Source organism: Megalops cyprinoides, chromosome 4, assembly GCF_013368585.1.
Source record: "Megalops cyprinoides isolate fMegCyp1 chromosome 4, fMegCyp1.pri, whole genome shotgun sequence".
NCBI lineage: Eukaryota > Metazoa > Chordata > Actinopteri > Elopiformes > Megalopidae > Megalops > Megalops cyprinoides.
Window position 1 is genome coordinate 2,436,191 of NC_050586.1, and position 238,810 is coordinate 2,675,000.

At 47.9% G+C, this 238,810-nt stretch overlaps 9 protein-coding genes and 1 pseudogene across 13 annotated transcripts in view; 5 read left to right on the forward strand and 5 right to left on the reverse strand.

The window, feature by feature from the left end:
• Window positions 1–2,204: 2,204 nt before the first annotated feature.
• On the reverse strand, window positions 2,205–13,974 carry LOC118776050 (annotated as a pseudogene).
• A 21,480-nt stretch (window positions 13,975–35,454) lies between these two features.
• On the reverse strand, window positions 35,455–43,236 carry fam78aa (family with sequence similarity 78 member Aa). Its single transcript, XM_036528001.1, has 2 exons — window positions 42,870–43,236; window positions 35,455–35,985 (listed from the first exon to the last, which is right to left on the reverse strand). The coding sequence occupies exons 1-2, from the start codon at window positions 43,190–43,192 to the stop codon at window positions 35,460–35,462; spliced, it is 849 nt and encodes a 282-aa protein (XP_036383894.1). The 5' UTR covers window positions 43,193–43,236; the 3' UTR covers window positions 35,455–35,459.
• A 2,812-nt stretch (window positions 43,237–46,048) lies between these two features.
• On the forward strand, window positions 46,049–52,465 carry plpp7a (phospholipid phosphatase 7a (inactive)). The gene is made up of 2 exons (XM_036527865.1): window positions 46,049–46,718; window positions 51,818–52,465. The coding sequence occupies exons 1-2, from the start codon at window positions 46,253–46,255 to the stop codon at window positions 52,204–52,206; spliced, it is 855 nt and encodes a 284-aa protein (XP_036383758.1). The 5' UTR covers window positions 46,049–46,252; the 3' UTR covers window positions 52,207–52,465.
• An 8,197-nt stretch (window positions 52,466–60,662) lies between these two features.
• On the forward strand, window positions 60,663–81,193 carry LOC118776179 (protein PRRC2B-like). Of its 2 annotated transcripts, none has more exons than XM_036526289.1 (31): window positions 60,663–60,829; window positions 63,750–63,929; window positions 64,590–64,767; window positions 65,430–65,532; window positions 66,003–66,066; window positions 66,544–66,687; window positions 67,110–67,429; window positions 67,576–67,828; window positions 68,123–68,210; window positions 68,549–68,684; window positions 68,996–69,329; window positions 69,894–70,063; window positions 70,650–70,827; window positions 71,187–71,397; window positions 71,524–73,335; window positions 73,748–73,935; window positions 74,644–74,762; window positions 74,889–75,030; window positions 75,163–75,239; window positions 75,558–75,710; window positions 76,027–76,287; window positions 76,786–76,872; window positions 77,072–77,264; window positions 77,425–77,519; window positions 78,006–78,112; window positions 78,218–78,458; window positions 79,246–79,413; window positions 79,647–79,732; window positions 79,932–79,989; window positions 80,187–80,375; window positions 80,880–81,193. In XM_036526289.1, the coding sequence occupies exons 2-31, from the start codon at window positions 63,815–63,817 to the stop codon at window positions 81,033–81,035; spliced, it is 6,426 nt and encodes a 2,141-aa protein (XP_036382182.1). In that variant the 5' UTR covers window positions 60,663–60,829; window positions 63,750–63,814; the 3' UTR covers window positions 81,036–81,193. The 2 variants fall into 2 exon arrangements, with proteins under 2 accessions (XP_036382182.1, XP_036382183.1); XM_036526290.1 differs by having other exon boundaries at window positions 79,886–79,989; window positions 80,880–80,953.
• Window positions 81,194–84,291: 3,098 nt separating this feature from the next.
• Window positions 84,292–90,353, forward strand: LOC118776180 (endothelial differentiation-related factor 1 homolog). Of its 2 annotated transcripts, none has more exons than XM_036526293.1 (5): window positions 84,292–84,480; window positions 87,558–87,609; window positions 88,337–88,497; window positions 89,053–89,146; window positions 89,898–90,353. In XM_036526293.1, exons 1-5 carry the CDS (start codon window positions 84,403–84,405, stop codon window positions 89,951–89,953), a joined length of 441 nt encoding a protein of 146 aa, XP_036382186.1. In that variant the 5' UTR covers window positions 84,292–84,402; the 3' UTR covers window positions 89,954–90,353. The 2 variants fall into 2 exon arrangements, with proteins under 2 accessions (XP_036382186.1, XP_036382185.1); XM_036526292.1 differs by lacking the exon at window positions 84,292–84,480 and adding an exon at window positions 86,987–87,175.
• A 2,339-nt stretch (window positions 90,354–92,692) lies between these two features.
• Window positions 92,693–181,333, reverse strand: LOC118776051 (guanine nucleotide exchange factor VAV2-like). The gene is made up of 29 exons (XM_036526125.1): window positions 180,869–181,333; window positions 155,424–155,540; window positions 117,302–117,360; window positions 112,674–112,742; window positions 107,243–107,342; window positions 106,918–106,932; window positions 105,305–105,403; window positions 104,904–104,972; window positions 104,410–104,510; window positions 102,292–102,391; window positions 102,081–102,176; window positions 100,467–100,535; window positions 100,167–100,253; window positions 99,486–99,571; window positions 99,055–99,187; window positions 98,840–98,854; window positions 98,393–98,502; window positions 98,042–98,143; window positions 97,460–97,548; window positions 97,292–97,305; window positions 96,987–97,008; window positions 96,508–96,635; window positions 95,902–95,973; window positions 95,565–95,626; window positions 95,077–95,193; window positions 94,308–94,395; window positions 93,541–93,664; window positions 93,174–93,236; window positions 92,693–92,880 (listed from the first exon to the last, which is right to left on the reverse strand). Exons 1-29 carry the CDS (start codon window positions 181,070–181,072, stop codon window positions 92,693–92,695), a joined length of 2,598 nt encoding a protein of 865 aa, XP_036382018.1. The 5' UTR covers window positions 181,073–181,333.
• Window positions 181,334–184,048: 2,715 nt separating this feature from the next.
• LOC118776181 (putative uncharacterized protein BRD3OS) lies at window positions 184,049–185,810 on the forward strand. Its single transcript, XM_036526294.1, has one exon. It carries the CDS (start codon window positions 185,140–185,142, stop codon window positions 185,392–185,394), a length of 255 nt encoding a protein of 84 aa, XP_036382187.1. The 5' UTR covers window positions 184,049–185,139; the 3' UTR covers window positions 185,395–185,810.
• A 2,487-nt stretch (window positions 185,811–188,297) lies between these two features.
• On the reverse strand, window positions 188,298–209,148 carry LOC118776182 (bromodomain-containing protein 3-like). The gene is made up of 12 exons (XM_036526295.1): window positions 209,063–209,148; window positions 201,462–201,820; window positions 200,911–201,048; window positions 199,956–200,100; window positions 199,409–199,605; window positions 198,451–198,822; window positions 197,774–197,902; window positions 196,715–196,903; window positions 194,636–194,880; window positions 194,003–194,292; window positions 193,360–193,485; window positions 188,298–191,506 (listed from the first exon to the last, which is right to left on the reverse strand). Exons 2-12 carry the CDS (start codon window positions 201,660–201,662, stop codon window positions 191,388–191,390), a joined length of 2,151 nt encoding a protein of 716 aa, XP_036382188.1. The 5' UTR covers window positions 201,663–201,820; window positions 209,063–209,148; the 3' UTR covers window positions 188,298–191,387.
• A 2,564-nt stretch (window positions 209,149–211,712) lies between these two features.
• LOC118776845 (WD repeat-containing protein 5-like) lies at window positions 211,713–220,166 on the forward strand. 2 transcript variants are annotated; one of them, XM_036527439.1, is made up of 14 exons: window positions 211,713–211,912; window positions 214,065–214,252; window positions 214,596–214,704; window positions 215,114–215,187; window positions 215,470–215,559; window positions 215,942–216,031; window positions 216,578–216,661; window positions 216,992–217,047; window positions 217,318–217,364; window positions 217,949–218,024; window positions 218,591–218,624; window positions 218,837–218,911; window positions 219,377–219,464; window positions 219,871–220,166. In XM_036527439.1, exons 2-14 carry the CDS (start codon window positions 214,172–214,174, stop codon window positions 219,969–219,971), a joined length of 1,005 nt encoding a protein of 334 aa, XP_036383332.1. In that variant the 5' UTR covers window positions 211,713–211,912; window positions 214,065–214,171; the 3' UTR covers window positions 219,972–220,166. The 2 variants fall into 2 exon arrangements, with proteins under 2 accessions (XP_036383332.1, XP_036383333.1); XM_036527440.1 differs by having other exon boundaries at window positions 214,116–214,252.
• A 3,414-nt stretch (window positions 220,167–223,580) lies between these two features.
• LOC118776017 (retinoic acid receptor RXR-alpha-A-like) overlaps window positions 223,581–238,810 on the reverse strand; it is an 82,195-nt gene continuing 66,965 nt past the window's right edge. For both annotated transcript variants that reach the window (XM_036526057.1, XM_036526055.1), the window contains exons 7-11: window positions 231,397–231,526; window positions 229,370–229,502; window positions 228,681–228,772; window positions 227,517–227,622; window positions 223,581–226,879 (exon numbers count right to left, since the gene is read on the reverse strand). In XM_036526057.1, the coding sequence (XP_036381950.1) occupies window positions 226,732–226,879; window positions 227,517–227,622; window positions 228,681–228,772; window positions 229,370–229,502; window positions 231,397–231,526 (609 nt within the window). In that variant the 3' untranslated portion in view covers window positions 223,581–226,731. The remainder of the gene's footprint in view (window positions 226,880–227,516; window positions 227,623–228,680; window positions 228,773–229,369; window positions 229,503–231,396; window positions 231,527–238,810) is intronic.

Sequence of the window (238,810 nt, forward strand, 5' to 3'; positions counted from 1 at the left end):
CCTGTAAGTATGAAAACTCAACTCAGTAAGATTGCTGTCTTACACACTACCTGCTACTCTGTGTTGTATCTCCTGTACTCTGTCCTCTCCTTCTCGCCTCAGTATAGAGACCTGCTCTGTTCATTGGGACTTCAGAGTTTCATTCCAGTATATTTTACATGGCAGATATGTATGCATTGGACTGTACTGTTGGAAGTATTCCTCCTAAAGGTGCTTTGCTAACTGATGTCAGATCAGTGAACCTATGTGAAGAATATGGGGTCCAGCTGACGCAGCAGGTCCTGTGTTACAGTAATACACTGCCTGTGAACTGAGCTGTGGAATGTGCCTATTCACCACAGAGTCCCTGTTTTCTCATTTGTTACTGAGTCCCTGCAGATTTAGCAGCTCCGCCCACTCTGATTAAGCTACCAGTTGGGAGCCCTGAAGCAGGAAATCAGAGACCCCGTGTGCAGTTTCCTTGTTTTGCCTGGGATCAAAGAAAATATGATGACTGACTCTGTATGGGTGGAGCTTAATCTGTGAGAATGATGTCATTTTTCCCCAGCATTCCAAAGTATCAGAATCAGCTCCTTTCCCCAACATAAGGCACAGGGCCAAAAGGGAACAGCAAGTGCTTCACTGAGTATTACAGCATCGTGTGCTAAAGGCAGGGGACAGAGCAGGCAGGAATTTTCAGACTGCTGTAACGAGGATGTATGCATTTAAAGTATGTATGTGTACATATGTAGTATGCAGGCCTGTATGTATGAATGTACAGTATGTGTGTATGTATGTACCCCTCACAGAAAGTGCAGAATGCTGTCTTGTCTTTATGTTTGGTAATAATGTTTGCACTACAGAATTTTTAGTCAGATTATAAGGAGAGGAGTACTGGAGAAGGTGCTCAGAGCGTTGACAATCAGCAGGAAAGAGGAGAAAAGCCCGTTGCATGATGGGATGGGCGCAGTGTGGGACAGTCAGCCCGGTGGCTCCCGGGCTTTGTGTGACCCGTTGCAGTGCCAACGCCAGCCGCCACGGTTTTGGGCGTGGCTTTCAGCCGACGCCTGCTCGAGGAGTTGAGGCAGAGGTGACACGGCTTCCGATCCTCACAGAGGCCTTCTTAAACGACAGAGACAGTGAAGGAGAGAGTGTTAAATCCCTGTGACCGCCCCGAAATGGGACCCCAGACCTGTGGCAGCATGTCCCGGCAAGCCCAAGGGCTTCTGTTCCCAGAAGCCAGTGGGTGGACGCTTCGACCGCTTTGCGCAAAATAAAACAAAAAAAAGAAAAATGTTACGGCGCTTGTGAACACAAACACGCAAAAAACAGCAGCAACTACAACGGCAAAGAGCAAAACTCAACTTTCGATGTTCCATAAATACTGTATGGTTTGCGGAATCCTCCTGTCTTACATGTTTATTACAACAAAAGCGCAGTTCACCACCTGCGATTCAGTCTCCAGTTACATTGTGTGGGTTGAACAGTTACAGCATCTTATTTCAAATGCAAAACCGATCTGCTTTCTAATAAAACTCCTGACTTCACCATTAATCTGTGTGCTGTTTCCCCCAATTTTTTCATTTGTCCATGATTGTCCATGATTTGTTGACTCAGATTGACTTTGTTCTGCGTGGCTGTAGTCCTGGTTTCACAGTTATCACAGTTATTTTCTCAGGGGTTAGCTGTTAGCCTTTTGTGTCTCTCTTTTCTCCATAATGTAAATCTTTTCTTATTATAATTAAACCCTCTTCACTACTTTGCCTGTAAAAAAGCATGTTAATGTGGAGTCTCCATGGTCAAATCCATGTGGTGAGATGGATTATAGTTTCTCAAAAATTGACAGATTTGTCTCAGAAGTATATTATGTTTGTCTTGATTGGGAAAGGCCAGTTTCATTGAAGACAGTTCTGGAGCAGGCCGAGGAGACACCCGGGATGATGGGAGAATTCCACTCAGGTACAGGGGGATCTTCAGTGCCTTCCACCAAGCGTTAACTCTCTTTGCTTCTTGATCTGAAAGGATTTTTTAAAATGGTCCAATTCAAGAATAATTGAAGCTGGCAAAACAAAATGAAAAATGACAACCGTTTCTGTCTCAAAAAGAAACGTTTCACTTATCCGTCTCTCTCTAGTTCCTGTAGAGATCAATAATTCAAGAAGGGAAACGATCAAAGCTCTTGTGCAGCACAACACACAGTCAGCACACCTCTGAATGGAGAGGCATCACCTCAGACACCACAGCGTCAGATCAGGCTTCCTCTGTCCTGCACCACGTTTCCCATGATCCTTTGCAAGGTCCTCCTGGTCCATGATCCTCTCCAGGAGGGAGTGTCCGTTCAGGGTCACGGGGGGCAGTGGGATGTCTCGGACGGCTCGCAGCTGGCTGCAGTTGTTGAGGTGCTCGTTCTCCAGTCGAAAAAAGTTCCAGATAAAGCGCCTGTAACCCCAAAGCAGACCCACAGGTCAGTACTGTATTGCCCACTTCCATCCCCGTCCATAATGTCTACGTTTGGCAGGTTTAATCCATTTTATAACACGTTTGCATTCCTTTTGTAGTCTCTGGATGTTTGGATTTCTATAACACTGATGGCTGAGAGCCTAACCATGGGGTCTCACTTTCTCTGTAAGTCAGTAAATGAGTCCTGATCACTATTCTAACAGTGAAAGCTGTGGGCAACAAACTGGCCAGGCAGAGAGCTTAACTTTATTTTATAATTACTGTATCTCACATCTGTTCTGAGCAGATAATAAATGTGGCAGTTCAAATAACTGTCAGCCATTAGCAGCTGATTCAGATTGACTGGATTCCACCTCATATGGAAGCAGCATTTTAGTGATCTACTTGTGAAATTTAGAGGCAATAACTTTTAGAGGTTTATTTAGAGGTTTATTCATCAGTCTTACCTAATATAACATTTCTATTATAAAATTGCACCTCTCACAATATGCAGCATATGTATCTTGCCATGACACCCCTGTAATTTGCTCTGGCCTAAAGAGTAAATAGCTAAAAATGAAATAATTTGATGTGATGCCCACAAAGGCCCTGTGACTGCTGAAGGTTGAGTCGTGTTGAGTTGGCAGTGCTTGGTTAAAAACAATCAAACAGAGGACTGAGGATACCTATCACTTTAAATCTCCCTGCTTCCTCTGTGTCCTGCCTGTTGCCCATCGTACCGCCCCTTAATCTACACCTGATTCAAAGGACCAGACTCCTTAATCTACTCCTGATTCAAAGGACCAGACCCCTTAATCTACTCCCGATTCAAAGGACCAGACCCCTTAATCTACTCCCGATTCAAAGGACCAGACCCCTTAATCTTCCCGATTCAAAGGACCAGACCCCTTAATCTACTCCCGATTCAAAGGACCAGACCCCTTAATCTACTCCCGATTCAAAGGACCAGACCCCTTAATCTACTCCCGATTCAAAGGACCAGACCCCTTAATCTACACCTGATTCAAAGGACCAGACCCCTTAATCTACTCCCGATTCAAAGGACCAGACCCCTTAATCTACTCCTGATTCAAAGGACCAGACCCCTTAATCTACTCCAAATTCAAAGGACCAGACCCCTTAATCTACACCTGATTCAAAGGACCTTACTAAATTGGCTTTGTAGCGATATGCAGGTGTGAGAGGCTAGGTGCGAGTGTCTGAGGGCCACGCCGGCGCCGGTGTGTGGCTCACCTGAGGACCTCCAGCGGAGCGAGCACCATGGTGACGGAGCCGGCGGTTTCCGAGTCGCTCATCTGGGCCAGGAAGATATTGAGCGCCCAGGAAACGCGCAGAACCACATCCAGCAGCATGGCAGTGTAGTAACAGGCCTGAGAGAGGACACACAGAGCGGAACCTCACTCCCGAGCCTGCGGAATCAGCCGGGCTTCTGCCGACACCTCGAGCATCAGCCTCCCACTCTCACACATGATGCGACGCTTTTAAAGCGGGGTGTTTTTTTTATCCTATTTTATCCTGTTTCCGTGTGAAACTATGGCTGGTCTGAGAGCAGCTGGTGCCGGATTGTTACCCAACCTCCCAGCCCGTGATGTTGAATCATCGAACACACAGCAGCTTTTGTGTGAAATAACAATTTCAATAATTACAATAATTTGTCGAGCAAATAATAACTGTTGATAGTAATGAAACTGTACACTTCCTCAGATGTGAATAAGTGGATTTGTGTGTGTGTGTGTTTGTGCAGGTAGGCACAGGCATGTGTGTGTATTTTTGTTTTTTGTGAGTGTGCTAATAGAGAGAGGTGTGTGTGCATGTGTGTGTGTGTGCGTGCGTTCATGTGTGTGTGTGTGCGTGCGTGCATGTGTGTGTGTGTGAGTGTGTGTGTGCGTGCTTGCATGTGTGTGTGTGTGCGTGTGTGTGTGTGTGTGTGTGTGTGCGTGTGTGTGTGTGTTTGTGTGTATGTGTGTGTGTGTGTGTGTGTGTGTGGTACCTGTCGTGAGTACACCATCTCCTCCCGTAGGAGGCCCCGCCCCCGCAGAAGCCCCCAGTCCATCCGCAGGTCCCAGGTGACCGTCACCACCACACTCAGGCAGGTAGCCGCTGCCCACAGGTACAGGTACAGCCTCACTCCCATGACCAGTTGGGGGCGCGCTAACGTGCAGGGAGACAGGTGTAACGGAGACAGGAGAGGGACCAGTGGCACACAGCGTTATTCAGAGTCTCTTTATAAGCTGTTTCATTTGACTCCACATGCAGGGGATATTTAATCCTGCTGCTGTGTCAGGCTTCTCGCAGCACAATGAGGAAACTCAGTCAGAACACTCATTCATTCAGCTGTGTAATTAGGGACTGGGACAAAAACCCAAACCCCAGCAGTCTACAGCTGGTGCTGGGGCAGCCCTCCTGCCAGTGACCCCCTGTTCCCCTGCCCCCTCCCCCCTCCTCTCCTCTCCTCTCCCCCCTTCCCACGCCCTCCCGCCTGCCCGGCACACAGACCCCCCCGGGGAGAGCAGGCCACCTCTCGCCATGCTGTAGAGCCCGCCGAAGGCGACCATAAGGAAGACGGTGGAGTACTTCCCGGCGTTGAGCAGGTGAGGCGTGGTGTTCCCGCTGTCCCAGAAGTGGCGCAAGCACTGGGCGAACCGCAGCCAGGGTGGGAGGCATTGGATCAGGCAGGTGAGGCTGTCAGAGAGCCGCTGGCAGTCCAGCCGCCCTGGAGCAGGAGAGGGGGAGAGGTTGTGACCAAACACGGGCCGAAGGGGGGGGCAGCGGTGGCGCGGCGGGTCAGGCAGGGACCCTCTCTCCCTCAGCCTCTCACCTAAGGGGGGGGAGCTCAGGCCGGAGGGGTCACTCCAGTCCACCTCACAGGTGTAGAAGCAGACGAGGCCCCACAGGTCCAGGAACAGCGGGCTCAGGCTGTTGAGCTGATCGGCCAACCAGGAGTCAGCGAAGGACACAGAGTGGAAGGGGGCGGAGCCAACCCTGCACTGCGGGGACAGAGAGGGAGAAGAGAGGAGAGAGGAGGAGAAACGAGGGAGAGAAGAGAGAGGGAGGGCAGAAAGAGGGAGAAAAGAGAGAGGGAGACACAATGGGAAAGGATGAAAGAGAGGAGGGAGAAAGGGAAAGAAAAATGAGGGAGAGAAAAGAAAGAGAGGGATAATTTCAATTTAAATTTGAATTTGAGAGAGAGTAAGGAGGGGTGAGAGAGAGGAGGAAGAGAGGGAGGAAATGAGGAATGAAGGAGGAGAGAGAGGTAGAGGACAGTTGGACAGGGTAAAAAAGAGGAAAGGGGAGGCAGAGAGGGGGAGAGAGAGAGAGAGAGTGGGGGAGAAAGGGGGAGAAAGGGGGAGACAAAATAGCTGGGGTTAGCATCAGGTTTATATCATCTGATCCTGGATCAGTGGTCTCAGGGCAGATTGCAAATATAGTGGCGTCTTTACAAATTCAGTTGCACAATAGCCACCGTCCTCCACATTCAAAGTGTCTCAAAAGCAAAAGCAGCAAATTCAGGATATAATTTTAACAAAAAATTACAGTATTTATTTTCCATTTAAGGTATTTTTTGAACTTATGAATAAAAATGCTCAGTTGTAAGGTAAGTGAGTGTGTGAGCGAGTGAGGTCAAAAGACTTTACCATTTCCCTATCGAGGTAGGATTCCCCTGCAGGCCTAATTCCTTCCATTTCATCTACATCCTGTCTGCCATTAGAGAAGTACTTTGAAAGGGCAGCAGGGGAAATTATTACCTGAACATATTCATAATATACAGTACGTATATATATAAATACATTTTATTAAATGTATTAACAACGAACCATAAACTTTCACAAACAAGTGTAGTGCAGTATGTTAGGCCAGCCTATGCTGTATCCATAATTACCTGTATGTTTTTCTGTGTTAATCGTAAATACAGTAGAAGGCAGCCCCGGGGTGACTCACCAGCAAGGCGAGCAGCCAGCGGCGGGCGGAGCCGTGCAGGGAGGGGGCGGGGCTCAGCAGCAGCAGCAGGGGGAGGCAGTAGAACAGCAGAGGGTGCAGCTGCACCGGGACAGGCAGGAGGGAGGCGTGCAGGCAGGCCAGGACACTGACGCCCCAGCAAACCGCCAGGCCCGCCGCCACCTGCGCCCGGGAACAGGAACATCACTGCAAACGCGCTTACAGACACGGCTTCACCAGCAGTGGCCCTTTCTGCTGCAGTATGCAGGGGCAGGGCGTGCTGCCCGGAGAAACAGGCAGCTGGATGTGCAGCAGGGTGGCACAGCAGTTAAGGAGCAGGGCTTGTAAACCCGAAGGTTTCTGGTTCTATTCCCGGGTTGGTCACTGCTCTTGCTCCCTTGGGGAACTGGCGTCTTCCCTTGGGTAAGATACTTAGCCTGAACTGCCTCGGTAAATGTCCAGCTGCATGAATGGGTAACAGGTAAAAACTGCAGGCAATGCAATGCTCGTTGCTCTGGATAGGAGTAGCGGCTGTAATGAATGGCAGATCTGTTAATGGTAACAGCCACATGTGCTCCATGTTTATGACTGTGGAGAATAATGCCCCACCTCAGGGTTAGATCCCACAACTATCCAGCCCATGATGCCTGCTCTCGACTCCAAACTACTGCTGCAAAACACACCATTGCCTGCTGCAATATCCTCATTGAGAAGAATTCATTTCCTGTCACCTGATTTTAAAACACAGCTGTTTCTCCTCACCTCAAAGATGTGGTGATGTGACAGGTGGTCTCTGGGGTCCAGCTCGAATATGAGCACGTAGTTAACACCTGCCCTCCTCCAGCCGTACATGTTGACCCCCAAAAGAAAGAGGAACTGGATCAGCAGGAAGCCGCCTCTGTAGAGCCGCAGTAAGGGCCTAAGGGCTGCCCACTCCGGTGCCTGAGTGACTGGTGTGATCAGGGAAAATGGAGAGGCCTAACGTGAAATGCTTTGGGTTTCTGCTTTTGCGCTCAAAGTCAGTCAGTTTGGTGACAGTCAAAATATCTCCAGAACCTGAGTGGATGCAGCGGAGTTAAGAACATTTATAAAATTTGCAAATCTTATTAATTTGAGTGCATCCACTACATTTTGAAGCCTGACATTTTCTCTCTCTATGTTTGCATCACTTCAAGGTGAAAATAATGTGAGGTGCGTCCCACAGTCAGGCATTGCTTTCACACTAAGTGATACATTTTCATACCAAGTGATAAATATTCAGTGAGGTGGCTGTGATGTCTGCAACTTCTTCTCTATTGGAACCCTTCCACTGGCGCAGAAAAAGCCAACAGCAAACATGTCTGTGAGGTGATTCTAAGAGACCTCTTTGTCATCTGGCTCCCTGGCCTGCATTAATATTTGATGAACAGAGCAGATGAGAGTAAATAACTGCAGTGTGTAGGATAGGCATGGCTGGGGGCGAGGGAGAGGAGTGTCAGGTGGGGTTCAGAGGGACACGCTCTGACCTTGCACGGTGATGAGAGCCAGCAGGGCTAGCACAATTCCGCAGGAGAGACCCATCCGAAATGCAGCCCATGCAGGGACAGGCTGGGGAGAGAGCACAGAGACCCAGAGAGGCCTGCAGGTCACATGATCCGGGTCACATGACCTGGACAATGCTGGAACTTTCCCAAACCTGAACTGCATCACCAAGTCAGTCCTCAGGGCCTACAGCTGGGCTGAGGGTTTGACTTGCGCATTTTTTGGAGACACATGAAAAGACTCTTTTAGATGAATATCATTTGCCATGACTCCAGGCTTAGGACTATGTATCCAAATATGTTTGGAATATATCCAGGTTGCAGAATATAACAGTAGAATTTAGTAGAATTTAGTCCACATGATATCCATGATTTACACCTTGAACATCTCAAAGCCCTGCTAATGAAATATCATTCATTAGGGAGGTGATGGGTTTGCTTCAGCATTGGCTGACTGTGGTGTAGGAGGACCAAGGTCTGGTCCTGCTATTTGTTTGCTGTTAAATAGACCCGCTGTTTCCCCACAGTCTGGCAAACTTTCAGCACCTTGGACAGCAGCAGCCTCACCTACAGGGACTCACCTGGCGTTTGTTGATAACTAAGCCAGGTGTTGGCTTTATCAGTCCAGATACAAGTGTGTGGGGGGGGGGGGTGATAAATGAATAGAGTGGTAGGATGGGTTGACCTTTCAAAAAAAATTTCACTGTGTATTTACACCAAGATGGGCGTATCTTTCTATCAGTTTGATTTGTCCCACTCTGTTGGCCATAGACCAATTTGCCTTCATTTTGGGTGTGCACTTGTCCAATCACCACTCAGCATAGGGGCCACACCCTACACCGTGCCACACTGACACAGAGTGGATAACAGTAAAAACTGCTTTTCATCAAAGCAGACAGGGGGAGGGATCTCACCTGCACCCCCCTTGCAGGTGGGACCTGAAGCATCCGCAAGGCTCCCTGTCGGTCACCTCCATCCAGGTGGCACATGAGTGACTGTCCAATAAGATAAGATGAGATAAGATAACATAAGATAACACTTTATTGATCCCAGGCAGGGAAATTTGGGAATGAGAAATGAGTTTCTATCTATCTATCTATCTATCTATGTCTGTCTGCCTGCCTGCCTGTCTGCCTGTCTGCCTGCCTGCCTGTCTGTCTGTCTGCCTATCTGCCTGTCTGTCTGTCTGCCTGCCTGCCTGTCTGTCTGCCTGCCTGTCTGTCTGTCTGTCTGTCTGTCTGTCTGTCTGTCTGCCTGCCTGTCTGTCTCCCTGCCTGCCTGCCTGTCTGTCTGTCTGTCTGCCTGCCTGTCTGTCTGTCTCCCTGCCTGCCTGCCTGTCTGTCTGTCTGTCTGTCTGTCTGTCTGTCTGTCTGCCTGCCTGCCTGTCTGTCTGTCTGTCTGTCTGTCTGTCATGCTCTCACCTCCAGCTCAGAGATCAGCTGGCACGCTTTCCTGCTGCTCTGTAGAGCAGAGGTGTTGAGCCTCTCACTCCTCCATTTCTGCCCTCGATTGGAAGAGAATCCCACATCATGCTTCTTCAGGATCTTGCAGAAACCCATGTAGTTCAGCTCCTGACACCACAAGCACATCATATGACGCACAGAAGAGTACGGCTGATTCAATTTGTGGCTGAACATTTTGTGAACTGAGAAAAAGCTTTGTGTGTGGTGGGGTACAGTGTGGTTTCACACATTGATTGATTGTTAGAAGAAGAAGATAAACTGTATTGTGTATTAAGTTTTGGGCGTGAGGGGGGGGGTAAGCTGCACCCACCCGGTAGTCTTGCAGCAGCATCAGGCTCAGGTGCAGTTCCCTCAGCGCCAGCCTGAGGTCCTGTTCCACCTGTCGCCTCCGGGACCTTCTGTAGGCCTGAAGCAGCCCTCCCGGCCTCCATAGGGAAACATGGCCGCCCACTCTCCTAGCAACCAGCACCGCCTCCACCATGTCCCTGACCAGTGACAGTTGCCCACGAGCCTCGGACAGCTTCTCTGAGGCAGACAGAGCAAAAACTGGTGGAAGACCTTACTTTACACTTTACACTGGAGTGATATTTCACTTTAAACTGGAGTGATATTTCACTTGACACTGGAGTGATATTTCACTTTACACTGGAGTGATATTTCACTTTAGTCTTGAGTTTACACCTTGCTTTAGACTTGAATGAGGTTGTACTTTAGAAGTCTTGTTTTAGGCTCAGATAGGATCTTTGTACTTCAGGAGCACCCCACTTTATGCTGGAATAGGAGCTCACTTTAAATTGGAATGAGACGTTGCTTTAGAGTGGAGAAAACTGCAGGGACTTAGAGGGACTCTGACGTCACCAGCAAACATGCAATCCCCCCCGTCCTTCCTCTGACTGTAACCACCCGTAGAACCCCACCCTCGGCAGATTTCACCTCTCTCAGTGTCAGTCTTGCTGCATACCTGAGTAGAAGCGGTTCACCTTGACCAGCTCTCTGTCACACGCCTGGAAGAAGATGTCCTGAGCAGCCCTGCAGTGTCTCTGTGAGGCCTCTGGATCTACAGGTAACACAGGGGCACCATGCATGAGAACAGGGGATAAGAATAGCATGGTGCGCCCCAGCCTGCAGTGTGCTAGGGAGAAACCTGGAGATGGTCTAAGACTTCCAAGGCTGACCTTCATCTTCCTTTTTAAATTAAAATTTCCTGTAGTCAACTAAAAATGCCCGTCTGCTGGTGGGTGAGTAGTAAACAAAATAGTTTGTCAGGACTAACAAAAGAAGGCTAAACGCCAGTGTCAACACAGCATGCCCATCCTCTCTCCGAGCAAGCCCAGCCTAGCCTCTCACTCCCAATCACTCAATGGCAGCATGATTGTTCCAGAGTAGTGAGAGAGAAAGCCGTCATCAAGCCAATTTGCAGTAAGAGATCTCTCCATCGAGTGACATGTTCCTTTTTTTTCAGCAAACCCAGAACGATTATCCCAACAACAAAGCGAGCCTCGTTCCATGGCACCGATCGATCATTAAATATTGAGGATCAGAGAGGCCCATCTTTCAGCGTGGCAGGCACGCCTCTGTGCTCTGTGATCACCCCCAGGCTGCGTGGACAGACACACCGATGTCTGCCGTCTGCTCGAACCTGGTGCGCCTCACATCTCCCACAGGACAGAGCTGCTTCTGACAGATGGGAGACTGGAGCTACTGTAACAGGAACACGACCCACAGACGGCAGCTCTGACCTTCTGACCCACCCCTGCGACCAGGACTCTTCCCTCGTAATTATGGATAATTCATAACAGTGTGCTGGGCATGGCTGTAAGGAAAAACAACTCTAACTTCAGGTACTATCCAGCGATAAACGGCCATTTGCAGCAGTACAGATGGTCATTTGTGACTGTTGACTTCAGAGGTCAAAGGTCCAGCTTCTGGCAAGGACAGGAAGTGGGGGGGGGGTGTCTAGCCCTTCCTCTCAACCCTCCTGCAACATTGAAAGTCAGGAGCATCATCTCTAAAGCTCACAGATCAATTTCCTTTGCCCTGCAGAGAGAATCTATTACTGCACACGGGATTTACTGCCAAAAAGTTTCCTGGCAGCGCTTCTGTTTGGGGACATGAATGATTTGAGCAGCATTCATAATGAGGCAGACAGGTCGTCTGAATCCATTAGTCTTTCTGTCAGAGCACACAATGACACGCTGCTCTCTGCCTGCGTCATCAGCCTGTCCCGCATCTGAAATGAGGCTCCAAGTCTGAAACGCTACCGTGTGTCTTAAGTGAGGCTTCAAATCTTAAAGGGCACCACGTGTTTTAAATTATGCGCTGTGTTTTGAATGGTGCCAATTGCTTTAAATGCTTTAAACTCTCAGTGTCTTAAATGATGCTTAGAGAGTAATATGATGTAAAATGATGTCTTAAATGATGTCCCGTCTCTTAAATGATGTCCCATGTCTTAAATGATGTCCCGTCTCTTAAATGATGTCCCATGTCTTAAATGATGCCCTGTGTCTGAAATGCCAGCAAGGTCCAGGGCATTCAGAGAGTGTGCTCTCACTGATTTCCGCCTCATGTCCTTTGGACATATAAGCAATTGTTTCGCAAGCACATGAATGAGTGCAGATGAATATCTGGGTCCTGGTGACGGGTCGGCTGATGGCCTCACTGCGCCTCAATGTTTGGTAGCGCTGTGGAGACTGGGCTCAGAGGGGGACTGTTTTTACAGGCAGCCCCCAGACTCCACTTCCTGTCCTCTTCCTCCTCCATCAGCTCCTCCATTATTCATGTGCCCTGCTCTGCCCTTAGTTACAGCCGGGCTCCCTGCCACGGGCAGGTAATATTTCATATCAGCGGCGGCTTTATTCTGTCACAATGGGGATAATGGTGTGGATCACAGAGCCTCAGAACGGCCCGCCCGCCCACTCCCTCTCCCTCTCTCTCTCCCTCTCTCTCTCCCTCTCTCTCTCTCTCTCTCTCTCTCTCTTTCCCTCTCTCTCTCTGTCCATTGTGCTCTCACATGAAAGGGGAGTGATACCCCAATTTACCCCCGGAGTCTGAGCGCATCACAGCGGTGGCAGGGATCAGTCTCTACGCACATCAGAGTTCAGGAGAGGTGCTACGCGGCAAAAAACACAGCGGTGTGTCTGCCACTCCCGAAATGTGACTGCTGTGTGTCTCATTTCCTGACTCTGAAATGAAGCAGCTGCCTCTGAGCGCACACAATCACCTCAGGGTAACCTGACAGAACGGAGCACGTACCAGCCACAAAGATCATCTATGATTTCAAGATATAACAACTCCATAAAAACAGTCTGTACTCCTAAGCAGTACCAGCAGAAAGCAGAGCTCCTTAACATCAGACCTTGTAAACTCTGTAGCATGTTGAATAGTGGCTGACGTTCAATATGTGACCCAGGAAGGTGTGTAGAGTGTTATGTCTCCCTGATCAATAGCCTCAGAGAAGTCTCAGAGCAGGAGTGGCCGCCGTTTTCCTGATCTCCTCTAGATTCTTCCACTGATCCTTACCTTCGTTCCAGGGTGTCCCCCTCTCTCCAGCACACAGCATAGTCTTCAGTACCTGGAGGGACAGGCACTGTTCTCAAATCAGTTCGAGCAGAGTCTGGGACTGTCCAGTCAGTGAAGTGATATTTTGCATTCTGTCTGTCCTCTTACATTTTGAATAACTTGAGAAATGCTTACTGTTTGTTTATTAAGACTGACAGTTTTGTTTTTAACTTTGAATCATTACAGTTTCTGCTGCATAGACCTGCCAGCTGAGACTGTATCTTAAAACCTTTATTTTGATTTTAAGTTAAACATGTTAATTTATTTTCCAAGTATAATATATTTAAGGCTTTAATTCATTTTGCTTTTCATTGTTTTTATATCTGTGCAATGCTGTTCAGTTTTTGAAAGCTCAAACTAACAATGTGCGTTATGGTGGCTTGTAAAATATGAATGCAGAATATTTCTCGTATACGTTGATAGGATTGATGCACTACAGTTATCAAAGAACCAATTTTCACTGGCAATTTTGGGAATAATTATGATGCTTGCAGTATCATAACTATGATGTCACTGCAGACCAATCACTGCCCATGCATGTCATATGCAATATAAAACATCTGTAATAATTATAATAAAGAAGGACGTATAATTCATCATGCACAAAACAAAGATATTGTTGGGGTTTTAAAGTTTATGTTGCAGAAAAACAGAAGGATATGATTACTGTAATAAACACAATATGAATAAGGAAACAATAAGAATAAAAAGAATAGGACTCAGAGCGGAGACAGAGCAGGAGTGAAAGTGTTAGGAGACACATGACGTACAGTATGTCACCTCCACTCACTGTTTCACTGTTAAAGACTTCATCATTTCCTGGTACAAACAGTTTAGATATATAAAATTTGATGTAGTAAACCACTGGATTTTAAAAATGCATTTCTTTTTGTAGACTAGCTCTTATAATAATAAAACAAAATAAAAGACCCCCTCCACCCCCCACACCACAGCAAAAAAAACCCAGACAGAGAGATGGAGGGGCTCACCCCGTAGCAGACATACTGCGTCTTCCACTCAGGGGTCATGTGAGCGGCCAGGTGGTGCGAGAACTTCATGTGCGCGGCAGGTGAGCCTCAGGTGCCTGAAGCAGAATTACAGCTCCGCTTCTCTCAGCCGGGCTCCGAGTGAACATGCGTGGGCACACCTGGGCGTCAGGGACCAGGGGAGGAGGTGGGGGAGGGGAATAACAGGCTCGTCACACCGCGGGAGCACGAATAATTACAACCCTCATCAATAATTTAAGCTAAATTCAGTTCTGTCTTTTCATGGGCCCCGTGAAAATGCCCTGTGAGATCAGGAAAAAATTGGATGTGGAGGAAAGTGGTCAGGCTGCTGATGGGATAGCAGATATATAACACCGAGACATCAGATATGAAGTAAATAGTAACAGATTGTGTTGGGTTAGGGAATGGCAAGGTTGTGTAGTGGCAAGGCAGTGTAGCATATTGGTAAGGAGCAGGGCTCCCAGCCGAAAGGCTGCTGGCTTGATTCCCCGCTGGGGCACCGCTGCTGAACCCTTGGGCAAGGTAATTAACCCATAATTGCCTCAGTAAATATCCAGCTGTGTAAATGGATAAAAGTGTAACCTATGTAAGTTGCTCTGGATAAGAGCATCTGCTAAATGAGAATAACATGATGGGTGTGATAGGAGCTTCCATGCGCTGGATGCTTGGCCTGATTTTTCACTGCCTTCATCCTGGGGATGGTAGACAAGAGGAATGATGCTGTTCAGGATGGTTATGCCAGCCTCAATCAATCAATCAATCAATCAATCATACAATTAATCAGACCTGATTCAGAATGATCTGTTTGCAGTTCACTTCCAGAAGATCAAAAACAGAGCATTTTCATTTTATTATGAGTGCTGTTTGTAAATAATCAATGAGGACCAAAGCAGTTTTTATGATTTACTTTGCTAGTGTGTATGTTTTCTAATCATTAAAATATTTTAAGTACCAGAAAGCTCCTGAAAGAAACATTAACATATATTTACTCCAGACCATATGAGCTGAATCATCTCTTTGATGCTCTTTCATGCCTCATCACTGAATTTTAATGAGGCTGCATTCTAAATATTTAATACATAAAGGAAATGTAATCATACAAGTCTGTGTGAGAATGAATTCTCAGAGCAGTTCAGGTAGTGTACCATTTGACCAGCAGGGGGCGACAGTGACCACAGTAACAATAGCGAAGCCGTGCAGCACTTGTGTCCTTGCAGCAGCGGAAGTCTCCGTTTCGTTGCATTAAGTGTTTGTTCAGCAGGGTCTCTAATCCACAGCAACTTTAACTGCTTGTCTTTGGTTAAAATCAATTTATGCAGCTGGAAATACACTCAAGCAACCAAAGTTCTGATGATGGCGCAAGTGGCTGTTAGCCTGCAGCTTCAAACTTTCATATGTCTGGCTGTCTGAAAGATTCAACCTCAAACAGAGCATGAAACATCATAGTCCTTGACATATTATTGTTATTTGTAGTAGTAGCAGTGCACAAATACTAAGGACTAATTACACAGTTGATTAACTAAGTAGGAACCAGTTTAGGTTTAGGGTTAGGGCTAGGGTTAGGGCTAGTTAGCCGTGTATCTGCCTTCAGCAGAGCACATGCCTGGGTTGGCAGTGAATCCTGTGGCGGTTGGTCCTCGGGTCTGAGAGGAGGAAATCTTTACCTGTCACCTGTCTAACTTCACCTGTCTCATCATTCTGCCCCGCCCCCTACTGTCCTCCTGATGCTGGAGAGAAGCCAGTGTGCTGCAGCGCCCCCTACGGAGTGACGCAGCGCAGTGCGGGATGTGTCCGGTTGGTGTCCCTGTCCCCTGCTTGCCGAACGCAGTCAGAGCCATTGCTGCGCGCGGTCCTTGCGGCTGAAGCGTCGGCAGTGCCAGAATGCATCGCATCTCCTCGCTTTTCCGTTCTGCTCCGCTGTGCGAGCCGCCCTTCCTCTGGTTACAGCTCAGAGTCGCTAATTTGCTGAAGCACTCTCCTGCAAAACCTTAAAATAGCCCTGCTGTTTCGACAGTTCGAGCTGTCTGCGAGTTCACAGACTGCAGCAAAGCTCAGGTGCCACTGGCTTGGTTGCCATGTCAGCGCCGATGCCACGGAAGGGGGGAAAGAACACTGGCATCTAGCTGTGATCAGTCAGCGATACAAATACTGAGAGCAAAATAAAACCACACCACTGCTCTCTGCTTAAGCAGAGATACGCAGATCCGATCGGGAGCAAAGCTTCAGGGTTGGATTGGTCCAGACAGCGGTAAGCCCGTCGCAGTTCTCCCCAGCAGATTATTCACACTGATCTGACCATGCATGAAGAGTCGGCAACAAACGACACAAAAAAAAAAAAAAAACAAGGAAACACACCACTATTCCTCACACCACTGACACTGACAAAACCAGTGCTGCCCAGAGAGCCGGGACCGTCTCCTGGCCTGGTCCCCCGGTTCGGCTCCCGACTGGCCCCCCGGTTCAGCTCCCGGCCTGGCCCCCCGGTTCGTCTCCCGACTGGCCCCCCGGTTCGGCTCCCGGCCTGGCCCCCCGGTTCGGCTCCTGGCCTGGCCCCACGGTTCGGCTCCCGGCCTGGCCCCCCGGTTCGGCTCCTGGCCTGGCCCCACGGTTCGGCTCCCGACTGGCCCCCCGGTTCGGCTCCTGATTCGGCTCCCAGCTGACCCCCCGGTTCGGCTCCCGGCTGGCCCCCTGGTTCGGCTCCCGGCTGGCCCTCTGGTTCGGCTCCCAGCTGGGCTCCTGGCACAGCCTGCCCCTGGGCGTGGCTCTTGGAGGTGCTGGAGGGGGTATGGGTGGACGGTATGGGTGGGGGGTGGGTAATTGGGGGTTCAGGCTTGGATTCTCACTCAGCAGTGCTGTTCAAAGCCCAGCTGTGAGCAAACAGGGCGTGTGGTAATAGCAGCGAGCAGGCCATGAAATAAGCCATCGCTGGGAGCCAACATGCTCCTTCCTGTTTCTCTGCAACCCTCTGATGTGGCATTTCCACCGTTTTCCCCCATTCTACAGAGCAAACACACACACGCACACACACGCACACACACAAACTCACACACATATGCAAACACACACACACACACATACGCACACACACACACGCACACACACACAGTCACACACACACATGCACACTCACACTTACACACACTGACACACACACACTCACACACACACACACACACAAACACACACACACATACTCACACACACACTCTCACACACACACACACACTCACACACACACACACACACACACACACACACACACACACACACACACTCACACACACACACACACACACATACACACACGCACACACACACACACACACACACACACACACACACACACACACACACACACACACGCATACACACACAAACTCTCTCCATATATTTCTTAATTTATCATAATGTCCTAAATGTTCTCATACAGGTTTGGGTTCACAGACTGGCACAGATTTTCTATGTATGGACTAGCGAGTCAACTCAGTGCATGTCACATTGATAGTTCTGTGTCAGCCATTGTTGAATCTGACAATATTCTGGTTTTATGAACAGTAAAACAGAGCATCCATAGGAATGCACAGAAACACAGGTGATACTGAAACACCCTGGTACCAACTGGAACCTCTCCGACGGGGGCCTGAGGAGCTGAATATCTGAGTATGATAGAATGTCTGTGCCACTGTCCCGCACTGCAGGCACAGCTCACATGTGAGGCCCGTGACTGTGATGTCATAATGGGCCGTCAGAACTGAGTGACCTGTGATGTGTGCGCATGGCTGGAAGCCCATTGGCCTGTTACCATAGCTACCATGCGTTGCACTGAGGAAATGCATTTTCCATCATTTTACATTTTGTCGCTTATGATTTATCTCCATGCAAGGCAAGCATCAATGCCATCCCATGTGACTGTGTGACTATTAGTGAACTGGAGTAGTACTCATGGACTGCCAGTAGGTGGCAGTCCTAGAAGAAGAGAAGGAGGGGTTAGAGTTAGACTAGCAGATTTGCTGAAATTCATGGGGAAGATGGTGAATTTGAGACAAACTGCAAATGATTCTGGCCACAGGAAAATATGGTTAATATTTGCCAGGGAATTTACTGAATACTACTGCCTGCAGAACGCAATTTGAGAGGAAATAGGAAAAGCACACGTGCAATAAAGCAAATGACATTATCCCGATGTTCCAATACAGGCTTTATTTTATTAAAACCATGACATAAGCGCCGGATGATCCATAATCTGAGCATGTAAAGTGTAATTATGCTTCTGACCTCTGCTTTCCCCCCATTCTGCAGGACAGAGGGAGGATTTAGCCTGTTATTATTTAGCGCAGGTGATGGGGAGAGGACAGACTGTGGAACAGATGCTAGCGTGAGGCTGTGACCCGCCTGCCGTACAGACTGCTGCACAGGGCAGAGCAGAGTCACACCCTGGCGGCTCTGACTCTATACACTCTTTATTTCACTCTTACAGTGCTGGATGAAAACACAACAGCACAGATAAAGGCGATCAGAAACACAACTCTTCAAATGAAAACATTTGTGTTATTCATTTTTTTGTTTTGTTTGATTTTTCTGTCCCATCAGTTACTGTAAATCCTGTTTTCACTTTTCACTTCTGCTAACACACACACACACACACACATAGACACCACACAGTAATATTTATGGCCATGGCCCAATTCACAAAAAAGGTGTCCGTGTGTGTGTATGTGTGTGTGTGTGTGTGTGAGTGTGTGTGGTGTGTGTGTGTTTGAGTGTGTGTGTGTGTGTGTGTGTGTGTGTGTGTGTGTGTGTGTGTGTGTGTGTGTGTGAGTGTGTGCGCGCGCGTGTGAGTGTGTGTGTGTGTGTGTGCGCGCGCGTGTGAGTGTGTGTGTGTGTATGTGTGTGTGTGTGTATGTGTGTGTGTGAGTGTGTGTGTGTGTGTGTGTGTGTGTGTGTGTGTGTGCAGGAGCTGAGCTCTGTCACACCTCTAATGCCAATGCATCTCCAGCAGGGATGATGAGGTAGAGGAGAGGGAAAGGGAGAGAGAGAGAGAGAGAGGGTGAGGAGGGGGAGAGAGGGAGAGAGAGAGAGAGGGTGAGGAGGGGGAGAGAGGGAGAGAGAGAGAGAGGGTGAGGAGGGGGAGAGAGGGAGAGAGAGAGAGAGGGTGAGGAGGGGGAGAGAGAGAGAGAGAGAGGGAGAGGAAGATGGACAGAGGGGGGAAAGAGGAGAAGGAGGGAGAGAAGATAAGAGAGAGAGGGGGAGGGAGAGAGAGAGGGGGAGGGGAGGGAAAGACGGGGAAAGAAGGGGAGAGACAGTGAAAGAGAGAGCAAATAGAACTGAGACCATTTTTGTCAGGTCACTGGCTCAGTTAGCACTGAATCAGTCTCAGCAGAGCCGCTGCACTCGCTTCTCTCTGCTTTATACAGTTACAGTTATACAGACCAAAGGCTAAACAAAGGCTACTCATTACACTGACAGCGCATAGATACATACATATATAGTAGTAACATATGCTTTATATATACATATGCATTATACACACGTGTACATTATTTACATTTGATGTTCCAGGGAAAAGTCACATTGTGTTTCACTGGCACGGCCATACAGGTGCAGCACAGCCAAAGCAACACACAGATGTCTGCAGATGGCATGTGAAAGTGTCAGTTATGTAAGGTACAGTGAGAGTATCTGCTACGCAAATGTAATGTAATGGATTCAGAACTAACACAGACAGTGGCTCTGTTATGAATTATTATTCACGGATAATATACATTTTCATAAATAAGAACAAATAAAAAGGGCAAGAAGCAGACAGAAAGGCAGAAAGTATGTTTGCTGTTCCTCAGACTGTCCCCCTCTCTCAGTATGATCAGGGTTAAATCCCCCTCTCTCAGTATGATCAGGGTTAAATCCCCCCTCTCTCAGTATGATCAGGGTTAAATCCCCCCTCTCTCAGTATGATCAGGGTTAAATCCCCCCTCTCTCAGTATGATCAGGGTTAAATCCCCCCCCTCTCAGTATGATCAGGGTTAAATCCCCCCTCTCTCAGTATGATCAGGGTTAAATGTCATCTATTATGTTCACTGTTCTTTTATGTTAGCCTCTAATTTTTTTTCAGGGAGAAAAGGCAGGAAGTGTCTCAGTCACCTTGCTGAAAAACTTGCTTCGGTCCATTTGTTCCTGGGTCACAGGGGGAGGAATTTTTCAGGTGGGTTTGGGTCTAAATTTGGAGCAAAATGACAATAGTCAGATAGCAGGGTTTGTAGTCTGGATTTAAATGCAATAATTTTGGGGGGATCTGTGTCTGTTATTAAGTTACTACCTTTTACTCTTTCTGTCTTGAGATAAAACTTCTTACTACCGCAAAAGTGTTTCCAGTGGCATTCCGGCCTCTTCCCAGCCAGGAAGAGAAAAGGATTTCTGACCCTGTTATTGTTGTGTTTTGTTACTGTTTGTTTGGTTTGTTTTTTTTTTTCAGAAAAGGAAGGAAGTTCATTAATGGGATCACAGCTGACCATCACAAAGATGGCCAATCAAATACCGCTAATGGTCATGGAGAATGCTAAACGCCATTTGCTTAGTGTTTGCCCAGAACCCTCACAGGGTTTCCACAAATCAAAACAAAACATCAGACACTCATGTTAAAACAAACCATCCGAAAAAAAAACCTCCCAGGAGACTGTGGCTGTTTCGTGTTGTGCTTGGCAGTCTGTCAGTGGCCGTGTAGTTTTCCGGTACACTCTTAGAAATTTGATCAGGGTTATAATTACAACAGTTTATCCTTCCCTGGTTCAAAATAGCTCTCTATTTTAACTGTTAAAATGCAGACTGAACGAGTGCAGGAATTGCAGGAGATATGGTTACAACTAGTGAGGCAGTGGAATGGTGCTTCTTGAGTAATCTTGTCTTTCTCAACAATCAAATGCTGTCAGGATATGCAAGGTCTGGCTTCTGTGGCAGGACCTACTGATCCCAGATCAGGTAGTTGGGATTGTTTGGATCACGCACGTGGCCAAGGCTGACAATGAGCCATAAATCATGTGCGATCAGGTTGACAGGTAATGTTTATTGAAAGGAAAATACTCCGTTTGGGATTGTGCCTGTGAGCATGACCACTGATCCAGGATCACCCCAACACATTTCTGCATCTCAGGCCTGACTGCTGCTCCTGCAATTATAATAGGCCTGCATAATATACGGATCGTTATGTACACTGAAACACAAAAACGCATGTCTCTCCGTTACCGATGTGTTGCCGTGGATCGCGGCGAGGCCATGGAGCCTCAACGGAGCAGCAGCGACTTCGGTGCCAGATGGGCGCGCGCGTTTACCCTCCGGCGCGAGACGCTCGTTCGATATGCGCGTCACGCGCGCGGAGAAACTGCTGAAGCGCTTTTAAAAAGACAACAAATTACATGATCAACAACAACAAAAAACGTTTCTTGTTGATTCTGTGCACATGACTTTATTATCACAGCGCTGCTGAGCCCCCCTCCGTAATTGAGACGCCTCCCTCGGTTTACTGATTTCCCCGTCATTTGAAGCGCAGCCTAATTGGGAATACTCGCTTAATGAACGAGCGCTTTCGAAGCACGCGGCTTTTGTATTCAATGAGGAGCGTTTGCGAGAGTGCGGTTGAGCTGAATTAGCTTAATCACAGGGCTAGCTCTTCACTCGAATATTTTCTCCTCCCACGATTAAACTTGCCCTTTGATAAATCAAATCATCTGGTGCTCTTAGTGTGTTGAGAAGCAGTCATCTCTTGCAAGCGGAAGCACATCCCAGCGGGACGCCACATATTTGCGCATATTTAAAAGATTTCTGGAATCTTCAGCGATGGGTGAAGCGTGGCGTTCATTAGCTGCACAACAGGTCTGTCGCACATTCTGAAAGCGCTCTGCATGGAGGAGCCGCCTGATCATTGTGAGGGAAAATTACTTTGAGCGTCAGAGCTTTTCTGAGTGGTATTTTGGAGTTCATAAAAGCATGCAGCTTGAATAGATTGCAGGTTAGCATGAACAGAGGCAAATGAAAAGACACAAAGTTTCTGACAGCATCAACAGGAAGAAAGCCTATTACTGAACAAAGGACTGAATTGTTGAATTCCTGCAGGCTTTCTCTGCGGGCTGTGGGCGTCTTCCTAATTCAATCTAAACCTCTGAGAACAGTCAGGCTCTGTCTGTCTGTAAGAATGGCAAGGTCAAATGCTGCGGTTGGGTTCACGTTCAGGTCCTGTTTTGTTGTCGTGTATGTTGATGTCACCTGTACAGGTTTTCGAGAGCAGCTGGGTGTGTGGATATTGAATCTGCCTCCCTTTTCGATACCGGGAAAAGTCATGCTCAAGCTCGGGGTTAATGCGTTGCTGACATCAGTTGCTGCAGCTAGAAGGAAGTCATCCATAGCATGATACTGGTTCATTTACCCAGAATATTTGCTTTCTCAGACAGTATTATGACATCACAATTACTCAAGGTTCTCTTTTTGAAATGTGGGCCTGGTTTTGGTCCCCTGCAATAGATTTTCTCTTTAGTCTTGGATAAGCTTATTAATGAGGTTTTATGTGCCATACATGACCGTCTGAATGGCATGTAGCAGTCACTGAAATGAATGAACAGTGTTGCATCAAATTTTAAAAAAGAAAAAAAACCTGCTCCCTGGAGATTGTGCAGCTCACCTGGCTACCTGTCCTGCTCAAAAACACGCCAACACCTGGATTTAATTCAATCCACCTACTCGTCTTCAGTGGAAAAAAAAGTTACCTTGTGTTTTGATTGAACAGCACTCAAGTCCATATGACTTGATGGTTTGATTGGTTGTGTCTCCTTGTAAATGTCTTACTCTTCTTCACTGCCAATGTCTATCTGCCTCACTCACCCTCAATCCACTTCTCACCAAACCCACAAAAGTGCCAGTCAGTAGCTTACTGCTGGATATCATTATACAGTGTACTGTTTAGCATTTAACGCCGCTGCTTTACTCTGGCTTAATATTGGTTTCGTCTTTGGAGGGACTTAGTTTAAGGATCTTGCTAAAAAGCACAGCAGCTGCTTTGATTTAAAAGCCCCCTGGTCTGTCACACCTACTTTACACTGCTATTACACACTGCTACTCCACAAGTATACTCCCCACTACTGCTTCATACTTACTCCACATTGCTACCTCTTTTCTCATTGGCGATAAACAGATCTAGCCTCATTGACTCTGGCTATACCTATGTACAGAGTAGCTGATCTGAGTCACTGCCAGGGCCAGAAAAAGTGGTGAGATTTTAGCCTACCTTTTCATCTGTTTTTTTTTTTATCTTTTCATCTCTATACCATCTCTCCCTCTATATCATCTCTCCCTCTATATCTGTTTAAAACTGAGTATGGTAACATGTCACCATATCACACTGCATTTTGCCTATTGACCTATTGTCATAATTCATCACAATTTTAAAATTCCTAATCACTTTAAATAAAATATATATTCTGTAACTGTTCTGTACTGTTCTGACCAGCATACATCAGTCGGGATTGCGAAGCTGCTCTCCTGTTGTCTTTGGTGGCCAGGCCTCTGGTAATCCAATCACATTAACCTGATTAAGCTGCGCAGTGCAGAGCTCTCAGGGCCGGGCTGAAATTTCAGACCAGCTTCCGACACGACATCCGCACCTCCTGCACGAGACTCCGGGGGGGGGGGAGGGGGGGCGTCGCGACAGCTTCACAAGGAGAGTCGAGAGAAAAGATTGTTCCTTGACTTCCATTTGTTCACTGGTATGAGTTCTTGTCATGCTGTTATGACTGCATTTAGTCTGTGTCTCCACAGATCCCGTTCACCTTCACCCAGGAATAGAGCAGCATGGGCATTCAGGAGTACAAGTTTGTGTGTGTGTGTGTGTGTGTGTGTGTGTGTGTGTGAGTGTGTGTGTGTGTGTGTGAGTGTGTGTGTGTGTGTGTGTGTGTGTGTGTGAGTGTGTGTGAGTGTGTGTGTGTGTGTGCGTGCGTGCGTGCGTGCGTGCGTGCGTGCGTGCGTGCGTGCGTGAGTGTGTGTGTGTGTGTGTGTGTGTGTGTGTGTGTGTGTGTGTGTGTGTGCGTGCGTGTGAGTGTGTGTGTGTGTGTGTGTGTGTGTGTGTGTGTGTGTGTGTGTGTGTGTGTGTCAGAGAGAGTGTGCCGCTATTCCCTAAATGGTGAATTACACAGAGGATAACCTTGCAGGAGGTGGTTACAGCAGCTACCAAAAATGACGACCTGAAGTTGAGGTCAGAGTTCAGCATTGCTTCTGTCACCTCTCAGATTAGACACTGGTGTGGGATTTCAGAGGTTTTATAAAAGGTCTTCTCTCCATGTTTGAATGCTTGCTGAATCATCTGATCTAATCCTGGAACTCTAGGTGATACGTCTGTGGTCAGGGATCCATCCATCATTGCTCCTGTCTCAGACTGTCTCTGCTCATCAGAACACTGGCGAAAAGAAGGAATTCCTCTGGCCAGTCAGCATAGCCAATCAGAGCACTCTTTTGTTTCAGAACCTGGCCAAGAAGAGCAGAAGAGTTGAGTTGCCATTATCAGAAATGCTCTGCTTAAATGTGTTGCTTAAAAGTATTGATATTAGCATGTCAGTTTCTCATAAGAAATGAAAAATCTTGATTTTTTTTTTTGTTATTTGACTGAGGAAACTTTTTCATACAAGTGCAAACATTTTCACTCTGTTGGGTAATTAAGTTTGGGTAAACACATATTTTCCATGCAACTTAAAGAGCACAATATCCATTTTTAAAAGCTGATCTGTCGTCTTTGTTACTGGTCATTAAAGTTGTTTAGAGATTAAACGCCTGCTCTAGGTTATGTAGCATTGATTTGAGTCTTGATGGTGAGATTCTCTGGAGATAGTGAGGAGAAGGAAGAAGTGGAAAATGTGAGTAAGTTAATTACACACAGTCTGTTTCTAGTCAGGAACACTGACATTTGCTGGTCTGCTCACAAGCTGACCTGAGTTACAAACAGTGGAGTCTGATACCCTGGCAACTGAAATCCCCTGTGGTCTTATGATAGAGCTCCATGCATGAACATACAGTCCCCACCGTCAGGGCGACACTCTGCACTTAATTACGTTCCCTCAGATTGGCTCTGCCTTGTAGCACTCTCTGCAACCTTTTCTAATCAATAAATCATACTTCATTTTAGGCTGCCTTGACTGGTAGCTATTTCCAAAATTAAGCTGTAAATCTTGCACTGCTGCATCCTATTGCTGCTGTCACACAACTGTGGCATGGAGCAGCTGATCTGAGATCAGTGTGTAGAGGTCTGTTGGAGAAGATCGGGCCTCATTGACCTGGGACACGACTGACGCTGTCAGCCATTCAGTGAGTGGGCGGGGCCAGCCCAGCGCATCATTTCAACCAATCGCCACTCACCTCACCGCCTCTTGTCTCCTTCTCCTAGAGGCTGATTGGTGCTGTCTCTGCCCTGATATACTCCATGCCCTCTGTTATCAGAAGCTGAGGGTTCGAGCACATGGAGTGATGCCATGTGTCCAGAGCAGCATGGGTTCACATCCCTCAGGTTCCCCTCTCCTTTTCCCTCTCTCTTCATTCATGCTGTTCCATTGTTCCAGCAGCCCATCAGGATGGCCACCCCTCTCTGCAGACAAAACAAATTTCTTTCCTTTTATCTGTTTTCTCTGTGGATCTAACACATTCTGTGGGTGTAGAAAGTAGTGACCAAATTTACTGCCATGAGCCCCTCAACCACATCTCAGCAACCTCACCTTAGAGAACACACTCGTTATGTGAAGTAAAAAGTGGAGGCCCAGGAATACCAAGCTACCAGTTTGTCTTTTGGAATGTCATATATGTTACTTGCATCTTATGTCTAACTGTTGGTGTCATAAAACAAGGCCCTGCCCACCAGACGCATCATCGATCTTAACTCCGCCCACCATGCACATCACCCAGGAAACCTCCACTGGCTTCATGACGTCACCCAGGAAACCTCCACTGGCTTCATGACATCACCCAGGAAACCTCCACTGGCTTCATGACATCACCCAGGAAACCTCCACTGGCTTCATGACATCACCCAGGTAAACACCACCCACGTGTGTAGGTCAGGTTCAGGGCTTCTGCTCGGTTCACTTCCTGGTGCAGCCCTGCAGCAGTGACACTTCTCAGTAACGGGGATTGCTATTGGACAGGAGCACAAATCCCTAAACTGCATGCAGTTGAGTAATCCTCTCTTACCCTACAGCTCTGCAGCAGTGAGCTCCATAGTATTAAACATGTGAGAGAGCTTAACATTTCTCCACAAAGGCTTTGTTTGCCTGGATGAAGCTAACATTCAACAGCACTGCAGTCACACAAGACGTTTTCAATGTATTCTTTCTTTTTAATCTGAAGAGAAAAGCAAGCTCTCACACTGATCACTGATCAGAGAAACTGAAGACATTTTAGCTTATGGTTTATCCACTGACTTTGCATCAGAGGCTGAACAGATCATTTGGAAGAACACCACATCTGAATAGCAGGGTAAAAATATGCTATAGTGACTGAAGGCAAATCCTCAGATCACTAAACAAAAGTACATTTCTCTCAATATTATGGATTGCTGAAAAATCTGCTTTGGTCATCACAGTATTCTGCACTCCTCTGATAAGACAGTTAAATATTTCCCTGCAATTTCGTTATACCCCACCGTGCAATGACAATAAAGTCTATTCCGATTCTGATTCTGATTAAGATTTGAGTGCGGGAGTGTTCTTTTCATAGTCATATAAAGGAAAGGGCAACGTGTGACAATGTGTCTGCGCAGGCTGTCTCTCAGAGGCCCTGCAATGTAATGCGTCAGTCATCTTATTGTGTCTTTCGCTACCTTAAAGGGGAAAACAGGGAGGCATAAGATCAAACAATACGCTTGCTGGATTCAAATGAATCAGCTAACCGCCCCTGACATGAATGCAAACTAGATGTTGAAACGTTTTTCGCGAAGAGCTCTCTTGAACGTGCATGATCAAAGGCAGCGGACTGAGATCTCCCGAGGCCAAACTTACGTTCTGCTGCTGTAGGAACCCCTGTCCCTCTGAGCTGTATATTAAACTCATGCAAAATGGGAAATAACCGTAGCCGCTGCTGAATCCAGCTTTTCAGGGCGGTCCCGTTGGTGGATGAAAAGTGTTTACTGTGTGTGAACTGGTCCTCTTTCCCCCAATGCTGGAAAGAAAGTAACTCTGGGAGCTGCTTCTGCTGCTCAAACAGAAGCCCCTTTTCTCTGCTTCTGAAAATGCTGCCTCTTTATAATAATAAGAATAATAAAAACAGCTTGGCGTGCACGCTGTGCGTCAAATAAAGAAGAGACGTGCAACAACTGCTGGCCAGCGAGTCTGCAAATAGAAAGGAATGCTGCTGATTAACATTACCCAGAAATTCCTGGGTGGCTTTCAGACAGCAGCAGCGGGCAGGCAGAGAGCTTGTATCAGCGTTCAGGCATCAGCGAGAGGCGCTTGCCTGTGCAGGAGAAATGTTTTAATGAGAGCCGTGAAAGACATTCTGCAGGGCTGCCTCATTTTTTAAGGTGCGCACTCGAAACTCATTACGTGCTTGTAATCAGATGGTTTAAGGCTGGAGGGGAGGGGGCTCTCGAATGCCGGTATCTCAGGTCTGTGGCACGTTGTCAGAGGAACGGCAGCACCTCGAGATGGAAAATGTCACCCCTACCTGCTCTTATCTTGCCGCTTGCTGCTGTGGAATTCTGGGGCCTGGGCCGGAACTTAGACAAGATGTCCCAGAATGCCAGGCATTCTAGAACACTGAGGAGCCACACGGTCCCCTTCTAAAGATACAGCCGCAGTGTGGAAGACCACCCAGGGCAGGGTAGAGTAGGATTTTGTTTTTTTTTTTTTTCTTTTGAAGGGGGCTATATCTGTTTTAAATGATATTTTACATATTGCATACAGCTCTGTGCTCCATCAAACAGAAGGCAACACAGAGGGGTAAAAAAACGGCTTCTATACAGTATGCAAAATAACCGCATACAGTGATCAGACTCACAGTGAGCTCTAAATTTTCCCTGCAGACCAGTTGAATATTGTGTCGTGATATGGTAATGTCTAAATTAGCATTTCCCCAGCACCTGAGAGCTGTTTCATAATTTCTCACAGGATCACAGAGCAGACATCTCACTGCACATTGCAAATGGTAACACCTGGGTCCATCATGGAGAGAGATTCTTCTCTGTTCTCTGCCTTTGACTCGGAGAGCAGAGATCCATTAGAGACAAATGGATCCATCAGAGAGAAATGGATCCATCCATGATCCATTTACATTACATTACCTTTTATTATTGTCATTTAGCAGTCACTTAACCAGAGTGACTTACAGTTTTATCCATTTATACAGCTAGATATTTACTGTGGCAATTGTGGGTTAAGTACCTTGTCTAAGGGTATAACAGCAGTGTCCCTGCAAGGAATGGAACCAGCAACCTTATGGTTAAGAACCATGCTCCTTACAACCATGCCACCCCCCATTTATGATCGGCTTTTCAATCAACAGCTCATGGAGTATTTCTATACGCGGACAGAAGACAGAGCTTTTGTGCTCCTTCTTCATCTTGAGAGGTGATATCAGGATGCCAAACAAATCTGGGCGTGTGAACTTCCTAAAGTGATGCATCTTTCATCACACCTGAGCCCTGAGATCTTTACAAATTTGCATCACCGGAGTTGCATCACCGGCTGTGAGACATCTCCACACACCAGGCATGAGTAAATTAAGCTGCTCTCTTTGGAAACCTGTTTGGAAACAGTCTTACATGCACTATTACATTATTATATTATTTCATTTGTTTAGCCAAATCTGTGGTGACACATATCTGTTGTAATTTGCACGGTACGACTGTATAACTAAATATATAACTAAATATTTTACTGAGGGATTTGGGTGAACTGCAAGGGGATATGAGTGGTGCCTCATGTGGGCATTGATGCTGTAAAACTCTGGCTCCTCCACCAGTCCGTACTGCCCCGTTCCACTCTGAAAAGACCATATCTTCTATATTTTAACAGCCATGTCCTTCACATTAATCTATATCAGGGTAACGCAAGAATAACCTAAGAAGAGCCTCATTAGGCCACTGCTGCCTCTTTGCTTGTCTGCGTTACGGGGAAGCAAGTGTGCCCAGTTAGGATTAAACACTGAAGACACAGAGAACAATAAAAAAGGATTTGCATGGAGCTTTGCCTGTCTGTTTTCACGGTAGGGCAGTATAATTTGCCATCATTCTGCAGCAGATGTGAAAATGAACACAGCTTGGTATAGCTGAGCGAGATATCCTCTGAGCTCTGACCTCTGACCTTTGTCTGCAGAGTTGCAGTAACTGAACACAACCTTGGAAACCATTGTGCCAGTCAGTGACAGCTTCCTCCCCCTCCTGGCTCTTTCTCACTCACACACACACTCACACTCACGCCACACACACCCCACACACACACACACAAACACACACACACACACACACACACACACACACACACACACACACACACACACACACTCACACACACACTCACACACAGACACACACACACACATACACACACACACACACACACACACACACACACACACACACTCACACCACACACACCACACACACACACACACACACACACTCATTTACATTTTACTTGCTAACTGATGCTCTAATCCAGACTTGCATAGGTTGCAATTCCAACATGTTATCCATTTGTACATTTGGATATTTACTAAAGTATTTCTGGGTTCTGTGCCTTGCCCACGGGTACAGCAGTAGTGCCCCAATGGGGAACTGAACCTCTGTGACCTCTGGGTTATGAGCCCTGCTCCTTACCAGTACACCACACTCACACACACAAAGACACAAACACTCATGTACATATACATACACACACACACACATACACACACACACACACACACACTTGTACACTCACATACATACAGATACATGCACACATACACACACACACAGAGTAAAGTCTGTCACCAGCTTGTCACTTTCGGACTGGATTTATTATTGTACAGAAACTCCCAGCTTGGTTTTCTTGTACCCTCTCTGTAATGAGAGAGAGTGCTCAGCAAGTGCCTGTGAAAAGCCAGGGAGGGCCTCCTGCTGAAATATTTACTTCTGTGAGCCTTTTCCACTGGAGAATATTCCCTTCGGTCTCTCAGCCAATGAATATTAAATTGTGTGCTTACTCGAGGAGGAGAAGGAGCATGCTGTCCAAACCTTTTCACCCCTGTTCACCTCTCCCTCACTTCTCAAGCGTGTTTGAGTTTCTCCCTCAGAGCATTTGCTGCAGCGGACTGAGGAGGTCTGAGGACGTCTCGGGAGGTCACAGAGTGTTTTTAAGGGGGGCAAAGGGGAACAGTGTTGTACAAATGAAAATTTACCCCTCGGTGTGACCACTGTAACCCCTTAACAGGAACAAAGACAATATTAATAACACTGTCACACTCCCCCAGGTGCTAGAGTTTTACTCGGTGAAGTTGGTGGAATTGCCCCTGGCCCCCTGGGTCAGCTCCCATGCATCCCCCGCTCCCCAGAAAGAGCCACAGAAAATAGAAGGTGACAGACGCAGGTCAGACTCAGAGAGCGCCAGGGTTCAGGCAGGCAGAGACGCCGCGTCTGGGTCAGCACAAGATCAAATTTATCGCTGTGAAAGTTTTTTCTTTGTCTCTGACCGTCCACTGCCATAGACAGAGTGATTTCTGTACATCATGGAGACACACAGTTAGGCATACTCACACATGAACACAATCACACAGCCACTCACACACTAACATGCTAATGCACACGCTCACACACACTCACACACACAAACACACATGTACACTCACGCACTGCCCACACTGTTAACAGTTTCACGTTTGAAATAATATGACCTTTCAAAGGAGTCTGAAACAACTGGACCTTTGTACCCAGGGCTGGAAAAATAAATTTGTGTGAATCTGCAGCCTTATGACATCACTTAATGTGAAAATGTGATTCTCGGTCCGTGAGGTTTCAAACAGACCTCACTCAGCACATGCAGTACTGCCTGCTAATTCCAGAGCTAAGTGGTGCTGTTGCTGTTCCCTAATGACGCTGATCATATGCCATCTCCCCTCATCTTCTTGTACATATACTGACAGACACTGGAGGGAAACAGGATCAGTTACCCTGGAGAGGCACCATGGCAACAGTGCAGGACGGATCTGCCTCAGGCCCACAGCTACCTGCAGCAGGTCACCTGTACCTGCAGTGCCTGCCTGTGGGCCTCTGGACCTCCAATGCAGAGCGAAATATGAAACGCAATAAAGGTGTCAGACGTCGGAGGAGGCATACAACAAAACAAAAGAAGACTGATTCCACCCTGCTCTCCGTTGCAGTGAGTATGGAAGCAATAAAGTTCTGCCATATATGGTCAAATTCATTTCATTTGTGTTTGTATCAGGTAGGATGAGAGAAACATCACACACTCAGAGGACATCACTTTTTAACGTTTTTATTGATAAAAAACTTCATTTTTTATTTTCAGGTATTTTACCATTTGTGCATTTTCACAGTTTAAAATATTTTCCAGTGAAATCCCATTTTCAAGTATCAATGTCAAGGAAAAATATTAATATTCGTGGATGGCAAAATAATACAGCAAAACAACTTCCCTGAAATCAAAACAACAACAACAATGACAAACAACAATAAATATCTGATGATTTGCAAACGTCCCTTTATATGCTAAGTCTGCAAGCAGAGGTTTCTGTGTGTGCTAAGCTGTGCTGAGCTGTGCTAAGCTGTGCTGAGCTGTGCTCAGCTGTGTTGACCTGTGCTTAGCTGTGTTGACCTATGTTGAGCTGTTTTGACCTGTGTTGAGCTGTGTTGACCTGTGTTGAGCTGTGTTGACCTGTGTTGAGCTGTGTTGACCTGTGTGGAGCTGTGCTGACCTGTGTTGAGCTGTGTTGACCTGTGTTGAGCTGTGTTGACCTGTGTTGAGCTGTGTTGACCTGTGTTGACCTGTGTTGAGCTGTGTTGACCTGTGTTGAGCTGTGTTGACCTGTACGTGCTGCTGTGGTCAGAGTCGAGGGCTTTCCCTCTGGCGTCAGGCAGATCATCAGACAGCCGTTCCACCAGTTCACTGCAAGCCCTCACCACCAGTTGCCATTGTGCTGATTCCCACCCTGTGTCATTAACTCCAGTGTGAACAGAGACCAGGACACTTCGCCGAGAACTGCAGGGAGAGCAGCACGCCAGGGGACAGGCCTCGTGGCAGGGAGAGCAGAGAGACCGCTGTCAGGTATTACAGGACAGAGAGAAACCACACCACCTGACAGGCTGGATCAATACGCAATCTGAGTGTCTTTCACGTAAATAACTTAGCAGCCGTAAGTAAACAATGTGAAGAAAAGTAATTATTCGCGGTGCCATGGTTTCACAGCGCTGACACAGATGGATTGATCTGTCTGTTTTCGGCCATGAACGTACATTATGTTAACGTGAGCTCAGTCCTGAGTTTGGATTTCAGAGAGGGGGAGGAAGAGGGAGAGAAAGAGGGGAGAGGAATATGTATAGAAAGAGAAAAATACAGACAGCAAGAACTGCTTCTGCATGGCTACAGGGTGGAGTGGAGGTGTGTGAGTGGGTTCAGGGGTCAAAGGTCAAAGGGCACTGCCATGGGATCTGCCACAGAAATGCGGGATCAGAGGACATAGTCTTTGCGCAACTCAGCACTGCGCAGATGTCAGGGGGGACAGAGGTGAGGTCAATGCAGAGGGGACCGGTGGAGATTTTTCAGTCTGTGAGTGTGTGAGTGCGTGTGTGTGAGTGCGTGCGTGTGTGTGTGTGTGTGTGTGTGTGTGTTTGGGTGTGAGTGTGTGTGTGCGTGCGTGTGTGTGTGCATGTACAAATCACTCCAAGGCTGGAGGGTTTGGACACTCCATCATTGCACACAGCTCCTTCTTAACACTGAGTCTGAAATACTGAAATACTGAATACTGATTTGAACATCAAATCTTCTAAAAATAAAACTTGAGTAGCCCCATAAGGAATTGAACACCGACATCCCAAACGAGGGTTGTTCCTCTGTCTCTCTGACATCAAAATCTACCAATCCATGCCATATTGACAAACATCTTCTCCACCAGCTATGGTGACAAGCTGTGTGGGGTTAAAAGTCCCCGAAATCAGGGGTACAACCTGACCCTCATCCAAGGCGTCTGCACTGGGGACCATTGATCAAGGCAGTCCCCTTATAGGACCTATACCCAGAGCAGAAATGCACAGCTGCATCTGGTGCGAAAATGGGAGCCAAAGTGCTGCAGGGTGCTGGAGAGAATCAGTGTGGAGTCTAGATGCATTACCCCTGAATCATGGGAAGAGAGGGGTGCAAACTCACGCCTCCCCACAGAGAGACACTGCAGGGCAGAGGACTGCAGAGAGATGTAAGCTCTCACTACATCCTCTGATCATATACAGCATTTACGGCAAATACTACATGTGCCTGTTTCGGCATCGTCTCTTTCACGCCATTTTGTTGCTCGTGAGGAAGATGCAAAGGCAGGCAGCAGCTCCAGCTACCACACAGAAGCAGAAGCAACAACTTCAGCTCCGTCTAATGGCCACATAGAAGGATAAAACAGCGAGAACAGCGAGAAATGAGCATCCACACTGACCTCGAGCCGTATTTCCTACTGGAGTTCAAACGGTCACACCTCAGCCCACTTCCCCTGACCCCAGAGCAGCACAAACACTCTAAGACTTCCTTTTACAGTATTTTGTTCTAAAGAGAGGAGCTTAGGTATTCCCTACAGGTAGCCCCATACATGCCTGAACACACGCACGCACACACAAGCACATCTCCTGGGTGATTTCTGTTTGAGGTTATGGCTTGAGTGCTGCCTCAGAGTACTTATTTTTACATTCAAGTCAGTGAGAGTTATTCATTATCTATATTCATTATCTATTTACTAAGTCATGCGGTTTGGGGCTTCAGCTTCTTAGCAACTCTCTATATGACACCAGTCAGGTGTCCATCCATCTTTCTGTCAGTCGGTCTGTCTGTGTTGGCACTGCATCGCAGCATCGCAGTCAGCGGAAAACGCCCCCCCCCCAGCAGGAACGCAAACGCAGGGATGACTTACAGAGTGCACCCATGGGAGAGAGGCTGTATGACAGGGTTATTAAAAGCACCTTCATCTCTCTGGACCACTGGCTTTTATGATCGGTTATTAATAAATGTATTGATTATTCACTGCTGTTGCTCTTTAAAGCTGCTGATGCTGAGGTGGTACAGAATGTGCGGGTGGAAGAGGGGCGGGGCGGGGTGGGGGTTGGGGGTGGTGGAGGTGTTTTGGGGGGATGAAGGCAGTTCCACACCCTTCAGATGTCAGATAGATCCCCACTCCCCCCAGAAAAACAAACAAGACTGTGTCCCGCTGAGACAGAAAGATGTAAGTGTTCAGAGCAGACTGAGGGGTAAAGGCTGAGGGCTGGCACTGCGCTGATGGGCCTGCGCATTTGCAGACAGCGGGAGGCAGATGTCCCCTGGGATTGGCGGGGTACACGGGGCGCAGTGCACAGCGAGCAGGGCATAGTGTGTAGGCTGCACAGCGCGGCTGCCGCGTCTCTCTGCTCCTCACTCTCCGCTGCACGAGGCTCCTCTGTGCGGCAGGCTGCGGGCCTTGCTCCCAGCAAGGCAGTTTGAGACGCCGCCTCGAGCACGGCCCTTAATTGACACCTCTTCCCTGAACATCCAGCCGCGTCAACCGACGGTGTACAAGTGTATGTGTTACCAGCTCCCCCAAATACGTGTGCCAACTAACAAATGAACAGTAGGGTTTGAAAATACTTCGGGTTTTTTTCCTATGCATTTCACAGCTTGTGGACTGAGGGCAACATTTTCTCATGTCCCTTCCTGTCTCCCACGGCCCACACTCACTGACCTCTGACCCCTCGCATCTGTCCAATCAGCTCCCTCCTCTCAGTTAGACAGAGAGGGATATGGTTTTACACATAATTTAAGGCAAAAATGTCAATAAAGAGCGATGTAAATCTAAGGCCGCGTGGACTGACGTCTTACATGTAAAAACAATCCTTGCATATTCCCTTATGTGAGAAAAATTCCTTCCATACCATAACAGCTCTCCAAAGAAAAATATACCCCTCTATACCCCTGCCCCCCTAATAAACACTGTTTTGTGTATATGTCTATGTATATCCAATATGTACATAATAATGTATACCAACAGATGTAATGTTAAAAAAACAATGCAAAAAAAATGCTGTTTGGTTTTTGCAATGATTCGATTTAGCACAGTGATAACCGACTCAGTTTAAAGGTAGAAATGGTTGCAATGACTGACTGATGTCTGTCTTTGATTTCCAGTGCGAAGTGTCTTCTTAGTTCAGATCACGCCTTCTCTGTAGTCTCTAAGGTCACCTCCGCCCTGATAGAGACATGATGCAGGACGGGGGGGTGGGGGGGGGGGGGGCAGGGGTGAGATCACAGGCATAGGGCAGAGGGGCAGAGGACAGAGTTCAGAGGGGGGCGGGGGGGTCAATATTTGGGTGGGATGACCAGTATGGGGTCTCCAGTCCTGGGCCGCCACATGAGGACCTGAGCGTCATTGGCGTTGGGCTTGACCATGGCGTTTGGCGGGATGGGCTCGTTCTTGGCTAGGATCTGGGGCTGCTCTTGGGCCGTGGGCTCCACCAGCCTGGCCCTCTCTCCCAGTGGCTTGTCCGGGTCGATCTGGATGGCCAGCCGCATCCTCCAGCGGATGGTCTGCAGCACCAGCGTCTCGCCCGTTGCCTGGTTGATGGCCACCAGCCAGGTGGTGAAGCTCTGGTCCCGGCGGATGCCTGTCAGCAGCGGCAGGTTGCTGTCACTCACAGGAACGCCCCACGTCACGCTGGGGTAGAAGTTGTCGTTCATGCTGACGGTGAACTTGGTGTCCTTCCTGGAAGGGCCCGTCACGGTGCAGGTCTCTGTGGTGTTGCCATACCAGGGGTAGTTGACGCCGTCCGAGTCGCTTATGGCTTGGATTTTGTCGTCCCTCAGGTCCGGCAGCTCCCAACTCGACCTGAAAAGGGAGATGTTGACAGGTTAGGCACCCGGCTGTGGTGAAAATCTCCTGGAAAATGGCATTTAGCAGATGCTCTTATCCAGAATGACTTACATTGGTTACAGTTTTTTTACAATGTCATCCATTTGTACAGCTGAATATTTACTGGGGCAACTGGGGGTGGAATACCCTGCCCAAGGGTGCAGCAGCAGTGCTCCAGTGAGAAGTCGAACCAGCCACCTTTAGGTTATGAGTCCTGCTCCTTAGCACTACGCTTAACTGCCAGACGCACCCCCTGCAACACATAGCTACAGTGTCTGCACGTGGTGTGGTGATGCACAGCACCTGCAGCTGGTATGCTTTTGCATCGTATCTGCAGGTGGTGTGTCTGTGCGCAGTATCTGCAGGTGGTATGCTTCTCCGTAGTATCTGCAGGTACTGACTCAGTGTGCAGCAGCTGCAGGTACTGACTCAGTGCGCAGTGTCTGCAGGTACTGACTCAGTGTGCAGCAGCTGCAGGTACTGACTCAGTGCGCAGCGTCTGCAGGTACTGACTCAGTGCGCAGCGACTGCAGGTACTGACTCAGTGCGCAGCGTCTGCAGGTACTGACTCAGTGTGCAGCAGCTGCAGGTACTGACTCAGTGTGCAGCAGCTGCAGGTACTGACTCAGTGCGCAGTGTCTGCAGGTACTGACTCAGTGCGCAGTGTCTGCAGGTACTGATTCAGTGCGCAGTGTCTGCAGGTACTGATTCAGTGCGCAGTGTCTGCAGGTACTGACTCAGTGCGTAGCGTCTGCAGGTACTGACTCAGTGCGCAGCGTCTGCAGGTACTGACTCAGTGCGCAGCGTCTGCAGGTACTGACTCAGTGCGCAGTGACTGCAGGTACTGACTCAGTGCGCAGCGTCTGCAGGTACTGACTCAGTGCGCAGCGTCTGCAGGTACTGACTCAGTGCGCAGCGTCTGCAGGTACTGACTCAGTGCGCAGCGTCTGCAGGCTGGTTAGCACTAAATCACTGCCATCTCTGGCGTTCTGGCAGGAGCTGCAGGGCAATTGAGGAGCACTGCGCAGCCTCCTTCCTGCCCGCATTGATTCCGCCACTGCGGGACGGGAAAGGTGACCCCCGTCCCAGATCCGGAGCATCAGCAGAACGCTGCAGACACCAGGCTGCGCAGAGCGCCGGGCCAGGACAGCGGGACACGGGCCGGAACCGCCCAGACTCACACAGCACACCGCGCCTGCAGCTCTAAGCGTGTGTGTGTGAGGACTGTGTGTCCATCTGAGTGTGAGGTTCAGCACTGCAGCTAATGAGGCGTGTTTTCCCAGACACACGCAGCAATGTGCAAAACAGTCACAGCATGCCAGCAACTCTGTGCACATGTGGGATGGCTGTCTTATACGTGTTGAGTGAGTCTGAGTGTGACAATTACCATTGTAGTTAATGGGGCATATTTATATAAAAAAAGACAGAGACAAGGAAGGTGAATCTTGTTTTTCCAGTGTGGAGGGTGAGTGGCTGACAGGAGTCTGTATAGAGGACAGACTCTCTCGCTGTCACAGGCTGTAGTTCAGGAAAGTGCACATCCACATATTTGATGAATGACTGCGTAGTGTGTGCAGTCAGGGCTTGACCATGGACAGCGATGTGTGCCCTATGATCAACTAACTGCAAATGTAAGTATGATTGTCCATGTGGTAAGAAGACTGACATCATGCAATAGCATGCGATTAACCGTTTCCAGAAGTGATTGACCGTGTAGTGCCTGATTGAATGTGCTCATTAGTGTTACACTGAGTGATTGCCCACACAGAATAACGCATGATGGTCTGTGTGGTCTCTGATTGAGCTCATACAGTAGTGTGTGAGTGACCATATTATGCGTATTAACACACACACATACACCCAGCTCCTCATGGATTCACGAAGTGCAATGTCTCTCGGCCCCTTTAATGACCATGTAGCGGGTAATAGACCATCTGAAGCTCTCGATGACAGGTCAGACATGTTGACTTCACTGGGCTACATAAGCACAGCCAAAGCTCATCTCCACATCTGCCTCCTTGGGCAGGAACAATGATGACAGGCAGAGAGTGCGACACCTTAAACATGTGGCAAACTCTGACCTGAGGTGCACCGCTGCTGGGTGACACATGACTCCTGCACCGTACTGTCACAATCATGAACCGGCTGTAGAAACAATGCCCTCATTCCAGAACAGCGAGAATTACACTTTTCTGAGCAAGGCATTATAAAGAATTCATTACCAACCGACAAACAGATGTTACCGCTTTATAAAGCATTCATAAGCAACTCATTGCTGTTCTTAATAATGGATAACACAGTGTGACATAGTGCTTGGTATTTACAAGAAGTGAATGTATGCCCATGCAAACATGTGCTACATCACTTTGTCACCATAATACAACATTAATTTTGATTATATGACTTTATATCGTGTTTGATTGATAAAGTTATGCCCCCGAAGACGTTATCTTCGCCTTAAGGACTTACTAATGTAATTTAATTTAATTCAGCCCCACACAAAAAACTGTATACACCAGTGTAAACCAATTTATCAACAAAGTAATTCAAACAAAGTCTTCTTCGAATACTCACACACACACACACACACACATATATCACTATGTCAGTGTGTCGCTAAGTCACTATGACACAATCATGTCAAGTAACACTTAAAACACGAGACTAGATAGTTCTCACGTTTGAGGTACTATATAATCTGCATGAATTGCCCACTTAGAAAAGCCAAACATTCTAACATAAATTTCCTAACTCCATCTCCACTTGCCGAGAGCTACAGACCCTTCATTTGACACTTTACTCCACCTCAATGGATCAGTGATACAGAACCAGAGGACCGGAGTGGGCCACACCCTGTTTAAAGTGCCATTCGTACGAGGTCCAGTTCTACAGAGGTCACCTTTGTGGTACAGGCCCTGCTGAACTGCCAAATGGCATCACCCAGAGTTTCAAGCCATGACAGCATGTCGGCCTGAGAGGTTGTCTCCATGGCAGTTTGGCCCCCTCTGTGGGCGGGCTGGCTCCAGCTAATTAAGGGTGTTGAGCCTGGGTCTGATTCAGACGCTCCCCATCCCATCAAGAGACAGATGAAGCATTACACAGCATCCAGAGAGACCCGAGAATCAATCACAGCCTCCCTAACCAGGAGCTGCACTGTGTGTGTGTGTGTGTGTGTGTGTGTGTGTGTGTGTGTGTGTGTGTGTGTGTGTGTGTGTGTGTGTGTGTGTGTGTGCGTGTGTGTGTGTGTGCGTGTGTGTGTGTGTGTGTGTGTATGTGCGTGTGTGTGTAGGAAGTTGGGATGCCACCAGTAAAATCTCCTTTGGTCCTAAACTTTCCAACTTTTGCAGGCGATTCAAAGCCTTGCCAATAGGAAATCCATAAATGCTCCAGGATTGCATTTCACTGCACATCACAGAGGAGACAGGGGCTCTGCTGCTCTGCTCCATCTGCAGATTAAAGCACAGCACAGCACAGCTGCAACCTTAGCTTTAGCTGTTTGGGAAACCAAAGCACAGACTCTGGCCTACACAGACCCTGGTCACAGGCAGCTCTCCCCCAGCCTCATATAATAAAGTTTACTGGAATATTCTCAATGCAGAAGACAAGCTGAAGGTATGTACAGCACTTACTCATGACAGTGTTGTGTAAACTAAACCCTTCTGCCAGCAGAATGGGGTGACGGGAGCCAGTGATTCAGTCAGGGACGTGTTCTCCGCCTTTCTACTGTAGCAAAAACAATCCCTGGAAATGGGACCATAAACAGCAGCCATATCCCACCACAGTCACATTCCCCTGCGACTCTGACCCCCCCCCCCCCAGCCCTACAGTGAAGCCCATTGTCTGTGACCCATGCTGACCCCCCCCCCCCCCCCCCCCCCAAAAAAACACCCCCACCCACCCCAACCAAACACACTAGTGTCTCTATAAAAAGGATGTTTGCTTTATGATCAAGTACCCATTAGACAGACAACCTGATCACAGAGCTAATTTTTGAACCACAACTGAACCCACAACCCCTTCGCTTCCAACACAGTGTGGGAAGGAAACATTATTTGGGTATCACCTGCTCTGTATCTTCACAGGTATTTGTCAGTGTTGTCTTATAGTGAACATGAGGGGGTGACATTTATATTTTGATGGACATTAATTCAGTACAAGACAAAGTGTGGTGTGACCAGAACAGTGCACCAGAGCTTTTTGTCTGACAGGAACTTTACAAAAACTATTCTTATGGTCTTTGAAAGCTGTTTGCAAATACTAACAAAACAATTTAGAATATTACAAATTTAATGTATGGCTTTGAGAAGACATGGGGGTAGGTTTACAATGTATCAATGTGTACAATGTGTAAATTTATCTAATGGGAAAACATGTCACTGACCACCCAAGAGGTACTTTGCTTTAGCAGAGTCCATTATGGTTGTGGTTTCCTCTTGAATTCCCAAATGAATTCACACAGAACTAATGTTGTTTCTGCCCAGTTCCTCTTCAGGGAAAGGCTAAATATCAGCCTAAACACACAGACACACACACACACACACACACAGATGCACATATAAACATGCATGCACCTCTCTCCCTCTCTGACACAAATACACACATACACATACAAAACACAGACAGGCTCCAATAGGTTATCTCTGGTCTGATTAGAGACTCCAGCATATCTTGTTTAGTGTGGTTTTTGTAATCTCTCAAAGCCTCCAAACATCTCTGGCCACAGAAGGTTAACGTAAATCAAGAACTTCAACAATTCTGTGTTTTAACAACTCAGCTTTTTTTTCTCATGAAAGGAAAACGGTCGAAACCAATCGCTGAAAGCTTTGTGAACATGCTAAAAACAGGCAGACTTATCTCCGTGTCACTGATGTGTCCTTAAAAACACAACTGTCCAATTATTTATGTGTGAATGAATTAATAATGAAGGAGTGCTTTTTGAAGTGCACAGTCCTCCAAGAATGTGGATCACAAGACCTGGTTTAAAGGAAACTTATGTTTCATTTTGTGCTTCTTTGAGTGGTCAAATCTTCCTGCAGGCTGATGCAAGCCAGTCAGTTTCATTAGTAAAATGAGAGAAAAGACCAACATTTGTGTGTGTGTGTGTGTGTGTGTGTGCATGTGTGTGTATATGTCTTTGTCCATGGGCATGTGCACGCATGTGTGTGCGTGTGTATATATTTGTGTTTGTGTATGCAGATGTGTGTGTGTGAGTGTCCCCCACAGCAGCAAATTACAGACTTATACCTACAGATTTAAGCTTTTTATGGATAAATGCACATTCTATTATGTCATTTGAAACACTGTCCAGCTGTTGTACGATTAACAGTGTTGATATTGCTGACTCATTGCTTTTACTGTTTGTTATCTAATTTCCTTAGCATTGTTTATAATATTTCCCATTGCTGGTTGGTGTCTTAAGTTTGGCGAGTTTTTTTCATGCCCAGTATATTGTCTTGCCAGCCATGTGTATAGGTCAACTTTATTACCTTACTCATGCATTTATTATTTTGTTGTATTTATTAAAGTATCTTTATTCACAGACAAAGGTAAAATTGAACATATAGTGTCTTATTAGCGTTTGTAGGTTACGGTAGGCTAGACATTAACACGAGCCGCGCACAAACCCAACAAACCGAACAACCCTAAAAAGGCAAACATTTAAATTTAGCGTTGACATGCCAACCACCGAAAACACAAGGCCGATCTTGGCGCATTGGCACGGCTATTAAAACCCATCAATCCTTCGGAGTTCTAACTTCCTACCGCGTCAGCAAAACCTAGTGGCCCTTCCCCCAACGTTTCTACGAAGTATTGAAGATCAACGCTCCTCTTTTAGGTTGAAGATCGTTTGATCTTAAAGTGTATCTCCTTACTGTTCTCAAGGCTGGAACGTAAATGTTGAAAAATTGCATCCTTGCATGCACCAAAGGAAACTCCCACTATTTAATTACTGTTGTTATTTTAGTTGTTTTTTTTATTGCGAACAATAGGGGTATACTGCTGATACATCATACGACCTATTCCCAACCGCACTGACTGTGCTTTTAACGTTATAGTCATACATACGGCTGTCAGTGGCACTTTTTACGTTATCTACAGCCATGATTATCCATACCCTTTTTGGAACCCGGTGGCAATGAAGCGTACAAAGGTTGACGACACGCCGTGGTTATCGCCCCAGTGTGCCGAAAATGAACCACTGTCTCTTCAGGTATCTTTGGCAGCCAATAACGATGACGAACTGCAACTCTGGCACCTGTTGTCACATGAATTATAAATATGGTACTCAGATAAAAAGTAATGATTATAAAGCGTGCTGTCTGTGTCTAATAACTTAGTTAGGCAAGAGTTTTGGCTACAGGAAGTATTTACTAAACGACCTAAATAATATGCAATGCACAAAGAAAGGACGAAAGTGGGCCTTAAACAAAATAATCTGATGAACATGGCTCCATCAATTACCTGCGAGGTGTTCCTTCTCCAGTAGGCACTCGTTTTCTAATCCTGGGGATCGGGATGGGTGCCGTTTTTCCTTCCATCTGATGTCTCACTTAATTCGGTTTGATTGAGCTGTTAACTGATTATGCATATGCATGTATTGATGCAAGTATTTGGGAATAAACTGGCTCGGCTCAAGGCCGTGTACGTCCACAACAAGGACCCCCCCCCACGCGCCTTGATGCCGGTACCGAACGTCTCGTTACCGCGGCGTGTGACAGTAAACGAGAGGCTAACGCTGGCTGAACATTAAAGCTGTTAACTGTAAAATGCAGAACCCGCAGACCAGGTGCGCTCTCTGTAAAGTGTCATTTATTACAGGTTCCTGAGGCATATTATACAGAATAACGGTTTATACTTACACTCCTTCGTTCCCGTACTTGTTGTGGAACTCCATGTGGTTGCAGGCTTGAATCCAGCCCACTGTCCACGTTTCTTTCCCCGCCATGGGCGGCACGAGTACTCGTGCTGACGCCCTAAAGTGCGGAGTCCGGTACCGTAGAACCACGTTGGACGTCTCGTCGATGCTGGTGCGGTTCGTGTCGATGGAGGAGCTCACGTCGAGAACGATGACACTGTCACGGAAGCTTCTGGGCTTGCACCGAACGCTCTGGATGCAGCCCATTGCATAAAACAGAAAAATATCCCACAAGTACACCCAGGTGTCCCGAGGAGAGAGACACATGGAAAACACAGTAAAGTCTATGTGATTGTACGCCGCCTTTCAGTAGTATCCACACGCTCGGAGGTCTCGCAGGAAATTGAACATCGGAGCTGTGGCTCAGATGATTGGCAGCACGTTAAAATTTGTACCGATCTACATAACTGGAAACGGTCATTCGCACAACACAACGAAAAGTGTTGCATCTCAATGACAGTTAACTGGTACCGTTTCCTTACAACGTGTTCACATCGACGCGTTCTCCCTTTTCTTCAAGACCAGAGAATGCGATCCAAGTTTCCTCAGTCGAAGCAACGGAACATTTTCGCTTGACATGATTTGCACGTCTTTTGTCGTTTGATCTGCTCGGGTTTTTAGATAGTGAATGCAGTCATTCTGAAACACACCTTGCGCCGTGCATGTCTTAGCAGTTGTTAATTGTCCAGGCTTCAGCTCTTGCTGTCAGTGCATATGTTGACCGATGTAAAGTATTTGCAAAAAAATCTTTCGATTTAATTTCAGCAGATGTTGAGCTGGGGTAGAAAAGGCGTTTAAAGGAACTTTCGCCTTGCCCGGCTGCTACAGAAAGCGACAACAGTACTGAACTGGATCTTACTTATGTAATAACCGCACTGTTGACATTTCATGGTATTGTAACCATCAGCGAACCGTCTCAAGGTTTGGAAACACTGCGCGTAAAAGCTATGGATGAAATACAACATCGGGAAGGGAGGTGCGTATTTACAAAATACAGTGTTAATATTTACATTAACGATTACACTTTCGTAATTTATCAAGAAAAATACATATCACTATGTCCTGCAATTTTAAATTAATAATGACATTAGGCTTTTGTTCATGGCCAAAAAACAATAAATTAGTCAAGTGAGAATATAATTGTTTTGTAAATACTCTGAATTTCTTATTGAATAACACAATCTTCGACTATATCTGTAATCATGACTCCCATAGACTGAAATAGAACACAAACTGAGACCGTTTATGTCAGCTATGTTAAGGGTAAAATCTTTACTCGCATCCGTTTGTAAATAAATAAAAGATACATACCACCTGTCGGCTACACGAGACAGTGTTTAAATAGAACTGACGGGATTAAAGACAGTTTATAAAGGACTGAGCTATCCAAATGCATGCCCCGCTGGAGCACTACTCCCGTTATCATCCACTGGTTTTCATAGGCAACGCTATTAAATAAAGTCTTCGTATCTTTCTACAATCAACTTTAATGCCCCGTGGAGATGTCATCAAGATAAATTTATTTTCCCTGGATAGTGTACGCTGCAAAACCCAAAGGCAACCAGGTCAACACTGTCCTCGGTGTCCGCTTCTTTCTTCATTTAGAAAGCACACAGATATTGTGCCTTTTGTTATTGTGGTGAAATGTAAGTTGTGCCGGTGGGCAGGCTCGTCGCTTCTTGTCCCGCGTTGCGATGTGTCAGAAATAAATCCAAGAGAGTCCTTCATTCCGCTGCACGCGTCCCGTCGCAGCCACTGCAGGTTCCCCCTCATGTAATTCTATATCCTAGCTGATGGGGCTGCTGCTCTTTTATCCAAGTAGCTTTGGAACGACACTTCCCTTCGAAACTGTGGGCATTCTGGGAAATGTAGTGCCACTCTCCAGCATACAGTTGCGGCGTTTTTCGAGTCATGTTATGTGCCTTCCATTAAGTTCATTAGCTAATGGTGATATATTTCTGACATTTTCGATGCGGACTGAATGACATATTTTAACCATTGCTGTTTAACTTAATAAACATTAAAGTACCATCGTATGTGCCTTTAAATAAAATGTTTTTAGCCCTTTTAAATCCAGTGCCATTTTAACACGCTGCACAAGAATGTACTTGCCAAAATGTGTAGCTTGTTGTTAATATATTACCGTCCAAATAATCGTTTATTCGGAAAAATATATAATGTGTGTCACTTTGGACTCATTAATCAAAGAGATACAACACCTTCTAATTATTTTAATTAAAAAGTGACTTCCTTCATAAAGTCATAAAAGTATTTGATTGACAGCCTTCTTTCATAGAGTCATCACAGTTTCACTTTCTTTATTAACATATGTAACATGAGAGAAGGGGCGGGGTTAAAGGCTACTAAAATGTTCAGGGAATTAAAAAAAAAAAACAGTGGTCCGTCTGTGGATTAATGCACTGTTCATACGGTGGCCTTCTTCTGTAAAAGCGTGAGTGTTGCATTGGATCGCACGACACGCTGCACCTCTGGCGCAGTCGCTGTGCTGCCTTTAAGTACCATGGAGAACTCCCGAAAGGAACGAAGCGAGTGAAAAAAAAAAATCAGGAAAACGGAAAGCGAGCGTTTTCGGATCCAAAAAATGATTAGATTAATCAGATACGGCAACACAGGTGAATTTAAGGCATCAACACTTTGGACTTTGGTCAAAGAGCATTTCAGAATGATTCTGCTCAGGTACGATTAATACAGAATTTTGTGCCGCATTTCTATTCAGACTCAGCACGGTTTTTGGTATCGTTTTGGTACGTTTTTTATTTTTTACCGTTATTTGTTTTGAGATGCTAAACCTTAGTTCATGTAAAGATTGTGGAAAATACAGTACAACAAAACGTTTCAATCGTCAATATTGTGTCACGGTGAAAGGAAATACATTTCCCACCATGCTGTTCGGCGTCGAACAGTTCATCTCGTTCGAAAATGGGTCTTTAAACATCCCCAGACTCGTGCCTGAGAAGCCCTTCGCCAATCACTTTCCTGTCAACGTCGAAAATCCTCACTCAATTTTCTTTGTTCCCATGACTGACTGTCATATGATTGGCTGCATCAGATGTCAGTCACCCGTCCGCACGCTTGCTTGGAGCGCAGAGTAAACAGCATGGACATGCATTCCGTCCTGCATGCTCGATGGGCCAGCTAAATTTAGCTGGAGAAGTTGAAGGCGGCAAGGGAGCGGGTGCAGGGCGAACAGCGTATCCGCTAGTTAACCCTGTACAATTTACCGTTAAGACGGCAAAGTTTTAACATATTACGATTTTATGAATCGATAGGTTGATTTAAAGAGACCTTGCGGTAGAAAAATCCAAAATGCCCGCACATCAAAGTAGGTCCAGGACGAGGGATCGCAACAACGTCCTGAATAGACCCGAGTTCATGTCCCTGAACCAGCCCCTCAGGACCAACACCGGCGCCGAGGTTCGGGGCGGTGCGCGGCGGCCGGGCTACCTGAAGCACCAGCACAGCCAGCACCAGCAGCCCGACTCGGAGCAGGATGACCGCCGGGAGTCGGTGAAACTGCCGGAGGAGGACTGCATGCAGCTGAACCCCTCCTTCAAAGGGATAGCGATGAACTCTCTTTTGGCCATTGACATCTCCATGTCGAAGCGGCTGGGGGTGTGCGCCTACAGCTACTCCTCGTGGGGCAGCGTGCGCGCTATGGTCAACCTGCTGGCGTTCACGGGTCACGGCATTCCGTGGATCTGCGGCACGCTGCTGTGCCTTGCGAGGAGCAACACGTTGGCAGGACAGGAGGTTTTGGTCAATCTCATGCTTGGTAAGTAAGTACCCACTGCGAAAGGACAGCGACTATGTAGTACTGATTTTTTTAATTCATCTGTTATTATCAGTGATTGGATAGACATCTGCGCCATACGAAGCGTTGTGCGTTTGTATACATTAACCTCACTGACCGAGTCTATTCCTTGGCTTGTATTACTTCGCTGGCAATTTGGGTGTCTTATTTTACCCTCCTGTACCAATCTTGTTAGTCGTGTCTGTGTATATAAATAGGTTGTTCTGAATGTATTTTCCATCCCCTGTGTCTCAGATTACCACCTAGCCAAACGGACTTGCTGCAAGTTGTCTCTGAGAGACCTGTTTCCCAACTAGCTATTTGAGTGACAGGTCAGGGACTTGGATTAAGTGAAATGGCAGCAGACAGTGTGCTCCACCAGTCTGTAGTAATGAACATCCTAACAAATGGAACATGTGAAAATGACATTGCTCTAGACAGGGGATGGTACACCCCCTCAGCCAATGCACTTTTCAGTAGCACAGTGTGTTCTGATGGAAACTTGAACAGCATTTTTAGAGAGTGTACTTTTTTGTTTTTGCCATTGGCTTTCGCTGTACCATGTGACCATGGCTCTGAGTTGCTGAGTGTCCATTTCAGTTGAAGCCATGTGGTCAGCAGGTCGATTCCCCCCTGTTTCTAGAGTCTCATTCTGTCTCACTCCCACATGCATTCAGCAGTGCCTGGGTCATCTGCCACTGTGCTTCTCCTGAACCTTTACTTTCAGTAAACACACACCAGCCCTCTAGTCCACAGATGTTCTTCTCTGAGCATGGGGGAAGGAGAAGCTCAGTAAAATAGGATGTGACATCATAATGAGTTGCCCTAGGTTGTGTTTCCTGAATGTGGTGTACTTGTCAGGTACTCCCTAGCTGCTGTTCTCCTGTGACCTACTTCCTGTCACCTGACATGGCTCCACCATGCACTCCATACAGTTGCACACTTTCTCTCTGTAATGAGGAGAGAGAGGTGTGTGGGTGAGCAAATTCAGTGAACCTTATGCTATGAGGATTATCTGATTTGTAGGGGGCTCGGTGGGGCAAGGTATCAGGGTGATTTAAGATCAGTGAATCTATACTGTCTGTCTGCCTTGGGGCCTGACAGCACCTCTGAAAGTGGATCAGATGAATTTCAGTCCTCCTTCACTGTGAGAGCAGGAGAAGGTTCATTGGTATTCCCTCTTCGACCTATCCATCCTGTGACTTAAGCACTGACGTCACACCTGCTGTGTCACTGTCTCACTCTGTTAACTCATCTGGTAATTCAGGAAGAGCTCAAATTATTACTATCCTCATATTCATTTCTATATATATACGTCTTTCAGACGCCTGTATCCAGGGCAGCCTTTTGCTGAAGTTGTGCTACAGCGTGCCAGCAGAGACCTGGGTTATGGGAGGGGCACCTGAGGTCACAGACCCATGTGCCTGCAGTGACAGGATGCAGAGTGAGCTATGCATGAATAACAGCAGGTTCATGTGTGACTGTAGAGTCGTAGAATCCCAGTTTCACAGCCTGCCTGCCTCTCAGTGTGGCCTCTTTAACCCGGAGCCGAGCGGCATGCGGCCGAGGAACCTCTCAGGCAGAACCATGCTGCACCGCCCGAGCTGATTACTGAATGCACCTTAGTCAGGTCCGCTCCAATGCAGTTCTGCAGTGCTGAGCGGAATCACAGCCACGGACCCGGCGCTGGTCCAGAAGAGGAGCTGGCACCTTGTAAAAATGGGTGGGGCCAGCCTGACAGGTCAGCAGTCTGGGGTCCAATCCCTGCTCCTCCCCCCATGAGGTTCTGTTTCAGTGCCAGATCTTTACTGCCCTGTTAAATAATCTGCACAGTTTGTGTCTGAGCATATCCTTTTCAAAAACCTTCAGATGCATGTAACCAATCCAGGAAGGAGCATCCTTTAAAAACATCCTAAATTGATCTTTTCCTGATAGATTTCCACCATACCTGCAGTGCTGAAAGGTGATATAACCTGCACCCAGGGCTTCTCACTGCCTCCTGCAGATCAGCCCCTGTCTGTTTCCAGTCTGATACATGCTTCACTAAAACTCCAGCTCTGTAATACCTTGTTCCAGAATATAAATTCCATGCAAAATGGTATTCATTCATTCATTTAACAACAGGTGTTCTAAAAACAAAATATTAAATAATCATTTCTTTTTACCTTTTTGTCAGTTCTAACAAGATCCATATGACCATTAATTAACTGGAAGTCCACAGTGCTGGCTGCACATTTGAAACCGGTTCTCTATGCCCTGTAATCTAAACTCAGACCTGCCTTATCATCTCAAAGCACAAACCCGATACAGGGGTCTGGCCCTGTGCTCAGCTTGCCTGGGGCTTCTTATGCACAGCTGAGAGGTTGACAGTTACCGGTGAGGGGGTTTGTAGTTTATGGTTTATGATTGTGTCAGATATTTAATTGAATAAGTGCACCTCAGCTCAGTGTGTTTGATGTCATAGCCACTTGGAGGGCAGTAACTACGAAACTCTTTTATTTATTATTCTTCTTATTCTCATTCTTATGCGTGTGACAGCTATAACTCTTGGAGTATTAAGAGATAAAGAGGCTTCTCGTGATCACTTATCATTCTGTAAGCAATGCAAATAATTAAACGCTCTCTTAATCTTGTGAGGGTGAGAGTTTTTTAAATGCAATAAATTACAGTCAGCTTTAATTTCGTTCTGAGCTGGTGTTTGCTGCCTGGCTGTTTTTGGCATCTCCACCTCTCTGTCAGAGAGTGATGAAGTCTCTCTTCGCTTTGTGCTGGAGTGGAACCTTTGTGCCAGGTGGTGCTCCTGTCACTTTCTGCACAGGTGAGCTGCAGATGGAGGTGTGCGCGCGGTGCAGTGAAAGCATTCCCTGAGTGAACACCGCCATCCTCCTCCCACCCGTGAGCACCATGGTGGCAGGGATTTTTTTGAGGGGGATGGGGGCGATTTTGGGATGCTGTGAGGTTTGTGGGTCAGTGGATGAGGGAATTCAGCAGCGGAGAGAAGCTAATCTGTCTCTGACTACTAGACACGTGGGACTCATTCTCTCTCTCTCTCTCTCTCTCTCACTCTCTCTCTCTCTCTTGCTTTCTCTCTCTGAGCAGGGAGCCTGGCTGGAGGCACTCAGAGAGAATGAGAGAAAGGAAAGGAGAGAGAGCAAGAGACAGAAATTACTGCAGTACTTTTTTAAGACCAGTGACTAAGGCCCAGATTCAGCCTCACCACCATGGTGCTTCATCAGATGTATAAGTTATGAAGAGAGACTGAAGGCATTTAATCTCCCGAGTCTCAACAAAAGGAGACTCAGTGGGTATTCGATTGAGGTTTTTAAATATTTAAAAGGAATTCATAAAGGGGACTGGAGAATTTATTTCAAAATGAGTTCTGTCAGCAGAACAAGAGGGTGCAAGAGAAAATTAACTGAAGGTAAATTTCACATTGACACCTGGAATTACTCACTCTGAGAGTAATTAATGCATGAAATGGATTGTTCAAGGCCAGGCCTGGCACAGGACTAAGCACACTGTAGACCACAGGCAGAATGATGGGCTGGGTTGGGTTAAATGGCCTGTCCTCATTATTGATCTTCCTGTGTTCTTTGTGTGCCAGTTGAGTGTTAGACTTAGCAAGTATCACAGGTTTCTGTGCACTTGCTTAACCTCCTCACTGAAAGCTCAGCACACGGCAGTGCTTGGATCAGTTGCCCCCCTCTTTGTGTTTGTAGTGAGGCAGTAGGGTTCATGAGCCTCGCTGGAGTGTGACAGCTGGGCTGCTGGCTTTGGGCGTTTCCTCCCCTTCATGTTAGGAAGCGTAAACGGTGTGTGTCTGCTCGTTTCATTTGATTGACACAGGGAAGGCCCATCAGACCGCTCATGCAATCCAATGATCATCATCTATTGGTCAGCCAAATCCATCACATCCTCTGTGTGTTCTACGTGCTTAGTGAGTAGGGGCAGGGTGTTTGGAGAATTTAGTGCAGGAAAAAGAGTTCTGGGCCGTGTGATGGAATGGTTAATAGCCGGAGGCTGCATGTTAGATTTCCTTGAGGGACACTACCGTTATACTCTACAGCGAGCCACTTATCCTGATTTGCTTGGTTGCTTATCCAGCAGTAAAGTACCATAAAACATAAGATACAGCATGAGGGTCACCCAGATAAAGACCTCTGCCAAGAAAGTGAATTATAAGAAAAAGATTTACCACCTATTTAAAGGAACCCCAGAATCGGACATGAGAGTCTGACATGGTCTGATTCATGCTGGGGATGGAGGATTACATTACATTCCATTACATTATTGGCATTTAGCACTCTTATCCAGAGCGACTTACATCAGTTACAGGTTTTTACAATGTTATCCATCTATACAGCTGGTTATTTATGGAGGCAATTGTGGGTTAAGTACCTTGCCCAAGGGTACAGCAGCAGCGCCCCAGTGGGAAATTGAACCGTCAGCCTTTAGGTTGCAAGTCCTGCTCCTTAACCACTATACTACACTACCACCCTGGATAAACAGATACAATCTGAGCATGTAGAGAGAGAGACAGAGAGAGTGTGTGTGTGAGTGTGTGTGTGTGTGTGTGTGTGTGTGTGTGTGTGTGTGTGTGTGTGTGTGTGTGTGTGTGGGGGGGGGGGGGGGGGGGTTGTGGTGACAGACTGTGCATGAGGATGGTTAAGATGATTAAACCAATGGTACCAAGATGGACATCTGCTTCAGTGGAAGGTATTTGGGGCAAACAAAATCAGCACAAAACGCTGATCAGGGATATTTTACATTCAAGAATATAAAACAGGACAGCCCAAATTTCAGCCCCTCATGAGGAAACCAGCACTCCTCGAGTTTCCTTCCTTCTGGGCACTCTGCTCCTTCTCAGTAATTTATAGCAGTTCCAGCATCTTATCAGTAAGTGCTTTTTGAAAGTGTTCTTGTAGGTCTGTAATCATGATAGTGTCTGTGTCTTTGTGAATGATTATACAGAAAACTATCTCGGAGTAGAAAGCCTGATTCCCCAGATGACGGCATCAGTGTGAGAATCAGCCTGTGTTGCTCTTCCTCCCTCGTGACGTCTCCCTCACTCTCCCTCATAGCTCTGCTCCTGGATGTGATGACCGTGGCAGGTGTGCAGAAGCTGGTGAAGCGCAAAGGACCATGGGAAATGAGTCCCAGCTTCCTGGACTACCTGGCCATGGACATGTACTCCTTCCCGGCGGCTCACGCCAGCCGTGCCGTCATGGTAGCCAAGTTCCTGCTGTCGCACCTGGTGCTGGCCGTACCCCTGCGCATCCTGCTGGTGCTCTGGGCCTTCCTGGTGGGCATGTCCCGCATCGTGCTGGGCCGGCACCACTTGACCGACGTGGGCTGCGGCTTCGCCCTCGGCTTCCTCCACTACAGCCTGGTGGAGATGGTGTGGCTGTCCTCCTCCACCTGCCAGGCCCTCATCTCCTTCGGATCACTCAGCTGGAGTCCTCTCTTTTAGAGCTGTTCATCCTGCCCCCACTGCCCTCACCGTCTGCCACACGCTGCCTCTTCCCCCTCTCCTCATTTAGCTACCTGTTCCTGATCCACTTCCTGTCCATGCTCCCTCTCCTGCTCCTGCTCTACTTCCTGTCCATATTCTGTTTCCCTTTCCCTGTTTCACTTCCTGTCTCTGTTCCGCTTCCTGTCCCCGCACCACTTCCTGTTCCTGATCCACTTCCTGTCTCTCCTATACTTCATGTCCCTGTTTGGTTTCCTGTTCCTGCTCATCTTTTTTTTTTTTCTCTATGTTATGTATCTTGCGTCTCCTTCCTGCTTTTTTACCCTATTGTTATTTAGTTTCATTCTAAACTGAAGAGTATGCATATGCACTTTTTAAAAAAAACTCTTTAGGTCTTTATTTTTTTGTGCTGGACAAAACACTTTTTTCCTCGACGTCAGTACGACTTTCGGTCAGGAAGGGCAAAGCTCCGAGGCTTTCAGATGCCCGTCTTACCCTGGCTGTTTTTGTTGAAATTTAAGATGCACGTTTTTTTCCATTAATTCTGCATGCCAGTAATGATAATTTTTTTTTGCTATTGAGCAGCCTCAAGTGTCTCCAGAGTAAGAGCTAAAAGGTTGCTTGTTTTTATAATTAAAATACTGGAGCAGTTTGTATGAATATAAAAAGTAATTATAATTGTTATTCTGCAGATCAGGGATTTTGCTATAGTAGCGTATCTGTTCCTACAGAGATCATTTAAAAATTTGTAAACATGGCACTTTAATGGCCAAACCCAATCAATTGCAGTTTTCTTTTTCTTCAAATTTCTGTCAAAATGTTTATACATTTATGCCTCTTTTCCTGTTCCTGTGTAAATTGTTGGGTAGTACTTGCAGACGGTATTGCAGTGATACTGAATTGATGTATTTTTATTGGTGCACACTTGATGCTGTATGCTCAAAGGAATTTCCTGTATAGACTGAAATTTTATTATTTTATTATGTGAGAATGTGAATGTTTATTGTACAGTGTATTTGTATCTCTGAAAGACTGTATAACAACCTGTTTTGAATAGGGCTGCTTTTTTCTAGTTCTTTTCTTTATTTGTGAAAAAAGCATCTCTAACCACTTGCTAACTTTCTCTCTTCTATGCAGACATGTCAGGTGTTTGTGGTACTAGACAATTTAAACAGTTTCCATTTTCAGAGACTCGAGAGCTGTTTAACTTGGAGAAAAAAATCAACTGATCTTTTTGAGTGACTGGAGTCTCAGGTAACACAAGGTTAAAACATCATGTAGATTATGTCGCTTTAATTAAAAAAAAAAAACAGTTGATGGATACACAGATGGATATTCTCAGCGGCTGCACTTTTGCGTTTGGATTTGATGGGATGGACTTTGGGTTCGTTCCCATGACAACAGAAAGGGGTGTGTCCTGTTGGACTGAGGAGCCCAGGAAGGACAGTGCTAGTCCTATCTGGTCTTTGTTTTTCTTTGAGTACTGTGCCTTTGTGATCAGGTCCACTCTGACAAAAGCATCAGTAGCGCCCCCCCTGGTCATTCACAGTATTGCACCACTGTTTCCAACTCCGGGATGCTCACCAAACTGAAGACATTAACATCCTCCCATTCAGGTTAACGAGGCTTCTCTGGATCCACACTGATCAAGAACAATACACGACTGTTTTATTTATTTTCATTTTGTTGAGTTTGAAGTCTGTCAACCAAGCAAGTGATCCCTTTTGGGGCTGTTTTTCTAAGTCAACCTTCTTAAGCAGCACAGAACAGTGTGTCAGACTCGGTGTGTGTGTGTTCATATTTGTATGGTAGCAACAAGGGAAGCAGAGAGCTTACCTTTATTTAATAACAGTCCTGAACCACCTTTTTCAGTTGTTTGTCAGATGCATATGTACAGAGGAAATATTGGTTGCATACCTTACCCAAGGGTACAACAACAGCTGATCTGGAAACAAACCAACAGCATTTGGCATAAAAATCCTCGTAAATAACTACCACACCACACTGCTGACCAAAGTTATGGCAGCTAAAATTAGGATCACTTAGAATCAAGTGGCTTCCTTTCTACTCCGTTTCGTCTGTGGCAGCAGTATTTCAGCACCACACATTAAATAATTTTATCTAAAACCGGTAATGTGACGTGCACAAAAACTACTGTATAATTACAGCATAATAGATAGGTGCTAGTGCATAAATAATAAACAGGAAGTAAATGCTCACATTGTTAATGTGAGCACATTGCTCATGAAAAACTAATAATCAAAAACAGGTTAAGGACAGTTACAAGTTCTCTGACTCCCATATGTTGCTCATAAGCCACCTCTTGATTGTGTGTTTAACTATGTGTGTACTGTGTGTGTGTGTGTGTGTGTGTGTGTGAGAGAGAGAGAGAGAGAGAGAGCACAGTCTGTACTTTCTACATGCTTCTCCGAAGATTTGAATGGAAAGGAAAATGTGAACTAGCATTGTGACCAACAATTTTACAGTCCCAAATTGACATAAAGATTGTTGGTCACTGTCTAGGACCTATCCAGCTGTAGGAAAGGCCTTCATGACTAAACAGGAAACAAAAATGTGTTACTGAAGAAAAATGGAGATTTTTTTTTCTGCTTATATATATTTTTAAAAATGTTCTATATTAATGTTAATGGCATTACACTGAGCAAAGTCATATTTTTCACAGATTAAAAGGCACTGTCTGTACCTTTTAAAGGAACAATATTTTCTAGGTGTTTTGTACACCAGCTTGTTTGCAGTAGTGTCATAGTGTTTCATTAGTACCTGAAAGTGTCATCTCTGTCATCAGTTTTTTGTTGTAACTGGCCCAGTGAATGGATGATGTCTTTTCAGATGTCCATGACTAACAAAGACAGAACATTTAATCAAACAGAAATTATTTAGTGATACTGTGCATCTTAAGGTTGTTGGAAAAATGAGGAACAGATGGATCTGTCATGTGATCTGTGGGGGTCATGTGATATGTGTGGGTCATGTGAAGGGTGAGGACTCGAGTGTTCAGCTTAAAGGAAATTGAGGCACTCAGGTGAGATGCTACCACCTTTTAAAAAAGCAAGTAGGAACATTCTGAAGTTACCTCTGATGTGGCTGAAAGTCAAACCATAAGGTGGTGTTGTCACAGTGAGTGTCATATGCTGGTCCCTGAGTGTCTCTGTTTCCATTGGAGTATAAACGTCAGGTTGGTGGGGTGGGGTGAGAGGGGTGTGTGTGTGTGGGGGGGGGGTTAAATTATGTTGGAGTGGAGTGTATGAGGAGACTGTGCCAGGTTATGAAACACATTGTCTCCTCCAGCGTGACACAAGCAGGCTGTAATGCCCTGCACTGGTCAGCTGGGGATCTTGTGTGTTCTCTGTCCTCAGTTTCTCTTATTCATTTACCCTTTTTTAATTTTTATGTGGCTTTTGGTCTTGTTTTTTGTACCTTCTTCACTGTATGGAAATGTGTCCTTGCCAAGGTTTAGAAGAAGATACTGATTTAAACTGTATAGTCCTGGAACTGACTCGCTCCGAGCTGTTTGGTAAAATAAGACTGTTATATAAGCTTTAGCTTTTGAGTCCAGTTCTGTTTCCAATTTGCATGATTTTGTGTTTAATGCAGAAGGCTAAGTGCTTGAACCTATAATCTTTGAACAATGTAAAAAATTTCAATAAAATGCTCTTTTTTCAAATCTGATTGTTTTTTTTTGTTTGTTTTTTTTGGTGTTTGTGAGAAAGGATCAGAGGATTTTAAACTGAGGATTTTTACTTTGTCCATTCAGAGGTACAGAGAGATGACTGCAGGGCTAAAGCACTGTACTTTAAGTGCATTTGTTTTATCTCAGAAAGATTGAAAGATGTGTGGCAGCAGGAGAGGTTCTGACTGTTTATGGTCTTATGGCGTAGAGCTGCATATATTAGTACCAATTAACAGACTGCAATGACACTCGGCACTGCAGTGATGGACTGTGGGTAGTGGCTTTTTGATGGATAGATTCTGACTGATATAAGCAACTATGCATAATCTTGTGTGTGTATATTTATTACAAATATATAATATATTCTATGCTGTGGTCATTTAAATAAGACCTGCCTTCGGACATGTTTATTACGTCCACACAAGACGGGCCCTGGGAGAAACGTGTGCATGTTATTTTTTCCCTCCCTCAGGCTCCAGCTTCCAGTCATCCTGCAGCTGCAGTTGGAATAGAAGAAGTTCAGAGGTTGTGGTTAAGTTAAGTATAGATATTTTCAGGAACAGTCCTGCCCTCCTCTGCCTAGAATCCCGCTGCAGGGGGTGATGGAGACGGTGGCGGGGGGTGGGGGTGGGGGTGTGGGGTGGGAGAGAGAGGAGAGAACCCCGCAGCGGTACGATCGGATTACAGTATCCCTGCAGGCAGCATGTCTCCCAGCCTCATATTATCCTCTCATCAGTCTTTAGCAGAGTGTCAGTCCTGGCTCAGCCTGGATGCCAGCAATCCTCATGCACATTCATTTTGTCTCAAATGTCCCTTTCAAAATGACATAGTCTTGTTTTTTTTCTCTCTGGTGCAAGGAAAGGCAATCCTCTGAGAGATTATGCATGAGTACAGAACTCAGCAGCAAAAATGTTAATCTACTCTTCATATTCACTTTATGCAAAAATAAATGTGATGTTTTGATCAGAATGATCTTTTTCAAGATCTGGTCCCTAACATGCTAACATTTATACTTCTTACTCCTGTGTTTCTGAGATGTTGACTGTGAAATAACTCTGGAGCATGACACAAGATGGACAGTATGGTCGTGAAGATGGTCTTCAATGCAGAAGCACTGCATCAAAGGTGGCACAGTGGAGAAGGAGCTGGGCTGCTAACTACAAGGTTGCAGGTTTGATTCCCTTGTGAGGTGCTGTTCTTGTACCCTCAAGCTAAGGCTACACTACTTATGCTGAAAGCCTGAATCACTTCATTAAATACCAAGCTGGGCGGCATGTGGTGTAGTGGTAAGGAGCAAGGCTCATAGTGAAAAGGTGGCAGGTTTGATTCCCTGCTGGGGCATGACTACTGTACGCTTGGGCAAGGTACTTAACCCAGAATTTCCTCAGTAAATATCCAGCTGTATAAATGGATAGCATGTAAAATCTTAGCCTGTGTAAGTCACTCTGGATAAAACCATCTGCTAAATGACAATATTGTAAATGTAATGTATATAAAGACTCAACAGAAGGAAATAGTTGATAATGTACAGCAGTGTGTAATGCTCTCCCATTGCCTCACTTGTAAGTTGCTTTGGATAAAATGTAAAGTGTAAATGTTTTAGTAAATGTAAGTGTAAATGTTTTAGACGCAGAGGGGAGAGAGCTTTTGTGTGGCAGCCCGGCACTCAGGCCCTGCCAGTCCTCCGGCTGTGGCAGCAGGCTGCAACGCTGCTGCTCCCGGTAGGAGGCTGCCGGCTGGCATCGTGCCCAGGCTGCGAGGGCTGCGGACAGGCAGCTGCCTCTGTCAGTCTCCCCCCCTCCTCCACCACGATCAGGTAACCCCCTCTGCAGCCCAGCCCTGACTCAGCACCCTATAAATACACCCGCACGGGTCACTCACACTCAACTCAGGAGCAGGGCATCGGCCAAAACCGTGGGGAGAGGGGTGAGGGAGAGAAAGCCCGTGGGGAGAGGGGTGAGGGAGAGAAAGCGTCGGAGAGAGAGGGAGAGAGGGAGAAGGAAGGAAAGGGAAAGAAGGAGATATAACCCCCACTCCACCACCACGTTCACTGTCCCTACCACTGCACTGTTAGAATGGCTGCTTCTGCCGACTGTTTGATGGAGTTTGGCTTCTTTTGTGCGTGTTTGGTGGTATGTTCCTCACCTCGCTCTGAGAGACCAGCTCATTTAAGCTCCATCTTACCTCTGCTTCAGAACTGGACACTGGGACCAGTTGGCTCCAGTGAGCCTGTGTGTAAACTTAGACCCTTCTTTTCTCCCTTGGCAGGAAAACTGATTCCCCTTATGCTGCACACAGTTGTCAACATTCTGTTGAATAGGTTTTAGTTAAGAGAAGCAATTTTTGGCACTAGCTTAACCACCAGAGTGCTGTGAGTTCAAATCCTGCACACCGCTGAGTGAGATATCAAACCTGAACTCCCAAATATATATTCAAGTACTAGGCCTTTTAACCAGTAGGTTGGAGGTTCAGATATTGGGTAGGACAATGCTGTTGTACCCTTGGGTAGCAGTAATGTGTTAAATAAGCTTAAAATGTGTAATCAGGATCAGCAAAGGTCCAGCAGTGTAAATGGATAAGTGTTAAGTGTTAAATGAGGGTGATCATAAGCTTGTCAGGTGTGTGAGGATCCTGAATGTGTTTCTCATCAGAGAAACTTTTCTGCCCCCTGGCGGTACTTGGTGGAACAGCACCACTTTTTGCCAGCCAGGTGTGTGTAACTGCCCAGCTCAGCACAGCTGGAACACGGCCATTGTGGGAAAATATGAGACACGGTGACATGTGAGACCATTCTCACTGCACAGCTAGGACTAACTTGAGCCACTAGGACATATGATTATTTGATTTTTTTCCACAATTGTCATATAAACTTCTCTACTTAAGCCTCTACTTAAAATAGTTTGATTCTTTATTGCACATTGCATATTTGCTACCCTGCCCTGAAGGCATTCCTGCAGCCATCTCTGGAAGAAGGTAAGAACACAGTAACCATTATTAAAGGTTGCCTGGCTAAGGAAGCTTCTCTGATTAACTTCAAAGTGCAAGATCAGTGGCTGTTTTTATTGTTTTTACTGTGGAGATTGTTTGCTCTCTAGTTTGTACTGATTCTCTTAGGAAGTTCCTTACATCTAAGTTTACCTGACAAGAGTGGCAACGGCAAGAACATTATTATCAAGGTAAAATAAGAGCATTAGCACAGTACACAGTACATGTACACAGAATCTGGGCAAACACAGAGGAAGGTCCTACAGCACCATCCTCAGGACAGTTTTGTACCTACAGAGTGATCCATACAGATAAGAGTACACACGTTTCCCAAGAACTTTCTGGTGTTTCTGTTGTGGACACATTTCACATGATTCAGAAAAATCCTTAATCTCCCTAAATTCAGCTTTGTGCGGAAAATGAGCAGCCAGACACCCCATAATTTCCATTAGATGAGAGGGTGGAAGAGCACAGACTAAAGGCTAAATAGAGGGCCTCATGTTCTTTTTGCCCTCTCCAACCAAAGCAGGATCAGTCTACTCAACCTGATTGCAATTTTACTAATATGTGAAAAAACCCAAACTGATTCAGGCTCAGTGCATCCATGCCTCACCTGAGGCAAGTGGCCAGCCGGGGGGTGACCAACATTAACACTGATTGGTGCATGGTAACAGGTGATTCATCAAATGGAAGCCTCAATGAGTCAGCGGAGCTGATTACAGTGACTGAACAGGAACTGAGTTTGTGGAATCGGTGCAAAGTCTAATACAGTACCAGCTGTACTGTGGTGGGGGAACTTGAACTAAAACCAGAGGCTTCCAGGATCATATTAAGAGGGTCCAAGCTAGGTGATGACCCTCAATTCTTTCAGAGAATATGCCACAATATAAAAGGACAATATAAGAACATTGTATACATACGCTGGATAGAGGTGTATGGGAAGCATTCAGACAATGATAACAATGGTGGTAATGTAGCACTGTAGAGTGATTGATTAATGCTGTCTGATACATTGAGATCTGTGATGTATTAAGCGTGACTGAAGAAATGTGTTTGTCAGTGAAATAAATTTTCCTGCATTACACGCTTCACTCCATCTGTCCTGCGGGTTTCTGTTTTATTACTTAGCTGAAGTCCATTCCAGTGAACCACTTTACACTGGCTGCTACAGTAACATTCATTTATTTAACATTTATTTGGCAGACACACTCATTCAGAGTGCCTTACAAAGACAAAGTAATAAGGCTATAAGAACGACAGAACAGTGCCAGCTCAATACACGGAGCTGTATTAGCCAGAGCATTAAAAAAGCTTGTAAACTATAAAAACTTAACATGAGTAGTCATCACTGCTTAGTACTAAGATTAATTGTTGATCTTGTTTGAGCTGGCTGGTCTATTATACACACTTAATGAATGGAAATGAGGTTAAGAATATAATGAATTAATATATTGAATAATAATATTCTGTGCTGGTCCACTGCTGCTGCACTCTTGAGCAAGGTTTTTGACCCAGAATTGCCTCTGTAAATATCCAGCTTTATGAATGAATAATATTGTAACGTATGTATGTTGCTCTTTATAAGAGCGTCTGCTAAATGCCAGTAATGCAGTGTAATGTCATGAAATGTAATGGAATGGAATGGAATGTTATGGAATTAAATGTATATCGATTACAAATCACATGAATTGTCCGGATTTTCTGCATACCAGATGCAGTAGCCTGGCGGGAACACTATGGGGCGCTGTTACATTTACCTGTCACTTCTCAGCGGGATCTTCAGGCCAGACAGGTCCTCTAATAGCGACGGATACCAGAACTGGAATATCATAAAAAGAGATACGGTATAAAGAGGAGTTCAATCTCCATCGATCCCTGTAAGCGCTGTTATTCATCGGAAATATTACCTTCTATCTGATCTCAGCCAGGCTTACTTACGCGAAACAGGTGGGTTTTTTATGCTGAAATGGAGGTTAGTCAGGGTTTAATGGAGCCTGCTTTTTTGCTTGTTTCGCTGTTGCTTTTGTTCCGATCAGCAGCCATTTTTAACCGTCCTTCCCTGTCTGTTATTCTCTTATTCTTCCTCTGATTTTAGGAAAAGGTGCGAGCTGTCAGTCCCTTTCACAGATCTCCTCTGAGGTGTTAATTTTTTGACAGTGATTCAGTGTTGCCTGGTTTGTTGTGTTTCGGGAAGGGGATATAAGGATAACCCGTTAGCTAGCTAGCCTGTTAGCATAATAAACCGTTATGAAGACGGGCAGGTAGTGCAGTGTAAGGCAGCCCTGGTGGATTTCGTGTTTATCTATATTATCATGGCGTAATAATAATATTGGCATAATATTTCCGTGAAATGGCCGTTACGTTGTGGTTGGTGGTTTAACAGTCTGTCCGCCTTTACAAAGTAACTGAGCTAGCTTCCGATGGAGACAAGCCTGCGGTACAGCTAGCATTACAGCCAACATTGTTGTGATTTAGTTAGTTAACGTTTGTTAGCTGGCTGGCCAGTTTCTTTACCAGCAGCTAACCAACCAGCCAGCTGACAAGCCAACTAACTCAAAGGATGTAGTGGGCTGGCTGTGTAACTAGCTGATCTTACCCATGTACGGGGTGATTACTGTTCTCATACGCTTGTTGATGTCTTCCTATATTATTCCATAATTATTATTCCATGATCTTGTTTTCGTCGTTAGCTAACTTGGCTAACTTGGGACTTTATATGAGTGATCGCATAGGAAGAAATCTACATAGCAGGACCTGAGCATTTCGAATAAAGTTTCTGACGGGCTGAGTTAACGTACAAAAGTAATGTGGTTGTGCAGTTTCGTAGCGATATAAGACATGTTGTAGCAAGTCAGACTAGCACAATGCTATGGCCAGCTGGGATCACAGCTTTACTTTGGGTGTTGCGCTTCTTGAAATATTTGAGGACCAACGTATTTGAGAAAAGGTCATGGTCAGTACTGCCATAGTTAGCTAGGGAGTCAACTGATGTTATCGTTAGCACATTATCGCGACATACCTGACATTAACTAGCTAGCTAACGGTAAGCGTTAATAGGAGACATTCAGGTCTAAACCTGAGTAAACCTGCGATGTCCGGAATGACCTACATTTAATAGCGCAAAGATCGAGCGCTACGTTATGAATAATTTTGCTTTTGCAACGGAAGAGATTTGGGAAGATGATGGACATTCGTGAAACGTTTCGACTAGCAGGCTAAATGTGTAACGTTAGATGGCGCAAGGAAGGAAGGGAGGAAGAAAATCTGTGTTTTCAGCGAACACACAGTTGGGTTTGTCCATAGTCCATATTGCTTTGCTGTGGATGTTATAATGATGTATGTAATGGTGAATTAGCATGCATGCTTGAAAGGTTTCCGGGCTTTGAAATTGGATAGCTCCGGTTGGGGTGCTCTCAGAGGTACAGTGGGGTACTGCCATTGGTCCCACAGAAATGCCATTCCACAGCACGGAAAAGAGATCAAGCAAGGGCTTCAACGCGGTTGATTACCTTTGAAAGTGTTAACTTTGGAAGTAATAACGGTGTTTCAATTTCATATGAAGGGCAGAAAGTTCAGTGGGGTAAGGCACAGTTCAGGCTGAGCAGCTGGCAGAAAGATCAGAGCAGGGAAGCTGCATTTTTGTGGATACACACACTTGTTGTTGTGGTGGTTCAAATGAGATCTGATGTGTGCAAAAGTTTACTGGGTGAGAGGGGACCCTGCCGTGGCTCTGGTCGTGTTGACCTGTTGGTGTTTTTATACATTTCTATCCCTTCAGACCTCAAGTGTCATGTGTAAAGCAATCTATTGCCTCTGCTCTTTCACATTGATTCAGTGTCACCCAGAGACAAGAGGCTGTAATAAAAAAGTGGATATTAAGGACATCTGGTCAAGCTGTAAGCCCAGAGCTTCACAAGACTCTTTGCACTAAATCTCAAACCTGCCTGCTCCCATCACTGTGTTTAAGAGTGATCAGTGGAAGCAGCAGCAGAAGTATCTGTGTGCTTATTTACTGAGGAAGGAAGGCAGTGTTCCGAACATCCTGTTTGTCTGGCCTGGAGAGTGGAGCCCTGTCTCCCGGCCTGACCCACAGCCCCCCCGCAGCCCCCCCAGGCCCCGCTGCTGCTCCTTCTCTCTGAGTTTCACCTCTTTCTGCCAGCTGCAGGGACACTACATCACCTCACCGGGCAGAGAGGTGATTGGGTGCAGGTGATGAGGTGATTTAACCTGCTGAATGTCAAGTCCAGCGAAAATTCAGCTGTAAAATCATGGAGTGTAAACACGCCCCATTTATGCAGAACACAACACGTTCGTTCCGTTGGCGTGGAGTGGGCTGGGTAACCGTTTGCGCCCCCCCCCCCCCCCCATGCTGTCACCGCACCCACCCGGCAATCCACCTGTAAACAAGCAACCACTTCAACCAGGGACCTTAAAACGGGGGGTTCTAAAGAGCCCGCAGGTCTCTCCCCCCACGATGGGTGTGGCTGCACACCTGTGCAGGTGTTTTGTGGACCATGCGGGTGGGATGTTTATGGTCTGATGTTCACTTTGTTCTCCTCCAGAGTCATTTAAAAAAACCTCAGATTCATCTTTTAGATGGCGCTTAGAGCTGGAGTGCCCGCATGTCTGGACTGCCTAGTAGATGAATTAAAGCTGTTTTAATCTGGGTTTATCTTTGCATACTTGTGGGATCTGAGAGGAGGAAATTGCTGTGAAGTTCTGTTTTTATGCATGATATGCCGGCTTTGTGACTCATTGGTTATTCAGGGGAGTTTCAAAGATGGGAAGGAAGTGCATGTCTGCTGGTTAAAGTCCTCCTCCTCCTCCTCCTCTTCCTCCTCCTCCTCCTCCTCCTCTTCCTCCTCAGGATCTAACAGGCACGAGGGGAGTGGCGCAGAGAAACCCTTCCATACTCGATGACATTACATCGCGATGTCAGATCGTTTGGGGCAAATAAACAAGACAAAGGATGGGAAAGGCAGGTACTCCTCCCTCAGCCTGTTTGACAAGTACAGAGGAAAGACAGTAGAAACCCAGAAAAGTGCAGGTAAGACCTCCCTCCTCACCCCTCGCTGTCTCAGGCTGCTGCATTTACCTGTGTCTGCATTTACAGTTAATTTTGTGAAAGGAACGCTCTCTCTCTTTCCCTCTGTCTCTCCCTCCCCTTATTGTATCCGTATCTCTCCCTCTCTTTTCTACTTGGCCTTTCTGTCTCTCTCTCCCTCTCTCTACCTCCTACGTTCTCTCTGTCTCTCTCACTGCCTTTCATCTGGGCCCCCCCGTCTCCCTCTCTCTCTCTCCCTCCCTCTCTCTCTCTCCCTCTCCCTCTCCCTCTCCCTCTCTCCCTCCCTCTCTCTCCCTCCCTCCCTCCCTCCCTCTCTCTCCCCTTCTCTCTCCCTCCCTCTCTCCCTCCCTCTCTCCCTCTCTCCCTCCCACTCTCCCTCCCACTCCCTTCTCCCTCTCTCCTCTCCCTCTCTCCTCTCCCTCTCCCTCCCTCCCTCTCTCTCTCCCTCTCCCTCTCCATCCCTCCCTCCCTCTCTCTCCCCTTCTCCCTCCCTCTCTCCTCTCTCTCCCTCTCCCTCCCTCTCTCTCCCTCTCCCTCCCTCTCTCTCCCCTTCTCCCTCCCTCTCTCGTCTCTCTCCCTCTCTCTCCCCTTCTCCCTCCCTCTCTCCTCTCTCTCCCTCCCCCTCTCCCTCCCTCTGTGCAGTTGTTACCCGTCATGGCCTGCAGAGTCTCGGTAAAGTGGCCACAGCCCGGCGTATCCCCCCCCCAGCTCACCTGCCAAGCCTGAAGTCCGAGAACAAAGGAAACGATCCCAACGTCATTATCGTGCCCAAAGACGGAACAGGATGGGCAAACAAGCAGGAGCAGCCGGACCAAAAGAGGTGAGGGAGAGAGTGGAGAGGAGTCTCTGTCTGTCTCTCTCTCTGTCTGTCTGTCTGTCTCTCTGTCTGTCTGAGAGCTGAGAGCTGAGCAGGGAGGGGAGCTCTGGAAGGCCGGCTGCCCTGTGAGCACCTGTAGGGTGTGTGTGTGTGTGTGTGTGTGTGTGTGTGTGTGTGTGTGTGTGTGAATGGAGGGATGGTTTGTGTGAGTGTGACAGAGAGGAAAGAAGAAGGACTCTGAATGCAGGTTGGGGGAAAATTTGTCCTTTTAGCACTTACCTGAGTTTGTCTGTGCCTGGGTGCAGTGTGGTTGAGAGGTGCATTGTGGGAGACAGCGTGGGCTAGGAGCACAGATGCAGTGATGAGAGGGAGGTTGGCTTCTCCTGGGTAAAACAGAAAAAGGCAGAACTGAGGCCCACAGCACAGTGTATGCTTCCCCACACAACATTAGCATCAGTAATCAGTCCATACACACCTCTGATGTGGTGCTGCCAGCTCTGACTGGCCCCAAACAGGAAGCAACATCACAGCTGCGACAGGTGTTTAATGTATGCTTGAACTGTGTTTGGGGTGATGCCTCATCATTGGTCATCCTCTGTCTCTCCCTCTCTCTCCTTCCCTCCGCCCCCGTCTCTCTCTCCCCCCCCTTCTCCTCTTCTCCGCAGTTCCATTGTGTCGAGCGCACCGCTGCTGGAGTTGCAGCTGCAGCCGGCTTTGCAGAAGTCTGTCTCCAATCTGCAGAAACCAACCCCACTCATCAGCCAGGAGGTGAGCGCTAGCCCTGACGTGCAGGAGCACCTCCTGCTGGTGTCAGGGATGCAGGGCTTCGGGGACTGCAGTTTGTGTAAAGAAACACTCTTATTCTGGCTCTGTATTTTACCAAGGAAATCTTTTTTTTTTTTTTTTTTGCCGTTGGTTCAGTTGATCATTGCTGACCATGATACACTGAACTGACTTTGACAGTTTCATAAGAATGACGTAACCCCATTAGTGAGAGAGATGGTTGAGCACAGGTGGTGAGGTGGTGTAACCTGTTGAATATCAAGCCCAGTGAAAATCAAGCTGTAAAAACACAAGAAGCAGAAATGGCCGATCGCCACAGGCGGAGCTGTGGCCGGTACTGATGGAGGAGCTGGGCGTGAGAAGTGGCCTGTGTTTGGGGTTCTCTCGGAGCAGCCGAGGTGGTGCTCTGAAAGGTGTCTCCTCTGTGCCTCTGACCCTGGGTTCTGTCTTTGCAGAGTGCCGCAGTAAGCGGGCCAAAACAATGGGCTCGGCTGAATGGGCAGCCAGGAGAACTGGACGGTGAGTGTGTGTGGCAGAGTCCGGGCTACGGGTTCAAATCCTAGGTTTCGATGGCCATCATCTTTGGTCACCGTCACTAATGGCGGTAAAACTGAAAAAAACTGAACAAAACACTTTAAAACACTTTAAAACTGAAACAATTTCCTTAGCTGCCACCCCCATCCAGGACTGTTGCAACCACTAATGTTTGAGGTTTGAAGTTAATGAATGCCACTTTCAGGTTTGTGTTTTTTCATCCCGCAAAAAAGGGGGATTACAGTGGCTGTGTGCTGTTCTGTCCTGTTAAATCCTTCCTCTGAACACAGCTGACTGACGCTGATATTAAGGCAGTTTTAGGTTACGTTTGCCTGATTGACGTGGGTGGTGTTCGCGTTCTTGATATTGAACCGGTTTTGCGTTGCATGTGAGTGATGTGATTGGTGATATTTACGCCGTTTTGCGTCCCGTGTGAGTGAGGGTTTTTGGTCTGTGCTGCAGGTCTCAAGGCCTCAAACAGGCTGCAGCCTTTCTCACACGAGGAGTTTCCAACGCTGAAGGCTGCAGGGGAGCAGGACAAGGCTGGCAGGGACAGAAGCGGCTTCGATCCGTCGTATGGGCCCGGACCAAGCCTCCGCCCCCAGAGTACGCGGCACTCTGCTCACGGCTGACCTTTCACCCTTTGCTGAGGATCTGTACATAATGCTGAAATAGCTGAAGTTAGATTGCGTTCTTTTAAATGGATTACCTTTTACTGACTACTACTTCTGTGTCTGTGTTTGTCTGTCTGTGTGTGTGTGTTCTGTGTGTGTTCGTGTGTGTGTTCTGTGCGTGTTTGTGTGTGTGTTCTGTGCGTGTTTGTGTGTGTGTTCTGTGCGTGTTTGTGTGTGTGTTCTGTGCGTGTTTGTGTGTGTGTTCTGTGCGTGTTTGTGTGTGTGTTCTGTGTGTGTTTGTGCATGCGCATGCGCGTGTGTGTGGCTCTGTGTTTGTCTGTGTGTGGCTCTGTGTTTGTCTGTGTGTGGCTCTGTGTTTGTCTGTGTGTGTGTGTGGGTGGATGTTCTCTGCAGATGTGTCGAGCTGGAGGGAGGGGGGTGGGCGGAACCTGCAGCCCATGGGGGAGGCTGAGGGCACGAGCTCGGGGCAGGGTGAGAACGGGACCCCTGCTGCAGCCTCCACCCCCTCTGTCCCCACCCCCTCTGTCCCCGCCCCCTCCTCCTCTTCCTCCTCCCCCCCTGCGGTCACTGCAGCCGCTCCTCCAGCTCCAGACACCAAGGACTCCGCCCTCCGCCCCGCCCTGCCCCTCCGCAGGGGCGTGGCCATCGTGCCGCAGTTCCTCGGCCAGCCACACCACGCCACGCCCGTCTACCACGACATGCTGCCCGCCTTCGTAAGTCCCGCCCCCAACGCCGCGCTGCTTGGTCTATCTCTCCTGTCTGGACTGGATCCTGACACGCTGGGTGTCGTCTCTCTCTGTCTCTCTCTCTCTGTCTCTCTCTCTCTGTCTCTTTCTCTCTCTCTCTCTGCTGTTTGCAGATGTGCCCGAAAGAGCCGCAGGGCGCCCCCTCGTCGGAGCGTGGCCCCGCTGTGGTGGCTCCGGTCCGTTTCGAGGCCCGGCCCGTCAGGCAGGAGCCGCCGAGAGACACTCGCTTCGCCCCCGCAGCACCCCGCCCCTCACCCCGCCCCATCCGTCGCCCTGGCGACCGCGCCCCCCGACCCGCCATCATCAACCCCGAGGATCTGAAGGACCTGGACGACCTGGACCACGACTGTGAGGACGGCTGGGCAGGTGAGTCTTACCTGGGGAAGCTGGGAGGGATCTCTCAGAGCCTGAATCAGCCGAACTCACCAGTGCCTGACTGCAAGTCTGCTGCTAGCTGCCCTCAAAACTGAGATAATGTATACACAGGGGCTAGGCAGTCAAATGCAGCAGGAGATTCATCCACTTAATAAAAACAGTAAAAGTATTCCTGTAGGCACTGCGACCCTCCAGAACCAGGGTAGAGTAGCCCTGCAGACACTGTTGTGGGTGAAAAGGGAATGCCCTTTAGCTGGGTTCAGTGGTGCGTCTGCCCCCTTGCAGGCCTGCATGAGGAGGTGGATTACAGTGAGAAACTCAAGTTCAGTGATGATGAGGACGACCACCCCTCCTCCGCAGGCAAAAATAAGTGGTAAGTTTGGCCCTGTTTCCTTTCATCTGACCTTTGACCTTTTTTGCAATCAGCGGAGTTGTTTGCTTTTTGCATAGGGTCCCTTCCTGGGTTAGTGTTTTTAGGATTGGTCCTTAGTCTTAATTGCAAGGTCAGATTATATTACATTACATTCATTAGCGGATGAATGGTTTCTGGCACATCAGAACATAAGTGTGTCCATGGAAATTGACAGTAAACATCCTTAACGTGGAGAGTGTAAAGACAGCTGCCTGTGAACACTCTGATGGTAACGCGCTGTGTCTGTCTGTCTGTATCCATGTGTCTGTCTGTCTATCTGTGTCTGCGTCTGTCCGCAGGGTTGATTGGGCGCCGCAGCGGGAGCGGCAGCCGTCTGTCAGCTCGGGGGAGGGGCCGTATGGCCGGGAGTCTCCGGAGGTGGAGCCCCCTTCCTCCCGGAGGACCAACGGCTGGTGCCCCCCTGCCGAGACGCAGGTAAATGGGCAGGCGAACGCAGGTGCTGCGCTGCATTTCCCCCGGGCAGCGACTGCACCGGCTCTGCTGCGCACACAGGAGGAACAGCAGTGCCTGGCTTTTGTCGTCTTATTGTACCGCAGCAGCAGTTACAAGGATAAGATTCCCAAAATACAGACAAAGCTTTTCAGAATGGATCACAAACGCATCAGCTGAGACTGCTGCGAGGCGTGGCAGAGCAGACTCATTTAGGTTTTGTTAGCTGGTGTCACAGTGCTGAGTGCTGCTCCGCCCCTCTGCCCCCCTCATGTCTGTCCTCCCCGTGTCTGCAGGTGCAGCCGAAAGCGGGGGTGGCGGGCGGCGTGGGCGTGGCCCGGCGCCGGGAGTCGGTGGAGGAGCGGGAGGACCAGCGGCAGGCCCCGCGGGGGCGGCTGGGCTCGTGGGAGGTGTCGGAGGCGGTGGAGCGCGCTCGGAGGCGCCGTGAGGAGGAGGAGAGGCGTGCCCGTGAGGAACGGCTGGCCGCCTGCGCCGAGAAGCTCAAGAAGCTGGACGAGAAATTCGGCAAGGGCGAGAGACCCGCCCGCCCCGACAGCAAGGAGCCGCCCCTCTCGCCGGGACAGAACCCCTCCCGGCCCGGCTCCGAGGGGTGGCAGCAGGGAGCCAAAGGTGGGCAGCGCTGCTCGGAATTCTGGGAGTGTTTAAGTGTCCTCTCAGAGAGCAGACTTGGGAGTGAAAGACAGGAATTATGGGTTGAATAGTGTGCACCTACACAGAAATCCCAGAATACACTGCTTGCTCTCAAACACGTAACTTTCAACATGCCCAAGCCTGTCATTTAAAAATTTTTAAGGTTGAGTAACAAAACCGTTTGACAGCATTGGGGAGCAGATATGGTATTGGACCTTTATTTGAGAGCACATTTTTAAAGCTGTGTAGGAGGTGGGTGTGTTCCTGTAAATCATCAGATTCAGAAATCATCAGATTCAGATATATTTGTGCTGGTTGAGGTCAAGACTAAGACTGATTTGTTAGACTGGCGCTGCATGGTGGCGTTTGAGGTGGACCACCTCGTACTGTCGGGCACTTGGCTGACGCTGGTCCCTCCTGTCTCAGGGACACCAGCTGGCGTGAGCAGAGGTTTGGGTTAGAGCTGCAGTGAGGAGATCCTGTCAGCTGTGAGTGTGGGTGAATCTGGCTGACTGACCCTTGTTTCCGGTCCCTCGTGTGCAGAGGTTTGTGGCGGGGCGCCGGATCAGTACCCCGGCCCGGAATACAGCGAGGGTGAGGCGGCTGGCGCGGGTTACCGCGGGAGCGGCGGGGCCGAGGGCACGCCCCCGTCCCCAGAGTACGGAAAGTTCCAGAAGCCTCTGCCTCCCCGCTTCCAGAAGCAGCAGCAGCAGGTGAGTGCTTGCAAGGACGAGCTGTAATCTCTTAATCCCATAATCCCCTGGGAGCAAAGGGCACAGAGCAAGCAGGAGCAGGTGTTCTCCCGGCCACCTGCCTCGCTGGTCGGGGTCATAGTGTCACAAATGGAGTGGTGGATACTGAGCTTAAAGTGGAAATTTTAATGGAAACTATTTGACGATGCAAACTGTATCAAGAATGTAATCCACTCAGTTTTCAGGTTAAGCCTTTGATGCTTAAATTGCATGAAAGGACTGTAATTTTACCACATAAAACAACTGTTCAGAACAAAACTTCCGGAATCATTGAATTGGGTGCGTGTGTTATCCATTCAGTGTTAGCATTCAGTTATGCCAAATAAATGCTGGAATGTGTCTGCTGATAAGCCTTGTTATGCAAGGTTTGGTAAGACTTTTTTCACTGTTAACCACTTGTAAACTTGTAAACCACTTCTCTGTCACTACCAGTCACGCATCTTTTTTTATCACTCATTAACGTGTGTATGAATTCAGTGAAGGTCCCTATAGCGGTTCCTGGGAACAGTGAATCTGATTGGTCAGTTGTCGTGTGATGTCACTGCAGGATCAGCTGTATAAGATGCCTCAGTGGCAGCACCCCGCCCACCCCCAGCGGGGGTACTACCCTCCCCAGATGCTGGGCTTCGACCCCCGCTGGATGATGATGCCGCCCTACATGGACCCCCGCCTGACCCAGGGGCGCCCCCCTGTGGACTACTACCCCTCGGCAATGCACTCTGCAGGTGGGGTGGGCCCAGGGCAGTGAGCCTGGGGCATTTAGGGCAGGAGGGGCAGAAGTGCAGAGGGACCTGGGCTGACGTGGGAGGGTCTGCCGGCAGCCCTGTCCGGCTGTGTAAATGAGTAGCATGTTGAAATTAAACCCCGAGCCCCGTGGTTAAGGGAGTGTGATTAAACAGATAACTTGGTGCTTCATTACGTGCTGAGCTTCAGGCTCCTTTGATTGAAACATTTATTAAATATCCTGTAGGAGTCATGACATTATAACAGTAGCACAATCATACAGCGAGGGCAGAGGGATTTTAACTGGGTTTATTTCTGCGTTCTTCTTCTTATTTTGTCCTTTTTATTTCTGCTTTCTCAGGACTGATGAAGCTGGATAACCCGAACAGCCCCGACTCCGCCTCGGATGAGGGCTGCCATCCCAGCATGCACCAGGAGAGGAGGGCTCCTTCCACAGAGCCCTACCCCCTGTGGGAGCAGGAGGGGGGCTACCCCCAGGGACAGGGGCGCAGCTTCACCCCGCCCTACCAGAGGCAGGAGGAGGGCAGAGACAGCGGCCGCTCCGACAGCAGGTGGGGGGGGATTCTGGGAAATTCACGGTGTGCTGAAAATAGCGCGACCAAATCCCTGATCAGGCAGAAATTCATGACTGGATGATTTTTTTGTTATGTTTTAACCTGGGCTGTGTGTGTGTGCAGGGGTGAGAGGCCACGCTCCCAGGACTCATATGAGGAGAGAGAGGAGGAGGAGTACAGAGACGCCAAATCCCCCCCTCCCCAGGGCTATCATGTGAGGAATCTCAATGGGTCTCCTCCCCAAAACAGGGAGTCCCCCGACAGCGCTCACTCACCCGCGAGACAAATCTGGGGCCTGCCCAGCAACCCGGACACCACAAAGCCAGACCCCAGAGAGCTGGGTTACCATGGAAACTGCACTGACAGCGGGTCTCGGGCAGAGCTGTTTGAAAGCTCTGGGAAAGACCGGGATGGGCCGGACCTCTGGAGGAACGAGGGGTCCCAGAAGAAGGATTCGGGGATCCAGCCGCAGTGGTCCGACACGGGGGCCACCCGCGCGGCCGGCCGGCCAGCTGAATCCGGCACCAGACCCCCAACGAGGAGGAGCGGGCCCATCAAGAAGCCGGTGCTGAAGGCACTGAAGGTGGAGGACAAGGAGAACGAGAAGCCGAAAGCGGAGGCGGAGGAGCGGCCTGTGCCCTACCGCCTGGTGGAGAAGGAGCCTCCGCTCGATGCGTACGACCTGAAGAAGGACAGCGTCCTGCCCAGCAAGCCCCCCGCCGTCCCGGCCGAAGACAGAGCCCTCGCCCCTCCGCGGGGGGAGAGGTGCGACAGTCCCGCCGACGACGCCCTCAGGGAGGCCCCGCCCAGAGAGAGCCGGGGCAGCTGGGACCCCCCTGCCCCGCGCCGAAACAACTGGATCTTCATTGACGAAGAGCAGGCGTTTGGCGGGAGCCGGGTGGCGGCCCGCGGCCGGGGGAGGGGCTTCAGGGAGTTCGGCGTGCGGGGTGGCGGGAGAGGGGGGCGGGGCGGGTACGGCACGGGGGGGCGGGGGCGGGGCATGAGGGAGGTGGCCCGGCCCGAGGACGCTCTCAGGGGTAAACCACGGCGGCGCAACGTCAGTGAGACGCTGAGCGAGGCGTCTGAGTATGAGGAGCTGCCTAAACGCCGGCGGCAGAGAGCCAGCGAGCTCCCTGAAACTGTCCCGCCCGCCGCACCCCGCAAGCCCGACAGCAGGGACTCGTGGAGGTCCAACAAGGTGTACACTGACCACCAGGGAGGCGCTGCCGAGACCCGAGACAAGGCTCGCGCTGGCCGGGTCTTCGGGCGCTCTCTGCCCCCACGCCTCACCAACGCCAGCACGGGGTACGGCCGGGGGTTCGGCAGCCGGGACACGCCCGCATGGAGGGGCAGAGGGGTGCAGTTTGGGGGTGGGCCCGTGCAGGAGAATGGGCTCAGCGCGGGGGCGGAGGGGTTCTACAGACGGTCGACAGAGAGGTACAGCCCTGCCTTCCTGGAGAACGGGCTGGAGGAGCGGGGGGGTGAGGGAGAGCTGTATCCTGACAGCGACACCCCCGACAGCCGGCCCCTGCGCCGCCGCCGCCCTCCCCGGCAGGACAAGCCCCCCCGATTCCGCCGGCAGCGGCCGGACCGGGAGGAGCGTTCCGCAGGGGACACATCTATGCCCTGGCCCGTTCGCCCCCACTCCGGGGGGAGGCCCTACGACTCGCCTGATGGCTGGGACAGCGTTTCGGAGAGCTCGGCGAGGGGCGCGGGGGGTGGGGCGTACGGGGAGACGCCCCCAGACCTCGCGCATGGCGAGCCGGGCTCCGGGGAAAGGAAGGAACTGGCAAAGCGCAGCTTCTCCAGCCAGCGCCCCCTGGTGGACCGGCAGAGCCGCAGAGGGGATCCTGTCCCCGCTGACAGCCCGGTGACGGGGATGCCGGCCGGCAGGAGCGAGGGCTGGCAGAGGACAGCGCCCCCTAGAGGCGCCAGGTGAGGGTCACAGCAGCGCGTCTCTGTTCTGCGCTCACCCGCGGGGAGAGATGAGCCCCTCAGAGCCTCATGCATGTCCCCCTATGGTGCATGTGAAGGGCTGAAAACCTGTGTGTCACATTAATGCTTTTAATAAACTAGCTAGGGTTGTTTGGTCCTGTGAAATATACAAAATGCTATTACAGCTCAGAGATATGAGTACTGAGCCAGGGAGTCGTGTGTGTCATCCTGTCAGGAGCATAAGGTGAATGTTCTGCTGTGTAAATCTGTGGCTGCTCTTGAGTAGCTGTGAAAGGCTGTAAGGGGACCTGAGAGTGAGGCGTTGCTTTCCGGGAGAATGGGGCTGAATTTAGCGACGAAGTGAGTGTGTGAGTCAGTGTGAGTTCTGATAGGAGGACCGTTTTAAACACAGGACTCCCGAGGAGGCTGATGCAGGGCTGAGTTCGGGTTCGACCTACGGCCTGTCGGAGACTGAAGACTGCGCCCCCGGTGTCCTGGGGGAGCCTTTAGGGAAGAGGACGGAGAAGGAGCCCAAACCCGGGCTTCTGAAAGGGGAGCAGCTCGAACCCCTGTCCCAGTACGAGCGGAACGGGTACCTGTGTAAGTATGAGAGACGGGATGACACCAGCGCTGTTCAGCTGACTGATCTGCTGTCTCTGTACCGGTCTCTTTCTTTCTCCCCCTCTCTCTCTTACTCTCTCACTCCCTGTCTCTTTCTTTCTCCCCCTCTCTCTCTTACTCTCTCACTCCCTGTCTCTTTCTTTCTCCCCCTCTCTCTCTTACTCTCTCACTCCCTGTCTCTTTCTTTCTCCCCCTCTCTCTCTTACTCTCTCACTCCCTGTCTTTCTTTCTCCCCCTCTCTCTCTTACTCTCTCACTCCCTGTCTTTCTTTCTCCCCCTCTCTCTTACTCTCTCACTCCCTGTCTCTTTCTTTCTCCCCCTCTCTCTCTTACTCTCTCACTCCCTGTCTTTCTTTCTCCCCCTCTCTCTTACTCTCTCACTCCCTGTCTCTTTCTTTCTCCCCCTCTCTCTCTTACTCTCTCACTCCCTGTCTCTTTCTTTCTCCCCCTCTCTCTCTTACTCTCTCACTCCCTGTCTTTCTTTCTCCCCCTCTCTCTCTTACTCTCTCACTCCCTGTCTCTTTCTTCCCCCCCCCCCCCCCCTCTCTCTCCCTGTCTCTTTCTGTCGGCTCAGTTCTGTGATTTATTAGCACAGCTGCGTCTGCAAAGCAAAGCTAACTTCTTACACAGTAAGCATACATGTTAATCAAATATGGTAACTCTCTTTCTTTCTCCCTCTCTCTGCCAGTGGAGGGGGGGCCAGGAGCCCCTGTGCTGGGGTCGGAGGGGCTCTCAGACGCCCTGTCCAAAAAGCAGCGGAGGCAGCAGGAAGAGGAGCGCCGAAAAAATGAGCAGCAGGGGGCGCCGGTGAGCAACTGAGATACAGGCCTACAGGGACACGTAAATCTAAATACAGATTGATATGACATCCAACCAATGAAACTACACTGTGTAGGAATGGTGGGCTAATTGTTGCCGTCTCACATGTTTCAGTTACCTGCCAAAAACCGGGTGATCTCCTCAAAGATGCCTCCACGTTTCGCCAAGAGGCAGGGCAGCGTTTCCCTGGAGCAGCCAGAGGAGGCGCTGTCCTCCAGCACCCTGGGCACTGAGATCTGGGAGACCAGCACAGCAGGTGAGGCCTGCTGTGTTCAGCTCTCACCAGCAGAGGGCAGCAGTGCTGTGCAGCAGCTTGAGCTGTAGGGGTGTCTCAGTGGCTGTGGTGTGACGGTGGGCTCAGATGTGTCTCTGTATGACCTCATTGCAGCTCTGGCAGTGCAGTCCCCGGGCGTAGACTCCTGGACAAAGTCAGTGACGTACCCTGCAGCTGACCCTAACGCAGAGGTGCGTTCCTCCCTCTCCTTGTTACCTCTCGGGTGCTGAAGCTTTTTATACGCATATGTATACTTTTGTATGTATGAAGTGTGTGTGTGTCTGTTTCTCTGTCCATGTCCCAAAGTACAAGATGAAATATGTCATTGCTTAGGATCAGGGTGTGGCGGGGATCCTTAGGTTAGCGAATGTCTGTATGTCACACACCATACCACACCATCTGGAAGCCGTGTCAGTCTCTTCCTGGGACACTCCATCCGCAGACACCGGAGCAGTCACTGTTGGTCTCAGTCGTTGGTGTGTGATGCGCTCTCTGTCGTGTGTTCGCAGGTGTTTAAGGGGAGTCAGACGGACAGTGGTATTGACCTGAGTGCTGAGTCTCAGGGCTCCTCCGCCAGCTCCTCCCAGAGGAGCTCCCCCTACGGCACCCTGAAACCCGACGACGCACCCAAAGACCTGCCGCCCAAGAGCGTGGACAAGAAGGTGCGCTAATCCCCAACTTCTCTGGAGGGTTAAATATCGCTCCCTCCCTCTCCTCCTGCCCCCCCCCCCCCCCCCCCCCCCCCCACATCTTCAGCTGGTCTGTAGAGCTCGCCGAGCTCTGACCCACCAGAACCAGAATCAGAGGCCTACAGGTGGACATATGCTGCTGTCTGTCTGAAGTTGGTCCTGGATTAGGGTTCTGTTGGCTGTCTGTCCTGCAGGCTGTTTTTCGGCTTTCGTGTCCTGAGCTGTGATGAGTTACGGTTTGTGTGAAAATGTGAACCTTATTTCTGAGTGTTTCCCCTCTTTGTCCCAGGATTCGGATGCCGGTCTGGACCAGAACAAAGAGCACAAGCCGGGTCCGATCGGGAACGAGCGCTCTCTGAAACAGCGCAAGGGGTCAGAGGGCGTGGAGAGCCCCATTGCCCCGGGCAGCGGCGTGGACAGCGTCATCCCTGTCCCGCCCATCGAGTTTGGCGTCAGCTCCAAGGATGCCGACTTCAGCCTGCCCCCTGGCTCCGCCCCCATGCCAGTCTCGAACCCGGTCAGCAAGCTGCAGGATGCTCTGGCAGGCAACGTGAGCGCCCCGCCTCCTTCTCCAGCCTTCTCTGCCTCACTGTGGCTTTCACTGCCTTTCGGTTAAGCATGAAGACTTGTGAACCCTTAAAGGATAACAGATAACCTTCCCAGAATAGGATTTCCAGAATATTATTTATTAAAATCAACACGAAATCAATTCTTTGAATCATTAGTCAATCAATTTGTTAAAAAATCTGAGCAGTTTTTTTACATAGTAGAAGGTTTAAACACTATGTTCTAACATTGTGATCTGTGATGTAATCTATCAAAGAGTGTCTTTCTGAAACACTGTACTGTAGGTTTGCACATTATTGTCGGTACTATTGATTGATCGACATTTAAAAAAAAAACAACTTAATGACTCTGCCACCAAACTGCCCCAGGATGAATGGGGGGGTCTGTTTGTAGCTATAGAAGGCTGTGATGGGCTGATAGGTGATATGTGTTGCTGCTGTGGATATGGAGCTCTAACGTGATCCTGCTGCTGTACCTGCAGGCCATTCCCATCCTGAGGCGAGATCATCTGCATCCTGCCATCAGCCTCACCCCCATCTCCTTCCCCAGCACCGACCTCACGCTCAAGGTACCGCACCTGCTCTTCTCTGCTCTTCTCTGCTCTTACCTGTACCCGTACCTGTACCCGTACCCGTACCTGTACCCGTACCTGTACCCGTACCTGTACCTGTACCTGTACCCGTACCTGGAGAGACCCCTCTCCAGGTGTGAGACAGACAGGTCCTGGATCAGCTGCAGTGGTGTTCACACACTCTCTCCTGTCACAGATGGAGTCGGCGCGGAAGGCCTGGGAGAACTCGCAGTCCCTCCCAGAGCAGGGCTCCCCAGGGGCCGCAGTTTCGGGGACCCAGCCCCCCTGCAGCGCCGGGTCCTCCAGCGGCGTCAGCTACAGCTCCTTCGGGGGCGTGTCCATGGCCCCCATGCCCGTGGCGTCGGTCGCCCCGTCCGTCTCCATGCCAGGTGAGGCCCCTGCCGAACGCGTCCCGCGAGGGAGGGGTACGCCGCGGTGTTTCAGCCTCTCATTGCTGACTTGTGCAGATGGCTCTGCAGTGGTACCTCTGTAGTGACACCTTTGTGCGAGTGTGGAATTGAGTGTGTGACCCGGGACACCTCTCCGCAGGTAACCACATCCCTCCTCTGTACCTGGACGGGCATGTGTTTCCCAGCCAGCCACGCCTGGTGCAGCCCACCATGACTCAGCAGAGCTACCAGCAGGTACCGTCCCCCCCGCTCTGCGCCCCCCCCCCCACGCCCTGCATCCCCCCCCCCCGCTCTGCGTCCCCCCTGCCTGTATGAAGGAGTTTTCCTGCTCTGTTGGGTTGAAATGACTATTTATTATCTCTCCTGTGTCTGTCTGTGCGTCTGACTCGTGTGTGTGTGTGTGTGTGTGTGTGTGTGTACACCTGTGTGTGTGGGCATGGGTGTGCGTGTGTGTGTGGGCATGGGCGTGCGTGTGTGTGTGTGTGTGTGCCTGCGTGTGTGTGTGTGTGTGCGACTGCGTGTGTGGGCATGTGCCTGTGTGTGTGTGTGTGTGTGTGTGTGTGTGTGTACGCCTGTGTGTGTGGGCATGGGCGTGCGTGTGTGTGTGTGTGTGTGTGTGTGTGTGTGACTGCGTGTGTGGGCATGTGCCTGTGTGTGTGTGTGTGTGTGTGGGCATGGGCGTGCGTGTGTGTGTGTGTGTGTGTGTGTTCGTTCGTTCAGGTCCCCATCTCCCTGCACACCTCTCTGCAGGCTCAGGCTCAGCTGGGCCTGCGGGGGGGGCCCGTCTCCCAGTCCCAGGACATGTTCAACTCTATGCCCCCTTTCAGGTGAGAGAGGTCATCAAAGATTTCAGCTGCCAAGCAGGTAGTACCTCTGAGTGCTCATGTCATGTATTCTGTTGTTTTAATTTGCCCTTTGCCCCCCTCCCACAGGTCCCAGGTGTACATGCACCCGAACCTGTCTCAGCCGAGCCCCATGGTGCTGTCAGGGGCCGGGCCCCTGAAGGGCCCGTACTCGGCCTTCCCCGGGATGCAGCACTCGGACCTGGTGAAGCCCCAGTCCGGCTCACACTACCAGGCCATGGGCAGCAGCCAGCCCCTGGTGTACGACGGCCAGATGAGCCAGGCTGCGGGCATGGGCACCTCCCAGCTCATGGACTCCCAGCTCATCCAGGTGCTGCAGTTTGCCCTCTGCCTCAGGGGCCTAATGCCCTACGCTCTCCCTCCTGCAGGACTGTTCCCAGTTCAGTCTGCGTGAGCTTTCTCTGCAGTGCTGAATGACTGCCAGCTGTTCTCGGGTCGTTTTCTTAACAAGCCTGAGGAGTAATACACTGTAAAATCCATACCTTAGCTGCCTCCTGGTACCCCTCTCTTATTCTACACTGGTCTAAACTGCACTGTTCTGAGGGAGCAGACTGGCAGCTAGAAGAGTGCAGTTTCAGTGCTGAGGTTTTCACCCCTGTTGCCCCTTTATAAAGGTGTTTAACTGGACTCCCTCCGCTCATTATTCTTATGTATAGATGGCTTACTTTTTTTAGTATCTCTGCAAGTTGCCTTGCATAATACTGCATGTAGCAGAATGTAGTCCATTTTCTGCACATCAAAAACAATATGTGTGATAGGCAGGAGAGTAGCATAGTGGAAGGGAGCTGGGCTACTAACTGAAAGGTTGCTGGTTCAATTCCCCTCTGGGGCACTGCTGCTGCTACCCTTGGGACTTAACCCACAAATGCCTCAGTAAATATCCAGCTGTATAAATGGATAAAATTGTAACGTAGATGTATGTAAGTGGCTCTGGGTAAGAGTGTCTGCTAAATGTCAATAATGTGATGTTATAAAACGAAATGGACGAAGCACACAGATGAGTGAGGGTAGTAAGCAGGTTACACCCTGACGCTCCTGTTCTGGGTGAAGAGGAGAGTGTTCCTGTGCTAACTGGGCATGCTCTGTGTCCCCGCCAGGTGACCATGCCCCTTCCGGGTTCACAGCTGCGGTACGGCTCGGCCCAGCAGCACCTCATCCTCCCTCAGTCCATCCAGCTGCAGCAGGGCCAGAACCTGCCCGTCGGCGCCCCCCGCAGGGTGCTCCCACCCGCCTCCCAGCCCCCGGTCATGGCGGGACACAGGGAGGTGCGTCACAGGCCGACAGGAAGTGGCTCCCGTGTCTGCATTAGCTGCCAGCAGCTGTGTTCTGCTGCAGTTAATACTGTCTTATCTGTCCCTTTGGTTTAGAAATGCATATATAAGTGTTTTGTCTTATATTGTGTCATGATGCCATGCTGTAGATTAAGTTGTCGTGTGATGGTGATGGGGATCTGTGAAAAGGAAGTATCGATGACCGCTTCCTGTTGTCTCCCGCTCAGACTTCCCAGATGGAAATGAAGGGCTTCCAGTTTGCAGATAAACCTGCTCACTCACCAGGCTCCGCCCCCAACCCAAACTCTTACAGGTCAGTCATCTGTCTAAGGGAGTGTGCGGTTTTTTTTCTGTTATCAGCCTCAGTGCCTGAAACGAGTTTGTGTTGATATATTGAGAGTGCCATAGAGGATTATGTTTGTGAAGATACATTTTTTTTTTCTTTCCGATAATCCAAATGATTTAGTACAAGTGCACTAAAGGTCGTCTCCCCTCCCCCGGTCCCTCCCCAGGCCTGGATCCACCAGTCCCAGTGGGAAGCCCTCTGCACCAAGACACTACCCCCAGCAGGTACCACCACCCCCACCACTGGCCTTCTGTGGGTTCTAGGTTCTGTTACAGGGTGAGAGTGGGTTCTAGGTTCTGCTTCAGGGTGAGAGTGTGAGAGGGCGTGGGTTCCTGTGCCACTCTGATGAAGAGAGAATATGTGTGTGTGAAAATGACAGTGTTTTACAGATGTGTGTATGATTCTCCCCCCCTGCACACAGGTGGCCCCCCCACAGGGCAGCATGATGATGCACATGCGTCCCCCCACCTCCAGCCCATTCCCCAACCCCATTCAGCGCCCCGTCCTTCAGGTCAGCAAGCCAGTCACCATCTGCAGCTCCGAACCGCCCCCTTCCACCCCCCCCTGCGCCCCTGACCCCCTCCCCGCCGGCCCAGAGGAGGCCATGAAGGTGAGCCAGCTACTCTCACCACATACACACAGAAAACTGGAAAATCCTGCATCGAGAGGCTCCTGGAAAGCAGTGTGAATGTTAACACAGGAATAACACAAAGTGTGTGAGTATGGGGTATAGTTACAGGTTTAGATCAGTCACTCCTTCTAATGAAGTTAATGTACATCTTAACCCCTCTTGTCAGCAAATGTTTTCTGCTTCATTGTTTTGAAGGTCTGAACATTACTGTAGCTTTAGTTTCAGGAAGGACTAAGCATGGTTGTGCCTGATTGTATGTTTTGGAAGGGGGGAGGAATAATCAAGACAGTATGTTTTGGAGAGCAGCATGCCCTGAAACTGATTCATCCACTTCAGATTTGGTCCCTTAGCAGGAGCTCTTACCCAGAATGCCCAGCAGAGGGCATGCTCTGAGGTAGCTGAACAGCAGAATAAATGTTGTATGTAACGTGGCTGAAACATGTGGTTTGATTATTCTTCCCTCTGTCCTTCGTCGACGTGAAGACCAAGGCCCCGCGGGACGTCCTGCCGGCCGAGGGGAAGGGCCCTTCGGGGGGGCTCTCTGCGAAGCTCCAGGAGCCGCCCCCCGGACAGATCAAGCCGTCCCGCTCTGGAACCATCAAGCCTCAGTCCGTCAAAGTGGAGCAGGGCAAGGCCTAACCCGGGTGCCCTCTGATATCACGAAGTATACCCCCACCCCCCGAAGCCCCACCCCATCTGAAACCCTGCCCCCCATCCTCACGCCGTGCCCTTCTCAGGCATCACCGTGGGGAGAGGAAGCCCCCTGATACACAAATACTTAAAATCAGATACTGTATCATTTAGAAAAAACAGCATATAAATATATATTATATATATATATATATATATATATAGACAAGCCTTGTTTATATATATATATATATATAGACAGAGTAGTCGTTCCAAGCAGACTATTCAGTTTCATTTTATTTATTAACAATACAGTCTATTTGAAGAAAACAGTAGTGGCAGAAAAGCACTCTCCTTTTTAGCGTCTCCTCTTAGAGGAGGAGGTGCTGGGAGCATTAGAGGGCAGAGGGACAGTGCCACCCTGTGTGTGGGTGACGTCATGGCAGACATCTCCTTTGTCAGCTTTATAAAGAGTTCTTTGCAGTGTGTATTTTTTCTTGTATTTCTTCTTTGCCATTTCTGGAGTTTTAATCTTGTTTTTTTTTTTTTGCTTTTCCTATTTAAGTATTCTGAAATCTGATTGGCCTTTGGGCGCATTTTATTCAGTAAGAAAAGACATTGCGACTCCTGAGGATTTTTCTTCTGTGCAAACATGAAGAAAGGCCTGCGAGATTTTTTTATTGTCATGTTTCTGGAATTCTCCATTGCCGTCTGTCACACGTGTAGTCCTGCTTGTGGAGTGTGGACTGTGAGGAACTCTAGACAGCCGCCAGCTCTTCTGCTGCTCTTAAAAAGTCTGTTCATTTACCAGATTTTTCTGACTGAAAAAAAATGCTGACTTCAGAATCATGTTGATTTTTTTTTTAAAGCTTCACTGAGGTTGGTGCGGTGTTTGCATGTGGTGTACGACGAACGCCTATTTGATGGTCTGTCATCATACCTTTCACAGATATATATCTTATGTCATTTAGTGTATTCCACTGAGGCGGGTGTGTGTGGGGGTCAGAATAAAGCATTTCTGCGGAGGAGGGGGTCGTGGGCTCATTTGGCTATCCAGGTATGTTTTGGATAGCTAACAATGAACAGTTTATTTTTTCCAGTTGTAATTAACTTAATCTGAATTGCTATATATTGCAAGTATGTGTGGAGTATATGTGCTGAAAATGCTATATATATATATATTTTCCCCTGGAATATTTTGCTTTTTCCTCTGACAGATGGAATGCCTTTTGGTATGTGTGTAGTCATATCGCTCTCCCTCTCATGGCAGTTTTCTGTACTGGCCCTTTAAGAGCTTGGGGGGGTGTGGTCAGAATGGAATGCTCTGGCTCAGTACTGCACAAGCTCAAGGACCCCAGGACAGGGCTAGCAAGTGTCCCCCCATCTTAAAATCATAAATCTCACCGTAGTGGTTATGTTATGTTAAATATGACCTTTTTCCCCTCTTCCGGTGCTTTTTCTTTGACTCTATGAGCGTAAACTTTATCAGGGTCCAAGTGTTTGTATTTAAGACTTAAAAGGCTGTGGGAAGTATCTGAGGACCGTTGTGTGATGGCAGGGCATTAGACCGCCTTATGCTCCCGTTTGGGGAAAGGCTGAGGATACTGAGCAATAACAGTTTTTGGAGGCCGTAAAGAAGAGGCGGTGTCTTTCTGCTGGAATTGCAACGAAGGATTCAACCTGGGAGTTAATCAGCACCACACTGTCACAGGCCGGTGGTGAACGCAGGCTTGTCTGCCTGTGCTGGATCTCTTTCCCTTCCGAAAACATTGCTTAAAAGATCACATCGCAAAACACTATTTGTACTCTCGGTCAGTGTTTCACTGATATTTATACATGCATATATGTACAGTATCATTCTGTGTGGGGGGGGAGGCCAAAAAATGTATACTTGATTTCTATGACTGTATTTAAGTATCACTTGATACACAAATAAAATAATTTAAAAATCTAAAAATGTGTGAAGAGATTGGATGTCTGTGATGCTGGTGTTTTTAAATTTTCTGTTCACTCTTTGAGTCTGTGGGACCTCGAAAAGGCAGCCTTCACCCCAGTTTAACAGGAATGGGGGTGTCGGCTGTCAGGGCAGAGGGAGGGCTACAGGAAAGGGAAAGGACAGCACTGCCAGCACTGCTCAGCATTACCAGTCTTTTTAGTGTCGCACTTTGGTCTCATCTCACTTAAGGCCAATTTGATGCAGTACATCAGAAACATTTGCTGAAGTCATGGCTTTTCCCTGACTGACTGAACCCTTTGCAGACTTTCCTGCTGCCGAATCGGGAAGCTGCAAAAACTGACCACCCAATTCTGTCTTTTTAAATGTATTAATTATATATAACCAATTTCTGATCAGAGGGGTGCTGTATAAACCGGAGAGCCCCTCACACTGACCTACAGGAGACATGTTTTTATGCTCCAATAGAAAGACAGGAAACGTCCAGCTGAGGTTCTGTAACAGACTGGGCTTCCAGGCTCCAACACACTCTGCTGAACACAAGTGTCTTTGCTGTTCCCCAGAACCAACTCAGAAACATGGATTTTGGTGAAACTTTCATACATATGGTTTCCCTGTAGTCCTTGGGCATCTATATCCAGGTCATGGTGTCGGTGAGTTGGCCATGTATGTGCATGCTTTAATGATGTTCTTCACACTGTTTTCCCGGAACTCTCAGAGCCACCTTATAACTTTTAACAAGTTCCTTACTGTGTATTCACAACTTGTCAGTATATCCAAGTCTTTTGTTTCAGGTTATTTATGATGTCAGATTATTGCTGCGTTGAAAATTATGCAAGCTGAAACTGTTGGGAGATGCCTTTTAAATGATAAACAGGAGACCTCAATATGGACCGTTTCCCTGTTTGCTACAAGGACGTGCAGGTGTATTACTGCCCTCGTTCATTTACATTTTAGAATTAAGATTTGTAATAAAATAAAACTGTATTTACGTAATTACAGCTATAACATATAACCCAGTTTACTCAATAAATATATAGCGACACTAAACCTCCTTGTTATAAACATTGCCTGCTAGTGACAGAAATTGAGCATTTACGACGGAGTCGGCCAAAAATAAAAGGCAATTCTTACATTAAAAATATGCTGGTGTTATGCTGTTAGGTATACAGGTTTCTAAAGCACTTCCCCAGCGATGGTAACGTTCGTAACAGATTCTTATTGTTTTTTATGTTATTGATTTTCTTCGGTTCGATAACACGTGGGGCAAACTCCAGCGCGTGAACGCACCTACACTTCCGCTTCCGGGGCCACTTCCGCTTTGCGTCTGCAGGCACGAGCAGTTTGAGAAAAGCTCTCGCGACTGAAAGGAAGATCCGAGCCGAGACTCCTGTATATATTTTTAACCATTTCCGAGAAGCGATGGCTGAAAGCGACTGGGACACCGTGACCGTGCTGCGAAAGAAGGGCCCGACGGCAGCGCAGGCCAAGTCCAAGCAGGTAATCCGCCAGCGTCGCGGGGAGGGGGACGGAGGGGGACGGAGCGGTCAGCGCCGGGGCTCGCATCGATCGCAGGGCACCGCTGGGCCGACCTGGCGTACGTGTCCAAGCAGGAGGCGTTAATCCGCCCGATGGGCTGGCTGACGCTGCTTTAATGGCGAGTTCGTTCTCAAGTTTGTGAGAGATACATATTGTTATCTGGCCGTCACTTTTCCGTAATTTCGAGATGGCTAGCTGGCTTGCCACATTTGCGTGATAGCTGGCTAATATACACGCCAATCTGGCTGGTTTCGCTAACCTGTGTGCCAGGAGCATTCTACCGTGTGCCTGAAGACATGGAGGATCTGATTAATTTACGGGCCGATTTCGCTTTCCTTTTCCAGGCCGTAGTATATGTGCTGAAAATGCTATATATATATATATTTTCCCCTGGAATATTTTGCTTTTTCCTCTGACAGATGGAATGCCTTTTGGTATGTGTGTAGTCATATCGCTCTCCCTCTCATGGCAGTTTTCTGTACTGGCCCTTTAAGAGCTTGGGGGGGTGTGGTCAGAATGGAATGCTCTGGCTCAGTACTGCACAAGCTCAAGGACCCCAGGACAGGGCTAGCAAGTGTCCCCCCATCTTAAAATCATAAATCTCACCGTAGTGGTTATGTTATGTTAAATATGACCTTTTTCCCCTCTTCCGGTGCTTTTTCTTTGACTCTATGAGCGTAAACTTTATCAGGGTCCAAGTGTTTGTATTTAAGACTTAAAAGGCTGTGGGAAGTATCTGAGGACCGTTGTGTGATGGCAGGGCATTAGACCGCCTTATGCTCCCGTTTGGGGAAAGGCTGAGGATACTGAGCAATAACAGTTTTTGGAGGCCGTAAAGAAGAGGCGGTGTCTTTCTGCTGGAATTGCAACGAAGGATTCAACCTGGGAGTTAATCAGCACCACACTGTCACAGGCCGGTGGTGAACGCAGGCTTGTCTGCCTGTGCTGGATCTCTTTCCCTTCCGAAAACATTGCTTAAAAGATCACATCGCAAAACACTATTTGTACTCTCGGTCAGTGTTTCACTGATATTTATACATGCATATATGTACAGTATCATTCTGTGTGGGGGGGGAGGCCAAAAAATGTATACTTGATTTCTATGACTGTATTTAAGTATCACTTGATACACAAATAAAATAATTTAAAAATCTAAAAATGTGTGAAGAGATTGGATGTCTGTGATGCTGGTGTTTTTAAATTTTCTGTTCACTCTTTGAGTCTGTGGGACCTCGAAAAGGCAGCCTTCACCCCAGTTTAACAGGAATGGGGGTGTCGGCTGTCAGGGCAGAGGGAGGGCTACAGGAAAGGGAAAGGACAGCACTGCCAGCACTGCTCAGCATTACCAGTCTTTTTAGTGTCGCACTTTGGTCTCATCTCACTTAAGGCCAATTTGATGCAGTACATCAGAAACATTTGCTGAAGTCATGGCTTTTCCCTGACTGACTGAACCCTTTGCAGACTTTCCTGCTGCCGAATCGGGAAGCTGCAAAAACTGACCACCCAATTCTGTCTTTTTAAATGTATTAATTATATATAACCAATTTCTGATCAGAGGGGTGCTGTATAAACCGGAGAGCCCCTCACACTGACCTACAGGAGACATGTTTTTATGCTCCAATAGAAAGACAGGAAACGTCCAGCTGAGGTTCTGTAACAGACTGGGCTTCCAGGCTCCAACACACTCTGCTGAACACAAGTGTCTTTGCTGTTCCCCAGAACCAACTCAGAAACATGGATTTTGGTGAAACTTTCATACATATGGTTTCCCTGTAGTCCTTGGGCATCTATATCCAGGTCATGGTGTCGGTGAGTTGGCCATGTATGTGCATGCTTTAATGATGTTCTTCACACTGTTTTCCCGGAACTCTCAGAGCCACCTTATAACTTTTAACAAGTTCCTTACTGTGTATTCACAACTTGTCAGTATATCCAAGTCTTTTGTTTCAGGTTATTTATGATGTCAGATTATTGCTGCGTTGAAAATTATGCAAGCTGAAACTGTTGGGAGATGCCTTTTAAATGATAAACAGGAGACCTCAATATGGACCGTTTCCCTGTTTGCTACAAGGACGTGCAGGTGTATTACTGCCCTCGTTCATTTACATTTTAGAATTAAGATTTGTAATAAAATAAAACTGTATTTACGTAATTACAGCTATAACATATAACCCAGTTTACTCAATAAATATATAGCGACACTAAACCTCCTTGTTATAAACATTGCCTGCTAGTGACAGAAATTGAGCATTTACGACGGAGTCGGCCAAAAATAAAAGGCAATTCTTACATTAAAAATATGCTGGTGTTATGCTGTTAGGTATACAGGTTTCTAAAGCACTTCCCCAGCGATGGTAACGTTCGTAACAGATTCTTATTGTTTTTTATGTTATTGATTTTCTTCGGTTCGATAACACGTGGGGCAAACTCCAGCGCGTGAACGCACCTACACTTCCGCTTCCGGGGCCACTTCCGCTTTGCGTCTGCAGGCACGAGCAGTTTGAGAAAAGCTCTCGCGACTGAAAGGAAGATCCGAGCCGAGACTCCTGTATATATTTTTAACCATTTCCGAGAAGCGATGGCTGAAAGCGACTGGGACACCGTGACCGTGCTGCGAAAGAAGGGCCCGACGGCAGCGCAGGCCAAGTCCAAGCAGGTAATCCGCCAGCGTCGCGGGGAGGGGGACGGAGGGGGACGGAGCGGTCAGCGCCGGGGCTCGCATCGATCGCAGGGCACCGCTGGGCCGACCTGGCGTACGTGTCCAAGCAGGAGGCGTTAATCCGCCCGATGGGCTGGCTGACGCTGCTTTAATGGCGAGTTCGTTCTCAAGTTTGTGAGAGATACATATTGTTATCTGGCCGTCACTTTTCCGTAATTTCGAGATGGCTAGCTGGCTTGCCACATTTGCGTGATAGCTGGCTAATATTCACGCCAATCTGGCTGGTTTCGCTAACCTGTGTGCCAGGAGCATTCTACCGTGTGCCTGAAGACATGGAGGATCTGATTAATTTACGGGCCGATTTCGCTTTCCTTTCCAGGCCGTAGCGGCGGCGCAGAGACGGGGCGAAGCACTCGAAACTTCAAAGAAATGTAAGAGCCACGCACTTCTTTGCCACGAAGTTGATATTTGTGCATATATGTGTGTATGTGATATATGTGTCTTCTGGCTACACGTACATCTTGCTGACAAAGCAAACAATAGGCGATGAATGTGTTATCCGAACTTTAGGATAGTGTTGTTGTTGTGCGTAGTTTCGCTTGATAATGCAGCGCATTACGTCATGCAGCGGCGGCGCGTGCTGAGTGTCACGCAGGGTGACCCGCAGGGTGAACGCGCGTTTGTTGTATGAACGCAGACAGGTGAGTGACCCTGCGAGCAGGTGTCCCCTGTCGCACGGCGTTTACACCACAACAACAGGGATGGCATTACACTGTAGGAGCTGCTCCGCTATCAGTTTTAAGGTTTCGAACTTTTTAAAAATAAATACTGTTTCAAAACACGCCAGGCAACGAGGAAAAACCCCACACTGATTTAATATTCAGTGTGCCAAGATACAATGTTAGCTTACCAGACAACAGCTCTTTGGTTTGTGTGAAGCCAGCAGAACTTTGCAGTTTCGACTGAACTCTGCTTCTGATACATTTTTACCACAGCTATGCAAAACTTGCGTAGAAAGAGACAGAAATCTAGAGCAGGAAATGACTCATCTGACCGGATGCCCCTTGACCTGGAAGTGATTGGTGTGTGAGCCGAAGGTCTGATTGGTCTGTGAAAATCAGTTTTGTGATGTGATTGGTCTGCCCATTTCTGTCTCAGGGGCTGCCGGCCAGAACAAGCAGCACCTGGTGACGAAGAACACGGCCAAGCTGGACCGCGAGACGGAGGAGCTGCACCATGAACGCGTGCCACTGGAGGTGGGGAAGGTCATCCAGCAGGGACGGCAGAACAAGGGGCTGACGCAGAAAGACCTGGCCACTGTGAGTGAGACCGTGGCAGCTGCAGCCTCAAACACTACCTTGCATTCATTTAGCAGACTCTTACTCAGCGCACAAGAACAGAGGTGTATCCGTTGAGTGAGCAACAGTGTCAGACCAAGCTAACAGCATTCCCGAAATAGTGAATGTGAGCACAGCACTTTTCAGGCACTACCACAAGTTAGCTTTTACAACTTGACTAGACAGCAAGGGAAGGCAAATACACACAAACTACCAATCAGAAACCAGTCAGAGTGTGCAGCACAAGGCTGTGGTGGTGACAACCCTTCCCCTGGTCATCGGTTTGTGTTTTTGCCGTTTTAGCGTGCGGATGATTTGTTTTTGTTCTGCATATTTAGTTGCACTCAGAGTGTGAGAAGCCTTTAGTTTGAAGGGGAAGCTGCACACAGAGAAATTTCACAGATGATGATGCCATTGTGAGATACTGTGTTTGTTTTCCTGCAGTATTTTACCTGGAGGGGCCAGTGGTGCGGTTACAGAAGTTTCGTTCTTTTTTTCCTGTTCCCATAGATGTGATCTTTTTTTTGTCCCCTACAGAAAATCAACGAGAAGCCCCAGATTATTGCTGACTATGAAAGCGGGAAAGCCATTCCCAACAACCAGGTGATGGGCAAGATTGAGAGAGCTATCGGTGAGCACGGCCTGTTCTCCTCGAAAGGGTCATAATCAGGACGCTTCATAGCCAGCATGTAGAGCTTCATAATCAGGGCATCAGGCTCCATAATTAGGATTACTTTTGTCAAAAATACTGATATTTCAGTACGACTGAGGTACTGAATTTCCAAAACAGTTCCCAGCCTCATTAATTATGTATTCAGTAGTACCTAAACAAGGAAAATATTGGAGCTGTCTGTTCCTGTATGATGAAAATTGAATTTTTGCCTTACATTTACATTTATTTATTTAGCAGACGCTTTTATCCAAAGCGACTTACAAAAGTGCATACAGTAAGTATAGCGACAGTACGGGGACAGGATGTGTACAGTTCCACAATGAGACATGCCTTCAAACATGGGAGTCAGTTGGTGACAAAAAATGGTTTCCTTTTATGTCCACACATACACAAACCTTTATTAAAATTCTCTTTGGCAGGGATTCAGCTTTTTCATTTTGCATGTAATGGAAGAGGTATCAAATATTTTGAAACTGAACTGACGTCACATCGAAGCTCAGAATTTTGTTATTGTGGCAACCCTGATCAGGATATAGAGCTGACCTCAGGTTTCTGAAATCTCCTGATCTGAGATCAGTCAGACAGTTGCCAGATGCTGGATGTCACTGTGGTTCTGCCACCGTTGTGCAGAGTTTAAAACATTGGGGCAGCGTTCTCCTGCGCCAGGTTTACCTGCCTCTGCTTAAATGGTGTTGTAATGTGTCCCCAGGGCTGAAACTGCGTGGGAAGGACATTGGGCAACCCCTCGAATTCAAGAAGAAATGAGAACAAAGCCTCGAAGTCAGCCCCCCCCCCCAGGCCCCCCATCCACCCCCCCTACCTGGGCTGATATCACCTGGATCCTACTGGGGAACCAGGTGTCCAACTCATTGCCAAGCTGAAGAATGAGCAGCTTATATCGTGTAACAGTTTTCAAGGTGCTGTGATTTTTTTTTTTGCATGAGGGCATCTTATTTTGTGACGGAGACGCAACATCTGAATTTTAGCTGAGTGGCTGGGCTCGAGTGGGATTTTTCTTTAATCTTAAGAATGCTCCATCCGTTTTAGTTCTGCTTTGACCTGCTTCATCACAGGTTTTATGTGATGAGGTCAGAGCTGAACAGACAACATGCATCTCTGAGCTGTACCTTTGTACTGGACTGTAATAAAAACGAATAATTCTGCAGTTTAGTGCACAGTGCGTTTGCTGGCTTTCTATCATGTGACACAAGGGGTGTGGGTTTGGATGAAGCTGATGTGAAAAGCATACAGAAGTACAGTGCTCTGCAGTCTACCACAGAGACGTTATATTTCCTTCAGTCATCTCTGATAAGAGCTTTAATGTTTTCAGAGAAACTGAGATTTGCAGCAGAAAATGTGTTTTCCAACATCACCACTGTAGACCTCAGACCTTTGTGTGGTTCACACCTTAAAGAACTGTTGAGCAAAAGAACAATTCAAACAACAAAAACATCATCATTTTGGAAAATTTTATCCAATAAAAGCATATTTTTGCCTCCATGAACAGACTTCATCAATGGAAACGGCTTGTTATATAAGCAAAACGAAATATTTATTTCCCAATGTCCTCATTTGATAATCTTCAACCATTCAAAAATGACAAAACGTCGATTTTTCTTTAAAGTGTGTACAAGCTGACAGGAGTTAAAAACATCTTTTGAAACATGCAGTGGATTTGTCCTCTGTACAGCCTCTGAACCAGCGTCTCACCTTCTTTCTGCCCCCTTCACACTGCGGTCGACAGCTGTCTGAAAATGGGATTTCCCCATATTGCCACTCACTGTATAGTAATGTAGGGATCTCAGTTTGTGTGTGCGGATCCCTGTCTCGTACCACCTGCTGCTGGGTACAGCACTGTGAGAATGATGCTGGCAGAACGGTGACAGTATGTCTATGTACAGTTGGCAGACCTCAGCAGCACTGAGCAGGCTGTAGGTATTCTGTCTCAGAAGGACCAGCACAGCTGAGATGACGACTTTGTGTCAGACAGTACTGATGGGAGCGGAGTTAATGACAGGTCTTAAACTCTGATACCTCTGCAGTTGAACCGTTTGTCAGCCAGCTCCTCCTCTGCTCTCCGCCTGGCAGACAGACACAGGGACAGACGGACCACATGCGTTTCCCTCACTTTGCCAGTGCTTTTGCGATTCTTCTCGAAAACGAAGATGGTTACAGTCAAATGTGCAAATCTGGAGTTTTAGGATTTTCAGGACACCGAACACACTTCCAAGGCACCGTGTGACTCTGTGTGTGTGTTTGTGTCAGTGTTTGTGTGTTTGTGTGCTTGTCTGTTTGTGTCTGTGTGTCAGTGTTTGTGTGAGTGTGTGTGTGTGCGTGTCTGTGTGTGTCAGTGTTTGTGTGAGTGTGCATGCGTGTGCGTGTCTGTGTGTGTCAGTGTTTGTGTGAGTGTGCATGCGTGTGCGTGTCTGTGTGTCAGTGTTTGTGTGAGTGTGCATGCATGTGCGTGTCTGTGTGTGTCAGTGTTTGTGTGTGTGTGTGTGTGTGTGCACGTGTCTGTGTGTGTCAGTGTTTGTGTGAGTGTGTGCGTGTGTGAGTGTGTGTGTCTGTGCATGTTTGTGTGTGCATGAGTAGAGTGATTGCGTGAGTGTCTGTGAAGGTGACTGCATGAGTGTGAGAGAGAGTGAGTTTGTGTGTGCGTGACTGTGTGTGAGTGTGCGTGTGTGGAACTCTGCATGAGTGTCTGTTAGTGTGAGTGTGTGAGTGAGAGAGATGGTCTGTGTGTGTGAGTGGAACTCTGTGTGTGTGTGTGTGTGTGTGTGTGTGTGTGTGTGTGTGCGTGTGTTCATATGTGTGTCCATAAACCCCCCCCCTCCTCAGCCCACAAGGCATCACCATGACAACTAAGGCAAAGCTCTTAACAAATATACACACTGAATTCCTCATTAATTTCAACATTATTCTTAACTCTTCAGTCCACTAATAAAATAAATTATCTGCACAGCTCACTACCTTCTCCCATGGTCCTGCATGTGGTACAGTCTGGCATGCTGGATTTCCCAGTGAGAAGAACTCATTCATAAACCCCTCCCTTTCCATTTTGGCAGATGCTTTTTTAAAAAGAAGAAGCAAATTCATACAGCACCAAAAACAAACAGAAAATGTTCTCTGACATCAGCTGAGGCAAAGTTTCAGCAAAATATCCCACAGGGTTTCCATAGAAACCAACGAGTCCTCTCGAAGGGTGGAAAAAGGATCCTCTTCTGTTTGGACAGGAACAGATGACATCACACTTCCGCCCAATCACTGCACTCCTTCTTCATCCACATATGTTGAGGGGAACCAGCCAACCTGAGTGAGACAACAACATCCACCATCTTTCAATTCCACTTGCAAACTCCACAGGTCAAACTAGACAATGTTAGCTAAATGCTAGGTTTAAAAAGTCTTAAAGGGGTAAAAAATACAAGTAATTTTGCCTCACAGTTTGAGCACTTTGCCTACATTGGTGGCTGACAGTTTAACAGCTTGCTGTTGGAAAGAGGCTCAGTGGGTGAGGGGGGTCGTCCGTTTGCTCACCCGGCCGTTGGTCTCGCCCTTCCACCAGCCCTGGTCGCCCCCGATCTTACTGTAGATCTTGACGACGTCGCCCTCTCTCAGGGAGAGCTCTCTCAGATCGCGCGCTGCAAAGTTGTACCTGGCGACTGCCGTGCCGACGACCCTTGGGGTGAACACTATGGGTACAGTACAGTGGGTACAGAGGGAGAGGATTACTGCACCCCCAAACACACAAAGACAGCATTACCGTACCCCCTCATCACAGACATAGGGTGTTACCAGACCCCAAACACCAAGGGACTGTGTTTCTGCCCCCCCCCCCCCCAAACACACCAAATCTGGGCCCTGCACGACAAATCAGCTGGGAACAGATTTCATCATTTCGTGGAAGGATGAGAAAATTTGAGAAACACCAGCTGAAAGAGAGGAGGGAGGGATGAGAGGAGAGAGAAACAGGACAGAAGAGTACCTGACCAGAAGGGAGCCGAGTTCTGCGGACTCAGGAAAGAGAAGTTGTAAGAAGCACAGGAGGCTGCAAAGAAAAGAAAAGAGAAAGAAGGGAAGGAGGAAAGAGGAAAAGAAAGAAGAGAATCTATTAGGAAACATGCTCAGTACAGCCACACTTTCATCTATGACACTGTGTGTATGTGTGTGTGTGTGAGAGAGAGAGAGAAATACATGTTACATCTACCTTGGGCTTCAGGAAGCCTCTTTCGGCCATTACTGGCATTGCCCTGTGGGTGCACTGTCTCATCTCACAGAGAGGCACTGATGAGAGTCTTTCCGCACAGCACACCCCCGGACTGATCTGAGAACAGCGAGCTGGGATGGGTTACCTGGGGAGCGCGTGCTGGACCGGGAGTTGGAGCGCTCTCGGGATTTGTAGGGGTACCGTAGCGTTGTGTCCAACAGCTTGAAGCTCTCCTTCAGAGAGTGTGTTTGGTAATACTCCACCAGCTCCTGAGTGCGCAGATACAGCCATGAGGAGAGCACAGGCACACGCTGCTCTGTGATACTGCTGATGATACTGTATGTTTCTGCATATTCATTTACATACATACACTACATGGACAAAAGTATTTGGCCACACCTGTTTCTCAGGGTTTGGGCTAGGCCCCTTATCTCCAGTGAAGGGAAATCTTAATGCTTCAGCATACCAAGACATTTTGGACAATGCTATGCTTCCAACTTTGTGGCAACAGTTTGGGGAAGGCCCTTTTCTGTTCCAACATGACTGTGCCCCAGTGCACTAAGCAAGGACTATAAAGACATGGTTCGATGAGTTCAGTGTGGAAGAACTTGACTGGCCCGCATCGAGAACCTTTGGGATGAACTGCAACGGAGATTGCGAGCCAGGCCTTCTCGTCCAACATCAGTGCCTGACCTCTTAAATGCTCTACAGAATGAATGGGCACAAATTCCCACAGAAACACTCCAAAATCTTGTGGAAAGCCTTCCAAGAAGAGTGGAAGCTGCAAAAGGGGGACCAACTCCATATTAAAGTATATGTATTTGAATACAATGTCATTACAATGTAATGGTCAGGCGTCCAAATACTTTTGTCCATATATTGTATGTACATATAGAACACATGAGCTCTTACCACCAGGGTTTCAAATTTCTTTGCTTCAGTTATGTGGATCCAGTTGTCCTTCTCCACCACTTTAATGTGCTTGACCTCATCGTTGAACCTGCAGGAGAGAGACCCTCTGAATGACTGCATGTCGGACAGCAGGGACACTGTGAGGATTCATATCCGTAACTCTGTACGTGCAGCACAGAGTGGAGCAAAGTGCACTGCACCGCACTGTACTCTGCTCTCTCACGCACAGAGCCCACAGCTGACCCGTTTCACTCACATTAGGGGAAGATGCCATGGCGGGTGCAGTAACAGTGTGATTGGATTAGCAGCGTTTCAAATGAAACAATCCTGCCACTCTCTCTGATATGACCTTATTCACATGAGCGTGAGTGAATCACTATTTGTCTTTGCCCTTTTCTTTAGTGGAAAATAAGATTCTCATAGATCATTTTGTGCAAACCCCAGAAGCAAACATTGCTGCAATCCTAACACTAACCGAGTTCCGAACAAAACACTAACCCCAACACCAATCTTAGACCCAACCCTAACACTAACACTAACCCCAACACCAATCTTAGACCCAACCCTAACACTAACCCTAACCCCAGCGCTAATCCTAGACCCAACCCTAACTGTAGCCCAAACACAATTCTACACACAGCCCTAACTGTAGACCCAACACCAATCCCAGACCCAACTCTAACACCACTATGACGCCACATAATGTCCTCTGGTGACGCTTTTTGTGATAGTGCCAGTGATCAGTGAGTCCTGTAGGGGGCGCACTCACTTGATGCTGACGGCGAATCTCTCTGCTTCTGCGGTTCTTTCACGGATCAGGTAGGTTCCGCTGCTGTGGGACTTTAGCAGGTTGTCAGCCTGCTGCCGCTCCATGTTCCCCGCAAACCTGAGCGGAGCACAGAACATGGATCACAGAACAATCACACCAGGAGGGTGAGAGACAATCGCACCAGGTCACAGGAGAGAATCATCTGACACAATCACCTCAATATTTATGGGGGAATTTGAGCATTTTTTTTAATCTTGGGAAATAATTTCAAAATACAAAAAATCTCAATTAATGAAAATTTTAAATACAAAATTATTCCTCAAGGATGAAAATGAAAAGAGAGTATATAAACTTGGAAAAAAAAAAGCATTTACATTTGTAAAAGTAAATTATAAAAAGGACATATAGGTGGACTGTGCCTGGATTCGAAAATAAACACCTAGTTTACTTGCTCTACACACACACAAACAAACATATTTGTGGCCTACCATGGGTAGACATTATAATCCACCTCTTTGGAGGACTGGCGACTGGGCGGAGCCTGTAGAGGCTGGGGACAGAGTCAGTGTGGCAGTAGGTCAGTGTTCAGTGTTAAAATCAGGGCTGAAATCGGAGAGACTGAGACTGACAAAGCATCTCCTATGAACGCAACCCGTAGAGTATTTGGTCAAACCATGAAGGCCTTTCAGCCTTAACTTTCAGAAAGCAATAGTTACAGTTTTTTTCTGTTACATATCATATCTGTTTCACACAGGTCTGATATTGATACTTCTGTGTATTTCTGTGTCATCACCTCCCCAGTCCAATCAGATTAGACGGGGTTACCTTTGGGTCGAGACAGGGCTTCACACAGGAGCTGGGGAAGAAACCAGTCTTCTGGGATTGGAAGAGCTTCCCCTGGTAAATAGCAACACAAAACCCACACTGTTCCTGCTTCCAGTACAATGACTGCGCATGAAGGCTCACAAATGTGCATAAAGTCAGCACTAACTGCGCATGTTGGCAAACAATACTTATATTTAGCCCTAACTGTGTGTGCTGCATTCCTGAGAGACCAGGAAATCAGCGCTCACAGAGTTAAATGTAAACTTCAGCTGTTTCTGCTAAGCTTCTCATACTGTTTACTCCACACTGTCTAAACAGTCTGCACGAGTGGCTCGGATGGGAACATACTCACACAGTAATTAGAAATTAAAATTAATCACTAGTGTAATTAGTACTAGTGCAGTTAAGAGAAACATATTGGTACTGAATTTAGGTGAATTTTCTTTGTGTGTGTGTGTGTGCATGTGTGTGTGTGTGTGTGTGTGTGTGTGTGTGTGTGTGTGTGTGTGTGCATGTGTGTGTATGTGTGAAAGTGTGAAACCGTCTCATGGTGGGGGTGGTTTTGTGGAATTTGAGGCTGACCCTGATCACCGCTGCCCAGCTCACCTCCCACCAGGAGCTGTCGGGATCACCCTTCAGCAGCTCGATGACGTCGCCCGTCTGGAAGGACAGCGCAGGCTTCCCGGGGGGGGCCGGGGTCCCGTGATAATTCCGAGCTGCCACCATCTTTGGACCTTTAAAAGACATTCAGACTGAATCATTTCTCTCGCTCACATCTTAGCTTAAATCGCATCCCTCCTCATGCAAGTTAATGTTTCCCACACCCTCATTATGCCTATTTTGGATTTTATGTTTTGGGAATGCTTACATTTAATCCCTCAGAGGCGGTCATTATGAACCTTTCATCCTTAGTAAGTGGAGCCCAAGTGGCCTGAAGTTCAGCCTATTGCCCACTGTGTGGCAGCAGAGAGCTGACTGCAAACCAGCCCTTTGCTCTCTGTGTTCCAATAACAACACAGAGTCATTAAGAAATGTAATTAAAAAGAGAACCCAGCTGTTTCAGGGTAACACAGGGAAATTCTTACCTGCGGCAGGTGGTCCAGATTCCTGTTTGAAACAGATTTATCAAACAAGTCGGCATTACAAACTTAATCACGGAGCAGCAATTTAAAGCACATTGTCTATAATTGGTGAGAGGAGGACAATGAATAGCTTATTTCACAGTCTTAGAGTGTATTATACTACACACCATTTCAGGGAAAGATAACCTGCAGCAATTTTATTCAGTGTATAGTTTCATAAAAGAAGTAGACTCAAGAGAATTTAGGCACTGATAATGAAACATGACAATGTCACAACATTCACAAGGATGGAAAAATGTAAAACTTACTGCATCATTTGGACCTGGAAGCAGAGAGAAAGCGAGAGAGAGAGAAAGAGAAAGAAAGAAGGAAGGACAGAGGGGGTTGTCAGCCAGTTCAATCCAGCTACCACACCACTTGATGAAGGACAGTGCGATCCTGTGATGCTTGCAGAGGGGAAGGTGAGGGGGACTCACTGATTTTGCAGATGGACACCACCTCCAGGCACTCCTTATGGGCCCCTGTTCCGCACCTGGAGCAGTAGTAGCCCTGATAGAAGATACCCCTGCAGGAACAGCCAGGCGTGAGTAACAAAGCCGCTCGGGCACCTGTCTGTGGATTAAACTTCCCAAGAAATGCTTTCATTTCAGGAAACCTACATCTCTACAGCAGTCGGTGTGACAGCACGCTAGCACACTCCAGCAGAGCTTGCAGGAGTGATCTGTAGAAGCAATTATAGACTTAACGATCGGCTCTTAATGAAGAGGTTGATTCTGTGGGCTTGTCGGTTTATGCTTAGAGGACTGCTAGAAAGTGAGAGATTCCATTGAGCTGGGTCAATGTGTTTGGCTCAGCTCAATGTGTTTGGTCAATGGATTTGGGTCAGTGGCGGGTTTGGATAAGTAGTGTGTTTGGGTCCATAGTGGGCTTGGCTTAGTATTGGGTATAGCTCAGTTGTGGGTGTGGCTCAGTGATGGGTGTGACCACATGGTGGTGTAACTCAGTGGTAGGTGTGGCCACATGGTGGGCGTGTCTGAGGAGGCCAGCTGGTTCTTCACCTCAGCAGCATCTTGCAGGCCCTGCAGCTGGTGTTCTTGTCAAACGTGTGCATCTGGAAGTCGTGCTGGTTGGCAGTGGCTCTCTCTGGCTTTATGTTGGACCTGAGGGGCAAACAAACACACAGACAGACACACAGAGAAATGGGAGACCCTTTTATTTTAAGGCCTGTTGTGATTGTGTGGCGGTACAGACATCCTGCTTTATAAAGGGAAACAGCTAAACTGTGTATAACTGTGCTGAACAGATGCTAAACTGTGTATAACTGTGCTGAACAGATGCTAAACTGTGTATAACTGTGCTGAACAGATGCTGTGGTGCGGCGGTCTCAGGTTTCAGCTCCTCTCACTCACATGGCCATTTCAAACTGCTCCATCCACTTCCTCTTAGTGTCCTCCGTCTTACAGAAGAACTGGAAACCCTGCTTCCCCTGCAGGTGGATCAGGTAGAACCCATAGGACCACTGTGGAAACAGAGAGAAAGAGGGATGGGGAGAGATGGAGAGGGCGGAAGAGATGAAGAAAAAGAGAGAAAAAAGGACAGAGAAGAAGAGACAGAAAGAGGGAGAAGGAGAGAGAGAGAGAGAGAGAGAGAGAGGGAGAGGGAGAGAGGGAGAGAGAGAGAGGGAGAGGAGAGAGGGAGAGGGAGTGAGAAAAAGAAAAAAGACAGGGAGAAAAAGGGAGAGAAAAGAGAGAAAGTAAAAGTAGTGGAATGAGAGATGCATAAAAAGGAAATCTCAGAAGACAACTGTGTAATATTTAAAACACAAAACTTGCAAATAAAGTTTTGCATCAACTTACCATTTTCCCGATTGACTGGTAAAGGAAAAAACAGAAAAGAGACTCTGTTACACATGCAGAAACGGTCAGATTAGGGCTGATATTTACAGTACGTATTTAATGAACATACTGCCTGTGAACATGAAATACATAGCATTTAGTTGCACTGTGTACTAAAGAGGAAATCTGAGGTGCTGTTTCAGACGCTGAAGCTGAGGAGAAGCAGCATCTCTCACCTTCTTCACGTCTCGGTTGTTCGTGGGGTCGTCTGTCATTTTGTACAAATGGAGCTCGATGATTTCCTTCAGCTCATAGCTGTAGCCTCTCCTCTTACAGACGATCACCACCTTATCAAACAGGAATATGTACCTGCAAGCAGACACACCCACGGTGAGCTTCACGGTTTTCTGGAGTAAAACTGTGCTTCAGTTCCAGCACCTCCGCCTCAGCTTAGCTCAGAGGAGACAGATCCCGTTTCTGTGAGGCCTGGTCATTTCACATGGTGTGAAGAGTTGCATCTTCTCCCCTTACATTCAATGCAAACTCAACTCTGATTCTTCTTGGAACTCCATATGACACATCCAGGCCAATCACAGAAGAGTTTACTGAAGAACAGGTCGCCCACGGCTGCACTTGATAGCGCCTGGTTGTGGGATCCTGGCCTCACCTGTCCTGTTTGGTGCGGTTGACGATGGAGCACACCTTCAGCTCGCCGTCCATCTTTGGCCTCCCAAACTGCTCCAGTTTCACCTGCTGAGTGAGGACAAGGCTGTCAGCCCCTATCGGGCTCTGAAACAGGCACACTCTGCAGACATACTCCAGCTGAGAGACGCAGAGGGAGCCGATTTGAAAGACAACCCCTCGAGCGCAAATACCCCCGACCGTGGACCGGCAAGGGGGGGGCCTCTGTGTCTGAGACGCGATATGAATAGTCTGTAAGCAATATCATGCAGGGCCCGGAGAACGCCTGCTCATCAAGCAGCTAGACTGGAGATAAACATTAAGCAAACCTGCGCCACAGAGGCTAATTGTCCTGATGGAGGGAAACTCGCCAACACTGCTCTCATTTTCAATTCACACCAATCTAAAGCTCAACTCCGCGCGGGCCGGGACACTACTCCGGGGGTGTCAATTATTCATTAGTCTGAGGAAACTGCAAATGAGGGAGACAGTGGGGTGGGGGTTCTACGGGAGAGAGGGGAAATTTTGACATCTCTCAGGGGAGAGGACGGGGCACGCGTGCAGAGATAAAGCAGCGTGAGTGGCAGGAGAGAGTGCCCGCTGTAAACAGCACTAATGAAGCGGGGCAAGAGGCAGCCCCCAGGGGACCCCTCCTCTCCACGCTTACCAGGTTTTCAATGGAGCTCTGAAATTCGCTGATCTTCTTCAAGGTTTCGTTGTCTCTTTTCACCTCATTTATGTACATCGCCAGGTCCTTCAGAGAAAACAGGAGAAACTAAAGGTTGGAATCCAAAGATCCTTCACTAATTTAATCTCATTTTCTACAGCTGTGGGCTTTACTCATTTGAAACGCCTTAACCTGAAACAGCAATCAGCCTCATTCTGGGTTTCAGAAATAATACTCCAGTGTTCTATACAGCTTGGCTCCACCCCTCAGCCTGATGGACAGCTGGAGCCGTCCACTCACCTGCATGGCCTCCAGCGCCTCCTTCAGCTGCTGCCTTTCTGGCTGCTCAGCAGTGTGACTCAACAGCTCCTGATCCACAAGAGATAAAACAACACTCACACAGTGTAAAAACCCATTCGGTGTTACACTCACACAGTGTAAAAACCCATTCGGTGTTACACTCGCACAGTGTAAAAACCCATTCGGTGTTACACTCACACAGTGTAAAAACCCATTCGGTGCTACACTCACACAGTGCTAAAAGTAATTCACTGCTTTACTCCCAGAGTGTTAAACATTGCTACACTCACACAGTGTAAAAACCCATTCAGTGCTACATTCACACAGTGTTAAGTCATTCACTGCTTCACTCCCAGAGTGTTAAAGATTGCTACACTCACACAGTGTAAAAACCCATTCAGTGCTACATTCACACAGTGTTAAAAGTCATTCACTGCTTCACTCCCAGAGTGTTAAAGATTACTACACTCACACAGTGTAAAAACCCATTCAGTGCTACATTCACACAGTGTTAAAAGTCATTCACTGCTTCACTCCCAGAGTGTTAAAGATTGCTACACTCACACAGTGTAAAAACCCATTCAGTGCTACATTCACACAGTGTTAAAAGTCATTCACTGCTTCACTCCCAGAGTGTTAAAGATTGCTACACTCACACAGTGTAAAAACCCATTCAGTGCTACATTCACACAGTGTTAAAAGTCATTCACTGCTTCACTCCCAGAGTGTTAAAGATTACTACACTCACAGTATTACACTCGCACAGTGTTATACTTCAGTTCCACCCCCTCTGTTGCCCCAGTAGCCCCAGCATGCATATGCAATCATGCTGTCTGTTCACATCACATACAGTGTCATATCCATGGGTGTCTCTTTAAAGCCTCTGTGATGTTCGCTCCACGGCGTCTCTGGGAATTGAGTTTGCCGGACCAGAAACAGACAGGCTCCCAGCAGGGTTCAAACTCAGAACATCACAAGCAGAGCGGGCCCGCAGGCTGAGTACCACACATGCACGCGTGTCCCAGCATGCCTTGGGCTGGGGCTCCAGTGAGCACCTCCCTGACTGCACAGCAGGGGAGTGTGGGGTGGCTGCATGTACTGTGATTATAACAGATGCGCTCTGCTGTCCGATCCAACTCCTCATCCTTTAATTAGGAAGGTGCAGCTGCCTGAACCTACAAAGCATTAATCTGAGGCACATGTCTTTTACACGGGACTGGAGTCAGCAGAGGCGTGCCTTTCAGCTGGTCCATGAGGACAGAGGCGTGTCTTTCAGCTGGTCCATGAGGACAGAGGCGTGTCTTTCAGCTGGTCCATGAGAGTGGGGGCATGTCTTTTGGCTTATCAGCCAAAAGACACACCTCTTATCTATGAGGAAGAGTTGTGTCTTTTTGGCTGATCTATGTGGAAGGGGGCGTGTTTTTCGGCTGGTCTATGAGGTAAGGCATGGCTTTTGGCTGATCTATGAGGAAGGGGTGTGTCTTTCTGGCTGATCTATGAGGCGGGGCGTGTCTTTTGGCTGATCTATGAGGCGGGGCGTGTTTTTTGGCTGATCTATGAGGAAGGGGGCGTCTGTGACCACCTCACTGGTCTGTGAGGTGGGGCGTGTCTCACCTTCAGCAGGAGGTGGTACTTCAGAACCCTTTGCATCGGCACCACCAGCAGGTCCTGCAGTTTGAACTTCCCTTCCTGCACCTTCCTGGTGCACTCCTGCAACACACACATCCACGCCGGGTGAGTTAGTCACTGTGACGGGCGAGCCGGGCTTGTTTGCTGTGATGGGTAAAGTGGGAAGTTACTGGGTGAATATGAGACTGTACTGCACCTCCACTTTCATCCTGACATCCTCCCGGGAGGCGATGAGCTCGTCCAGGGTCTTCTGAGCACTCTCCATATGGCTGCAGTACTGACCATAGATCAGCAGCCTGGAGACAAGAGAGAGACAAATCTGTAAGTCACTCCGGATAAGAGCATAGGAGAGACTGGCTTCAGATCAGTTAGAGGTAAACAGGGAAGACTAGTCTCAGATCAGCTAGAGACACAGTGGGAAAACCAGTCTCAATTAAGTAATAGACACACACGGGATAATGGGCCACTGTCAGAGTTTCTCCTCAGTGCCCCAGGCGGTTACAGCAGGCCGTGAGTGAAATTTGTGAAAAAAGCGAAAGAGTGTTTAAACCGGAGGAGATCCAGCAAATGAGGTGGCAGGTGGGGGCTGTAAAATGTGGCGTACCTGATTTACGCCCCTAATTTTAGCAAACGCGCTCCAAATGGGACACGGCCCAGCACGCCATCAGAAGCATGTTTATAATCAGCAAAGGCAGCTGCTGGGTGTAGTAAATGGGCCCACAGCAGCCTGTATGCAGAGCAGAAGCCAGGCAGATATCTGTGGGCTAACATGCAGGGAGCCACGCTGGAGGAAGCTTCCTGTCCCGCTGTTTAATGCGCACTGAATCTCTGCTGCTCCAGCAGCTCTTCCTCCCACAGGAAAACAGCATTGTCTCTAGCTTCTGCCCGACAACAAGCAGGGAACAAAATGGCTGATTACGCAAGTTGCACACCAACTCAGCGCTAATTACACCCCACAGCCACACTCTGACTGTGTGTGTGTGTGTGTGTGTGTGTGTTAGGTGGGAGTTAATTCGCCTGGCAGGGAAGATTCAAATCTTCAACTTTTAAATGGAGTAGGGCAGCTCCTCCCAGTATCTCCACAGTGATATCAGCCTTGGTAACTCCAGAAGGACAAAGTTAGAGACTTCTCTCCTGACTTGGGGGATATCTAATGCAATTTCTGTGACATCGATCGATCGTAATTGCTGTAATATCAATCAAAAACTCATGTCTAAGGCAGGTTCACTCCAGCATCAATCTAAAACCTATTACTAATGCAGTTAGAGATTTTTGTTCAGAAAACATTGACTGTTAAAATGCTTTTTCCCGCCCCTCAGGGGAGATGTAAGGAGGTGTTGGGGTGACACGGAATGTTGCACTTGGAATGAGTGGAGCTATCCCAGCGCCCCCGGAGGGGGAAACAGGAAGACAGGACCCCCACACGTCCAGCAGAGGGCTGCCCTGGGACTCGTCCTTTTTTACCTCCACCCTGCCCCCCCGCTCCTCTGACCCTCCACGCTGAAAAGTCAGCCCTCCGGTGAGGCTGCCTCACATTCGGAAGCCCTGCACTGTGTGTTATTTAAAGAGAACACTGTCTCAAACGAGTGCATCCCCCTCCTGCCCTTGGGGCCAGAGACGTTTTAGAGCGTAGTGGAAGAAGGCACTGTGCGCAGTGTTAACACTCTCTGACACACAGCAGAGACCGTCAGCCTCAGAACACCTTCCTCTCTCTGTAACACACACAGCCTGCATGGAGGAAGAGGAGGACCAGTCAAGGTATGAAGGCTAATAATATCTCTCTCTGTCCTATGCTGTGACATTCATGTCTAGACACATCTAGGTTGAGGAAAACAATGCACCACGGATTGAGCCAAAAAGATAAACATCCAGGGAACAATGCTTACTCCTCTTATGAAAATGTTCTCTTAGACCTGAGCCAAAAAGAACTTACCCTAAGTTTATTAAATTGCAATGGGAGTATTTGAATTATATTAAATGGAGTATGTTCTAAACTTATGCAGTAGTAAAGAAAATGAAAGAAAAATCTTGCATGTGTTTGAGTACAAGCATGTGTGTGTGTGTGTGTGTACGAGCATGTGCATGTGTGTGTATGTGTGTGTGTATGCATGTGTGTGTGTGTGTACGAGCATGTGCATGTGTGTGTATGTGTGTGTGTGTACAAGCATGTGCATGTGTGTGTGTGTGTATCTGTGTGTATGTGTGTGACAGATCGGAATATTATTGTGTGCCGGAGCCCTCAGAGACATTTGGTGATGAGGCTGTGCATCTCTGTGTTAGACTGCAGATGGTCAGTGATATTCTCAGCACTGACCGCTCCTTGAAGTCCAGGAAGATCTTCCCCAGTCCGCTGGCCCCACTCATCATGTTCATATCGATGGCTCTCAGCAAGGAAAAGTGCACCTTAATCACCTCCTGCAGAACGAGACAGGACACGACCATAAAACAGAGGCCATGACTGCAAACTCAAAACATGACCATCAACACAGGCCATGACCACAAACTCAAAGCACAACCATCAGCACAGGCCATGACCACAAACTCAAAACACAACCATCAGCACAGGCCATGACCACAAACTCAAATCAAGACCATAATCAGAGGCCAGGACTGCAACTCTAACCATAAAGGTAAGTTACGACCATAAGCACAATCAAAACATGCAATATACAGCAAAGCAAAGCATGCAGGGTGAATAAAGAAGCCACGACCCAACAGAGCAATACACAAGGATCAAAACAAAGATCAACACAGGACAACACAAAGACCAACAAAACACAACCAACAAAAAAAAAACATTTGGACTACCTCAAGATTAACAAAAATGGCTTCCATTTCCTGTGGATTTAATACTTGCTTCAGTGGAATCATGTAACTCTGGAAAAAAGTCACAATGATTAATACACAGTACTTATGTCCAACTCACAAGAAATAACAACTGCCTTTAAGTTGTATTACTTTCAAAGTTAAAGTGAACTTTGTGTACCCACATTCACACACACACACATACACAGACACACAGACGCACATACACACATAGATCTACATCATACCATTTCCTAATTCCTACATTTTAGCCATTGTAAGTTTCTCTGGATAAAAGAGAGTAAAGGTTTGAACTCTGACCCTGTGAGAGAAAGTGAACATTAAGCTGCATGATCCAGATGTGACCCAGAGGCCAGATCAGAGCTTCCTCTTGCTGGACCCACCTTCTCGATCTCCTCCAGGGTCTTGTAGTACTTGGCCTCTGTCTCCTGAATCTCCAACAGGCAGCAGTTCCGCTTGTCATCCTCCGTCATGCCCATTTTCTGCCCCCACATCAGAACACAAACGTTTAACCAACGTTTAACCAACATTTTGCACATTAACAGGGCGGTGCAGACTGGGAGGCATGCCGAATAAAAACAAAATCAGCCTGCATGCAAAACACAGGGACCACACCTTTCACTAAGACTGTGTTTGCATAGACAGGCCACAGACACCCTCTGATTACATTCACAATGCAATCTGTTAAACGTAATGAGCTCATGAACTCATAACAGAGATGATCTAAAGATAATTTAATGTGGATGATTTAAACTGCTGTCCGCTGCAGTCCATCACATGGTGAAAACTGTCCATCTGTGTTAGAAAAGTAGCTAACACAGTACCAATGAACCTGTGGGCTTTAGGGGGGGCCAGGTCAGGCCAGGGCAAAACTATCTGCATTCGTATGAATTTATGAGCAGCAAGCATAATGCCATTACAGCAGGGCAGAGTGAACACACACCACATATATTCAATTAAAGGCAGAACCAGCAGCTAAAGCTGTTCTGGGAGTTCATCATTACAATCAGCATTAAGCCTTACACCAGAGGCGACTACATTAGGCGACTTACAGCTCATGAAACATAGAGTAAAATATACTGAAAAAACAACTTCCAGGGAAGTGGAATTAATGTGCAAGTAATTTAGAAGAGCTCAAGTTAAAGTAGGAACTGTGAAATAATCACTGCTGTTGAACAAAATGGTTTATTGAGAGGAAAAATCAATATTAGAACAAGAGCCAAGTGAACCAAAGACATGAGACGATAGAGCAGTTTCAAAAGTTAAGATGCAGAGACAGCTGTTTCACAGGCTAAAGAGTAAAATACGAGCTATGAATGGCATGGACTCAATTAGCCTCTGGTGTTTCAGTAGGATTAAGGTATTTAGCCACCTGCGGTGGGTTGAGAAAACTGAAAACAGCATTGTTCTTTCCTGACGGAAACAGACAAATAGTGTCACAGCAGTAAAACACATATTCATCCACTGGCTGATAATTTCAAAAGGGACACATGAAATAAACTTCATTTGGGAAAGAAATCATCTGGAGCCACTAAGTCCTGGGTCTGTAGGCATACAATGTCTGCAGGGCTACTCTACCCTGGTTCTGGAGGGCCGCAGTGTCTGCAGGGCTACTCTACCCTGGTTCTGGAGGGCCGCAGTGTCTGCAGGGCTACTCTACCCTGGTCCTGGAGGGCCGCAGTGTCTGCAGGGCTACTCTACCCTGGTCCTGGAGGGCCGCAGTGTCTGCAGGGCTACTCTACCCTGGTTCTGGAGGGCCGCAGTGTCTGCAGACACTTTAGTTCTTGCCAAGCCCTTAAACACCTAATTTCATTAATGATTTCCTTGATTTAATAAGTTCTCAAATTGATTGAGTGTTAGTGTCTAAAAGAGCAGGAGTAAGCCTGCTGAAATGCAGATCTCCAGACTAAACTGAGCAGCCCAGACTGAGACGGTGGAGGATTCCAGCACACCTGCAGGTCACACCTGCAGCAGAGGCTGGACATGCGGTGCTTACCTGCATGTACCTGATCTGCAGCGTTAAGAGAACAAAGCCACACACATCATTACAGAATCCGCTCAGCTCACATGCATGCATCACTCATAGTTACAGCAGATAGTCACACTCTTTTCAAATTTCATTTGGGTGACTAAAAACATAGGTTCTCTGTATTTCAACGAAAAGCAAAAAGGTAAATCGAAATGTCACCACAACTTCCATATTAATTGAAAACGACTAACATGAGTTTTGGTTAAAAACAAACACGCACTGCACAGCTTCCCACTCTTGCAGCAGGCTGTGAGTAGAAACCGGTCGGAAAGGGAGGCACTCTCTCTCTCACCATGGGCTGTCGCACCGCCACCTTGATGATGTCCTCATAGATGTCGTCTTCCTCACACGGCACGCAGTCATAGATATCATCCTCGCCGACATCGTGCTCGCTGGGGGGAAAATGCAGAAACACAGCCTTAGAACAAGGGAGTTAGAAACCCGCACGTTAGAACCAACACCTTCAAACAAGGGTGTTACAGCCTACACACTGGTACCAGAATCACAGAACAAGGTGTTAGAACCCACGTCAGAACCAGAACATCAGAGCAAGAGCATTAGAAACAGCACATCAGAACTAGTGTCTCAGACCCAGCGTATCAGAACAAGGGCATTAGAAGCAGAATGACAGAACCAGACAAAAACAGACAATAACACACTGGGAGCTTATTTCCACACGCTAATTTGCCTCTGCTTATCAGCTTCATTAGGAAGCTCCAGTGTCGGTCAATTCTCATTTCTGCAGTTAACCGCTACGCACCCTGAGGGCTCAACTTTAATCTCGTTCTTCTACGTCACCTGGCCCAGCACATCACACTGAAGGACAGAGACCTGTGCTCTCTGTTAGCTTTAGCGTTAGTGTTAGTGTTAGTGTTAGCTTAGGGTATTGGTGCATCAATCAAAAAATGGCTACAGATAAAATAAAAAATGGCTACAAATACATTCAATATGCAAACAATGATCTCACCAAGGGATGTCTGTGGGAGACTAGAAGATTGCAGTATATCAGTTTTGCTAGTCATTTTTTAGTACCAGTTTGATTTCAAATATTATTGGAGGTAGTGCCTCAAAGTGCATAAAGCTGTTTGCTTCAGCTGTATAGCACTGAGAGCCAAAAGGTACATTAGCTGAAAAATGGCTCACATTCTGGATTAAATCGATAAAATAAAACATTTCCAAAATCGCTGATGTATTGCAAAAAAGGTTGTGGGTACCAGCAGCCACTGTCAGTGCAGTAAAGTTAACACCAGACACACGCTACACGTTAAAAGATGAGAAGACATAAGACTAATGTCCCAGAAAATGATTTTTGATAACAAGCCTTAAAGGCTGGATAATATTTATAACTTTGCTTTGAGGGAGACTCTGTAACGAGTCAGTAAGTGCTGCTTTCAGAATTTAGAATCTCCTGCTGTAAAGATTCCACATTCCGCTGGGAGGCACATGGGGATGAGGGAGGTGAAAGGACCAGATGCCCGCTCTGACGACCGCGCAACTGCGGTCATCAACAACGTAACCGCCGCAAACCACACGACCGCACCGTGAACCACACCACCACTCACAGAACAGCGCGGCCGCTCGCTCGTCTGACTCACGTCACTGTCGGCCCAGTGCCTCTCCTCCCAGGCGCATGTCCCAGGATTCCCCCTGGCAGACACGCCCCCCTCTCCCACCCCAGTGTCAGCTGCGCCCTCATCCTCCAGGGAGGGCCTCCCCCGAAACCAGCAGGCTTCTGGTAAGGCAAGCCTACCTAACATCGATTCTGTTTTTCCCAGATTTGTGCCAGGAGGGATTGTTTCTAATACCTGTTTTGGTTCCTAGAGCTCCATAAGCCCCTCCTCTGATTCAGGAGTGCATTTCCAGCCAAAGTGTAACCAGATAACAGGAGAGAGTGAGCATATTTGAATTTATGGCTCTAAAGCTTTCAGCCACTAAAGCAGCGGTAGAGCGTGACCGCGGCAGAGGCCCGGAGAGCAGGCCCTGACTCACTCTGGGCTCCCTGGATCCCCCCCGAGGAGATCAGCACACTCTGCTCAGCTGTCTCCCAGACCCCATCAGCCCCGTTAGCCGGGAGGAAGCAGCTTTTCAGGAGCACCAAGGCTCTCCGTGTGTTTTGTTCCTGCTTTGAGTGCAGTGCAGGCTGGGTTCCCCTCACGGTCAGGGGCTCGGGTTGCATTAGGCTCTGTCTTTCCTCCGCGGCGCTGGCCTGGCCTTGACCCGCAGATCTGGGGAGAGTTCACAGCGAGGCCTCCCTGTCACAGCCACATGGCAGGGATGGGGCGGGGTGGGGCGTGGTGAAGTGGGGCATTCCACTCCTCCCCCTAAACCCCCCCCCCCCCAGACAGCAGACAGGCTCTGATGGGAAGTGATACAACTCACCAGCATTATCTGACACTGCTGAAATGGGTTGTACAAACGCTCTCTGACAGCTGTAAACACACACACACACACACACACACACACAAATACACACACACACACACACACACACACAAATACAAATGCACACACACAAATACAAATGCACACACACACCTGATATGGAATGAGTATTGTTTGTGGAGCCCTTCTGGGCTGCCCTCATTTATGTATTTAAATATATCACATTAGCAAGTGGCCTTAATGTAACACTAACAGGAATGAATCCTGCACTGACTCCACCTGCCTTATGTCCATGCTCCTTCAAAGGGCCAGCGATGCTGCTGACATCATAACTCACAGGCATTGCGGCAGCAGTGTGCCACACTGAGGGGTCAAAGGTTCACTTCCTGGCTGGTGCACTGCTGTCTTACCCTGAAGCAAAGTCTCCCACCTTGGCTTCTGCTGTGCTACATACACTGGCAACGTGTACGCAGTCACAGCTACACAGCGTCACGGTCAAAGGCACCCACCAACCAATGGCTGACTCCCCCATGCTGCTCCACTGCGCCCGTCAGGCCACCCTTCCTCTGTGCTGATTGGCTGGACGATCGGCCCCGCCCCCCCCTCCCTGGGGCTTTGCGTTTATCATGTTTTCCGCTGTCCTGAGCTTGCGATGACCCTGGAGAGGCGTGGCCGGTGGCCTGACAGCACAGCGTCTCATTGCTGCGACAGCGAACAGCACAGAAAACACTTCCTCACCCTCCTCCCCCCCGTTTTACACACTCCAGATCCGGCCCCACTCTGGAGCAAACCGAGTCCTGGAGGCCGAGCGGCCAACACTGCAGCATCTTCTGTGTCTAAATGTGTTTCTTTAACATCATCTAGCTCTGCAACACCAGTGTCCTATGGACACTTACAACGCATTGAGTCTGTCATCAGAATTAAGTCCTCAGAGAGAAACGTTAAAAAAGAGCCGAACATGAGAGTCAATCATGTAGAGTATAACAGATGAAAGTGGACCATGATAAAGTAAATTATGAGAGCAGAAGGTGATGACAGACACACTGTAGGGACGGTCCCACTGAGTCACCCCCAAACCGCGGCCCCCCCCTACCCCCAGAGAGCCAAAGGCACTCGGCAGGGATTCTGCCAAATTGGAATTTTTAAAATGTATATTTGCCTCTCCCTCTCCCTCTCTCTCCTCCAGTGTATTTTCACAGATGACTGTCTGGAGGAATCAGACTGGGCTCAGGAATGCTCTGTATTATGTACAGTGAGGGGTCCTCCAGCTCAGACTGCCTGTCAGTCAGATCAAACGTTAACATGTCACCACCTCCCTCCCCGTGGAGACGGACACGTGTCTGACAGGACGCCTCACATCCCCGAAGCTCACAGGACTAAACCAACCGACCTCTGCTCCTCCTGGCGTAAAAAGGCATTCCACTGACAATAAAGTTCTATGTTTAAAAGGTTGTCAGGTATCCTTTTTCAGGTAGCTTTCTCTCCTTAGTGTGATCCCTACAGTAAAAGAGAGATTCCCCTCAAACACTGCTGCCAGTCAGAGAAGCGCTTAAACACACATTGAAGCACAAGAGGGAGATTTGCAGAGAACAAATCATTTAAGCTCATGCGTCTCCCATTAGCTGAGATGAAGGGATGAAGTGGTTATTATATTGTTTAACTCCTGGAGGGTTGAGCAGATTGACATTTGGCCAGTGGGTTTAATACAGCTAGAAGAAGCTTACAGATCCGAGTGGTATTTATTCATCATTAGCTGCAAGCATTTATATATTTCAAAATCTTCCCCGTGCCTGTCTGCCAGCTATGACTTTATGCAGCTTGACTGGCTGGCATTCTGGCTGACATGGATGTTCATGGCATGTCTGCATGTGTGTGTGTGCGTGTGTGTGTGGGGGGGGTGGTTTGGGGGGCAGGTGTGTTGCCTGGTGCTGCGACTCCGAGCAGTAAAATCGAAATCGTTTCTGCCGCCGATTCGCGCCTGGACGAGCGCTTTGAAGCCCGTGCCCTTCTGAGCGTGTCTGACGGCTTCATTTCACGGCCCGCCGGCTCCCGGGCGACTGGCGTTGGCCCAGAATGCCGCGAACGCGGAACATCAAAGGGAAGAACACGCGGCAGCAGGGACAGGAGAGCGGCTATCACAGAGACGCGGGGCGCTATCCTGCAGGACCGCTTCGCACCCGAGGACGACCATCACTGCTAATTGCAGATATAAACGCGGCGAGTGCAAGCTGGCGCAGCAGCTGACAGAACGCCGGGGAGGCCTGAAGGACAGACGCACAGAGACGTTTCCAAGCAAGGACATCCTCATCAGCCAAACACACTGCTCTCAGATCAGTGCTTACTGCTCTCGTTTTCCCTGCCTGGCTGACTTTATCCAGCCATCCCATAATAACAGAAGTGCACTAGCACAGCTCCCTTTAGTGGAATAACTACAGTGGCCCTCTCTTAAAGAAACATCAGCAGCATCAGAAACTACCAGGAACCACTGAACAGAGTAATGAGAGAAGCTGCTCGCTGCTCCACACTCACCCCTGTTCCACACTAACCACTGCTCCACACTCACCCCTGTTCCACACTAACCACTGCTCCACACTCACCCCTGTTCCACACTAACCACTGCTCCACACTAACCACTGCTCCACACTCACCCCTGTTCCACACTCACCCCTGCTCTACACTAACCACTGCTCCACACTCACCCCTGTTCCACACTAACCACTGCTCCACACTAACCACTAGCTCCACACTCACCCCTGTTCCACACTAACCACTGCTCCACACTAACCACTAGCTCCACACTCACCCCTGTTCCACACTAACCACTGCTCCACACTCACCCCTGTTCCACACTAACCACTGCTCCACACTAACCACTAGCTCCACACTCACCCCTGTTCCACACTAACCACTGCTCCACACTCACCCCTGTTCCACACTAACCACTGCTCCACACTCACCCCTGTTCCACACTCACCCCTGTTCCACACTAACCACTGCTCTACACTAACCACTGCTCCACACTAACCACTGCTCCACACTCACCCCTGCTCCACACTAACCACTAGCTCCACACTCACCCCTGTTCCACACTAACCACTGCTCCACACTCACCCCTGCTCCACACTAACCACTGCTCCACACTCACCCCTGCTGCCCGCTGCTCCACACTCACCCCTGCTGCCCGCTGCTCCACACTGCTGCTCTGACTGCTGCTCTATACTGACTAGTATTGCACACTCTTCCCCAGAGACATACACTCTCACATATGAAGCACAAAAAACATCAGCAGTATCAGCAAGTGATTGGTCAAGGCCTCGGTTACTGGTGGGTCGCACACTCACTCTGCCAGCTCCTCCAGGCTCCGGTACACGTCGTCTTCATTCACCACCGTGTCCTCCGAGGGGAAGGGCCTGGAACACACAACCCACCGGGAGAGACGGGGTTAGAACCAACAGCATACAACTGCCAATCCACCATTCTCCCATCGAGAGGACAACAGACACCATAGAACAGAGAATATTCATGTACTTAATGTTTAAGTCTTTAACTGGCTGCACCTGTACAGGCACATCAAACCAGGAACAAACGCTCAGGCACAAAAACGCAAATCAGATGAAGTATCTGAAAACAGATGACTCACAGTGTACAGCTGTATTTAAACAAATAGATCTAAGATGTGATCATAACAGCATAATCACCTTATATCACTGCATAGAATTAGTGCCTAACAGAGATTCATGGCAGCAACACTACTTCACACCATATTAATGTGCACATAGTGAATATGAACTATGACCTTCAAAGGCAGAAAGACACTGTGTTAAATATTCAAGGCACTGCTTCAAGCTCTAGGAATTACTCCAAGCTACATTAAAAGACTTCAGTTCATATAATTTAACAGCTTTTCTCTAGGTAATTGAACTTCTCAGCCAAAAAAGGGGAAATTGACCTTAAAACAAATCTGTTCCTCAAAGCCTTTAAATTGTGAAATGGTCCATTTGAGCCAATAAAAAGCCACCCGTTGGGGGGGGGGGGGGGTGTAGATAACACCAATCAGCATAAACATGGTGGTGTGGATTTTAAGAAGCATTTCACTACTGTTAATTAAGACCTGCAAACCAAGCAACAGTAAAACGCTCTGACATTTTTAGCTCCTGCTGTGTCTCATCATACAAACGAGAGGAAGATCAAAGATGAAAAAACCTCCAAATCAGGCTTAATTCAGCTGGAGATTCACCAAAAACCAACCCAATCCATCCTCACTGCCCCCTAACACTGTCCGCTCTTTGCCAGTAGGGGACACCTACAGTCGTGTGATGAATATGGTTTATAGGGATGATCCCCTAATAACACTAGCACCCCCTGGCAATAACCCCCAAGCGCCTGTGACTTGTATTAATTGCTGTTTATTTGCTTGTGGTACCATGATGTGTTGTGGACACTGTGATCTAGTGACTGTGTGATGTATGGTAGTGTTTGTACTCGACTTCCCTCTTCCACGCTGTCTAGCTTCAGGTTAGCACAAGTTAAGTTGTGGTAGTGCTTGAATGGTGTTGTGCTCACACTCACTGGTCTGGGAGTGCTGTTAGCCTGGTCTGATATTGTTGCTCATTTAATTTGAATGGATACACTTCTATTCTCTTGTGCTAGATGTCGCAGTGGGAAAGAATGTCTGCTAAGTGAATGTAATGTAACACGGACACTGCTCTGAGATGCACCCAGCCCACCGCTGTGTTTACGCAGCAGAAGCCCTCACACCCTACAGCGTGACCCGCGTGACTCTGCTTCTCATCAGGTTCCCTGTCACGTCTCTCACTGCTGAACGCGGGAGATTCTTCACACCGACTCTCCCGGGCCGACATGATTTACGCATCTGTCTCTGTTTCTTGTCGGATCTCATCTAAAGCAATAAGTCGGGCAGAACATTTCCTGGAGACTGAGGAGAGGACGTGCTGAACATTTCTACCGGCTGCACATCGTACAGAAACATTGGGGACCACAGTGAGTGGAACAGGACATTCAGCCCGACATCTGTCTGTAATCTAGAGTTAATCCATGGCTACCATCTACAGTGAATCTGTGTTTACGATCTACAGTGAGTCACTGTGCCCAGTTTGCTCTGCAGTACAATCAGCTGTGTGACTCCCCATAAATCCTGATAAGTTATTTCCTGCATTGGCAGCCGACTGAAAAAGAGGTTGTTTCCAATGACAGTGTCAGATTTATGTTTAGCTCTGCTTCCTTGCCTCACCTTCGGTAAAGCACACTGTGTCCACAAGACCACGGTGTCACAGTGTCAAAACTCCACACACAAAGGAACCAGCTGCTGAAATATTCAGTGAGACGCCGGGAGGTGTTTCTGCTGTGGGTTTCGGATGCAAACCTGTCGTTATGTCACCGAGTCTCACTGAACATACCCTGTGTTTCAGGACTTCAGCTTCCCTCTGCACGGCTCCTGAAGTCAATGCCTTCCAAAGAGTAATTACTATGTGTGAGTCAGTAACACAGCGATTTGTGTTGCGCAATCCGCTCAGGCCGAAAAAGGTTTGAGAAAAGAGCTGTGGGAGCTAACAACTCCTCAGTGCTGTCATCGGCTGCGTCGCAAACAAGCCATTGTAGAGAGCATGTTTACTGCCGTAAGTTACTTAGCGATATCTATCAAACTTCTGTCACAAAAACATGTTTATTAATCAGTCAAATCACAGCAGACCCAAATGCTTCTTGGTGGATGTGATCTGTTGCTCTGGTAGGAGCTGCAGTGTTTGGACCTCGAATGTAACTCTCTTACTCAGCCCTTACGCAGCACTTACTCCTTCTGCTGCCCCCTCCCCTGCTTTCTGCTCACCCCTCCCACCCCTTCATTACACCCCCTCCCCCTAATTACACGCCCTCCCTCCCTCCCCCTCATTACACCCCCTCCCTCCCCCTCATTACACCCCCTCCCACCCCCTCATTACACCCCCTCCCACCCCCTCAGTGTTTGCGGTATCATTTTCACATTGCGGCATGAGCTGAATTTTCCCATAAAGAAAACGTGGAATGATTATCCAACAGTGATCAATGGCTGCTCAGTGATGCTTGTCAGGGCTGTCCGGGGAAAATGATACTGAACTGCACTCATAAAGCTTTCACGGAAATGCAGGAAAGTGTGAACGCTCAGTTTAACTTTAAACAGCATGAGCGGGAAACTGCCAGAAAGCTGAGACAGCCACATATGTATATTTTGTATGTTTTATATATTGAACACTATAGCTCTTACACATAATAAGGATATAAAAAGCTTTGATTCACAAAGAAAAACCAAATTTTCCTCCATGTGTCAGTCAGCCAGGTTCCATCACCATAGCTGTATATTCTCATCTCCCCTCTGACTGGCTGCAGCAGCCTGGGGTTTACTCACAGCACCTCTCTGATTGGCTGTCTCTGAGGAGGGATCAGCACTCAGCCTGACACCGGGGGAACATGACAGGGCGTTGCCATAGTGGCAGTAACAGGAGGAAGCGATGTGACAGGCAGGGACGCCGGGCTGTCCCCCGAGGCCAGCGTCCACAGCGCTTTCCCTGTAGACGAAACCCCCCCCCCTGTGTCAGGTGTGTCATCTGTCACCAACGCTGGGCCGGAGAGAGTGACATTCACCACAGAGTGGGAGGGGGGCAGGGGGGGTCATCTGTCCATGCAGACGCCAGCTCTGACACAGACACCACTCAGGACACACACCGGAGCGCCGGGAGGCTGATTCCCCTGACCCGCCCCGCCCGAAAACTTCACCTTCGTGTCTCGTCAGTGTCAGGCCTGCCACAGAGACAGGAGGGGGGGCTGGGGGCGGGGCTGGTTGCGGGACGGGAGATGGGAGCGGGGCCGGGATGCGGTTGGGGGCGGGGTTATCAGTGGATGGGAGTGGCTGTGGGTGGGGCTGGGAGCGGGGCTAGGGGGTGGGCAGCAGGACGGGGCAGGGCTGAGACCCCCACCGCTGCAGTAACCCGGGCTGCACCGGGCTCCCGCTCCTTCAGGGAGTGCGTGCTGCTGCTTTAATTAAAGACAGACGGCCGTGATGAGTGCAGCTCCAATCAAACCCTGCCGCATTACTCTGCGGCGGTAATTAAATTACAGGGGATCTGCGTGGAGAATATCAAGCTGCTTGCTGCCAGGGAAGGTGCACTTCGCCGTCCCGCTGTGCTGATCTGCACAATTAAACTCAATCAATGCGCCTGGGACGGCCGGAGGGCCAGCAACACACCAGCAGCTTTCAGAGCATGAAAACACCCTTTTACAACGAGACACGCATCTGATCAATATCACAGCAACACACCAGCAGCTTTTCAGAGCAGGAAAACACCCTTTTACAACGAGACACGCATCTGATCAATATCACAGCAACACAGAGAGGAGAGGGAAGAACAGGGTTTTTAAGGGTCGTTTTTAGGGCTTCAAAGTTTTAAGGTTTCAGTATTTAGTTCTGGATTGGAGGATAAGGAGTGTTGACACTTCAGTATTTCAAGCAGACACACATCCACCCACCCACACACACACACACACATACATACACACATATAAAAGAAAGACACAAGAGCTGATGGCCTGTGTTCTACTTCCATAATGGGGATGGAGAGAGCTGGCCCTGTTTGCCAGTGAGTGGCTCCAGTGTTTAGTTTTTCCATCTATCACAAACACATACACATATACACACACACACACACACACAAATACATGTAGGTTAGGCCTTCTTCCAATACACTCATTAGCTGGCTATCTTAACCAGTATGGGGTTGGCTAGAAAAGCTTTGAGAGGAATCATGGGTTGATTTGGACAGTGTTACCAATGGACCCAACACTGCCTTCCATTGTGTATTCACAGACAGCTGGACTGGACAAAACCAGGACCATGCAAAACCATCCGCTGGCCCAGCATGGCTCCCCGCAGAACCAGCACACAGGCGTTCCCCTGGGGTAAGGTTCTGCACAGACGTACCTGATGCCTTTAATCTGAGCGATGTTGTGATGAGAGATTCTGGACAGGGCTGAGATCACCTGGGGGGAAGAGAGAGAGAGAGAGAGAGAGAGAGAGAGAGAGAGAGAGAGAGAGAGAGAGAGAGAGAGAGAGGGAGAGAGAGAGAGAGAGAGAGGGAGAGAGAGAGAGAGAGAGAGAGAGAGAGAGAGAGAGAGAGAGAGAGAGAGAGAGACATCCGTTAAACACAAGCGACATAAAAAAAGACGAGCCTCTCAGACACATTAGGCCAGTACAAAGTGCACCGCTGGGGAAAGCACCGCAGCTGAGAGTGTCTGGAAAGGGGGCCTCTCACTGAGTGTTTGTGAGTGCAGTGTGATGGAGATATGACCAGGACATTCAGGAAAGACCTGCTTATCACCATCACAGCCACCAGCCTTCCTTCCCACTGCAGTCTCCACACAAAGGTCAGTGAGTGTTATTCTCGCTGATTTATTGAGCTATCAGTCACACGAGTCAGTGTATGGTGGTGATAGGGGGTTTCTCTCCCTAGAGGTTCTGACTGATCTGGGATCAGCCTGCAGCTGTCTCTCTGCCACAGAACATCAGTACAACAGCTTTGTCAGTCTGTTCCCGAAGACAGGCACAGAAAACTCCTACTGACATTCAGAAAACTACAGCGGAAACCCATGTGACCCTGTGTCCTGACAGACAGAGGCAGGGTTTGAACTCTGGATGCCTGGAGTCGTGGTGGCCCTGTGTTAAACATATTCAGATACAGTTCTTGACAAATTTTACACAATTTATAAAGTTCACAGCGCAAAGGTGCTTTTATTAGTGTCCCAACTGGGAATGGACCCATACCCCTCCTGGTGGTACGCCAGTGCTTGCCAGGGTATGAATGCCTCTCTCTGTTCTGGACAACTGGGTACCCCCCATAACCAATTGTAATTAATGAACAACAGAAATGATGGTGCACATTAAGACTGGTAATAATATTTACTCATGGTGCCAGAGTCCTGAACATCCAGAATAACATTCTGATCATTATAACGTCAATAATTGTTAACATTATAAATAAATATAACATAGGGTGGCAGTGTGGCGTAGCGGTAAGAAGCAAGGGCTTGTATTTGAAAGGTTGCGGGTTCGATTCCCCACCAGGACACTATTGCTATACCCTCGGGAAAGAAACATAACCCAGAATTTGTCCAGCTGTAGAGACAGATAACATGTAATAACTGTAACTCACCCTGGATATGAGTGTCTGTTAAATGAGAATAATGAAATGTAACGTAATAACGGCACTGCAACTTCCACAGAGCACCCAGCTGAAAGTACTGCAGAAACAGACCACCAAGAGCCAGGACTTCAATACGCAGAACAGAATAGCGACATGCTAATCAATAACTCTGCATCACGGTACCGGCCACCAGCGCTGTCCCGCACAGGCATTGACAGATCGCTGTCCTGCACACAGGCATTGACAGATCGCTGTCCTCCGCTTTCCTCGCTTCCTGCACTGAAGGATAACGGTAATAAATATTAATGGAACAGGAGCGTACAGGACCGCTGTGTCAGAATGTCAATGTAGGGCTGAGTTATGAGTCCATTCAGGTCCGGCTTTAATGGCGTGACAGGGGTTTATCTGCTGCTCACAAAACATCTCAGGACAGGAGCGCCCGAGACCAACCCTCCCTGGCTCAGGATACAACAAGATCTTAAACATAAAACTTCTCTCTATCGGCTCCTTACATTCTCTGTCTCTCCTTTTCTCTCTCCCTCCCTTTCTCCCTCTTGCTCTCTCCTCCTTTGTCTCTCCCACTTCTTCCCCCTCCCCCCCCCCCCCCCCCCCCCCAGCCTCAGCTCTCCTCTCTGTCAGGTGCATTTCGTGGGTGACCCGCTCCATGAATCAAACAGGAGGTGACCGGTCTGACATCCCTCTCCTGGGGTTTCAGGCTGTTCGAATGTTTAGGATCAGATTCAGGAGGAAACTAAACCAGGGACTGAACGATACTGCATACACACACACACACACACTTACACACACACACACTCACACACACACACGCACACACTCTCACACATACACACGCGCGCACATATATGCAAGACATACACATGCAGACGCAAGCCGTGCTGAATAAACACCAGAGTCAGCTTGCTCTGCTTTAATTCACATTACGGTCAGACACGAGGAGCTCATGCATTATTAAGGTCATGTTTGTTTTCAGCACAATTGCTTGTGTCTGGATGTTCAGTAGTGTGTTAGGAGCAGCATTTGTTTGCTCCAATTTAACACAATTTGACTCTGGATTTCTCAGAGTTTTTCAATGCATTCTGTTCACTGCTTTGTAACAATTAATTTGTAAAACACAAATCACGTGTACTAATCCATTCTGACTGACTGATTGAGTGGAAGCTCTTGCACGTGTCCACATTAGTCCAAGTAAGACTGTGGCTGCTAGTTTAATAACCCCAGTTCTCTTCAGTCTAATATTACACTACACCACAATGCATTTATCATCTGCAAGATGAATGTCAAATAACCCTTTTGGTCAAAGTAGCTGTGAATTACAAATGAAGGAAAAGGAAAGGAATGGTGTTCATGGAGAGGGTGGAACCAGCTCAAAGCGTGACAGGCATTAGTACCACTGGCAGCTGATGCTGATGTCTGAAGCACTTCAGGATGGAGATCCTCCTCCATCATTGCTCTGGTGCTACGCCTCGCCCTGCAGGACAAATCCCACTCCCCTCAGCCCCTCTGGAGAAATGCCTGTAAACGTGTCACTCCTGCCGTACCGCTTTTCTTTCGGCAGCATTAAAGAAAGCAGCTCCCTCCAACATCCCATCATTAATCACAGGAACGTCTGGGGAGGAGCGCTTACACAAACCGCTCAGCGGATACCGCAGGAAATACGACAGGAAATCTGCGGATCAGAACTGAATAAAAGCCTCTCTGTGAGGAATGAGGTTTTAAATGCGATGTGATACCTCCTGGTCCTTTCACCTGTCATTGTACAGTGGGTGATGTATGAAAACTGTGTACTGTTTGCTGAATACACCGAACAGCTATACAATAATAACTTTTGCCCTTTTGGGGGCTGCCACTAGAGGGCAGTGTTCATCAGAACCCAGGCAAAGCAGCCATGCCGTCAGGAAATGGGCCAAGCTGCTGCACAGTCCAGGTGCCCAAAGGGAATAGCCAGGAGACCCCAAATTTGCCCCTGCCCCTGAGCTTCCCCAAAACCAATCATCCCAGAACCACCCTGGCAGTGTGGTAATCCTGCTGTATCAATGGGGAACCCAACACTGAAGAGTACAGACCAGCAGACACTGAAAGTCACCCTGAAACACAGACCCAGTCAAGCAACTGAATAATGTAATGAGCAGCAGTGGCTAAATGGATCCCAGAACATGTGCGGGATGCAGAGGGAGTCGACGTGAATGAAGGTGTTTACTGACGAGACAGAGCATCTCCTCTGGCTACACGCTAAAGCTTCCCTTTCAGTGAATCAGACAGTTTTATTTCACAGAGAGGCTGTCCTTATAAATCCAGATCAAACTTAAACACAGGCCCTTCTGTTGGTCTCTGCACAACAGCACTCCCATATTCCCTGTCAGCGCCTGTTACCAACAAGGAGAAGCCATTACCTGTGAGCTATAGATTTAAAAATGTGGATTTTTAGAATATGTATCTCTCTGTCACAGACTAAGCTCTGAGATCTTCTATCTGAGCTCTTCTTCTAAATAAACGTTTAGAAGGATGACGCGCACACACACACACACACACACACACACACACAGGTGTGTGACCTGTGTATGCCCACACAGTGATTCAGGGAGAATAGGGGGGGGGGGGGGTAAAATCCAAGCCTCGGCTATCGCTACAGAAACGGTGACTCATCACTCCCGGCTCGTCCTCCTTGTATTTGTCATGTGTTCATTATTTCTGCTGAGGAGGCTGCGGCCCCGCCCGCAACTGAATGCATCCCCCCTCGTGTTCCTCACAGCACCTCCTCTCTCCTGCTGTACTCACACTGTCCTCACAGAACCTCCTCCTGTACTCACACTGTCCTCACAGCACCTCCTCCTGTACTCACACTGTCCTCACAGCACCTCCTCCTGTACTCATACTGTCCTCACAGCTCCTCCTCTCTCCTCCTGTACTCACACTGTCCTCACAGCACCTCCTCCTGTACTCATACTGTCCTCACAGCTCCTCCTCTCTCCTCCTGTACTCACACACTCCTCACAGCACCTCCTCCTGTACTCATACTGTCCTCACAGCTCCTCCTCTCTCCTCCTGTACTCACACTCTCCTCACAGCCCCTCCTCCTGTACTCACACACTCCTCACAGCACCTCCTCCTGTACTCATACTGTCCTCACAGCTCCTCCTCTCTCCTCCTGTGCTCACATGCTCCTCACAGCTGTTCCTCTCTCCTCCTCTACTGAACACTGTCCTCACAGCAGCTTAAAATGGAGCAACAGCAGTGCCCCACCAGGGGCTCAAACCTTCAACCTTCCGGTTTCAGGTCTGTGTTACTCAACCAGATCAGGCTCGTCTTCAATGCCTCTCTCAAGAGTTCAGCCAGACGTCAGGAGATTTGTCACGCTAAGGAAGAAGACAGCGATTCCCGTCTGAATTCCCCTCCCAGCCGGAGGGAGAGATACAGGGAGCGTGAGAGCAGAATGACACGGCAAAGAACCCCCGAGATGGGGGGGGGGTCTCCAAAAACAGGCAGATCTGGAGCAGCTCACTCAGGCAGAAGCTCTTCCCCTCCAGACACAGAAATATGAGAATAAGTGAGGAAGCGGCCAGCTGGATGCTGTGTTTGTGTTTAACAGGGACAGTGGCCTGGCCTCAGTCATCACCCACCCTCAGCTTTGACTCTCCATCAAAAGCAAGTATAACAGTTTCCAGGACAATAACAATTTCTCATCCAATTTGGGGAATCAATGAACTTGCCAAACTGTGTTTGTAAAGACAAAAAACTAATGCTTCCATTTACTTGGAAGTCAAATTTAAGGACAAACATTGATTGAATCCACACTAGTACTGACAGCACTTATAAAACAAAATTATGGACCAACCAATACCAATAACCATGTTCTTTTTTGTGAGACCAAGCCAACCAGTAATCCAGCTGGGATGTTTTTTTCCAAGGAAAGTGAAAAAAAATGTAAAGCACATCAAGAACAATTCAATGAACAAATCCGTTTGATTTAAAATAAGAATGCGACAGATGGCTTATCTCATCCTATTACTACCAGGCTTCAAGCACCACGGCAAAATGTATGTATGCGTTACTGTCAAAGGAAAAAAACATTCCCAGATTCATAGAGTCAGTATCAGGATAAGCTGCAGGCAGGAGGCGGGGTGACGACTCTAATCCAATCACGTTACTGCGCTGTCTGTAAGGGTCTCATCCCGTCCACAGGTCCCGCCATGCCCAGCCCGTGCCGAGAGCAGAGGTGAGATTTGCCGGATTATCGTAATGAAACACAGGTGTACAGCGGCAGCTGGGGAAGGATGTTAAAGCGATACTCCGCCTCAGAGATGTTTTAGGGAACGGGAGTCACGTGTGCCGGGGGAACTGTCCTGGTTAAATGACACTTTCAATAACACACCTGCACTGTAGCTGTGACACACTCTCTAATGCGGGACACACATCCATTTTACATCCCAGCATGCACTGCTTCTGAGCGCCACCTGTCCTGTTGAGGCTATCATTAAGCCAGAGTTTGGTTATTTTAGTTTGGGGACGGGGGGGGGACGGGGGGTCAGCTGGGGGCACATTGAGCAGCTCCTGCCACTTGTAACGGTGACCTTTCTGTCAATTCACACACCTATCCACCCTGAACACAGTCTCACACACACACACACACACACACACAGACTCTCATACTCACACGTGCACACACACACACAAAAACACGCACAAACATGCATACATGCACACAAAGGCAAACACACACACACACACACACACAGACTCCAGAGTATCTCTAATGCAAAAACTTGGCATCTACGCCTTTCCCCTCACTGTGATCTTAGAGATGCAACAAAATTGAAGTGACACGACCTCCAACACATCATCTCTCTCTCTCTCTCCCTTTCTCTCTGTTTCTCAGCTCTGCTGCCTAAAGCTCTGACTATGACTCCACACTGGTCTGAGCCCAGTGGCCAGCTCAGAAACAGAACAGTGAGTTAATGGGATAGCCTGAGAAAGCATGACCTGTTCTCTGACTGAAGCAGCCAGAAACGCCATGCGGCCAAAAACATGACGATTCGGGCATCTCTGGGACCTTCTGGAGATCAGAGGAACATCAGGGGCAGCAGAATGCAGGTGAATCCCAGTGAGGTCACATCTCACGACACGCTGCGGTGGACAGGGAGAGTGAGTGCAGATGTGGGGGTCTGCAGACGGGGGGCAGCGTGGAGCGCAGACGTGGCCGGAATGGGATTACCTCCGTGTGTAATCCCGGTTTGCAGCACGGTATCAGAGAGATGAGAGAGAGAAAATCCGACCGGCTGAGGCCTTGAGGGCAACCTAGGACAAGACCTCCCACCTGACGGTGGCGCTGTTGCTGTTCTCCACATCCCACAGTCCCACAGGGGGAAAATATCTTAACACAGACTGAGGACAGACTGTCCTGCCCCAGCTCTACTGGTCCTGTCTGGAGACGCTCTGTACCACATAGCCATTTACATCCATTCATTTGGACGAGGCTTTCCCCCAGAGTGACTTACAAAGCAAGGCAAGCCCTATAACAAGGCTGTATGAGTAACAGTACACTCAGAAACCAGCACATCACAGTGGAAAAAGTGTCTTTGGGACACAAAGCTCCACAGTGCCATAACTGCGATTCACTGCATTAAAGCATCAATAACAAGCCAAAGTGCTGACAGCAAACAGAAATCATTATCATCCTGACCCCAGCTCACCAACGGTTACATATACACCAGACAGAAAAATCAGTAGAGTTGGGCTAATTTCTTTTGACTAGAAAAGTAATGCAACAACAGACGTAACCTGGCAGAACTTTCTTACGTTTCCACAGGTTAATCCTCCTGATTCAGCAGAGTCACTCACAAGCAGAATGAACCCTCTCACTCACGTAGTAAATAGGTCACAACCAGAAGTGCAGCAGAGGTGTGAATGAACACTGTGTGCTGCACTCAGACGAGCCTGCAGACCGCGCTGCGTTCAGAGAGCCTGCAGACCACGCTGCACCCAGAGGGCCTGCAGGCCGCGCTGCGTTCAGAGAGCCTGCAGGCCGCGCTGCGTCCAGAGAGCCTGCAGGCCGCGCTGCGTCCAGAGAGCCTGCAGACCACGCTGCACCCAGAGAGCCTGCAGGCCGCGCTGCACCCAGAGAGCCTGCAGACCACGCTGCACCCAGAGAGCCTGCAGACCACGCTGCACCCAGAGAGCCTGCAGACCACGCTGCACCCAGAGAGCCTGCAGACCGCGCTGCGTTCAGAGAGCCTGCAGACCGCACTGCACCCAGAGAGCCTGCAGACCGCGCTGCACCCAGAGAGCCTGCAGACCGCGCTGCATCCAGAGAGCCTGCAGGCCGCGCTGCATACAGAGAGCCTGCTGCATCCAGAGAGCCTGCAGACCGCGCTGCACCCAGAGAGCCTGCAGACCGCGCTGCGTCCAGAGAGCCTGCAGACCACCCTGCACCCAGAGAGCCTGCATACCACGCTGCACCCAGAGAGCCTGCAGACCGCGCTGCACCCAGAGAGCCTGCAGACTGCACTGGGATCCAGCAGCAGCTGTGCCAGTCCTGGACTCCCTGCATCCCTGCATTTCACAGGGATTTATGGGGATTTACAGGGATTCACATTTCATATGGTGATCAACACAGCTGCAGTCATGTAACAATGCAGTCTGCTGATGCACAAAAAGTTTAAAAAGTTTTGCTTAATTTTTTTTTTCAAATTTACATTGTCAGTCTCCCTCTCATTTCTGTGTGTCTCAGTCCAATGCAAACACATGGCTCACAGCATCTGAAGCAGTACGAACCTGAAAAAGAACTGATCCCAGTCCAGTGCCAACACATGGGTCACAGTGTTTAACTCAGCTAAGAGAGTGGAGCTCCGGATCCCTGTGAGGGGTCACTGAGATCAGGAGAAGGGCATTGGTTGTGTGGTCAGCTCAGACAGAGGTCAGATTAACCCTGGCCAGTGAAGGACACCTTTATTTACCAATCGTGTCCACTTGAGTTTGACATCGCTGACCCAACCACCAGGGGAATCACAGCTAATTAATGTTCCTGTTTCAATCTACCACAGAGGCCCCCAGGGCAAACAGCGAGCGGGATTACTGCATGTCTCAGCTAAACTGTCCGGACAGCCTATGCATGCTATATTTGCTTAGCAGGCACTCTTATCCAGAGCGACCTCAATAGTTTATAAATATACATGTTATACACTTACATTTCTGGATGTTTACTGAGCCAATTGAGGCCCAGTACCTTGTAACCAAGGGTACAACAGCAGCTCGCCAGCAGGGAAGAAACTGGACGGTTTTAGTTACGAGCTCTCCCTCCCAGTACACCCCAACATTCAGAGGGAAATGCAAGGTGCAGTGGAGTACTGTTACACCTCTCACACAGGGTCACAGGTTTTTATTTCTTTTGTCGTTGAAGCATCGCTGCTCTCCCTTTGAGGTAACATCTGCTGTATCTTACGCCGGTGCTGTGAAATGACCTCTGTGAGGGGCTCTCTCACACGTACTTCATTAAGAGAAAAACATCAAATAAAATCTGACTGACTGATGGATTGAAGATGACAGGCTTGAACTGATCTGACTGCTACACGGCTGAGTTCCAGCTCACAGGAGACAGTCACACACTGAGTGAGAGCAGCTACAACCCATTCAAACAGCAAGAGTTATACTCAAGAGCAAGAGTTAAACTTATATTCCCAGTATAACAGTCAGAGCAGCTACAGCTAGATTATTGGTTTATTATTGATTATTGGTTAAAGCCACTGCTGAATGGCTTGGTTCCTGTCATTAACCTTCTTCAAGTCTTATAAACCATTTATTTACAACACTGAGGCTAAAACAGTGTGGGGGTGGTTACACCTGCCTCTTAAGGAAGGACCACACTCACACAATAAGAGAACAGCTACACAAACATTAAAACAGAGACCTATTGTACTCACATTAATAGTGAAAGAGTGGTATTAAAACACAACACGTGTCTATCCTTATATTAAAGCTGTCAAAGAGAGTCTCATCAGAACCAGCCCTTGTCTCACTGTGGCCTACTTTTATTTCAGACTGTTGGCATCACGTTTCGTTGCTGTTTTACATGCTGGGTGAGCCTCCGTTTTAAAGAACAACATGCCTTGAGGTGGCCAGCCATTAGTGGCATTAACTCGCCCGTCAGAGATAAACTCACTGCGTGCAATCAATGCGGCCAGTGGCCTGCATCAGGCCTGTACACTGCCTGTCCTGTCTCCCAGAGTGACAGGATGAGACTGTCGGGTTACAGAGGGGACAGCTGCTCAGGTCCAAAGGCCTTTGGTCTCAGCTCTGCCTCGAAAGCAGAGTGGGGGGGCGGGGTCCCGGCCTGACTGTTAGCTCCCAGCAAAACAAACGCAAGGTCAGAATTGTGGGCATAAACACATACATACATGCCACGTATGACATTGCCCTCTGTGATTTGCGGAGTCAAATCTGACACCCGGGTTTAATGGGGGCAGCTCCTCGTGTGAGTGCGGTCTTCTCCCCTCAGGGCTCACATTGACCTCTCCCTCACTCCGGAGGAGGGAAAACAGCGCCGCATTTCAGAACAGGACGTTCTGGCCCTCGGCGTTCAGGAACGCAGACATTTTAAAAAGAGCACGGTGTTTCAGTGCACAGCATTTAAGTGCACAGAGATTCAGCACACAGCGTTTCACAACACACTGATCTGCAGCATGGCCTTGTTCCAGAGCATGGTATCCCAGCCCTTTCTGTTCCAGAGCATGGTATCCCAGCCCTTTCTGTTCCAGAGCATGGTATCCCAGCCCTTTCTGTTCCAGAGTATGGTATCCCAACCCTTTCTGTTCCACAGCATGGTATCCCAACCCTTTCTGTTCCAGAGCATGCTATCCCAGCCCTTTCTGTTCCAGAGCATGCTATCCCAGCCCTTTCTGTTCCAGAGTATGGTATCCCAACCCTTTCTGTTCCACAGCATGGTATCCCAACCCTTTCTGCTCCAGAGCATGCTACCCTCATGAGCAGAGAGGTGACAGAGGGTCTCTCTGCCTGTGGGTCACTGACTTTCGGGGGTTGGCATACTCTTACCTCAAAGACTCATCTGCGATAAGGTGACCTTCCAGCTCCCCAGCGCTGGATCAGCTCAATTTGGGGCTTTCTCATCAAGATCTCAGCAGAACCACATCAAGGAACTAAAACCACAGTAAACTCATTAAGGCCTCGAATTAAAGCCCCTGAGGTAGAGCTAATTGCTTTATGAGTTGCACACCAAAGCGGAAAATGTATGAAAATCTTGTGTGTAGAGCAAAGAAACTCTTCATATTTCTTTCAGTCTTTCATTTGCTTACAGGTAATGCTCTTACATAGCACATAAATTATTTCTTTCACACCTCTCTCACTGCCGGTGTTTTCAGTCCAGCAGCTCTGGTGCTCCTGATCCTTTTTACGGTTGATTTCATAACCTTCTGGTTTGGAGTCCAGCATGTTCCATCACGCATCACGAACATGGCAGACCCCACCTGACCCCGCAGAAGCGCTGCACACCAGCACATGTGTGTCTCGGTCACACAGGGTCAGTCTGTGATGTCATGGATCATGCCTCACAGGGCACAGTACTGAACAGTACAGATTACCAGAGGTCGCCATCTTAGAGGTCGCCAGCTGTTGCCATGGTCACGCGTTATATCTGGGCAAATGCACTGGGTTGCACCAGAACTGGGTCAGTCGTCTTCCTACTGAACTAGACCTGCTTTGTACAGAGACATAGCTACTATTTTCTCTGTGAGTGTGCTGTGCACCAATTCTTGCACACAGGAAGATAGGCATGATCATGATGACATCAGAGCATGGTCATAACCTTACTCTAACATTCACTCTTACTCAGACAGGTCCTTCAGCGCCCCCAGCTGTAGAGGATGACTCAGAGCAGCCCACAGCATGCACTCTTCTCAGCGCTGATACAGACTCTGCTCCGCTTCACCTCACTGATCTGGGATATTTATTACAGCCAGTTAGCATTCAGCACCTCCAGGTTCACATGCCTCCTTGGTTTGCAGACATTCCCAGCCCTGTCTTGCAATCAAAAGGAAGTGATGACCAGGACCCCACCGGTGTATGTACTGCCACTTCAGGTAGAGGGACTTTGAAAAGAGAGTCCAAAAATCCACAGAGATTCCACATGCAGTCTGGAGTCTGTCTGGGGAAGCCAGATAACCTGTCATGGTGAAGATGACCTGTCTGAGTGACAGCTAGGCAGGTCATTCTGTCACTAGAGCTCCTTGTTTTACTCTTCCTGGACAGAGCATGACTCTCTCTGTCTGACTCTCTCTGTCTGACTCCCTCTGTTTGACTCTCTCTGTCTGACTCTCTCTGTCTGACTCCCTCTGTTTGACTCTCTCTGTCTGACTCCCTCTGTTTGACTCTCTCTGACTGACTCTCTCTGACTGACTCTCTCTGTTTGACTCTCTCTGACTGATCCATTCCTGGTATCAGTTAGTGCTCCTCACTCAGCCCCTCTACTGTATGAATTCTTTTCATTTAATTTGGAACAAGTTTCAGAGAACTGCAGTGGAGGACAAAGGCCTGTTTGATGGAGTGAAGACTGGGATAGAGGAGACTGGGGATTGGTTGATGTGGTGGAAAAAGGGGAGTGGTCAAAACTGCAGCAGGAACTGGGATTGGCTGATACTCAAGTGAAATCTCAGCCCTTGAACAAATCCCAGCTGATCTGTGAAGCCTTACAGCACATATCCAGGGTCTTGCTCTAAAGCTGCTGCCCCAGTCAGCTCCGCCTCTCTCTGTCACGTTGGCTGTCTTGTCTTTGAGCCCGACGCTCTGCCTGCTCCTTTCGGCTGACCTTTACCCCCTCCGCCTTTAAAGCAGGGAGACTCACTCGACCTTGGACGGGGGTCAAGTACCCAGCAGGCACCTCTGCTACCCAAGGACACCGCTGGCGACAGGCCTCTCGCTGGCGAGTGACAGGAATTCTGATGCGAGGACACAGCTGTTTGCACTCCCTTTGTTTCCTGGGAGATGAGAGATAAGGTCAGCCGGCCTTTGAATAGGCCTTTCCTGCTCTCACCTCCCCAGGCTGCGCACAGAGGGGTCACGTGACACCATATCAGTCAATCACATCTCCATGTTGGAAAAAGCAGACAAGGAGACACTCTGAGATATTAGCAACCTTGAGAGAGTGTATCCCCCCACCCCCCCCCGCGCACACTTCTTCTTATGTGTCCCTTAAAGGCATATTACTCTAAATGTATACTCTAATACAGAGATGCTGGACAGATCACAACACAGACATAATACTGAACAATTTCCACATCATTGACCAGTGAATTGGTGCATTTTTTCCTTTCAGTAAATCAGGCAATATTTGTTTTTGAAAAATTGTTTTAGAAATTGACTCCTTGATTCCCATTGTTTAATACTAAAAACACACTTGGGGAGTGAGCTGAAGCAACTCTGTGTCCAACTTTTCCAAAAGACACCAGTCTATGCATCATTCTGTTCACCTATCATATATTCAGTCTAAGTTTATGTGTTCTGTAATAATTTTCTTAAACTTCTTAAATTAAACAGCATGTCACACATGCAAAACTTATCTCCCTTTTCTTTCTCCGGGTTAAAAAGAATATCTCTGGTAACCGACAGGGTGATTGTGAGAAATCGTTTTACTTTACTGATTCCACACAGAGCAGCCAGGTCACAGCTGCGAGGGTGTGTCATTTCAGATCTGGCTGTGTGGCGTGGTGGTTAAGGAGCAGAGCCTGTAACCGTGTTGCAGGTTCACCCACACAAAGCTCCATATTAGCTCCACATAGCTGCCCCTGTGTGTTTGCCTTTCAGAGCAAAGGTGCATCTCTCAGGTACACAGACCTGCACACTGCTCACCTGGGAAAAAACACACTACATTTCCATGGAAACCTGTCCACTACTTACTCTCGCAGGCATTCACAAAAGCTTCACGAGATTTCACAGAAAGGCACAGGCAAGGAGGTCAGGCACACTGTGTCTCTGTGTGGAAGAGGATTATGGGAAGTCCGGGCATATAATCTCACACAAAATGTGGGCTAAATCTCAGAACGTGATTTAAGGTCCTGAGAGGACAGCTCAGATCACAGTGAGAGTGTTTCATTGCCACATTAATCTGTTTCAGAGGGCTAATTTTTCCATAGCAGATGGCCTGTTTCCACTACAAAATGATTTTATGTTGACAGTGAAGCATTCCTGCTTCAGCAAGCAGAGACGATTAATCCAAGCATTTAATTAAACCTCACAAGAATATCAGCGCTGGAAAATAAATGTCCCAATTATCTGCGCATCCGAGATGTCAATAGCAGGTTTCATCATGCAAAGCAAACACCTTTAATCGCTCACCAGATAATAAGCTCTGTGGTGGACCCTGCGACAGAGGTTTGGACAGACAGCGTGCTCATTGGATGGATTCTCGAGGGAGAGGAAGGGTGGGGGGGGGGAGGAGGAAGTCTGGGCTCCACAGCTCCAAGTGTACCCAAAATAAGAACATGACATCACATCCTACCCAACCCCTTTTTGCCAGGGGTCAGGGGTGAATGATCAGAGGTCAGGGAAGGTTCTCATCTCCTCAAAGCAATGACAGACAGGCCCGCCTAAACACACACACACACATACTTGAACACTTCATTCCTATCACTGGTATTGTTTCTTGAGACAGGAATGACTGTCAGTCTCCTGTTTTCTAACGGAAGCCTGACAGCCATTACTGGCCTGAGGATCCAGACTCACAAAGCAGAGGCGATCAGTGGCTTCAGCCGCGATGAGACTCATTTAACAGCCTCGGGTCCCAGGGGGAAACCACTACGCCTGGAAGATCGCATAACTGATGCAAGTTAAATGTCGTCATTGTAGGAGGACAGCACAAATTAAGCGCATTAATCTTTATAGTGTGGAGGGCAACAGAGTAACAGCTCATTAGCATGTAAGACGCGGGAATTTTGTGACCACTCTATTAACACTGGGCCAAAATCTACAAAAAAAATCAATCCTGCACAGACTCTCCAGTGACTCCACGCACCGCTTCTCTCTCAGTGTCTGTTATGCATCTTACTGCTGTCTTTGTGCCTGGAGCCAAGTCCCCAGTGCCTCTGAGATCCATCACGGTCTGACCGCTGGAATCGCTGGCCATCTGCGGCCGCTGAACCACTTCTCTGTGCTTCTGCAGCTCACTGCGTTCTGACCGTTTGAACGGGTGGCACCTCTGGGTGGTCAGCACAGTTATTTAAGTGTCTCAGTACTGGGAAATGTAACACTTTCAGAGGAAGGAAGTGGAAATGCATTAAGCAGGCCAGTCTGATGAGACACGGTCTGGGTCGACAGCCTCCCTGCATTTCGCAAGCATCGGCCGCACTTAGTCTGAAACACAGCCACGCACGATCATCCTACAGTATTATTCATTTATGTATTTATGTATTCATTAACATTCATACATGTAATCATTTGTATCCAGGGAGTCTTACAAGGCTAACATTGCACGACAACGAGAAGAGCACTAACATACCAAACAGCCATAGTTACAGGATGTAGGGATCAAGCTTGTACATAGTAAAGTGCTTAAAAAAAGCATATGACAATACAAACATAGGACCAAAGGATTATCCTTAAGAGCAACACAGTCAAATCACAGTAAAGTGTTGATCTATAAAAGCAACATTGGCTTAAACTGGTGTCGAACAATGATCCATAAGACAAATCTCAAAGACCAACTTGCATAATACTGCATTAATGTATTAATACCAACTAGCAGGAAGAGACCACAGGAAACAGGAAGTCATTGTTTATCAATCAACAGAACTACATCAAAGCCCTTCATCCCACAAATGCTAAGAACATGTCAGTGCAAAGAAGGCAAGCCTTTTATCTAAGCTACACAAAGCTAGAAACAGACCCTGTGTTTCAGGACACACTGCTACACAAGATCCCACACAAGAGTGATAAAACCATTACAGTTTACAGAATCAACAATGTGTGTTTAGGGCCATGCAAAGCAATCAGAGGATGGCTAGGAAGCATAGAGGAAGCGTAACTGTAAATGTAAATCACATATGCTACTCTGAAATAATATACATATATCGCTCCAGGTCAAATGGTAATTATGCATCTGTAATCCCCAGCCAGCACTGGTCTGCTGCTGCCTGTGTGGGTATTTAATTCAGCGTTAGATTAATCCTGCAGGGTCAGAGCCCCTGGCAGGAACCAGCGGCTGGAGTCACGGGCGCACCCATCCACTGTGATTATCCTGCTGCAGATTCCCGCGATCGCTCTGTCGGTCGCTGAGTGATCAGAGGGGACACTGTGCATAATTACACAGCAGCCAGGTCACGGAGCATTATTTGCCAGCTGGAATGAATGTCTCTGTTAGGGCATTAAGGCTATTTGTTTTGCTAAGTCGCTCAAACACAAGGAGACGAGCTGTTTGGATAGCACTGACGAGCCATCAGGAACATTAATGGCACCCAAACCCAGCTGGAAGGAGGGGGTGGAGTCTCAGCTGGGGCTCCATTCTGCGCCCTCAGAACCAAACAGGGGGCTGGAGGGTGGAAACTTCCCGAGCTATTAAACAGAGTTGGACAGGTTCTGTAGGTGTGCTTTGTGCCTGGACCTGCCAGCCCTGGGGAATAGCGGGTACTCGCCAACCAAAGGTCTCTGAGTTTCTCAGGGAAGGGCCACCCCTATCAGCTCTTTGATTGGCTGTTGCAGGACCTCCTCTGATTGGCTGCTGTTGAGGCCAGACTGCCCTGGTACCTGTCAGCAAGCGCAGCTCTGTATGTCCTGGCCCTTAGCCTTTGTGCTCCTGACTCAGCCTCTCCTCCGCCGCCTCACGCTGCACAGTGACAAAAAAGGGGTCATTTCCACACCCCAGGGTTCCTCTCTCCCCCCTGAATCCCAGTTTAACCTGTACCTCACAATATGGAGCAGAGATCCAAGGAGCTATGCACAGGTGAGAGTATTATATTACCTTAACTGGACACCCCTAAACTAGGCACCCCTGCTTTAGACAAGTCACAATGGGACGCTACAAAACAGGACACCCCGAAACTGAAAGGGGGAAAGAGAGAGGTGGAAGCAGGTGTGCTGAGTTATCAAACACATCAATTGTACTGAAGGACAGATATTTGCATAAAATGTGTATCTGACTAATTATATTGGTCACAGAGCTGGTAAGAGACAAAACCACTGCAGATGTGTGGGTACAGTCTACAGTCTCCCCTGGGCCGTGAGTCATAGCTTACCACATACCCTAACGGCTCGATCGACTCCACTGAATTACTGCTGAGCACATACACATCAGCCGAAAATAAACACAAACCACCAGACTAGCCCTTGGTCTCCTTACTCTGCTGTGATTTTACAGGGTTGGACTAAGGACTTAAGGGCCACGAGAAACATTTTCTGTCAGGATGTATTCAAAGGTTAACAGATAAAAAGAAAGAGAAGACAGTGCTGAAAGTCATGGGGTGATTTCAGGCATGAATCCACACACACCTTGCTTACTGGGAGGATTAGAGAGCAAACAGCAGAGTTGATGCTGATGGTGGTCCCTGCACTAATGTTCCACACACACCTGCACCTCCTGCCTGCTGTCTCTCCCCAACAACACACACTCAGAGCCAACTCAACACCCAAACACACACTCAGAGCCAACTCAACACCCAAACACACACTCAGAGTCAACTCAACACCCAAACACACACTCAGAGCCAGGTCAACATCCAAACACACACTCAGAGTCAACTCAACACTCAAACACACACTCAGAGTCAACTCAACACCCAAACACACACTCAGAGTCAACTCAACACCCAAACACACGCTCAGAGTTATTTTAGGATACAGAGCAGACACGGTCTGTGTTCATATCAGCAGGAAGGTAAAATACAGCATGTTTTCAGTTCTGTCGTTCTCACTCATAATGCAAGCTAGGGTTATCAACATGACAGGAGTCATCTCGCCTTACCAAAGCAATTTAAAACATGAGCTCATGAGATCAACCTTCTCTCCCCTCCCCTCTCTAAAAACAAAGTAACATGAATAACGGTGTCTGCCTCTCTCTGTCTCTCCCAATCTGTCTTATTCTCCACCTCCCTCCATCCCTTCTCTCCCATCTCCCCCTCTCTCTCTCTGTCCTTTTTACTCTCTGTCTCTGTCCTTCTCTCAGCATGTTAACACTAACACTAATGCTGCTGACAGCATGTGTGTGCTTCCTCTGTGCTTCATAGCTCAGATTAGCATTTTCAACACGGACAAGGCTTTCTCATGGACAATTACTGAAACACATGGACATCAACATGGTCCAATACACAGGTGATCAGAGCAGTACAGGTAACATGTGGAAAAGGACAGAGGCTTCCTCAGTAGTTACTGTAAACCCTGTAAAGACATCACTTATTCACTGTGTACCCTTTAAAATCTTCCCTTGCTTACCAGATATTATGAAAAATGGCTGTTTTTCTGAGTGAAATAACATCAGGCTGAGTTTGGACGTGCTCAGAGATAACTGCTCTCTCCAGGGGGACCACAGAGATGTTTTGCAGGTGGGACCCCCCTGAACACCCCTCAGCGTTGCACAAAGATCATCTCTCGAACATCAAAATCTTCTTTCTTATTGTTGGAAGAGGATTAAACTGTCAAAACACGTGTTTGAAGAAAACAGCCACTGGCATCTCACTATTCTGTAACCCAGTCTGTGAGGCGGAGTGGTCCTCTGATACTCTTCCCCTTCCACATCACTACAGCTGGTGGCTCCACCTGCATCACCTGTACTGCCTGTGCTGCTAACGGTGACCCTAAAACACCCTGCAGGACCCCCACAGACAGAGGCTGCTGGGGTAGGGTTAGGGTTAGGCCACAGGGCTGGGTTTGGACGGGCTCAGGCACTGTATACTATGTTCCAGCTGCAACAGCACAGTCTTATTTACGCTGTAACAGGCACAGAGCAAGTTAGAATGATTCATTTCTTCCTCATTAGATTCTGCATTTCATACAGTTTGTCAGAGCAGATAATTACTGTAATCACATTTTTAATCAATTTGAATTACAGAGTAAGTATATTTACTCAAATTTACACTGCATTTGCAGCCATCGATTTTGGGGGGGGGGGGGGGGGGGGTGACATCATCTTTATATATTAATACAAACCCACACACACACACACACACACTTCTGCTTCCTGCACACACACTAGTGCTGAAATGGCACAACATTGTAACACTGTACAACTGATTAGGTAACACAAAATTAGGTTAGCATACCTGTATGTGGAGTATATACGACAACATTAGGTTAGAGCACCTGTATTCTGCACTGGTGTGTGGTTTGCAGCAGGTGTGGGCACAGGTATTTGAGCACATGAGATTACCTGTAGAATCATCTGCTAATATGTGTGTCTACAGCAGGTGATGTACTGTATGTTACACCCTGCAACGTGTGTGCAGTGTGCTTCTTTACACCATGGAACATGTGTGTGTGTGTGTGTGTGTGCGTGTGGGCTGGTGCTCAGCCAGTTTTCATTCTCTAATTACTGTTTTATTAAAGTTTTTTCTCTGTTGGGAAATCAGGCTATGCTAACTTTAGTGGCCCGGGTCTTTAAAGGCCGTGTGTGCGTCTGTAACTCCGCAGACTGGTGGAGTGGTGTAATCTCCCTCTGCTGTATCTGAGAAGCGGGCGTATTTGTTTTCATCAGGAGAAGCCGATTCGAAACGGCTGCGGGGAGCGGAAATCAATGCGGGAGGTAATGGGATGCGAGGATTAAGGAGGCGGAGCCATTGATCTCGCCGAGTGCTTGCATCATCGTCGGTAGGCCCGGTCGAACGGCAGGGCGAGGTGTGCACCTGTCTGTGTCCTTTTTTTGTATCATTAGTATTTGTCTCTGTGTCTTGATCATTTCAGCTTCGTTTGACACAGGTAGACACGGCTGTACCTGTACGCTGCTCCTCTGCTCCTGGCTGGATAGGTGCGTAGATCGTCCATAGCTGCAGTGATTGGCAGCATGTGACTGTGTGTCTCCTTCAGTTTTGGTGAATTTTTTTGTGAAAATCAGCCCTGTTGATATTACAGTGGTAGTCATTAGAGGTTTTGGACTTTAATCATACCTAAGCTCTTTGATTTTATTTAGTTTTTTTGTTGGCCACAGAGGTGCAGGTCAGTTTTTGGTCTGGTTTGGCCCAAGTTTGGTGTGGGTCCACAGTGGTTCAGGAAAAGGTTGAATGGGAGTTCAATTTTAAGGAAATATCAGCTTTGAGTCATGAGTTTAGTTAATTAGTCAGCCCAGTGCTTATCAGAAGTGCTGTAAAAGTCCTTTTTGTGACCGCAGCGCCTCTGTCGTCTGCTTATCAGAGCGTTTCTAATATCATCATCAAGCCGTGGGTTAACAACAGCAGTGAGAGATTAGCTGTGGAGTGGATGGCCCATAATGAGCTCTCCATCTCAGAAAGACAGAGTCAATGCGCTCTTTCCTTCTCATTAGAATTCTAAGGGCATTTAGTAGAAAGGTGTGTCAAACATGCCATAAACCTGACAGGTGTGACTACCTATTCATTTAGTAGTTTCATAATTGGTTTCCCACTGATTCCCACCCAGGTGTTGTTGGCAGGTTGCTGTGGTGATACAGATGTAAAGATACTGTATTCCTCTGTTAGGCCTTAAAACTGATGACAGAGAGCTAAAAGAAAGGTTAAGCGAGACAGATAAGTGAATGTTTTCTGTCTGTTGTGAATACTGTGAGTACTGCTGAGTCAGAACATCATAGTGAAATGACCCAGAGTAAGAGATCACAAAAAACAAATTCACACTGAAATTAAGATGAAGTAAAAAATATGATCCAAATGAAGAGATGAACTCTGAAACATCTCCATCTGGAGAAAAATTTCACCACAATTGCTCACAAAGAGCCAGAAACATCTGCAAAACATTGACTGAAAACATTTCCCTCCAAAATGGCACTTTGTGCTGTGAAACTAATTTGCTGAATGTTTCCATTGAGCAACGGAAGGTCTACAGGCAGGAAATGCCATTAGCTCTAATGCTATAATCTCAAAATATCTATAATGATATAAGCTCAGGATACCAACAATGTCATAAATTCTAGGTATCCACAATGTTACAAACTCAAGATATCCACAATGTTACAAACTCAAGATATCCAGAATGTTATAAACTCAAGATATCCACAATGTTGCTAGATTCAAATTATCCATATCACAAAGACAAAGGGTCCCTTAGCCCCACTCCTGAGCTGAATATCTCAGGAAAACATCTCTGATTTTTCTGTGACCTTGATCTGACTCTCGTTTGGAACAGGGAAGGGTGAAGGTGCGTGGAAGCAGTGCATTAGGCTTATAGAGATGCCTGCCCATTAAAAACCATCAGTGTGACTTTTAGTATTCACTACAGTGGTTGTTTTCATTCAAATATCACCATGCTATTAATATTCTTAGAAGATGAATGTGGTTTCCCTTAAGGCCTTCCTGTACATCAGTTTTAATGCTGGATAAAAGCGTCTTCTGAGACCTCTTTTCACTAATGGTCTGAATCAGGTAACTAATGAGTTGGCTGTGCTGGGCTGTAAAACTGTAATCACTCTCACTGATCACTCTTTCTAAGTGTTAATAATGTCATTGTGATTGATGGCTCAGAGACATCTCTATGCGTTCCTCTGTGTGGTGTGGGGATTTATGAATAACAGCTGAAATGTCTGTGTTCTTTGCCTTCTTGATGAAATCATGTACATACACAAGCATACACACACACACACACACATACACACACACACACACACACACACACAGTTCATGTTATATTACCTCCCTGGTGTTTTTCTGGATTTGTTTATGCTTTGGCAATACAAGAACCAACTTGCCATGCCAGTGAAGCAGTTTGAACTAAATTGTTAAATTGAGAGAGACAGACAAACAGACAGACAGACAGAGAGAGAGAGAGAGAGACAGAGACAGAGAGAGAGACAGACGGACAGAGAGAGAGAGACAGACGGACAGAGACAGAGATAAAAAGACAGAGACAAAGAGAGAGAGACGGACAGAGAGGAGACGGTCTCAGTAGAGCACAGAGGATGATATGGAGGGCCCAGAGGCAAAGGTCAGAAGGATGGGGAAGTGTCCATAACGTTTAATGGAAACTGAAAGGTCTCGCCTGCTCAGATACTAACATTTACATAAACATTTACATAAACTTGTCTGCATTCTCACTGTGGAAAGGATTATCACAACCCAACATGTGCAGTGTATGTCCTCTGGCACTTTCCATACTCCAGGGTGTGTAAGTTACATTACATTATCATCATTTAACAGCCAAACATAGTGCTGAGATCACAAGTGCACGCCGAGATCGACAGTTACGTGCAATACAATATGCGCAGCCTAAGGACTATTCCAAATACAATGCTAAAACTCACCCTGAAGTACACTTCCACATACATAATTACCCATAATGGGAGGCACAGATCATGCTTGGGTAGGGGGGCTGAGGTGTAGTCTGTAGAGGCGAATCTTTCATCTGCAAAGAAAGGTGACCAGCATGTCAGCTGTTTTGTTTCCACTGAAAGCTGTAACCTGAATGTAACATGGACTGCGTGCGAGTGCATGTCACGTCTGCGGTGTTCCTTCTTCCCTGAACTCTGTGAGGGGTCTTGCTGCAGCACACATGGGGGTATGTGTGTACATGTGTGTATGTGTACGTATGTATGTGTGTTTTTTGTGGTTATTGAACACTCAACCCAATACATTTAGGTTTGGTAGCTAGTGCTGGGAATTTTCATTAATAGATCTGTTTTAATCAGATCCCAGTTCTGGCTGCCCACCCCTCTCCCCCCACCTTCCCAGTGTTCCCCTGTTTTTGGTGATAGTGTCAATCAGATAGCAGCAATCGATAGGAAGCTTTCTGATTGGGCGGAACTGAGACATCGCCCCCTGGTGTGCAGGAGTAATTGCATCCCTCCTTGGCGTTTCCATGGCACATCGATCTGCAGAGCTGGATCTTATCAGAGCGGGGGCAGGCCAGCCGATCGATGGTCTCGGATCCATACACAGTGCAGTGAAGAGACGGGTCTCTGTCAGGCAGGGACTCTGGCTCTCAGTGTTGCATTAGGGCTGTCTGACACCCCCACCTGCTCATGGAGGACAGTCCCCTCCGGAATCTCATGAACAGCCCCATGAGGCGCACTAACTGCTGAGGTCACCTTTGTCTGGCTGGGCTGGTGCAGGGGTATCTCCAGAATCCATCTACATTTTCCCACCAGCTCCTGTTTTAAAAAGGTGAATGCAACACATCGGAAGCGTTGATATTCAGAATGTCACCTCCGTGTGCCAGAATCAGAAAGGTAAAAGGTGCCACTCTACTGTAAAACACCAGGAATAAATGGAGACTATTCTGTTAAGACACAGAATAAGCCCAACTGACAAAAGATGCCAGTGATTTGAGGTGTTCTCTAGGTATACGCCTTTCTAATATCAGTAGGAACCAGACTATACACTAACACTCTCCATGAATGAGTCCCACTCTATTATCTCCTCAGATACAGTGATCTAGACCAGAGGAATTCTGGGAGAACCTGGGCCTTGGGGCCAGCTTCAGTAAGGACCTGTAAAAAGTTGGGTCCAAATAGCAGGGGAGCAGATGGCCTCTTTAACAGGGTCTGCACACTGACTCAGCGAGGCCCCGCCCACTGCGACATCATAAAGCAGGATGAGAGCTCTCTGCCCATAGGCCAATTAGCTGGCTTCATCAGCACAGCGTAAAGGAAGATCTCTCTGCTCCATGGCTCATCTCAGGGAAAAAAAAAACATTATCCCACTGTATAGCAGTGATAATAGCCACAATTACTGAGACAGCAGGATGGCGGAGCAGAGAGGGAGAAAAATGAAGACGCAATTAAGATAAATTCAGAAATCAGTGGTTTCCGTTGAAGGGTTGCAGAGTCGCACAAGTGAGAAATGAAATTCCAATTAAACAGAGAAAGAGACTCCTCTTCACGGGGATAACGAGTGGTCTAAGATTACACCTCTGTGACAAGCAGTACAGACTCAGAAACAGGACAATTTGCAAGCTGTTTTACTGTCTGCAGTTATAGGAGCAGAGAATAAATCACAAGATCAGGGTTAAAACACATGCAAAGCAATTTATTTTAAATTACTGACATTGTACTGACGTTAAGCTGGCAGTATGTGAGAGTAGATATGCTACTAACACAGCACTTCACACACCTGCATTTCAACACCTGCCCGTGTCAGCATTAAACCACATGAAAACATAAAACCAACACACTTATATAATCATTGTTATATTTAACAAAGGCAAACAGCTACTGCGCTATTAGAACGGCTGTGAGTGATGCTCCGGGACCACTCTTTAAACCATCAACCTTTTCTCCATTTTAGTGAACTTATTTTCCAATAATCATAGGTCATCTCAGCCCAGACACAGCTGGTATTGCTAAGCCACCATGGAGATGCCAGCAAGCCTGGAGGGGAGATACAGTAAATGCATAAACTGAAAATATCCTCACCCTGTCAGGCCAGAACAAACAGAGAAACATCTCCTGAGTCAACACAGGGAGGACATAGACAGACCAAGAAATACCTCCTGAAAACCATGAAAGGAACTTTGTATTTTAGTGCCCTCCATTATTTACAGATACCAGAGAGGAGCAGGGTCAGAGGTCACTGTTGTTGACCTATACAGCCTGGAGGTCATAGGTCACCTGTGTGTCACTTTGATCTCTCGTGGGCGTGTGGAAACTCTGTAGCTCTGAGGCGCACTTTCTATGTGTGCTCCTCTGGGAAGGAGACCTCTTCCTCTGAAAGCCAGGGGAGACTTCCTGCCTGCCGTGGTCTGATAAACGGCCTCTTGCTAAACATCTCCATTAAACCTCCTTTATCTGGGCTGAGGTGGGCTTGGCGCTCTGATTAGCATAGCAGTTTACAGGCTAGCTCAGAGTCTGAGCTAATCAGCTCCATACGGGGCCAGCTCTCTTCACACACATTAGTTTATGTTGTGAAAAGAGCGCCAATGGCTCTGTGCGATAATCAAGGGTTGTAAAGATATCCTTTGGAGTTCTGGCTTTCACCCAAACCTGCTGCTGTGCTATAGGGAGAAACATTTACAGACTCCCTGGGGCCAAGTGCATCCTCATCTCCTTCCTGTAATTCCTCTGACCGCAAACCAACATGGTATAGCTACCCGCCACCTAAATACCACAGCATGGAGATCATATGTGACTGACTGAATTCAGATCTTACTAAAAACATACTTCTGAATGTAGTCTGACACAAAAGAGGAAAATAGAATTAAATTAAGCTGGAACCGATACATCATGCAGAAAAAACCAACAAAGCTGCTTCACGCCACAGACGACCTCCACGAGTTATTAATAATGACACTGTTTTATACAAAGTGAACTGCTAGCAGAGCAAAATTTCTGCTCATATAGTTACAGAGGAAAGCTGACTTGAAACTGTTTGCCTCCCAGGACAGACTGCAGAACTTTATAATGATATGTGCATGACCAAGTTTCAGTAGTTGGCCAGACAAGGCACAAGACAGCTGGTAGAGAAGTCATGGACAAAGTTGTGCGTTTGAGAACGCGAACGGGTCAGTAACCTTACCCTACACTATCTCCTGCTCCGAGAGGCAGAGTGAGTTTAGAGGCCAAAGCCTTCACCGTGGCCCAGTCAGAGCGCCCAGCACGGCTCTGCAATCTCTCCCTCGCTTTGCATTCGTCTGTGTCACGGGCAGCCAGCAGGAATCATCCTCTGCTGGAAGAGTTTGGAGAGGGGGAGAGGAAGGATGGGATGGAGGGAGATAAGGAGGGGGTTGATAAGGGAGGAATAATTTCCCAAAGCCGTGTCCCTCTCTCCCCCTCTCTGCTGGACTCCATTTCCATTCAGACGGCATTAGGCCGGCGGTGAGTGACATGTGGCATTTGGCACGATTCCGCATTAATTCACTTCCAGCAGCTCCGGCTGTGATAAGAAGGGGGAAACACACATTGGCTCAGCATCAAGTCAACCAGAAAATCCCCAAAGCCTGAATCCCTGACACCTCCCAACCCCTGGGGCGTCATAGACCACCCCGATTCCCAGGGGGAGGTAAGGGTGGGAGGCAGGGAACATCCCCAAAATGGTGAGGTGACCCCCCCGCCCCCCACCACCCCTTCCTCCTTTAGACTGAACAAAATAATTACAGCACATTATCACCCTTTACTAATTTGAATACGTTGTCATCTCTGAGATAACCTATGGTGAGCTGTGTCTCCTGACATCTTTCATTAGGCTACAGGCAGGCCACAATGAGAGGCCAAGCCAGTCCTGTTCGTAACACACAGTGCTTCTCATTGAGTTTGCCAAGCCGAATAAACCCTATAAGGACCCAGTGCTGAAGGACTGTCTCCGCACTGACAGTACAGTAGGTCTCCCAGCTCCAGATGGCTAAAGTTCTATATGTCTCATTGATAATCCCCTTACTGTAGTGTGGCTTTCTGTTGTGGACGTGCATTGCGGAGAGGTTGGGGGGGGGGGGGGGGGGGGGGAGACCGAAGACCTAGACATCTGAGAGGTTTTGATTTTTTTTTTTACTCTAGTGACATCTGTGGCTCTTTGTTCTTAATTCTTTCAGAACCAATTTTTCCACAAATGTTTTCATGAAAGTGTGTGTGTGTGTGTGTGTGTACGCATGGGTGCGCACATGTGTGTGTGTGTGTGTATACGCGTGGGTGTGTCTGTGTATGTGTGGGTGCATGTGTGTGTGTGTGTGTGTGTATACGCGTGTGTGTATGCATGGGCGCGTACACGTGTGTGTGTATGTGCATGTGTGTGTGTGTGTGTGTGTGTGTGTGTGTGTGCGTGTGGGTGTGTGTGTGTGCGTGTGGGTGTGTGTGTGTGTGTGTGCGTGTGGGTGTGTGTGTGTGTGCATGTGGGTGTGTGTGCGTGTGTGTGCGTGTGTGTGTGTGTGTGTGTGTGTGTGTGTGTGTGTGCGCGTGTGTTTGTACTTATGGGTGCATGGGAAAGAAAGGCAGTGGCACATAGACAGATGTGTAATCATGACATTATCGTGAGAATGAAAGGATGACAGAGCGAGAGAGTAACAGGAAGCCTGCAGCAGCTGTGGGACAGAGGTTCGCCAGGCATGGACATTCTGCAGTAGCTGTGGGACAGAGGTTCGCCAGGCACAGACATTCTGCAGCAGCTGTGGGACAGAGGTTCGCCAAGCATGGACATTCTGCAGCAGCTGTGGGACAGAGGTTCGCCAGGCATGGACATTCTGCAGCAGCTGTGGGACAGAGGTTCGCCAGGCATGGACATTCTGCAGCAGCTGTGGGACAGAGGTTCGCCAGGCATGGACATTCTGCAGCAGCTGTGGGACAGAGGTTCGCCAAGCATGGACATTCTGCAGCAGCTGTGGGACAGAGGTTCGCCAGGCATGGACATTCTGCAGCAGCTGTGGGACAGAGGTTCCCCAGGCATGGACATTCTGCAGCAGCTGTGGGACAGAGGTTCGCCAGGCACGGACATTCTGCAGCAGCTGTGGGACAGAGGTTCGCCAGGCACGGACATTCTGCAGCAGCTGTGGGACAGAGGTTCGCCAGGCACGGACATTCTGCAGCAGCTGTGGGACAGAGGTTCGCCAGGCACGGACTTTCTGCAGCAGCTGTGGGACAGAGGTTCGCCAGGCATGGACATTCTGCAGCAGCTGTGGGACAGAGGTTCGCCAGGCATGGACATTCTGCAGCAGCTGTGGGACAGAGGTTCGCCAGGCATGGACATTCTGCAGCAGTGTCACCCTGTAACTCATGATCATGCTTACCCAAACCTCTTAAACAAACCAGCGGACTTTCATTATCACTAACACTGCATGAGACAATGTATTTAACTCCATTTCACAAAATCGAGTTCACAAGACAACACTATCAAGAAGTGATATTCTCTGAGAAATAAATTGGATAAAAAAAACAAAATATAACATGACTGAACAAGCTCTTTGCTTTCTTCAGCCTAGTCAATATTCATGTTGTACCACAGGTCTGAGTGCCATACTACTTTTATAAACCTGATCATAAGAGGCTGAACTCTTGTTAGGCACATAAAATATGCAGAGAGATTGAAATGAACAAGTTGTATTGATTACAACAAGATTTCTTTCATTTGATTGCATAGCTAGCTCTATATTCTACCAATGCAATGAAACAGATTTAATAGCTCATAGTAGCTAGCAAACTACAAAAAAAATGAACAGGCTAACTATAAATCTTTCTTTTTCTTGCTTATGTATTTTTAGCTTTCAGATCATTTTGTTTCATTTAGTCATTTTAATGTAGTTATTTTCTGTCCATGGTGCAGAGGCCACATGCACAAACACATCACTACCTGGAATTCACCTTTTCTTTGGGCCGCGGAGGTTATTGTGAATGTTGCTAAATCTGTTTCAAGAGGCTGCAACATAAAGAAACGATGACAGGTGATAAACACCCTGCTGAACATCGACGATTCGGGTCAGCAGACTGACAAAACAGTCTGTGCTGTTAATCTCAGGTTCTATCCCATCAAAAGCCCAATCAAAGGAACCGTTCAAGTGCAGCCATTTAAATAGCAAGAGGAACTCCCTATCGCCCTATCTGCACAAGGAAGGATGCAGGACTGTGTCGTCATGGCAATAAATTTGGACAGATGGACATGACAGGTGAGGTCAGCTGACGATTGTCCTCATGCCGGGCCAGTTGGTCCCCCCTGCCCCCCAACAGAAGGATGATACAGTGACAGTGAACCCCCCCCCACCCCCCATCCCCCCGGCAAACCTTCTGCAGGAAACGGCAGATTATGTAGCATTAGATGTGGCTGTCTGGCAGCTGTGCGTTAACTGTGTGATGAATCATCTTGAAATGAAGCCAAGATTAATTACTTCAGGCCTGCTTACCTCTGTTGCAACTGCACACACCACAGCAACACACTGACCTGAAACCAGACACATTTCTCCAAAAATAAAAGAAAAATAAATCTGTTGGTGTAAATAAAAAGGCTCATTGAAAATGGAGTATCAGGTCCGGAGAAAACATACTCCTGGAAAACAAGCACACCTGGTGAATCCATGCAACCTGAATACACACCTGGTGTTTATATGTCTCAGTTCACACCTAGATTGAGCACTCTACCTCCTTACACACCAGGTCAACCAAAAATACCTGAAATCTCCTCCTTTGACAAATGCTACCAGAATACACACCTGATGGAGCCAAACACACACCTGGAGTATATTCTCTACCTGAACACACACCTGGTGCACGTACGCTACCCGATCTCAGCATGTCTCCCATTTGATTAGCAGTATGCTAACACAGTACCCAACGCAGTGCACAGTTACACAGAGTTTATGCAGTGACTTTTATAGAGTGTGCCCACCTTCTCAGACATACGGGAGCCGTTGAGATAATTTAAGTCCCCGGATGTTTCCTGGAGCACAGGTTGCTGGGTGTGACATCACACGAGACCCCGCCTTTGTCTCTGTGGCATGCGGACAGGTGAGGTAAGCATGGAGCCCACGAGCCCAGAGGCTCTCAGGTGTTTCACAGGGTGCACAGGGTAGTTCTCTGCACATTTCCCACAATGCACCACGATTAAAATAAGATCTTTTCATTAAAGTAAACATTAGAGATGACACAGCACTTCACACATAAAAGAATCATGTCTGTGAAAAGCCTGGCGTTCCAAGAAAAAGAATGCGCTCAACACTTTAGTTCACAAATCAGCTAAAACAAAGAGAATCATCTGGATTATAACAAAAAAACAGCAATTAACCTGTTCTCACCACTTAATGAACTGGGAACAAAGCCATGAGCCACATAACAGCTGGAACACCAGCATCCTGTAAACATTGTTCCAAATTGCTCCTGAAAAACATGTTACAAAGTTAAATTTATGAGTGGTGGAAGAATTTCTTCCCTGACCTTGAATGGAACACCATAAACCGTATAAAAACTTTATCCCTGTGCAAAAGCAGGCTTACACAACCTAGCAGGAAGCTGAGAGAGAGGCTGTGTGTGGTACAAGCTACAGCAGAGGTGTCAGGTCTACTACACACACAGCCTAGCGCATCTTTCCCCAGGGAGACCAGAGCAGCATCTTCTCACTACAGCTTCTCTAACACAGAGAGAGAGAGAGCGTGCAGTCGGACAGAGGGTCTGCTTCTGAAACAAGCCTCATAGCACCCAGCAACACAAACAGCATCAGCAACACTGTCTGTCCATCACAGGAGACTGGGGGAGGGGCAGGGGCCAAAGGGCAGGGCGCACAGATAAGGCTGGAAGAGGGAGGATACTGGATTTATTCGTTAACGACGGAGGGAAACACGCGACCGCTGTGCGGGGGTTGCTGTATGAGAGAGCAGCTGTAAGGTGATAACAGGACACAGGTCACCAGGGCAAAGCCATGAGGAAACCATTCAGGGCCTGACCTTCACTTACAGTGGAAGAGGCCGCTGGCGTTCTGCATTTCAGCTTTGGCAAGTTTTCTGCGGAGGACATAATACTGACTTTAACATTTAGTGGATCGCTGGCAAGGCAGTGCAGGACGGTGCAGTGTACTGGGACAGGAGCAATGTCCAATGGACTGGGGCTGGTATGACTGGTGATGACAGGTAAGTTTAGAACAGGTATGGCAGACTGCAGGGAGTGAACAGATGATTCTGGAATCTCTTCATAGCAGGCTTGCAGGTAATCACCTGGTGGGCCAGTGGCCAGAGAGCAGATGCTAGTTTAGCGCCCCCTGTAGGAGACAGCCGCTGGCAGCTAGCACCACAAACACACAGCAGGCTCTGAGCTGAACAGCTTAATCTGCCAGGCTGAGAAGCTTCTCATAACTGGCTTCATATTCTGCATAAAGAGCTGAGAATTAAAATTATAATCCCCTTATGCTCAGAGCAGTGAAAAACAGAGAGAAAGAGAGAAATACAGACAAACTGGGAGATAATGAGATAGAATTGATTAACTGAGAGAAAAAGGACGGATACAGAGAGAGAGAGAGAGAGAGAGAGAGAGCAGGTTGCTCAGATTTCAAAGGACGTGAGCGGGGAAGCCCATCGCTGAGGCTGTCTCTGACACACAGACATTATTATAATAGCACATGTTTTATGACTATGGATAATGCATGCCAGGGGGAAGTCTAATGTATTAATGATTAATATTTCACAGCTGTGTAATGGGGCACACCTCCTTGGGCTCTCTCAGTTCACCTGCCCTCTGGGCCCCACATGCAGGAGCCTCTGTGGTACTGCAGGGAGAGGTGGTTTGATGAGGCTGTCTGGGATGGTGTCACGATTCCCATCCAGAAGATGCTCCCTGAAATGCATAGATTCAGCCTCCATCTCCCCCAGCTGTGGTTTAAAACTTCCTGCTTCTCGTGCTGTCCGGGCAGCTCCGCTCCACAGCCCTCTGCTCCCAGCCACACGACACTGTTATAGTCTGTTGGTCTGTTATAGTCTGTTACACAGGATGGTAATGGGTGTGTGGTTGTCTGTATGAGCGCGTATGTGTTTCGTAATGAGTGTGCGTATGTGCATGTGTGTGCCTGTATGTGTTTCTCTATGAGAATGTGCATGTCTATGAGCATGTATGTGTCATCTGTGAGTGTCTTGATGTGTATGTGTGTGTTTCATTAAGAGTTTGTGCGTGTGTGTGCGTCTGTGTATCAGTGTTTCTCTATGAGAATGTGTGTATGTGAGAGTGCATGTGTCATCTGTGAGAATGAGTGTCTCGATGTGTGTGTATGTGTGTGCGTGTGTCAAGCAGAGTGTGTGTGCTTGTGGGTGTGTGTGTGCGTGTGTGTGTATGTGTCAGGGAGAGTGTGTGTGTTGGTGGGTGTGTGCGTGCGTGTGTGTGTATGTGTCAGGGAGAGTGTGTGTGCTTGTGGGTGTGTGTGTGCGTGTGTGTGTATGTGTCAGGGAGAGTGTGTGTGTTGGTGGGTGTGTGGTCTCCCAGACAACCGCTCGGGTGGATCAGTGACCGCTCCCTGCAGCCTGCCTCTGTGGGTACCACGGTAACCAGGGGCATCTTAATGAGACCAGTGGAGGGAAATGGGGACCTTGCCATCAATTATTCACTGCAAGGCAGGCGTTATCATCAAGGGGAGGCTGCTTTGAATGAATAATTGATTCTGTCTTACCAGTTAATGTTAAATTAGGCTGGGTTTTCGCAGAACGTCAGGACACAAACCGCATACTCCTCTAACCTCAACCCCTCATTAAAAACGCATAACCCTGAACCCTGAACCCTAACCCTACACCCTAAACCCTAACCCTAAACCTAAAGGGGTTCCACAGAATGTCCAGACACAAAGCTCATACTCCTTTAACTTTCACACGTCATTAAAAACACACAACCCTCAACCCTGAACGCTCAACCCTCAACCCTAATCCCTGAACTGTAAACCCTAACCCTAAAGTGTCTAAGGTAGCGCTCAGAGACAGATCCTCACAGAGAAAGGCTTTATGCCTATCGCACACAGGGAAAGGATAACAGAGCTCCAGGAGTTTAATCCTGCAATGCGACAGTCTAATAGCATGTGCTACCTTTAGTCCCCAAGACTAATTTAGTTAAAACCAGGGAGGGAACATTTTAAATTATGTAGCATCAACCTTGGACCCCACACAAATGACACAAGGGCCAGCATGTTGTCCCACAGACTGTACTTCACCTCACCCTCCACTAGCAGGCGCCATGCACAGAGAGGCCGGGTGCAGCTGGTATCCCACGCAGGCCCTCTACCCTTCAGCCAGGTGTCTGATTCAGCGCGGACCCAGCAGCACAAAGAGATTAAACACGTCCCGCAATGCAGGCCACCTTGGAAAAAGGGCATCGCTAAATAAATAAATAAAAGAATAATAAAAGTACTGGAGAGAGAGGAAAGGAGAGAGACAGGGAGGGAGAGAAGGAGGGAGAGAGGGAGAGAGGGAGGGAGGGGGGGGGGGGAGGGGGTAGCCTGAGCAGCTGTGCTGCAGGAGAGGCAGAGTGTCTAACCCCATCCTGCCCAACACCGGCGCCATCATTAAGCTGCCACATATGCTAACTGCACACGACCAGAAGCTGTTTACAGCCTCCACAATGAGAACACTGGAGTGAGGAGTGCTTCCCGTAAGCTGCACAACACCAGGGTGATACGAGAGGGAGGGAGAGAGAAAGAAAGGGAAAAGGAGAAAAAGAGAGAGAGAGCAAGTGAGAGAGACAGAAAGACAGAGGGGGGAGAGAGAGAAAGGGAGGAGAGAGAGAGAGAGGGAAAGAGGGAGAGAGGGAGAGAGAGGAAAAAAGAGAGGGAGAGAGAGAGACAGACAGGCAGAAAGACAGAGAGGGTAAAATGGGAGCAGGGGAAAGGTGGAAAGAGACAGAGACACACAGGGACAGAGAGAGAGAGAGAGAGAGAGAGAGGGAAAAAGAGAAAGAGAGACAGAGAGACACAGGGACAGAGAGGGACAGAGAGAAGGAAAAAAGAAAGACAGAGAGAGAGCGACAGAGAGATAGAGAGAGAGAGAAAGAGAAAGAGAGAGAGACAGAGAGCACACCTGCTGAAAGCCACGCAGCGAGGCAGACCATCATGAGGCAGCCCTGGGTTTCCTCTATGCGGAGCATGAGGCGCCTACTCACTCTGCACGCCTTTATTTATAACACCGGCACCAGGCTTCAGCGCACACCCAGACTTCCTCCTCCCGCCCCAGGGGATTGTGGGTACTGCCAGCTGTGGTGGGCCACGCTGATTAGAACGATTCTCCCCCCTGTGACTGATTTCTCCCCTGGCATTGTCAGCACATGGCTGTCAGTCATCTACTGTCGGCATGAGGACCGGCAACACGCGTCTTCACACACGAGGAAGAAGGAGATGGTGGGGGGAGAGAAGGGGGTCAGAGAGAGTGATAAAGGCTGTGCAGTCACTTTGAGCCAGACATATCAAAACATATAAATACAAAGGGGATTATTTCCAAAAAAAAATCAAGTCCAAAGCCCTTTCAGATGGCAGTAAAAACCCTGTCCTTGCTGGAGAGGAAGAGTGGAGAGCTCCCCATGTGCCACCACCCTGGGGACCTACAGCACCCAAGCACTGCACAGCATCACGCTTTCAGCCCCATAAAGCTGGCGCTAATAAGCAGCTAGCAGGAGCCGTGAGCAGAGCTGCCAATATGTTTAACAGCATGAGAGAACAGCCTCACTGATGGCGTGGAAAGCAAAGAGCTGTTTTAGGAGGAATCTCCGCTGTAAGGTTGTTTAAAGTATTGAGTGTTCTATCAGTGATTTATCACCTGATTAGCCAGCTGAAATAAATGCTGGCATCTCGCTAGGGTCCTAAATTTGCCAATTGCTCAGATGTTCGCTACTGCTCGCTATGGCCGTTTGGTTTAAACAGAGAGCTAATCAATGAGTCAGCTAGCTCCCAAGCAAAGAGTTTAAACACTGTCTAGACACACTCTGGCAATAATTCATACCATTACCATCCTACTTTTCTCTGCCTTGTACCCGTGGATTGTCTGGCATCTTGCTAAAGAAAAGTGATACCGTTCTGCTTCCTCTGATTGGCTGGGCCTGAAAGTGAGTGAATGTAGTCCTTTTGGCCCAGTTTCTGATAGTGGGAATGTATTTATAATGAACATCGCAGGGCAAAAATCCTTCCTGAAATGAATGAGACGTCTAAGAAAGTTTCTCTCCATGCCAGTGCAACAGTGAGGAGATTCAGGGCACTTTGTCTTTCTGATTGAATCCAGAGGAGAGAGATTAATTACCCTGACATCACAGAGAAATGCATTACCGTAGAGACCTTTGACAAAAAAGTTTTCAGCACATATTTTAAGTATGACACCCTGAGCTTTCAAAATCAATATGAAAGATGCATCTGTTCAATTATTAAAAGCTTTGCACTGCAATACTGGTGAAGACATTCATCAAACATTTCCATTATTAATAGCTTTTCCTGCGTGTTGTAAGCCGCTGAATGCGGCTTTGATAAGAGCGGAAGAACAGGTGTGTGTCAGAGTAATTATGATGCGCTTTGCCAGACAAAAAGAGACAAATTAGCATATAAATGGAATCACATCAATTCCCCTCATTTCATGGAGTACAAACGGGTGGTGGTGTTTCGGAATGTGCCGGGAGGTTGGGGGGAAGGGGGTAACGGCGAAGCCCCCCTCCCTCCCAGGTGACCTGTGATCTGTGCCGTGTGTTAATGATGTGGGATGGTGATGTGAACTGATGAGGGCTAATGAGGGCAGACTCGCTGGCAGGTGCTGTGACCCTCGAGGCCAGGCCAGGTGCAGGAAACAGCGCTCTGGCGCGGGAATCACCATGCAGGCTGAGGAGTCCGGGCTGCGGCACACAGACTGACGCTCCTCTGATCTCTGCTGTTTGTGATGCTGTGCCTCACACATTACAGGCTAATGCATGTGCAGCGCCCGGTACAGCAGGACTGGCACTGCCTTCCTGCATAACACACTCTGAGGCCTGTACAGAGTGTGTAAGCAAGCGTGTGTGAGTGTGCGTGCGTGTGTGTGTGTGTGTGTGTGTATAAAAGTGTGTGTGTGTGTTTATAAAAGTGTGTGTGTATGTGTGTGTGTGTGGTTCTGTATGTGTGTATATAAGTGTGTGTGTGTGTGTATAAAAGTGTGTGCGTTCATGTGTGGTTCTGTATGTGTGTATGTGTGTGTGTGGTTCTGTATGTGTGTATATAAGTGTGTGTGTGTGTGTGAGTGTGTGTGGTTCTGTATGTGTGTTTATAAGTGTGTGTGTGTGTGAGTGTGTGTGGTTCTGTATGTGTGTATATAAGTGTCTGTGTGTGTGTGAGGTTCTGTATGTGTGTATATAAGTGTGTGTGTGTGTGAGTGTGTGTGGTTCTGTATGTGTGTATATAAGTGTGTGTGTGTGTGTGTGAGTGTGTGTGGTTCTGTATGTGTGTTTATAAGTGTGTGTGTGTGTGTGTGTGTGAGTGTGTGTGTGTGGTTCTGTATGTGTGTATATAAGTGTGTGTGTGTGTGGTTGTGGTTCTGTATGTGTGTATATAAGTGTGTGTGTGTGTGTGTGTGTGAGTGTGAGGGAGAGGGGGCTGGGTGTCCCTGATGGGTAATGACAGAGGAGGAGGCAGTGCGTGCTGAGATCTCGCCCCTGATTCCCACTTCACTCCCAGAGAATAGGGAGAACTGAGGGGGGGCAGCTCTGCTGATTACTGTTAATGACCCCCCGCTGGCACAGCGGGGACACACCCCCTAACGCACCACCAACACACCCCCTAACATACCCCTAACACACTCCCTAATACATCTCTGATGCACTGCCTAACACACCCCTAACGCACCCCCTAACACACCCCCTAACGCACCCCCTAACGCACCACCAACACACCCCCTAACATACCCCTAACACACTCCCTAATACATCTCTGATGCACTGCCTAACACACCCCTAACGCACCCCCTAACACACCCCCTAACGCACCCCCTAACGCACCACCAACACACCCCCTAACATACCCCTAACACACTCCCTAATACATCTCTGATGCACTGCCTAACACACCCCTAACGCACCCCCTAACACACCCCCTAACGCACCCCCTAACGCACCACCAACACACCCCCTAACATACCCCTAACACACTCCCTAATACATCTCTGATGCACTGCCTAACACACCCCTAACGCACCCCCTAACACACCCCCTAACGCACCCCCTAACGCACCCTCTGCTCAGCAGAGAGAGAGAGGGAGCTGAACACCGTGCTCTGCTAATTACTGACCTGGTTAAGCAGGTTACCCCCCTCCGTGTGTTACCAATGTGAGCACCGTGTTTGAGAGCCTCTCTCTCAGCTGCAGGGCCTCTGAGCTCTGCACCAACGCAGGCAGCTGCATGCAGACAGCAGGTGACACTCAGACTGGAACACTTACGTCTAACATCACAATCACACAGGTCATAATGCTCCACTTTACATCTGATGCTAAGAGACGAAACCCAAGCGCTAAACAATAACGGAACCCTTATTTCAAAGAGCCGTCTGTTCCCATCAAACACACAAGCAATCAGAGGGAAGAATCCATTCGTCTACTTTCCCTGACAGGCTAAGAGATTAAATGTGCTCTGCTTTTAATTCAATTTATCACAATGCATTATGTATGCAATATTTTCCACAAATGAAATACCAATGACAAGACAACTTACACTAAAGCATAACCACAATTTTCGAACTGACAAGCTCAGCTCTGCATGATTGATTCAGACGCTCTGGATTTTTATACTGTTTCCTGTGAGCTCATCAACTGTAAGAAACCAATACCTTTTTCATCCAGCATACAGGCAAACAGCTACCACAGCACCCCCAACCTCAACACACACACACACACACACACACACACGCACACACACACACGCACACACACATACACACACAATCTTCTACATGCGTACACACATACACAAGGCAGCAGTGTGGTATAGTGGTAAGGAGCAGGATTTGTAACCGAAATGTTGCCAGTTCAAAACCCTGCTGAGGCACTGCTGCTGTACCCTTGAATGAGGTACTTAACCTAGAATTGCCAAATTGATAAAACTGTAAACAATGTAAGTCACTCTGAATAAAAGTGTCTGCTGAAATGGTAATAATGTAAAGTAATATGCACGCACACTCTCCCTTCCTGCTCTGTCCCCCGATCGGTGCAGAAGAGCTCCACTGCCTTACATTTGCTTAGCAGATGCTTATACTCAGGACAACCTGCATAGCTTACAATTTTTAAATGTTACTAACAGCTACATGCAATTCAGGGTTAAGTACCTTGCCCAAGGACGCGACAGCAGTTGCCAATCTGGGAGTGGAAACCTTTTGGTTACAATCCTTCCTCCTCAGCCCTACACCACACTGCTACCATTCAAACCTAAAAGAGCCCAGGCGGTTTTCAAATAACTAATGCAATGATATGCAGTCTGCTTGCTGCCACACCAACCGCCGAGAGACAGAACAGAGTGCATATACATCACAGAGAAGTGGCACAGATCGCCGTGTGAAAACGCCGGCCGACTATGCCGCTGCATCTCCCTGCGAGAAAACCGCGCTCGCAACCCGGTCCCCGGAGCGTGTGGCTGCATATTCATCCCCACAACCAATCACATTAAACGGATAAATCTGACAAACCGCATCAACCTCACGGTCCCTGGCCCAGCAGCCCTCTGCAAGCGAGGCCTTCTCCCTCACACTCCGTGCAGCTAAAAGTCCACGGCATTCAGGTCTCTGTAGTCAGCAGCTAATTCTGTGAGAACAACACTCTGTTTTTGGGAGAGGACAGTGTGACAGAGGAGGTCATCAGCTGCAACACTACACACTCCACTGAAAAACAACACTACACACTCCACTGAAACGCTTTCACACCACACACTGCGCTGACAAGGCCACAGAGGTTCCTGACAAGAGGAGCTGTGTAGCATAAAAAACTGTAGCTATCCCAGTTTATTCAGCCTTGAAGGCAAAATCAGCAAATGGGTTATCTGGCCTGATGCCCCCTCCGTCTGTTGGCACAATGAGCCGGGCGCTGGTGAGTTATTTGCATGTCTGCACCTAAGTGCCAAACTGCATGCCCCGTCAGACGTGTGACAGCTTCCTTAACCAAAAATCACCCATCGTTTACCGAATCCTGCGAGCTTTGACAGGAAATGTTAAAACCCATCTGTCACTTTGCCACAGGCAAACCTCAGACTTTCCAAATCATTAGCATTTCTCAGGTTCCACTAGTATGCCAGTACTGATGAAAAAATGAATTATGAACGTTAAACAGCTAGCATTAATGAAGTTTTGAGCTGTTGATGAATCACAGTCTGTCAATGCCTTTCCCTTGAATCGCAGGGACAGGTACAGGGACATGCTCTTCACTCACCTTCCCAAAATCACGGACGTCGAAGAGGTCAAAGGGGTCAAACAGCTCGCTGTTCCGCAGCCCAAACTTGTCGTGGCAGACCTTCAGAAACGTCCGAATGTTCTTCAGACACAGAAACTGAGAGAGAGAGTAGAAACAGAAACACACCTTTAATCACCAACACTGAGAGAGTAGCAGTTAAGCCACACTGGAGGGAAAGCCATGTATTTGGAATGAACGCCATCTTCCTGTGCTTTTTGTTCATATTTTGTTCATATTTTTTCTAATTCAATAGCTGGTTTGATAAACCACAGCAGAAAGCGATTCTCTCAGCAGGTTTGATATTTCCAGGAGAATTCACAGCATCTCTCCTTTCCATCACTGTGTTTATGACTGAGTGTGGGTAAAATTTTGGATTTGCCCCTGAGCCCAGTCAGCTGAAGTGTATCATACACTAGGATAGCTCCTCTGCATGGATGGCCCAAGGGAATATCTACAGTGAGCGCTCATCTGCTGCTGCACCAACACAGACGCGCAACACCGAGACCACCAGAGACAGACACTGACGTTCTCCAGTTAACTCACTCCCTCACAAACCCCTCCAGAGACAGACACTGGCGTTCTCCAGTTAACTCACTCCCTCACAAACCCCTCCAGAGACAGACACTGGCGTTCTCCAGTTAACTCACTCCCTCACAAACCCCTCCAGAGACAGACACTGGCGTTCTCCAGTTAACTCACTCCCTCACAAACCCCTCCAGAGACAGACACTGGCGTTCTCAAGTTAACTCACTCCCTGAAAAAGACCATCAGAGACGCACAATGCCATTCTGCAGTTAAGTCACTCACTGTAAAAACACAGCAGGCTTTTTTTGCAGAGATATGGAGCTGTGTTCAGTGTGGATGAATGCGCTGCTCACCCACACTCTGCAGTAGCTGCTGTAGGCCGTAGAGAGAAGGAGAACGCCTTCCTGTCCTTCATTAACCTCCTGACCCTGTGCAGTAAATCACTGCCCACAAACACACAGCTCATCACAGCAGGAAGCACTTTGACTTTGAAGGGCCTGAAACGTGGATTTATACGGCTCAGATAAAAAGAGCACACTAATTAGAAATAGAAGGAGGGAGCCTGTTGTGCGAGAAATCATTCAGAATTCACTCATTAGAAATTGTTCCAAATTAGTTAATCAGAAATCATTCAGAATTCACTCATTAGAAATTGTTCCAAATTAGTTAATCAGAAATCATTCAGAATTCACTCATTAGAAACCATTCACATTTAATTGATCAGAAGTCAGGCATCAGAATTATGAGATCTGATATCACTAAAGCAGGCATCAGAAGTCCTTCAAAAGAAATCATTCATCAGATACCACATATCAGGACATAATATAACCAAAATCACCTGACTAATGAGGAATCATTCCTTAGGTACCATTCATCAGATACATGGCATCAGAATGAATTTACTAGAAATCAGGAATTTGCTGTTACTATCAGAATACTGCATCCCTGGCACCTCCTCGTTTTCCACTGTTTAGTGACTCACTGGGCAAATACAATGGGCCACAGATACTCTACGATGAACAGATATTAAGCTCCGGTGTTCAGCTCCTTGCTTCCAAGCTGCCTTGCTTAGTCTAAGAGGTTCCAGCCAACAACAGGAGGCTCCAATGCTTATGTGCTGTTGTGGAAGGTCACTGTTGCAATGAGTTGCCAAAAGGGAACATCTGATTATGAAGCATGTAGGCCTAATGATATACCTATTCATCTAATGAATTAATTCAATCATTTCATTTCATTCCTTCGCCTTACAGACACCAAATCACAGGGTCTCCAGTCCTAGTACAATCTTTTCCACAGACTGAACCAGACCGAAGAGGCAGGTTCACCTGGGCTGCAATCTGAAAGCACCTCCTAAAGCTCAGCTACCAGAGTGTGCCTCTTGAATCAAAAGTTCAGACAGCTCCTCTGAGCCACTGACCATGAAAGACAAACGTGCTCTGGGACCACTTCAGCTCAGTGTTCACACACCCTCAGTAATGCATATAGCTACAGTGTTCTCATCCAAAAACTCCATCACCGGCGAAACCACGGCAACAGCCCACACACACACCCCTCTTCCCAGAGCCCTTCATCAGGTAAAGGGAGGAGTGTGTTTCTGCTGATTCCTCCTGCAGGTTTAGATCCGGGACTCAAACGAGAGCGAGGATTCCTCGCCCAGATCCTGGCTGAGGCGACAGGGTGTCTTTGTTAGAGCTGTTCCCTCATTTTGTGACTTAAAAGCTGCCAGCTCTCTCAGAGCTTCTACCAGGCTTTCCCCTGAAGGTAAATAACCCAAAAAATGCGGTCGGGGGGTAAGGAGGAGGCAGCATGAATTAATGAGAGAAAACAGGCCCAGGTAACACAGAGCTGTCAGTTTAGGGCTGTTTCAGTCCTTACCCTCTCTACCGCACCGACAGCAATGAATTATTCAACTCCAGAGCCAATCTACGGAAGCACGGCAGCTTCCTGCTCAAAACACGGGGTTCAAACAAAAATCAGGGGGTACAGGAGTTTGCTAATGAACCTGGCTGGCAGAACTGAGGCTGTTTGTGGGATGGGGATCAGGGGGTGCTGGGGGTGTCAGTCAGACAGCACAGATGTGTCACTGGTTTTCAGAGGCAGATGAAGCACACTCCCAGCTCTCACCTTTAATGTCTGGGGCTTTTTTTGTTTTTGTTGTCATGTTTTTCGTTTGGCAATTTCACTCCACAGGGAGTGCAGATGAGACCCTGGTAATGCACCCCCAACCCCCCCCCCCCCCCCCCCACCCCCCCAGAGGGACCACAGCATGAAACAGGGCAATGCAGAAGGATGCATCTGCCAGCCTCTGCCATATTTGGGCTACAGAGTCTGGGTCTGCATTGCATTACATTACTATCATTCAGCAGATGCTCTCATCCAGAGCAACTTACATAGCTTATAATTTTGTCCATTTATACAACTGGAGAATTACTGAGGCAGTAGTGGGTTAAGTACTTTGCCCAAGGGTACAACAGCAGCGTCCCAGCAGGAGACTGAACCAGCAACATTTCGGTTATGAGCCCTGCTCCTTACCACTGTGCTACACTGCTGTCAAACACTGTTTTCCCAGGAATGGGTTAATCATCACCGCGGGATTCTTCACTAGTCTTTTAGCGTTCCCATAATGCCCCTCACCACCAGTGCAGAACCACAGATGTTCTACATATGGCCCAGATATTCAACTCCCTCTGCTTCACACTGAAAGGTCTGCCTCATCGCCCTTCGAGGGGAAACAAAGGATGGATGGTGGGCAGGAGCTAAATATCTGGCAAAAACATACAAAATCTGTGACACCTGCCACCTTCCATCACTATTCCCCACACCTGAGGCTGAGACCCCGCCCTTCCCAGACACACCTGTTCACCTGGGCAGAGGGAGAGAGGGATCCGCCCTCCTGGACCCAGTGTGAGTTCTCACTCCCCAGCCGACAGCACAGATGCTAATTCTACCAAACAGCAAGCGCTGCTCCAAGTAATTAGGAAGGCAAATATTTAATGAATAATTCATTAGATGTAAACCCAATTCCCTCCAAAGAGGGCATCAAATGAAATAAAAAACAAAGACATTTTGCCACAGACTTTTTTCCAGAGGAGCCAGGCAGGAAATTAGCATTACCCGGCTGCCATGTTGGATTTATCCTCAGTGCATAACAAATGCGATTTTCCATGAGAAAAGTTTTTACAGAAATCCTATGAAAGCACTTTAATGTTTTACATTTGTTTATACTTTAAGTCAATAATAATTGAATATGTTTCCTCCTCCACCGGATTAAAAAAACAAGAGCACCGGCTGTGCCTGGCTGCGTGTCACAGTTCCCTGATGGTTTCTGGGCTGGCCTCTGGATTTAAGCAGCAACCACTCTGAGACACACAGCCGACTCTCCACAGTGGAAAAAGGGCACTCTGTCCTCTGAAGGGCCAGTCTCTGTTGAACCACAGGCATTCCCTGCAACAATGGGCATGCTTTTTGAAGAACAAAGGAAGGAGCACACTTTTCCCTCTGCCTCAGACAATCCAGCCAAAGCCTGTCTGACCCCAGGTGACCCCTCTGTCTCACCACAGAGGCTCCGCGACAGGATGTGGTGCAAGTGACTGTGATGTCATCACAATTACTGTCCATTCATATCTGACCTCTGCTATGACCACTGGCGATCCCCCCCACCCCCAGCGGACAGCCAAGCAACGCCCCAGGCCAGAGAAGGGGGAGGGGCGGGCGGAGTGTGCATTAAACACTCAGGATTACCCAACCAGCCTGTTTTCTCTGACCTGCACGTTTCAGTAATATTAGTCCTCATTGGTCCAATCATTTCATTGGAACCAATCAGCATTACTGTCACAGCATGTCAGGGGTTAAATGATTAAAGGAGGGCACAGTCTACCAGCACACCACTGTGCTCCTGAAAGCATTACACCACTTTAAACCCACTGAAAAGCAGGCTGGAAATGACGGAGCATGATTTAAAGATGCAAGGGAGGCTGTTTTAATGCCGCAGAAAGAATATTATTTAGACTGAGATTAAATGATATGATATTATGCTTTCTCAGTACTAAAATATCAATCCTCTTTGCTCTCTCAGCTGTGAGTCATCATTTTCTTGACAGACACTGAACATGGACATAATTTTTTCTCATTCAGAAAATGCCTGAAGAAAATTTACATGAAATGAGAGTCTTCGGGTTACATGACTAAGCGTTTGCTGTGTATTTTTTCTTATCAGCAGATTCCTGCATTGACTGTGGGTCTCTGCCTGTGATTACCTTATATTAATTCAAGCTTCCAGCCCTTTGAAGCAGGACCGTATCCAATCATTTCAGGCATCCAAAATGCCATTAGAGATGGATGTCACACGGCAGGAGAACGTCACCTTGGTTCTGTTAGTGCCATTTTCTAATCATGTCAACAATGGATGAAAAAGGGCTTCATCCTCACATAAATCTGGGTAAATATTGAGACTGAAATACACTGAAAGTTCGCTGAAATGAGATTAGAAGTATGCATGAATCAGCAGGAGGATCGGCTGCAGCTGATGCGCTGACTTCTCTGTGGGTTTGGTGGAAGCGTGACAGTGACCGCGGAGCACAGAGACTAATGCCGGGCTGCCACTCTGAGCATAATCTCATACACAACCCCACAGGTCAGCCTGTGACTCGAACGCAGAGGTGCCCCCACCACCTGCCTCTCATACGCTCCCTTTCCAGATAAACTGTGATAAGATGATTTTGTGTGGGGGGTGGGATGAGTGCACAAGTACAAGGGGTCCCGGGGCAGGGGGGTGGGGAGGGTTCCGATATTACCTTTTGCATGGGGGTGAAGAATCACCAAGAAGCTCTCTGTAACAGTAAGCTCCAGACATGCAGATCAGGGTGTGGGTGTGAGGGTTAGGGATAGGGGTCAGGTTAAGCAGACAACCTGACGGAAACTCTGTCTGCTACCCACAGCCTCACCACCCAGAGCTTCCACAAGGACACACAACAAACAAAACTATTCTGACCACCTTCCCTATGGAGCATCACAGGGTGCCATGGAAACCGAGCTCGGAAGGACGAATGTATGGAGGGAGGGAGGGATGGATGGAGCAGCAGTGTAGCATAGTGGTACGGAGAAGGGCTTGTAATCAGAAGGTTGCTGGTTTGATTCCCTCCACTGCTACTGTACCCTTGGCCAAGGTACTTAACTTACAATTGCCCTGGTAAATACCCAGCTGGATAACATGTACATTTACATTCACATGTACAATTATTCATTTGGCAGACACTTTTATCCAAAGCAACATATAAAACTTATACTTGATGTAAGTTGCTCTGGATAAGAGCATCTGCTAAATGACCATTATGTAATGTAATGTATAGCTGGAGGGATGAATGGATGGATGGAGGGATGACAGAGAGATGGATGGACAGATGGATAAACAGGTAGATGGATGGGTTGATGGTGTACACCACACTGCACAGATGATGGCTGTTAACGCTCTCCCACCCAGAGCTGCGGTGGCTGTGCTTGTGAATCATGTGATCGGGGCCGAGTCGGCTAACGCGATTACATCAGAGGCTTGCTAAGCATCGCCACACTCACATCCTTCATCTTAATGCAATGAGCATCACTTCAGCATGTGAGAGAAATCAGTCTGTAATTACAGCCAAATAAGAAAAAAGAGGCCCCCCACACCCTCACCTGCATCCACTCCTGCCTCCCCCCTCCCACAGGCACAACCAAACACAGTCACACACCCTTAACAATGTATTCCTTCAGAGAGTCACACACCCTTAACAATATATTTCTGCAAACTTCTAAATAATAAATCAAGACAAAATAAAGGTCCCGCCTTTAGGCATTCTTTTTACTGAAAGGCATTATGAATCTGTTTCCCCAGCAGCGGGAAATCCATCAGCCAGTACAGCACACTCTCATCCATCTTCCCTCGGCCGGCGTTAACGCTCTCTGTCACGTCTCCCCCCCGATGGGGCGGGGCCGCCCGGCTCGCGGTGATGAAACAGCCGCTTCCTGCCCCGCTCTCAGGAGCAGATTACCTTTCCGAGAATTAATCACAGCTGCACTTTCCCACGATGCACCTGCCGCGATGCTGCCTGTGCCGTCATGCTGAGTGCAGTATGTGATGCTCCGCCCCTCCGCTCATCCATGCAGGGGGCCATTCGTGGTGATGGGATGTGGGAGGGTGTGACCGCCTCTGGGCACGACCAGGTGTGCTTAGGTGTGGTGGGGTGTGGCTGGTTGTGGTGGGGTGTGGCAGGTTGTGGCAGGTTGTGGCAGGGTGTGGCAGGGTGGGTGTTTCCGGGTCTGACAGTGAATGGTGGGGTTTGGCGTGGCTGGTTGTGGTGGGGTGTCACAGGGTGTGGTGTTCTGTGGTGGGGTGTGAGACAGTAGGCTAGATCTGGCAGGTCTATAACAGCAGATTTGTATATCACCACCTGCCCCAATGCTCAGCTCCATCCACCAAGAGGACAGCTAAAACTGAACACTGTAAACTAACAGACACATCACCGCCTACATCTCGCTGCTGTCCCCAGCAGCAGCGCAGGGACAGTACCCTCTGTGTCACTCAGGCTGCTGACCCCTCTGGCCCTCCCCCTCCAGCACACACCACCCACTGCGCCGGTGACGTCAAAGTGCAGAGCCACCAACACGCTACAAACATCTGCTGCTCAATCCTGGCAGCGACGGACTCAGCACTGCCTCAACACACACACATATACTCACACACACACACACACACACACACACACACACACACACACACACACACACACACACACACACTCACACGCACATACATACGCACACACACACACACTCACACATACTCACACATACTCACACTCACAGACTTATACACGCACACACACACGCACACACACACACGCACACACACACACACGAACACACACACGCGCACACACACACACACACACACACACACACACACACATACTCACACATACTCACACATACTCACACATACACATACTCACACTCACAGACACACACACACACACACACACACACACACACACACATACTCACACTCACACACACACACTCAGACATTGAGATACACACGAACGCACACACTTTTTCTCCTGTAACCCGTTATCTTGACAGCTGTGAGGTGCCACGCCCTGTGCTTCCTGTCTGGAAGGAGCTCTCCCATCATTTCCATACACTCCTGCTCTCTGAGCGTGCTCACACCACAGGAAACGCAAACAGCTCCTTCAGCCCCATCAAAGCACCGTCCCGCTGAGTCAAAGCAAATCTGCACTCAGACGAGCATGAATTAAATCTCCTGAAAGCAGGAGGACCGGCGGCGGAGCACTGCAGAGACCCACTGTGTGCTTCCCCTCAGTTACCCTGCACGGGCCCAGAGGTCAGTGATTACAAACATGTCATCTGCCGTTCACTCCAGGGGAAACGCTGACTTGATTTTTATATAACAGCAGCTCTTCTCTCTCTTCCATCTCACAGTGTCCACTCAGCCATGACTCATCGGCAGAGGGGGAAGCTCCACAGCTAAACTCACATTAAGCCCAGGATAAAGTCCAGGATGTCTTCCTCCTTCCACACAAATCACATAAACAATCATCCAGACCCCACACGTCGCTTCCTCTCCCCGCCGAAGATAAACGGCCACGTTCCATCCCAGGACGGTTACCAAGCCCCATGTCGCCATGGCGATGGAGGGGGTGACGGTGGCCGAGAGCCAGCTGAGAGAGTGACTCAGTTCCACCTAAGGTCACGCACAGTTCATATCCACAAACTGCGCTGGTCCGGGTCAGCGTGACCCAGACCAAATAACATCACGGTGATGCTGTGGGTTCTGAAACTGCTTCCAAGAGTGACCTGCAAATCCCATAGAGTCATTTTGGAGCTTGGGGTTGGATTCAGTCAACATGTACCCTTCACAATGACTCACAATCAAACACTTCACTTACTTGTTACTCTTATTCTTCATGAAGAGCTATCAGCAAAATGAACTAATTAAAACACTAATAAAACTGGAAAAAGGAACTGCGTATAATAATATTGCCACAGCCATCACAGACATGGTTGAGTAGAATCTGAATGTAAAGATATGACAGATGGACTCACTCCCTCTGACAGACTTTATGGAGGAGTTTGTGTTCAGTGACAGAAAGTAACAGACAGCATTACAACTCCCCACAGAGAACCCACAGTGGGGTACGCAGGAGAAGAGAAACTCAAAGCTTCCACAGGCACAGAGGAAAACTGACTGCCTGGCCCACTGCTCTGCGCATGAACGAGAAATTCAAGTCCGGGTGCATGCTCCCGGAGAGCTCAGAACTCCAGCGTTTTAATCTTTAATTACCCTCAGACTGCAATGAGGGAGATGTGGGTCAAAATAGCACAATCTCACATTTAGAAATGAGTTATTCTGCAGAAGTGCAATTAAACCACAAGGTTCCTGGCTGTAATTGCATTAGCCTCACAGAACAGACCCTGGGCCTGAGATTCGACTGGCAGGTGCTGCTCTGACTCTCCTGACGACTGTGACATCACCGCAGCAGGGACAGAACGCTGGTGTGCGGGCCCGTCCAATCGGAGCTCAGCATTCAGGGCTGTCCGGCACCACGGTAACAGCAGGAGGGGCATTTGCATGTCAGAGCTCCTTTTGGATGGTTCCACTGTTAGAAGCCGTGATGCAGAGTTTGGCTTCGCCACCTTCGGCCTCGACACGACTTCAGCAGAGGAACAGGAGAAGGAGCTTCCAGGGTGATTAGATCAAAGCAGGCCTTTAACGCCAGCAGCAGCAGCAGCTGTGTGAGGCCTGGCACTCAGGGCCACAGTTAGCTGACCGTCTCACAGTCTGAATGGATAATCACGGCTCAGAGTGGCTGCAACGGATGCCATTGCCGGGTCCGCTGTGTGTCTGTAGGAGTTGTGCCAATGTGCGGAGAGCAGAGATTATATCCCAGAGTGCTCTGTGTGTGCGACCACAGCGGCTGGCTGTGCTCACAGTGCAGTTTCAGCCTAAAACCTCCTCCTAATTCTGCCTCTCACACATCAAACACCATCAGGTTTTTACCAGAGATTAGCTATCCACACCTCACACCACACCAAAGTGAATCTGAGCAATCACTCTTTCAAGTACTCTAATTACCTTTCCACACTCCACACAAATGGCATGTTCTTATATTCAGATTTTTTGATTATTTATCTTAATGTAATGTACAGCTATCAACCACATCTAAAACACAAGCCCTACAACTATCTGAAACATGCTCTAGAACTACAGCTACACCTCAGATGCGCATTGTACAATTAAAACTACATCTGTAACACATTTCCTACAACTAACACTACACCTGCAACACATGCCCTAAAACATGGAAACTTAACTTCCCGTCACAGAAAAAAGCACCTTCTGTCTGCCCTGCACAGTAGCGAGGCAGTGAAATATCGGAAGCTGGCCAGACCCCTCACAGCTCTCAGTACCCGTTAAAGTTTTACAGCCTAAGGTACCCCCTGGGGTTGGATATCCTCAGGCCTGCAGCGGGCGCTCTACGGCTCTCTGACTCACCATGCTGTTTCCTGACCCAAACCTGGCTCTGGACACACAGTACCCTGAAGTGAAACAGTGTGCCCTTACACCAGGAAAACACGAGAATCATGGGAGTTCACAACGCACAGCCTGGAACAAGATCGAGGTCACCTGGAAATGGTTATGTCATATGGTTATATCATACCATATGTAATTAAAATCTATGCACAGATACATAGATTGATATATGTTGATATATACACACTGAAGGCATACAAAGACTCACTCCAACATGACGGGCTACATCACAGTCCTGCTTGCAACCTCATCCTGAATACAAGGGATCTCAGAGGCCTGAATGTAAGATCTAATGCTAAGTAATGCTAAGATCACTGTCTGCCAGTGTCCAGTACTATAATACTTGCGGAAGGAGGGAGGACAGAATGCACACAGTTCAGAGGAAACAGGAATAAATGGTCACACAGTGAGGTGTACGCTCCTACATTCAAAATCCTCTCTTTCCAGACACCTGTCATTTCCCATGATCAGTCTGCCTTCAATCTGACCAGCTGCCATGAGCTTCACCTTAAACTTCACCTCTTAGAGAACTTTGAGCTGCTATGCTCAGCACAGCCTGAGGAAGACTGCACTGGGTAAAGCTCTCTACACCGGCTCTGAGCCAGCTTATTTAAGCCATTTCACTCACCATTTCAAACATACTTTCAGGTCACTAATACAATGAACACCAACACCCAACACCGTCTTCATGGACCAGTCTATACGTAGCAACAAAGGGCACTTCCCCCTAATCCACCAATGAGCATGCAAAGGGGAAATTCCCTCGGATGGTCTGCCTCATAAACTGCTTCAATTATTTACTGGTATAAAACTGAGAGTTTGCCATGCGCACATCCTGTACGTACATTAAAACATATGCTCTCTGTGCAACAAGCGTAGGGTTTTTATTAACACAGTTTGCAAATCCACTGGATCATTTATGAGGCGGTGAGTGTCTCTGTGTAAAAGCTCTCTCTGATGCTGTGTGTGTTTGGGCTGAACTTAGCCGTACCTCTGCAGCAGAATTAAAAAGCCTCGTCATCAAAAATGAATCTCCCACCACAGAAAAGTTCTCTTAACAAAACCTGAGTCCAGGCCTCCTCATGAAAGACACTCTGCCGCGAACACTGTCATTTTCAGTACCATTTCACTTCAGCACCACTCTGCAAAACTACGCTTTTAGGCCTTCCTCTGAGCTGGTGCCCGAAAGACTTTAAAAGCCTGGGGAACTTCAGACCTTAGCCACACCTCTCAGGTCAGCCCTGCACCACCCCTGCATTGCATTGTGGGGGATCCATTATTCACAACACGTAAGAAAACATGGAGAAGAACAGATGACCTGAGAGACATGAAGCAGTTTCCAAACACATTGTTACTACACCGTGAGGAACTTTAGCTCAGTCTCCATCTGTCTGTGAATCAGCCATGCCTGAACGACCCGCCACACATGCACACACCAGTATGTCGTGATTGCATCATATATTTTATAATTATGTATGAATTGTTATTTTACTATGCAATATTATACTTTATCTGTGTCTGATATTATGATGTTTTAGTATTTTTGGAATGGATTTATTGAAACCTACGGACATTACCCCTTTTTCTCACCATCATCATAATAAAATCAATAATAATAATCGTATATCCCAATAACATCCACTCTCAACTCAATGCTCCATTTCTGAAGGCCTGAGAACAGCACCTACTCTATCACCCCTTTCTTGGAAAATATGAGAGGTTACTTTCATCTTTATGAGAAAACAGAAGTGAGGGTTAAAACTTTCATCATTTCAGAGAAAGCTGAGACTTCAGCATAAATCCTTGCATTTTTTATTCTGTGGTTGCACTATTGAAGAAATCAGAAATTACATCATGCATTTCAGTTCAACTCAGTGCAATAGATCTGATGAACAGATTTTCAGAAAGGAAACTGTTCTGCTGAGTGGAGACACCTTACCCATGAGCCATGAGGAGACTCATTAGAGCGGAAAATGTCTTGTGGAGATTCTCTCAGTTTGGGGTCACCGGTTTTGCCTTTTTAAAATGATAACAGGTCAGTAATTAGCCCAACCCTCCGTCCTATCCTATCCCCATATCACACATTCCGTTGTCTAAATCTGCCCTCCCAGCTGAGATGAGCAATGGCCCATGATTGACTGCTCTGGTCTGGGGGCCTCGTTTGCTCTGGTCTGGGGGCCTCGTTTGCTCTGGTCTGGGGGCCTCGTTTGCTCTGGTCTGGGGGCCTCGTTTGCTCTGGTCTGGGGGCCTCGTTTGCTCTGGTCTGGGGGCCTCGTTTGCTCTGGTCTGGGGGCCTCGTTTGCTCTGGTCTGCGGGCCTCGTTTGCTCTGGTCTGGGGGCCTCGTTTGCTCTGGTCTGCGGGCCTCGTTTGCTCTGGTCTGCGGGCCTCGTTTGCTCTGGTCTGGGGGCCTCGTTTGCTCTGGTCTGGGGGCCTCGTTTGCTCTGGTCTGGGGGCCTCGTTTGCTCTGGTCTGCGGGACTTCTTCAGAGAAGCATGTGGGGAGGGGACAGCGGAAAATACCCCTCCTGTAATGTATGCAAATCTGTCTGCCTCCAGCCATAATCAAATCAAGCTCATTTTGCAGAACACTGTTTTTAATGAGCGGAAAAAGAGGAAGGTGCTCTTGAGAACATGAAGCAAGGCCAGGTCCCCGGGGGGGGGGGGGGGGGGGGGCGCACAGAGGAGGGGGGGGGGGTAGGGGGCACAAACAACAATGTTCAGTATCACCAAATTATGAAACATGAATCATTCATACATGTGTGTATTGAAAAACAGACAGTGCCAGCCTGCAGGGGGGAGGAGTCTGCTGGTGACATGTGCAGGACTCAGTGACACAGCCCTACATCCGTATCCCAGAATCCTCAGGGAGACACACACTGAGCATGCTGCAAACAGACATGCCCAAGCCGCCGATGAATCACGTCCAGCGAAAATCCCCCAACCCAAACCCCATTCTGCCCTCTACCTGCCCCGTTCCCAAACACCCGCCCACTCGGCCCCACACCAACCTGCACATGACCTGAGGATTATGGGATACCTCTGTCCACTACAGCCTCCACATGATGGCTCTTGTTACTGAAATCATATTTTCAGAGCTGGGACATAGTTTCTGTTTTTCCTGTGGTAGAAAAAGAGATCCAGACAGCTGAGTAGGAAAGAGTCAACTCACCTCTCACCTCTCCCAATACACCCAAAGCTTTAGACTGGTTACCTGTTACAGTTACTGCATATTCTACAACTACATCCAGTGATTGACCTTGTTCATTGTAAAAGTACAACACCAACATTCAACACTGGATTCAAACTGGCAAATTCTATTGTACAGCTTAGGTGGAAGACTCCACGCTGACCACTGACACCAGCTTCCTGATGGCCTCTCACTCAGAGAGGGAGTGGGTGGGGGAGTTACAGGAAATTCAACGGGGAAACGCCAGCATTCCCCTTTGCTTTGCTCTTCCATGATGTGGTCTAAATTAAGCTTCCTCTGACCCTGCTGAACTTGGAATCGTCTGGAAGATTCCAGCTGGGCGGTTTAACAATAGCCGTCAGTGTTTGAGAGGAGAGGCACGAGCCGGACACCCGCGGTACCTAGGGGAGCACTCATTGCTTGGAATTTTGTTAAATTTTTGAGGCAGCAGGGTGTGGGCCAGCCAGGTCATTCTGAAGAAAGTCTTTGAAAGCTTGGTTATCTTTTCCACTTTTGAAACAGGCTGAAATGTGAGGTCCAGATGATGGGAATAACACTGATCCCAGGTCAGTGTGTTCTCAGCTCTTAACACAGAGTGAAGAGAGAAGAGATCTCCATGATTCTTCACTAACTGGCATAGTGCTGTTTTCTACATAACCAGACAGTTTCTCTTTAATGTCCCGCAGAGAAACACAAGGCTACCATAGTGAGCAGAGCAGAAACCAATGCTTCACTAAAGACAATCAGTGGCAATTGCACTGGTCTTTCTTACCTAAAGATGCATGATGGCATAAATGGAAGCAGCCATGAATCCTACAAATTAATTTAATTAGTGTTTTGTTCTCCTCGTACAGACCCACAGGGATGCCTCATCAGGAGTGTACAGGTAGAGGAAATATGTCTGTCCTCAGTGCTGCTTCTACTGTTTGACTTGATACACTTTCACCTTAACAGCAAACCTGTTTCCATCAAACTCTGCTTGCAAACTAAATTTCACTGCTAGACTGCTCCCTGCTCCCTGCTCCAGGAAATGTCTTCGGCTGTTCTCTCAGCATCCTCATTCCATTCACTACATCACTTAGTCTTTATCATACAGATGAAAAACCGAACGTCTGAACAAATCTGTGAATCTGTAATCAGTTCATCTGTAAACTCTGCAAGTGCTGGGCTTATAATTTGGTTGCATTTCACAGATAACTCTGATCTCTTTGGAGAAGAGTAAACGGAGAATGATAAATCTGCTCTGATCCCTCCCGGTAAATCTGTAGATAACGATGTCTGGAAGCAGGCCGAGGCTGAAGTGTTTATATTTACTGTTGTGCCCTTGTTATCTGGAGGCCCACGCGCCTAGCCATGGAAATGAAATATTTCAGCATCCAGACTTCCCTCATGGTCCTATAGTCACATGACCTATAGAGAGAGGCAGAATGATTCTGGTAAAGCCATCAGCAGAACCTTTTGGTGAGGCTGCCACACCACTCAGTCCACATAACAAAAACCCAACAGAACAGTTGACTTCAACAGAAACTAGCTACTAAAGAAGGGAGAGCACTGTGTTTACAGTGAACTTATAATGTGAAACTTACAGTTGCTCCACTGAGGTACAAATCACCTTCATCCATCAGCTTAACAAATGCTGCATTGAGGACTGCATAACGGGGCGAGCAGAGTCTCCTGAAGCAGGGTGTGCACGGTCAATGGCATGCAGGCACTCTGGAGAGGCTCCAGAGAGAGGAGCCGGGAACGGGGCCAGTGAAGTGCACGTCTCTCAGGTAATTAACACACAGGGAGGTCTGAGCTACCAGCCAGCCATGCACACTCATCCTGATGGATTCCACCGATTCTAAACGCTGGGACCCCGGCGATCTCCATCGCTCACAGCCGTTTACCACCCCCCTCCTTAACCGGAAGTTCTGCACCTCCAGGGGCAGCCCCACACCTCTGCTAAGCACAAACACCTGCTTTACCCCACTGAACAGCAACAGTCTGCCATTCAGCACAGCCTGCATTGCAGTTTTGCACACACAGCATTAGAGTCCTGTCGAGGCTGAATTCTGGTGATTTACATCTTGGCATAAAACAGTCACATCATCCCAGTTCCAACCATCGTGCTAGGAGGGGGAAGGTTCTGAGTCTAGAGGACCAAGATTAAGTGTGAATGGGTGGGTTTTTTAGTGCATGCTGGAAAATGATCCCACTGTTCTGACTGCTGTGGGGAGCTCATTTCAGCTGTGGGTAAGGGTAGAGAAGGGCTGTGAACCAGATGAATAGATGGCCAGAGGTAGTGGAGCGGAGTGGTCTGGCAGGACTGCAGCCTGTGAGGATAGATTGTAAGTGTAGGGGTACATTTTTTGTTACTGATCAGTAGGCTGGAACCAGAGTTTTATATTTCAGACAAGGCATGACAGGTAGATTTATCAGCTCTAAAGACACCACAAATAAAAGGGCATTTCAGGAAGTCTACCCACTTCACCACACTTATTCACACACTCACCATCAATCAGGAGACAAAGAGCTCAGATGGAACTAACCAAGGAACCACCACAAGCCATCTCTAATGCAACTGCCACCCTTTCTCCTTTCAAAGTTGCAAAGTTTCATTCAGACCGAAATTTCACACAGCTGTGATAATCTGGGCACAACGCTACATCCTGACTAAACCCAGACTCCCTCTCTGCAGAGAATTTCCCCTGCTCATTTCCATTGTCTTTATCTTCAGTTTCAGCCATAATCAAACCCACCGGAGTGGAGACAGAGATTCACCGCGAGGCCGTTTCCCTGGTCCTGCTGCAGTGAGTGATCAAGCGGTGCAGTGATCTATCAAAAAGTGGAATCGGCAAAGCATGAAGGTGACTCATGAGGCTGAGTGCCGCTGTGTGTGGTTTCATTAGCAGGTGTGTGAGGACGGACCCCGAAAACGCAGGAGAAGAAAAAGAGACAGCAGAGAAAAAAACCTCCATGCAGCCAGGCTGTTCTGCTGAGGAAGGAGGATTACGCCACAAAATTCTACAAAGCAGAGGTTCCTGCCAAACGACTGAACCCAGAGAAAGCACCAGTCCCATATGACTTGTGGAAACACATCAGCTGATAATCCCTCACACCTGGGCAGGTGTCGTAGAACACCTGTCCAAAACTCAGAGTAGGGACAGAAAAAAAACAGAAACAGCAGAAAAGCAGAAAAGTTCATTTCTGGAAAACAAGTGTTCCATCAGGGTTAATCAGACTTACAGCCGCAATCCCCTACAGTTTGGATATTATCTAGAAATCATCACCAAATAACATGAATATAAATACCAAAATTCAGTTATAACTAAATTAAAATAAAATGCGATTTGCCGAGATGTGCCTGTTTTGATGTCTCACCATTAATGACTAACTCCTCAAGCCATGCAGACACACACTTTACATACTCAAACTCACACAATACTCATCACAGTCAAACACACACACACACACACACACACACACACACACACACACACACACACACACAAATAGCACATAAAATATAATCAGAAAACAGAAAACAAGAGGTATGTACAAAGCCAATACAGATCTACAGCCTTTCACTTCATGACTGGTTCCAGGGTAAAATATAGATACTGTGTATACATACATACTATATTGACAAGCTTTAGAAATCCAATGTGAAAAATTATCATATAAATTATGGACTTTCCAAGGAGTCACACATGTGTTGTTATGGTTTGAAGAGGAGAAATGAACAGTACAGTTCACCTGGTGACAGAAGGGTTTAGGTTGAGCAGTACCTGCATTGCTATTGGTGTGGACACCTGTAAGAGGGATATGGACCCCCCCACCCCCCCAACCCACAAAGAGCCCTAAACCTGCTGACTCAGCTTCAAACGCTTCACTGGACAGGAAAGTGCAGTCTGCAGAAAATTCTACATCACCCTTGGCTCCATGAGCACAACATATCCAGCCAATTAGCCAAGGGAAAACGCAAAAATGCTACTCAGATCTATCATCACACACACACAAACACACGTATACACACACACTAACTGTTTCTTATCAAACAGAAACACAGCTATCACTTTAAAAACCCCTTGAGAACAGAAACCTTTGTTTTCAGCAATCAAAGTCCTTCCTGTAGTCCAATTCTAGACCCACCCTTGAGTGTAAACAAACTTCTCTCTGGTCCCCAACTGGTTTAAAGTTGATTCGGGACAATGCATGTCACTGCTCTGCGTGCATATTCATCAAAGGTATGAGATGATCAGCGGGAAGCCAATCTGTGGTCTATTTTTGGCTGGGATAACACAGCAACCCCCGAGGAGAACGCAACACTTTGCTCTTCGTGAAACAGGATTTCTGAGGATGAAAGAGAGACGGAGAGATTGCATGGGAGGAAGAGAGAGACAGACGGTTCACACTGACTCCTCCAAAACTCTCCGTCCAGCGAATGTGAGCTGAGTCTTGGCAGCAGACCACGCCCCTCTCTCAGAGGCTGAGCCCTTATTTGATGCCAGTGTGGATCTCCTCGCTGTGACCTCCGCATTCCGACTCCAGATGTTCGCGCTCATCGGAGGAGCGAGGTGGGCGGGGCGAGGAGGGCAGGGCCTCCTGGCTCCGTGCCTCCGCCCGGGCTGAGGAGGGCGCCATGCCCGCAGTTTCTTCAGGAACGCAGCGTTGTGGAGTGTCGCAGGGACGGCTGAGATCACAGCTGTGAGAACGATCAGGAGAACCTGACGACGCAGATTCTGGGCGGGTGTGTGTCTTCACCTCCCTCACCAACAACCAGGAGAACAAGGGAGTGAGGGTGGCCAAGGCCATGTGGAGAAGGAAGTGGAATGGTCCGATGACCTCTGACCTCCGGATGCACAGGATGTCCTTTTAAAGGCAGTCTATCTGTACGAGTCATCAGTGTGCCTTGGGGTACATCAGAACAGCACCCCCACTGGGTATCACTTCTCCACAGACCCACTGGAGCATGTGGACTGACTGGGTATAGCTCTGTGGACAGTGTGGATCAAACACAGGTCTGTGGACAGTGTGGCATGGGTGCAGCTCCGTGGACAGTGTACAGTGGGTACTGCTCAGTGGAGAGGCTGTATTTATAGTGCCTGTCAGTCCAGGATGAACTCAATTCCAAAAGATATTTCTCTAAAAACACTGTAAAAACATCAATGTCCACGTGCACACTGCCTATGGCCACACATCAATCTTTCTTTTCTCTGCTTTTCAAGGCAGCTGCTGCGTCAGTGATCAATCATTTGTCCTCCACCCTGTACAGACAGCTCCTCCACATCATCCCTCATGTACTGTAGTGCTGCAGTATTCTTTCTCAGCCACAGAGGGCGCTGTTAGTGCTCTTTTAACACTACACTGGCTCTTAATTGTAATTACAATACACCCCCCAATGACAGGGGATTTTCTGTACCTAATAAGATTGCCCCATTAATTCCTCCAATTTGGGTAATGCAAAGCAGCTAAGACGCTGTGGATTAACACACAGGCTGACACAGACCACCACGCCTGCACAATATAAACCACACCCACAGACTGCCTAGGCCACACCCACAGACTCCAAATGTCACACTCACAGACTGTCCACAATAAACCACACCCACATACTCTAAACCACACCCACAGACTCTATATATGCCATGCCCATATATTATGTATGTCAGACCCCCATAGACTCAGCACCTGCAGAGCAGGCAGAGGGAGCGGGAGGACAGTAAAATGTTGCAGGTCTGTGATGTCATTAACACGGTCAGAGGTAGCTGATTGTCTTTAATTGCCCTCTGGCAGGGCAGTGAGTAGAACCGTCTGTTTGACAGTCTGTCTGCAGAATCCCTGCCCGCTCCTGAAACCATGGCAACATGCATCTGTCCATCACGGCCTGAGCATCGCAATGTCCCCCACCTCCCATAGGAGAGTGGAGCAGAGCTGGGTGCACGGCACTCCCGCTGGGGCTCCAGGCACCGCTCTGCTCCTTTTTCTGAAGGCTTTAGCACAAATAGAGAAACACATCATCAGCACCCAGATCCTGCTGTGGAGCGGCGGGTTTGAGGCTGGGTTCTGTGACATTCTTAAAAACATCAGCAGCTGATATTACTGATATCACTGTTACTGCACCCCATCGTGACCTGCCACCTCTGACCTGTGACCTGTGACCTATGACCTGTGTTACGAGGGGGTAGTGTCTCACTCACACACCTACACATGTATACTTTTGTTTTGGGTTTTTCTTTTGGCACCTGCTGCTACATCACCACGCAGCTGACGGTCCCTCGGGGGGTGGAGCTACCTCTGGTTGCCTTCATAGGAGCTCCAGGTGATCAGAGGTATGGAGTTTGGCGTGGGAATGGCGGCAAGTTTGAAATGAGTATGTGGTTTGCCTCCAAAGAAAAGGAGGGTCCGAGCTTGATCAACTCGTGGGCATGAAGACAAATCAGTGTGTGAGCTAGCGATGAAAGTAATTTAAGTTATGCGCATTTCGGTTGGTAAAATAAAAAAATAATGACGGCACGCCAGTGAACCACACCGCGACAGACACCAACGCCATCCACGTCCTCCCACGGGTTGAGGGATTTCTTTTTGCCTTTTTTTTGCACGGTGGGTGCTAACACTATTAGGAAAAAAGGAAACTAAAAATAAATAAATAAAAATAATAAAAACAAAACCTGAACGCCTACGACGACCGCGGAGCTGGCCGCCACCACGGGGCAAGACCGAGCTGGCCCAGACTGACACCGAGAACACGGAGCTGAGGGCAACAGGTAGGCTCCATCCCTTCCGAGGGCCGTCCGGTGCCAGTTTTATTTTGAATTTTTTTTTGTACATTTACACTCACGTCAGGTTGCAGCCCTACTTCCCGTACACACTACATAACCACGAGCCGGGGAGGTAGCGAGTTTGTAACACCTGACGCTGGAGATGCTATTAATGTGACCTCATTGGATCAGGTATCATTCAGCATCACACACCTCAGCTCTAAAACCCATAAATACACCTGCATACCACCGCACTGTAGAGTGAAAACACCTGCAGCACACCTCACTGCCAGACTCATATGGACAGTAACAGGATAGGCTCACAGATTCAGCTCCATTCGGCACACAGTACACGCATCTTCCACTGGCAATGATACCCAGCTTATCACTGGTCTGCAGAAAGACACACTCAGTCTTCCAGAGCCCCCTATGCTCGTTCCTGTGTGTGTGTGTGTGCGCGCGTGTGTGTGCATGTGCACAACTGTGTGCGTGAGAGTGTGTGCATGAGTGTGTGTGCGTGTGTGTGCGCATGCGGGTGACTATGCTTGTGCATGTGAGAGTAAAAAATCCACACCTGACCATAACATTGCAGGCCACACAGCAGATGCTTTCATGCAGAGCAACTTCTCCTTTTATCCATTTATACAGAGGCATATTTACTGAGGCAATTCTGCATTTAGCACCTTGCCCAAGGGTACAGCAGCAGTGCCCCAGCAGGGAATCAACAACAACGACAACCTTTCGGTGACGAGCTCTGCGCCTTTCCTGCTGCCTGCTGCCGCTTTACAGAGAGAGCGTGGCCTCTGTGTGCTCCTCTCCGGGGTTTCAGTGTGACCTCAGTGACGGTGCTGTCACTCTGCTGCAGATACACCATGATCCCTGTCTCCTCATGGCCTGGACAAACCCAACTGTCCTCAGCACACGGCAGGGAGCCCCGAATCAGGGAGGATGTGCACCCCACATCTGACCTGCGCTGCTGTGCAGATTGGTGCTCTTCTGAGAGGGCGAGCCACCATCAGAGGGGGCATGGGAGACAAAGGCTAAAGATCCAGATTAAATTAAAGCCCTGCCCCCCCCACTAGCTAATCCTAATAATCACACATTAAACACCCTGTCTGATGGAGGCGTTTTTCAGGGGGCACAGCCAAGAGACACCCCACATCCCCTTTGGGAGAATGCTGTGTTTGCTATGTTGGCTGAAATCATTTTGTTTGGTGCGTTTCATATCTTATTTTAAGATTCGAATTATGCAACATAATGAATGTAATGAGCATATGCTAGATCATAGTCAGATCATAATCAGATCGTAATCCTTCCTGTGGAAAGGGCAAAACATTTAGTGATCATCATGTATGCCCTTGAACAATTTTGGATGAGGGTTTATGTGTCCCAGCGCTGTTGTTAAATTTTCAGCTTTTCAGAGTGACAAGATAAATTCCAGCACCATCCACAGTTTCACATGAAGACTAAGATCTGATGGCATCTCTCCAAATAAACCACCATGGATCCCCCTATTCCAGGAGAAACTCAGTCCCCATCAGGATCAGGGACAGGTAGAACATCACGCTCTAACAATCAGCGATGGGTGGAAGAATCTCAGCCTAATAATGATCAGCAGAGGAAAAACAGCACCCTCTTTAACAGCCAGTGATGGGTAGAATCTCACCCTCATTGTGATCAGAGATGGGTAGATCAGATACTGTCTCCAAACCGATTACATTTCCAACCACAATTACCTCAGGGTGAAAAGAACTCAAAGAATCTCAGATCTCACCTTCCCACAGTGATGCAATTAAACACAAATCTGAGAAATGTGTCCCAAAGGCTCCGCCCACTTCTGAGAGCCGCACTCTGAGATCACATGGCATTTAATTTCAGGTGTTACTGATATCAGAGCAGGTGGCTTTGTTCTATCTGAATTCCCAGAGCTGTTGGGTGTGCGATTAGTCGAAATGATTCCTATCAACAGTTTTTGGGGGGAAACGGAGGACAATGTGACTGGAGATCAGAAGTTAGAGCAGGGCTGCTTTGCAGTGTGTAACACACCCTCCCCCGGAGCAGAACTCTGCAGTGTGTAACACACCCTCCCCCGGAGCAGAACTCTGCAGTGTGTAACACACCCTCCCCCGGAGCAGAACTCTGCAGTGTGTAACACACCCTCCCCCGGAGCAGAACTCTGCAGTGTGTAACACACCCTCCCCCGGAGCAGAACTCTGCAGTGTGTAACACACCCTCCCCCGGAGCAGAACTCTGCAGTGTGTAACACACCCTCCCCCGGAGCAGAACTCTGCAGCGTGTAACACACCCTCCCCCGGAGCAGAACTCTGCAGTGTGTAACACACCCTCCCCCGGAGCAGAACTCTGCAGTGTGTAACACACCCTCCCCCGGAGCAGAACTCTGCAGTGTGTAACACACCCTCCCCCGGAGCAGAACTCTGCAGCGTGTAACACACCGCACCCCCGCAGCAGCAGTGCCATCTCAGAGCGTCAGCAGACTGACGTTTGGCCACAAACACAGCATTCACACTCCTGTCAAAGGTCTCATCTCAGGAGAGATATCAATGGATCGTTCCGTTCCACGCGGTGGAGCAGCAGGCTTTGGTACGCATTATAAACATTCGGCTCTCACACTGGGGTGCTGTGTGTCCCCTCTGAACCTCACAATGTCCCACTGTGGATATGTTCATCTAGTCGTACTGACTGCTCGTATCCTGACCGCTGGGTTACTGACCATTCATCCTCCAATAGGGCCGCTTCCTCTCGGCCTGGTCCCCCTCAGACCCCCCCCAGCTCTGCATTTAACACCCACACTTTCACTACGCAATCTTATCCAGCCGTTCACACACTATATTAATTATTCCACATAATACAATAAACGCTCCACTACCACCTTTCAGTGTAAACCTAATTCATTCATGAATGGATATATAGTATCCAAATTATGTGTATGTAGACACAATTAGTAGTTACCAGTAGCAGCTAACAGGGCACATAAACAAGGAAGACAGACATGTTATGAGTGAGTGAATGTCTATCACTGAGTTTAATGGTTTTTTATTACAACCTATTGCTGAAGGGACGGAGAGGGTTACAAGATCAGCGGCTGATTCAGTGTGGAGCACATTCCCAGAACGATCAAGGCAAACGCCCATACGTTCCCCCTGGCAGAGGATGCTGCCAAACCGCTGGGCTTTGGGTTTGCTGTGTTATAGATCACTACAGTTTTATTCACACAGGAAATCGGTCTGCATGTCCATATAGGGCTACGCATGCAGATAATTATAATGAAATAATAATCATCATCGTGCCGCTTCATAACAATGAAAATTAGTTTCATTATGAAGCACTTTTCACACATCCAAGGTGTGAGCACTTAGATATGATGGTGAAATAAGACTGATGCTTCTGTAACATTATTTGTGACTGAAAATGTGTTTTAGTCACATATCTGTTTGTATACATGATGTTTACCATTTACGGTTATCCACCCCATGTCATACGTGTGAAATGATGTGACCTTGCCATTTGATATCATGGCTGAAGGTTAGCGCCTGCATCCAGAGACGATTTCACCAAGAAAATCTCCTAACTCCAGAGCAGTTCAGCCAGCCAGTCATTTATCATACTGGATTATGTGGGTGAAGTATTCGATGTCGGCCTCACATTGATTTCAGGAGATTGGCTCTGCCTCAAGGTCCCCTGCTGATAGCATCATTTTCACTCTCACACTTTTGAAAAAGTAAGATCTTCACTCTCCAAGTCTGATCTGTTCAGGCCTGCTGCCGAGATCAGAGCAGGTGGCTTCGTTCTGTCTGAATTCCCTGAGCTGCCGGGTGGGCGAGCGGTTCAGTCTAAATGATTCCTATTAACAGTTTTGGGGAGGAAACGGAGGACAACGTGACTGGAGTCAAACTCCATGGCTGCTTTTCAGAAACAAAAGATGGTTCATGAAGAGATGCTGTTCTTTGCACACAACACTATAAAACTGACCACAGCAGTGTTAGGTTATGGCCCCAAGAAGCGCATCCAAATGACGCACTTCCACCATTTTTAGCTGCATTACAACTTAAATGTGTGACTGTTAAACATCTGGGAAATATTCAGGGGCTGTTATGGTGCTACACCACAGATACATTTAACACACACCCTCCCCTGGAGCAGAACTCTACAGTGTGTAACACACCCTCCCCCGGAGCAGAACTCTGCAGTGTGTAACACACCGTATGCCCACAGCAGCAGTGCCATCTCAGAGCGTCAGCAGACTGACGTTTGGCCACAAACACAGCATTCACACCCCTGTCAAAGGTCTCATCTCAGGAGAGATATCAATGGATCGTTCTGTTCCACGCGGTGGAGCAGCAGGCTTTGGTACGCATTATAAACATCGGCTCTCACAGCGGGGTGCCCATGTTTGCCTGGTCATATTGACCACTCATATCCCGACCACTCATGTCCTGACCACTCATCATCCAATAAAGCCACTTCCTCTCGGCCTGGTCCCCCTCAGACACCCCTTGGTCACTACTGGCTGTACCAGCCCTGGTACCCCTTCTACAGGGGCTGGTAGAGCAGAGTGAGGTAACGCCCATCAGAGCACTCCACTAAACGGCCACATTTCTACTATGCTAGTATGCCAGATAATACAATATGAGCCTAATTCATAATATAATATCGTCTGTATATAGGAGGCAAGTTACCATCAGCAATGCAAATGGGAAGTAAAAAGGGACACTGAAATGTGAACACTGTGAATGTCTATTATTCACCAGACTTTGTTGATTTTTTTTTTATTATTGTATTATATTACTTATTGTGTGTTTGTGTTTATCTGTGTTTGGTTGGTTAAAATGACTTGAGCATTTTCCCCTTTCACTCTGAGAGGATCCTGCCAAACCACTGGGCTTTGGCCATGCCGCGTTATGGACCAGTGCAGTTTTTTCACACAGGACTTAGGTCCGTATGCTCGTATTGGGCTATGTATACAGATCATTACAATTACAAAATAATGATAAATAAATAAAATAATAATCATCATTAATCATGTTGAAAATGTATTTCATTATGAACCACTTTTTAGGCACAAGGCATAGCTCCGTGTCGGCTGCGTGGTCAATAAAGATAATTATAACAAAATCATCATCATCATCATCATATTAATAATACTGAAAATTAATTGTATTTTCAGACACCCAAGGCTGTAAATTATGCAAAACGCCGTCCATATTCGCCTGAAGTTATTCAAACAGTAGAAAAAATATTAGTTATCTCATTACAGTAGAAATTGGCTGTTTATTAGGGCAATTACCACGAGTGTCATGGTGAACGGGTTTAGACCGCATTACACCGCCGCCACTCCTGTAAGGAGAATATTTCCCTTTACCTGGGACATCTGCGGTCTGAAGTTGATCTCCTTCAGGTCCACGGATCCCGGTGACAGGTTGTGCAGCGTCTGGCACAGGAGCACTCCGTCTCTGAGCGCCTGGGCCAGGTCGAACACGGCCGCCGACGGCGACACGACCCGGTGGTTCGAGGGCAGAACTTTGCAGTCGATGAGCCACCGGCCGCACTGCCTCCACTCCTCCATGGCGCCGGTGATGAAGAGGACCTGAAGCCCGCACAGTAACGGCGAGCCGCGCACACTGCCGGACGTGAGCGAGTACCGCGATCTGCCCTCACCGGCAAGACTCTAGAGCTGCGACTCACAAGCTGATGATGCGTAATAAATAATCCCTTTTTGGGGTTCGCAGAAAAATAAGTTCATCCTTAAAGAAAACCCATTAGAGGAAATATGTCATTCTCTTTTTACACATACTTCCCCTCCAGCTGTCTGCTGTGCGCAGTGTTGCTCGGTATTTGAAGGTTCTCTCACGACCGCAAACCACCCCTACACTTCTGCTAAACTTTCTATTTTTGAGGCTCGTGCTCTTCGATAATAACCAGCCACCGGAGCGTGCAACGCTGTGACCCACCAATGTCTCAACTTCGTGGGGCTTAGAGAAAGGTTAACCTTCCTTGAGCATGTCTTCGGAGCCAAGATCGAAAGAATGAACGGAGCAGTAATTTAGTCAGATCCTCCAGATCATTTTTTTTATTTCACATAACATACAAGAGCGTTTCTGCATATGTAACACGCTGGTCTCTCAGTAAAATAAATACACGCGTCTTTTGTTTCTAGATAAAACCATCTTCCATGTTATTAATCCGTCGTGAGGAAAGGAATATTTCTTCAGATGAATTTGAGTTACAGGTTTCTGCCGACAGTGAATCTTAATTTAAATGCAAACGTATGTATTCATGCAAAACAATAAATACAACTGTATTTTGAATTACTGTTGGAGGAAATGACGGATCGAGCCACTCGTTTCAGGCATATTCTGCTAAATTTGGTACTATGCAGCCCTCTTCTTTCTGAGGAGCGCGGACTGTTTCGTGTTTTTTCAATTTCATTTCAATATTGCAATCTACACGGCTAGTAATCCACTTTCGTAGGCCAAACGATAGCCAAAAAAGAGATGTTATTCTGAAGTGAAGTTCACCCCTGTCGATTGTGTCCAATGCTCTGCAAACATCGTTCAAAGAAATCTGATGTGAAAAAAAATCCTGAAAACAGCGCTCCTCGAACGGTTTAAACACTCAGCGGAATAAACTCGCCGCTAAAGGTCCAGACTGCGTGTATCCTATCTGAGCTGTTGTTTTCCTGCTGTTTCCCCCCTGTCCTGCCCTCGCTCCGCGCACATGCTGTAGCTCCTTCGGGGTTGGAATGTTTCGCCCCTCAACTCTGAGCGCAATCGTATTCTTTGCGGGAAAGCGTGAACGCGCCTGAGCGCAGGGACGAGGGCGGGGGAGAGAGGCAGGATTACAACGGGTTACGTCCCAGCACGTTCACGGGTAGGATGCCTTCTTGTGTGGGAGAAGTTTAGATACGGGAAAGGCTCACACGAGAACGAGTGCATTGTGGATATTGAGATGTATCCAGCTTTGGCAAGGACAAAAGGAAGAGCTTGTTTTGTTCTAAAATAAATCTAGATCCCCTGACCTTTGAGAGTGAGAAAAGAGGACAATGTAGACTCAATATTTTTTTTAAAAAAGGCACACCACGGGAAGAATTTAAGATGTTTATTTTTCTATACTTAGATTAATTGTTTAACTAAGTAGCCTGTACAAAATCTAAATGTAGCCTATATTTCTACATCTCTGAATGGATACAATCAGGAACGATTTTTAGATCGTACGCGTGACTCCTTATCAAACTATTTCTCCCCTATTATAGAAAAGTAAGATGAAAAATATTTCACAGACGGCATCTGGCAGGTATCGTTCTCCCAGGCCGAGCCAAGATCAAGGTCAATTTCGCTCAGGATAACCAGAGAAATCCTTGTGGGCTAGTCTACTCAATTACCGGAGCTCATTCTGCGATAAAATCGGAAATGTAATCTACAAAATCCTGCGTTAAAAGGTGTTTTAAAATCTAGTTAAAGTTTTAAAATCTAGTTAATTGTATTAATCTGGCCAATACCGTCTTAAAGAGTTCTCCCTATACCGTAATTGTAGTGTAAGTACATTGCAGTAAAAGTGAATCGTCGTATGATCTGATGATGGTGGGTCTGCATGGTGATTCCCACGTTCTGTAAGCCGTCACTGCGGTATAGCAGACTTCTGTCATTTGAACCCAACACGACAGGTTTTCCTGGCATTGATTCGCTGTCAGTTCGCAAGCCGCGTCCATATGCCACGACGGTAAAGGAAGGCCACGTGGAACCTACTGTTGTGACAGGGAGACCCATACGTAACAATACAACCAGTAGGCTACCGCTTCATATGCACTAACCTACTGCTGTGCATATTACATCCAGATTAATGTCACCTTTTCCTGTCAAAAAGAAAGCCGAGACCCGAGGACTCAGTCGCGTTCAAGCCCATATTCAAGCCACCTTGTGCTCTAATACCATCTAAGCCTATAATATGTCAAATGCTGGCATCTAGTGGCGATATCTAATTTGGCGTAGGAAGCACAGCTGGCGTTACTCTTCTTTTGGACATGCAGAGTTTGAAGATCGCGTAGTGCGAGAAGATCGGAGACCCCGCATGTTCGCTGGCTTTTTAGTTGTTGGGAATTACAGATGCATGTGACGTCATCACTTGCAAAACTCGGAGAACACGGTCGGAAATGTTTCTGTGGGGTGACGAACACAGGAATATCCCTTTGGTCCCAGAGCTGGTTCTGAGGTCAGCGCAGTGATGTTGTTTCACAACATCAGGAAATTATTCTGGAAAATAATAGTTAGGCCTAAACGTTCTATTCTGTATTACATGTATATCGATCGTGTGGTATCGTTGATGTAGCGTGGACTTTGAATATTTTTCTAATTGCGAAATGTTCTGTTAATATCTAACATTACTTTCAGAAATATTACCGACATACCATCTGCCTCAGAAACTACGCCAAGCGGTCTTTTTAAAGACTTTGCCCACCACAGTAGTTTCATCGCTATAGCGGTAGGAACTAATGACATCGTAGGCAATGTTTCTAGGGAGACGGTCAATACAAGACGGACGCTGTTGCTACAGGCAGCAACAAAATAGCGTTTTGTTGAAGTACGGAGCCGTGGCATACACGGTCAACTGCATAGGCCTATTCAAAAAGACAAGAAAACTACCTGTCGGAGAAACTCTCGACGACTCGAAGGATTTGCTCAGCGGATGAAAACATGCAGAGGATAAAAAAACCGTTTTAGACTTTAAATGTGCAACAACCGAGCCGGCCGGGTTATATATGATTAGCCGGATATCTTGCAAGCGATAAATCGGATTATAAACATCTCGAACACTCTCGTTTTCCTTCCCAAGAAGTGAAGGAATGTGGCCGTCTGTCAGGCGGTCGGATGGGATTTGCTTGCTAGTATTTTGGCAAGAGGCTACTCTTCACGGAGATTGTGCGCAATGAAGCTGCATTGTTAGCCAACCCTACCGCAGGCTTCGTGTGTTATTAGCTGTGGCATTGCTAGCTGGTTTGTTATGACAGTTTAATGCATTGGGCCCCGAGCATCGTAACTTAACAGCGTGCAAGCTAGTTAGTTTAGTTAGCTAGTCTAGCAAACTTTGTTAATAGTGGCCGCTGATTCGTGAATTGTGAACCGTGAATCGTGTTCAGCTATAAAGTGCAAGGTGTTCGGATTGAGTAATTTGCGGGCAGAGATTTCATACCCAGACTGCGAAGACTATGACTAATTCGGTTACTACCTGTGACCCACAGAAACACGAATTACTTTTGGACTATTCCCCAACGAAACCGACCATGGCACCTGTCCTTGGATCGATATCGATCAAATCGTTATTAAATAGGTAGCTGGCTAGGTACCTGGCTAGCTGCCCCACAGGTGGACTTTCAAAAAAGATGTCACCATATTGTCTCGCTTACTAACGTAATGAAGTCCTGAGAAGATGGACTAAGAGCAACTTTAGATTACTGCGTTATTTCACGAGTCGAATTAGACTATCTTGTAAACTCTGGTTTGTTTCCCTGTGGACACAGCTGTGTTTGAATGGCTTTCATGAAGCTGGTTAAAGAGCCACAAAAACGTGTGGGTAAGTAGCTAGCTAAGCTACATCTGCGCCCACCCAGAGAGACATCACCGACAGAGCCGCGGTATCATGACGGAGCGGCCGCCGCTGGCGGAGAAGGCCATGTCGGAGGCGTATGCGCGCCTCCGCTATCGCGACACCTCGCTCCTCATCTGGCAGCAGCAGCAGCTGGAGCTCGAACGCGCGCCCCCGACGAACTACCTGAGCCGGAGCCAGACCGCGCACTACAGCCAGTACGGGAACCAGAGCGTGGTGGTGCGGGACAGGAGCAAGCTGGAGGCGCCGCCCGACACCGCACGGTCCCGCATCTGCACGGTCATGTGAGGGGATGGCCAAACCACCAAGCAGCTAGCGACCCGGATCATGAGGTTTAGCTACACGCCCATGTGCAGCAACTCTTTCTCGGGTTTCTGTATGTAGTTCCTTAGGCAGCGGCTGCTCTTTTCACTAAATGTTGGGGAGCACGGGGTCTATTTCAGAGTTCACGAGTAGGCCTATATGCTATTTAATATATGCACAAACCCCTCCACAACTCCGTGTTTGCTCCAAGTTAGATAGCGCATGACTCGCAGTCGGTCCTGTTAGACGTACTTAAGGCATTGTTTTGTTAAATGCATGATATGGAATTGCATGTGTTCAGTTGCTTTGAGGTATTTGGTCTTTGAACGCAGTTTTGTCAAAATACATTTGCATATTGCAAATAACATTATTCCACAGTGGGCCCATAGTGAGTGCTTATCCCAGCTCCCAGGTCATACTTCTTCATAAAAAGTTCTTTTTTTACAAAAAAATAATTTTAATGTATTGGAAACATCAGTCTCAAATTATAGATTTATTTTCATATTCACTTGAAAGTATTTTAAAAATTGGAACATGGGGAACAATCAGAATTGCCGAGACCATATTATTCTGCGGTACGTAAGCGGGAAGCATGTTTCAGTATTAAACCCCTCATAAAGGACCGAAGTATTAAACTAAGACTGTAACTGAAAAGGTTTTGTATTTCAAAATGTTATGGGTTTGTTTGACTGAAATTGACTGGTCTGCTAAAATATTTCCCAATAGCTCGCCAAGTTCTTTGCCTGAAAGGTATGATTTTACTGTTAAAAACAAAGCACTTTCGCTTACCAAACCACCAAACCAAAGGCAGTATGCAGAAGTGCTTTGTTTAATCAGTAAATTCATTACGTTTCCAAACATGCATGATCTGCTGAACATTCAGGTGAGCTCTTATTTTGGTTTTTGCGTCATGGATCAAAATTAACTTGGTTAATTTTCCCTCCATAACTTAAGTCTAGATATTTATTTCATTTAAAGACAGGGGTCTGATAATGTACGTATAAAGCATTTCAATCGGTACAGCAGTATTCAGATTCTCTCTCGTTGTAACCTCAAGAACGTATTTCCCATTAATGGTGAAGTTCTCTGTATATATGAAACATGTCCTCGTGTGTTAAGGTCTCTTTATTTTTTATTTTGCAAAATTTAAGTGTGAGATCCGTAATGCTGAATTAATAAATGCATATGCTATGATAAATACTTTTTGTATGATTCTCAACATTCTCCCAAGGCGGCCCCCTGGTGGGGAAGTGTGCAGCAGGTGTGTCCAACATTCTGATCTGCCTTCAGGTGGAAACAGGCAGGGTTCATGTAGCAGGTTTATGGCAGTAATAATAGTAATAAGTTATTATATTAAATATAATATACATCATTATTTTACAAGTTTACGGCAACAATCTCTGGTGACAGCATTAGCACAGGGTCAGCCGCTGCTTCGCAATGGGTTCATCCTGGCTGCAGCAGAAAGAGGTGCAGATAAAAGCCAGAGATCAGCTGACCCCAGATCAGCCCTGGGCCTGTATGCCAAGCACATGCAGTGTGTTTTGCGCGCTTCCATCCTCCCTGAGACAACTGTTTCAAGAGTTTTTATATAAATTTTTATAAAAATGAAATCTTTTTTGTTAGGTTGAAATGTATAAATAGTGCTTAAAGTAGTGTTGAATCACACTCTCATCCTAGGTGTTGACCATGAACAATGAGCAACTGAACAGTGAGGTCAGGAATTGCTGTTGTACAGAGGTAGGGCGGGTGCGTGATGCATGGTGGGAAACAATCACTTTCAGCGCCCAGTCGGGGTTGCCAGAGACTCTGAACATTCCCCTGTAGTGAATCACAAACCCCTCCCTACTTTAAACCATTTCCAGCGCCTTTACCCAGGAACTGCACACACACACACACACACACAGAGTCGCAGCTGGGGGCCGATCCATGCTGGCAATTCTCCGGGTGCGCACAGCAGTTTAGAGTTAAGTGTCCCACCCCTCATTTGCCTAGGCAGGGTTTCAAGTCATTAACATTTTCCATGACTTTTCAGTGACATTTTAAGGATAAATGTTATGGATTTCCAAGGATTATTGTTATGGCTGCAACAGTCAAATTCACATGAAAATTGGAAATTACTGGATGCAGATTTGTGAAGAGGGACTCTGTGAGAGACATGCTTTTCAAAATATCTTGTGTCTGCGCACACACACATTATGATGCTCTTGGCAGGGACACCACTTACTACTGGTGGGGGGCTTAAGCTAGAGAAAGCTGGCTAATTTGTTAGCAACATCAGCATACTGACATTCCTAGACTTGATAGTGACATTTAGCTGTTGGTTAGCAAGAAAGACTACATTCTTCTTTTACAGTGAAAAAAGTATGAACTTAAAAAATTGGTGAATTTACACGAGTTTTCAACAACAGTAGAGTATTTTAGCACATCTGTGACTGTTTCAGAGCTTCATGGGATGAAAATATGTTGAGAGATTTTTATGGACTGTGACAATGTGGCTGGAGATTTTGCAAGTAGCTGCTCTGGAAATTTAGTCATTTGTTATGTACTATAAGTCTCCATTAAATCAGTACTTAGTATCAGTATCAGTTCTTAATTTTAACAAATAAATGCAAGTGTTTTGTTTTTTTCAACACAATTATTTTCATAGATTTTGGTGACTCAGTCTTAAATGTTAATCAGTTAATTTAAGGACATTTTTTAAAAAGTTTGCATTCGTCTATCCTGCATTTTGTTGAGTCCTAATATATAAAGTACATATCTTTAAGCTGCACTGGGATGGACCAACCCATCTGAGACCGGTGCTAATCTGGGTCTTTGGGACCCCTCCACAAGTGAACATGAGTGGAAGAGGAACCAATCGCAGACGCGGTGGTACGTTTCTGTGGTTTATTTACGAAAAACAAAAGGAGATCGGTAAGTGACAGAAACCCCAGGTTAGCGGTTACATCAAATATCAGCATCTAGCCCCACCCCCTCCCTCTTACAGACCCTCACTGCTCTCTGCTGCCGTAAACAAGCCTAAAACTACTTACACGGAATCCTCGATTTTCAATGACTGGCATTTACAGGAAGATACTATAAACAGCTCAAAAAAAAAGGTTTAAGAAAAGTTACAATAAACCTGCATGCACATACATAAAAACTCATCTTTTTTTACTTTTATTTTTTATATATAAAAAGAACTATTATACCTTGACCAGGGTCTAAAAATGAACTAATAAATGAATATATATTTATATATACTTATTTTTCAGTCTTTATACTCTATTGACATCACTCAGATAAACCCGGTGGGTTTGTAATCGGACCTCTTTGCTGTCAGTAGAGAAATGGATACAAAGTTTTCTTTTTTCTTCGTTTTTTTCTTTTTTGGATTTCGCAGTTCGGTTCTGCCAAGGCAGAGAAAAACATCACTACAATAACCAACCTCTGACTCCGCCTCCTTCAGGATTTGCATCTCAGTTTAGTGATCACATATTTAAAACAAAATTACACTTAAAAATTACACTTCCATCTGGCGAGATACAGAAGAGAAAATCTTTAAAAATCCAGTCATGGTGATAGAGATTAACACATACGTGTGATTAGCGGACACTGAACTAGGATAGACAAGTACATTCAGAGACCCATATTCTGCACTGGAGGAAGACTCGGTGATGGCCCATCCAGGGTGAAAAAGTCCTTCCTGTGGAGCTTCTGTTTCAGGTACAAAAACAACAACGGGAAAAAAGCCACCATACAGAAGGTCACAGGTCACCCCTTCCCATCTGGAAGAAGCCCTAACAAATTCAGTGTTGAGTGTTTTTTCATCTTGCGAACCAGTCACACGAAACGCACGCGATGAACCCCGCTCTGGGTTTACAGGGCCTAATGAAGTTGCAAACATTGGTTTTCAGTTAACTAATACGCCGGTGCTTCACTCTTCAGCGAATCGGACAGTTTCTGATGAGTCCTCATTAGCAGGAGAAGACTGGAGATACCGACACAGCAGAGGGTTTAGCTGGAAGAGCATGCGTCAGTAATACAGACACTCTTTACTGGAAACTAACAAACACCAGGAAAAAAACAGCACTCATGCCAGATATCCCTGTGATGGCATGTGTTGAAATACCACTTTTAACAAGATGGGAGTATTTAGAACGCACAAAAACAACCTACAAAGTAAAAAAAGTAACTATTTCAGAACAATGTGGGTTAAATAGTTAAAATATTGAGGCCTAAAATAGTCATACATGACTAAAGATTTGTTTGTGTTTTTTTTTGGCTGAGGACCAACGTGGTTTTAGTACAAAGTTAAAAATATACCAATACTGCACCATTAAAAAACCAAACAAACAAAAAACTAGCAAAACAATGAGGTCAGGTTATCGCCCATTACAATTCAGAAGCTGTTCTAATTGTGGACCTAGGTTCAATCACACAAGCCAGTTGCAGCCCCAGAGACTGCGTGTCCATACATAGGCAAGAGCAGATATGTCACATTGTTCTTCAAATACCTGTGACATCATATTAAGCCTTCCCACCCCTCCTTTGTCCTTATTGTCTAGTTCAAAGACACTTCACTGTAAGGCGTTATCAAAACACGGGACAGTCAAACAGAAATGGATTCATTTGAATAACAGACAGACTAACAGGTCACAGAGGAAGTGTCAGAAGCATCTGTAAGAATTAGTAGCTCAGCTGCACCTAGCTGAATTACCAACAGAACATCCTGAACATTCTAAAAACAGTAAATAATCCTGTCATGGGTCACAGAAAGCTACAGCAGGAGAAATTCTGACAAAGCATAATGTGAACGGGAATGTGTGCATGCAGTTAGAATGCTTACACTGAAAGACACCAGTACTTTAAAAAAAGCCATGTCAATTCCCTCTCAGGGGCCGGAGACGAACACGAATCACGCTGGGAGAAAGCTGCACAGAACACAGGAGCTCCACCAGACAGCACGGGTGTGAACAGGGTGACACCATCCAGTTGCCAGTCTGCTGAAACTGTGTTTCGCATTTTAAACTTCCAACATCAAAGATGCGCAGGTACTGAAAACCTTCCATTCCAACCTTCGTATCCACTGGGCTACCACCCTGGACAGACCAGTAAAAACACAGCAGGTATGAGGGCAAATATTAAGGACCTGCCAATTTTCTAATTCTCTGTGGAAGTGTTGGTTAAAAGCTGAAGGCATTTCTGTTGTTCCATGCGTTAAAACATGTTTTAAAGAAATAAATTAAAATTCTATATTATATATTTATATGTTATTATACACTTAGGCTGATGTTTATGGAATGTGGAAAGGGTTCAGAGGTCAAAATCAGAGGTTATGCGGTACTGGAGTGAATGACGCTGCTCCAGAAGTGATCTGTCATTGGTGAGTGGATTCTCCTGGAGGCGGGGCCTGATGATGTCACATCTCCTCCCCCACAGAGAACAGTTCTTTTAAAAACTCTTCTTTTAACACAGATATTGTACAAGTATAAAGTACACACTTACACACTTTCCAAATGAATACAACTGACAGGGCTCTTAAAACGAAACGAAAATACTTCCTCCTCCATTCATTTATCCAACTAAAACGAGTAATAAAAATGCACAATTTTGTTCAGGTGACCACAGCATTTCAGTGACAGATATTCTGACCTGTGAAATAACTATTTTCTACCAATTCTTATTTGTCTTTCTCACCCAGGATACTTATATTAAAAAAAAACATTTAAATATTCTCTGCCAGGGTGGTACTTTTCACTGTTTGTTTGCACGTCTTCAGAGAGAAGCGACCACAACTGCATACAATAAAAAAGGTACAAATGAAAAGGGAAAAAGCAGTTCTGAGTGCGCTGAGCTTTTCTGGGTTCAGTCCACATCGCTGCTGGGCTGCACTGTGTTCAGTCCGAGTTGCTGCTGGGCTGTACTGGGATCAGTCCGAGTCCCCGCCGGGCTGTTGTGGGATCAGTCCAAGTCCCCGCCGGGCTGTTCTGGGATCAGTCTGAGTCGCTGCTGTCTGAGCTGGACCCGCTGGAGCTGCTGCTGCCCGTGTCGGAGGAGGAGCTGCTGCCGCTGAGACGAGACGGCCCTCCCGCCTGCGCCGAGCCCGCCTTCTCTGCAGGGAGAGAGAGAGCGCGTCACGCCCGGCCACGCCCACAGCAACAACCACCCCCACCGTCTCCCACACGCGCACACACACACAAACAACCACCCCCACCGTCTCCCACACGCGCACACACACAAACAACCACACCCACCGTCCCCCACACGCGCGCGCGCGCGCGCACACACACACACACACACACACACACACACACACACACACACACACACACACACACACACACACACACACACAACCACACCCACTGCCTCCCACGCACCACACACACACCACACCCACTGCCTCCCACGCACCACACACACACACAACCACACCCACTGCCTCCCACACACACGCACACACACACACACACACACACACACACACACAGCAACAACCACCCCCACCGTCTCCCACACGCGCACACACACAAACAACCACACCCACCGTCCCCCACACGCGCGCACACACACACACAACCACACCCACTGCCTCCCACGCACCACACACACACAACCACACCCACTGCCTCCCACACGCGCACACCACACACACACAACCACACCCACTGCCTCCCACACGCGCACACCACACGCGCACACCACACACACACAACCACACCCACTGCCTCCCACACGCGCACACCACACACACACAAACACACCCACTGCCTCCCACGCACCACACACACACAACCACACCCACTGCCTCCCGCGCACGCACGCACGCGCACACACACACACACAAACCACACCCACTGCCTCCCACACGCGCACACACACACACACAACCACACCCACCGTGTCCCACACGCTATGTTGTGGTGTGACCATTTTAGCTGACCTTATTTGTAGCAACTGTACTGTCCAATAGATATGAGAAAGGGTACATACACGTTACATACGTGTTAAACGTTTGATTGTTTATCAGTGATACAGTGACAGATGACAGTTTTGGGGAGGTGTGTGTGCTTCCCCGCAGGGGGTGTGTCATGTGCCAAGCAGCAACATGCAGGCAGACAGCTGGAAGAGAGACAGGCGGTAACAGGAGGAGCAGTGAGAGTGCTTTCCCCCTCCCACGGGCCCGGCCCGGCTCTGCTTTCCCCCTCCCACGGGCCCGGCCCGGCTCTGCTTTCCCCCTCCCACGGACCCGGCCCGGCTCTGCGTTTCCCTCTCCCACGGGCCCGGCCCGGCTCTGCTTTCCCCCTCCCACGGGCCCGGCCCGGCTCCGCTTTCCCCCTCCCACGGGCCCGGCCCGGCTCCGCGTTTCCCCTCCCACGGGCCCGGCCCGGCTCTGCTTTCCCCCTCCCACGGGCCCGGCCCGGCTCTGCGTTTCCCCTCCCACGGGCCCGGCCCGGCTCTGCTTTCCCCCTCCCACGGGCCCGGCCCGGCTCTGTGCTAAACACGCCAGTGTAGCAAACGCTAACTCTCCCCGTCTCAGTTACAAACGCAATACGCCTCTGGGTGGGGGTCGGGGGTGGGGCAGTGGCACTGCACCCACTTTCTGAGAGGATGGAAGCTGTGAATCGGGATTGCCCCATTCCCGTTCCACACAGGAAGAGGTGGGCTCTGATCTGACGGCGCTTGGGAGACGATGAATAAGGGGCGAATGTTGAGATTGATTACTGCCCCCCGCAGGGGAACGGCCAGAGAGCAGCCAGCGGAGGAAGAGTCTTATGGCCCGGAAAAACCAGAGCAAAAATCCCTCAGCGATCAAATAACGGAGAAATGACCCAGCCCCCAACGCGCAAAAAAAAAAACAAACAAACCGACCAACAAAAAAATAGAAGCGGAAGCTAGTGAGCGCGGCCACACTGGCCTCCCTGTCTGCCCTGCCTGGTCTCTCCACCCCTCTGACACGGGTACCTTTTTTGGGCGGTTTCTTGTTGTTGTTCAGCTGTCCGCTGACGTCCTGCAGTCTCTTTTCTAACTGCCTCTTCTTTTCCTGAGCCAGCTCTTCCTTAGACTGGGCGCTCTTTTTCCCTGTGCTCTCTGCGGGAGACACACAGCGCCGCACAGTCAACACACGCTCTGCGGCCCATGCCTCGCTGCCACGGCAACCAGCAGCGCAGCCTCCCACGCGTCCTCTCAGCTCACTCCGACTTCTTATTTTTATTTTTCCCACATCTAGTTTATTTTCATATATCCCATTAATAAACTGGCCAAAATATCTGGCAATGAGGCTCTGAGGCGGAGAGCGCGCGGCTCCAGCTCCAGGCTCCGACTCCAGACTGCACTGCGGTCTGAGCACGGAGCAGAATTACGAACAGCACACAGGGCCTGGATCTACAACCTACTGGGACAAAAAGGTGTGAGGGGTGTGGGGAGGTGGGGGGGGCGACTCCAACTTAAAAACAAAAAAAAGAACAAAATAAAAAACGAAAGAAGCTTGAAGCATCTAAAGCCAGAGAGGGAAAGGGAGTGTGATTTCGGAGAGGGGCTAAAGCAGAGAGCGCCGCGCCCCCGGCTCCCGGGACCGCTGGAGCGGGGAGGGGGGGTGCACACTTACGGAGCGGTTTGCGCTGCTTCTTCTGTAAACAGGACTTGACGTAGCGCTCCAGCTCGCGCAGCGTGGAGGGCTTGAGCGTCTCGAAGTCGATCTCGATCTCGTCGGGGTTGGAGTCGCGCAGCGAGGGCTCGCGGGACTGGATGATGTGCACCACGCGGCCCAGCTTCTCGCCCGGCAGCCGGTTGATGTCCAGACTCAGCTGCCGCTTCTCGTCGTACGTCATTGGCAGCGAGTCCTCCCCGTCCGACTCGTACCCGCCACCCGCCGGCTTCGCCCCCTTCTTCAGCTGCCTGTGGATTCCAGCCAGAACTCCCGTTACACTCTGTCCGTCTCTCTCTTTCTTTCTCTCTCTCATTCTCTCGCTCTCTATCTTTATCTGTCTGTCTCAACATGTTCAGAGTCATTTCTGACTTGAGTAAAAGTGAAGCTCATAACCAGCCTCTAGAAGTCTGGCAGAGATGGGAGCTCTCTCTGTCTGTCGACCGCTCAGACCGTTCATGTTTAACCCTTTCGCATGTACAGTCACACCGATGGGATTAGAACATTAGATTGGAAAATTTCTACCTAATTTTAGCTTTGAGGAAACAGCGATTTAACGTAAAAAAATGTAGGGGGGTGGGTGGGGAGGGGTACCTGCTGCCGGTTACAGTGCTGTTAGCTTTCCGGGCGGGACCCTTCTTGGGCGGGGCCTGCTTTGCGGGCAGAGCTGACCGGGTCTTCTTGTCGTCCTCAGCCTTCAGCTTGCCGTGCTTGTCCTTGTCCTTGTCTTTGTCCTTCTTCTTCTTTTCCTTGTCCTTCTCTTTCTTCTCCTTCTTTTTCTTGGGTTTACTCACAGGCGCCTGCGACAGGGCTGCCAGCTGCTCGTGAACGGCCTTCAGCTGTGGAGAGAGGCGGCGATCAGCCTTCAGCCACGGATTGCGTGCGCGTGTGTGTGTGCGTGTGCGTGTGCGCGTGCGCGTGTGTGTGCGCGTGTGCGTGCGCGTGTGTGCATGTGTGCGTGTGTGTTTGCGTGCGTGCGTGTGTGTGTGTGTGTGTGCGTGTGCGTGACAGTGTTTGTCTTAGAGTGTGCATGGCTGTGTGCATGTGTGCTCTCCTGTAAATGCGTGCCTGTGTGTGCGCATAGGTGCTTGTATATGTGTGTGCGTGTGTGTGTTTTGTGTGTGAGTGTGTTTGTGAGTGGAAGGATTGGGGAAAGGTCAGGGAATGGCGACAATAAACAAGATCATATTTCCATCTACAGCAAAGCATGAATAATCTTTTCTTACCAAAGCAAACAAAAAAATAGCTTAATGCTTCTCTTTAAACAGCTTTCCCATAATCATTTCTTTTTCATAATAATCAACTAAAGTCTTAGACTGAAGCTGAAGGAGGTTTGCAGGCTAATACCCTTGTTGCTTACCTAGTGCTTTATTGGAGAACCCACACCACAGTGACTACAGAGAGCCGGCCCTTTGACTCGGCTCTTAATCTTTCACTAATCACTGTCCCGTTGTCTTCACTCTCTCTCATCTCTGTCTCCACTCTCCATTACGGGAGCCATTTCGGCTCCGCATGGCTGGCGAGCACATTCTGAGACTGAAGACAAGCAGGAATTTGGGAAAAGAAAAGGGGAATGTTGGATTGCGCTGTTGTAAAAACCTGGGGTGTAAAACTACCAGCACCTCCTTCGCGCTGGCCCGATTGGAATGGCCGAAACGCTGCCGATTTGGGCCCAGATCACAGGGGCTTCTGACAGCACTGGGTAAGCAATCCTAGAGGTCTGTCACTGTTTGAAAGTGACCGCAAACAGGAGTAAAGACCTCTCGGAGAATCACACAGCACAGCTAAGATTACACAACACAGTGAAAAGAGGATACAGGTCCCCTACAAACCAAAAAAAAAAAAAAAAAAACAAACAAAAAGATGGAGGAAAAGTTATACACCTTTCTCTCATGCCCGCCCCCTGCACCCTGACCCCCCCCCCCCCCCCCCCCCAAAATCAGCACCATTCAGAGGAGCGAGGAAACAGGGAAATGAGAGGAAAGAAAGGAGGAGCATCTCTTCCCCCTCCTTTCTCCTACCCCTCCCCCCATCCCTCCGTCCCTCGCTCCACCCCCACCCCCACCTCCCCCCCACGCCTTAACCCTCTACCGCTCACTCCACAGGGTGCAACAAAAATAAGGAGGAGTTAGTGGGGGACCGTGAAGGAAAAAGCAAATCACCTGAAAACGTTTGGCACACCCGTTTTTTTTCCCCGCCCCGCTACCATTGGGGCGCTCCAGAGAGAATCGCTGGTAAAAAAGCCACAGTGAAATCAGGAAAGAAGAGAATACTCCAGAGAGATCATGTCACACGTTACCACAACAAGCTACTGCACGCAATTCATCACAGCTACTGTACTGTACCACTCATATAGGAATTCAACTACAGTGATGCGTTTATTTTTAAAATTTTTCTTTTAAAAAAATGAGTTCTACAAGTGTAGCATGCAAGCCATTTACACCAGGAGGGCTAGAGAGTGCAGTGTGAGGCGGTAGAGGGTTAACCTTCAGTCCAATCAGATCTGAGGGTGCTGTGACGCTTTGTTGGGACGCAACGAGAGGGAGGGGCTTGATTAAACAACGGGGAGGTGGCCAGAGGACGAGACCCTGCCTCCCTCCCCCCCTCTGTCCCTCCACCCTCGGGATCGGATCGTGGTCCTCGGTTGCTGAAACCCACCTGTTGGGAACCCACCTGTTCCTGCAGCTCGGCGAGCCGGGTGGCCCTCTCCTCCTCCGAGTCGGAGCTGGAGCTGGAGCTCTCTCCGCTGCTGCCGCTGCTCTCCGTGCTCTTACTGACCACCGCCGCCGAGGGCGGGGCCGAGGGCGGGGCCTGGTCCACCGGCTCGTCCGGCATCTTCGCGAAGCGCATCTCGAACACGTCCTGAGAGGGAGAGACGGAGAGAGAGGGGGAGTTAGAGAGAGAGAGAGAGACAGAAAAATACAGAGGAAGAAATACAGACAAAAAGAGACACATGGAGATACAGGGAGAAAGAAAAAGAGAATTACAGAAAGAGAGAGGGAGACAGAAATATCCAAAGGCAGAAATACAGATAAGAAGACCAGAGGGAAAAAGAGCCAGTTACAGGGAGACAGAAAAGGGGAGAGTTAGATAAAAACAGACAGTTAGAGAGAGAGAGAGACAGATAGAAAGGGAAGAAAAAAGAGAGAAGTTTAACCAGAGTTCAACAATAAGGGTATGTTTTCACAGTCTGGCTAAAAGAGCGGTCGTTTTGACCAAATGTACTTCAGTGTTGCGATATTGTGGGGCAGAACACTTTGTGCCTGCATTTCAGCTTATCTGTCTTTCTATGACTGATCAGCAACATGACCATGTATAAAACATGTCTGCAGTCAAGTGCATATATAACACATTTATTTTATAAATGTAAACAACTTCACCCTGCGGAGGAGATTTCTTCCTCAACTGCAATTACAATACTTACACTTTTTTTTCTAAAACACAGACGTGGATGAATGCAGTAAATAATGCAAAACACAGCGAAAACAACCAATCAAAAACATCTCTGCTGATGATCATCGATCTGCTGAAGTATCACTCCAAATCCACTCAAGCACTGTGGCTTTAGTAATAACCACATAACAACAGCAGTCTTAAAGTGGTCAACCACCTGAAACCCAGTCTAAGCGGTCATTTTGCACGGTCTCCCTCACGTCCTCCAAAATACCTGGCCACAAAACCAGGAAAATCCCAGTGTGCCAGCACAGGCAGGAGGCTCTGGCAGGCTCGTACCTGCAGCTTCCTGGCCATGGCGACCACCTCGTGGTCCGGGGGGTTGTACTTGTAGCAATTTGAGAACATTAACCGGATGTCCGCGGCGAAGCTCTGGGCGTCCTGGTACTCGCGGCTGTCCATCTTTTTCTGGAGAGGAAGAGGAAGGGAGAGTGGGGGAGTGAGATGGAGAGAGAGGGGGGTGTACACACTGCCAGCCACAGAGCCAGCCGCTGAGAGCTCACTGCTACTAATCTCCACACACCGGACAGTATGGTGTGAATTAACGGCTTTGCAAAAACAGAAAACACCACATGTCAAAACCAAACAAAATGTCTGAGCCAAAAAACTGCCAAACACACACACACACACACACACACCACTGATACATACACTCACCCATGCATCGACAAACACCACAGTCATTCCAAAGATAAATATTTTGAAATTCCAACAGAAATGAGAGGGAAAGGAGTGCATGAATGCAATGAGTGTGTATGCAATGCACGTGTATGGAGTTTGTGTATGCATCGCACGCATACTATCCATTGTCCAGAGGTGCTGAGGTCCATCGGGTGTTTGATGATGTCGTGGTAGTCGTGTGCGTGTGATGTGAGTGTGTGTGTGTGTGTGTGTGAGTGAGTGTGTGTGTATAACGTGTGTAGCGTGTGTATGCAGTGTGTGCGTGCTGTACACACTTTGACGGTGCTGAGGTCCATGGGGTGCTTGATGATGTCGTGGTAGTCGTGCAGCTCCAGGGCCTCGGCGTCGACGGGCTTGTAGAAGGGCCAGGCGTAGGCGGCGTGCTTCTTGGAAAGCATCTCCTTCAGAATGCTGTCGCAGTGCCGCAGGTGCTCTGTCAGCTTGCCCTTCTTCCCCGCGTGCTGCGGCACCTCCCCGTCCTCCAGGTCCTTTTTCGGGGGCTTGATGGGGCGGCCCGTGCTCTCCCGCCGCGACACCACCTTCCCCTGCTTGGCGTCCAGCAGGGGGGGCGGAGACTCGCTGCGGCTCGCCGTGATCGCTGACGTGGTAGGAGTGGTGGTGTCCGCTTTCCGCTTCACCCCCTTCCTCTGCAGACGGAAACGCACGTGCAGAGACACACACACGCAGGCAGACACACACGCAGACACACACACACACACACACACACACACACACACGCAGACACGCATATGCACGCAGACACACACACACGCACACACGCAGACACGCATATGCACGCAGACACACACGCAGACACACACGCAGACACACACGCAGACACACACACACACACGCAGACACACACGCAGACACACACGCAGACACGCATATGCACGCAGACACACATACACACACACACACACACACGCATATGCACGCAGACACACACACACACACACACGCAGGTCAATGGTCTTGATTCTTAAAACAAGTGATGTTCATAAGTAAGTGATTTTACAGCAGCTATTTAATGCGTTTCTCCAGTGACCATCCCATCATGAATCACACTAAAATATGGATCACACTAAAATATCCATGAATTCCAGGGCTGTAAACAGGACCTGCTTTGTATCTTCTTTCTGCTGCGTAGTCTAATATAAATGCCTTACACATGCTGCCCCCTATCTGCCTGCTCATTCAAACAACACCTGCATGCAAAGGAGCGGGACTTACTTTAACGACAGGCTGTGCTGGAGGGCCTACACCCATCATGGGTGCGGCAGGGGGCGGGGCTTGGACCGGAGAAGCGTTGGAGGTGATGGTTGGCACTGGAGTGGCGGCGATGACGGGCGTCTGGGACACCTGTGGGGGGGTACTGGGGAAGGTGGAGGGCGGAGACCCCGAGGACACTGCTGCCACCTGCTGGCTCCCTGCCAGAAGAGACACAAGCAGCGTCAGACTCGGGACTCTCTGGTGACAATGCCACAACCCTGGCTTTCACTACATCTTTCAAATTCCACTCATAAACTCCTCAGTGTATAAAGCACACCTTATGACAACCGCCTGTAAGAGATGATATGAAGCTCATGCCTATTCTCCTGCCTTTAAGATTCTCAACATCTCCTGAAGCTCTGACAGAAATCCCAGGAGAACTGGGCAATGCAGGCCTAACTCTACCCTAAGTGCAGACCCTGGAACAGATCCAGCCTTTCTACCAGCATAATGTTTGGGGGTTAAAATTACGATGAGCTGATCCTGGTTCGCCGGGTGGAAGCATTACCTGCACTGGGGGGCCCGGCTGGCTTGCGGCCCTTGTTTTTCGGGGCAGGGGGAAGGAGCTCCACCTCCTCCTGGGGCATCTGGGCCACTTTCTGAAGGAAGATCTTCTCAAGAGCCTGAGCCATCAGCACGATGTCATCTGTGGGCTGCAGGGGACACAGGGACACAGTTCAGAGACAGACAGGGGACACAGGTCAGAGACAGACAGGGGACACAGGTCAGAGACAGACAGGGGACACAGGTCAGAGACAGACAGGGGACACAGGTCAGAGACAGACAGAGGGACATAGGTAAGAGAAAGACAGGGGACACAGGTCAGAGACAGACAGGGGACACAGGTCAGAGACAGACAGAGGGACATAGGTAAGAGAAAGACAGAAGGACACAGGTCAGACAAGAGGCAGGTAAGAGACACAGGAAAGAGGTGTACAGGAAGGAGAGATAAGCCTAGGAGGATGCCCCAGAACAGGATTCCATGTATTAATTCAATTAGGTGTGATTGTCAAGACATCTATGTGTGATTAATGTGCCTTGCTTACAGTTACATACTATGCAATTTTACAATGCTCCATCTAAGGACTGAACCTGCAACCTACTGGTTTCAAGCCCAAGTCTTAATAGCTACAAATTGCATCTCATTTTACTTAAGGATAACTCCTTTGTTCATCGTAGTACCTTACAGAAGTGAGGCTGTCCTGAGTGCGTCTGCCTCCTGATAATGTTAACGGATGAGAAATCAAGCTTGATAAGAAGCATTCACAGAGAATCGCAAAATACGGGCCAAAAACAGAAATACTCTCAGGAGATGCAGAGGGGCAATGTGCCCAGAATAGTGAAATCAAGCAGCTTTTCATGATCAAGAGTAACTTCAGGGAATAAGACATGCTGGCATCCTGATACGGGCTGACAGCACTCAAAGAAGCACCGTGTTACAGACGCAGTCGGTGGCTGTGTACCTTGTTGTAGATGTAGCAGTTGGTGAACATGGTGTTGAAGTCCTGCATGCACTCGCTGGCACTCCAGTAGTAATTGTTCTCCAGTCTCTTCTTTATGGTCCCCATGTCCATCGGGTTTTTGATAATTTTATGATAATCCTGTACGACAGAGGCACCAGAGATGCTCATTTAACTTAGTCTTTAATATATGTAACTACGCATGTGCACACCTGGGTAACCAGGATGTAAGTGCATAGAGAAACAGGTAATTTAAGAAAAGAGATTCACGAACAGGACATATAACGCACAGTATTTCAGCATAAAACTTCAGAAATACTGTGTGGCGATTCAGTCAGAAGACGAAACTCTAGACCAAAGGGGTGCAAGAACATTAACGTTACATCGTTTCTTCATTAAACATCTGTCTGATAGAGTTTACTACACCCTTCTCACATCCGAACCCATGAGACGAAGGTACAACCCATCAGCTCAGAGAAACTGAAACATGGATTACTGGAATGAATTAAATCTGGAGAGATGAAAAAATTGGGTTTAACTCTAGTGCAGCTCACCGGAAGACTCAGTTTAATGGCGTCGACGGGTTGGTAGAAGGGCCAGGCAAACTGATGCTTCCACAGCGTCTTCACCACCACGTTCTGCATGTACTGCAGCTGATTGGTCTTCCTGCCGGGTTTGTTTGGGTTGGTGACCTCAGGGGGCGGGGGGTTCACGCCGGGGGGCGGGGCTTGCGTAGCCGAGGTGACTGCCGACATGCTGGCGGGGGGAGGGGGGGAGGGAACAGCAGTAGCACTGTGGTGCTCTTTGTAGGCAGGGGGGTCGTCCGGAGCCTTCAGGGGGTTTTGTGTTCCTCTTTCTGCGCTGTGCTCCCCAGCAGGGACCCCAATCCCATCTCAGGGCCTGACCTTGTACGCTGCGGCAGACAAAAAAAGAAAGGAAAGACTCGATCAACAGCAGCCCTGCGTGAAACAGCACACACCCTCCACCCTGTTACTAACATATCTGCGACGGACAGGACAAAGCCCTTCACAAACACACACACGGGACCTACATAACGATCACCATCAGACATCCCACATTAATACAAAATGAATTATGCCCTCTGCACCATCACCTACATGGTCTCTTCTCTTCCGCAAAGTGGATTAATTATCATTAATAATTCAGTGAAGCCACAATTACAAATGTCAGCATAACTGAAAACCTGTTACTTGCGATCCCAGAATGTGTATGATATGAAGCTGCTGCTAGAGGAAGGAGATTTTACACAACCTTCTTTCCTTCTTGGGACCCATATATGGCAAGAGAAATTTTCCAATGGAGAGCAATCATATGTTTTTAAAATGGATGCTTGCTGTCAACAAAACTCTCACAGCTGCCCCTTTAAACCTAATATACATTCCAAATACACAGAAAGAGTTCCACTTCTGTGGTAATTTCTTAATTAGAAAAGTAAAGGCAAGAAAACCCACCCCCTAAAACACTGGTTCCATTCACATGGACTCTCTGATGTGGACCCTGTTAACAACATAAACATTTGTTCAGATTCCTGCTCCTGTATTTCCATGGACAGTAGCCAGGTATGTCTGACATATTTAACCACTTGGCTGTCATATGGCTGCTTTTTCATAACGTAGGCTAACTAAAATGCAAAACAAAGGCCCGTGTCATTTGAAGTTGAGTATTTATTACCATGTAGGACTAATGGCAACTGTTTTCTCTTGTTCTATGTACTCTTCCTGCTTGCCAATCAACACACTGCTTCCAAAGTGGGCCTGTGGGTCACGAGTCTGGGACCACCCTGGGCCCTGGGGTAGAAGTAAGAGAATGGGAGGGGCTACCTATTTCCCATTTTGGAAAGTGGAGTTTGGACTGATGTTTAAAATGCAATGCAATGTCGAGTCTCGTCCAGGAAAAATACATTTATACTGAGACTGGTAGGTGACAGGGGAAAAATATGCTTCCTGACTGGTCTGTCTTATGGAAAGAGGAAGTGTCTGGCCTCACATGTAGAAAACACACCACTGTGTACTCCCAGAAACTGACCCAGCACAGTAAAGCTGATATTAGATATAACTTCATTAACAGGAGGCTGCAGGCCAGAGAATAACCAGATGTGAGAATCCAACAACAGAAATGTAGGTACATCTCAGCAAATGAGACCAGCATGTGTCATATTAGTGACCAAACCACTGCGGACAGTCAGAGCAGCCACAGGTGAAGACCTGGGTTCCACTTCAATCTGAAGGCTAATTTAGCTGCAGAAACTGCCCCCATGACCAGGAGCCTGTAAGCCGCCCCTGACTAATGTACAACACCAGCTCCTGTAAAAATCATTAGCGTTTCAGCTGGTCCAGGGCTTTACAGAAATGCCACGTTCAGAAAATATGTATTACGCTGAAGAGTGTGGGGCATGCGTTTCTCAGAGCTCCACAGCTCAGAGATTTGCAGCCATTCATGTGAAATCTGCCTCATTCCCTTAATGACAATGTTTAAAGCGCCCGAGTTACTTTTGGATGCTGGAAACCCAAAAATGACAATCATCTCCGCTGCACTTTCATCGGAGCTGCTTGTACAGGCTGCTGCTAACACACAGCCATATTTTTCATTTCGCTCTCCAGCACACAGCTTTCACCAAACGAACACTGCAAACTCTTCCTCGTGTTTTCTCACTGACGTATGTAAGGTTTGTGGAGCTTCAAAGTAAAATCTCATCATGTTAAAATGAAAGACACTGGAAGTGATCATTCTCTGAGTTCAGACTACAGCCTCATGTATTTCTGCAATACAAGCATGTTCTAATGGAGCAGGGGTAGTGTAAGCGAGGGACTCATGCACCTAACAACACACCTACAGAAGTCTGCAATTACACAGTGGGACAAACACCAGTTTACAACCCAACAAAAAGTTAACCTGCCGCTTTCCAGTAATACTAAAAGAAAAAGAGAGGGAGATGTTCCCTACACAAGGGGGGGCTTACAAGCTATAAATAGCTTATCAACACACAGGCTGGGAGGCAGCTATATTGCTCACTAGATGGCCAAACATTAGCCAAGCATTAACTGTTACTAAATTGGACTACCATGAATTTACCTTTTAGCCAATTAAGGATCTATGTCACAAGGCTAAGTGAACTCCCCCTACCCCCCAACACACACACACACACACACACACAGGCCAGGAACTCCTGAGTACTGGGCTTTGTAGAGGCGCACAGCTCTCTGAAACCTAATGAAGTCCATTTGCCTTACTGCCAGTAAAGCTGAGGATGCAGCATGCCGAAAGCTTCTTCTTGCCTGCTGGAGACTCCTTGCACACAAGCACACGCTGTACTTTGGGGTAAATCAGTGAAATCAATGACCTTCGAGGAGCACCTCGCTCAGACAAATACAGTCTGTACAACCATCCTGTCTACAAACCAAACCCCACTGTCATTTACTCAGTGCATACAAGAAAGGGGCACCACAAAAACCCTACAGGGTCATGCAAATTGACACAACACAGTCTACAATGAATGGGTAAAGTACTTCTCCAAGCTTCTACATTTACTGGCACTCCACCACCTGACCCCTACACTGTCAAGCTACAGTGTAGCTATCTTCCAAAAGCTGTAATCAAGACTGTCCACTCCACTCCAAAGCTTTCAGAGCACCGGGCTCCTCTCTGACACACACCACACGTGCCCCTGCCCCCCTTCTCTCATGTACAGAGGTTAGAGGTCAGATGAGCATGCCCCAATAGGGCCAGCTGTCTGGACTATGTTAGGGATGATAACGGCCTGCCTACCCTCCCACTCCAACTGAGAGGGGTTTGGAATTCGAGTCTGTGCCTGCTTACAGCGCACAGACCCAAACGCATGCTTCCAGTGACACCTAGGCACAGGTGCAGCGCCACACACGCTGATCCCAGATCAGAGCTTAAGGATGGGGGAGGAGCGGATGCATTCTCTCTCTTCTTCGGCTCGGGGTTCTGAGATCACAAACCACCAGGACATTCTTCAGACCTAAGTCTCTTTTAGACTGTGAGACACTCAACTGTAGAAACCATTCTGTAGAGACTCATTCATACACAAAATCCACTAAGAGGCCGATTTTTTTCACAGGTTCTAGCCTCTGTCACTGACGTAGTTTCCACAAAACAGGCAGGGAGATTTCCAGCAACCTGAAAACACTAAGAGAAGACGAAACAAATTATCTGTCCTCCATCAGAAAAAGCGGCTACATTTCCTGACACCCTTAAATGCACAGGCAATTGTGTATCCTAAAAGTAGGGTGTCACCACTAATGCTCCTATAGCAGATAACCTCAACAACCTTCTAGAAACTCCCATCATTTTCTCATTTGGTTTATGGATCCAGGGAAAATGAAGTGACATATCTAATATTTAACCCAACCAGAGCATGATATTACCAAGTGAACAATGTTCAATAGCACTCTATTCTGATCACCGACGCCAGGCTCTTACACAACATACAGTGGCACACCACAGAAGAACCCGCTGGTGTTACCTGTACCCGGCTGCTGGGGTTACATTTTCAGAGACTGGCGGGGGGGGTATGACACCACAGAGGGAAGAATCTAGGCAATCAAACAAGAATGTACAAGAATGAACAGAAAAGACTCAAAAAGACATCCTGGTAAGACATCATGACTGAGGAGCAGATACTAGACACAGTGTTCAGAGTTCAAGCTCAAATCGACAGAGAAAATCTGAGAAAATTCTCTCAAAATGACAAGAAATTTCCACAGAAAACAACACTTCATGACAGTGAGGACTACGTATACACACACACACACACACACACACACCAATCACCTAATTGCTCTACTTCTACTGTATGTTTCTCTTTATAATTCTAAGTAACCGTGTCACATTTGTGTCAAATAAAATTTATATTAAGAGATGAGATTTTTCAAAAGATGCCCCCATTGCTGACACATACTGAAGGAAAACTCACAAAACTATTCACAAAACTATTCACAGCTAAACTACAAAATCTATTTTGTTGCAGGTGCACTGACACAGGTAGTTGCTTCACAAACATCTGTCAACATTAACTGGCTAGTAGCATTGTGTGGCAACTTTTGGTGGCGGCACAAGCTGCATGTCTGCGATCCATGCATTGAACCCTGTTTCTGATGGGATTCTGTCCAAATCCTCAGAACAAGCATCTATCTGTTCACTTGTCTGTAAGCCCTAGATTCCACACATTGCTCCCAAGACAGCAAGTCACAGTATACAGACAGTCCAGTCTCCAATATACCAGTGGCATGAAGGTGTAGATCAGTGAATAAAAAGGGCGTGTTGGTTCCATTCAGCATGTTTTTTTCCTTGATTTTCCAGCAACTTTTATGCCGAAAAGTCTGAATCACCCCATCCTGACCGCCCAGTGAGCTCTGTAACTGATGAGCAGCAGAGAAGTCCATGCAACAGTGTCACTCCAGGGCATCAAACTGATTCACTTGGAATTAAAGGCAAAAATATGTAACCAATTTGCAGCACCTGTACACTTCATTCCTCTGATGTCATGCAGGATTTGTGGTGAGGCCTCCTTTGATACTCACAGTAAGCTACATTTATAGGCAAAATTCTGGAAAGTAAAGGACACAACTGATGTTTTACACAATCACTTATGTTGCAATTACAAACGTAATGAGTGACCACTTTCATACAAGAGTAGGGCTACTTCATGGATCTAATCTAATGAATGTGCGCTGACAGGTAGGTGGAAACTAAGGAAACGACTGTCGTATCCTCCTGAACGTTTACAATCAAATTCTGCCATCCTATGCTTTAAAATGAGCGGGGCTTGTGAGACAGCTAGATACTTCATCGCCATATTTAATATGACTGTGAAATCAGAGGCTACCTGAGAAGTAACATCTTCAATTGCAACTATCATGGTAGCGAAGCAACTAGAGTTTGACGGATCCGGCAAAATAGCAAAGACAAATGTACGATGCACATTTTGTGTGAAGTCGTTTTTTTTCGTGTTTACATCTTTTGAAAGTGCCTGGCCAAAGAAATAGACAATACTCTCAGATATACCCAATCATGTTTGCCTCTATTAAATTAAGTACATCTGCTCTTGCCAAAATTACACAGACAGATAAACTGACAGGCGCTACCTAGCTAACACTATCCTGATTAGCCTTCAGCGAGCATTTCGAGAACGACGAACAGATTTTCATAAAAACAAGACCCGGTCGATCATCAGAAAACAGTCTAGTCTCCCTAAAACGGATTAATTTCAGTATGAGTGTAAGCAGCAACTGTGATCAGAGTCCATCTCTTGAGAGTAAAAGGTTTAACAACATCACCGACATCAGCTATCTATAAACTGCTTTCGAACGGTACAAGACTGTGCTGGCTAAAAAGCTATCCATGCTTCTAAATAGCTACAAAAAGAAACAGTGTCACATATTTCATATATCTAGCAAGCTATTGTTAAACGATCAAAAACCACACTGCTTGTTTTAATCTTTAAAAACGTTATCCTCAAACAGTGCAATGCAAATGTCTATGGAAAGTTTTCCGTTACATTGATTAAAGACGGCAAAAAGTTCAATATGAGCCACCGATCCCACTTGCTAACTAAGCCATTAAGTTGTGTTTGGCAGCTTCGGTAATAACACTAGCCGTCAAGTCAAAAGAAACAATTATCCAACTAGCAAGCTAGCCACCTACCAAAGCTTATTTCAGGACTACCTGGCCTCCAAGCGACGCGCATTTGCGGTTTGACTTAGTGGTTACCGAGACTGCTAAGATACGGAAACCTAACACCAATCACAGTAGAAAACTAGCCACTTAGCTAACTTGCAAGAAATTACCGTGTCGTCTGATATGTGTAGGTGGTGTGGCGTAGTGGTAAGAAGGGCCCGTAACCGAAAGGTTTCATGTTCGAATCCCCGATAGCGTACTGCTGTTGCACCCTTGGGATAGGGACTTCACAGACAATCGCATCCGCAAATCACCAGCTGTATAAATGGGTAGCATGTAAAACTGTAACCCGTGTAAATCGCTCTGAATAAGAGCGTCTACTAAATGACAATAATGTACTGTAATGCAATAATGCTGCAGCTAGCTACCGGCGTTTACCGCAGCATGGCTACATTTCTAGCGAGATAGGAGTCTAACACGTAAGGGGTCATTCAACGGCAAACAACCTAAACGTTAAATAGCCATTTCATTGATTGACGACTAACAGCCACCTAAACAGTACAACTAACAACTCCTTGAAACACGCAAGCGAACCAGAATTAGCATTTTCGCTTGCGATCTTGGAAACGCGGTACAGCAAACGGCTCAGTGGCTGGCTGGTTTAGTTAACTGAACGTCAAATCCAACCATGAGCAATCTTAACTCGCTAGCTACCAGTTCATCACAGGCTTCAATCTTTGCTAAAAGCATACTGAAACAGCGTTTAGACAGCTGATCGTGAAAGGATAAAAATAATGGATAGTACAACGTGAAGCCCACTGCATGGGGGATATTCACACGACTCATTTCGATCCTCAAATAAACACACTGACACTAGCTAGCTAGCAGGCTAATGTATAAACATGTGAATCCGAGCTAGCGACCCAGTTGGAGATCTAAGTGCTTTCATTATGAGCGTACACCCTTTCGCATTTGCCGTCTGCACGCCAACTGCAGGTTGTGTGAAATGCGTGTAAGGACGGGGTGCACACCAGAGCCCCGATCCTCCCGAAACTGGTTATCCACACATTCTCCTTTAAAACATGGCGGGCAGGGGAGAGATAGGATACGGTGTGAAATGCAGCCCATATTACAGTTAGCCAGCTAGCTACACCATGTCTCTGGCACTACGAAAGACCCGTCTAGGACGCACGCCGAAGAGCAGCACCTTAGAAGTCCAGTTAAAGCATTTAGCGAGCACACATCATCAGCTAATTTGTTACACCGAACACTTTTTCCCCAAGATCTGAAGTTCGTACACAATAATGTTAACCCCAGACGAAAGCAGGCTTTGTTGCATTGTTGCAAAGCAAGAGGCAGCCTTTTTGGAAAAAAGATACACAAGCTACAGACTCAGTGCATTTTCTAAATATTCCGATCGGCTCAACCAGAAATGCAATTCACCCCGTACACAATTACCACTAATTATGAAAAAATGTATATTTTAGTTTATTACTTTTCCCCTCTGTGGCTCCAACAGCGTTTTGCTTGCAGTCGTCCGAGCGGATCTTTTATTTCATCGAAGTAGCATAATAGATGAGGCATCAGGCGTCCCCCTGCGCATGCGCCATGACGCGGGGCATCATGGTCCTTGTAGTGCGCCGAGAGGATAATGTAGAGAAGAGAACACTCCTTGTTAAGCGTGAAAAACTACGTTTCCCAACGTACGATTCACACGAAAGCGTTGGTGTTTTTTGGCCCACTCAGCACGTCGCCTACCGTGGTTTGGGGTGAATAAAGGATCAATTTATGTAACGTTTGCGCTTTAAATAAATCACATTATATGATGAAACCGTCAAGGTAATAGGTTTATCTTCGGTAGCTTACTGGCTGTTGCATTTTTCTTATTTTTCAAAGGGAATTTTCGTTGCTCCTGACACATTCCTCGCGGCTTCCCTCCCGCGAGGTAAAAGCTAACTCGCGAGCTAAAGCGACGTCATTTCGGCGCAGATAGATGGCCAGCAGCTACGAAGCGTGTGTCTTTTCTTAAACGGATCAGACCAGATCACAAAACAGAAAACATTGCGTTGTCTCCAGAAATCAGAACTCAGTTTGTAACCCTAAAGTCTTGGTAAAGTATCTAGAAATACCAGCTGCTTTCTCGTGAAAGCAGTCAGCTAGCTAGTCGGATAGCATGGTGAGAGCTGCAAATTTAGTCAGTCTAGCCAACAAAAGGGGGTGAATGAATGCAACGCATATTTGTCGATAAAATGTCTTTTTATATTTTAGATGTGTAACGCCTTAAGCTTATACGCATTCATTTTAACGTCGGGCGATCTTGTACATACAGTGGCTCGCTAGCAAACAGGTCTCCCTTCCGTTTCACTCATTCTTCTGACATCACTCATCTCACAGCACAGCTGTTTAATTGAAAGTTAATTGTTGATTGGCTACAGAATAATTAGAAGAGTGTGGTCATATCCATTCACAGAAAACAAAATCGCAAAAATCCCGTATATTTACCTGATATTTGGAAACCAGCACGTACTCAGAAATGGCTACCTTCTGAAATTTTAGTCCGCATAACTCAAAAATAGTTTCATATTTTGCTTTTATTTCAATTTCAATAATTCTCGTCTTCTGTACCCTTTTTATGTACATTACATTTTTATACAATGTTTTAAGGTGGCTTATGCTGTTAATTCCATTTTCAATTTTTGATCATCTGTTCATCTTGTTACTGTGTTTATTGGATCATAAATCTTTATCAGCGACTTTAAATTCAAGAAATGCATCTTACAATCAAAACTAACAGTAATATTTAAATATTTTATTATTAATAATGATATTAGCAATACAACAGATGTGGAGTTTGAGTATTCTTGGAAAATTAAAAGCATATAAAAGCATATAGTGCACTAGGGTAAAATAGTGGAAAACCTATTACAGGATCACTTAGGCATTTCAGAAATTAGAAATATTTATTTTATGCTTCTGCATCTGGAAATACTAATGTGAAAAGACTGTGGAAATGTTTTTATATAAGCAATTATGAAGAAAGTCCAAAAACATTTCAAATCATAATCCAAATATGTATTAAAACACTTTTTGAAAACGTTCTGGCTTGATATTAACTATTACTGTGATTTTAGTAACTTGAAACTTGAAATGTATCAATAGGTATTATCATGGCCTGATTGTTGTGCAAAACACATTTAAATAGAAATAGGGGAAGTGCAGCATTTTGTGGTCACCTATTACTATATGTATAATTCCTGTAAATAATCAATCAAAACAATCCATCATCTTAATATTTTTATCCATTTTCTATTCCTTATCCATATTTTTTATTTACAAATATTTCCATATAAAATATTTTGCCCACCACCCATCACACATTGAGCAAAGCACTGGCACAGTCAGTAATGTAATGTAACAGTAATGTTACATTACATTACTGTTACATTACATTGCTGTCATTTAGCAGACGCTGTTATCCAGAGTGACTTACACGGCGGGTGAAATGCTGCGCAAACAGCACACAGTGGCCTAGATTCACACATAAGTGCAAAGCTATGTGTACAGCGTAAATACCATGTGTGTGACTTTTGGCATTTTTGCGTACTGCACTCAGAATTCCAGCCCCTCAGAATGGTAGCCTCCATGCAGCTTCATGGGAATGGTGTGAAGTGATACGGCTGTAGTTCAGATGGTGTGTAATGTTTCCTCACTACATAGTGGGTCTGTTTCAGCATGATCTGTGGAACACTGGTGATGTGCTGCGCAGATCAGACACAAGAACTCTGTCTCAAATGGTACTCTGCCAGGGTTTTGGGGAAGAAGACTGGATGCATCCAGTGAAAATGATTTGCTTAGAATATTGCCAAATTGTGTAACTGGTTAAATAAAATCAATTAAACTGACCTGAATTTTGAATTCAGCAGTCACACTCACAGTTCTTATTTAAAACAAGAAGAATTTTTCATCAAAGTATTCCCCCCTATAAAAAACACACACTTAAATGAATTTAGCAGTGTACGTTAAGACGGGTCCCCGCACGGACGGACGCTCCCGCGTTTGATTGACTGCTCCAGTCCATGTCCCTCCGTGTCTGCCGTAATTATTGTGAATGGTCTCGATGTGCGCATGCGCAGTGGGAGCCTAATGCCACATTCCCCGCCTGAACAACACCAAAGCGAGGAACTGCGCTTTCAACTCCGGTAGGCTCGCTATGGTACCGAGCTGGAGAATCTGAAGAAGGATCCCTTTCAAGTTATCGTTGTAAAGAATTCAACCGACGGAGACGTCGGTGCTTGGGCGAAAATAGCGAGATAACTACGCTGTTGCGGCAAACCCACAGGCCACTGTAAGTGGGAGGCGGGCGGCGTGTCGTTTGAATGGATCAGCTAGCTAGCATGCTAATGTAAATGGTGCTACAGAGCTAGCATGCTGGTATAGATGTGGCTACTCAGCTAGCAGGCTAATTTAGATGTTGCTGCCTACATAGCAAGCTAATGTGCAAGCTAATGTTCAAATGTATGTAGCCACTATGGAAGAGAAAGCGGAATGCAGCGTGTAATGCCTAATGCACGCACTTTGACAGGGTAGCCGGGTAGCTGGTTAGCTAGCTAGCTACCTGTCCACTGGTTATAGTATTAGCACGTAACTTACTTTCAGGCCTTACCTCCGTCTGAGAGAATTACTGCAAGAGAAGGATCGCTACCTGGCCACTCTCATCCATTGCGCGGATGTTAGCTTACTTTAACTAGCTGACTTGCTAGGTTTTATTTAAAAGTGGTTGTGGTTAGACTGACATACGCCATGTTCGAAAACGGTAGCTAGCTAATTCGGCTACATATGGGACTTAAATCTTTCCAGAACCGTAACGATGCATTTTGTATTGCTTATTGGTTCACTAGTCGCATGTTGCTATGTCCCGCAGTGTACCCAGATGCAATTTACATGGCAAATTCAGCCTGTACGACATTACAGTAGGTTAATGTGTTCGATTGGTGTTTGTTTACTAATTACGTACATAAGTTAAACATTGCAAACATTGTCATTACTCAGCTATGATAATTAGCTAACTACAGAGGTTAGCAAACAATCCCGGGATCATTAGCTACTTTTCATTTGGGCCTCACAATGTAAATGTTGTGTAACAACATTGTGTAACATTGTTATTATTATTATTGTTAGTTATTAGTTAGCCGTTTAACTGGGTAACAATTATCCACAAAAGGCAAAAGTCCATTGCTTTCAGTTGAGCAGCCGATCCAACATCAAAGAAAGTCTGTAGCAAAATGCTGCATTTGAGTGACTGGCATCACATGTTAGTTAAATTAATCTTGGTAATTTAAGCTGAAACTCAGTTTCGCTGGAAAAAACAGTGGTTGAGCATGCGAGATGAAAGGGGCCTATTCTCAGCCATCGGAGGAAAGAAAACCACACGGCTGATTGGAGAGTTGGGGGTCCAGGAAATGGATTATGGGTCAGAAGGTGTTAGTAAAAGTGTCCAAGTCTGAAGGGAAAGATGTGTAGACTGTGCAGAACACAACAGAAGTCTTGGGGCCTGATGGGCCATGTGGTGGAGGAGCTTTACTCTGAGTTGTTAGATAAGACGGTGATGTGGACACAGATCCCGGTGCAGCGCTGGAGAGGAAGGAAGGATAAGCTCCCAGTCGATGTCTGGGGATGATGGAGTGCATGAAAATGATGTGGGTAAACCATAGAGTTGAGCAGAATGTTTTACACAGCAGTCAGTAAGAACAGGGCTTTTGGGTGCTGGGCGTTGTGGTGTGAATGGCTGCATAGTTTACTGCAGAGTGGAGGGTGTTGAGGTGAGGGAGTTGGCACAGCATGAGAACAGAGCAGGTCTCAACACAAGCCATGTTAGTGTAGTCGAGGTGAAAACTGTTTAAAGATTTTTTCCCAATAATGTGTAGGTTGCTCCTACAAAACAACAAAGCTGGTATCAGAAGACGCAAGAGGTACTGAGAGGACTAGGCTGTTGTGAGAGCAGGGGGCATGACATGATCCAGGTGTGGGGCTATGTAGTGTCCAAAAAGGGGATATGAGAGGAGTATGCCTCAGCACATGAGCAGTCACAGGCTACATTTCAAATGCTGGGGGTGCAGCCAGCAGAGGAGTCCTGTAGCTTCACTGAAGTCTGAGAGGCAGGATCAGTGTGAAAGGAAAAGATACCCGAGTATCCTCTCACGGCCTTGAAACTTCTTTAAAATCCTGTGTCTTGTTCACCAAGGTGACGCGTTTCTGTTCTTTGTAAAGGACTGAATGTGATTATGTTTTACTTATTAATTCTTGAGTGCAGTTTCGCAGGCAGCAAAAGGCTGTATTTCTGCGCTGGGTATATATTCATGGAACGCAGGAGTTGCACTAATGCAGTGTATTAAAGGTGCCTTAGGTCTGAATAAGTAATGAACAAGTTTAGAGATGTTATCCACGCACATTTCTCTCTCTCTCTCCCTCTTTCTGTTCTGCCATTTTCCTTTTTTCAGGCTGCTGGGATCAGAACATTTACTTTATTTTTACTTCTGTCTGGCTGGTAGTCTCAAAGTGCTGCCTGGCATCCATTCCAGCCGTCTGATTCGCTCGCTCTGCAACCATGGCAACGGAGGAGAAGAAACCAGACACTGAAGCCACTAAAACTGCATCTGCATCGTCTGCCTCGGCCGGACAGAGCAAGGTACACTGGGGGCGGGGGGCGCATGGGGGGTATGACATGGCTCCTGCACCCTAACCCAGACCAAAGCTGTTCGGTCAATTGCAGTTACAGATCAGAACCCGCCGAGGAAAGATCAGATTCATGAGGTTCCACAAGTCTTAAAATCAACTCTGTGGTGCATTCTGTGCTTTCATCCAATCTGGCAGCCTTACTGAGTGAGGCCTGGAGGAGTGAGAGGCCAGTCTGAATGAGAGTTTGCGAGAAAACGAGCAGAAAACCTGTCCTTGTCACCGTTTGGTTGGTGTTTATGTGCTGTGCACCTCTCTCTCTCTCTCTCTCTCTCTCTCTCTCTCTCTGCACATAGTCTGCCCCTGTGAAGCCAAACTACTGCCTGAAGTTCACGCTTGCCGGCCACACCAAGGCCGTCTCCTCCGTCAAATTCAGCCCAAGCGGAGAATGGCTGGCAAGCTCATGTGAGTGTGTGTGTGCGTGACACTGTGTGTGGATATACAAGTCAGTCTGTGTGTTTGACACTGTGTGTATGTTTGTATGGCTGTGTTTGTTCAAATCTGATCTGCTGTTTATATTGCGACTCTCCATCTCTTACAAAGCACAGAGCTGTGAACAGGATTGTGTAGTGATAACTCCCCAAACGGAACAGCTGGCCCAAGTATCTGGGGCCAATTAAAAGCTGGAGTTGAATACTGTGCTTTCGGTTCTGGTTAGACCATCAAATGGGGCATTCTGTAGGCGCTTATGTTGAAAAAGAGAAGGAGGATGTTAGCAATGTACCTCATCCATCTGGTGTGGAGACGGTGAGAATCCTCACAGGGGGAGAGCAGAACCCTTTGACGTGTTTTCTCTCTCTGCTCTATGTCACAGCTGCTGACAAACTGATCAAAATCTGGGGAGCCTACGACGGCAAGTTTGAGAAAACAGTGTCTGGCCACAAACTGGTAAGAGCTCCAATTAAGACGGGTCTCTCTTCTGAATTTTTCCATTTTCATCACCTCTGCATCTGAATTCCCTGAAGGGTGGCAATGAACTGAAACATAAAAATATTGTTACAGTTCTGAAGGGGGAGTGCACCATAGTTTTGCTGCAGTTGTTATTTTGCTGGTTCTGCAGAAATGACTTGAACTCAGACTTGCCTGAAAAAAGGTGTGTGTATGTGTGTGTGTGTGTGTGTGTGTGTGTGTGTGTTATTGCCTCTCACCCCTATGGCATTTCACCCTCAGGGCATTTCTGACGTGGCGTGGTCCACCGATTCCAACCTCCTGGTCTCTGCGTCCGACGATAAAACCCTGAAGATCTGGGACGTGAGCTCGGTGAGTGAGGCTGAGGGCTGGAACAGGCTGTGGCAGCACAGATCAGGGCTCCACGTGCTGGCAGCAAAAAAGCTGTTTTTAGCTCCGCTAAATGGCATCATGTCACACACCTTAAGCCAAGTTATAAAGTGAAGTAAGTAAAAGCCGAACAGCAGCGATTATCCCAGAGCTCATGCCTTCTTCTCCTACCGAGTGCTCTATCTCCATGGTAACAGCTGGGTAGAAACAGAGGTTATGGGATGTCTGCAGGATTATCCAGAGTGCTGCACTCTGCATTGTGCTTTTGGTAGCTGTCAGACAGAGAGACCCTCTGTAATGCTGCGGTATGTGTAACGCGTGAGTGTGTGTTAAGACTCCCTCTGTTCCTGGTTCTTCTTTTCAGGGAAAATGTCTGAAGACTTTGAAGGGCCACAGCAACTATGTGTTCTGCTGTAACTTCAACCCCCAGTCTAACCTCATTGTGTCCGGATCGGTGAGTCCCGGGTTCAACACCAGGATCAGACATCAGACAGGTTTAAGCACTGACCGAAGCAAACGGGCCGAATGGAAAAGGGTAGCGTACAGAGAGGGTTGTGTCCTTGTGTTTGCTGAATGGACGGCAGACAGACTCTGTCCTCAGTGGTGCTGAATGTGTGCGTGTGACATGCGCTACGGGATTGCTCGCCTCTGACATGGTGGAACGACCTTCTCCCCTCACTGGCTGAAGACCCACCTGTTAGGGCCGCTTCTGTGCTTAAACATAACTCACACCTGTCCTCCTCGTGTGCGCTGTGTTTAATAGTGTGGGTAGGTAATACTGCGCTTTCTGAAATGCAGAGTAGCGCTCCCGTGTTCACAGCGACTCTAGCTATTACGAGATTGCGTTATGCGACGGATCTGCATGCGTTTGGATGCAGCCTGCGATGCTCTGTATGTGCCGCTGTTCCTGTGACTTCATTAGATGACCGGCTGTAGCTCTGCTTTGCGAGGCGCCCTGGGTGACGGTGTGTGACATCGGTTTCTCGTTTCTCCGCTGCAGTTTGACGAGAGCGTGCGGATATGGGACGTGAAGACGGGGAAGTGTCTGAAGACCCTGCCCGCCCACTCGGACCCGGTCTCTGCGGTGAGAGCGCGCTGCCACATGACCTCTCCTGACTGTGTCGTCTCTGTATTGCCACAGCGTAGCCTCTTCTCCCACATGGTGCTCCGCAGGCATGAACCTCTGGCCAGCAGAGTGGAACAGGCTCCTCTTGCAACTAATTTCAGTTGATCTCAGTTTCATTCTTTACATTTTACTCTTTTTGTTACTTGGTCTGACATCTAAAAGTGGCTTGGTAGTATTTGTTTTAAAGACTCCGATAATGGATTCGGCCACCGTAATATTTCTGATATCGTCACCTGTGAAACCTCCCTGTTCAGTAGCGCAGGCTGATTAGCTGTTCTCGTCTGACAGGTCCATTTCAATAGAGACGGCTCTTTGATCGTGTCCAGCAGCTACGATGGTCTCTGGTGAGTGCATTTTGACCCCTGACCTCTGACACCACCCAGGCATGGACGTGGCTTCCAGCGCAGTGTGTGTTTGTAAACGAGCCCCATAGTCCTGTCCCATAAACAGTACTTAAATTAGGAGAGAAGAGAACACCCTGAGAGAGATGATGTTCACTGTCGGGAAAATCCATGAAACTGCAACGGACGCTCATTACAAACACAAACTGTACGATCTGTGCTGACATGCTGAAGCGCCGTCCCTGAAGACGAGTTTCTCTGTTTTTATTGCAGTCGAATCTGGGACACGGCGTCGGGGCAGTGTCTGAAAACGCTCATCGGTAAGACACATCGCTACTACGGTGCCAACGCTGCCTGTCTCTCACTGATGACACGCCGAGGAGAGGCACTCACACACACACACACACACAAACACACACTCACTCTTTAGTATTGGTGCTGACATGCTGTGCACCCTGTACATGATGTCAGTGTTGAATTCTGCAGCAGATCTGTGGGTGCAGACGCATTTGCCTGTAGCCCTGCTGGCAGTGCGCTGCAGTAATTAAGACTTGACTCTCAGACAGGCTGCTGCTGTTCTGGGCTCCACTGAGCTCCCAGCTGTGTGACTGGATGCATGTATTAAAGAGAGCTGTCAGAGCTAAGCAGATGAAGCAGTGTGGGTGTGAAAGACTGTGATATCCTGGCTCTGCTGTGTGTGCAGTGTCTCTCCCGCCCCTGCCCCGCCCCGCCACCTTCACAGGTGCAGACAGGGTTTCACGCAGGACTCCTGGTACTTTCCAGTGTCAGTGGCCCATGAAAGCTCACCTGTCTCTGTCAGCTGACTGTAATTGGCGCAAACACGGAGAGGAAACAAGCTTTCCTTGTGTGTGATTGAAGGCTGTGCTTTCTGCGTTTCTCCCAGATGACGACAACCCCCCAGTCTCCTTTGTGAAGTTCTCCCCCAACGGAAAATACATCCTGGCAGCTACCCTGGACAAGTGAGTGACTTGATCAGAAACCGGCCTGATGCAGGACTGAGACCTGAAGCTGGTGAATGTGCAGTTTTGTTCCTGGAGTGAAATACTGTCACAAGCTGATTACACCCTTAAGGAATGTAATCACAGCTTTTAACCTCCTCAGATGGCAGTTGAATACCTGTTTATCACAGTGCAGGAAATGGCAATGGCAGTGCAAAGCAGAATGAAGCAGGTTAGTGCGCCACCAACTGGCAGCACAGTCTCGGTACACTAACCTGCTTCTAGTAAGACCTGGAACAGATTTAAGTGCCATGCACTGGTAGGGCCATCTCCACCCCTGCACCCAATCCCAGGAACATCTCACACCTGAACCTGCCGCAGGAACACCGAGGCTGCACACCCAGCACCAAAGACAGGCTGGCAGAAAGCTGAAGTGAGCAGGTCATTATAGTCCAGCTCAGTGGCAGCTTTTGGAGCAGAGTGCTGTATGGAGACTGAACTGCTGTGGATCAGGCTGCTGTTTGTCAGCCACTGTGAAAGGGAAGGGCCTTGTGATAAAGAGTAAATTCTGCATCTCTCCCCTGCAGCACCCTGAAGCTGTGGGACTACAGCAAAGGAAAGGTGAGTCACTAACTCTTCTCTCTCAGCATTTCCAGCCTCTGCCTGAAAGTGTGCCCCTAGTGGGTTCAGGCTGTACTGCAGGTTCACCGCTAGTCTTGCACCTTTCTGGAATACTGTTCAAAGTGACACTGAATAGTTAAATATCGATTTTAAACAGTGTTTCCTTGTGAATGCCTTTTTTACCCTTGCTCTAATACTCCTCTCTCTTTCAGTGCTTGAAAACGTACACTGGCCATAAAAATGAGAAGTACTGTGTGTTTGCAAATTTCTCAGTCACTGGTGGCAAGGTAAGAGGATCACTTACAGGAGGGGTTCATACTCAGTAACATGGCATCGTGAAGTGTGTAATGTCCAATTGGAAATGATGGAATAGCCCTCTTTGTAAATAGAGAACATTAGTGTGCTTTGGCGAATGGAACAGTGTTAAAACCAGGCAGTTGTTGGTTTGAGTCCCAGCTGGGTGATGGTGTTAAAGCCTGGAGTGCAGTATTGCTCTGCAGCTTCCTGTCCAGCCTGCCTCCCTTGCCGAATGAATCACTCTCTTTTACAGAAATATACAGGCTGTCAGCCTATCATGTTTAAATATGGGGCTCTGTCAAGCTCTGATCTCAACGGCCCCTCCGCAGGCCTGGTCCGCAGCGGTTATACCTGCCCTGAGTGTGTCTCTGTAAAACTGAACTCTTAACATCCCTCCTTTTCTCTGCCTCCACCGGTCGCTGGATTAATCTCCCTCCCTCCCTCTCTCTCCTCAGTGGATCGTCTCTGGGTCTGAGGACAGCATGGTGTACATCTGGAACCTGCAGACCAAGGAGATCGTACAGAAACTGCAGGGCCACACAGGTGAGGAAGAAGGCAAGAGTGCATCCTGGGAAAATCTCAGGAGATTTGCCAAATCTTAAAAAAAGACTAAGAAGCGGAATATTTTTGAAGTAGTATCTCAAAGTGCTTCCCCTCACAATTCTGACTTAAAAGTAGCTAGATTTCAAAGACCTTTGACTATTACAATTATAAAAAACTAAAGTCTTCCATTTACCCCCCAAAATTTTATTTGAATGTGAATTGAGTCAGGAGCCTGAAGGGGGCAGCAAAGAGCAGGGCAGGGGAGCTATAGAGGGGCTTCATTATACAAACTGTCCTTTCTGTCAGTAACAGGATCGCTGTTTGAGGCAGTCCAGTATCTCTGCTAGTAGGGTGTAGCAGTTTGCAGAGGCTTCACTGAGGTTTTTTACCCTCTCTCTCTCTGCAGATGTGGTGATCTCCACCGCCTGCCACCCCACAGAAAACATCATCGCCTCTGCAGCACTAGAAAACGACAAAACCATCAAACTGTGGAAGAGCGACTGCTAAGCTCCTGAGAGGTCGCTGCGATTTTATTTTCATTTTTCAATTTTTTTTTGTGCGTTCAAAAAGAGGACTTTACAGAAAAGATCCAAGATTGGGCCTCACCCCAAAAAATTGACGTCTCTTTGGACTGGGCCATGCGAGAGGATCAGCTGAACCGGGCGTGCGCCCCCTCCCCCCTGTACAGAGCAGCCACCAGCCCCCCCCCCCCCCCCTCCGCTTCAAACACACCCTCTAACCCCCTCTGTCCGCCTCATCTTGTATCTGTCTCCAAGGCCTTATCTTAACAGTGTGAAATGGATCTTTGTGTTTAATTAAAAAAATCCTAGTTGTATACAGTCTCTTGATGAAAATAGGCTAAATTGTGGACAATTTACTGGATTTTTTTGTATCAACATATTTATAGCTGGTGGACATTTGAACATTTAATAGCTTTGCTAATGCTAAGACCTGTACTTTGCCATTTGGTTAGCTGGATAGATGTATCAGTCCTTACATGGTGCCTGGTACCTCCCAACAGTAGCAGTAGACACCAGTAGTTTGTACCAGTGAGGGTAGCACAGCCCTTTCTTATGTAGTTGGTGGACCCCTGGCGCACTCACTGATGAGCTCAACTCCACATGTTCAGAGACCATCGCTCACTCACAGACGCAGACCACTCCACACACTGTGACTAACACTGTCGAGAACCGCTTTCTGTCAGTATAGACAGGGCATACACTGTGTTTGTGCGTGTGCGCGCATGCACGCGCATTCCTGGCTTCAGTGTTAACACTGCTGTTCAAACACGGGTCGTGTTTGGCCCACTGCAGTCCATAGTATTTTGAGTTACTCGGTCCGCTGGTACCGGGCACAGAAGCGCAGCGTGTCCCGATGTCACCGCCCGAGTGTGTACTGAGAGCGCACAGTGTAGCGTTGTAAAGGAGGGCGAGTAAAATATGGGCTGAGTTGTGTTGCGAGAGGAGATAAAAGAGCGTGGTTTTCCGACTATGCAGACGACGTACAAGATGAAATATTTTATGTGCTGGTCGTTGTTTCGTGGTAATAGTCTATACGATCCTAACTGTCTCTGTGCCATGGTTACACGTTCTCGGTGTACGCTCAGGTGTTGCTCCAGTATGGGGTAAGAAACGTACGCACTTACTTTCTGAAAAACGCTGCTTAACGGCCCGTTTTCTCCTCCCAAATCAGAGAATATAACCGGCTGGTTTAGGTTTAACGAGGGTAATATTTTGATGGCCATTTCCTCATGGTCAAAGTAGCACTCTTCTTTTGCGAGACATGCTGTCTACACGTAGACGCTTCGGTCTCGGTTGCTCGGTTTGAAACGCCATTTGGCATTTGGCCGTTTGTTCACAGATTGTGCACCTCCTGCCTTTGGTTATTCGTACTTCGTGTTTTAAAACGTCTTGCCTGCACAGAATCCCCATTCAAAGCACAAAGTCAGCCTGCGCAATAGCGCTGCATGGAAGCATATGTAAAGCCACAGCTAACCCGCTCTCCCCTACCTCGCCCTGCAATCTCTGTCACTTGGTTGTGATGTCAATTTTAGCAGCATAAACCAAAGCCAAAATAGTACACAGTACGGCATACACGCTTGAGAGAACCCTTATGCACATCACCTTTAATGCAGAATACTCACAGATTCGGCATGGAGTCGGCATTGCGAGGGCTGTGCGCAACCGAACCGAGGACAACGGCGTCGCCAGGGTTAAACTACACGCAGCGTTTTCTGCGCCGTTTCAGTTTCAGTCCTCAGATGCCGTGCTGGACCAATGCTATCGTGTTCCATGCCATGCTGTTAAAAGTGGACAACAGGCAGAAATCGGTTTGCAGTCGTGTTATGTAAAGTACGGGAACGTAAGCGTTTAAACCCTGACGGTCGGGGTGTGCGGTGAACTTACTCAAAATGCATTGGCTTTTTCCCGTGCATGGCGTCCGCTGCTTCATTCATGTTCCAGTAAAGAGATTCTGTGTGTCTTCACCGTAAAATTACTAAAAACGCAGCAGGACGCCAAGAGGAAACACAGGTTCTAAAAGACTGGATGCAATCCTACAGATTAAGATTTGAAATTTTAAGACTTCCGTTCCAGCTGGCCGAGGCCCTGATGTGCTGCTGGGACAGGTGGCCGGATATCCCATCATTCCGTGTGCGTGATTCACTATCACCTATGCCTTTTTACGTCTTCCTCAAATCGCCTCTAGACGCCTTAATTATTAATAATTAATTAAAAATGAATTAATAATCATATACCATCCAAAATCGAGAATTCGGTGTTTATCCCGTCAGGATTATACCAGGAGTTCATGCGTTAGTTAGAGTTTAGTTTCTCTCTCACTCCATCTGAGCCCACGCCCTTCGGCCCGGGACCGTTAGCAGCACCGGTAACGCCAATGATCTATACCGACGAGCAAACCCCGCGGAACGTCTGGGAATTTAACACACGCTACCCGTTGCTTGCGTGTTTAATAAGGCATTAAAATGACCTAATAATTACACGGAATTGCGTTAAATCTGCTAGGCTCTGTGCGGTCTCTCGCTCACACCTCGCCCTTGCAGAGTGCAAGCATTAGGCTCGCTATATAGGCTACATCCAATAAGCGGTAGAGAATTGCGCAGTTTAACACGCAGTGGGGGTCACTGGCGCTGCGAAAGGCGCAGTTGAACACGCAGTGAGGGTCACTGGCGCTGCGAAAGGCGCAGTTGAACACGCAGTGAGGGTCACTGGCGCTGCGAAAGGCGCAGTTTAACACGCAGTGGGGGTCACTGGCGCTGCGAGAGGCGCAGTTTAACACGCAGTGAGGGTCACTGGCGCTGCGAAAGGCGCCGACAAGACGCTTTAGCTCATCGCATGAGGCCTGTTTCTTCCCTAAATGCCGACGTGTTCATATTTTGTATTTTTCTTAAGAGTGAACATTGCAATGGTACGTTGTACTGCAAATATAAAATGAGTAATATTTTACCCGTGTCCCGTACCCTTCTGCTGGTGGAACACGATATGGTTAACATTTTTTTCCAGATTCGTTTGAAGGAAATTTGGTCAGCTTTATTCTCTGGTTGATTTCCCAGGTCTGAAATCGCACAGTAAACACGGACGGCTGCATGATAACCACACCTGTATGAATATTAAGCCATCTGAATTTTGTGAACAGGCATTTTGACATTTGAAATCTGCAATTCAATAAACTCATTTTTATAATGTATCCGAAGTGTGTTTACGCCGGAATCCTGGGGTCTTTCCAAATCCAGACGATCAAAGGAAACAGATTGTATGGGATTTAAATTTGCGTTGTTCATACTCGCCTCTGTTGGGTTCATATCAGTCTGATACCTAATTTTAGGGAAAAAGGAGACGTCTGCATAAAGGAAGCGGCAGAGCAGACAGCCACCGGGGATTTGGTGAAAGGAACAAATCAAACAACAGTTCATTTTAGAATTTTAATAATCTTTTCATGAAAGATTAACAGAACATCAGAGAACAACCCACAAAAAAACATGACTTTCATTTTTCCTTAAAAAATAAAACAAAATAAGAATAAGGTAAACAATAGGACAAGCTTTTTCAAGTGATGGACCAAAAACACCACTCTGGGACTAAGCCCTCGCCAGCGTGTTTATTATTCTGCAAGGTACTGTTTTCCCATTTAAAATTAACATTTTCACAAATAATGTATACAACATTCCATAGGACGAAGGTAAATTACTATTGGGGATATATAAGCAGGGGATAAAATTACATTTGTACAAAAATAGATTTTGCTTTGCTTTAGATATTTTCACCGACATGTTACCGTCGCTAAACTGCCGTAAGAAAAGCAGTGTCTGTGTTCGAATTTTCATTCAATCCGTTGCAAAATAAACTGAACTCTGAAGACAAAAGTTAGACAAAGCCCCTTTCTGTCCAATTTCACACGTCAGGCACCTGCAGGTCGGCGCCTGTTCTGCGGCTGGCCAATCCCGATTGAGCTGCAGAAACGCGCACTGAAATAGACCGGTAAACAGGAAGGTTCCTGAAGAGTTGCTTTTAATGCAGTTTGTTCTGTTGCACCTGGAGGTCTGAGAGAGGTTTCTGTCCAACCCTTAAAAGCTGGTGTGCGATCGTTTTGTTGGGGGTCGAAGGTGCTGGTCAAGCGCTTGCTGGCTGTTCGAAGCTGATAACCAAATCGGCCGAAGATACCGAGGACCGACGTGACGTCCTCACGGGAATAAAGCGAAAAACACAGTGTCGATAGGCTCTGAGAAATGCACGACAACGGATTGTTCTGGCCTGACTTAGCATAGATTTAACGACATTATTCTCTCCCTCTTTGCTAGAATATACCAGTTACATTTAACAAACACACATTTATATAAATATACACACGTATACATAATGACAAAATAGCTTCATGGTATATATAAAGCATTTCTTTTTCGTTTTCATTTCATATATGTTTCAGAATTCGTTCCGATGGCCCCCTCCACTGTAACCTTACATATGGCTTTTATTTAGCTGGGGAAATTACATAACTGAAAACCTAATGAATTTTCTAAGTAGGTGTCTATCATGCTAGTCGATCTAAAAACATGACTCCCTCAGCAGGGAAAGCAGGTGAGTAAGTTCATTAACCTGTGAGAACTGTAGGTACATAAACACGACGTCATTCAGAGAGGTCCCCTGATTCAAACCAAGTACTCAGGTCGGATAAAACAAGTCCATATAAAATCGCAGCTAGAGCTGTTCATTTATAATCGTATATTAATGACACCGCACAAAAGATATTACATGCTGGTCACACTTTACATTGGGAGTTGCCTTACACCCGTGTAATTAACTACATATGTAAAAAACAGATTATTAAAAGAGATTTAATTGTCTCATTCCTGACAAATCTAAATATTTAAGTATTTGAATTTGTTTCAACAACGAACAAGTAACACTGGTCTGTTTGTCTGTCCGTATAGGTGCTAAACCCTGACGTCCAGTAGAGGGCAACAATGAGGCGTTAGTATGGATTTAGGTGAGCAGCATCCGGACAAAGCTGTTATTTACAGCGCCCAATTACACCCGAGCAACGAATGCGTGCAGTCCCGATTCGTGTTTGTATCCGCAACTTTACAAACCTGTTATTGCTAAAAAGGTTCTATCTTCATTATGTTAATAAATTTTAAACGTATGATAGGGATAAAAAGATTTTCAATACTGACAAGTTTCTTAAAGAAACTTATTTCACTGTTGTGAGTTCCTGAGGTAAATATCTGTTTCATTGCTTAGCCAGTCATATCTCAATATGTTCATGACTGACTGAGAAACCGTTTGTAATGTAATGAAAAGTGCCATTTCACGGATTAAATACAGTTGTTGTACACGGTACTGGTGAAGTTGCATTGTTGCATCTCTTCCACTAGAGGGCAGTAAAAGCCCTCCCGTTGCCGACAGCGTCCCTGAGCCCGGTCTCGCTTGCGCCCGCACACCTTGCCTGTCTCTCTGCACACCGTTCACATCCGAACTCTCAACAGCTTGATGTCGTCCCTTAAAAACTGCACGACGAACAATCTTTGGAAATGCAAGATGCATAGTTTTGCAGCAGCAGCAGCAGCAGCAGGTTAAAAGCAAAATAATCCAGAGAGGGAGATATTTATACACATATATGTATATATGATGAGTACTTATTTCAAATGACACTGAGGTGTGCCCAGAGATGCGCCACCTGCTCTTTCTGGCCGTATGTATGGCCCTCCTGCTGAAACCGTGCCGCTGCATCCTCCACGCAGACAGCCTTCAGCTCAGCTGCTTTCCTCCCAAACTCAAAGTTAAGTGCCAAGAAAAGGTTTCGTTCTCTGCAGCCCAGGCCTCCCGTGAGCTGCCCACGTCTCTCCAGCTACGCGCCAGTGCTTTTGGGATTGAGTTAAACTGCACTGTATACATTCACAGTAAAACCTACACCTTCACCACGGTCTCCTGCCCAACGCAGCCTGGCCCAATGAGAACAGTGATGCCCACAGGGAGGGACTGAGAGGTCAGGGGTCACAGGAGGGAGTCACTGAGGTATCGAGGTGTGTCTTATCTTCCCCACGGCTCTGCCCAATAGCAGAGCGCTGACAGACAGGGATGTGACCCTGCACCAGTGAGCACTGCGAGAGAGGAGAGAAAGGTACACCTGTAACAGGTGTGTGAGGTCCGGCACTGCGGAGCTCTGAGACAGAGTGTGACTCCCTGGGAGACTGGGGGAGTGGCTACTGTCTCTGCTACCTCATCTTTGGGATTCTGTCCCAAAAATCTCTAGCGATGACTGCCTGCCCATTTTCCCTCTCTTCTGGAGGCAGCTGGGGGTTAAACCCCAACACCGCCCCTGCTCTCTGCCCCCATACGCAGAAATGCCCCCCCCAACACAAGATGAGTCCTGTTAGGCAGAGAGAGACAGTGAGGGAGAGAGAGGCTCTGTGTAAAACAATGTGATTGTCCCAGCACAATGCTCTTAATGTCCTGTAATGAAATCAGAATCACTGTGTACTGCATGTTTACAAATAACTCTATGCATCACGTCTTCTCCGTTTCCACATCATCTTCAAAAGTGCCCCAAAATATTCTCTCTCTTCTGTCCTTTTCTTTCATCAGATGTACATGTACAAACAAGATAACCAGCTTTCAGTCTCATTTAATAAAGTAAGGGGTTGATCCAGCTTTGAGTGTCGGTGTCGCTTCGATGTCATCAGACAGTCTGTCTGCAGAGAGGGGTGGAGCCTGTTTTGAGGGGGAGGAGACTTCAGGCTAGACCCCGCCTACTAGGTCATTTGGTGCGGCGCTTCCAGCATCTCCATGAGGAAGGTGTCGATGGGCGTGTCCCCTATTAGCTTGAAGAAGAACAGGTGTTCCAGACACTTCAGGCCGATGGAGCGCAGAGCCGGGAGGCGCAGCAGCAGTTTGGCAAACCTGCGCCCGCGAGAGTGTGCCGGGCAGAACAGAGACACACAGGTACACTTACACACTCCCAACTATACACCTGCAGAGTGCTGTGGTCCTAAACAGGAAACCCACCAGCATGAACAAGTACGTTACAAGTAAGTAGCATGGAATGCAACACTTCCTGAATTCTGTCACTCAAAGACAAGAATCTTGATTACAAGAATAATAATATAATATCATATAATATTATGTAACATAGTGTAGTATACATTACAATTATGCTCTATCATTTAGCATGAAGGCTCTGCACAGCCAGAAAGAGAGGGATGAGGAATACTAGATACTGAGAGACAGAGAGGGACTCAGACTGCAGGGACAGAGAGGGACACAGACTCAGACTGCAGGGACAGAGAGGGACTCAGACTGCAGGGACAGAGAGGGACTCAGACTGCAGGGACAGAGAGGGACACAGACACAGACTGCAGGGACAGAGAGGGACACAGACTGCAGGGACAGAGAGGGACTCAGACACAGACTGCAGGGACAGAGAGGGACACAGACTGCAGGGACAGAGAGGGACTCAGACACAGACTGCAGGGACAGAGAGGAACACAGACTCAGACTGCAGGGACAGAGAGGGGTGGAGAGGGATGGAGAGACAGACCTCCCAGGCTGCTCTGGGTATTTTTGTTTGCAGTAGGCCTCCAGAGAGGCATACACCTTCTCCCTCAGAGCCTCCACCTCACTGGGGTTCGACAGGCCCTTGGAGTCTGGAGAGAGAGCAGGAGGAAGAGCCTGTTACCATCGGTCACCACAGAACCACGGTTTACACACATATGCGCACACACACACGCAAACACACACACACACACACACACACACACACACACACACACACACACACACACATGCAAACACGCACACACATGCAAACACACGTGCGCATGTACATGCACACACACACTGCCTGCATGAGTCTGTTTTACAGCATTTCTTTGGTGAAGTAATACTTTATGTAATATATGTTAAACAGGCCCAACATGGCTCCACTGTGACAGGACAAAGGGGGGCTATTATGTTCTCATGTTCTGAAAGCACATGCAAACCACTCGACATGAACAGACACATTCTGTCCTAAAGCGAGGGCAGGAGCAGAGCCAGGCCAGGACAGACTGTGCTGTAACGAACACCGGAAACATCATGAGTACAGCACTAACATTATGAGCTGATACAGAGTTTTGTGAGTATAGTTTTTAGACTAGAACATAAATCTAACATGAGTGCCCACAATACTCTTTGATGGATTTGGGGGGTGGGGTGAAGGTTTTGGGGGGGGGGGGGTTGGGGTTGAGGTTGGGGCAGGGTTCGGGATGGGTTTGGGGGGTGGGGTGGAGGTTGGGGCAGGGTTTGGGATGGGGATGGGGGGGTGGGGTGGAGGTTGGGGCGGGGTTGCGGATGGGGTTGGGGATGGGGGGTGGAGTGGAGGTTGGGGCGGGGTTGGGGATGGGGTGGAGGTTGGGGCGGGGTTAGGGTGGGGGGATGGGGGATGGGGTAGAGGTTAGGGTGGGGTTGCGGATGGGGTTGGAGGTTGGGGATGGGTTTGGGGGGTGGGGTGGATGTTGGGGCGGAGTTCGGGGTGGGGTGGAGGGTGGGGCGGGGTTGGGGATGGGGTGGAGGTTGGGGCGGGGTTGGGGGGTGGGGTGGAGGTTGGGGCGGGGTTGGGGATAGGGTTGGGGCGGAGTTGGGGGTGGGGTGGAGGTTGGGGTCGGGGTCGGACATGGGCTGGTCAGGTGGATGCCCGGCAGGTTCGGGGCAGTGCAGGACGCACCAGGGTTGAAGAGGACGATGGCTCGAAGGCATCCCAGCTCCGTCTTGTCCATCTGCATGTCTCTCATCTTAGACACGAGCTCCGTCAGCACCCTGTGCCAGGAAACGGGAAAAACAGGCACAGCCAGACGCTCAGAGAAAACACCTACAACACTGTCTGCAGTTTTACACTCCAAACAGCTCTTTCTGCTCTGACTGCTACAGAATGAACAACATCATTTCTGCTCTTGGTATATCCGTTACTGAACGCACGACACTGCTTCCTGTCCTGGTGCCAGTGGGAGTGAGTGAGAAGATCTGAGTTCCTCCATCTTCCTCATTTGCAGCCTCGCTGCCTGACACTGCTGCTCCCAGAGGATCAGAACAGGAAGCAGGAACACTCTGCGTCTCACTGCCTCTCTTTAACACCAAGATGTGATCCAGCAGCTGAACTGTGTTAGAACTATCCATGCCGCTACTCCACACTCCCCCTGGAGACCAGAGAGGGCAAACGCTTTAATGACAGGGTTTCAGAGCCTGTCATTCTGTTCAGAGACAGAGCTTGGATGTTCTGCTGTCTAATGCAATGCACCCTGGGAAAAGCCCTTCTCCTAATGTCAGTGAAGGAAAAGAAAAAGGCCCCTACTTTTATTAAGAGGCTGTAAATGTGAGCAGAACCGTGGTGACAGCTGGACTGTTCCGGACACTGACCTGTCGAAGATGGCCCCCACCCCCGCGCTGTGGGCGCTGTTCCGGTGGACATGCAGGCCAGTGGCCAGCAGGATACCATCCTTCACCGCGATCGAGCGATGAGAGAAGGAGGCGATGAGGAGCTCGTTCCACCCTGAGACAGAGAGAGAGAGGGAGAGGGGGAGAGAGAGAGGGAGAGGGGGAGAGAGAGAGGGAGAGAGGGACAGAGAGAGAGAGGGAGGGGGGGAGAGAGAGAGGGAGAGAGGGAGAGAGGGGGAGAGGGAGGGAGAGAGAGAGGGAGAGATGGAGACGGGACAGGGCAGATACAGAGAGAGAGAGAGAGATAGACATAGAGGATGGGGGCAGATACAGAGAAGGAGAAATGGAGAGAGGTTTAATCATGTCTTTTTTAGCTGGAGAGGTATCTTTACTTTCAGCACAGAGTTCTTACACACAGGCTACACTGTGCTGGACAGGGCACGTTAGAAATAAATCAAGAACAACACCACCGGCCCATAATGCACTGCGGTCCGAGGGAAGGATCTGTGCTTGGGGGAGTGGGGGGGTGACGGCTCTGCCCGGCAACAGTCTCCGCCTTCTCCAGAATGGTGTGAAATGGTAGGAGGTCTTTCATCGGTGAGCTGGCGGAACTAAACCCGTTACTGAGAGAGGCTTTGGAGGAGACTCTCTGAGAGGTAAACCCTGCGTAATGTGCCATTGTCAGAGGCCTGTTTCCTCGCTAATGCCCTGTGTGTGTGAGCTCAGCGTAGGAAACGGGAGGAAATGGACTCAGATCAGCACACATGAAGGCAGAGTGAGGCAGTCACATCACCTCCGCACACTCCCAAACGCCATCATCCCCAGCAGGAAAATAAATAAGGGATATATTAAACAACACAAACAGATCAAACCCACACTGGGCAGGGGAGACAATACAAAGAGAGGGCCTCAGGGCGTATACATGTCTGTACACACACACACACACATACATGTGCACACACACACATACATGTGCACACACACACAGATACACACATACACACACACACACACACACACACACACACACACACACACACACCACGCATGCACATTTGTTCCCGAGGTCCAGGATGCAGGGGACATTAAAATGTTACAATAACAACTCTAATAGCAGTAATAAATGATTAAATATGAAATGGTCTGCTGAGTGATGGACAGAAGGTGCCTCCTGGTTGCTCAGGCTGTCACAAACAGGGCTGAGGAACTTTCTAGGGCGTGACAAATACGGGATGGCAGGGGAGGCTGCGTTACCATGGCAACGCAGGTTGAGGGCAACGGGTCAGTGTAAGATGGAGGGAGTGCTGGCATTGAGAAGCTGAGAGGCAGAGCGTTCTGCGTGCTCATTCACACAGCATTCACACATTCACACAGAATTCACACATTCACACAGCATTCACACATTCACACAGCATTCACACATTCACACAGAATTCACACATTCACACAGCATTCACACATTCACACAGAATTCACACATTCACACAGCATTCACACATTCACACAGCATTCACACATTCACACAGAATTCACACATTCACACAGCATTCACACATTCACACAGCATTCACACATTCACACAGCACGCCACACACTCACTCTGCCAGCTTAAAGCCACACAAGGTCATATACTGTGGGGCTATATCTCTGTGTGTATGCCCATATGTGCATGTGTGAATACATATGAGTCAGTTTACGTGTGAGTGTGTGAATGCGTGTGTGCACGTGTGTGTGTGTGTGTGTGTATCTGCGTGTGTGCATGTGTGTGTGTGCGTGTGTATGTCTGTATCTGTGTGTGTGTGCGTGTGTGTGTGGGTGTGTGTGTGTGTATCTGTGTGTGTGCACGTGTGTGTGTGTGTGTGTGTGTGTGTGTGTATCTGTGTGTGTGTGTGTGTGTGTGTGTGTGTGTGTGTGTGCACGTGTGTGTGTGTGTGTGTATGTGTGTATCTGTGTGTGTGCACGTGTGTGTGTGTGTGTGTGTGTGTGTGTGTGTGTGTGTGTGTGTGTACCTGCTCGCAGGAGGATGACCTGGTCGTCGAGGGGCAGCTGTGAGAAGTGAGGGATCCTCTTGGCCCACTCCACCAGCGTGAACAGCTGCTTGTCGGCCGCTTGGCAGATGTTGGTGACGGGATCGTTGGGCTGCGGACACAGAGGGAGCAAACCCGCAGCACAGGGTCAGGCTAACGAGGAGATGAGCAACACATCATACCGCCACAGCGAACCCGCAGCACAGGGTCAGGCTAACAAGGAGATGAGCAACACGTCATAACGCCACAGCAGTCCACACTACACATTTAACACACAAAACGCTTTCTTTCTTAATATTGTTACACAAAAGATACTGCTACCAATAAACTGCGATACTGACACTGAAGGTCTCTCTTAGGCCTGTAACGTGATTTGAGTTTCCTAGGCAACAGAAGCAGGAGGAACAGCCCAGGCCTACAGACACACTGTGTGTAGACTGAGTAAGCAGAGAGTGACCGGTTTCAGGTCCTGGGCTGTGTGAGGAGCCGGGCTGTGAGCTGAGAGATCAGTCCCCCCGCAGTGATCACCGCTGCAGCTGCGTCTCTGAATGACAGCCCGTCACTCTGCCACCTCCCTCCTCTGCTGAGCATGTGACCATCCAGCCACACTTTGATTGGATGGAAATGCAGAAGACATCTCCATGCTCTCCTGATGGGACTCTTTACTCTGTTTACCACAGGAGGGGGCGTCTCCCTAGACTGCATGTGTGAGAATGTTATCCACCGTTAACATGTGCTGTCTGGGACGATGAGCGTGGCCAGGCCCTGGGCTGCTGGGGCACTGGTGTTGCATCCTTCAGTGAGGGTACTGCAGCCAAGCCGTCTTAGTATATACTCAGCTTTTACATTACATTACGTGCATTTAGCAGACGCTCTTATCCAGAGCGACGTCCATCACTTTTCCATTCCATTTACAGTGGATGAAGTGTAGAAGCCGTGAGTGTAAAGTCACTGTGGATTAGAGCATCTAATAACTAAAATGGAAAGGAGTGGAGTCTTTATTTTAAGTGTTAGTGTGATTATCCATGTCCATTGTAAGCATATCTAGGTGAGGGACTGCAGTCACAGCACAAAAGAAATCATCACGCTGACGGCTTTCATTTCAAACGGCAGATGCATTCAGTAATGGCGGTTGTGTTCGGTGCCTCTGAGCAGCACAAGGTCGTAATATACACCTCACACCTTATTAACGATCACTGGGGCAGGACATAATTAGCTGGCTCTTTCACTAGATGACTTGCCTGAAGTCCTTACATTACATGCTTATGGCATGTACACCCTGACTGGTGATCTGATCTGATCTGAGCGTCTACAAAATACAAATACAAAATAAAGCCGTGCTATGTGTTTAAGGGGAACTCTGATCTGTCTACAAAATACAAATACAAAATAAAACCGTGCTATGTGTTTAAGTGGAACAAGTAAAGGTGTTGCTATGATGACAATTCATTGATTGGTTAGCTGAGTGGGGTCAGTTATGGGGAGGTTGCTCATTGGTTGAAAGTGGCAGCAGGTTTGAGTTTCTGATTGGCTGGAGGATGCTGTGACACAGACAGAAATGAAGCAGAGAGTCAGAGTGCTGGTGGAGCTGATCAGTATTCAGAATGAGTGAACCCAGACAACAAGACTTCAGCTACACTCTCACTCCCTGATTCACACTCCACTGCTCAAATCTTCAAGGATCAGAACTTCAAATGAAGCTCCCCAGAGAAGATTAGCAAGAGACAAGAGGCTTTATCCATCTCTCCCTGCCCCTCCTCCACTCCTCTCCCTCCTTCCCTCCCTCTTTCTCTCCCCATACACAGCCATTACTGCTAACTCTAAAGGAAAACAGCAGGATTTTTTTTTAATGTTAAGCAGACTCAATCCCCAAAAGCATATATACTCAACGTCCTCCACTTGCACAGGGAATGTGAATGCAGTGATAAAGAGACAAACATTGCATGTTAATTACTGCTGTTTTTTTAAATACAATGTTTCTTCCTCTGAAGGATACTGATATTTGAGTTTCACCCTCAGTGACCACCTTATCGGGATTTCACCAGCTCGGCTCGGGGGGACAGGCGGAGGACAGCAGCCGACCGTGTCACACGTGTGCGTTTCAACGGAAGGAAACAGGTCGGGCCATTCATAAAGCAGCTGCAGAGAGGAGAGAGAGGAGGGAAAGCAGGACGGCACTCAGCTCCCCGAGCCGCAGCTAAACGCTGCCGCCGGCCATCAATAATGCAATAATGAAGGCCAGGTGGCTCTTTAAGCAGCGTTTACACGTTTACACAGCGTTCAGTGCCCTGTGTCTCAGTGAGTCTCAGTGCGTCTCAGTGCCCTGTGTCTCAGTGCGTCTCAGTGCCCCCTGCGTCTCAGTGCGTCTCAGTGCGTCTAAGTGCCCTGTGTCTCAGTGCGTCTCAGTGCGTCTCAATGCCCCCTGCGTCTCAGTGCGTCTAAGTGCCCTGTGTCTCAGTGCGTCTCAGCGCCCCCTGCGTCTCAGTGCCCTGCGTCTCAGTGCGTCTCAATGCCCCCTGTGTCTCAGTGCGTCTCAGTGTGTCTCAGTGCGTCTCAGTGCCCTGTGTCTCAGTGCGTCTCAGTGCGTCTCAATGCCCCCTGCGTCTCAGTGCATCTCAGTGCGTCTCAGTGCCCTGTGTCTCAGTGCGTCTCAATGCCCCCTGCGTCTCAGTGCGTCTCAGTGCGTCTAAGTGCCCTGTGTCTCAGTGCGTCTCAGTGCGTCTCAATGCCCCCTGCGTCTCAGTGCGTCTAAGTGCCCTGTGTCTCAGTGCGTCTCAGCGCCCCCTGCGTCTCAGTGCCCTGCGTCTCAGTGCGTCTCAATGCCCCCTGTGTCTCAGTGCGTCTCAGTGTGTCTCAGTGCGTCTCAGTGCCCTGTGTCTCAGTGCGTCTCAATGCCCCCTGCGTCTCAGTGCGTCTCAGTGCGTCTCAGTGCCCTGTGTCTCAGTGCGTCTCAGTGCGTCTCAATGCCCCCTGCGTCTCAGTGCGTCTCAGTGCGTCTAAGTGCCCTGTGTCTCAGTGCGTCTCAGTGCGTCTCAGCGCCCCCTGCGTCTCAGTGCGTCTCAGTGCCCTGCGTCTCAGTGCGTCTCAGTGCCCTGTGTCTCAGTGTGTCTGTGCCCCCTGCGTCTCAGTGCGTCTCAGTGCCCTGTGTCTCAGTGCGTCTCAGTGCCCCCTGCGTCTCAGTGCGTCTCAGTGCGTCTCAGTGCCCCCTGCGTCTCAGTGCCCTGCATCTCAGTGTGTCTCAGTGCCCTGCGTCTCAGTACCCTGCGTCTCAGTGTGTCTCAGTACCCTGCGTCTCAGTGCGTGTCAGTGTGTCTCAGTGCGTCTCAGTGCCACCGCATCTCAGTGCCCTGCGTCTCAGTGCGTCTCAGTGCCCTGCGTCTCAGTGCGTGTCAGTGTGTCTCAGTGCCCCGCGTCTCAGTGCGCACATCACCTGTCCTGTTACAAACCCACCCTCTCCATTAGAAACACCACGTCTCAAACACACCCACTGTGCAGCTGTCAGAAGCAACACCCAGGGCTCAGAAAGCCACCCGGGGTAAGAGTTTCAACCACACAGAAACTAGGAAAGAAGCCTGAAACAGCAGCTATTGCTACAGAGCTGCGCGTGACTCCAGCTGTAGAGACGGAGATAACTCTGGGTGACTGTAAGTACCAGCATGAACCTACAACCCTGGGCCAAAATGTACGGAACACTGAGGATCCCATCAAAACACGGTCACCTCCCTAATTTAAACAGCCGCTTCCAAATGCACCTCTCACCTGTGTCCATTTCACTCTCGGGTCATTGAAGAGAACAAGCCGTAGCAGAGAGAGAGAGAGAGAGAGAGAGAGAGAGAGAGAGAGGGGGACAGAGAGAGAGAGAGAGAGAGAGAGAGGGAGAGAGAGAGAGAGAGAGAGAGAGGGGGACAGAGAGAGAGAGAGAGAGAGAGAGGGAGAGAGAGAGAGAGGAGAGAGAGAGAGAGAGAGAGAGAGAGAGGGAGAGAGAGGGAGAGAGAGAGAGAGAGAGAGGGAGAGAGAGAGAGAGAGAGGGGGAGAGAGAGGTAGTTTTAAAAAAGGCATTTCCTTGTTTGACTTGCAGCCTGTTTCTCACGCCTGCTTAGCTGCTGTTCGGGGTCAGTATGAGATAAATAGGCCTGCTTCAGCGTGACCGAGCCCAGGCCAGCATCAGCACCAGGACCGTACAGCCAGCTGGAGAGCTGCATTATTCATGAGACGAGCCCTGTGATTGATTATCACGCACAGCAGCGGCTGGCACAAGAGCAGCACAGCCTTTACCCCGATTACCCCCTGTACCCCACACGCTGCCTCCCGCGCTCACCCTGTACCCCACACGCTGCCTCCCTCGCTCACCCTGTACCCCACATCCTGCCTCCCTCCCTTACCCTGTACCCCACACCCTACCTCTGTCCCTCAGGGTGCCTCTGTCCTGAGTGTTTGACTGCAGGTGACACATCAGGGACATGCTACACACATTAGGAACCTGTTACACACATTAGGGTCATTGCTACACACACAGCAGACACGCATTAAGGACCCCTCAGACACACACTGGACACACTCAGCAGCTCTGAAAACAGCTCAGCACCCTTCAGCAGCTGTGAGGGTCACCTTGGAGGGGTTTCAGCAGGGTTCGAAAACACTGCACTCCACCCACACAGACACCCCCCCCCACCACAGACTGCTGACCAATGACCTTACCGTGTCTCCAGCGGCACCTGGGAGACATGCATGCAGATATTTGCTCCACTCTTGACTCTGTAGTTATTCTGCGTGGGTTTTTTTTCACAGCATGTAACTGACGTTTGAAGAGCTTCTCCTTCTCCCATGAGCACAGCTAATACACACGTATGAAAGCATGCATATACATAACTGCACTCGATACATAATTTAAAGCCTTGCGTGTGAAAACTACCCCAGGGCAGTTCACCTGGCTCACACACATGGTGTGTTAAACATAGTGTGCTGGGGGGTCTGGGGACAGAGGCTGGCAGGTGGGGGGGTTCCAGAACAGCCCGGCTCCCCGTGGGCCTCCAGGTGACAGGTGGCACGGAAAATTCTGGCACCTGAACATTTGACTTTCTCTCACTTCACCTGCCTCAGACAGTAAAACAGCCTTGGAGAACACTAACAGTGTTAGTATATAGTTACCTATATACTGTCTCTGTTTCAATTCTACTGCTAATGGAATTCAAATAGGAATGGAACTGTATTATTGGCATAACATAATTTAGTGTATTGTTAACACTTTCAATACAAACCTGAACATCAACAGCACAAATTCTTAAATCAACCATAAGAAATATTGTCATGTTAGACACATATTTCTCTATTGTACCACTGTCTGTGCAGCTCTCTTCAAGACCTTTCTTTCTAAAATTATTCATAAATGAGCAGAAAGTTGGCTCTGTCTCCACCTCCTTCAGCTGATTTATCTCATGTGCGCTGCCTCCGTCTGCTCTCTTTACTTTTCTCTGTTGCTATCTTTGGCTTGATTTCAGTTTCAATTCCGTTAGCTTTATTAGCATTAAAATCACACTCATGGTTCCAATGCATGTTCAAAAATATAATAACCAGATGCTCATTAAACAGAATATATCATTAACATAACAGCAACCTGAGAAATATGTAGAACACTATTTTTAATTATTCTTATTTTCATCCTGTTAGTTCATTCTGTGTCACTGCATGATCCCACAGACTGTGGCAGGTGGCAATGAATCTTTCTCTCTCTCCCTCTTTCTCTCCCGCTTATTTCTTTTTTCTGTCTCTTATATATATTTTTAATAGCAAAAATCAAATCAAAAACCAAAAGCCTATGGAGATCCTTTTTCATTTAAAGGAGACAGAAGACAAATAAAGGAGACCTAAAAGTCAAGTTCCTCTCCCTCTCTCTCTCATCTCCCTCTCTTTCTCTCTCCATCACTCTCTCCCCCCATCTCTCTCTCTCTCTCTGTCTCTCTCTCACGCATAAACACGCATACACACGCACACACACAATCTCTCTTCTTTGTTCTGATGGAGGAAGCTGTCCCACTGCCTGCTGCCCTATCCTGAAAGACATGTACACTGTAATGTAAAGTACACACCCTCATCCAGCAGGTGGCGTGAGCGAGTTCGTGTCTTTACTGTATGTAACAACAACACACAGCCCGTGTACTCCAGAGACGGCTCTTGCTGTCTACCTGACATCACCCCCCCTCCCCCCACCCCCACCCCGCCTGTACACGGTGTGCTTTAGTGTGTCGAGGTGGGGCAGCTGGTCCACAGAGGCCCTCTGACTGCCAGCTCTCTCCATGTACATTTCCATCAATTCAAAAATAACCTCCATTTACTCACATAGCCACCATCTGCTCTCCTTCGGCCATTCCAGGACATTTCACTCCTCTGTGAACACATCCATCTTCCAGCATCCCCCCCCCCCCCCCCCCCCCGACACACACACACACACACACAATCACACACACACACACACACACACTCACACACACACACACTCACACACACACACACAATCACACACACACACACACACACACACACACACACACAATCACACACACACACACTCACACACACACACTCCTGTCTCATGGCCTGTAGAGGTGGGTTACATGTTCTGTTGCTTCCCTCCCTCTCTCTCTCTCTCCTTGATCCTCTCCCCAGGATTGAGGGATTCCACCCGGCTCTTTTCGTATGACTGGAGTTATTCATCTTTGCTAAGCCATTTTAGGACATGAACATGATAAGACTAGCCCGACCTCTCCTCACTCTCTTGTCACATGGGCAAATAAATTAGAAAAATCATCCCTCTGTCTTTCTTTTTCTCCATTTGTTGGTTCTGCTCTTCAGTAACCCTCTTGCCTCTTTCCCTCAGGCTTCTCCTGCCATAGCATCTGTGGAAAATATGAAAACCCACAGCTCACAACTGGAGAGTACACATCTTGGTACAGAACATCAGCTAAAGTTCTTAAAATCCAGACTACACAGGCTTTCAGCATGTTTCTGTATAACGTCAGACTTTTGAAATCTAAGAGACCTGGTCCTGGTTCTGAAGTATCCTATCTTTCACTGGAGCCCGTATGCCCCAGCGGTCAAGATGGTGCTGTGGAGATGAGGCACTTCCCCTCCTCACCAGCAGGTGTCAGGGTATCCCAGAACTCCCTCTCCCCCAGCATCACACCACAAATCCTTCCTTTGTTTGAAATACAGCAGACCTTAGTGAGGTCTGTGTGAGAGTTGGCCAACGCTAATACATCATGAACTGCTACTGTGTGTTTCCCAGTTCCCTTAGCCATGAGGGCCTGGAAGCTGGAAACTTCAGCTGAGTTTGAAAGAACCTTGCGTGGGATTTCAGAAAGAATCTTTGGGGACTTTGTTGCATGATTACCCAATCTAA

Bases quoted from the DNA above. Each gene is read 5' to 3' on its own strand.
- fam78aa (XM_036528001.1), bottom strand. From the start codon at position 43,192: ATGTGTCTCTCTCCTCGGGACACCTGGGTGTACTTGTGGGATATTTTT. The intron at 35,986-42,869 runs GTAAGTATAAAC...CTCCCTTTTCAG, and splicing joins AAGTACGGGAACGAAGGAGT to GTCGAGTTGGGAGCTGCCGG.
- plpp7a (XM_036527865.1), top strand. From the start codon at position 46,253: ATGCCCGCACATCAAAGTAGGTCCAGGACGAGGGATCGCAACAACGTC. The intron at 46,719-51,817 runs GTAAGTAAGTAC...TCTCCCTCATAG, and splicing joins TTTGGTCAATCTCATGCTTG to CTCTGCTCCTGGATGTGATG.
- LOC118776179 (XM_036526289.1), top strand. From the start codon at position 63,815: ATGTCAGATCGTTTGGGGCAAATAAACAAGACAAAGGATGGGAAAGGC. The intron at 76,873-77,071 runs GTACCGCACCTG...CTCCTGTCACAG, and splicing joins GCACCGACCTCACGCTCAAG to ATGGAGTCGGCGCGGAAGGC. The intron at 79,733-79,931 runs GTCAGTCATCTG...GTCCCTCCCCAG, and splicing joins CCCAACCCAAACTCTTACAG to GCCTGGATCCACCAGTCCCA.
- LOC118776180 (XM_036526293.1), top strand. From the start codon at position 84,403: ATGGCTGAAAGCGACTGGGACACCGTGACCGTGCTGCGAAAGAAGGGC. The intron at 84,481-87,557 runs GTAATCCGCCAG...TTTCCTTTCCAG, and splicing joins CGCAGGCCAAGTCCAAGCAG to GCCGTAGCGGCGGCGCAGAG. The intron at 89,147-89,897 runs GTGAGCACGGCC...ATGTGTCCCCAG, and splicing joins CAAGATTGAGAGAGCTATCG to GGCTGAAACTGCGTGGGAAG.
- LOC118776051 (XM_036526125.1), bottom strand. From the start codon at position 181,072: ATGGAGGAGTGGAGGCAGTGCGGCCGGTGGCTCATCGACTGCAAAGTT. The intron at 97,549-98,041 runs GTGAAGAACCAG...CTGTTCCTGCAG, and splicing joins GCCTGCAAGATGCTGCTGAG to GGGTATCTTCTATCAGGGCT. The intron at 95,974-96,507 runs GTGAGCTGGGCA...GCTATTTACCAG, and splicing joins CCGACAGCTCCTGGTGGGAG to GGGAAGCTCTTCCAATCCCA.
- LOC118776181 (XM_036526294.1), top strand. From the start codon at position 185,140: ATGACGGAGCGGCCGCCGCTGGCGGAGAAGGCCATGTCGGAGGCGTAT.
- LOC118776182 (XM_036526295.1), bottom strand. From the start codon at position 201,662: ATGTCGGCAGTCACCTCGGCTACGCAAGCCCCGCCCCCCGGCGTGAAC. The intron at 201,049-201,461 runs GTGAGCTGCACT...TCTGTCGTACAG, and splicing joins CCATTAAACTGAGTCTTCCG to GATTATCATAAAATTATCAA. The intron at 191,507-193,359 runs GTACCCGTGTCA...CTCTCCCTGCAG, and splicing joins CAAGAAACCGCCCAAAAAAG to AGAAGGCGGGCTCGGCGCAG.
- LOC118776845 (XM_036527439.1), top strand. From the start codon at position 214,172: ATGGCAACGGAGGAGAAGAAACCAGACACTGAAGCCACTAAAACTGCA. The intron at 218,625-218,836 runs GTGAGTCACTAA...TCTCTCTTTCAG, and splicing joins GGGACTACAGCAAAGGAAAG to TGCTTGAAAACGTACACTGG. The intron at 218,912-219,376 runs GTAAGAGGATCA...CTCTCTCCTCAG, and splicing joins TCTCAGTCACTGGTGGCAAG to TGGATCGTCTCTGGGTCTGA.